A 283,811-nucleotide genomic window follows, 5' to 3' on the forward strand; every position below is an offset into this window, starting at 1 on the left:
ATAGTAGGAATAATCTTTTTCGAAGAACAATTGAATATTGGTATGAAAAATGAAGACTTCTTTATCTAGGATCTCGAAATGAGCTTGGCATGATTGAAATAAGTTGCAAGTTCTAAATTTAAGAACTAAGTGGGCCATTATTTTAATGATTTGCATTATTTATTTCATCATTTCATAAGATCAGTAGTCTGTTTAATTTATATATTTCATATCTGTGCTTAATATTGAATTAAGACATTTATGATTTATATGTATTCATTAACATGTATGTTATAGTTTGAAATGCAAAAATAAATAAGACCAATAAAGTGAATAATGCTTCAGTAATTGGATATGATTTAAAAATTAGGATAGAATAAATATAAGGTTTATGTTTAATTATTTTATGAGATATACTGAGTAGTTTAATTTAGATAGCTGAAAAAATATAGAAAATGTTAATTTTATAATAAAGATGCACACATAATGTCTTTCACAGACTTTTATATTGAATAAATGTTATTGTCTAAAAATATATTGTTATTATTATATATTTTCTAACTTGTAGGTTGCATATGTCTTTGGAAGATCACTAACACTTTTTAATTTTTTTTTTTAATCTTTATACATGTTTGTGATAAAAACTTTCTTCCAGTTGAAGCAAAACAAAAACATCAAATAACTTATTTGGCACTTGGATTGGATCAATTGATTTTTACCAACCAACAATTGGATGGATGCAAAATTCTAACAATTAATAAGAACAGCGAATCTCTTGAAGGAATTCCTCCTTTCTGAGTTTCTTCACACTACAGTAAGCTATTCTTCAGATTATGACATTCATTCATACAATGATAAAAATTCACAGAAGGAAAAATTGATGAAATTATTTACAGATGGGTTGAAAAAATTTGATTCTTCTAAATAAGGATAGAATAAGGTTAAGGTTATATGTTTTATTTCTAAAAAATTATTTTTTAAGTGACAGCTACTTTTGAAAGTTTTTCTGTAACATAAATTGTTAACAAATTAGAAGAATGTTTAGTCTTTTACTTTGTACGTATAAGATAATGCCACCTGATTAACTTCAGAATCTTGCCAAATATATTAAAAAATTCAAAATACAAAAATTAAAATGTAAAATCTTTGAAATTTTTCTAGAAGCATGTTATTCCAGATAAAGGAATTTCTACATTTAGGAATTAATAATCAGATACATTTTTCAAAGCAAAATCTTAATTTTTTTCTTTTTAAATTTTTATAGTTATTATTATAAGATATTTCATGAAATAAAGGTTGCTCTTGAATTGTAGATATATATCTTAGAAGCTCTATAATAGAGAATCTCAAAAGTAAAAAAACTGTGGCGTTAGAATAAATAATATTAATACAGCAAGAGTGCTCTGAAGTTACGGTTGATCATCCATTGCCCAAAGACTTAACAGAAAAATGAATAACTTTATAACTTCACAGAAAATATGAAATATCAACTTAATGCTAAAAAACTTGCTTAGAATCTTTTCTTGAAAAAGCTTCGACTGATCTATTGTTATATTTCCTTTACTTGAGATGTAAAATTTCTTATAAAAAATGCTTTTCTTGTTTCCGTATATAGATAACATCTGCAATAAGAAAAAAGTATATTTAGCTAGTATCTAAGTTACTAGAAATGCTTCTAGAATTTATTAAGGGATAGAAAAGCTTTTTTTATATATATTCTCACATTATATATTTTGCTGATAAATTGAATATTTTACATATATTTGAAAGGGTTGCTTCTTGTTACTTATTACGAAATTGTATGTTTATATTTTCAATAAATATTTTCTTCATAGAAATTTTTTTAAATCTGATACCATTGTTTATATTGATGCTTAAAAGTTTAATGAATATTTTAGCTTTCAAAAATATTAAATTAACTGAAAATTATGTTTGTTATGAAATTACAAGACATAAATTGTCTTTTAAAAATAGTTACACTATAGCTTCTTCTAAATTTGTGTTATAGAAAATGTAAACAAACATTTTTTTCTTTGGTATAATGTAATTATTCTTGTAAATCTATGTACTAGGCACAAATATTATAATTTTCTTCTTTATTATAGCTTTCACTAATTGCAACTGCAGATATAAATGCTATATTTTTGGTTCATTCAACTTATATTTAAATAAGTTACAGTTATTGCAGTACATCATTTGTTTAATTTTGTAATATTTATGTTGAATGTTTGAAAATATCAGATTTTTTTAGTACTAAATTTGTATTTGTTCATTATGAATAAACTAAGCGTTTTACAAAGAAAAAAGGTTGGTCATAAAAATTTCAGTAAAAATGAAGTATTATTTCTATATTAATCAAAAGATAGATTTTTTTTTAATTGGGAAATTCATGATTTTTACAGGCCTGGTACATTTCTGGATCAAATATTCCAGAATCTAACATTTCATTCTTGACATTAATGAATTTTCTTTTGTGTAATAATTCTATAATAATTTTTAATATCTGAAGAACTTTTTGTACAAATTCAATGATTTTATTGTTCAATTAATCATTTTTATTTTACTCCTTGGTATTTGGGACGATGCATTAATTTATAAAGATGAGTTTGTTTGTTTTTTGTTCCAAGCTTGAGTTTTATAATTTTAGATTAATAGTCTTTTAAAATGCAGCATAATTATAGTAAAATAAACCCTGGGATCTTAACACCTATTGTAGATAATAAAAGTTCATCACATTTTTTAAAATTCCATTCTCCGAATTTTGTCAAATCTCCTTACTCTTTTTTTTTAACTTTTAGATATTGATGTTTTATAGTCTATTTACTTACTTTAATAAAAAATGAAGTACTTAATAAAAATATCAAATAGGAGCAAAGTGTCTGATACTTTAATTAGTTGAAATGCTTTTTGGTAGTTGAAATGCTATGAATATTTAAAGATTCAGTCTATTAAAAATAGCCGAGGGGAGATAAATTTATTTTCACCGTTGCATTATGTAGCAACTTATATTTATATCATTAACTTTTTTGAATTTTAAAAAAAATGTAAACTGTAATAAAGTTGCAGATTTTTTTTACTGAAAAAATAAATGCTTTGTGATAAAGAAATTCTAATTAAGGTTTCTAAATTGATTTTTAAATTACTTCCAGCATTATTTATATTCCGATATGTTTATAAACATTTGAGACATTTAGAACTAACAATAAAAGAAAATATACTGTGAAAGATTAAATTGGAATCACTGCAATAATCCAAGATCTTTGCCTATCGATAAATGGAGCAGAAAATGTATACGTCAGTAGAACAATCAACACAGCATTAAAATAAATGATGCATAGAAATCAAGAGTAGGTAAGAGTTGGTTGCTTTTGACTAGTGTAAAAAAAACTGCTAAATGTCAGAAAAATTCATGATAGGATATGCCTTAAATCTATAAAAACATTAACTTCGGCTACCTATAAATTTCCTTTGAAGTGACAGCACAAATTTCAACACAGAAAGAAACAAGATAAATGTATTCTTTATCCCAATGTAAAGGTTAAAAACAACTTACTACTACATAATCCATTTATTTTTTATGAATTAGACATAAATTATTAGCTGATAACCTTCTGTTTCTTGGAATACATTTATGCATAATATTTTTAATATGAAATCTAACTTTGGATAAATTATACTGCAAACAATCCTTTTATTACTTCGCACCACCTGATTGACTCTTTGTCTATTTGTGTTTATTGGAAGATGAAGGATATAAAATTTGTATCCTGTGTGTGTGTGTGACAAAAAAAAAAGAATATCATTAAATCAACAATCTGTAGTTAAAATAATAAGGAAAACGATTGACCATACACCCAATCTCAACCGCCAGTTAGATTTCGCCAATTTCAATTTCGCAGGTAGCTTATGATCTCTAGGTAAGTCATCAATGATCGCCTGTCCACCTAACCCCCCCCCCCATACCACAAAATAAAACTACAACGCAGACAGATTATGTCAGATTATTAGCCAATTAATTTCGTCCCTTTGCATGCATACTACTCAATCAGTACGTTCTCTGTTTATTGTACAAGGATGCTTTAAAATATTGTTTCATTTATCTTGGTAAAATTGCCGAAAGTGGTTAGTATCTTTTGAGCCAAAAACATAAAAAGAATATCTATCGGTCTTTTGTTTATGCAATTAAAAGGATTAATTTTGAATACCAATCATTTGCATCAATCTTCGAATTCTGATACTATCAGTGCGATTTTTCTTTTCTACTTGAATCAGAGTAACCACTGATGGGGCCTTTTATTTTTACCCCTCCAAAAGTGTCATCGTGGCTGTAGGCGAGTACTTCCATTTTAATAATTCAGATCACTTAAATTAACGAGAATAATATTACTACGTTTTTTTCTAAATTAATGGAAGCATTCCAGATTCAGTAAGTCATAAATAGTGATTAAATAGTTAAGTAAAATTTTTTTTATTTGACTTATTTATTGAAAATGATATCAAAAAATGACCGAGAATTTTACCCAATTAAAAGCAAGAAAAGTGACATTTTGACATTTGACAATCAATATCTGTATTTATGTTTGTAAAACTTTACTTTGTTTTTTTTTACTTCTTTTATTACCATATTTAATTTAATTTTATTTGTTATTTGGAATTAATATTTCTTTATCAGAAAATAGGCTAGATTACAAAATATGCCATTCGGGTTATAGAAATCTAACAATGTTTATTTCAGTACGAAGTTCAGAAAGAATATAAAAAATCCCACTATAGTCATCTGTTTATTATAAAATTAATTATAATTCATAAAAAAATGTAGTGATTTATGAACTTAAGGCCATTTTTACTTTGCAGTATAACGAAGTATACAAAGAGAAAGTATTTTAATCGTCGAAAAATTCAACCTGAGATTTTGACTAATCTCAACATTTCAGGCTTCCCAAGTCCATAAAACACAGTTTGGAAATAATCTCTGCCTGTAAGTCTGTGAACACAATAGCTCAAAAATGTCTTGATCTAAACAAATAGAAATTTGATTGCATGGTCTTTACAACAAATTTGTAGATTTCTATCACATTTTGAATGAAATCCATTGATATGAAGTCTATCTGGCTGTTCGAGTATAAGTGAGCATGATAGACAGTAAATAGCTATAGAATGAAAAACGGTATACAAATTTAGCATCTAAAGTTAAATACCTCTCGAACTTATCGTTTGATGGTTTGATCTTTTGCATACATACGGTAATTTAAAAACACAGCGACTTAGATCATTGAAATCTGATATGTGATCACGATATTAAAACTGCCTTCTGTGATAAATTTTGATTTCAATCGGTTGGTAGAAAGACGTTCTCAATATATATGTGGTTTTCTTCACCGTACTATGAAGCACAAAACTCATATGGGGATGTCTGAAAATAAAAATCTGAGCACTTGTGGTGTTGAAGGTATGTCCACGATTTTATGGAGGGAGGGAGGTGATACCTTTACTAGAGAGTATACTGCAAAGTTGTGGAAAGACCATTCCTGCTAATTAAATTGAATAAGCCTCCTTTTTAAAAAAATCAATTCAAGAAAAAAAAAAATCATGTGCTTATTATTTTTTTTTTTAAATTTTGTTTCCATTTAATATAAAATTCAAATGCTTAAACATTGTCGTGACTCTCCGAATTAAAAAAGATCGAATAAATCACTATCACTTCATTCTTTTACATTATTAAATAAAAGAGTTTAGAACAAAGAATAAAAATGAAGGGCAACAAAATATTGTATCATTTTTTTACCTATTTAATCATGTACATATATATTCAAGACAAAGAAGCCCAGTCAATCCACAGCATGTGTGTTACAATTTGTTATTAATCTATTTTCTAAAAAATATTTCCTGTATCTTCAACTTATGAGCTGCGCAGGGTCTTATTTTTCTCACGGAATGTTTTGATTCAGACCTGGCAAATTCTTTTCTAAAACTATATAAGTTCAAAATGTTTTCTCGGGATCCTTTCTTTTCTACTTTCTGCCTACCTATTCTTATGCTACACCAGAGCATGGACTAAGGATCTTAATAGTATATAAGAATTGGGCTGTTTATTTGAAATTATAAACACGAATAAAATTGCTTAGGAACTCCACGACTCTTGCTTTAAAATTAAGTTATACACACACACACATATATGTATTATATCGATAAAATAAAGCATATTCTCTGTACAAATGAAGAAAAATAAAAGCTGTAGATACGTTATACAGGACTTGCCTTCAAATTATAAAACGATATTAGAAATCAGGCAATAAGATAAAATCAAAAGCTCAAATAAGTTTAATTCCCATCACTTTCCTGTTATCAATATAGTTTTCCAGGAGAGGTCTCAAAATATTTATTTCAGAGCCTGTGACCACATTTTGTCAAAATCCGCCTCTGCATGACACCATGGTGCCGTTAAAAACACACGTGTCTAGGTAATAAATTAGAAATGATGTATTGCCTTTTGTGGAAACATAATTTCTTTTTCTCATTATTTATGTGAAGTTCGTAAGTAATTAGTGGAATCTTTATTCCTTAACTTCAGCAATTGTAGAACATGGAGTAATTAAATACTTTATGAAAGAATGAAAATTGTTTGAATTTCTTTGGAACAATAGAATACATTTAGAAAATTATGCAAAAAAAATTAATATAAAAATTTAAGCAATAAATTGCATAATACCTATATTGGTATCATGCAATTTCCATCAGAGATAGATTTTATAATTGCGTAAAAATCAACTTTATGCAAGGATATTTTCGACAGTTATCGTGTAAAGACGCCAAAATATCTGTCCATTTTTAATAAGCTAAAACCCTAATTAAAATTTCCAAAAAACTGCTCCAAGGTGCACATTCACACTCTACAAAGTATATATATGTGTCAAATTTGGTAGTTCTAAATCAAACGATTTGCCCTGTAGAGGACAAACATTATTAATTATAATATATATTAATAGAAATATATATAAATTTTAATATTATTAATATTATTAATATTTAATATTATTAATTTTCTATATTATTAATAGAAATATATATAAATTTAAAACATATATTAGTCTTTATAATATGATGAAACATAACCATATATAAATTTATTCTTTCATCCTTTTTTTAGTATAGCATTTTAATGTGGCTTAATGATTGTTACAGTTATGAGAAAAGTTGATTCAGTTAATAGTTTTATAATTATTTGTTTTAAGCGCACATGCATCTGTAACTTGTATAATGAAATTTTCTATTAAATTCGTGATACCGAGCGAGGTCAAAACTTTCAAGTTCAGTCATATCGCATCATTTAATCAGTTGCACACAAAATATATAATTTCGATAATGTAACTGAATGTTGCTAGAATGCTGTTGTAAAATATAAGAATATTTGTGATAAGAAGTTATTCATAAGTGCTAGAGATGCTCGTAAAAGCGTAACTTGAAACCCTGAGGATTCTCAAAATTTATTCGATATAGATCGAAGACATTAATAAGAGAAGGGCTATCAGAACAATTATACGCTTTGATTCTCATGTTTTCAAACTCTTCAAATATACGCTAAATACAGTAAAAACGCTTGCGAAAAATGTATTTCAAAAATTGAGTTCATATCTAAAAAATATTTCCAATAAATTTTTTGCTTCGGAAATTGATCATTTAATTAAGTAAAAATATTTTTTATCCCCTTGCATAAAACCTCATTTCACTGAGTGAGTCAAATTGACACATTTCAGTAAAAATCGGTAAATACTCAAAAGCATTAAATCTTGTGTTCAGATGTTACAGTAGATAGATGTATGAATTTTTTTTATGTATTAATATATCTCTAATAACCAAATAAATCTTCTTAAGGCTTCTTCAAATTCGTGAAATTGGAGCCAAATTGTAGTTGCATGAATTGATAATATGCTTTTTCAGATCATTCATAAATTTCAATTAATGATTGAAAAATGGCACTTTAGTACTCAATAATCTGTTTTTAGCATTAGCAGATTCATTTATAGCACTTTACATTTCTGATTACAAAAATCTTCCGAAATCATAAACTTATTAATAGTATGAAATATTACAGTTGTTGCGGAAAATGAACTGAGTCGAAAACTAAAATGTGCAGACAAATAAAAACTAGATAGTTACTATGCAAACTAAATTATTGTACTCTTTGATACATTCATTCAATGCTAATTTTAAATTCTTAAAACTTAGATTTAAATATATTTAATGTTTCTACGGATTTATTAATTATTAATTTAACTTAATGATGCAAAAAAGCCATTACTATGAATTTAATAGATACTCATACCGGAAGTTCAAATAAAAAAAGTATTTTAAAAATATAAAAATTAAGTATTTGATAAGAAAAATATTTATTTTTTTATATTTATTTACATTTGTGATTCTGATAAATATACGAATTAAAAAAGGACTTCAAATTTTTTCAGATGAGCTTTATTAAATTATCAAATCAGTTTTATGTGATTTTTCGTATACATGTTTTTTTATGGAAAAACTTATGTGAATGACGACCCAATGTAGGGTCACGAACGGAGTTCAGAGATATGTTGCAGAACATTTGACAATATCCACTTCGTAAAAATTTTTCTTAGTCTGACTTTTTCAGTTTTCGGGCCAAGCAGGAACTTTTTCTTCGAAGTGTCCTTATAGCTCCTGATAAATAGAAAGAAAAAAAAGGATGTTAGCAGGTGGAAAATGTTTAAGTGCATGATTGATAATTTCTAAGATATGTCTTTTTAAAGGGATTTCTATACATTTTTATTTAACATTACTAGGTTCATGTTTGCTAAGAGGGAAATTTATAACCAATCTATCACTTATTTCCTGATATTCTGGAATTTTTAAAATTTTGTATAATTACTTATTTTTGGTAAAAGCACATTATTGTAATATTTTTAGAACTTAATTATCCATTAGTCGATTAATTCAGTTAAGTTTAATAGAAGTGGTGCCGCCTCGTAGTGAATTTAAGAAAAATAATCGCTTTAAAATCTCGAAATATTTATAACAATAAATTATAAATCAGATACAAAAACTTGAAAATCATCGAAGGAAAAAAATTATTCTAGTTTTAAAAATAATTTTATTAAATTTATTTTTTCCTGTTTAATAAAATCATTTTGAGACTTACTTCTAATAGATGCTCGTGATCTCCGAACTCGAGAAGATGGCTGACGAGCAGATCGATATCTCGGCTTTCGACCCGAAGGAGTATCGCGAGATACACCTCTTTTCACCAAACCTCGTGACATCCAGAGATGCTTCCTCTTTTCTCCAGCTCCTCTATATTTTTTCTTATCATTACATGTGTACGAACAACATGGTCTGCCATCTAGAAAATAGGATAATAACATATCAGTTAGAGGAAAGTTTCTGAGATTATTCATAACAAATGCATTTTCAAAAGATTTTCTGAGGTTTTTACAAATTCCCATGATTTTATTTTTCATTTATTACTTTTCAATTACTTCTAAATTAACATGAAATAATATCTTTTTAACTTAATATTTCCTAACATTAGGAAACTCTCAATCATTTTCTGTTATCTACTTCGGTAGGAAATTCGATTACTTTTCTCAATTAGTGATCTTTAGCTACAATCAACTAAATTTAAAAAATTAAAGATATGCAGTAAAATAAACAATTTAAAAAAATCAAAAGCAACAGCAGGAAAAAAATTATATGGAAAAGTAAAAATTAAAATTTATAATCGTTTGGAAAAAATATTATAAAAATAAGAGTATACATTAAATTGAGAACCTAAAGAAATAGATGAAATGCTGCTTATATATTATTGAAAAACCAAGGATATCGACTTCCCTTAAATTTTTACAAAATATTTGAAATTCAGGGAAATAAAAAAAAATATATCTGAAAATTTATTTCACATAAGCAAGATTGAAAAACGTTTTGATAGATATAGTCAGTTGCTGATAGATATAGTCAGTTAAAAAAGGAATATTTAAAGACAATACAAAAACAAATAATTTGCTTCGTCAGAACAATATCGTAACAAATACATTCTGTAATTGTTTTCCGAATTGAATAATTTATTTATTTATTATTAATATTATTATTATTTTGCCGAAACAAATTTATTCTAAAATTTCAATTATACGAGTTTTATCCGGCAACAGCGAAACTTCTTCCAGTGATGATATCGCCACTAGAGGCCAGTAGAAGTAATTATTCTTCTCAGTCATTATCATAACTGCACATCCACGCAGAAGAAAGCGTTCTGCATTTTGAAATATACCAAAACATCGACACAACATTCCAAAGGCAGATGAAGAATTTTCAGGACAAGGATTGTTTAAGTAAGAAAACCAGTCCAGAGCAAACACCATCAAAAACCAAATGTCTTAGAAAAATTCGTGAACGCCTTTATGAAATCCCGAAAATTTAACGCGTAGTGTGATTCAGGAACTGAAGATGCCTTAAACAACAGAGTGGCATCTGTTAAGGAGATCTCAAAAATTCGAAGCATATGCATTTCAGATGGCAGAGTCTTCAAAACTTTCTGAAGCCGCATTACGTGTGGATTTTTTATATAAACTAGAGGTGGACGGTTTCGTGAAAAGATTTTTGTTAGGGATGAAGTCATCTTTCACTTAAGTGGCAATGTTAACTGCGATAATTAACAATTTCCATATACGGCATAGAATAATGGAACACCGCCGAGATTCTCCAAAAATGAATCGAAACTATTGAATTTGAGACTTCCCAGCTTGAAGTCTGTCCATTTCTTTCTCAATGAGGATGAGAACTTATTGTCACTTCAACCAGTGAAATTCTCCGTTTTAACACATCATTCACAATGCTTCAATCAAAAATGCCATGTGCATAAATAGTCAAATTTTACGTTTTGCTACCAAACTTGTATTAAACACTATTCGAACCTGGGAGCTGGCATTCAAAACATGTTTTTAATACTTTATACACATTTTCCCCCAATTCTTGATCACAATTTAGAATTATTTTGAAGATCGTGATGATTTGAACAACTCAGTAAATTATACTTTATCCACCATCAAAATATATTTTGCTTTGCCAAAAAATGTCAAAAAAAAAAGTTTTCACATAATTTTGGCCTTAATCTCACAATAAAAATATACTAGATTTTCGATTTAAAAATACATTATTTCCTACTTTTTAGAGCGTTTACTAAAGAAAGCTGAAAAACTTTAAAATTTTCCTATATCCTATTGTATAGTCGTTAATATATATCACAATTCAGGATCAAAATTATTGTGAAATAAAAATATATTTCCCGAAAATTTTAGGTCTCCTTTTGAAAGTCAGTCTTTAACAAAAATAGCATATTAATTAATTAATGATTTAAAGCGCTAAAATCTAAAGAGTAGTCGAATGTCATCTAATCCAGTGATAAATAAAGTAAAAATATTAAATACTAGAAATTCTAAAAAGTTCATGGTAAAAAACGTATTTGTTTTCGTTCTCACCGTCAAAATCTGATTCAAAACCTTGTGGATTTGTAGGTATACCATTTTCTATCGAGGGATGTGTAATTCCAACCTCCATTTCGTCCTATAAAAAAAACATAATTTGAGAACTTTATTTTTAGCCAATATCAATTACAAAAAAGATTCAAAAATTTTCTTTAATGAAAATAACAATCTTTAAATGATTCGATTATTTATGAACAAAAGAAAATTTTAATGAATAAATAGAAATTTCATTATAAACAAAACGAATACCTAATTATTCAACTCATCTTTCAATATTGAGCAGTAAAATATCAGTAACTCGTAGTGAAATAAATATTTAGCTAATACTATACCAAAAATTAAAATAATTTTCATTATTCTTTATTATTTAATAAATAAGTGATAAGTTATACATTTTCTGCTAATTTGTTTTCAAAACTATGGCTCAATTTTATATAAAATTTATCATGGAAATTAAAGTTGCATCATAATTTTATCAAAAAGCCCTTTTAAAAAAATTAAAAATAATACTCAATCACATGACCCAGCCATATTTTATTTACAATAATAATCTGCATAATGACAATTATGGAACCTAGAATTACATTTTTCATATATGTTTAATAATGAAAGAATGCATTTCAATGAAGAAAGATTATCATACTTCATGGCAATTAAATATACCACAGCTGTTCTAAAAATATGAAAGTGAAATAAAGCTTCAAACATAGATAATGTACTTTTTGATTAAGAAAATAAGGCAAATTCAACATTGTCACGAAATGTAGATTATTTTCTCCTTCAACAGTAATTATTTTAAGGCGCATTTTTTATTGATTTTCATTCTTTAAGTGAAACAAGAATAAACTTTTTTTTTTCCTTCCAAAAAAAAAGATGAGTTGCTTCCGTCTCAAAGAATCGTCAATAAATTGGAAAATGATTGTAGCTCATCGAACAATAATGGTGTCGTGTTATAAATTTCAATTCACATGAAGATTCCCTCAAAACAAGAATAATATTTTTATTTTAATAAATAGAAATAATAACAATATACATCATTTATATTAAATGAAGATAGAAAAACATTATGGAAATACATAATTTTCTGAACTTTACACGATACGATTGTCATTTACGCACTTCACGTTCATACAGTAAAAATAAATGCAAAAATATATTCATAAATTTCACGAGTTTTAAAAAAATAGTTACAAGAAATGTAAAATATTTCTTCAAAGCTGAAAACAAGAAGCTAATAAATATGATCGGAGATTTCTTTATTTCCCAATTATTAAACGGAAATCTCACCATATACAAATTCAGTCTAATAAATCGATAAATACCCAATAAAGCATTTAAAAAAATTATAATTTTATAAACATTTGTAAACAATCTTAAAAGTGCAAGGAATTTTTTAAGCTTTTATTATGGTATAATAGTGTGAGTGTGTGTGTGTGTATTTGATTGACCTTCTATTTTCATTGAATGAGGTGCAAATATTCATCATTTCCCTATCCTGGTTTCATAATTAATTTAAATCATATTTTATCTTAAATAAATTTATAATTGTTTTTCCCTGAGTGGAACTTGTAAATTGAAATGCTATTTCAAAAAGAATTCAACTCCACACAGACACACACAATGATACGGAAATAAAATAGACAAGCTATAATCGAAAGGAAGTTAATTACCATTTCTTTTCCGCCAGTGGAGTCATCTGTTTCTTTTTTGCCATTATTTCCTAAAAGAATATTCAGTGACTTCAGTACTGTGAAAGTGGAGAATTTCAACTTCATAAGAGTACGTGATAAGATATATATATATATTACCTATCCATATATATTTCATGTTATAAACCATTGTTGCCAAATGAAAGATTCAACACCATATTACAAACACCATATTATTATGCAGTAACAGGAAAAAATTTATATGGAAGTGTAAAAATAAAAATTTGTAATCGTTTGGAAAAAATATTATAAAAATAAGAGTATACATTAAATTGAGAACCTAAAGAAATAGATGAAATGCTGCTTATATATTATTGAAAAACCAAGGATATCGACTTCCATTAAATTTTTACAAAATATTTGAAATTCAGGGAAATAAAAAAAATATATCTGAAAATTTATTTCACATAAGCAAGATTGAAAAACGTTTTGATAGATATAGTCAGTTGCTGATAGATATAGTCAGTTAAAAAAGGAATATTTAAAGACAATACAAAAACAAATAATTTGCTTCGTCAGAACAATATTGTAACAAATACATTCTGTAATTGTTTTCCGAATTGAATAATTTATTTATTTATTATTAATATTATTATTATTTTGCCGAAACAAATTTATTCTAAAATTTCAATTATACGAGTTTTATCCGGCAACAGCGAAACTTCTTCCAGTGATGATATCGCCACTAGAGGCCATTAGAAGTAATTATTCTTCGCAGTCATTATCATAACTGCACATCCACGCAGAAGAAAGCGTTCTGCATTTTGAAATATACCAAAACATCGACACAACATTCCAAAGGCAGATGAAGAATTTTCAGGACAAGGATTGTTTAAGTAAGAAAACCAGTCCAGAGCAAACACCATCAAAAACCAAATGTCTTAGAAAAATTCGTGAACGCCTTTATGAAATCCCGAAAATTTAACGCGTAGTGTGATTCAGGAACTGAAGATGCCTTAAACAACAGAGTGGCATCTGTTAAGGAGATCTCAAAAATTCGAAGCATAAGCATTTCAGATGGCAGAGTCTTCAAAACTTTCTGAAGCCGCATTACGTGTGGATTTTTTATATAAACTAGAGGTGGACGGTTTCGTGAAAAGATTTTTGTTAGGGATGAAGTCATCTTTCACTTACGTGGCAATGTTAACTGCGATAATTAACAATTTCCATATACGGCATAGAATAATGGAACACCGCCGAGATTCTCCAAAAATGAATCGAAACTATTGAATTTGAGACTTCCCAGCTTGAAGTCTGTCCATTTCTTTCTCAATGAGGATGAGAACTTATTATCACTTCAACCAGTGAAATTCTCCGTTTTAACACATCATTCACAATGCTTCAATCAGAAATGCCATGTGCATAAATAGTCAAATTTTACGTTTTGCTACCAAACTTGTATTAAACACTATTCGAACCTGGGAGCTGGCATTCAAAACATGTTTTTAATACTTTATACACATTTTTCCCCAATTCTTGATCACAATTTAGAATTATTTTGAAGATCGTGATGATTTGAACAACTCAGTAAATTATACTTTATCCACCATCAAAATATATTTTGCTTTGCCAAAAAATGCCCCCCAAAAAAAAAGTTTTCACATAATTTTGGCCTTAATCTCACAATAAAAATATACTCGATTTTCGATTTAAAAATACATTATTTCCTACTTTTTAGAGCGTTTACTAAAGAAAGCTGAAAAACTTTAAAATTTTCCTATATCCTATTGTATAGTCGTTAATATATATCACAATTCAGGATCAAAATTATTGTGAAATAAAAATATATTTCCAGAAAATTTTAGGTCTCCTTTTGAAAGTCAGTCTTTAACAAAATTAGCATATTAATTAATTAATGATTTAAAGCGCTAAAATCTAAAGAGTAGTCGAATGTCATCTAATCCAGTGATAAATAAAGTAAAAATAATAAATACTAGAAATTCTAAAAAGTTCCTGGTAAAAAACGTATTTGTTTTCGTTCTCACCGTCAAAATCTGATTCAAAACCTTGTGGATTTGTAGGTATACCATTTTCTATCGAGGGATGTGTAATTCCAACCTCCATTTCGTCCTATAAAAAAAACATAATTTGAGAACTTTATTTTTAGCCAATATCAATTACAAAAAAGATTCAAAAATTTTCTTTAATGAAAATAACAATCTTTAAATGATTCGATTATTTATGAACAAAAGAAAATTTTAATGAATAAATAGAAATTTCATTATAAACAAAACGAATACCTAATTATTCAACTCATCTTTCAATATTGAGCAGTAAAATATCAGTAACTCGTAGTGAAATAAATATTTAGCTAATACTATACCAAAAATTAAAATAATTTTCATTATTCTTTATTATTTAATAAATAAGTGATAAGTTATACATTTTCTGCTAATTTGTTTTCAAAACTATGGCTCAATTTTATATAAAATTTATCATGGAAATTAAAGTTGCATCATAATTTTATCAAAAAGCCCTTTTAAAAAAATTAAAAATAATACTCAATCACATGACCCAGCCATATTTTATTTACAATAATAATCTGCATAATGACAATTATGGAACCTAGAATTACATTTTTCATATATGTTTAATAATGAAAGAATGCATTTCAATGAAGAAAGATTATCATACTTCATGGCAATTAAATATACCACAGCTGTTCTAAAAATATGAAAGTGAAATAAAGCTTCAAACATAGATAATGTACTTTTTGATTAAGAAAATAAGGCAAATTCAACATTGTCACGAAATGTAGATTATTTTCTCCTTCAACAGTAATTATTTTAAGGCGCATTTTTTATTGATTTTCATTCTTTAAGTGAAACAAGAATAAACTTTTTTTTTCCTTCCAAAAAAAAGATGAGTTGCTTCCGTCTCAAAGAATCGTCAATAAATTGGAAAATGATTGTAGCTCATCGAACTATAATGGTGTCGTGTTATAAATTTCAATTCACATGAAGATTCCCTCAAAACAAGAATAATATTTTTATTTTAATAAATAGAAATAATAACAATATACATCATTTATATTAAATGAAGATAGAAAAACATTATGGAAATACATAATTTTCTGAACTTTACACGATACGATTGTCATTTACGCACTTCACGTTCATACAGTAAAAATAAATGCAAAAATATATTCATAAATTTCACGAGTTTTAAAAAAATAGTTACAAGAAATGTAAAATATTTCTTCAAAGCTGAAAACAAGAAGCTAATAAATATGATCGGAGATTTCTTTATTTCCCAATTATTAAACGGAAATCTCACCATATACAAATTCAGTCTAATAAATCGATAAATACCCAATAAAGCATTTAAAAAAATTATAATTTTATAAACATTTGTAAACAATCTTAAAAGTGCAAGGAATTTTTTAAGCTTTTATTATGGTATAATAGTGTGAGTGTGTGTGTGTGTATTTGATTGACCTTCTATTTTCATTGAATGAGGTGCAAATATTCATCATTTCCCTATCCTGGTTTCATAATTAATTTAAATCATATTTTATCTTAAATAAATTTATAATTGTTTTTCCCTGAGTGGAACTTGTAAATTGAAATGCTATTTCAAAAAGAATTCAACTCCACACAGACACACACAATGATACGGAAATAAAATAGACAAGCTATAATCGAAAGGAAGTTAATTACCATTTCTTTTCCGCCAGTGGAGTCATCTGTTTCTTTTTTGTCATTATTTCCTAAAAGAATATTCAGTAACTTCAGTACTGTGAAAGTGGAGAATTTCAACTTCATAAGAGTACGTGATAAGATATATATATATATATATTACCTATCCATATATATTTCATGTTATAAACCATTGTTGCCAAATGAAAGATTCAACACCATATTACAAACACCATATTATTATGCAGTAACAGGAAAAAATTTATATGGAAGTGTAAAAATAAAAATTTGTAATCGTTTGGAAAAAATATTATAAAAATAAGAGTATACATTAAATTGAGAACCTAAAGAAATAGATGAAATGCTGCTTATATATTATTGAAAAACCAAGGATATCGACTTCCCTAAAATTTTTACAAAATATTTGAAATTCAGGGAAATAAAAAAAATATATCTGAAAATTTATTTCACATAAGCAAGATTGTAGTTGTCAGTTGCTGATAGATATAGTCAGTTAAAAAAGGAATATTTAAAGACAATACAAAAACAAATAATTTGCTTCGTCAGAACAATATCGTAACAAATACATTCTGTAATTGTTTTCCGAATTGAATAATTTATTTATTTATTATTAATATTATTATTATTTTGCCGAAACAAATTTATTCTAAAATTTCAATTATACGAGTTTTATCCGGCAACAGCGAAACTTCTTCCAGTGATGATATCGCCACTAGAGGCCATTAGAAGTAATTATTCTTCGCAGTCATTATCATAACTGCACATCCACGCAGAAGAAAGCGTTCTGCATTTTGAAATATACCAAAACATCGACACAACATTCCAAAGGCAGATGAAGAATTTTCAGGACAAGGATTGTTTAAGTAAGAAAACCAGTCCAGAGCAAACACCATCAAAAACCAAATGTCTTAGAAAAATTCGTGAACGCCTTTATGAAATCCCGAAAATTTAACGCGTAGTGTGATTCAGGAACTGAAGATGCCTTAAACAACAGAGTGGCATCTGTTAAGGAGATCTCAAAAATTCGAAGCATATGCATTTCAGATGGCAGAGTCTTCAAAACTTTCTGAAGCCGCATTACGTGTGGATTTTTTATATAAACTAGAGGTGGACGGTTTCGTGAAAAGATTTTTGTTAGGGATGAAGTCATCTTTCACTTACGTGGCAATGTTAACTGCGATAATTAACAATTTCCATATACGGCATAGAATAATGGAACACCGCCGAGATTCTCCAAAAATGAATCGAAACTATTGAATTTGAGACTTCCCAGCTTGAAGTCTGTCCATTTCTTTCTCAATGAGGATGAGAACTTATTGTCACTTCAACCAGTGAAATTCTCCGTTTTAACACATCATTCACAATGCTTCAATCAAAAATGCCATGTGCATAAATAGTCAAATTTTACGTTTTGCTACCAAACTTGTATTAAACACTATTCGAACCTGGGAGCTGGCATTGAAAACATGTTTTTAATATTTTATACACATTTTTCCCCGATTCTTGATCACAATTTAGAATTATTTTGAAGATCGTGATGATTTGAACAACTCAGTAAATTATACTTTATCCCCCATCAAAATATATTTTGCTTTGCCAAAAAATGCCCCCCCAAAAAAAAGTTTTCACATAATTTTGGCCTTAATCTCACAATAAAAATATACTCGATTTTCGATTTAAAAATACATTATTTCCTACTTTTTAGAGCGTTTACTAAAGAAAGCTGAAAAACTTTAAAATTTTCCTATATCCTATTGTATAGTCGTTAATATATATCACAATTCAGGATCAAAATTATTGTGAAATAAAAATATATTTCCCGAGAATTTTAGGTCTCCTTTTGAAAGTCAGTCTTTAACAAAATTAGCATATTAATTAATTAATGATTTAAAGCGCTAAAATCTAAAGAGTAGTCGAATGTAATCTAATCCAGTGATAAATAAAGTAAAAATAATAAATACTAGAAATTCTAAAAAGTTCCTGGTAAAAAACGTATTTGTTTTCGTTCTCACCGTCAAAATCTGATTCAAAACCTTGTGGATTTGTAGGTATACCATTTTCTATCGAGGGATGTGTAATTCCAACCTCCATCTCGTCCTATAAAAAAAACATAATTTGAGAACTTTATTTTTAGCCAATATCAATTACAAAAAAGATTCAAAAATTTTCTTTAATGAAAATAACAATCTTTAAATGATTCGATTATTTATGAACAAAAGAAAATTTTAATGAATAAATAGAAATTTCATTATAAACAAAACGAATACCTAATTATTCAACTCATCTTTCAATATTGAGCAGTAAAATATCAGTAACTCGTAGTGAAATAAATATTTAGCTAATACTATACCAAAAATTAAAATAATTTTCATTATTCTTTATTATTTAATAAATAAGTGATAAGTTATACATTTTCTGCTAATTTGTTTTCAAAACTATGGCTCAATTTTATATAAAATTTATCATGGAAATTAAAGTTGCATCATAATTTTATCAAAAAGCCCTTTTAAAAAAATTAAAAATAATACTCAATCACATGACCCAGCCATATTTTATTTACAATAATAATCTGCATAATGACAATTATGGAACCTAGAATTACATTTTTCATATATGTTTAATAATGAAAGAATGCATTTCAATGAAGAAAGATTATCATACTTCATGGCAATTAAATATACCACAGCTGTTCTAAAAATATGAAAGTGAAATAAAGCTTCAAACATAGATAATGTACTTTTTGATTAAGAAAATAAGGCAAATTCAACATTGTCACGAAATGTAGATTATTTTCTCCTTCAACAGTAATTATTTTAAGGCGCATTTTTTATTGATTTTCATTCTTTAAGTGAAACAAGAATAAACTTTTTTTTTTTCCTTCCAAAAAAAAGATGAGTTGCTTCCGTCTCAAAGAATCGTCAATAAATTGGAAAATGATTGTAGCTCATCGAACTATAATGGTGTCGTGTTATAAATTTCAATTCACATGAAGATTCCCTCAAAACAAGAATAATATTTTTATTTTAATAAATAGAAATAATAACAATATACATCATTTATATTAAATGAAGATAGAAAAACATTATGGAAATACATAATTTTCTGAACTTTACACGATACGATTGTCATTTACGCACTTCACGTTCATACAGTAAAAATAAATGCAAAAATATATTCATAAATTTCACGAGTTTTAAAAAAATAGTTACAAGAAATGTAAAATATTTCTTCAAAGCTGAAAACAAGAAGCTAATAAATATGATCGGAGATTTCTTTATTTCCCAATTATTAAACGGAAATCTCACCATATACAAATTCAGTCTAATAAATCGATAAATACCCAATAAAGCATTTAAAAAAATTATAATTTTATAAACATTTGTAAACAATCTTAAAAGTGCAAGGAATTTTTTAAGCTTTTATTATGGTATAATAGTGTGAGTGTGTGTGTGTGTATTTGATTGACCTTCTATTTTCATTGAATGAGGTGCAAATATTCATCATTTCCCTATCCTGGTTTCATAATTAATTTAAATCATATTTTATCTTAAATAAATTTATAATTGTTTTTCCCTGAGTGGAACTTGTAAATTGAAATGCTATTTCAAAAAGAATTCAACTCCACACAGACACACACAATGATACGGAAATAAAATAGACAAGCTATAATCGAAAGGAAGTTAATTACCATTTCTTTTCCGCCAGTGGAGTCATCTGTTTCTTTTTTGTCATTATTTCCTAAAAGAATATTCAGTAACTTCAGTACTGTGAAAGTGGAGAATTTCAACTTCATAAGAGTACGTGATAAGATATATATATATATATATTACCTATCCATATATATTTCATGTTATAAACCATTGTTGCCAAATGAAAGATTCAACACCATATTACAAACACCATATTATTATGCAGTAACAGGAAAAAATTTATATGGAAGTGTAAAAATAAAAATTTGTAATCGTTTGGAAAAAATATTATAAAAATAAGAGTATACATTAAATTGAGAACCTAAAGAAATAGATGAAATGCTGCTTATATATTATTGAAAAACCAAGGATATCGACTTCCCTAAAATTTTTACAAAATATTTGAAATTCAGGGAAATAAAAAAAATATATCTGAAAATTTATTTCACATAAGCAAGATTGTAGTTGTCAGTTGCTGATAGATATAGTCAGTTAAAAAAGGAATATTTAAAGACAATACAAAAACAAATAATTTGCTTCGTCAGAACAATATCGTAACAAATACATTCTGTAATTGTTTTCCGAATTGAATAATTTATTTATTTATTATTAATATTATTATTATTTTGCCGAAACAAATTTATTCTAAAATTTCAATTATACGAGTTTTATCCGGCAACAGCGAAACTTCTTCCAGTGATGATATCGCCACTAGAGGCCATTAGAAGTAATTATTCTTCGCAGTCATTATCATAACTGCACATCCACGCAGAAGAAAGCGTTCTGCATTTTGAAATATACCAAAACATCGACACAACATTCCAAAGGCAGATGAAGAATTTTCAGGACAAGGATTGTTTAAGTAAGAAAACCAGTCCAGAGCAAACACCATCAAAAACCAAATGTCTTAGAAAAATTCGTGAACGCCTTTATGAAATCCCGAAAATTTAACGCGTAGTGTGATTCAGGAACTGAAGATGCCTTAAACAACAGAGTGGCATCTGTTAAGGAGATCTCAAAAATTCGAAGCATATGCATTTCAGATGGCAGAGTCTTCAAAACTTTCTGAAGCCGCATTACGTGTGGATTTTTTATATAAACTAGAGGTAGACGGTTTCGTGAAAAGATTTTTGTTAGGGATGAAGTCATCTTTCACTTACGTGGCAATGTTAACTGCGATAATTAACAATTTCCATATACGGCATAGAATAATGGAACACCGCCGAGATTCTCCAAAAATGAATCGAAACTATTGAATTTGAGACTTCCCAGCTTGAAGTCTGTCCATTTCTTTCTCAATGAGGATGAGAACTTATTGTCACTTCAACCAGTGAAATTCTCCGTTTTAACACATCATTCACAATGCTTCAATCAAAAATGCCATGTGCATAAATAGTCAAATTTTACGTTTTGCTACCAAACTTGTATTAAACACTATTCGAACCTGGGAGCTGGCATTGAAAACATGTTTTTAATATTTTATACACATTTTTCCCCGATTCTTGATCACAATTTAGAATTATTTTGAAGATCGTGATGATTTGAACAACTCAGTAAATTATACTTTATCCCCCATCAAAATATATTTTGCTTTGCCAAAAAATGCCCCCCCAAAAAAAAGTTTTCACATAATTTTGGCCTTAATCTCACAATAAAAATATACTCGATTTTCGATTTAAAAATACATTATTTCCTACTTTTTAGAGCGTTTACTAAAGAAAGCTGAAAAACTTTAAAATTTTCCTATATCCTATTGTATAGTCGTTAATATATATCACAATTCAGGATCAAAATTATTGTGAAATAAAAATATATTTCCCGAGAATTTTAGGTCTCCTTTTGAAAGTCAGTCTTTAACAAAATTAGCATATTAATTAATTAATGATTTAAAGCGCTAAAATCTAAAGAGTAGTCGAATGTAATCTAATCCAGTGATAAATAAAGTAAAAATAATAAATACTAGAAATTCTAAAAAGTTCCTGGTAAAAAACGTATTTGTTTTCGTTCTCACCGTCAAAATCTGATTCAAAACCTTGTGGATTTGTAGGTATACCATTTTCTATCGAGGGATGTGTAATTCCAACCTCCATCTCGTCCTATAAAAAAAACATAATTTGAGAACTTTATTTTTAGCCAATATCAATTACAAAAAAGATTCAAAAATTTTCTTTAATGAAAATAACAATCTTTAAATGATTCGATTATTTATGAACAAAAGAAAATTTTAATGAATAAATAGAAATTTCATTATAAACAAAACGAATACCTAATTATTCAACTCATCTTTCAATATTGAGCAGTAAAATATCAGTAACTCGTAGTGAAATAAATATTTAGCTAATACTATACCAAAAATTAAAATAATTTTCATTATTCTTTATTATTTAATAAATAAGTGATAAGTTATACATTTTCTGCTAATTTGTTTTCAAAACTATGGCTCAATTTTATATAAAATTTATCATGGAAATTAAAGTTGCATCATAATTTTATCAAAAAGCCCTTTTAAAAAAATTAAAAATAATACTCAATCACATGACCCAGCCATATTTTATTTACAATAATAATCTGCATAATGACAATTATGGAACCTAGAATTACATTTTTCATATATGTTTAATAATGAAAGAATGCATTTCAATGAAGAAAGATTATCATACTTCATGGCAATTAAATATACCACAGCTGTTCTAAAAATATGAAAGTGAAATAAAGCTTCAAACATAGATAATGTACTTTTTGATTAAGAAAATAAGGCAAATTCAACATTGTCACGAAATGTAGATTATTTTCTCCTTCAACAGTAATTATTTTAAGGCGCATTTTTTATTGATTTTCATTCTTTAAGTGAAACAAGAATAAACTTTTTTTTTTTCCTTCCAAAAAAAAGATGAGTTGCTTCCGTCTCAAAGAATCGTCAATAAATTGGAAAATGATTGTAGCTCATCGAACTATAATGGTGTCGTGTTATAAATTTCAATTCACATGAAGATTCCCTCAAAACAAGAATAATATTTTTATTTTAATAAATAGAAATAATAACAATATACATCATTTATATTAAATGAAGATAGAAAAACATTATGGAAATACATAATTTTCTGAACTTTACACGATACGATTGTCATTTACGCACTTCACGTTCATACAGTAAAAATAAATGCAAAAATATATTCATAAATTTCACGAGTTTTAAAAAAATAGTTACAAGAAATGTAAAATATTTCTTCAAAGCTGAAAACAAGAAGCTAATAAATATGATCGGAGATTTCTTTATTTCCCAATTATTAAACGGAAATCTCACCATATACAAATTCAGTCTAATAAATCGATAAATACCCAATAAAGCATTTAAAAAAATTATAATTTTATAAACATTTGTAAACAATCTTAAAAGTGCAAGGAATTTTTTAAGCTTTTATTATGGTATAATAGTGTGAGTGTGTGTGTGTGTATTTGATTGACCTTCTATTTTCATTGAATGAGGTGCAAATATTCATCATTTCCCTATCCTGGTTTCATAATTAATTTAAATCATATTTTATCTTAAATAAATTTATAATTGTTTTTCCCTGAGTGGAACTTGTAAATTGAAATGCTATTTCAAAAAGAATTCAACTCCACACAGACACACACAATGATACGGAAATAAAATAGACAAGCTATAATCGAAAGGAAGTTAATTACCATTTCTTTTCCGCCAGTGGAGTCATCTGTTTCTTTTTTGTCATTATTTCCTAAAAGAATATTCAGTAACTTCAGTACTGTGAAAGTGGAGAATTTCAACTTCATAAGAGTACGTGATAAGATATATATATATATATATTACCTATCCATATATATTTCATGTTATAAACCATTGTTGCCAAATGAAAGATTCAACACCATATTACAAACACCATATTATTATGCAGTAACAGGAAAAAATTTATATGGAAGTGTAAAAATAAAAATTTGTAATCGTTTGGAAAAAATATTATAAAAATAAGAGTATACATTAAATTGAGAACCTAAAGAAATAGATGAAATGCTGCTTATATATTATTGAAAAACCAAGGATATCGACTTCCCTAAAATTTTTACAAAATATTTGAAATTCAGGGAAATAAAAAAAATATATCTGAAAATTTATTTCACATAAGCAAGATTGAAAAACGTTTTGATAGATATAGTCAGTTGCTGATAGATATAGTCAGTTAAAAAAGGAATATTTAAAGACAATACAAAAACAAATAATTTGCTTCGTCAGAACAATATCGTAACAAATACATTCTGTAATTGTTTTCCGAATTGAATAATTTATTTATTTATTATTAATATTATTATTATTTTGCCGAAACAAATTTATTCTAAAATTTCAATTATACGAGTTTTATCCGGCAACAGCGAAACTTCTTCCAGTGATGATATCGCCACTAGAGGCCATTAGAAGTAATTATTCTTCGCAGTCATTATCATAACTGCACATCCACGCAGAAGAAAGCGTTCTGCATTTTGAAATATACCAAAACATCGACACAACATTCCAAAGGCAGATGAAGAATTTTCAGGACAAGGATTGTTTAAGTAAGAAAACCAGTCCAGAGCAAACACCATCAAAAACCAAATGTCTTAGAAAAATTCGTGAACGCCTTTATGAAATCCCGAAAATTTAACGCGTAGTGTGATTCAGGAACTGAAGATGCCTTAAACAACAGAGTGGCATCTGTTAAGGAGATCTCAAAAATTCGAAGCATATGCATTTCAGATGGCAGAGTCTTCAAAACTTTCTGAAGCCGCATTACGTGTGGATTTTTTATATAAACTAGAGGTGGACGGTTTCGTGAAAAGATTTTTGTTAGGGATGAAGTCATCTTTCACTTACGTGGCAATGTTAACTGCGATAATTAACAATTTCCATATACGGCATAGAATAATGGAACACCGCCGAGATTCTCCAAAAATGAATCGAAACTATTGAATTTGAGACTTCCCAGCTTGAAGTCTGTCCATTTCTTTCTCAATGAGGATGAGAACTTATTGTCACTTCAACCAGTGAAATTCTCCGTTTTAACACATCATTCACAATGCTTCAATCAAAAATGCCATGTGCATAAATAGTCAAATTTTACGTTTTGCTACCAAACTTGTATTAAACACTATTCGAACCTGGGAGCTGGCATTCAAAACATGTTTTTAATACTTTATACACATTTTTCCCCGATTCTTGATCACAATTTAGAATTATTTTGAAGATCGTGATGATTTGAACAACTCAGTAAATTATACTTTATCCCCCATCAAAATATATTTTGCTTTGCCAAAAAATGCCCCCCAAAAAAAAGTTTTCACATAATTTTGGCCTTAATCTCACAATAGAAATATACTCGATTTTCGATTTAAAAATACATTATTTCCTACTTTTTAGAGCGTTTACTAAAGAAAGCTGAAAAACTTTAAAATTTTCCTATATCCTATTGTATAGTCGTTAATATATATCACAATTCAGGATCAAAATTTTTGTGAAATAAAAATATATTTCCCGAAAATTTTAGGTCTCCTTTTGAAAGTCAGTCTTTAACAAAATTAGCATATTAATTAATTAATGATTTAAAGCGCTAAAATCTAAAGAGTAGTCGAATGTAATCTAATCCAGTGATAAATAAAGTAAAAATAATAAATACTAGAAATTTAAAAAGTTCCTGGTAAAAAACGTATTTGTTTTCGTTCTCACCGTCAAAATCTGATTCAAAACCTTGTGGATTTGTAGGTATACCATTTTCTATCGAGGGATGTGTAATTCCAACCTCCATCTCGTCCTATAAAAAAAACATAATTTGAGAACTTTATTTTTAGCCAATATCAATTACAAAAAAGATTCAAAAATTTTCTTTAATGAAAATAACAATCTTTAAATGATTCGATTATTTATGAACAAAAGAAAATTTTAATGAATAAATAGAAATTTCATTATAAACAAAACGAATACCTAATTATTCAACTCATCTTTCAATATTGAGCAGTAAAATATCAGTAACTCGTAGTGAAATAAATATTTAGCTAATACTATACCAAAAATTAAAATAATTTTCATTATTCTTTATTATTTAATAAATAAGTGATAAGTTATACATTTTCTGCTAATTTGTTTTCAAAACTATGGCTCAATTTTATATAAAATTTATCATGGAAATTAAAGTTGCATCATAATTTTATCAAAAAGCCCTTTTAAAAAAATTAAAAATAATACTCAATCACATGACCCAGCCATATTTTATTTACAATAATAATCTGCATAATGACAATTATGGAACCTAGAATTACATTTTTCATATATGTTTAATAATGAAAGAATGCATTTCAATGAAGAAAGATTATCATACTTCATGGCAATTAAATATACCACAGCTGTTCTAAAAATATGAAAGTGAAATAAAGCTTCAAACATAGATAATGTACTTTTTGATTAAGAAAATAAGGCAAATTCAACATTGTCACGAAATGTAGATTATTTTCTCCTTCAACAGTAATTATTTTAAGGCGCATTTTTTATTGATTTTCATTCTTTAAGTGAAACAAGAATAAACTTTTTTTTTTCCTTCCAAAAAAAAGATGAGTTGCTTCCGTCTCAAAGAATCGTCAATAAATTGGAAAATGATTGTAGCTCATCGAACTATAATGGTGTCGTGTTTTAAATTTCAATTCACATGAAGATTCCCTCAAAACAAGAATAATATTTTTATTTTAATAAATAGAAATAATAACAATATACATCATTTATATTAAATGAAGATAGAAAAACATTATGGAAATACATAATTTTCTGAACTTTACACGATACGATTGTCATTTACGCACTTCACGTTCATACAGTAAAAATAAATGCAAAAATATATTCATAAATTTCACGAGTTTTAAAAAAATAGTTACAAGAAATGTAAAATATTTCTTCAAAGCTGAAAACAAGAAGCTAATAAATATGATCGGAGATTTCTTTATTTCCCAATTATTAAACGGAAATCTCACCATATACAAATTCAGTCTAATAAATCGATAAATACCCAATAAAGCATTTAAAAAAATTATAATTTTATAAACATTTGTAAACAATCTTAAAAGTGCAAGGAATTTTTTAAGCTTTTATTATGGTATAATAGTGTGAGTGTGTGTGTGTGTATTTGATTGACCTTCTATTTTCATTGAATGAGGTGCAAATATTCATCATTTCCCTATCCTGGTTTCATAATTAATTTAAATCATATTTTATCTTAAATAAATTTATAATTGTTTTTCCCTGAGTGGAACTTGTAAATTGAAATGCTATTTCAAAAAGAATTCAACTCCACACAGACACACACAATGATACGGAAATAAAATAGACAAGCTATAATCGAAAGGAAGTTAATTACCATTTCTTTTCCGCCAGTGGAGTCATCTGTTTCTTTTTTGTCATTATTTCCTAAAAGAATATTCAGTAACTTCAGTACTGTGAAAGTGGAGAATTTCAACTTCATAAGAGTACGTGATAAGATATATATATATATATATATATATATTACCTATCCATATATATTTCATGTTATAAACCATTGTTGCCAAATGAAAGATTCAACACCATATTACAAACACCATATTATTATGCAGTAACAGGAAAAAATTTATATGGAAGTGTAAAAATAAAAATTTGTAATCGTTTGGAAAAAATATTATAAAAATAAGAGTATACATTAAATTGAGAACCTAAAGAAATAGATGAAATGCTGCTTATATATTATTGAAAAACCAAGGATATCGACTTCCCTAAAATTTTTACAAAATATTTGAAATTCAGGGAAATAAAAAAAATATATCTGAAAATTTATTTCACATAAGCAAGATTGAAAAACGTTTTGATAGATATAGTCAGTTGCTGATAGATATAGTCAGTTAAAAAAGGAATATTTAAAGACAATACAAAAACAAATAATTTGCTTCGTCAGAACAATATCGTAACAAATACATTCTGTAATTGTTTTCCGAATTGAATAATTTATTTATTTATTATTAATATTATTATTATTTTGCCGAAACAAATTTATTCTAAAATTTCAATTATACGAGTTTTATCCGGCAACAGCGAAACTTCTTCCAGTGATGATATCGCCACTAGAGGCCATTAGAAGTAATTATTCTTCGCAGTCATTATCATAACTGCACATCCACGCAGAAGAAAGCGTTCTGCATTTTGAAATATACCAAAACATCGACACAACATTCCAAAGGCAGATGAAGAATTTTCAGGACAAGGATTGTTTAAGTAAGAAAACCAGTCCAGAGCAAACACCATCAAAAACCAAATGTCTTAGAAAAATTCGTGAACGCCTTTATGAAATCCCGAAAATTTAACGCGTAGTGTGATTCAGGAACTGAAGATGCCTTAAACAACAGAGTGGCATCTGTTAAGGAGATCTCAAAAATTCGAAGCATATGCATTTCAGATGGCAGAGTCTTCAAAACTTTCTGAGGCCGCATTACGTGTGGATTTTTTATATAAACTAGAGGTGGACGGTTTCATGAAAAGATTTTTGTTAGGGATGAAGTCATCTTCCACTTAAGTGGCAATGTTAACTGCGATAATTAACAATTTCCATATACGGCATAGAATAATGGAACATCACCGAGATTCTCCAAAAATGAATCGAAACTATTGAATTTGAGACTTCCCAGCTTGAAGTCTGTCCATTTCTTTCTCAATGAGGATGAGAACTTATTGTCACTTCAACCAGTGAAATTCTCCGTTTTAACACATCATTCACAATGCTTCAATCACAAATGCCATGTGCATAAATATTCAAATTTTACGTTTTGCTACCAAACTTGTATTAAACACTATTCGAACCTGGGAGCTGGCATTCAAAACATGTTTTTAATACTTTATACACATTTTTCCCCGATTCTTGATCACAATTTAGAATTATTTTGAAAATCGTGATGATTTGAACAACTCAGAAAATTATACTTTATCCCCCATCAAAATATATTTTGCTTTGCCAAAAAATGCCCAAAAAAAAAAAAAGTTTTCACATAATTTTGGCCTTAATCTCACAATAAAAATATACTCGATTTTCGATTTAAAAATACATTATTTCCTACTTTTTAGAGCGTTTACTAAAGAAAGCTGAAAAACTTTAAAATTTTCCTATATCCTATTGTATAGTCGTTAATATATATCACAATTCAGGATCAAAATTATTGTGAAATAAAAATATATTTCCCGAAAATTTTAGGTCTCCTTTTGAAAGTCAGTCTTTAACAAAATTAGCATATTAATTAATTACTGATTTAAAGCGCTAAAATCTAAAGAGTAGTCGAATGTAATCTAATCCAGTGATAAATAAAGTAAAAATAATAAATACTAGACATTCTAAAAAGTTCCTGGTAAAAAACGTATTTGTTTTCGTTCTCACCGTCAAAATCTGATTCAAAACCTTGTGGATTTGTAGGTATACCATTTTCTATCGAGGGATGTGTAATTCCAACCTCCATCTCGTCCTATAAAAAAAACATAATTTGAGAACTTTATTTTTAGCCAATATCAATTACAAAAAAGATTCAAAAATTTTCTTTAATGAAAATAACAATCTTTAAATGATTCGATTATTTATGAACAACAGAAAATTTTAATGAATAAATAGAAATTTCATTATAAACAAAACGAATACCTAATTATTCAACTCATCTTTCAATATTGAGCAGTAAAATATCAGTAACTCGTAGTGAAATAAATATTTAGCTAATACTATACCAAAAATTAAAATAATTTTCATTATTCTTTATTATTTAATAAATAAGTGATAAGTTATACATTTTCTGCTAATTTGTTTTCAAAACTATGGCTCAATTTTATATAAAATTTATCATGGAAATTAAAGTTGCATCATAATTTTATCAAAAAGCCTTTTTAAAAAAATTAAAAATAATACTCAATCACATGACCCAGCCATATTTTATTTACAATAATAATCTGCATAATGACAATTATGGAACCTAGAATTACATTTTTCATATATGTTTAATAATGAAAGAATGCATTTCAATGAAGAAAGATTATCATACTTCATGGCAATTAAATATACCACAGCTGTTCTAAAAATATGAAAGTGAAATAAAGCTTCAAACATAGATAATGTACTTTTTGATTAAGAAAATAAGGCAAATTCAACATTGTCACGAAATGTAGATTATTCTCTCCTTCAACAGTAATTATTTTAAGGCGCATTTTTTATTGATTTTCATTCTTTAAGTGAAACAAGAATAAACTTTTTTTTTTTCCTTCCAAAAAAAAGATGAGTTGCTTCCGTCTCAAAGAATCGTCAATAAATTGGAAAATGATTGTAGCTCATCGAACTATAATGGTGTCGTGTTATAAATTTCAATTCACATGAAGATTCCCTCAAAACAAGAATAATATTTTTATTTTAATAAATAGAAATAATAACAATATACATCATTTATATTAAATGAAGATAGAAAAACATTATGGAAATACATAATTTTCTGAACTTTACACGATACGATTGTCATTTACGCACTTCACGTTCATACAGTAAAAATAAATGCAAAAATATATTCATAAATTTCACGAGTTTTAAAAAAATAGTTACAAGAAATGTAAAATATTTCTTCAAAGCTGAAAACAAGAAGCTAATAAATATGATCGGAGATTTCTTTATTTCCCAATTATTAAACGGAAATCTCACCATATACAAATTCAGTCTAATAAATCGATAAATACCCAATAAAGCATTTAAAAAAATTATAATTTTATAAACATTTGTAAACAATCTTAAAAGTGCAAGGAATTTTTTAAGCTTTTATTATGGTATAATAGTGTGAGTGTGTGTGTGTGTATTTGATTGACCTTCTATTTTCATTGAATGAGGTGCAAATATTCATCATTTCCCTATCCTGGTTTCATAATTAATTTAAATCATATTTTATCTTAAATAAATTTATAATTGTTTTTCCCTGAGTGGAACTTGTAAATTGAAATGCTATTTCAAAAAGAATTCAACTCCACACAGACACACACAATGATACGGAAATAAAATAGACAAGCTATAATCGAAAGGAAGTTAATTACCATTTCTTTTCCGCCAGTGGAGTCATCTGTTTCTTTTTTGTCATTATTTCCTAAAAGAATATTCAGTAACTTCAGTACTGTGAAAGTGGAGAATTTCAACTTCATAAGAGTACGTGATAAGATATATATATATATATATTACCTATCCATATATATTTCATGATATAAACCATTGTTGCCAAATGAAAGATTCAACACCATATTACAAACACCATATTATTATGCAGTAACAGGAAAAAATTTATATGGAAGTGTAAAAATAAAAATTTGTAATCGTTTGGAAAAAATATTATAAAAATAAGAGTATACATTAAATTGAGAACCTAAAGAAATAGATGAAATGCTGCTTATATATTATTGAAAAACCAAGGATATCGACTTCCCTTAAATTTTTACAAAATCTTTGAAATTCAGGGAAATAAAAAAAATATATCTGAAAATTTATTTCACATAAGCAAGATTGAAAAACGTTTTGATAGATATAGTCAGTTGCTGATAGATATAGTCAGTTAAAAAAGGAATATTTAAAGACAATACAAAAACAAATAATTTGCTTCGTCAGAACAATATCGTAACAAATACATTCTGTAATTGTTTTCCGAATTGAATAATTTATTTATTTATTATTAATATTATTATTATTTTGCCGAAACAAATTTATTCTAAAATTTCAATTATACGAGTTTTATCCGGCAACAGCGAAACTTCTTCCAGTGATGATATCGCCACTAGAGGCCATTAGAAGTAATCATTCTTCGCAGTCATTATCATAACTGCACATCCACGCAGAAGAAAGCGTTCTGCATTTTGAAATATACCAAAACATCGACACAACATTCCAAAGGCAGATGAAGAATTTTCAGGACAAGGATTGTTTAAGTAAGAAAACCAGTCCAGAGCAAACACCATCAAAAACCAAATGTCTTAGAAAAATTCGCGAACGCCTTTATGAAATCCCGAAAATTTAACGCGTAGTGTGATTCAGGAACTGAAGATGCCTTAAACAACAGAGTGGCATCTGTTAAGGAGATCTCAAAAATTCGAAGCATATGCATTTCAGAGGGCAGAGTCTTCAAAACTTTCTGAAGCCGCATTACGTGTGAATTTTTTATATAAACTAGAGGTGGACGGTTTCGTGAAAAGATTTTTGTTAGGGATGAAGTCATCTTCCACTTAAGTGGCAATGTTAACTGCGATAATTAACAATTTCCATATACGGCATAGAATAATGGAACACCACCGAGATTCTCCAAAAATGAATCGAAACTATTGAATTTGAGACTTCCCAGCTTGAAGTCTGTCCATTTCTTTCTCAATGAGGATGAGAACTTATTGTCACTTCAACCAGTGAAATTCTCCGTTTTAACACATCATTCACAATGCTTCAATCAAAAATGCCATGTGCATAAATAGTCAAATTTTACGTTTTGCTACCAAACTTGTATTAAACACTATTCGAACCTGGGAGCTGGCATTCAAAACATGTTTTTAATACTTTATACACATTTTTCCCCAATTCTTGATCACAATTTAGAATTATTTTGAAGATCGTGATGATTTGAACAACTCAGTAAATTATACTTTATCCACCATCAAAATATATTTTGCTTTGCCAAAAAATGTCAAAAAAAAAAAAAAAGTTTTCACATAATTTTGGCCTTAATCTCACAATAAAAATATACTCGATTTTCGATTTAAAAATACATTATTTCCTACTTTTTAGAGCGTTTACTAAAGAAAGCTGAAAAACTTTAAAATTTTCCTATATCCTATTGTATAGTCGTTAATATATATCACAATTCAGGATCAAAATTATTGTGAAATAAAAATATATTTCCCGAAAATTTTAGGTCTCCTTTTGAAAGTCAGTCTTTAACAAAATTAGCATATTAATTAATTAATGATTTAAAGCGCTAAAATCTAAAGAGTAGTCAAATGTCATCTAATCCAGTGATAAATAAAGTAAAAATAATAAATACTAGAAATTCTAAAAAGTTCCTGGTAAAAAACGTATTTGTATTCGTTCTCACCGTCAAAATCTGATTCAAAACCTTGTGGATTTGTAGGTATACCATTTTCTATCGAGGGATGTGTAATTCCAACCTCCATCTCGTCCTATAAAAAAAACATAATTTGAGAACTTTATTTTTAGCCAATATGAATTACAAAAAAGATTCAAAAATTTTCTTTAATGAAAATAACAATCTTTAAATGATTCGATTATTTATGAACAAAAGAAAATTTTAATGAATAAATAGAAATTTCATTATAAACAAAACGAATACCTAATTATTCAACTCATCTTTCAATATTGAGCAGTAAAATATCAGTAACTCGTTGTGAAATAAATATTTAGCTAATACTATACCAAAAATTAAAACAATTTTCATTATTCTTTATTATTTAATAAATAAGTGATAAGTTATACATTTTCTGCTAATTTGTTTTCAAAACTATGGCTCAATTTTATATAAAATTTATCATGGAAATTAAAGTTGCATCATAATTTTATCAAAAAGCCCTTTTAAAAAAATTAAAAATGATACTCAATCACATGACCCAGCCAAATTTTATTTACAATAATAATCTGCATAATGACAATTATGGAACCTAGAAATACATTTTTCATATATGTTTAATAATGAAAGAAAGCATTTCAATGAAGAAAGATTATCATACTTCATGGCAATTAAATATACCACAGCTGTTCTAAAAATATGAGAATGAAATAAAGCTTCAAACATAGATAATGTAGTTTTTGATTAAGAAAATAATCCAATTAAACTTATTATTATCCAACTTATTATGAAAATAAACATTGTCACGAAATCTAGATTACTTTCTCTTTCAAATGTAATTATTTTAAGACGCACTTTTTATTGATTTTCATTCTTTAAGTGAAGCAAGAATTATTTTTTTTTTCAAAAAAAAGATGAGTTGCTTCCTTCTCAAAGAATCGTGAATAAATTGGAAAATGATTCTAGCTCTTTGAACAATAATGGTGTCGTGTTATAAATTTTAATTGACATGAAGATTCCCTCAAAACAAGAATAATATATTTATTTTAATAAATAGAAATAATAACAATATACATCATTTATATTAAATGAAGGTAGAAAAACATTATGGAAATACATAATTTCCTGAACTTTACATGATACGATTGTCATTTACGCATTTCACGTTCATATAGTAAAAATAAATGCAAAAATATATTCATAAATTTCACGACTTTTAAAAAAGTAGTTACAAGAAATGTAAAATATTTCTTCAAAGCTGAAAACAAGAAGCTAATAAATATGATCGGAGATTTCTTTATTTCCCAATTATTAAACGGAAATCTCACCATATATAGATTCAGTCTAATAAATCGATAAATACCCAATAAAGCATTAAAAAAATAATCATTTTATAAACATTTGTAAACTATCTTAAAAGTGCAAGGAATTTTTTAAGCTTTTATTATGGTATAATAGTGTGTGTGTGTGTGTGTGTGTGTGTTTGTGTGTGTGTGTGTGAGTGTGTGTGTGTGTGTGTGTGTGTGTGTGTGTGTGTGTGTGTGTGTGTGTGTGTGTGTGTGTGTGTGTGTGTGTGTGTTTGCTTGTCCTTCTATTTTCATCGAATGAGGTGCAAATATTCACTTTTTTCCTATCCTGGTTTCACATTTAATTTGAATTATATTTTATCTTAAAATAATTTATAATTATTTCATCCCTGAGTGAAATTTGTAAATTAAAATGCTATGTGAAAAATAATTCAACTCCACACAGATACATAAAATGATACGGAAATAAAATAGACAAGCTATAATTGAAAAGAAGCTAATTACCTTTTCTTTTCCGCCAGTGGATTCATCTTTTCCACCAGTGGAGTCATTTTGGGTATTTCCTAAAATAATATTCAGTAACTTCATTATTGTAAAAGTGGAAAGATTGCAACTTCATAAGAGTACTTGATAAGATTCTTATATATATATATATATTACCTATCCATATATATTTCATGTTATAAGCCATTTTTGCGAAATGAAAGATTCAACACCATATTACAAACACCATGTTAGTATGCAGTAACAGGAAAAAATTTATATGGAATTGTAAAAATTAAAATACATAATCGTTTGGAAAAATTATATATATATATATATATATATATATATATATATATATATCATGTTATTGCCAAATGAATGATTCAACACCATATTACAAATCGGAAATATTAATAGACAAGTGGAAATCTCTTCTCATTTTCTATCTCAAAATGGCACGTTTTATGTTTATTTTCCTCGTATAAAGAAAAAAATGGAATGCGCATTTTGGACCGATTTCCGTTCACTGATGGGCACTGAATTTAATACCGATATGTAATTTGCATGGCAAGACAGACAACACGCTAACTTAAATTTTTTTCGTTAACACCGCTCAAAATCGTAGAGACGTGTTTTTTTTTTTTTTTTTTAATTATTACTTTGGTAAGTGTGAAGCTTTAAATCGCCTTAGAATTTTGAGATTACTTTTTTTCAAGCATATATTTTATTTTATATTTTTAAAACCATATGCCAAAATTTCGGGATTGATTTTCATTTATAAAACACTTAAATTTGCTGACACATTTGCAAATAAATAAAAACATATCCTTGCAAACTTTCTTTCTGCACTTTAACATTTTTCTCACCGGTCCGATAAACAGTATCAATTTATTGTCTATCCTTGTTCTTCATGTAAAACTGGTTTTGAAATGCCGAACAAAAAAATATATTTCTTTAAAGTCAAATTTTAAAAATGAAAAAAAAAAAGAATAGTAAACAGCAAATATCAGTTGCTTATTATTTTTTCCAAGAACCAGAGGAAATGTCCCCCTGCCATTCGAATGTCTCGTATATTTCTACAATAAGACATATTTTGCATTTAACTTATGCTTTCAATTACCAGAGTGCGTATTGCAACAATGCAATACACTTTATTTCGACAGTGTCGAAATTTCTGTGTGGACCTAAGACTAGTGTTAAGATTACATAAACGATCACTTCAATTTTCGGGTTCTGATGCTTATATGCGCAATGAAATTCTGCGGGTGCATTCATATTAAAATTTGGTACTGATCTATAACTTAGATGTGAAGACTTCTGTCCCGTTTCTAAACTATCGCAATTGTTTACACATCAATTAGGGAGACGGTCAGGCAGTCAATAAAAACATTCACCAAATTTTGTTCATAAAGATCGTTTCATTTTTAATTTGCATCTGCAATTTCAGCAGACAAAGAAGCAAATTTCCCGTACAAAGATTTCATTGAACATTTCGCAAAGTTTTAAAATTTGTATGTCAAGGCAACATATAAAATTTCATTCTTTTAGATTATTTCTGTTTTAAACCACCGTAAAAGATACGCATAATAGCCAAATGGTTTGAACGAAATCATGCTTTTGAGACAAAAATTAAAATGAAGCCCTTACACTTCACCTTCCTTTTCAAATATATCAATAAAGGTTGCACAGTTTACAAATGCATAGTATAATTTATAATAGGAAAAATGCAAAGACTTTGCAAGTAAAGGTATGAGACAATTATAATTCAAGTAAACTTTTTATATATATTTTTTTCGAAAACAATCGTTTGTTTACGAATTGTGATTTATTTTCCTATTGCTTCTTAAAACCAGATAATTTTAAGGCGAAAATTTAAAAAAAAATGTAAAAAGATATTTCTTAAAAACATTTGTTAATATGCAGAAAAAGAAAATATATTTTTTTACACATTAGAAGATCAAAAAAATGCTAAGATCGTTAGAGATACATTGTACGGAAATTGGAATTTCTATCCTGTGACATATTTTTTCTAACTCCTATGCAATAAATTTTCAGAGATTTTTTTTCCCTTATGATATCTTTTGCGGCTTTACAAATTTCTTCAATTTCCTTCCCTTCATATTTTAGAGAATTGCTCTGATATCCATATATTTCATGAAAAATTATTTTTTCTAATAAACAATTATAAAAGCGTTTTATTTGTTATTTTCTGCTCGTAATCTTTATTCTATGTAATATCTGTTGCGAGTTAAAAAATTGATGTAAAACGCCTCAGCCCTATCCAGAAATCCTTTCCATTTTTCATAGGATGCCGTTCTATGAATTTTTATTTATTTCGATTTACTTTCATTCTCCACGAACAATCAAAAGACAGAATGGAAATATATATATATATATATATATATATATATATATAAGGTCTTGTTACAAATTATTTTGACAGTAAATTGAACGATTAAATGATGTTCGAAGTATATTAACTGAAAAGCATCAGTTTACCTTCTAAAATAATTGGCTTTTTTACTTTCTCCTATACCTCCTTTCTATATATCCTCTAGAATCCGAATTTTTGACTAATCTCCACGCTTTAGATTTATCTGAGTTCGAAAAACTTATTTTTAGCACTATACCTGTTTGTCAGTGACAACGATAACTCAGAAACGCTTTGAGCTAGACAAATGAAATTTGGTATATGGTCTTTACACCAAATATGTAGATTTCTATTACATTTTGTGCAAAAGCCATTCAGTGAAAATATGTCTATTTGGTTGTTCGAATACAAATTATATAAATTAATATGAAACTGCAAACGAAAAAAAGCTAGATAAATTAAATTTGGTCCACAGATTTAACATTTGTAGTGTAGATACCTATTAAATTTTGAACCAAATTAAATTAGGAGTCTGCACTTTCAAAAGCATGTAAGCATATATATATATATATATATATATATATATATATATATATATATATATATATATATATATATATATATATATATATATATATATATATATATATATATATATATATATACCGGGTGTGGCATAAATTCGTGAAAACTTTTAAAAAATCATAATAAAAAAAGTAATGCTCAAAAAAAATTGTGGTTTGCGGGAATATGTTCAGAGAGCCTTTGGATTTTGTTATTTTCATTAAAAAATTGTATTAAAAAATAACCGATAGATGGCGCTCACACGTCATGCCGAGACTGTTTATGCAAATCAGTACAGCTATAAAACAAAAGGCTGGAAATGGATCTGTTATTCGACGCCAGTAGCATGCTATCGCTACCGGGTCGATCATTAGTGGTGAAACTGTTCTATAAGAACGGTGAATCCGCGACTAAAGCATTGCGACAGTTACGGACGGTGAAAGGAATTAAGGCGAAGAAAAACCCAATTTCATTGAATGGGATATTGAATTTAGTTCGCCGTTTTGAGGAAACGGGAAGATTAGGGGATCGTCCACGAAGTGGCATACCATCCGTCAGCACTGACCGCGTCCCTGTTGTCCAAAGGGTCATGAGAAATGTGGCAGCCAAGACTTCAACGGGGAGTTCCAGTGCACGTGAAGCAGGTAAAATAACAGGAATTCCGGAAAAATCGTTCTGACTCATTCTGCACGAAATCTTGAAGTTGCATCTGTACAAGATAGAAGCATTTCACCAGCTGTTGCCAGCAGATTGTGAGAAAAGACAAGCCTTTGCAACATGGGTGCTCGCACAAATGGAACGTGACCCACAATGGTTACTGAACATCATGTGGACAGATGAAGCCCACTTTTCATTGCATGGTGACGTCAATACGCAAAACAGTCGTACCTGGGCAGCATCAAACCCTCGTGCTTACACGATCAAATCACTACATTCTCCACATGTGACTGTTTGGGGCGGTTTCACTGCGTCCTTCATTCTAGGCCCTTCCTTTTTTTGAAGAGAGTTGTCCTGTATCCGGTTGGAAAACCTGTTCCGTCACTGCAGAACGCTATCTTAGGCTTTTGCGAGACCATGTTAGGCCTGCTTTGCAGCAAAGACATGCGTTATCTTCCGTCACCTTCATGCAGGATGGTGCCCCTGACCACGTTGATAGTTCCGTCAACTCCTTGCCTGCCGCAGGCATATATATACGTCTCCCTAAGTCAATGTGTTAACTGCCCCTGGCGTATATATACGTCTCGCAACTGTATACGTATATATATACATGGCACTGGCGACCGAATCTCGCAAGTTATCCTCTGCAGGTAAGGGGTTAAGACGTTCCTCCTAGACACATTCACTGAGGACAGAGTGATAAGCAGAGGATGTAAGAATGAGTGACCCTCACGATCGCCAATTCTTTCTCCAGCGGACTTTTGGCTGTGGGGATACCTGAAGTCTTGTATCTACCGGAGCTCTCCTGCCACTTTGATGGAACCGAAAGATGCCATTCAATTGGCCGTTAGTGGCATCGATGCCGATATGTTACACGCAGCTGTAATAGGCGTAGTTACACGCCTCACTTGCTTAATACCTTGTGGTGGCGGTCATGTTGAGCATTTTTTGCTTTAAAATAAAATGCACTATAATGTTACTGTGCTCTGTTTTCCTGATTTGCATAAACCGTCTCGGTATGACCATGTGAGCGCCATCTATCGATCATTTTTAAATACATTTTTTAAACGAAATAACGAAATCTAAAGGCTCTCTGAACATATTCCCGCAAACCGCAATTTTTTTCGAGCATTACTTTTTTTATTATGATTTTTTGAAGTTTGCACGAATTTATGCCGCACCAGGTGTATATATATATATATATATAAAAGCATTATTTTATGTACAAAATGCAGTTTCGAAGACAGTGAAGAGACTTTCGATTTCGTGACGTCGTTACATTTCATCTTGGAGCAGCACGTATTATTTACAAGCAGGAACGACGAGCAACACAGAAAGACACAGAAAGAACTGAGGGAAAAGCTCTTGAACATTTTATCCCTGGTCTTATATAATCAGAGATATTGATAGGGAAATTATTTCTCCATAGTGCTTATATACAATGAGATTTTGATAGGGATTTTCGCTACACGCGCTAAAGAGGCAAGGGAAACACAAGGATCTTTTAAAAAACAATGTGCTTATTGAACATTTTTCTAGCCCTTCAAGCGGAGTGTTGTTGTTGCTTCTTATGGCACTTGCCTATGGACAAGCCCGCTGTTACGAAGACAGCGATTTAAGCCGGTGGGAGAGCATCTATTGTTCGTTTAGTAGCTCCAACTAGGGTGAAGAGTACGACTTTGCTACTCACGCATCACTCATTCGCTTGCACAACCCCTTTTTACAGGAGGGCACTTTCACACATCTCACAGATAGAACAACAGAATAACAACCATGCCCAAACCGGGACTCGGACCCAGGAAGCTCAGATCACGGGAAAGACGTACTACCCCTTTGCCAGGACGCCGGCACGCGGAGTGTGAGAAAGTTAAGCTTTTAGCCGATTCAGCAATTTTACAAAGCTTCTCTTAAATTAATTAATTAGTGAAAGTGGAACTGGATCAGGAAAAAAGAGAATATTTTAGAATGAAATTACTATGGGCTAAATTAAGATAAACTCTTGGAAATAAATTAAATTGAAATTAGAGCTTAAAATATCATTACACACACACATATATACTTTTCTTACAATTGTTCAAATTTGAAAGCTACACTACAGAAACTGAATAAGAATTTGATATTTTCAAAAAAATAAATTGTCTGAAAACAGCTATATTCAAATTCAGTCCATTCCAAAATAAGGTAAAACAAAGAAACAAATAATAAATGTAGGGCAAAAAGTACACTCGAAAATTGAACCTTAGAAAAGTTTTTCGTAAACACAAATAACTTCTCATTTAGGAACTATATACATCCACCACAAAAACAAATTCAAAAAAATTGTGCTTTTCTCACAATTTTTCAAATTTCAACAGAACAGGAAAAAAAGAACTAAGTCCTAACATAGTCCCACAACTATGCTCCTGTAGTTCGGAAACTTCGCTCCGTGCACATAAACGTTTAACTCTATCTCGTTCATTACGAATGGATCTTCTTATGAACGATTCTTGAGCATTTTCATTCGCCCTGTCTTCTCTTTTTCGACGATTTCGTTTTAAAATATATACGGAATGACTTAAACTCATCATGAAAAATTTTGTCCGTTTTTTGACCGTTAATTTTTTGTTTAAAAAATTATCAAACCGATGCATGAATAGCGTTCGCTTGAAATCTTATCAAACCGCGTGTTGATGTTCCCGGGCGAGGTCTAAGTGTTGCCAAACGGCGATTAACAAACTCAGCCTGATTTTGCGTCCACGTAAGCGTTATATATATATAGAGAGATTACATGATATCTTCGGTTTCGAGGATGTGATTCTTATATTTGAGTTGCTTGTGAATTATGTGTGAGTTTTATATCGAGTTATGATGAATTTTAATTATTTAATTTCAGCTTATACATTTGAGATGTGATAATTCGATGCTAGTATCTCCAACGGGCTCAACGATTTGAGGATTAATGGTGAACTAGTAGTATTGTATTCTTAGTTTGCGGGTAAATAAGTTATTTCAGTTCTACCTCTGAGAGAAATGCAATTCTCGGGTGTTCATCATTATTTCCGTGTTTTCGCATACAGCAACGCTAAAAGCCTAAATGCTATTTGTAATTTCATGAAATTAGTTTCGCTGTGAAAGAGCTACGAAATTTCCATAGAGAATACTAGAACTGTGCATTGACAAGACACTATTTTGATGCAGTTGGTTTTTAACGATGAGAACATACAGACCCTATATGGCAACATCTGATAGATCAGTGAGACAGTTTCAAAGCATTTTACGTAGGTGACTAAGTACAAAAGTTGATTTTTGGCAGAAGTATCAAATATTTTTTTTATATTCTTAACTTTCAATTCTTTCTTAATAAAACTGCCTGAATTTTGCTCTAAGTTTATTTTTTAGGAAACTACAATGATTTTTATGTTCGCAAAACTCGTATTTTAACGCAATTTTACACTTTTCACTGCTATTTTCTCAAATTCTAAATTTCGGAAAAATCTTCTTACAAGAAACTTCATAAATTAAAATTTAATACATTTTGTTCAAATTTAGTATAATAATTTCTCAATGGGTTTTGCAATTTTTGAACTACAGAATAAGCAATCTGTTTAAATAAAATGATTTCACAAATCCTTTAATGCTTCACGAAACAAAAAAAGCATGTTAGTCAATAGTCGAATGCCAGCAATTAAAGGCTGGATAGAAATACCACTTATTTCTTATTTCAAGAACGAACTAATATAGAATATATAGGAACTATATAGGAAGCTTTAGACAAATCGTAGATAAAGATCTAAAGAAGAAGCTTTTTGCTTAACATCGATTTTTTGCCTATATATATGTGTGTGTGTGTGTGTGTGTGTGTGTGTGTGTGTGTGTGTGTGTGTGTGTGTGTGTGTGTGTGTGTGTGTGTGTGTGTGTGTGTGTGTGTGTGTGTGTGTGTGTGTGTGCTAGAATTTTCAGAATAATTTTGGTTCTTAAATGGCATAATTTTATTTCATCGGTGTTTTTACAATTTATTTTATGAAAAGATTCAAAAATATATTATATGTTCCGTATAGTGTAGTTTAGTTATATTAACGTCCCGTTGCAAAGCAACACTAGGGCTATTTTGGTACGGACCTCGTAATTTTGAACCGCGGTCAGATGACGAGGACGACACCTGAGCTGGTACCCTCCTCTCCGCACCACACCAGCGGAAGGACGTTTGGCCCTGACGGATTTAACATGCAACAGACCCCTTTACATGACAGTTCTTCAGTGGAATCAGGTCTCGAATCTGAAACCCTACGGCTCACAAGACGAGACCTTACTACCAGGCCACCGCGGCCCATATGCTCTGTATAACATTTCCCAAAAAATTCATTGCGACGGTAGTCGTATAACTTAAAGAGAGTCAGGTGGACTATTTGTGAAAAAGAACCTAATAGGTTTCTCTTTCCCATAGTCATTTGTATACTTATGTTTAGGCATATAGCTGAGCATAATAAAAAACCTTTGACCAACTAATTCACGCAAAACCAGTATTTAAATAAATAATCATTTATGTAATGTTAAATAATGTTCCATGTATGATCAATATAATAATCCCAATAATCTAAATTATAAAATCCCAATCCACATTAAAGATTTTGTCTGTATTTATAACAAAAAAAAAAAAAAAAAAAAAAAGAAGAAGAAGAAGAAGAAAAAGAAAAAAAGATACTGCCACTTAGCTTTTCTTTTTGGATCGGTTTCCAACGAATATTGCATGAATATTTTACAAATTACAAGAACATAATGCTTCAAAGGAAGATGTACAAACATCAAGCAAGCGGTTCATAATTGTCATACGTATTAAAATTTAAAAAATACATAATTTTACTTTGGAAAAATAGGCTTTCATTTATGAACTATGTATTAATTCCTTAGTTTTCATAAAATAATAAACAATTCAATAAAAATAGCTAAACTTCACGACTTCGATTGCCATACCTTCGGCGATTTACCTGGTGCCGCCTCATAGTGAATATAAAAGAAATAATTGCTTTAAAATCTCGGAATATTTATAACAATAAATTATAAATCAGATACCAAAACTTGAAAATCATCGAAGGAAAAAAATTATTCTAGTTTTAAAAATAATTTTATTAAATTTATTTTTTCCTGTTTAATAAAATCATTTTGCGACTTACTTCTAATAGATGCTCGTGATCTCTGAACTCGAGAATATGGCTGCTGAGCAGATCGAAATCTCGGACTTTGATCCGAAGGAGTATCGAGAGATACGCCTCCTTTCAACCAACTTCGTGACTTCCGGAGATGCTTCGCTTTTTCTCCAGGTATTACGGATTTTGTCTTATCATTAAAGGTGCACGAACAAGATCGTTCGGAATCTGGATAATAGCATACCAGTTAAAGCAAAGTTTCTGAGAAACTTAGTCATTTACTTATAACAAATGCATTTTCAAAAGATTTTCTGTGATTTTTGCGAGTTTCCATTATTTTATTTTTCGTTTTTTTACTTTTCAATTACTTCTAAATAAAAATGAAATAATATCCTTTTAACTGTTAATATTTCCTAACATTATGAAACTCTTAATCATGTTCTGCCTCGGTAGCAAATTTTATTACTTTTCTCAATTAGTGATCTTTAGCTACAATCAATCAACTAAATTAAAAAAAAAATTAAAAATATTCTGTAAATGAATAATTTAAAAAGATTAAAAAGCAGTAACAGGAAAAAGTGTGGAAAAAAATTATATGCAAGTGTAAAAATTAAAAAGTATAATCGTCTGAAAAAAATATAAAAATAAGAGTATACATTAAATTAAGAACCAAAAGAAATAGATTCACATGCTGATTATATATTATTGAAAAACCATGGAAATCGAATTCCCTTAATTTTTCACAAAATATTTAAAATTCTGGGAAATAAAAAATTAAAATATCAGAAAATTTATTTCAAATAACCAAGTATGAAAAATGTTTTGATAGATATAATCAATTAAAAAAGGAATATTTAAGGAGAATAGACAAACAAATCAATTACTTCGTCATTACAATATCGTAATAAATATATTCTGCAATTATTTTCTGAATTCAGTAATTGATTTATTTATTCTTTTTGGTCGAAATATTTATTCTAAAAGTTCAATTATATGAGTTTTATCTAGTAACAACGACACTTCCTCCAGAGACAAAATCGTCACTAGAGGCCATTAGAAGATATTATTCGTCTCAGTAATTATCACAACAGCGCCATCCACACAGAAGAAAGCATTCTGTATTTTGGAATATACAAAAACATCATTAAAACATTCAAAAGACAAGTGAAGCAGTTTCACAACACGGATTGTTTATTAAAGAAAACCAATCCATAGCGAGCACCATCAAAAACGGAATATATTATATATATATATATAATCGTGAAACGTTTTTATGAAATTCTGAAAATTCACCGCGCCGTGCGATTGCAGCACTGAATATCCTCGAACAATAGTGTGGGGTCGGTTAAGGATACCTCTAAAATTTCAGGCATACGAATTTCAGATGGCACAGACTTTAAAACCTTCTGACAAATCATTGCACGAAGATTTCTGTGTGTATTTCGAACATAACGTGGAAGTGGACAGTTTCACGAACAGACTTGTGTTAGGGATGAAGCCATCTTTCACTTATGCGGCAAAGTTTCGCGATAATTTACAATTTTGGGCCACTAAAAATCCGAGTAAAATAGTGGAACACCACTGGAATTCTATTTAAAAAAAAAAAAAAAAAAAAAAAAAAAAAAACGGGTTTTTTTTTTGTGCCATAATCTTTAGTGTTTTCTTTTATCTCCCCCCCCCCTTCGTTGGGAAATTCATTTACAAGTTTGTTTACCATGACATGCTTTCAGAATTATTGTTCCCTCAGTTAAAGAAAACGGTCCACGGCTTCAATCTGCAGTAAGACGGAGATTGCCTACATTGGTCGACCTCAATGTACATGAATATCTGATCGGGACTAGGCGATCTTTCGATTGGCCGTGCTGAATCAAATAATATATCAATGATTTATTGGAATCAGAATCTAAATTAATGTCTTTTTGCAATTTTGTTTTGTTAAAGAGAGAGTCTTGATTTCCCCAGGACCTACAGCAAATGAAGTAGCAGATAACTACCGTATTAAACTCAATAACAAGGCATATTCAATCAGAAGTATGGGAGGATTCGGAATACTACATAAAAATTTGGCATGTCACGAGAAAGGCAAACATAGAACAGCTATACAGACCTGCTAACTGTAATTTAACGGCAAAATTGACTTATCAAAATAAATTAATATTAGTGTTTACAGATAGGATTTATTTTTGCCATATTCAGTATAACTCAGTTTAAAAATGTTCGGCCATTACGTAATTTATATATATGCTATTCTACTAAACTAGAAGGTTATTTTAGTGGCACTGATATTTTTCCTATTCTAAATTGTTTCAAATTTTTATAATAAATTTAATTCCTTACATTTAAAAATATTTAAGTGAAAATGAGAATATCGCAACAAAACCACAAAAGTTTGAAATTCTGACAACAATAATTGAAGAGCACTTGTGTCCAAAATTATATTCACAAACATTTAAACTTTATTAACTCGAGAAATATTTGGTTTTATGCGGCCTCAAAGAGATGTTATTAAAGGAGAAAATCTATAGAAAAATAACAGTATAGTTATAGGATATCTTGTTAGTTTTTGATACGAGTTACAGCAATTTGTTAAACTATGATGAATCATATATCAGGGATATGACCTTCTACAATTGGGTGTGGCCACCGTTCACAATTATACAAAATTTGCAACGAGATGCCTTACTTTTAATTAGAGTATCGAGATATGCTTGCGGCAATGGAACCCTTTCTTCTAAAATCATTGTTTTACATGCTTGGAGAAACCTGGATAGGATGTAATAATGCACAATGGTTCTTAGAACGTCCCAGACATCTTTTATAGGATTTATCCGGATACTTTCGTTACAGTCCATACGTGAAACATCCTCTTTTTCAAGAGAAATCTCAATAATATTAACCCTGTGTGGTCTCCCTCTATCGCCCACGAAAAGAAAGTCTCAGCTTCAGCACCTGAAGAAATCCAGACACCGGCTTCAAGTATCTCAACCCTATAGCGCTGAGCGGTAAAAATGCCCGTATTTAAGTGGTGTAGCTGTGTGCGACTGCTCGATGTGACGGCGCCCCAGACAAGGATTCCTCCGTTACCAAAATAGATTATATTCTTTACGTTGCAGTGATGATAGCTTGCTCCATTTACTCTCCAGCTGAAGACTCGTTGAAAAGAAATCATTCTGCTAACTTTCGACTCATGAGTAAAAGAAACACGCTCCCATTCTCCGGGTGCCCAAGACTGTTGTATTTAACTGACTTGTGCCGGACGACGTCAAGTATATACCGACCTTGTCATTAGAACGAAACTCAAAATCATGAGGTTCGCAATGGACTACCCCTACTGTTGCTTTCGGAAAGGCGATTATTATAACTAAAATAAACCATAAAATTATGTTTTTGTTTTTGTTTTTCGATACAAACGTGCCTTTTGGAATAACAAGCTCAGAGAAAGACATTGCACTGGACGCCAAGAGCGGAAGGCGGTCTCTGCAATGCGTTGAAATTCTGATTTCTTGAAAATCATTTTTTCACAAGCAAAAACACGATCACGAGGAAGCTGTGTAGCCATTACCTAATTATAACATCATGCACTTAATGTTAGTATCGATCCGGCGCAGGTGTCGTCGTTCTTATATAGGCTTGGTTGATCTGCAGCGAACCACTTTTGTGTCACTTATAATCACAAACCTATTACGCCTGAAACTTCCCAGCCTTAATTCTGTCCATTTCTTTCCAACTGAATGAATCATCTCAAAGAGGATGAGAAATCATTATCACTTCAACCAGTGAAACTCGTCGGATTTAACACATCATTCACAACGCTGCAACCGAAAATCCCATTTGCGTGAACAGTCAAATTTTACGTTTTGCTACAAAACTTATGTTAAACACTATTCAAACCTGGAAGCTGGCTTTCTAAACCCGTTCTTCATAATACATACAAATTTTATCCCTTTTCTTGATTACAATTTTGAATTCTTTTGAAGAATGTGATGTACAGTGGTGGCCAAAATTGTGGACACTTTTGAAAATATTTATGTTTTCTAACTTTGTATGCTTATAGAAAATGTTATATTTCACAAAATGCAAACTCTTACATATCATTTTAAAGAGAATTTAGTGCTGATTTCAATACAAAAAGCAAAATTTAAATATTTTCAATACAAAAAAAGTTATTCTTACTTTAATCTGAATAACAAACACAGTGATGAAGTGGATTGTAATTCCTAACTTTCCTGATCAATCACTGTTCTTATTTTGGGAACCAGAAAAATGTTAATAACTGCCTGAAGAAGATGACATCATGTTTAAAGTTGGAACAGGTCATAATTGTGCCTTTTTCTATAGAAGAAAGACTGTTTTTTATGTAAACAAATCACAAGTAAGAAATTTTGTTAAGCTTTTTAATATTTAGTAGGAATTGTTGTAAATATTTCTAATATTTAATCATGAAGCAATGCCATCAAATAAAAGAATAGACTGGACACTTAGAAAGAGAACTAAGATTATTGTATTACATGAATGTGGTCTTTCCAATGCTGAAATTGCAAAACTGGTGGGTGGTTCAGTAACTACATCTGGAGTTCAAAAGTTTTGTTTACGATATCAGGAGACAAATTCAATAAAAAATGGGGGAAATGGGTGAAAAAGGTGCATCACATCTGTGGAGGACAGAAGAATAAAAAAACTATGTCTCTATGCTCGAAGAATGTCATCAGCGGGCACCAGAAGTCGATTGAATGATGCTGGCATTTATGTCAATTCAAGAACAATCAGGAGAAGATTATTAGATGTTAGACTAAGAGATGGAATTCAACAAAAAAATTTACAGCAGTGTATAAAAAGATTACAGTGAGCAAAAGAACCCATTAATTCGCCAGATGATCAGTGGTTACATGGAGTGATGAAACAAATATATTGTTATTTGGTAGTGATGACGAAAATATGTAGGACATAGAATAGGCGAAGAGCTACATCATGACTACATTCAGGCAACTAGAAAGAACTCAGTTAGTGCAATGATTTGGTCTTGCATGTCAGCAGACGGTATTGGTCTCTTTCATGTTATCGATGGGACATTAAATGCAAGAAAATACATTGACACTATTCTAGAGCCAAAACTTACACTTTCCATTAGTGATCTCTTTCCTAACAATGCATCATTCATTTTTCAGCAGGATTCAACTCCTTGTTATGCAGCAAAAATATCAAAAGTATAATTTAGTACAAAGAGCAATGAATTGTTATCATGGCTGCAAAATCGTCCTAAATGCAAAATTATTCGGAACTTATGGTACTGTTTGAAAACTCATATAGATATGAAGCGTTCATCAAATAAAAGAGGATTAATTGATTCTATAATTGTTTCCTGGCATCAAGCAACAACGAAGGAAGAGCTTAAAACCATTCTCAGCTCAATGAAACATCAATGTGAAGCTTTAATAAAAAATAAAAGCTATCTTACTAAGCACTAGTAACTCACTGCAGTCATCAGCATCTAATGTATCTCGATAATTATTACCTCTCAACTTTTTTTGTATAGCAAATATTTGAATTTTGATTTTGGTATTGAAATCAGTATTAAATTCCCTTTAAAATGATATGTAAGTGTTTCCATTTTATGAAACGTTACATTTTCTATAAGCATACAAAGTTGGAAAACATTTAAATTTTCAAAAGTGTCCACAATTTTGGCCACCACTGTATGTGACTTAAATTTTGAACACCTGAGTAAATTATACTTTATCCACCATCACAATACATTTCGCTTTTCCAAAAAAAAAAAAAAAAAAAAAAAAAAAAAAAAAATCTTCATTAATTTTTCCCTTTGTTTCACAATAAAAATATTCTCGATTTTCGATTTAAAAATATATTATTTCTTACTTTTTAGAACATTTACTAAAGAAGACTGAAAAACTTTTGATTTTCCCTTCAAAATCAGTCTTTAACAAAATAGGCATATTAATTAATTAATTAATAATATAAAGCGCTAAAATTAAAAGAGTAGACTTATGACATCGAAGCCAGTAACAGAACCAAATTTCACAACTCTCGTGCCCCAGAGAATAAAGGGAATATATAGGGAACAAAACCTCATATTCACAAATATGCCTTTCTAGAAACTAGAAAACTAGAAATTAAAAAAAAGTACCTTTGTAAAAAACGTATTTGTTTTCGTTCTTACCTTGCAGATTTAATGAAGTAACAGTGGAATTTCCATCCGTGGAGGGGCGAATTTCTATCGAGGCATATGTAACACGCAACACATGTTTTTCCTATAAAAAACATAATTTGAGAACTTTATTTTTAGCCAATAGGAACAAAATAATTGATTAAAAAACTTCTTTCAACAAAAAAGCGATCTTTAAATAGTTCAATTATTTACGAAAAAAAGAAAATTTTAATGAATAAGTAGAAATTTCATTATAAACAAAACGAATACCTAATTATTCAACTGATCTTTCAATATTGAGCAGTAAAATGTCAGTAACTCGTAATGAAATAAACATTTAGTTAATACTATACCAAAACTAAAATAATTTTCATTATTCTTAATTATTTAATAAATAAGTGATACGTTATACATTTTCTGATAATTTGTTTTCAAAAATATGCTCAATTTTATATAAAATTTATCAAGAAAATTAAAGTTGTATCATAATTTTATCAAAATCACTTTAAAATAACTAAAAATAAGACTGAATCACTCAACCCAGCCATATTTTATTTACAGTAATAATCTGCATAATGACAATTATGGACTCTAGAATTACATTTTTCACATATGTTTAAAAATGAAAGAATGCATTTCTTTCAATGAAGAAAGATTATCATATTTCATGACAAATAAATATACCACAGCTATTCAAAAAGCTTCACCTGTAATTTAGATTTAAATATGAAATAGAAATAAAGCTTCAAACATAGATTATGTAGTTTTTGATTAATATAAATAACCAAACTTTAACATTTTCACGAAATTCAGATTATTTTCTCCATCAACTGCAATTATTTTTGGGCGCATTTTTATTTATTTTCTTTCTTAAGTGCAGCAAGAATTAACTTTTTTTCAAAAAATAGATGAATTGCTTCCTTCTCAAAGAATCGTCAATAATTTAGAAAATGACTGTAGCTCTTCGAACAAGAAATATATTATAAATTTCAAATAAATTGAAGATTTCCTCAAAGCAAGAATAATATATCTATTTTAATAAATAGAAATAATAAAAAACAAAGAATTTAGATTAAATAAAGAAAGAAATACATTGAGGAAATACATAATTTCCTGAATTTTACATGATACGATCGTCATTTACAAACTTCACATTCATATTGTAAAAATAAGTACAAAAATATATTCATAAATTTAACGAGTTTTAAAATATATATATATATATATATATATATACATATATATATATATATCCCTTTATTTTTATTAAATGAAGTGCAAATATTCACTATTTTCCTATCTCGATTTCACATTTTACGTGAATATTTTATCTTAAAATCATTTATAATAATTTCATCTCCGTATGAAACTTATAAATTAAAATGTTATATGAAAAAAATTTAACTCCACACACACACACAATGATACGGAAACAAAATAGACAAGCCGTAATCGAAAGGAATCTAATTACTTGTTTTGTTCCGGAGTCATCAGTTTCTTCACAGATATCATTCACAAATATGCATTCAGGCTCTGTAAAAGAGGTAACAATTGCAAGTTTATAAGAGTGCTTCAATGTAATAAACGTAATAACTGTACCTCAATAATAATTCTACGAATTATTTCTGGTAAAAGGTTCAATTCGAATACAAAGAGTGTATTTATTTGGAATTTATATCGATTATTAACTTCCGATTTACACAACAATAAATAATAAAGGAGAACATTCTTGTATTAATAAGAACATATTAAAATACTTGCAAGCCAAATGAGGTAGCTTATTCCTTATTACCTATCCGTTCATACGTCATGCTTTAAACATTTGTTGTCCACTGAAAGATTCAACTTGTGTTGCAAATGGCATATATAGATTGATAAGCGGAAATCTTTTCTCATTTCCCTTTTCAATAGAGTATGTTTTATGTTTATCTTCGTCGTATAAAGAAAAAAGTCGAGTGCAGCTTGTGGACAGATTTTCATTCAATGATTGTGATCTATTTTTAGTACAGATATGTAATTTTCATGGCAAGAGAGAAGGAATACCAAATTTAATTTCTTAGTTATTACCATTTATATACTTAGAGGTGTTATGTATATATACACACTTTGGGAAGGATTTTTTTAGAAGTTTTTATTTTGTAACCACCAGAGAATTTTGAGATTACTTACAAGGTTTTATTTATTTTCTGTTCTTAATACTATATTCGAGAAATATGCCAAAAGCTCGGAATTACTTCTCATTTATTAAATATTTATCTCTGATGCCCCATCTGCAAAAACCGTATTCTTCGAAACTTCCTTTCTATACTTTCTATTCCGAAACAAAAAATATATTGATTTATAGTCAAGTCATGGAAAAAAATAATCAGCATATATCGTTTGTTTATTATGTTTGCAATAACTAGAGGAAATACCCCCTCAACTTTTTCATATACTCCCCCAATAAGACATATTTTGTATTTAACTTATTCGTTCGTTCACCAATGTGCACGCTGCAACAACGCAACTTCCTTTATTTCGATAGATTTCTAATTTAACTATGACCTAAACTTATTCGTTCGCTCACCAATGTGCATACTGCAATTGTGCAACTTCCTTTATTTCGATAGGGTTCGAATTGAACTACGATTGAAAACTTTGGTTTTAAGATTTCATAAAAGGTTCATTAAGTTTTCGGGTTCTGACGCTTAAATGTCAAATGAAACTCCACAGACGCATTTGTATTTAAATCCTGTGCTGTTCTATAACTCAGAGGTGAAGGCTTCTGTTCCGTTTCTAAATTATTGCAATTGTGTTTACATCAATAGAGATATTATCAGGCAGTCAAAAAAAAAAAAAAAATAGCCATGCAAATTTGCATAATAAATGCAAATTTAGTTCATAAAGATCGTTCCTTTTTTTAACCTGCACTTGCACCAGACAGACTAAGAAGAAAACTACCCTTGTAAAGATATCATTGAACATTTGGCAAGTTACCAATTTCCATGTAAAAAATTTCATTCATCTAGATCGTTTCAGTTTCAAACTATTATATTTTGTAAAAGATACACAAAATAGCCAAACGGCTTGAACGAAAACTTGCGTTTAAGACAAAAATTAAAATAAAGTCTTTACATTTCAACTTAATTTTTGAATAATAGATTTATAAAGAATACACAAAATTTATCCAGATTACAAATACATAATACTGTAGGAAAATATGCACAGACTTTGCAAGTGACTGTATGTGATAATTATTAGACTCGTAAACTATAATTTTTTTCGAAAACTTTCTTATTTGTTTACGAATTGTGATACATCTTACAATTATTTTTTGAGACCACATAATAGTATGACAAAAATGTTAATTGAAAAAAGATATTTTTGAAAAATATTTGTTAATGTCCAAAAAATTTTTTTTTCATGCATTAAAGGGTCAAAAAATTGAAAGAAACATAGGCATAGAATATATGGAAATTGGAATTTTAATACTATTATATATTTTTTCTAACATCTATGCAATATATTTTGAGTCATTTTTTCCCTTATGACATCCTTTGTAGCTTTACAAATTTCTTCAATTTTCTGCAATTCATATTTTACGAGAATTGCTCTGATGTCCATATATTTCATGAAAAATTATTTTATTTATTAAACAATTATAAAATCGTTTTAATTGTTATTTTCTATTTATAATCTTTATACCATGTAATATCTGTTGTAAGTTAAAAAAATGATATAAAACATCTAAGCCCTATCCAGGAAGCGAATTCTGTAAGGATGGTTCTACCAACCTGTTTCAAAACCATTATACAATATCGTAGGACTTGCTTTACGTTTATGACTATTTTAAGTAGTTATAAAAAATTTCAAAATAAACAAAATTACATTGATTTAATATTCCACATTTCTAATAATACAGTGTGATTCATATTGAATAGGACAAAGAGAATATCTTAGTACGAATTCTGTAATGGATTTGCTTAGCCGCATTAAAATTGAGGAAAATAAATAGAAATATATATCAGAAAATTCATTTCAAATAACCAAGTTTGAAAAGTGTTTTGATAGATATAGTCAATTGATGATAGATATAGTTAGTTCAAAAAGGAAAATTTAAAGAAAACAGACAAACAAATAAATTGCTTTATCAGAACAACAAATATATTCTGTAATTGATTTTTTGACCGAAATTAAATTTATTCCAAAAGTTCAATTGTATGAGTTTTATCTAGTTACAATGAAACGTCCATCAGTGGCAAAATCGCAACTAGAGGCAATTAGAAGATATTATTCGTCTTAGTAATTATCATAACAGCGCCATCCACAGAAAAGAAAGCATTCTGTATTTTGGAATATACCAAAACATCATTAAAACATTCAAAAGGCAGGCGAAGCTGTTTCACGGCACGGATTGTTTATTAAAGAAAACCAATCCAGAGCAAGCACCATCAAAAACGGAATTTATTAAAAATATATATAATCGTGAAACGTTATTATGAAGTCCCGAAAATTCACTGTCCCGTGCGATTACAGCACTGAATATGCCTCAAACAATAATATGGGGAGTGTTAAGGATACCTCTAAAATTCCAGGTATACGCATTTGAGATGGCACAGGCCTCAAAACTTTTTGACAAATCATTGCATGAAGATTTCTGCCTAGATTTCCAACATGGAAGTGGACGGTTTCCCGCACATACTTGTTTTAAGGATGAAGCCATCTTTCACTTATGCGGTAAAGTTCCGGGATAATTTACAATTTTGGGATACAGAAAACCTGCATAGAATAATGAAACACAACCGGGATTCTACGAAAATGAACTTTTTTTTGCGCCTTAATCAACAGTTGTGTGTGTGTGTGTTTTAAATCCTTTTTCCGCCTTCATTGGAAAATTCATTTACAAGTTTAATTACCATGACAAGCTCTCAGTCATTGTTCTCTCAGTTAAAGGAAACGGTCCACGGCTTTACTCTGTATCGAGAAGGAGATGGACGACATTGGTCGATCTTAATGTACATCAATATCTGATCAAGACAAGGCGATCATTTCGATTGGCCGGGCTGAATCAAATGATATATCATTGATTTATTGGCATCCAAATCAATAATTTTTTTTCCAATGGAGTTTTGTTAAAGATAAATTCGTCAAGTCTCCATTTCTCCAGCACTTACAGCAACTGAAGTAGCAGATAACAATCGTATTAAATTCAATAACAAGGCATATTCTATCAGGAGTGTGGAAGGATTTGGACTATTACATAAAAATTTGCCATGTCACAAGGAAGGCAAACATAGAACACTTATAGAAACCTAATTGTAGTCTCACGGTAAATTTGACTTATCAAAATAAATTAATATTAATATTCACAGATAGGATTTATTTTTGTCATATTCAGTATAAATCAGCCTACAAATATTTCGGTCATTACGTAATTTATATATGTCCTATTCTACTAAACTAGAAGGTTATTTTAGTGGCATTGATATTTTTCTTATTCTAAACTGAATTATTCTAAATTATTCTAAATTGAGAATATCACAACAAAACCACAAAAGTTTGAAATTCTCACAACAGTAATAAAGAGCACTTTTGTCTAATATTATGTTCACAAACACTTAAACTTATTCTTGATAAATATTTCGTTTTATGCGGCGAAATATGCCCCGGAAAGATATTATTAATGGAGAAAATCTATGAAAAATAACAGTATGGTTATAGGATATCATGTTAGTTTGGATACAAGTTACAGCAATTTGTTAAAATATGATTAATCATATCTCAGGCATATGACCTTCTAAAATTGAGTGTGGCCACCATTCACAATTATATAAAATTCGCAACGAGATGCCTTACTGTTAAATAGAGCATCGAGATATGAATAGCAATAGAACCCGTTCTTCTAAAACCGCTTGTTTACATGCCTGATGTATCCTCGATAGGAGATAATAATGCACAATGGTTCTTCTTAGAACGCCCCAAACATCTTCTATAGGTCTGATCCGGAGACTTCAAGTTCCAATCTATATGTCAAACATCCTTTTCTTCAAGAGAAATATCAATAATGCTAACTCAATTTTGTCTCACTCTATCATCCACGAAAAGAAAGTTTCAGCCTCAACACAGCAGGAAACTCAGACACCGACATCAAGGATCTCAACCCTGTAGAGCTGAGGGGTAAAAATGTCCCCATTAAAGTCATGTAGCGGTGTGCGACTGCTCGACATGACGCCGCCCCAGACAAGGATTCCTCCGTTACCCAAATGAACGATTCCCCTTACGTTACAGCGATGATAGTTTGCTCCATTTACTCTCCAGCCGAAGATTCGATGAAAAGAAATCATTCTGCTGACTTTCGACTCATGAGTAAAAGAAACACGCTCGTACTCTCGAGGTGTCCAAGACTGTTGTATATGACTGAATTGTGCCGGACGATGTCAAGCATAAAGCGTACTCTCTTCTAGATATCATTATTCTAAAGGAGCAGTGAAAGCCTTGTGGTAAAATATCGGCCACGTAGCCGGAAGGCTCTAGGAAGAAAAAAATTATTTCCCTGAGCATTCTTCGTGAGTACAGCTCTGAAGCACTTCAAATCTGATGTCACTGGCCAGGCTTTTTTCACAAGCAGAAACAAGATCCATTGTCTAATTACAACATCATGTACTTAATGCTATCGATCAGGTGCAGATGTCGTCGTTCTTATGTAGGCTCGGTGGATCATCTACGAACCACTTTTGGTGCCACTTGTAATCAACACGCCTATTATGCTTAAAACTTCCCAGTTTTAATTCTGTCCATTTATTTCCGTTTGATTGAATCATCTCAAAGAGGATGAAAACTTATTGTCACTTCAACCAGTGAAATTCGTCGGTTTTAACACATCATTCACAATGCTGCAACCAAAAATTCCATTTGCGTAAACAGTCAAATTTTACGTTTTGCTACAAAACTTCCGCTAAACACTATTCAAGCCTGGAATCTGGCATTCTAAACCCGTTCTTCATAATATATACAAATTTTATCCCTTTTCTTGATTACAATTTTGAATTATTTTGAAGAACGTGATATATGTGACTTAAATTTAGAACACCTGAGTGAATTATACTTTATCCATCTTCAAAATACATTTTGCTTTTCCAAAAAATATCAAAAAAAATTTTCTCGTTAATTTTTGCCTTAGTTTTACACACACACACACACAAAAAAAAAAAGTTCGATTTTGGATTTAAAAATACATTATTTCCTACTTTTTAGAGCATTTATTAAAGAGGACTGAAAAACTTTTGATCTTCCCTTCAAAATCAGTCTTTAACAAAATTAGCATATTAATTAATTATTTATTTACAGCGCTAAAATTAAAAGAATAGTCTAATGTCATCGAATCCTGTAACAGAAATAAATTTCAAAACAATCGCGACCCAGAGAAAAAAAGGGAATATATGTTGAACAAAACCCTATTTTCACAAACATGACATACTAGATATTTAAAAAAGTTCTTGGTAAAAAACGTATTTATTTTAGTTCTCACCTGCAAAATCAGATCCACGTGGATTTTTCGCTAATCCATTTTCTAAAAAGGGATATGTTATTCGAAGCTCCAAATCTTCCTATAAAAAATATAAAATGAGAACTTTATTTTTAGCCCATATCAATTACAAAAAAAAAAAAAAAAAAAAAAAAAAAGATTCAAAAATCTTATTTAAAGAAAATAAAAATTTTTAAATGGTTCAATTATTTATGAACAAATGAAAATTTTAATAAATAAATAGAAATTTCATTACAAACAAAATGAATACTTAATTATTCAACTCATCTTTCAATATTGAGCAGTAAAATGTCAGTAACTCGTAATGAAATAAACATTTAGTTAATACTATACCAAAACTAAAATAATTTTCATTATTTTTTATTATTTAATAAATAAGTGATAAGTTATATAATTTCTGATAATTTGTTTTCAAAAATATGCTTAATTTTATATCAAATTTGTCAAGAAAATTAAAGTTGTATCATAATTATATCAAAACCCTTTTAAAATAACTAAAAATAATATTCAATACTCGATCCAGCCATATTTTATTTACAATAATAATCTGCATAATGGCAATTATGGACCCTACAATTTCACTTGTCACATATGTTTAAAAATGATAGAATGCATACTTTCAATGAAGAAAAATTATCATATTTCATTGCAATTAAATATATCACAGCTATTCTAAAAACTTAACCTGTAATTCATTTGTAATTCCTGTAAGAATTTAATTATGAAAATGAAATAAAGCTGCAAACATAAATAATACAGTTTTTGGTTAAGAAAAATTTAAAATAATATATCTATTTTAATAAATAGAAATTATAACAATACACATCATTTATATTAAATGAAGAAAAAATATTAAGGAAATACATAATTTAGTGAATTTTACATAATACGATTGTCATTTACCCACTTCACATTCATATAGTAAAAATATGTACAAAAATATATTCATAAACTTTACGTGTTTTTTTAAAAATATTTACAACAAACGTAAAATATTTCTTCAAAGCTGAGAAACAGAAACTTACAAAAATATTATCCGAGATTTCCTTCTTTCCCAATTATTAAGCAGAAATATCACCATATACAACTTCAATAAAACAAATCGCTGAATACCGATCAAAGCATTTCAAAAATTTATCTTTTTATATATATTTTTAAACAATCTTGAAAATAAAAGAAATTTCATTACTTTTTGTTATTGGATCATAGATTATATATATATATATATATAATATATGCCCTTTTATTTCTATTAAATGAAGTGCAAATATTCACTATTTTCCTATCTTGGCTTCACATTTTAATTCTAATTTCAATTTAATTAATTTCCAAGATTTTATCTTAATTTAGCCCATAGTAATTTCATTCTAAAATATTCTCCTATTTCGTGATCCAATTCCACTTTCGGTTTAATTAATCCCTTTATAAAAATAATGCGCCATCAGTACTACGTATCAAATAAAAGTGATACTTTTGCCCTTGTCAAAGGTCATTCCACCGGCACGTGGCCGGAAATCCCATCTTATATAAGACTAGTGATCATTTGTTCGTCCCTTTTTCGATTCTTCCTTACTTCTACTTTTGTGTCGCACTGCGTCTTCTTGTTAATAATTATACTTATTTTAAGCTATCGATTGTGATTCCCGCTTTTTAAAAAAATAATTTTAAAAAGCGGGAATCACAATCGATAGCTTAAAATTTCCTTGCCTGCTGCTGGTATGTGCTTTCCTTTTTGTTTTTCTTTACTGGTTAAGTGTTATTTTATGATATTTTTGTTTTTATTGTTATTTTTGTTATTGTATTTTTACTTATTAGTGATTATTTTCTTCTAATTTATTGTTTTGTATTTTCCTTTCTGTTAAAATGGTATATGTCTTGGGCCTAATTTCAGAGGATTTTCGGGTCACGTAGGAATCCTTATTAGACTGTCTTGTCTGCATTCCTTCACAGAAAAAAAATCCCTTTTTTTGAATCCCCGCCTGAGGGTGACCCTTGAAAAAGTCTTCAGGCCGGATTCTTTTTTATTTGGTTTAATTTTTATTTGATTTTCCTATTAATTTGATTTTAATACTTTTGTCTCAATTCATCTGTGTTTTAGAAGTATCTGCATTTGAGCTCTCTAAATACTATGAAGTTTTTTTCCTGTTAATTTTTTGGTTTTAGTTTGAATAGGAAGTAATTTTTAGTTGCGATTCCGAAACTATTTTGTTTCGTTTTCAAACTATTTCTTACTTTAGATTGGTTACAATATATATATATGCCATTTTAATTCAATTAAATGAAGTGCAAATATTCACTATTTTCCTATCTTGGTTTCACATTTTACGTGAATATTTTATCTTAAAATCATTTATAATAATTTCATCTCCATGTGAAACTTATAAATTAAAATGCTATATAAAAAAAGAATTCAACTCCATACACACACAATGACACGAAAATAAAATAGACAAGCTATAATCGAAAGGAAGCGAATTATTACATTTTGTCCGTCACTGGGGACATCTTCTTCTTGTTGAGGAGACTCAATATATGTCACATCTGGCACTGTAAAAGAAGAAACAATTGCAAGTTTATAAGATGGCTGCAAAATAATAAACGTAATAAATATACCTCAATAATAATTATACGAAGAAGTTCTGGTAGGCTTATAAGACTGGATTTCTTTGATTATGCTGTTGTTATTTCTTATGGCACTTGCCATGGATATGTCCGCTGTTACGAAGACAGCGGTTTAAACCGGTGGGGAAGCGTCTCTTGTTTTTTCAGTAGCGCCAACTAGGGCCAAGATTACGACTTTGCTATTCACGCATCACTCATTCACTTGCATAACCTTTTTTACAGGAGGGCACATTCACACATAGAACAAGCATGCCCAAAACGGGACTCGAACCCAGGACGCCCAGATCACGGGGAAGGCGTGCTACCCCTATGCCAGGAGGCCGGCTCTTCGATTATTATCCATCCATATAAAACTCTTGATTTATGCAACAATAAATAATAAGAGAACATTCTTGTATTATTCTTGTTCAATTTGCTTCGATTATTATCTATCCACATGAAAATTATGATTTACACAACAATAAATAATAAAAGTGAATATTCTTGTGATAATAAGAACATATTAAAATAATTTCAATTTAAATGAGGTAACTTATTCCTTATTACCTATCTGTTCATACATCGTGTTTTAAACTTTTGTTGTCCACTGAAATTTTCAACTTGTATTGCAAATGGCATATATAGATTGATAAGTGGAAATCTTTTCTCGTCTTCTTTCTCACTATGGCATGTTTTATATTTATCTTCGTCGTATACAGAAAAAAATCGAGTGCGCCTTTTAAACCGATTTTCGTTCAATGATTGTGATCTATTTTTAATGCAGATATGTTATTTTCATGGCAAAAGAGACGATGCACCATTTTTTTTTTTTTTTTTTTTTTTTTTTTTGTATTTTGAGAAGTTGAAACTTGCGATCGATTTGAGATTACTTTTTTTCACGTTTATATCTTCTTTTATATTTTTAATACCGTATGCCAGAAATATGCCAAAATCTCGAACTTGCTTTTCATTTATAAAACAATTCAATTTGATGACACATTTAAAAATAAATAAATAAATAAAAGCACATTCTTTCTTTCTGCACTTTAACATTTTTCTCACCGGTCCGATCAACAGTATCAATTTATTGCCTATCCTTGTTTTTCAAATAAAACTGAGTTTCATATTCCGAACAAAAAATATATATATTTCTTTACAGTCAAATTATTAAAAAAAATAATCAGCAAATATCATTTGCTTATTATGTTTGCAATAGCTAGGGAAAATGCCTCTCCCCTCAACCCCGTATACTTCACAATATGACGTATTTTGTATTTAGCTTATTCTTTCCTTTACGAAAGTGTGTATTGCAACAGTGCAACTACCTTTATTTCGACAGTGTCCGAACTTCTGTGTGGACCTAAGACTAGAGTTAAGATTACATAATCGATCACTTTTGTCGGGTTCTGATGCTTACATGCGCAATGAAACTCTGCGGGTGCATTCGTATTAAAATTTGGTACTGATGTATAACTTAGATGTGAAGATTTCTTACCCGTTTCTAAACTATCGCAATTGCTTACACATCAATTAGGGCGACTGTCAGGCAGTCAATTAAAACATTCACCAAATTTTGTTCATAAAGATTGTTTCATTTTTTAATATGCCATCTGCAATTTCACCAAACCGACCGAGAAGAAAATTTCCCTTACAAATATTTCACTGAACATTTGGCACCAGTTTACAAATGATAGTGGGTGTATGGTGAAAAGAACACACAATCAGCAGGCCTCAGTAGAAAACAACGACGTTTATTCACACGAACACAGGACAGCACACAGTAGCACACCACAGACGACAGTAGCTCACAAGTAGCAATTGTCCACAGCACACGAAGCGGCCAGACAGAATCCAGCAGGAGAGGGGATCCTCGGAACTTCGCTCTACGGTCTCTCCAACGGCTGAATTTCTCGCTGTCTTCTCTCGCTTTAGCTGCCGACTCACTACTTCTCCGATTCCGACTACTCACTCACACGACTTCCACAGCTTGAGAGTGCCTGTCTTTTATAGTTCCGGGTGGCGGGACTACAATCTTCCAGACCAATCAGGGCGTATCTGGGTGCATCTCGGTTCCTAGTGGATGGATCATGAAAATTCTCGAACTTTTCAGTATTATCCTTTTGTCCCCAAAGTCGCCAAATGGTCACCAAGTTTGTCGCCCAGCTCTGAGGTCACTGACGCGGCACCCGCTCAGCACGCACAGGACAGATCGTACAACGGTCTTTCTTACGATGACACTATTCGTGCAAGGAAGCAAAATTACAGGTTTGTAACAATATAAAATTTCATTTTTCTAGGTCGTATCGGTTTTAATCCATCCTATTTGATAAAACACACGTATAACACCAATTTGATTTGAACAAAATCATTGATCATTGTTGCTTCTCAAATCTAGAAAAAAAATTTATTTTTATTTTCCCGGTGCATATTATCAATATAAGTTGAAATGCGCGAATAAAACTCATGTACAGGATGGCTATAATTAAAGTGGCTCTATTCAGATCTCTTCTGGAGCTCGTTCTGCCAATAGGATTTTATGAAATTTGGTATATGCGTTATATGAAACATGGGGAAAAGGTTTCTGCAATAAAAAAAAAGATATAGTTCAAATTTTAACCGGGGGAGGGGGGTCGTGGCACTTAAAGAAAGACAAAAATTCAATCAAAATCCTTAAAACTTATTCAATCACTGAATGTGTTCAACGTGCGCTCCATTAACATCAATTACGTGTTGTTGTTGTTGTCGTGTCTATGCATACAGTGCTAGTGCAAAAGATTAGAGCCCTCCAAAATCCTAGGTGACAAGATCTGCATGTTCTGGAGCCCGATGGCTATGAAGGATTTCGATTGGGGGTGCTCCAAGTTGAAAGAGGGAACCGATAATGGCCTGGCAGTCAAAAACATGATCTGGAGTTAGTTGCGAATGGGGACAGTACTTGCAGATGGGGTAGGATTTTATATTGGTTCTTGAGATCATGCCTTTGAAATGTCCAGTACGTAGCCTAGCTATTGTAGAGGAAAGGTTTCTTGGGCAGTTTAGATCGGTGATTGTTGTCTTGATAAGATGCTGGTTGTAGATCCTTCGCCTGGCGGTAGCATTCGCATCTGCCCAAGTGAGTACTCGAGGTTGGTCTTTGTCGCGTGCTTCCTTTGCAAGGGCATCTGCGCATTCGTTCCCCTCAATTCCAACATGAGCTGGAATCCACTGGAGAGTGCAAGGTATGTTTAGTAAATGGAGAAGGGTATTAATTTCTTGCGTTATTGTTGTTTTACCGTTATGTATGGCTTCGAGTGCTGATTTTGAGTCTGAGAAAATCACAATTTCTTTTATTGAGTCGTTTAGAGAATGAGAGCGAAAATGGGTAAGAGTCTCTTTAATTCGCTTGTGAAGTTTGAAGCAATTTGGCCAATGGGTATTTTGAGTTTGACGTTATATCCTGAGGGGTAAATGATGGAGATACCAGCACCACCTCTGTTACAGTCAATATCAGAGGAACCATCTGTGTAGACTATAGCGCTGTTTTCACTGGAAAGTGAACGAACAGTGTCTTCACATTTTTGTAATAAAACTTAGGTTGGTTCTTTTTTAGAACATGGTTCCAGTAGGTTAGTATTGATTTTAGTATTCAAAGGGAGCTTGGAAGGAAAAAGTGGTTGTTGAGTAATGTCCAGATAGGAGTGACCAAGATGGATGGCTTTCTAATGTCTCTGTCAAATTGCAGCGTTGATGATCTCTAAAGCCTTGACCTGCCTGTCCAAGTATCAAAAGCTCTGTGAGCAATGTGGTCCTTATTGTGGCTTCTGATTTTGTTAGTGAATTTTAGAGTGGCAAGTTTCCGTCTGTTTTCAAGGGAAACAAGACCGCTTTCAAGTTCGACCTTGGTGTTGTTAGTAGAGGACACTGCACCAATGATGATTTTTGATGCTCTGTGTTGGACTGAGTCCAAAGTGTCTGTAACAGATTCAGACGCATGTGCCCAAATGGGGGGGGGGGCAATACTCAAGTACTGGCCTGATGACGGTGCAGTAAGTATTTTTTAATGTTGATGATCTCGAGCCCCAGTTTGTGCCACAAAGTTTGCGGAGGATGTTCAATTTCTTTAGACCCTTATTTGCCGTGGTTTTCATATGTTTAGCAAATCTCAGTTCTGGATCTAGGATCACTCCCAGGTATTTAAGATTTTCAACGCGTCCAACAATGGTGTTTTGAATTTTTAAGACCGGTTGAAAGGTTCTACGATTTTTTATATATTTGAGAAAACACTTAGTTGAGTACAAACAGTTGAGAAAACACAGTAGTTTTTCCTCAATTACGTGTTGAAAGCGCATTATAGCGTGTTCAATGCTAGCACGAAGAAACTCTCGGGAGATTTCAGCAACATTGCGTGTAATGCTGGTTTTCAACTCAGGTAAAGCCTTATTCCTTCTCCATAAACATAGTCTTTTAGGAATTCTCACAACTAGAAACCACAAGGATTTAAGTCGGATGAACTAGAAGGCGAAGCATCCGGAAAAGTTCTGGATATTATATTATTCTCACCAAAGTTAGCGCGAAGCAGTTCTTTGACTTGGCACGCAATATGAGGAGTTGCTCCATCTTGCATGAAGACAGTGGTCTGCAAACATTGCCGTTCCTGTAAAGCAGGAATAACCTGCTTCGAAAGAGTTCAATGTATCGTACATTCGTGATAGAGCACGTTTTAGGACATTGAGGACTGAGAGTTTCAAAGAAAAACGATTCGAGGATAAAATCGGCTAAAATCCACACAATGCAGTGGTTGTAGGTGCAGGACATTAGGAGGAGAAGCACATCATATGCTCCAATTTTGACTATTTATAACTCCATCTAAAGAAAAGTGTACCTCATCTAACCACAGAATTTGCCAAGGTCACGCGTCATCAACTTCAATTCTCGCCAAAAATCGGCAAGCAAATTCATAGCTTGTTTAGTGATCTTGAGATTGCAGCATTCGTACCAGATGTATCTTATACGAATACCATTAAAAAATGGATCGCATGAGTTTTCGTATTATCGCCCACGGAATCACCAACTCCTGTGACACCGATCGAGCACTTACTGATGAATAGCTCTTTTAGCAAAAGCAGTAGCGACTTCAACGACAGTTTCATTTGCAGCCAGTTTCCACGATCTTCCTGAAAAAGCATTCAAGTCTCCAGTCTCGTCAAATTTCATAATCATCCGCTTCAAACCATTCTTCGACAGGGCCCTTTTGGCAATTCCTTTAAACGACGATATTCACGCTATGCAATTAAACTATTGCTGCCGTTTAGATGAAACAGTTTTACCAAGTAAAGCTCAATTATTTTTCTATAAGGTCATAATTAACGATGACAAAGACACGCAGAATGATTTTCGGGCTTTGATTACAAATATCTCTTGATAGGTTTTATTAATTTGTATAAAGAGTATTCAAAATTGCCATCTGGTGGTCGAAATATGAACTATTTTTTATTGCAGAATTCATTTTCCCATTGTCCATATAACGTATATTCAAGTTTCATCAAAATACGATAGGTAGAGGGGGTCCTAGAGGAGTTTGAATTGGGTCATTTTAATTACAACCACTCTGTATTAGTTTTAATAGAATAACAACACTCCATAGTTCACTGAATAGAAAAAGCAAAGAAAGGAAACAATAATTTAAAATTATTTTAAATAACAGAATATTCAAAGAAAGTTTACATTTCTATATATATAAGAAAAAAATTTCTTTATTTCTTGCCTAGAATTTAGCAAGACAAAATTTATATATTAAGGAAGTGGAAAGAATTTATCAGCACTCGAGCTCTTTAATTGAAAGTCACATAAAATTTAGAACTTGGTTAAATAAAAGGAATTTTGCTATCATAATACAAAACATTTAATCATTACTTCATAAAAAAATATTACAAAGCAAGATTACTTTATCTATTTTTATTTATTTATTTTTTCCAGTTCATATTTTGGCATTAGTTTCTGCAGTTTTTTCAGTCATCAGTTTTGTTTTTCCTTTAGCAACAATTTCATTTGCAGTGCAGCTTTGCCTTTGTTGAACTTCTTTTATTTTCCCTTAACATTTTTCGGCTTTCTCTAAAGCTTCAGAACATTTCGTGCATAAGCAAATCTTTTGAAATTGGGATATTAAAAACGCCTCCATAAAAGTTTATGACATTATGCACAGATTTTTGACCAATTAGAAAATCTTATTTCAGATTTTCAGCGAGCATATATCTGTTGATACTAAATCCACTTTACACAGCCACATTGCCAAATAATAACACAAGAACTATTTTACAACTTCTCCAAAATCGGGAAATTCTTTGGACATCAAAATATTAGAATAGAAATCATCTAAGCATTTTTTTTCATTAAATTAATCAAATTGTTCTTTGAATTAACTTTTTGGCTTCTTCAGGAAAATTTCAAATTGGATCTTTGCACATTCTGAACACGCCAGTGAAATTTGTGCTCAGGAATAAAGTTTAAGTAAATTACCATTCGGTTTTCACACAAAAATGGATTAGTTTTTCAATAAATGTGAATTTAAACAACATGTAGCTTTTAAAACAGCAAAAATTTTTGGACAAGCGTTCAAATATATTTAAAGCATCCTCCACAAATATACAATAGAAACACTTCTAAAAGGTATATTCTTCCAGCTTCAATATCTCCACAAGTAGCCAAATAATTAGTAGTTAGTATTCCTATATCGGCGTTTTTTCTCAATCTCATTAGACTTTTAGGATCATCAAGTCCTATCAAAAATAAGCTACTTCATCAAAGCATATTACAAATTTTTTATTGTTTAAAATTTTCTAAAGCGATTGTTTAAAAAATGGAGCTAATCCTGTATCAAATAACAGGATTAGTTAAATTCAAATGACAATCCTGTATCAAGTGACATTTTTGTATGACTTATTGTAGATTGTTTGGCTATTTCACTATAAGTGGACATATGTGAAAATATTTCCGATTTATCATTAAATGCATTAAAGGACGAATGCTACTCAACAAGCTTTAATGTTCAGAAAACTTCAGCTTTAAATTATTGCTCTTGAACTAAAATGTTCGAAATCGGCTTATTTTCAAATTTGACATTTCCGAACTTTACATGTCAACTTCTCTTTTAATTTTAGTCCAATGTCAATGATGACTTTTTTGAACTTGAACATAATTTCGCATATGCCATAATTTTACCTCTTCTGGTATGATTAGTAAGTGATTATTTTTTCATAATACATAGACTTATTATCTTCTTACAAAGCGAACAGTATGCAGCAAAAGGATTTTGCGGAACGTCTCTAACAAATTCAGAAAATCAGGATGGATATTTTTATCCGTCCAATCCGTATTAAATAAAGATTTTCAGCAGCTTATTGCTTTCAAAAAAAATTCTTTTCTACTCTGGATATGTTCACAATTTCTCAAATAATAAACAATCCCTCCCGAAAGTTTAGTAGTCTTATGTATGCTCATCAATTATAATCCGAAAATCTCAAGGAAAACAAACAACAAATATCTCTCAAATCGTAAATAAACTGATCCAATTAATAGTTTCAGCGGTTAAATAACCACGAATGGTGCTGTACTGTTTTGGGGGCTATGGCTATGATCTTTTATTCATGCAATATTCTGAGATCAACAATTTTAACTGAAAAAAAGAACTAATAAACTTAAAAATCCTAGTATTTTCCCTGTCTCTATGAATTTTTCAAATTTCACTCCATTTTAATTTTTTAGACGATTTTTGATTTTCCCGGTGACGTGGCAACTCGATAGATGTATGTCTTTGAGACAAAAGATTAAAAAAAAAATGCATTCAGTAAAGTGGACTGGAGACATGAAATTTTTTTTTATTCCTTAAAAATATTTCATAATTCAGGTATATAACTATTATGGAATGAAAAATATATTTCTTAAAATAAGTTTCAGATCGTCCCATCTCTGCGAAATCAGTTTTTAACAAAATTAGCACATTAATTAACAATTTAAAGGGATAAAATTAAAAAAGTATTCTTAATTAGCAACTAAATAAAATTAGTAACAAAGCTAGAGTACTTCAAAAAATAAATGAAAAATATAGATAACAGAAATTCGCATTACGCCTTAAAATACGGAAATTCAAAAATGTCTTGGTAAAAATCTTATTTATTTTCGTTCTCAACTTGCGAGTTTGCGTTTGTAACGAAATGAGAAACAAAGGGGAGTATGTGAGAAAAAAAAACATAAACTTCACAAATACGAAATACGAGGAATTCAAAAAAGTTCTTGGTAAAAAACGTGTTTATTTTCGTCCTCACCTTCAAAATTTAAATCAAAACCTTGCAAATTTGATCCAATTTCCAATGGACAAATTGGATAATATAACCAGAAACGCTGATCTATATTGGAACCAGCTGAAGGATTTCGATTCATCTATAAATAAATAAAAAAGAAGTATTTAATAAATATAAAGCTATATATAATTTTCCCTATAAAAAGTATAATTTGAGAACTTTATTTTTAGACAATAGGTATTTCCAAAGAATTGAAATAAAAATCTCCTTCAAAAAAATCATTCATTGATGCAATTATTTATTAATGAAACAATATTTCAGCGAATAAATAATAATTTCCTTATAAATGAAACAAATACATAACTATGCAACTGGACTTTCGCTAATGATTATTAAAATGTCAGCAAACTACAAAGAAATGACCAATGATTTAATACCAATCCCAAACTAAATTAAGCTTCATTTTTCTTAATCAGCTCATAAATAAGTGCTAAGTTAAATTTTTTTTTGATAATTTCCTTATGAAATCTTAAATATTTTTAATTATATATCAAATTTATCAAGAAAATCAAAATTGTATACGAATTTTAACAAATATACTTTTTAAACAATTAAAAATTTTGCAAAAAATAACTCATTGATTGCAGCCATATTTTATTTACTTCAATATAACATATAATAACATTTATAGTCCTAGCATAATAATTTTCACGCGTTTCAAAAAGACTAAATATATCTCTATCAATGAAACAAAATTATATTATTCTATGGCAATTAAATATACAGCAGTTATTCTAAAAAGAGGTCGCCAATAATTCGGATTTCAGTAGAAAAAATTATGTAAAGCTGCAAATCTATTTCTATTTTGAAAAATAGGAACCAATTGATTAGCATAGAATTTAGAATACTTTCAAAATTAATATTGATCATATTTGTATCATTTTATATTTGTCTTTTTTATATCTTTTGTATAATTTTTTTTATATAGTTTGTATATTTTTATTAATTTTCTTCCTGTAGTACTTTAGCAAGAATTAACTCCTTTTCAAAAAAATCTACCAGTAAGTTATTTCAAATAGAAACATTAATAAATTAAACTTTCATTGCTATTAGTTCGGTATGAAATATAATCTGTAATACTAATAACATGTTCTGAGATACCATATGAAATTGACGTTAAAATCAGAAATATGCCTACACAAAATGCACCTATCCATCAATTCATTATATTAAATAGCTATTGTCAAAAATAAAAGAAATTGAATTAAATGTTGTATAGCATAATATCATGCAAATTCTTTAATTTTTGTAAAACATCTAAACTGCAAAATTGTCATGGAATATTTGGACTTTCAAAGGCATAACGTACAAAAACACATCTAAGAAAAATTCCGGTATTTTTAAAATGAGATACTGAAGTTATTTCTTCAAAAATAATTTATTTCATTAATCTTATCACACTTGTCAAACTAATATATCTCGTACAAAAATTTATTATTCCTCAATCCTTAAATAAATTAACAGATTACTAATGCATTAAAATATGTGCAAGTTTACAGTATTTGGTAGCAATGCTTCCAGGGTTTAACCCAAATTGAAAGGAATTTGTCATAATTTCTATATTATGTGAAACTTCGAAAGTAAAACTTTATTCTAAAAACAATCTAATCCTCAAACACATGTTCTTGGTTATTAAAACAAAATATACACACTATAAAAAAACATACTTACTTGAGCTGAATGTTCCTGAATGTTCTGGAACAAACTCATTTGTTCTGAAGTCCTCTCCTCTTGTTGAGAAGAAGAAGCTGTAAAAACGAAGAAAAATTCAAGGAGCGTTTCAAAATATTAAAGTAATAATATAGAGAATATTAGTAATTTCTCAAAATAATTATCTGAGATCATACTACTGAACTTCGAAGCATCGAACCACATTAAATTCTTGAATAAACATTCACATATCAATAAATAAACGTTCTAAAAACTTCAAAAAAGTAACCTTTGATAAATATTTTTGATTTTTAGATATATATATTTTAATTGGTATCAAATGTATAGTTTTAAATTATTTCAGACGTGAAAATGTTCAGATTCAAATTAGTGACACTAAACCTTTTCATTTTTACCTGAGTAATAATTTGCGTTCATTACTTTAATTCATTTTCTTTTTGATTTATAGTCTGAATATAAAAACAAATATCAAAATGTCAGATTTTCAAAAAATTACTCAGAGTAAACTAAACTTCTCATCACATTCATAATACATTTCAACTTTCAATGACTACCCAATAATTACTTTCGCATCGTTTCTTTTATCCTTAATTACTTATAATAACCCTCGATTTTCGATTTTTTTTTAAACAAAAGGGTGCATTTCTTAAAACCTTTTTAATATATAAACAAAAGATTTTTTTAAAAAATGTTACTTTTGCTATTTCCTACACAAACATTTATTTACACAATTAAAATTAAAGATTAGGATTATGAAACCTAAAAAGTCAAATTAAATTCAAGGTGTCGCCTTCTCTGTGAAATTCATTTAACAGATTTATTGATGATTGTTTCGATTAAATAAATATGTTAGTTGAGAAGAATAAGCGTTAAGATTATTAAAATTTACTATTGTCAATGGAGCCAATAACTATACAAAATTTTAGAACTAGAGTACGTGAGGAAAAAAGTAAAAAAAGCAAATATATATTTCGTTTACAAAAACGAAATATGCGAAATTAATTAAAGACATTTAAAAATTAATTGCAATATCGGTGTTTTTCCCTCAGTCTTAGACTTTTAGGATCATCAAGCTGTATCAAAAATCAGCTAATTCATAAAAGCATATTACAAATTTGTTATTGTTTAAAAATTTCTTAAGAGATTGTTGAAAAAGATGGAGCTAATGTTGTATCAAACGATAGGTTTAGGATATAGATTTTTCTACAAGGCCATAATTAACGATGACAAAGACACGCAGAATGATTTTCGGGCTTTGATTACAAATATCTATTCATAGGTTTTACTAAATTGTATAAGAAATATTCAAAAGTGCCATCTGGTGGTCGAAATATGAACCATTTTTATTGCAGGAATCTTTTTCCCATTGTCCATATAACGTATATTCAAGTTTCATCAAAATCCGACAGGTACAGGGGGTCATAGAGGGGTTTGAATAGGGCCATTTTAATTACAACTTTTCTGTAATAGTTTTAATAGAATAACAACACTGCATAGTTCACTGAATAGAAAAAGCAAGGAAAGGAAGCAATAATTTAAAATTATTTTAAATAACAGAATATTCAAAGAAAGTTTACATTTCTATATATATAAGAAAAAAATTTCTTTATTTCTTGCCTAGAATTTAGCAAGACAAAATTTATATATTAAGGAAGTGGAAAGAATTTATCAGCACTCGAACTCTTTAATTGAAAGTCACATAAAATTTAGAACTTGGTTAAATAAAAGGAATTTTGCTATCATAATACAAAACATTTAATCATTACTTCATAAAAAAATATTACAAAGCAAGATTACTTTATCTATTTTTATATATTTATTTTTTCCAGTTCATATTTTTGGTATTAGTTTTTGCAGTTTTTTCAGTCGTCAGTTTTATTTTTTCTTTTGCAAGAATTTCATTTGCAGTGCAGCTTTGCGTTTGTTGAACTTCTTTTCTTTTCCCTAAACATTTTTCGGCTTTCTCTAAAGCTTCATAACATCTCGTGCATAGGAATTTAGCATACAGAAGCAAATACTTTTGAAATTGGGATATTTAAAAAGCCTCCATAAAAATTTATGTCATTATACACAGATTTCTGACAAATTAAAAAAATCTTATTTGAGATTTTCAGCGAGCATATCCTTGTTGATACTAAATCCCTTTACGTAGCCACATTGCCAAATAATAACACAAGAACTATTTTACAACTTCTCCAAAATCGGGAAATTCTTTGGACATCAAAATATTAGAATAGAAATCATCTAAGCATTTTTTTTCATTAAATTAATCAAACAATTCTTTGAATTAACTTTTTTGCTTCTTCAGGACAATTTCAAATTTGATTTTTGCACATTCTGAACACTCCAGTGAAATTCGTGCTAAAGAATAAAGTTTAAGTAAATTAACCATTCGGTTTTCACACAAAAATGCATTAGTTTTTCAATAAATGTGGATTTAAACAACATGCAGCTTTTAAAACAGCAAAAATTTTTGGACATGCGTTCAAATATTTTTAAAGCATCCTTCACAAATATAGAAACTCTTCTAAAAGGTATCTTCTTACAGCTTCAATATCTCCACAAGTAACCAAGTAATTTGTAGTTAGTATTCCTATATCGGCGTTTTTTCTCAATTTTATTAGACTTTTAGGATCATCAAGTCCTATAAAAAATAAGCTACTTCATCAAAGCATATTACAAATTTTTTATTGTTTAAAATTTTCTGAAGCGATTGTTAAAAAAAATGGAACTAGTCCTGTATCAAATGACAGGATTAGTTACATTTCAAATGACAATCCTGTATCAAATGACATTTTTGTATGAGTTAATGTAGATTGTTTGGCTATTTCACTATCAGTGAACATATGTGAAAATATTTCCGATTTATCATGAAATGCATTAAAGGACGAATGCTACTCAACAAGCTTTAATGTTCATAAAATTTCAGTTTTATACTATTGTTCTTGAACTAAAATGTTCGAATTCGGCTTATTTTCAAATTTGACATTTTCGAACTTTACATGTCAACTTCTCCTCTTTTCCTTTTGTACAAAATCAATGATGACTTTTTTAAATTTGAACATAATTTTGCAAATGCCATAATTTTACCTCTTCTAGTATTATTCGTAAGTGATTGTTTTATCATAATACTTAGATTTATTATCTTGTTACAAAGGGAACAGTATGCAGCAAACGGATTTTGCGGAACGTCTTTAACAAATTCAGAAAATCAGGATGCATATTTTTATCCAACCAATCCGTATTAAATAAGGATTTTTAACAGCTTATTGGTTTCAAAAAAAATTCTTGTCTACTCTGGATAAGTTCACAATTTCTTAAATAATAAACAAACCATTCAAAAAACTTACGCATACGTAACTAAATATCACCATGTACTTAAATAGATTCAATGTTGCCATTCCCGACAGAGAAATTTATTCTATTTCCTCCCGAAAGTTTAGTAGTCTTATATATGCTCATCAATTATAATCCGAAAATCTCAAGGAAAACAAACAACAAATATCTCTCAAATCGTAATTAAACTGATCTCAATAATAGTTTCAGCGGTTAAATAATCAAGAATGATGCTGAACTGTTTTGTGGGCTATGGCTATGATTAGGGAATGCAATACCGGAACAAAAGTTCAATACCGGTATTCGGTATTTTTTAAATCTTAATACTGGGATACCAGTTTTAATGAAGGTAATAGAAATTTTAGAAAAAGAAAGAAAACACGTGTTTCTTTGTTTTATTTGCCAGTTTTGTTAGAGAGTGTAAATATCACAAAAAATATTATGTAACTTATAAAGTATAACAGTATATAAAGAATTACAAAAAAAAGTAAAGAAACATCTTATTTATTTAAATCACAAAAAAGTGTAAATATCACTATTCAGTCTAGGGTACTAATACATCTTTTTGAAATGTGATCTTAAAAAACATCAATTGCACTGTCATTAAGCCTGAAAATTAATTTTGTGTAAAAATTACCAGCTGTCGAAAACGCTCTTTCGGCATCTACGCTAGTTGGTGGTACTGTTAGCAATGCGTAATATATTTTTTCCAAGTATTTACCTCTAAATCCCTCATCTTCAAATAAATCGATTTCTCGTCGGATGGTTTTGGATATAGCTAATTTCTGTATTGTATTTTGGTTCGTTGAAATTTTTTTATTTATTGCTAATTCTAATTTTAGTTCAAGAGACAATTAATTCCTTTTCACTATCGACAGTAGTGACATCATAATCTTCGATAATTGAACCGAATTCTTCTGAATGTGGATAGGGTTGTGGGTAAAAAATTTTAAGAAAATTTACTCTAAACTTAATCAGATTTGAATTGCTTATTTTCTTTTCTTCTTTTTCATTTTTAAAATCATTATAATTATGTAAATACCGTAAGACATTTTCTATTTCGATATGCCTTTCTTCTGTGCGATTTTTCAATGTAATATATATTTCTTCAGATAGTGATGTGTGCTGTTCTATCAATGACTGCAACATGAAATTTATTACATTAGCTGTTAATAAATTAGAATCTCACCGACACAATGCCTGAATAGTCAGTTTTATTGGAAGTAGAGCTGATATAGTTCCGGATATTAAGTCGAATTCAGAATCTGAAAAATTAATTTACAGGTTTAAGTCGATTATTGCTTTTTGGATTGGACTTCTCAGTTTGAAAAATCGTTCCATCATTAGGAGTAAACTATTCCAACGTGTTTTAGAATCTAATATTAACATATATTCTGTTTTATTTTCAGTTAGTATAAATTTTAGTAAAATATCCTTTTTATAGGGGAACGTTTAAATATCTTAACAATTTTTCGGACTTTATAAATTATAGGAAGCAATTCTTGACAGGTTAATATTTCATCCTCATTAGCAATATCTTCTTCAACAATTACATTGTCATTATCTTCATTGTCAATATCGCTCTCACTCTTACTCTTTTCAAAGTTGGAATCCGAAATTTCTATATCCACAGTATTTGGATTCTTCTGTTCTTTATTTTTTTGGTATAATACATCTATTACTCCTAATTGAATTCCATGTGCATAGCACAACTGCTGATTTGCACCAATCAACTTTCCAACTTTTTTAATAATTGTTGCTCCATCAGTCGTTAAGGATACAATATTTTTCTTTCAGGGATAATCCATGTTTCGCTAATTTAGATTTAAGCAATTAATTAAACTATTAATTAGCTAATTAATTTCGCCCGTTGTGGAGACATAAAAACAAAAACGCATACTATTTTACTATGTTCGCGATACCTGAACATATAGTGGAGAAATTTTTAAAATTTCTAGTAAACACCGAAAAACAGTATTTAAACTTGTGACCGACCGGTATTACAAAATTGTACAAATGGCTCAAAATACCAGTATTCGGTATCCCGGTATACCAGTATTGCAATCCCTAGCTATGATCTTTTATTCATGCAATATTCTGAGATCAACAATTTTAACTGAAAAAAAGAACTAATAAACTTAAAAATCCTAGTATTTTCCCTGTCTCTATGAATTTTTCAAATTTCACTCCATTTTAATTTTTTAGACGATTTTTGATTTTCCCGGTGACGTGGCAACTCGATAGATGTATGTCTTTGAGACAAAAGATTAAAAAAAAAATGCATTCAGTAAAGTGGACTGGAGACATGAAATTTTTTTTTATTCCTTAAAAATATTTCATAATTCAGGTATATAACTATTATGGAATGAAAAATATATTTCTTAAAATAAGTTTCAGATCGTCCCATCTCTGCGAAATCAGTTTTTAACAAAATTAGCACATTAATTAACAATTTAAAGGGATAAAATTAAAAAAAGTATTCTTAATTAGCAACTAAATAAAATTAGTAACAAAGCTAGAGTACTTCAAAAAATAAATGAAAAATATAGATAACAGAAATTCGCATTACGCCTAAAAATACGGAAATTCAAAAAGTTCTTGGTAAAAATCTTATTTATTTTCGTTCTCAACTTGCGAGTTTGTGTTTGTAACGAAATGAGAAAGAAAGGGGAGTATGTGAGAAAGAAAGCATCATCTTCACAAATATGAAATACGAGGAATTCAAAAAAGTTCCTGGTAAAAAACGTATTTATTTTAATTCTCACCTTGTAAATTTAAATCAAAATCTTGCGAATCTGGTCCACTTTCCAATGGACAAATTGGATAATATATCCAGTAACGCTGTTCCCTATTGAAACCAGCTGCAGGATTTCGATTCATCTATAAATAAATAAAAAGAAGTATTTAATAAATACAAAGCTATATATAATTTTCCCTATAAAAAGTATAATTTGAGAACTTTATTTTTAGACAATAGGTATTTCCAAAGAATTGAAATAAAAATCTCCTTCAAAAAAATCATTCATTGATGCAATTATTTATTAATGAAACAATATTTCAGCGAATAAATAATAATTTCCTTATAAATGAAACAAATACATAACTATGCAACTGGACTTTCGCTAATGATTATTAAAATGTCAGTAAACTACAAAGAAATGACCAATGATTTAATACCAATCCCAAACTAAATTAAGTTTTATTTTTTTAATCAGCTCATAAATAAGTGCTAAGTTAAATTTTTTTGATAATTTCCTTATGAAATCTTAAATATTTTTAATTATATATCAAATTTATCAAGAAAATCAAAATTGTATAAGAATTTTATCAAATATACTTTTTAAAGTAATTAAAAATTTTGCAAATAATAACTCATCGATTCCAGCCATATTTTATTTACTTCAATATAACATATAATAACATTTATAGTTCTAACATAATAATTTTCACGTGTTTCCAAAAGAATAAATATATCTCTATCAATGAAACAAAATAATCTTATTCTATGGCAATTAAATATGCAGCAGTTATTCTAAAAAGAGGTCGCCAATAATTCGGATTTCAGTAGAAAAAATTATGTAAAGCTGCAAATCTATTTCTATTTTGAAAAATAGGAACCAATTGATTAGCATAGAATTTAGAATACTTTCAAAATTAATATTGATCATATTTGTATCATTTTATATTTGTGTTTTTTATATTTTTTGTATAATTTTTTTTTTATATCGTTTGTATATTTTTATTAATTTTCTTCCTGTAGTACTTTAGCAAGAATTAACTCCTTTTCAAAAAAATCTACCAGTAAGTTATTTCAAATAGAAACATTAATAAATTAAACTTTCATTGCTATTAATTCGGTATCAAATATAATCTGTAATACTAATAACATGTTCTGAGATACCATATGAAATTGACGTTAAAATCAGAAATATGCCTACACAAAATGCACCTATCCATCAATTCATTATATTAAATAGCTATTGTCAAAAATAAAAGAAATTGAATTAAATGTTGTATAGCATAATATCATGCAAATTCTTTAATTTTTGTAAAACATCTAAACTGCAAAATTGTCATGGAATATTTGGACTTTCAAAAGCATAACGTACAAAAACACATCTAAGAAAAATTCCGGGTATTTTTAAAAACAGATACTGAAGTTATTTCTTCAAAAATAATTTATTTCATGAATCTTATCACACTTGTCAAATTAAATGCCTCACACAAAAATTTATTATTCCTCAATCCTTAAATAAATTAACAGATTAGTAATGCATTAAAATATGTGAAAATTTACAATATTTTGCAGCAATGCTTCCAGAGTTTAACCCAAATTGAAAGGAATTTGTCATAATTTCTATATTATGTGAAACTTCGAAAGTAAAACTTTATTCTAAAAACAATCTAATCCTCAAACACATGTTCTTGGTTATTAGAACAAAATATACACACTATAAAAAAATATACTTACTGGAGCTGAATGTTCCTGAATGTTCTGGAACAAACTCATTTGTTCTGAAGTCCTCTCCTCTTGTTGAGAAGAAGCTGTAAAAACGAAGAAAAATTCAAGGAGCGTTTCAAAATATTAAAGTAATAATATAGAGAATATTAGTAATTTCTCAAAATAATTATCTGAGATCATACTACTGAACTTCGAAGCATCGAATCACATGAAATTCTTGAATAAACATTCACATATCAACAAATAATCGTTCTAAAAACTTCAAAAAAGTAAATTTTGATAAATATTTTTGATTATTAGATATATATATTTTAATTGGTATCAAATGTATAGTTTTAAATTATTTCAGACGTGAAAATGTTCAGATTCAAATTAGTGACACTAAACCTTTTCATTTTTATCTGAGTAATAATTTACGTTCGTTACTTTAATTCAGTTTCTTTTTGATTTAGAGACTGAGCATAAAAACAAAATTCAAAATGTCAGATTTTCTAAAAAAATAACTCAGAGTAAACTAAACTTCTGATCACATTCATAATACATTTCAACTTTTAATGAATACCCAATAATTACTTTCATATCTTTCTTTTATTTTTAATTACTTATAATAACAATCGATTTTCGATTTTTTTTTTAAACAAAAGGGTGCATTTTTTAGAAACTTTTTACTATATAAACAAAAGATTTTTTTTGAAAATGTTACTTTTGCTATTTTCTACACAAACATTTATATACACAATTAAAATTAAATATTAGGATTATGGAACCTAAAACGTCAAATTAAATTCAAGGTGTCGCCTTCTCTGTGAAATTCATATTAGTTGAGATTAGTAAGCGTTAAGATTATTAAAATTTACTATTGTCAATGGAGCCAATAACTGCACAAAATTTTAGAACTGGAGTACGCGAGGAAAAAAGTAAAAAAGCAAATATAAAATTCGATTACAAAAACGAAATATGCGAAATTAATTAAAGGCATTTAAAAATTAATTGCAATATCGGTGTTTTTCCCTCAGTCTTAGACTTTTAGGATCATCAAGCTGTATCAAAAATCAGCTAATTCATAAAAGCATATTACAAATTTGTTACTGTTTAAAAATTTCTTAAAAGATTGTTGAAAAAGATGGAGCTAATGCTGTATCAAACGATAGGATTAGGATATAGATTTTTCTACAAGGTCATAATTAACGATGATGAAGACACGCAGAATGATTTTCGGGCTTTGATTACAAATATTTCATGATAGGTTTTATTAATCTGTATAAGGAATATTCAAAAGTGCCATCTGGTGGTCGAAATATGAACTATTTTTTATTGCAGAAATCTTTTTCCCATTGTCCATATAACGTATATTCAAGTTTCATCAAAATCCGATAGGTAGAGGGGTCCTAGAAAGGTTTGAATAGGGTCATTTTAATTACAACCATTCTGTATTAGTTTTAATAGAATAATAACAGTCCATAGTTCACTGAATAGAAAAAGCAAAGAGAAGAAGCAAAAATTTAAAATTATTCTAAATAACAGAATATTAAAAGAAAGTTTACATTTCTATATATATATACAAATTCTTTATTTCTTGCCTAGAATTTAGCAAGACAAAATTCATATATTAAGGAAGTGGAAACAATGTATCACCTCTCGAGCTCTTTAATTGAAAGTCACTAAAATTTAGAACTTGGTTAAATAAAAAAAGAAAAAAATTAAAAAAAACAACTTTGCTATCATAATACAAACCATTTAATCATTACTTCATAAAAAAAATATTACTAAGCAAGATTACTTTATCTATTTTTATTTATTTATTTCCAGTTCATATTTTTGGCATTAGTTTTTGCAGTTTTTTCAGTCATCAGTTTTATTTTTTCTTTTGTAACAATTTCATTTGCAGTGCAGCTTTGCGTTTATTGAACTTCTTTTCTTTTCCCTAAACATTTTTCTGCTTTCTCTAAAACTTCATAACATCTCGTGCATAAGAATTTAGCATACAGAAGCAAATCTTTTGAAACTGGGATATTAAAAACGCCTCCATAAAAGTTTATGACATTATACACAGATTTTTGACCAATTAAAAAAATCTTATTTGAGATTTTCAGCTAGCATATATTTGTTGATACTAAATCCACTTTACACAGCCACATTGCCATATAATAACACAAGAGCTACTTTACAACTTCTCCAAAATCGGAAAATTCTTTGGACATCAAAATATTAGAATAGAAATCATCTAAGCATTTTTTTTTTCATTAATTGATTCAAATTGTTCTTTGAATAAACTTTTGGCTTTTTCAGGAAAATTTCAAATTGGATCTTTGAACATTCTGAACACGCCAGGGAAATCTGTGATTAGGAATAAAGTTGAAGTAAATTAACCATTCGGTTTTCACAAAAAAATGCATTAGTTTTTCAATAAATGTGGATTCAAACAACATGCAGCTTTTAAAACAGCAAAAAGTTTTGGACATGCGTTCAAATATTTTTAAAGCATCCTTCACAAATATAGAAACTCTTCTAAATGGTATCTTCTTAGAGCTTCAATATCTCCACAAGTAACCAAGTAGTTTGTAGTTAGTATTCCTATATAGGCGTTTTTTCTCAATTTTATTAGACTTTTACGATCATCAAGTCCTATCAAAAATAAGCTACTTCATCAAAGCATATTACAAATTTTTTATTGTTTAAAATTTTCTGAAGCGATTGTTAAAAAAAATGGAACTAGTCCTGTATCAAATGACAGGATTAGTTACATTTCAAATGACAATCCTGTATCAAATGACATTTTTGTATGAGTTAATGTAGATTGTTTGGCTATTTGACTAACAGTGAACATATGTGAAAATATTTCCGATTTATGATAAAATGCATTAAAGGTCGAATGCTGCTCAACAAGCTTTAATGTTCATAAAACTTCAGCTTTAAATTTTTGTTCTTGAACTAAAATGTTCGAAATCAGCTTATTTTCAAATTTGACATTTTCGGACATTACATGTCAACTTCTCCTCTTTTCCTTTTTAGTCCAATGTCAATGATGACTTTTTTGAACTTGAAAACAATTTTGCATATGCCATAATTTTACTGATACTTCTGATATGATTAGTAAGTGATTGTTTTTAATAATACTTAGACTTATCTTCTTACAAAACGAAAAATTATGCAGCAAACAGATTTTGTGGAACGTCTCTAACAAATTCAGCAAATCAGGATGCATATTTTTATCCGTCCAATCCGTATTAAATAAGATTTTTGAGCAGCTAATTGCTTTCAAAAAAAAAAAAATCTTGTCTACTCTGGATAAGTTCGCAGTTTCTCAAATAATAAACAAACCATTCAAAAAACTTACGTATACGTAACTAAATATCACCATGAACTTCCACAGATTCAATGTTGCCTTCCCGACAGAGAAATTTATTCTATTTCCTCCCGAAAGTTTAGTAGTCTTATGTATGCTCATCAATTATAATCCGAAAATCTCATGGGAAAAAAAAAAACTATTTCTCAAATCGAAATTAAACTAATCTCAATAGTAAAAAAGGGGAAAAAGTGGAATAGGAGAGAGTTTCAGCGGTTACATAATCACGAATGGTGCTGTACTGTTTTGGGTGCTATGGCTATGATCTTTTATTCCTGCAATATTCTGAGATCACCATTTATAAATGAAAAAAAGAATTAATAAACTTAAAAATCCTAGTATTTTCCCGATTTCTATGAATTTTTCGTATTTCCCTCCATTTTCCTTGTTTTTAGACGATTTTTTATTTTCCTGATTTTACCGGTGACGTGGCAAATCGATAGATGTATGTCTTGGAGACAAAAGATTAAAAAAAAAAATGCATTCAGTAAAGTGAGCTGGAGACATGAGATTTTTTTTTATTACTTAAAAATATTTCATAATTCATGTTTATAACTATTATGCAATATAAAATATATTTCTCAAAATAAGTTTCAGATCGTCCCAACTCTACGAAATTAGTTTTTAACAAAATGAGCACAATAATTAACAAATTAAAGGGCTAAAATTAAAAATGTATTCTTGATTAGTAACTAAATAAAATTAGTAACAAAACTAGAGTACTTCAAAAAATAAGTGAAAAATATAGATAACATAAATTCGCCTTCCGCCTTAAAATACGGAAATTCAAAAAGTTCTTAGTAAAAATCTTATTTATTTTCTTTCTCAACTTGCGAGTTTGCGTTTGTAACGAAATGAGAAAGAAAGGGGAGTATGTGAGAAAGAAAGCATCATCTTCACAAATATGAAATTCGAGGAATTCAAAAAAGTTCTTGGTAAAAAACATATTTATTTTCGTTCTCACCTTGCAAATTTATATCAAAACCTTGCGAATTTGATCCAGCTGCAGATTGACAACGTGAAACATATCTCCAGTAACGCTGTTCTCTAACCAAACGAGTCAAAGGACTTCGATTCGTCTATAAATGAATAAAAATAAGTACTTATTAAATATAAAGCTATATATAATTTTCCCTACAAAAAGTATAATTTGAGAACTTTATTTTTAACCAAAAGGTATGATCAAAGAATTGAAATAAAAATCTCCTTCAAAAAAATCATTCAATGATGCAATTATTTATAAATGAAACAATATTGTACCGAATAAATGGCAATTTCCTTATAAATGAAACAAATACGTAACTATGCAACTGGTCTTTCGTTAATGATTATTAAAATGTCAGTAAACTACAAAGAAATGACCAATGATTTAATACCAATCCCAAACAAAAGTAAGTTTTATTTTTTTAATCAGCTCATAAATAAGTGCTAAGTTAAATTTTTTTTTGATAATTTCCTTATGAAATCTTAAATATTTTTAATTATATATCAAATTTATCAAGAAAATCAAAATTGTATAAGAATTTTATCAAATATAATTTTTAAAATAATTAAAAATTTTGAAAATAAATACTCACTGATTCCAGCCATATTTTATTTACTTCAATATAACATATAATAACATTTATAGTTCTACAATAATAATTTTCACGTGTTTCCAAAAGACTAAATATATCTCTAGCAATGAAACAAAATAATCTTATTCTAAGGTAATTAAATATACAGCAGTTATTCTAAAAAGAGGTCACCAGTAATTCGGATTTCAGTAGAAAAAATTATGTAAAGCTGCAAATCTATTTCTATTTTGAAAAATATGAACCGATTAGCATAGAATTTAGAATATTTTCAAAATTAATAATGATCATATTTGTATCTTTTTATATTTTTCTTTTTTATATCGTTTGTATATTTTTATTAATTTTCTTCCTGTAGTATTTTAGCAAGAATTAACTCCTTTTCAAAAAAATCTACCAGTAAGTTACTTCATATAGAAACATTAATAAAATAAACTTTCATTGCTATCAGTTCGGTATCAAGTATAATCTGTAATGCTAATAACATGTTCTGTGTTTCCATATGAAATTGGCCTTTAAATCAGAAATATGCCAACACAAAATGCACCTATCCATCAATTCATTAAAGTAAATAGCTATTGTCAAAAATAAAAGAAATTGTATTAAATGTTTAATAGAATAATATCATGCGAATTCTTTAATTTTTGTAAAACCTCTAAACTGCAAAATTGTCATGGAATATTTGGACTTTCAAAAGCATAACGTACAAAAACACATCTAAGAAAAATTCCGAGTATTTTTAAAAACAGATACTGAAGTTATTTCTTCAAAAATAATTTATTTCATGAATCTTATCACACTTGTCAAACTAAAATGCCTCACACAAAAATTTATTATTCCTCAATCCTTAAATAAATTAACAGATTAGTAAAGCATTAAAATATGCGAAAGTTTACAATATTTTGCAGCAATGCTTCCAGAGTTTAATCCAAATTAAAAGGAATTTTTCATAATTTCTAGATTATTGAAACTTTGAAGGTAAAAGTTTATTCGAAAAAGAAATCTAATCCACAAGCACATGTTCTTGGTTATTAAAACAAAATATACACACGATAAAAAAAATCGGTAATGGACGAAACACATAATTACCAGAGCTTCTTCAATGTTCTGGAACAAATGGATTCGTGCTAAAGTCTCTTCATGAAAAGCAGCAACTATAAAAACGAAGAAAAATTCAAAGCGCGTTCCAAAATATTAAACTAATAATATAGAGCATATTAGTAATTTCTCAAAATAATTATGGGTGCTCATACTACTGAACTTCGAAGTATCGACCACATGAAATTCCTGCATAAACATTCACATATCAATAAATAATCGTTCTAAAAACTTCAAACAAGTAACCTTTGATAAATATTCTAGATTTTTAGATATATATCTTCTAATTGGTATCAAAATTATACATTTAAATTATTTCAGGCGAGAAAATGTTCAGATTCAAATTAGTGACACTAAACCTTTTCATTTTTTATCTGAGTAATAATTTGCGTTCGTTACTTTAATTCAGTTTCTTTTTGATTTAGAGCCTGAATATAAAAACAAATATTAAAATGTCAGATTTTCACAAAATTACTCAGAGTAAACTAAAGTTCTCATCACATTCATAATACATTTCAACTTTTAATGAATACCCAATAATTACTTTCGTATCGTTTCTTTTATTTTTAATTACTTATAATACCCCTCGATTTTCGACTATTTTTAAAACAAAAGGGTGCATTTTTTAGAAACTTTTCACTATATAAACAAAATGATATTTAAAAAATTTTACTTTTGTTATTTTCTAAGCAAACATTTATATAATCAATTAATATTAAAGATTAGGATTATGGAATCTAAAACGTCAAATTAAATTCAAGGCGTCGCCTTCTCTGTGAAATTAATGGAACAGATTTATTGATGATTTGTTTCAATTAAATTAATATGTTAATTGAGAATAATAAGCGTTAAGATTATTAAAATTTACTATTGTCAATGGAGCCCATAACTGTACAAAATTTTAGAACTACAGTGCGTGAGGAAAAAAGTAAAAAAAGCAAATATAAAATTCGCTTACAAAAATGAAGTATGCGAAATTAATTAAAGACATCTAAAAATTAATTCCAATGTCGGTGTTTTTCCCTCAGTCTTAGACTTTTAGGATCATCAAGCTGCATCATAAATAAACTAACTCATAAAAGCATATTATAAATTTGTTATTGTTTAAATATTTCTTAAGGGATTGTTGAAAAGAATGGAGCTAATACTGTATCAAATGATAGGATTAGCTCCATTTCAAACGACAATCCTATATTTTCCTGATTTTTCCGGTGACGTGGAAACTTGAAATAGATGTATGTCTTTGAGACAAAAGTGCATTCATTAAAAAGGGCTGGAAACTTTTAAATTTTTATTATATTCCTTAAAAATAGTTCATAATTCAGGTTTATTAATACTGTGTAACTAAAAATATAACATTTCTCAAAATAAGCTTCAGATCGCCCCAACAATTTGAAATCAGTTTTTAACGAATTAGCATATTAATTAACAATTTAAAGGAGCTAAAAATAAAAAAAGTATTGAATTAGCAACTAAACAAAATTTCAAAACTTTAGTACTTTAAAATATAAGAGAAAAATGTAGATAAAAAAATCCGCCTTTGCAAATTTAAATACGAGAAATTCAAAAAGGTTTTTTATTAAAAAAAAAACATTTATTTTCGTCCTCACTTTGCGCATCTGTAAGGGTTTTTCTTTCATCCCAGTGAACAGCAGTCCCACTTTCAGTCATCTATAAACAAAGAAAAAGTATTTAATAGGTATAATGCTATATATAATTATTTTTTATAAGAGAGCCAATATTTTCTTTTTCATAACGACGATACATAATTTGGAAAATATAGTACTCTTGCGCAGTATAATCATTAAATAACTAAACTGAAGTTTTACATTAATAGGCAAAATCTTTAAGTAGTTCAGCTATCAATAAACAAAATAAAAGGTTAACAAGTAAATGACTATTTTTATATAGGAAACAATGATATAATTATTCATCCGACTTATTAGTGAATATTGAATTAGTAATAATAATTAACAACGAAATGAACAATTTTTTACTTCCAGTCTCAGACTATAGTGTTCTTCATTATTCTTAATTAGTTCTGGAATAAATGTTTTTTGAGATATATTTTAATAATCTGATAAAAAAATATCTCGCAAATATGTTTCATATACAATATTTATCAAGAAAATTACAGTTCCATGAGCATATCTTCAAACAACCTTTTTAATTTAAGTAAAAATGATGCGAAATAATACTCACTGAATCTAGTCTTATTTAATGTGCTCCAATTTTCTAAATAATATAGACCCTCATGTAACTGTTTTCAACCCAAAACAATATTAATGACTTTTTTTTTTTAATTTTAAAGACTCAGAAAATATATTTCAGAAAGTGTGCAGAATATTTCTTTTCAGCAGCCTTTTCAGCTTTTTTTTGTACGTAATATAATTTAAATTATATTACACAATAAAAAAATAAAAAAACTTTATCAGAATATCTTCAATATGTAAAGTTTAGAGGCTGAAACGTTATTTTTAAGTTTATTCTAATCCATACTCAAGAATTAAAACAAAATGGATGCGTTATAATAAAGCTGTACTTAGAGAAATACATACTTCAACGTCCTGAGAGTTTCCACCTTCGTTTTCGCTTCTGGTTTCTCTTTCTTCCGAGGAGGAATCTGTAGAAAAGAAAAAGAAAAAAAAATGCAAATACAACTTTATAAAGGAACTACACAATAGTACACATATCAAAGAAGGTTTGAAATTTTCATTGTACTCCATTTAATACAAAAAGTCCATGTATCGAAAAACTTGTCCTGATTGGCTTTAATTTGGTAAAATGTTAGCTATTAATTCAGCATTTAAATATTTACATGTAAATAAAAAATACCCTTTTTATTAATAAGATCATGATAATTATTTTAAGTTAAACGCTGATGTTCTTTCTTTTAATCGTTTTTAGCTTCTAACTTGAAATATACGTCTGTATCTGGTGTTTAAATTCTTCCTTTCAAAAGAGAAATTCATTGCTCCAAATGGGGGCTACAAATCAAACAATTGAATTCTTGCTCCTCGATTTTTCTTGTTTCTTTAGTATTTCATGTTTTGTGTTAATATTCGTCGTATAATGAAGATAAACGAATATATGGTTTCGAACTTTTCTCATTCGCTGTATTCAAGATTTAGTACTTTTATACAATTTTCCTATTGAGAAAGAATGCCAAATTTCTGTCGTTTAGCTTATTCCTCCTTTGATGATATTCACGATACTAACATTGTTTCACGCGCAAATATTGTATCGTGATGACAAAATCAGTGAAAATTGAATTTCTTATCACGATGCAATTCCGCATTGCTCTTCATGGAAGTCATGCCGCTTTGATGACTGCATAAAATGATTAATTTAAAAAACCAATGGTTATCTGGAATCCTCTCCATTTATTTGACATACATACAGAGAGAATCCGTTACTTCAATTGATTTTTCATTTAGTCCAGTAACTTCAGCCTTAAGTAAACCTTAACCTTAAGTACAGTAAGACAGTAAAACCTTATTTATGTTAATTTAAATGTTATCTCATAATGTTCTGATGTACGCTGAAATGTTTAAAATGTTTGATGTTCTGATGCATACTTCTCCATTTTTTTGTAGGAAGGGAGCTAAAAAAATTATATCTTCACAATCTGGGAATAGGCTAGAGGATTTAAAATCCGTATAAAACCATAACTAAAGTCTTATTGCTTTAATCACTTTTGTAAACTTAAACATGAAAGTTTCAACATTTCCCCCTGCTAAAAGATAAACTTTTGCTACTAGGTGAAAGAAAATGAATTGGCATGAGGTGCTTTTTCCCATTTCCAAAATTACTCGAAATAGACATATTGAATAAAAAAAAATTACAACAAAAAATTCGTAGAGCATAACGATTCGCGTAAATTGAATACCAACATTATATACCCTGCTAGAGAATTGTGAGTACTAGCTCCTATTATAATTCAGATTGATTTTTCTGATTTTCAAAAAAAAAAAAAAAAAAAAATGATTTTCTTCTGAAGACAACGCATGAAATGAAATATGTAACCTCGATAGTGATAACACGAAAAGATATTTATTTTTATATGCATTTATAAATATTTATATATGTTGAAAAATACAAAAGCCAGAACTCTAGTGACATGCAAAAGCTTGAAGAATTAGTTCCATCTAGTAATTTTCATCGTATTTAATTCACTTAATGAAGACTACCAATTTATTCTTTTTGTTGGTTCAAAATTATGAAGGCTATACCAAATATATTCCATGTGGCTTTTAAATGGAGATTTAATATATTTATCTAACCCTATTTCAACGTTTGGATACGTGAACACTAAAAAACAAACGAATAAGAATAAAACAGAAGAATTGGTATAAGAACACAGGCAGAAAAATTTAGGCGGTTAGGACACCTTATCCTGATGTATTTTAGAAAATAAAGTAATGGAATGAGTCACACTAAGATAGTTGTAAAATAACTTAAATTTGGATATACAAAATTGTGAGAAAATGTGTACTTTTTTATCTAGACTTTTTTTCAGTATGTTTGGGAATGGATGGATTGTGTTTGTTTTTGGAAATGCTTTAGTAAAAATGCTTATAACGTTGTTAAAGCATGGAATGGATACCTTCATTAAGGCGAATTAGATGGAAAAATTTTACTATTGCAAAATAAAACTGCATCTGAACATCACGTGGACTATGGGGGAGATTATATTCGCATTACATCCACAATCATCTGAAAACATAAAGAGGAGAAAGCCTGTGCATCAATTAGTCGTAGAAAAATAAGAAAACAATCGAGATCATTACCCAAAATAGATTTCAAACATCGCCCCCCTCCCCCTATCTGTGGGGATGACACAGTAGAGGAGAAAGAAAAGACTAGAGTTCCAAATATATAAATAAATAAAATTGCTTTAACAGTTGAGTTCAAAGATACTGTAATGATAAGAATAGAAGAAAAAAAAAGGGGGGGGGGTGATTGGGCGATGGTTGTGAGGATGCGCGTTATTAATGCAATCGATTTGATCATAACTGATGGTAAGCATCATAATGTATGTTTTATTGAATTTATAGCAAAACTATCAGATAATAAAGTATGTCGCCCTTCTGACGAATATATAGTTCAGGTTATGGACAAAAAACTTTTACACTGAAATTAATGATGACTGTCAATTTACCCCTTCTGAACTGCAAGATGTAATTAATTTCGATATGAAGCCTCATCAAAAAATTACTAAGAATAAGTTTTCTGTGCGGTATAGTAATAGGCTTGTGAGTGATCTCTAATGAAGTGAATTGTTCAACCCTTCTTTGTTTTCTAGACGTAACGTATGAATGATTGAAGAAAAAAGATTTAATTATTACTTAAAAATTATTTATATCGCCTTGTAAATCTTTAAGGACTGATAAAATATTTAAGAAAGAGAATGTCAAACAAGTCAGCGGGAATTGTCTTGCCAAAACTGTTTCGAATACTCTCTAATAAAAGTACTTGTGTCTTATAAACCGCAAGCTATTGATAAACAGTAGTTACAGTGATCCCATAAGAGTTCGATCTTTAACGATGAATCGCCAGGATACGGTAAATACACAAGTTTCAGGAAACCGAATGCGTATTTGGATGCATTTTGTCCCACCGACTGAAGCCGAAATTTGACACAGATATTCTTAAAAAGCAGAAAAATGTAGCAAAAAATAAAGCATACTAAAGTAATATTAGAAATTGTACAGTAAAAAAAAAAAGAATGCATAATGTAAAATTTGGCCAATAATTTAAACTCATTAACAAGGCAAGCCAATTTATCATATCATATCAGTGGGAATCAAATTAATTTTGCTTCCTACTCACAACTAATTAGTTTGCTATTAAATGGCCATGGTATATTTATTATATTTTTATGAGTATTTTTACATACATATTTTTGATTGCGCAATCTTAAACTTATCAGTAACAGTGGAATCAAAAGTACAGGTCGTCAAAAAAAAAAAAAAATTCTGTGACACTTTTAAAAATCGGGTATTTATGATTGCATCATCACAAAATTGGTGTTGATGGATAAAGTTCAAGAGAACACATTTATTTAGATAAAAAAAATTGATGGCTAATTAATATAATTAATTAATTAGTATCTCGAAATTTTTCCACTAGGCCTACCGATTTTTTTCCAGCTCAGTCGATTGATCGTCATAAAATAAGCTCACATAAAAATAAAAAATTAAATTAAATAAATAAAACTTCAGATGAAAGAAACTTTCGGGAGTCGTAAGTATAAGGACGAATAATTTGAACGCCTGAATTTGTTGAAACCATGTTTTAGACCTCCCCAATGTTTGAAATAACTTTTTAGTAATTATATCCGCTTGCCTGCGAAAACGTAATTTCATATATGGAACGAATTAGTACAATGAAATTTCGTATTTACTCTTTACACACACACACACCAAAAAAAAAAAAAAAAACATTTCATCAAGTTTTGGATTAAATTTGAATACGAAAAGTCCTTAGGTCTGTCTATACGCCCTCGTGCTTGCGTAATCATTGCTCAAAAATGCTATATGCATGAAAATTAGGATTAAGTTTTTATCATAAAATTTAAAAATATGTGTCTGATTCTGATCAAATTCTGCCAAAAGATTGATTGCCAGGAACCTCTAGATTCCTAAGATTGTTCAGAAAAGCAACAAGCTGGATACACGAAATTTTTACACTAAGACTGTAGTAATAGCAATTACAGTAGAAAAAAAAGCAATAAAAAAAAGGAGTCCGCATAATTTGCACATGAACCTAATATTCGAGTTTCAAAATTGAACAGGATTAAAGGCACAAAACCCCTAGAAAGAAGTGTGAAATTCTTAAATTAAAAGGAATCAAATATAAATATATCACAGGACTTTTTATTATACATTTATATTTAGGTCATAAATTTTGCCTTTTTTAATTTTATTTTAGTTGTCTTCGTGCAATACTGTTATGTGATGTCAACAAGCGTTTTATTGTCTAGTTTAAAGGTTTGAATGAAAATGACATAGGTGCAGATATTGCTAATTACAAACAGCAAATTAACTTGAAGGAATAAAGAGCAGTTTTTTTTTTTTTTTTAATATTATAAAATGAGAGATTCAATGAGGATAGATGGTTGATTTAGCCTTAGGAGGGATATAACAGTGGATGCATTTGAAATAAAAGAATTCCACATTCGCATCACAAGAGAGGAAAATTATCATGAAACTTGTTAGTCAAGTTTGTTTAGCAATTTTGATAGACAACACATCTCGGATCTGTTTTTCATATACAAATGTAGTACAATCCAATGCCCAAGCTCTAACTGCTATGACAGAAAAAGTGAAGACAAATTTTATGGACTCTCATTCTTGTGGTATTTAATTGGCTTACCATTTTTTAACTTTGATTTAAAGATTAAATTTCTTTGAGTTGCGCCATCTTAATTAGCGTATTTCACGAAAAATATAAAACCCTATTTGAAGAACAGAGGCGAGAATAATTCCAAGCAATAGGATATCTTAAATAAATAAAAAGTAAGCATTCTTTTTAATACCTTGATAAAAAAATATTTCACTGTGAAAAACAAACATTTGTAACTATCTTTCACTTTCATTCATAAATAAGGCATTGCGTATCGCCTGTATTTAAAATCCTTATGTCAGACGAAATCTAATATATATATAAGCTACAAGACTCATGCTTAAATCTTATTTCAAAACTTAAATATATGCGTTATTTGTGCAATCAGCTATAGATGAATAAATCTCAGAAAGAACGATAGGAAAATATAAAAGATTTGTTAAAAATCGCAATCCAACAATGTACTTACTCTTTTGTCTAATAAGAAATTATATACTACATCACTTATTTTACTAATAATTTTTTTTTTTTTTATGAAAAACAAAATTTTACTTTTTATCAAAATCCCCTGATATGGAATTTTTTAAAAATCCCTTTCATACTGGTAGTTAAAACTCATATATTAAGATTATTACATAGATAGAAACAATCAAATATTATAATAAAGGACGTTAACAAGTAGGCGGTCAAAATGTTACCGTTCAGCAGTAGATTTTTAGAAGTTTTTTATAAATATATCAAAACCTAACACAGCTATCCACGTAATGTTCCAGATTATGATGTTTTAGTATCTTAGCTTTACTATCATGTAAAAACGTTACTATCTTACGAGTTACTTTTTCTCGTAGTCGTGTTCCAAAATCTATAAAAATATCATTTATTTTAATACATGTATTTATTTCATCTATTTTTGTAGCAAAATTTTGTTCTACATGAATTAAAAAAATCTGAGAAATATATTATAAATTCCTGGATATGACTAGATTTTTAATGATTCATTTAACATTAAAATTGCCAGTTTTCACAACCTTGTGACTCTCAAAATGTTCAACAGAAGCTGAGAAAATTGCTTTTAGAGACGTATTTCATGACGAATAATCAATTGAGTGAAAAAAAATTAGTAGGTCTGATGAGAACATTTCGAAATCCTAATTAATTAAATATGTAAATTAATTCGATTAATTTTTTTAATCTATTTCCATTGATACCACTTTTGTGGAAATGCAATAATAAATATTCAAGTTATTGAGGTATGCCAATGTATGTATATATAATACTTTTGATTCCACTGTTGTTTAGAAGTTTAAGATTACGCACTCAACGATCCATAATAAATCAAATACTCATAAAAATATAATAAACATATTATGAACAATAAATTTTCGAGCTATAACATAATAAACATAGTATAAACAATAAATGCTGCAGCTATATGGATTGCCAATTTTTTGTTAACGACTGTAAAATAGTGTATATCAAGAAAAACTTCTTTTTTTTTTAATTCAAAATTTGAATTCTATAAAAAAATTTCCACTACGATTTCATGCTTACCAAAAAAAGTTTTAGTCCAATTAAAAAAATATTTAGGAATCCCGGAATAGAACAAAAATTGCAATTTTTTCCTCAAGCACATAGATTTTCAATTAAAAAAATATAAATGGAGAGCAAATGTATGTTTTTAAAAATATCAAGTTTAGAGTGGCAACAAGCAGGAAAAAGGTATAATACCCGTGTCATGTAAAATTTAGGCATCCCGGATTAGTAGTAAAATTATCGATTTTTCACAAAATAAAGGTATATTGCTGACGGTTTTATTTACTTCTAGTTTATTTTCTAATTACCAAATTTTTTGTAACAGCACAAATAGAAACTATTTTAAAATTGTTATGTATTCATTAAATCCGTTTTTTTTTAACCAGTGCTTATTTTTGAAGTAAGAGAAATAATAATAAAAAAATTTTAAGTAAAAAATAACTTCGTTGAAAATTTTTTCAAATATTATTCAATAATTAAAAATATGTATCTTATCATTATATTAAGAAATGAATAATTCCATCACTATTTCTGGACTGTTGTAGCTGTAAACGTGAAGACATGTTTCGTTCAAATTGTGTAAGGTGTTCTTGTCCAGCAATCTTGATCTAAAAATCTGCCTCGCTGTTTGAAATTCCAAATGAGCTTAGAATCTTCTGTAATCTATTTTACAATTCTTTCTACTATTTGTGAGTATAATAGAACTTTTGACTCTTTTATATTCCTAATCCCTGTAGCAACAATCAGTTCTAGCTCTGGTTTATTTTAGTTAGTTATGAGAGATGGTTACGTTACTATTGTAGACTTCCAAATAGTATGATACAGAATGATCAAGTAATAACAGGAGCTGTTGGAGCCCTGTAGCGTGTTATGTACTGGAAGAAATATAACAAAATTTGGCCACCATACACATTAAAGTATGCGGTTTTGATTTACCAAGAAAAAAAAATTAGTACCAAAAAACTCCGATAGGGGAAATCCTGGTGCTGCAAGCGCATAATGTGTGGAAAAAGAATACATAACTGCTAATGGAAACAGTAAATAACAACACACCAAATATCAATGAAAAACTATTGTTACAGTGCCCGAAAAAATTATAAGGACACGCGAAAAATCGCCAAATCTAGAAGCCTTGTTTACAGAATCGTATGCAAATTTTTGCAGCAAAAATAGAAGTAAAACTAAAATATTTTATGCGTAAAGTATTTAAAATTTTCAATTTTAAATCTGCTAAAATTTAAATTTTAATTTTTAAACCTAAATGAAAACGGAAAAAAGTATAAGGACATTGCTTTTTCTCCCGTAATTATTAAAAAATTTGCATATTTGAAAGCATAAAATGACAATTCCGAGTTAAAAGATTCATTTGCGAAACGAATTTCCCACTCGGGGACTTTCAGTGTGAATTTTTAAACGATGCCCAAAGGAACTCAACTTTCTGACTCTGAAAAAGGAAAAATTGTTGCTTTTCGAGAATGTGGATTAAGTGGATGGGAAATTTCAAAAAGAATCAAGAGATCTAAAACGTTGGTTTATAATTTTCTAAAAAATCCTGGGATGTATGGTATGAAAAAGCGAACTGGGAGACCAGAAATTCTCACTCGTCGACAAAAAAGAATGATTGTAAGGAGAGCTTGCGAGAAAAGAGAAGCCGCAAATGAAGGTAGACAAAATTTGAGTTTACCATGCTCAACAAGGACTGTTCAAAATGTTTTGAGTAAACATCCTCAAGTTTCTTATGGAAAATTAGTGTCACGCCCTCCTCTTACAAATCATCATAAGAAAAGAAGAGTTTACTTTGCCAAAAAATACATTTCTCTTGGTCAAAAGTGGGCTGATGTAATTTTTTCGGACGAAAGAAAGTTCAATCTTGATGGACCTGATGGTTTTCGTTATTTTTGGTATGATCTGCGAAAGACCAAGAAAGTGTTTTCCAAGCGTCAATATGGTGGTGACTCGGTTATGGTATGGGGCGCTTTTGCGGCAAATGGAACCACTCCATTTGTATTTATCAACCGTAAAATGAATTCGGACAGGTATGTTGATATGTTAGGAGAAAGTTTGTTACCTGAAGCGCCATTAATTACTTCAGGGGACTATATTTTTCAGCAGAATAATGCTTCGATACACGTTTCTACGAGTGCAAAACTCTGGTTTGAAGCTAATTCTGTAAATTTACTTGATTGGCCGGCGAGAAGTCCCGATCTTAATCCAATCGAAAACTTAATGGGGACTTCTAGCCCGAGAAGTTTATAAAAACGGCACACAGTATCAATGTACACAAGATCTTGTCGTCGCTATCAAAGACGCTTGGGAAAAAATATCTGTGGACATCTTAAAAGATCTTTCAGGATCTATGACCTCTCGGCTTATTCAAGTGATTTAAAAAAAAGGTAGTTTTCTTGATTATTGAAACATTTTTTAAGTATTTTATAACATGTCCTTATAATTTTTTCCGTATTTCCTTTAATGTTAAATTTTGTAAAATCAATATTTTGAAGCTAAATTATGTTTTTTATGTGGTATAAGTGTTATCACAAAATTATGCAGCAGCAGTAAGAAATATAAAACGTTCATTTAGGTGAAATGGAAATAAAGCATATTTTCATGCAATTACATGTTGTCCTTATACTTTTTTCGCGAACTGTATATCAACTTACAATTTTGGCTTAAGGTGACCACAAGCTTGATGTTCCAATAACTGCATGCTGTATACGTGGTTTTCGACGGTGGCTCGCAGCATATCGGCATTTGTCTATGTAACGTTATTTCATCTTTTAAAGTAGGAATGGCGGGAACATGTCCTTGATACACAACGCCTTTCAAGTGAACTCAGATGTCATCAGTTAATGGGTGTTTTCTTATGCGGATAAAATTTCAGGATCTTGTGCAATATCTTCTGCATCGGCGTGGACGGGGTATCTATCTGTCGTGATATAGAATGTGCACTGCTGATTACCTGCTTATTAGCTAATGCCTGATCCATAACGACAGTTGCAACTTCTTCAACTTGTTCCTGCCTGATAACTTTACGCCCTCGCCCTGGTTGCACATCAAGAATTACTGTTGTTTCAAATCTTTCAGCCATTTTTTGTAAGTTATTTAAGGTCATCGGTCCTCTACGTAGCTGTTTTAACCGCCAGTATTCATGAAGAGCATAAATGGCATTTTCATCCCGCTGATAAAACAGCTTGACTAATAAGGTGCGTTCACGTAGTGACAACGCAATTGACGGACAAATTTTTGCAGAATGACATAAATTCCCACAACCCTTCCTTTTATTTTCGATGTCATGTCACAAAGCACCGATATAAGCAAATTATATAATAGAGTTTTCGATCGCAGCGCCAAGATTTACTCTAACGGCGTGTTTTGGTACTAATTTTTTTTTTTTCTTGATAAATCGATGCGCATACTTTAATGTGCATGGTGGCCAAATTTTGTTATATTTCGTCCAGTACATAACACACTACAGGACTCCGAACACCTCCTGTTATTTCTTGATCACTCTGTATATATAATTCACTGCCTCAAAATTAACATATGGTAATTTGAAGACCCTTTCTTCTCTCAAATCTTATCTTCATCTTATACGTACTTGTAGCATTTTTATCATCTTAAAGAAACGTTGCGATGTATAAATAGCTCTTGAATAACATTTTATAGTGAGCCATGAGGGAGCATAAGCCTTCATGACAAATTTAGCAATTTTCTTCATCTGTGGAGTTTTATCAAATGTCGCAAGGAATAAACAAAAAACTTGATTTGTCATTGCCAGCCATCTTGCATAGAAGGGGGGGGGGGCAATGACTTTCGGGGTTTCTGCTCTCTAAATTCTTTAGAACATTCGCCTGTTATTACAATATGACATATATTCTAGAGGTATTTTAGACCTTTGCTCAATTTATTGAAATCAGCCCCTGAAAAAATACTATTTTATTGCATTCAACAGTTGATAAATCTCGACAACTTCTTAAACATCTTTCTATTTTGTCCCAAAAAGAAACAAGTTTCGAAGTTGAACTATGGAAGGTCACTATAACTTTCCTGATGGGAAATTCCTTTAAATGAAATAAACAAAACGCTGCTTGTATTAGGGGTTTTAACGCATTTTCGGACTATGAAACTGATTTATTAAAGGCTTCGATATTTGTTACGATACCATTAAACTAAGAGCTTTAATATTTTTCCTAACAATGAAATTTTCCACCAAAATTTTAATATTAATGATACTACGTCTTTCAAGAGCTCTTTTCTGAATTTATACATTCTAAATATGTTGAATCTTGTCTTTCAATCAAACATATGTCTTCTTCTTGCATAGCTAACGTAACAAATTTACACTTACACTTCTTTACTTTTTCTGAAGTGCAACTAATATCTTCATGGTATTTCAACCTTTCACGAAATACTTTCGATTTATCTTTCGTCATTTTGACAGTACAACATTTAAATCCTGTAAAACAGCACTTTCTAGGTGAGATCTTGCTGTATTGGATAGGAATCTGTGGTCACAGGCTCAAGAAAAAGAGCTGTAGATTTTCAGACACATATCTCCAATGTAAAGGGGAATCGATATGACAACACCTGAGTGTAATTATGTCACAAAATATGTTTTTCTCTAGTTTAAAAGAATATACTGCAATATAGACAGTAAATAAAAGGATATTAACCTAAAGGTGGGTTGTAGTTTCTAAATAATGCGTATTGGTAACAAAATAATAATAATACGGTTTCCGTATAGATTCCAGAAAACCTATTAAATTTGGCATGACAGCTTTACTTTTTTTACTGACGATTAAGATTCCAAATTTTATATTTCTGCCCTGGGAAAAAATTCACCTTCTATTCTATTATGTTATCTTCGTTATTCAGTCAGATAATTAACTTTACTTCCATAAAAAATCTTTTTAATTTTTAAGTTTTACTTCATTTCATTTTTCTTACTCCAAAATTAAGTTTAATTTCATAAAAATAAAAAAGAGGGAGCTATGAAAACATTTCCATCTTAAAACAGCTATTATTTGTATGGTAAAATAAAAATTCTTAATTAGAATGTAGATTAGAAATAAATGAAATTATCAACAATAGATCTCCATTTCGTAAAAAATCAATAATATTACTACCAATCCGGGATATCTAAATTTTACAGGGAACAGATATTTTATTATTAATTAAAAATCTAAATTTTACATTTTTATATTTAAAAACAAAATTTTGCTTTCTATTTATGTTTTTAAAAGAATAGAATCTTTCTATTTTTTTCTTTCCAAAAAAATTCAAAATTTAGTCCCATTTATAAAGATCTAAACACTTTTCGATTTAACAAAAACTTTTTTGGCAAATATGTGACTGTAGTGACAACTTCTTATCGAAATCAAATTTTCAATTAAAAAAAGCTTTTGTGTTACATCATTCTGTAAATTATAGGATAAATAACATTTGCTCAAAAAATACGAGTGTTTGATAGTCATACTAATGTATATCAAATTAATGTCGATGAAATTAATTCGGAAAACAATCAATGGAAGATATATTCAAAACATAGATGAAATTCCTTCTAGGAATTCCCAAATTATACACAAAAGAATATCTTATTTGTATATTGAAATTATTTAATCTAATAGAAGCCAAAATAGTCGGCCTAAAAATATATTGGAAAATTAACAAGTTTTATGAATAGCTTTTTCTTTAGTATAACTCAGCCTTAAGAATAAAAATTGGGCTGTTTTTAATACATTTTCATCAACATACAATAATTTTCAGAAGTTATATTCTATTATTAATGTAATACAATACCAGAATCCTCATGACTTTTCCGTTCTTCTTCCATTTATATTCAAAGTAAGAACACCTGTTTTCAAAAGAAAATTAATAATATTATTAAGAAAAAATTATAATAAATTTAAAATTTATATTTTGCAAAAGATGGAAATTTGTATCAAATTAATCACTCATCAATGTATATAAATAACAGGGAAAAAAACTATTTTCATGAGAAAAAAATATGTACTTCCACTTTAAAATTGCCATAGCAAATAATTGATAAAAGTTTTAAAAAGTTTGCAGATTTTGTTAAATTCTCAAATAATGAAATATTGAATTGAAATTTTTTATCGATACATAACATTTGAATTGCACCTACGAGAAAAAAATCATTAGTATAAAATTCATGATATTATTATCTGGAAAGTAGGGTGAACTGCCCTCCAAGATCTCCAAATTTAAACTCGTTGAATATTTCTGAAAAGCTCTAGGGAGGACATTTGCTTAACTTATCCTCCTCCAAGAATCTTCCAAGAATTGAAAATTGCTCTATAGAAAGAGTAGGTCAGAGTGAAGTAGGAATTCATTGATTTCCTCATTCTCATTTTGGTTCTAACTTTTGAAAGCTATACAACTGCAAGAGGGTACCATTCCTATATTAATTTTACGTTCGATTTTGAAACATGGATTTATGACAATCTTTTTTTGATCATGTGTGATCATATGCGCGGCCATAACTTTATATAACTAAAGCTGTTTAAACTATTATAACTAATACTCCCTGTTTCATTTAGAGTTTTCGATAATTTTTCTCTTAAATAAAATAATAGCGATTTAAAATAGTTGCCTAAATTAATGTATTAATTAATATTGATTTAGATCTTCAACTTACAACTAAAATATATATTGCCATTATCCTTGATATCAATACTCTTACGCTCCAATTCACTAACCCAATACGGCCATCCATAACCATTGATTACAGGATCAAATCCTGCGACTTGCAAGAAGTCGTTTTTCAATTACACTCTTCATTTTCATTTTCTGCCAGTCTCTAAAACCATCTATAACCTTAACATATTATATAAGTAATTCTATTCCTATTCTATATCATTTAAGTAATGTTTTCAAGGGGCCGCGATGGTCTGGTGGTAAGATCCCGGCTTTATTGCTGAGAGATTGACAGAAAAGTGTGCACAATAAAAAACTAGCAAAACGCCCCACCGCTTGTAGTGCACTGAATTCTGGAGAGAGGAAATCATCGGATCATCCTCGTTATCTGACAGCAGTTCAAAATCAATTCCAAAATAGCCCTACTGTTTGCTTTTAAATGGTACGTCAAAATAACTAAACTAAAACTAAATTTATGCACTTTTAACTTTTTCCGATTGTCTTTTATCTATTTCAGATAAACCCTTATAAAATATATTTCTTCACTTAATTTTCAACAAATATTTCTCTGAAATCGGATCAACACTAAGTTTTCTCACCTAATTCATCAGCTAAATTTTGTAAGAACATAGTTTTTCTGGTGATTCTGATATAAGTATCATTATTTTTATCTAACTAAATTTAATAAAAACAGTTTTTGAAAGTACACTTTTATTATTGTACAAAACAGCAGATTTTTTTAAATTTTAATTATTTTCTAATTTTTAATATTGAGATCAATTAATTCCTTACAGGTTAAGGGGTAGAGCCCAGGGCACGGAATCAAAATTTAATTTGTCAAGTGATTAATTCGTAATTAAGATCCGAAAATATTAAAATAATTTATTGTCACCACGGGCACAGAAGTATATAAAATTTCAAACTTCTAGTACAGTCCTCAAAAGGAAAGAAAAAAAAAATGAGACACATTATAACTAGACTGTTTGTCATCACATCTTTACTAAATTAGATAGACAAACAGATTAACCTAAATTAACAGAAATTTTCATATTATGCCAACCTTCTTCTCTTTTTTTATTTATTTATTTATTCTTTAATCGATTGCTAGTTATGAAATAAACTTTAAAAAAAATTTAAGCTGCTGATGAAAGATTTGAAAGTTATAAGGTTTTGGAAAATGATGCTTCCTATATTAAATGAATCGTGAAAACGTTGGGTGATATCTCTGAAACTATAAGATATTTTTCAAATTTTTTTCGGCTTGTTATATATATATATATATATATATATATATATATATATATATTTGTTAATTCTTAAATACGATCGTGAGAAAAATGTTACTAGTAACATAGTAAAATATTTTTTATAAGAGCAAAGCTGAAATACTAGAGCACTGTAATTCTGAACATCAAGTACATAGCTATAATAGATTTTAAGATATTTATTAAAAAAACTGCAAAAATCCTACTGGCAAACGATAACGCTTTGATGCACCTACCTGTTGAAAATTCAGTTCTATTTTGATAAAAGTTAACTGCTCATAAATTTCATTTTGCTAAAAATTAAAACATCGTTCACTCATGCATATTTGGATTAGCTACACCATTTATTCAAAAAACTTTAGAAATAGAACAAGATTTTTATGGCTGCCTTCAACGGTAATCAGGGAAGCAAATTCTTGGCGAATTCTTGGCATCATATATATATATATATATATATATATATATATATATATATATAATATGTAGTACATATATATTATGTAGTTTGGAGATCTTGGCGTAACCTGAAAATCGCCAAGTAAAACCGAGAGGCATACAGAACTATATTTCATGTATGGAAGAAAATTGGGCAATAGCATTGGTTCGCACCGCTGCGCAGTCTGCTAAGAGAGTGTGATGTCATTAGATGCGAACTTCGAAATAGTTTCAGTTCGTATTGCTAGGACTGTACTTCGTAATTTTTGAATAACGGATTTTTGTGCTTCGTTGTGTGATCTCTCTCTATATATATTTTTATCCTTTATTTCCAGACAAAATGGATTTGTCTGAGCATATTCGTATGAATATAATAGCCAGCAATTTGAATTCGAAAATGAAATTGTCGGAAACAATGAAATAGTTTCCATTAGATGCAACTTAAAACCCATTTATGATTTCAACGAATGGATGAAAGTATTTAGAAATTCAACAAATACTCAGTGGAACAGTAGAAAATCATGCCCTTCAGGAAAAAGATTTGTTTGCTGGTAAGCTGAGTTTCGAAATTCATCTTAGATTTCCTTGTGTAATTAAGGGATTAAATTAAGCTTTAAATATTAATAAAGAATTTTTTAAAATGTATTTTATGCCTCTTGGTGGACACTTATAAAGTGTTTTTTATTGGCATTATTGCAGGAAAAATCACTGTGCCAACATAGCTCATTCAATAAGATGCTATTTACCAAAAAGAAGGAAGGAATTTCAAAAAACTGCTGAATATCTTGCCTATGTTATGGTGAAAATAAAACTAAATACTACATGCATGAGAACAGAAGACGATTTTCTAAGAGTAAGTTGATTTTAATTTATAATTATAAATTTACAGTTTTTAGAAATTAAGTTTATTAAGTTCATATTTCAGTTAGTTCAATTGATTTAGGTATTTTTATTGAATTATTTTGTTATTTTATCTGTATTTTAAAAATTGGGGATTTTATGTTTATTACCTTTTTAAATGCAATTATATTTCATTATAACACATTTATTTCCAGAATTTGACAGTGTAATCAAATTATCGCCACTGGTGTAAGAAATGTAAATTCATATATCTATCCAAAAAAATTAATGTGTTTAAAAATTTTTCATTGAAAAAAAACATAAAATAAATTTCTCGATAAGTTCGATATTTTGGTTAAAACTAATTATTTAGGCAAGACTTTCATAATGAAAATAAATTAGAGTGTATATTTATTCTGATTTTATATTGAATAAATACTGTATTTGAGCAATCATTTTTTACAAGTAAATAATTCTAGGAATTTAGTCTATAAATCCACTCTCTGCATCAGGTCATCTTTATTTATTCGATAGAAGTGTATCAGTTTCAAAATTTCACTTTGAACCTTTTCAGAGGAGATTAGCTAAAATAATCACTATTATTCCCTTTCATATACACATGATTACTGAAATTTAAAGATTTCTTCCTCCTGAAAACTACAGAGAACAGTTCAAAGATTATTTTAGTGATGGTACAGGATTTACAGAAGCAGCCAAATACCACAAAGAAATTCTGAAGTCAAATTTCCAGCCAAGTGTTCTGGCAAATAGTAGGATTAATCCTATTCGAAGAACAATTGAATATTTGTATGAAAAATTAAGTCTTCATCTGATATCTCAGAATGGGCCTGGCATTATTAAAGCAAGTTGCAAATTCTAAATTTAAGATGTAAGTGGGACATTATTATAATGATTTACAGTATTTTTTTTAATCATTTCATAAGATGACTTGTATGTTTAATTTTTATATTTCATATTTGTTTAATCATAAACTTGATTTTTGAATTTTTTTAGACATTTGTGATCAATACATATCCATTAGCATTTATGTTATAGTTTGAAATGTGAGGATACACATGACCAATAAAGTGCATACTGCTTTCAGTGATTGGCTATGATTGAAAAAGTAGGATAAAATGAATATAAGCGGATTGTGCTTAATTATTTTATGAGCTATGCTGAACAATTTTATTTAGATGGCTGAAAAAATAGAGAAGCTGATATCAGAAAAGTGATGCATGCATAATCAGGTTTATAGACTTTTATATTGGATAAATGTTATTATTATGTATTTTCTAACATGTAGGTTACATATGCCTTTCTAAGAGCACTAACGCTTTTTGAATTTCTTATCTTTTAGTTATTACTTCCTCATTACTTATCAGATTGCATCTTTTATAAGAGCTCTTGCAATTATATTAGATATTTGCTTATTTGTTATGAAGTAAAAATTCATATTTTTGAAACACTAAAATAAACTTACTTTTTATTCCAGAAATTGAAGGGAAAAGTAACATCTTAAGAAAATAGCAATATAAAATTTGTGTATGAAGAGAATCCTTTTGATGTTGTGGTTGTGACCCCTGTTATAAAAAGATCTTGCATCTTATCAACATCATAAGTGATCATTTTTGTCGATTCTACAATTTCCAGTGATGTAGAAAGTCATTCTGTGACATTCATACTGCTACAGGAGCAGATTGATCTTCGTCGTAAAAAGGCAAACAGAGGATTCATATAAACAAGGCTTTGCCATAGTTTTCAATATTTTTAAAGAATCAGCTTTCCATCATAAAAGGAATCCTATATCATTGCCGATGATTCAGCAGCTGAAGTTTCTGTTTTAAAGGAAATTTGACCTGTAAGTCAGCATTACCTTTGTATTTTTCATGAAGGACAGAATTTTTAGAGATGACTTTGAGATTCTAAGAATGGTCTTCTTTAAAATAATTATAGATCTCAGTTTCAGAAAAGAATGTATGCCAAAACACCAGCTTGTGCAGAACAAGCATATTTTAATGCAATTGGCTATATTGGCCTTAATATTCCAACTTTTCCATTATGGAATCATTACTTGCTCAAAAGTTGGAATTGAAAGGAATTGTGATGTCTTACTTTTCAAGATGAAACTATCAGAGATCTCAGAAGTGACCATAAGAATATTCAAGGATAAAGTTCTATCACAAATTAAGACATATAATGTTATTACCTTTACTGACTTCGGTTCAACCACACTGGAAAATTATTATAGCAGAAGATTATAGTAATTTTCCTAATTCGTAAAATGCAGTACCAAGGTTTTTTCTTGGAAAAAATGAGCTTTGGATTCAACCAATCCTATCAAGCCAGATCATATTAGAAGTTGGAAGCTAATGAATGTCTATTTTCTTTTCTATGTGGTAATGAAATGTACTCTGTTGATGTTTTAAATACTTATGATTCTTGCTCTTCGGTTTGGGAAGTTTTGGGAACACCAATTTGCTGTTTATTATTATCACAGTGTTTATGGTAAAAACTTTCCTCCAGTTTCAGCAAAAGAAAAACATCAAAAAGTGTATTCTGCACTTGGACAAGAAGCTCCGTCAATTGATTTTTACCAAACGTTTCGATTGGATGTACGTAAAGTGTCAACAATTAATAGGAACAGTAAATCTCTTGAAGGAATTCCTCCTTTCACTTCTGAATCACTTCATCTACAGTAAGCCATTCTACAGATTATAACATTCATTCATACAATGATAAAAAATATTCATGAAGGGAAGAATTGCATGAAAAATTGACGAAATTATTTACTGATGGTCTGGAAAAATTTAGATTTTTTTGAAAAAGGTACGAAACTCTTATTCCATGTTTTATTTCTAAACATTTATTTGTTAATTGACAACAACTTAAAAAATTTGAAAGCTTTTCTGTATCATAAGCTGTTAATGAATTAGAGGAATTTTTTTTTTTTAATTTGCGTGAACAGGATAATGCCTTATTGACTAACTTGAGAATCTTAACAAATGCATTAAATTCATAATACAAAAATTAAATCTTGAAATTTTTCTAGAAGCATGTTATTCTAGGTAAAAGAATTTCCACTTTTACATGTTAATAATCATATATATTTTTCAAGATAATTTTTTTTCTTTTTAAATTTTTATAATTTTTATTATAGGATATTAAAAAATGAAATAAAAATTGTCTGTGAATTGTAGATATCTATCTAGAAGTTTTGTAATAGTGAATTTTAAAAGAAAAAACTGTGGTGTTAGTATAAGTAATATTAATACAACAACAATGCTCTGAAGTCACAACTTATTTTCTGCAATTTTTTATCCTCCCAACAGTTTTGGAAAAGGCTGTAATGCATCTAGAAAAAATATTAATTGAAGGACAGTGGGAAACAATGTTGACAACTCTTGGCAGTAATGTTCTTCTAAAGAAAAAGATTGGAGTAGCTATAAGAATGCAACCTATATCCATTGAAATTACAAGAGGCAACAAACGACAAACATGTGGTCATCTATTTAAAGGACTTCAAATTCTCAAAAAAAGAAAGCACAACCTCACAGAAAATATTACATTAAATCAACCTAATGCTAAAAAACATTAGATCTTTTCCTGAAAAATCTTTGAGTTATTATTCTATTTTTTATGTGTATATTGCACAGTTAAAAAGTTTAAATTTATCACAATATTTATTTATATATTTTCTCTACTTAGAATGTAAAATTTCCTATGAGAAAAATGTTTTTGTTGTTTCTGTATATACGTAGATAATGTCAGCAATGAAAAAAAAGTATATTAAGATACTGTTTGTTTCGGTATCCTAAGACGACCACTTTTTGACAATTTCATCTCATTAAGGGTTGAGATGTGGAAGGATAAGCGCATTTCTGGAATTCTCCTTATTCCATAAATTCTCCCATTAGATACATTTTTTTTCACGTGTATGCGAGGTGTCATTTGTGACCACATATTATTTAAACTCAAAATTGCGTATTGATATGGCTAATTCAAGTGGCAAGAAAGCTTCCAGGAACTGTACAAACAAAATTTTATATAATATCATTAAATATTGTGACCAAGAAGCAGAAAATGAGTAATTATTTATGCCTGTTGCATATTCTTCAAAACGAGTCAGTCAAATTTCTGGCGTTTTTATTAGCACAATTAAGAAGATTCGACAGGAAGCAGGAGATGAACTTTGCCTAAATTTTGCTTCACAAAAGAAAAAAAAATGAAAAGGCATGTTTTTGAAAAAAGATCAATTTATGAATTCAATTGTAGCATCATAAGACGAATTGTGCATAACATTTATGTCAAGGAAAGAAAAATCCTTGCTTTGAATAAACTGCTTTCAGTTTTCTAAGAAACTAAGTGAAGTAAGGGAACTTTCAAGGAAAATTCTGCATAAAATTTACTTTAAATGATAAAGTTGCCAGAATAAACGGAAAATATTAGTTGAACATGAGAACCTAATTTTAAAGAGAATTGAATTTTTGAGAACCATAAAAAGATATTGCACAGAAAATAGACCAATAATTTATATTGATGAAACTTAGGTCCATAGTAACTTGACTTTTAATAAATGTTGGCAGTCGGAAAATGTATATGGCATACTCCAAATAGGAAATGTTTCATGTTGCATTATTGTGCTGTGTGCGGGAGGCTACATGGAATTTTTGCATAAAGCAAATCTCATCTATAAAGCCAGTATTATGAAAGGGGATTATCACAGATAGATGCATATTTTTTAGAAGTGGGCAAAAGAAAAATTGTTCCCTAATTTGTAAGAAAATGCTGTGATTGTAATTCATCACATGCTATATCATACTGTACAGGTTAATAAAGTTACAAATTTTAGTATCCACAAAAGAGAAATTTTAGATTGGTTGTCAGCAAATTATATCATTCATTTATCTGATTCTTTTAAAATAGAATTATTATAACTTGTAAAATTAAATGCTCCCAAATTTAGGACTTATAAATTTGATATTATGTTATAACAACACAGTTTTCAAATACTTCGTCTTCCAGCATACTATTGTGACATCAATGCAATCGTGTACATTTGGGCAGATATAAAAATTAGAGATATCAACCCCACAGCTGACATGGAAATGAATCAATTACTCCAGAAAACAGAAAAGTTCATACATAAAATATCCAATGATCAGTGGCAGTCTCATTGTAAACACATTAAAAAACTTGAAATGAAACATTGAGAAAAGGATGTTATTATTGAAGAAATGTCCCAAACCCTTTAAATGTCTTTAATGAATGAAGAAGAAAGTGATAGTGAGTATGATAGCAAAGCCACCCTGTCAGCCAAAAGTGAGGAAGAAGGTATTATAGGTAAAATTTTACTAATTAATTTCATGTAATATATTAAAAAATAATAATATTTTTAATTAGAAAAATCATTAATAATGTTTTTTAAATATCAAAATATATAAAATATCATATAATTTTTTAAATAATATTTTTAAGATATTCCATATTTACAGCAATTCCTTTAATTATAATAAAATGTTTTAAATAGAATAAACAGTTGATGATCCATCATTGTTAATCTTAAAATATTGTCAAAAAATTTAATAACATATAAAAAACTAAGCATATTGATATAAAAAAGATTATTATTTTGTCAAAAAGTAATTACCAAATTTTAAGAATAGAAATTTTTCATTTATTACTCGTAATTTAAAGTTTACATTACATTAGATAAAAAATACTTCTTACATTAGATAAAAATTGCTAAGAAATATTTAAATGTACATTAGTACCTTTTTCCTTCAGTGTTACTAATTATCTGCAATGTTTCTCTCTTAAATCCATTAGTTATCCATATTTTCTTTGTTGTTAAATGTAAACATCTCCTCTTTTCATCTGTCCTCTCACACCTATTTTGATGAATTAAACCTAATCAAAGCATGTGCAAAAGCGCAGAGGGATTAGAATCTGTTGTCTAACATTAGTATTTAAATTGCTGGAAATAATTCTAGAGTTTATAAACACATTATCTGTAAGTTTTCAGGCAAACTTGTACATTCTAAAATATTCATAAGTTTGTTATTTATGAAGCAATAACAGACAACGAGAAAGCTCGTGAGCGATCTGTAACAGATGGGACACGAGACAGTTCGTGAGCGGTCTTTAATGTGCTAACGCTTAAGAACCACTTTAAAATAGATAGATAGAAAAGCTTTTCATTTCTATTCTCACATTATATATTTTGCTGATAAACGTAATATTGTACATATATTTGAAAGGGTTGCTTCTTGTCGTTTGTTATGGAATTGTACGGTTGTTTTCAATAAATATTTTCTTCATAGAAATTTTTTTAAATGTGATACCATTGTTTATATTGATGCTTTAAAAATATAATAAATACTTTACCTTTCAAGAATATTAGAATTAATTAAAAGTTATATTTGTCATAAAAGTACTAGAAATAGTCTTTTTAATTAGTTACACTATAGCTTCTTCTAAATTTGTTATAAAAAATGTAAACATAGTTTTCTTTGGTATAATGTCATTAACCTAGTAAATCTTTGTACTTGACATAAATATTATCATTTTCTTTTCATTATTATAGTTTTTTTCTAATTGCAATTGTAAATATAAACGCTATATTTTTGATTTATTCAAATTTAATTTAAAGTTACCACTATTGTATTGATTTGTTTAATTTTTTAACATATTTTGTAATGTTGATTTTTATGTAAGAAAATGTCAGTAAGATTTTTGTAATGTTAAATTTGTATTTATTCATTATCAATAAACTAAGCATTTTTCAAAGAAAAAAGGTTGGTCATAAATATTTTAGTAAAAATTAAATATTATTTCTGTACATCAAATCAAAAGGTTAATTTTTTTTAGTTGAGAAATAAATTATTTTGACAGATCTGATAATTCCAGGATCAAGTCTTTCAGAATCTAATTTTTTCATTCCTGGTACAAATGAATTTTCTTTTATGTAATAATTCTACAATAATTTTAATGTCTCAAGCGCTTTTTATATAAATTTAATCATTTTATTGCTCAATTCATCATTCTTATTTTACTCCTTGGTGTTTAGAATAATACATTAATTTATGATGCTCGTTTTTTTTTTATTAAATTCAAAACTCGAGTTGTATAATTTCATATCAAAAACCATTTAAAAAGCAGAATAATCATAATAAAATAAACCCTAGGATCTTGACACCTATTACAGGTAATAAAAATTCATTGCATATTTTCAAATTCAATTCTTTGAATTCTGTTTGCTCTAGTTTTTCTTTTCTATTTACTTTTTCTGTTTATTACTTTTAGATAGTGATATTTTATGGTCTATTTAAGTATTTTAATAATAAGTAAAGTGCATAATAAAAATATTAAATAATAGCAAAGTGTCTGATAGTTTAATTAGTTGAAATGCTTTTTAATAATTTAAATACTAAGAATATCTAAAGATTTGATCTATTAAAAAATAGCAGGGGGGGATAAGTTTATTTTTAACATTACAGTGTGTAGCAATTCATATTTGTATCTTTTTTTTTTCATAATTTAAATTTTTTAATAAAGTTTCAATTTTTTTAACTGAAAAAATGAATATTTAGTAGTAAAGAAATTCAATCAGTGCTTCTAAATTGATTTTTAGTTAGTGCTTCTAAATTGATTTTTAATTAGTGCTTCTAAATTGATTTTTTAATTGCTCCCAGCACTATTTGTATTCTGATACATTTATAAATCTTTGAGTCATTCAAAACTAACAATAAAAAAAATAAGCTATGCAGGATTAAATTGGAATCACTGCAATAATCCAAGATCTTTGACTATCGATAAGTGGAGCAGAAAATGCATCATACTTCAGTAGAATAATAAACACAGAATTAAAATGAATGATACATAGAAAAATGAAGATGTAATTTTTTTTTTACTTTGGACTAGTATAAAAAAAACCCTGCTACATATCAGAAAAATTTAAGATATGCCTTAAATCTACCAAAACACTTACTTCACCTATTCATTTATTTCCTTTGAAGTGAGAGCACACATTTCAACACTGAAGGAAAAAAATATCCCAATGGAAAGGCTGTAAACAACTTACTACAATATGAACAATTTATTTTTTATGAATTAGACTGATAAATTAATAGCTGATAAACTGCTGTTGCTTGGAATTAAAATAATTTATGCATGGTATTTTTAATGTAAAATCTAATTTTGGATAGATTATAATGCAAACAATCCTGTTATTACTTTGCACCACATGATTGACTGCACTTGGTCATTTGTTTGCTGGAAGATGAAGGATATAACATTATCCTTTCTTTTAGTCTTTTAGACACTCTTAAATTAACTATTTTAATTAAATAAAATAATTCCAAAAGATAAGAAACAGAAAATTCAAAAAAAAAAAAAAAAAATAGTGGCAGAATGGATCAGAGTCTTAATGTCATGCATTTTAAAATCGTCTGCGTTAAATTTCAAAATAATAATAATAAAATAATAAGTACGATTGAAGAAAACGTTGTACAGTATTTAATATTATTAAAAATTTTGAATTTTAACTTGATATTAAAATATTTCTTGTAAGATAATTTTCTTTGAAATTAATTCTGAAAAGCGACACATTTTCAGTTAATTACTAATTACTTAATATTTGTATTTTGAAAAATTAATGGTTCTTTTTTTTCTTGTCATAAAAAATTACAATGGAAGGTTTGATTGAAATCGGAGTTTAGAAGATGTGGGACATAGATACATTGACACGATTTCATTTATATTAAGATAGCATTTTGTAAATTTGCGACACAGTAAAATGGTTTCTTATCTAAGTAGCATGAAATATTTAAAATTATTAAACGGAAAATTATAATGAAAAATAACAAACAGCAATATGTGCATAACTAAGATATATAACATAATACTGCAAAGAGTTCAGTCGAATTCATTCAGTTTAAGCGATCTATTTATAAGACGCATCAAATCCAAATTGTGCCGAAAATTTAAGCAAGAGCAAACATGACGTCACCACAGGAGCGAACCAATGATATTGCCGATTTTCTTCCACACATGAAAGAGGGTAGGAAATGGGAATATACCGGTGGCATAAAAATAAACAAGTGCCGATAAAACAAACGTTCAAATTAATAGCTTTTCATCTTGTGTTAAAAAAAAAAATTTCTGAATTTCAAAAAAAATTATATTTAAATAATAAATTTAGAAACAAGAGTAGTACACATTGATTTGCAACCCATCGAAAAAAGGAATAACAGTGTATAAACCCCTCCCATTGAACATGCTGCTGCAAATAATGAGGAATACAGGTAATATGGATGTAAAATAGATCCTGTTATGAACATCTTAAATCCTGCACCTCACAAAAAGCTGCGTCTGTCGGCGGCGATGGGACAGCTTTACTAACATAAACAAATCAAGTTTTAAAAAAGTTTGCAAAAACGGAGATTCTGAATATTTCACTTCTCCTTTATCGCACAAAATAAAAAGAACGCGCAAAGTGTTGAAATATTAATTGCTTAAAATTTCAACATTTGTTGAAAGAGGAATGAAATCGCCATTAATTTGCCTTGTATTATTGTTTAAAAGCTCTACATGGTTGTGATTCTGGCAAAATACAGAATTCATAAAATACTTAAAATCCCGTAAACATAACTATGCTGTCGAAAGTGAAAGAATGCCTTTTGGACCTTATCCAAAATATACTAAAACCTAATTGCCAAATAAATAAATTTGTAAAAATTTCAAATTCTTTGAATCACAAATTGTTAGGATTTCAATGTGAATTGCATTGAATTATAAATGACCATTATTAAATAATTTAACGAAAAAATGATCAGTTAGTTGTCATTTATAAGAATATTAATTAATCATTAAACTAGTCATGCTAAATTTTAAGTTACTGATCATATATAATAATATTTGGTTGAAGTTTATTATTTTATTATAATCTTATAATAAATAATTATTAGTAAGTAAATCATTAACTAATAAATTTAATTAATTTTTCAATTTAATTCAGTGATTGTTCTCTTGATATGATTTAAAAAAATGAATAAATGAAAACATATGCATTTAAATAATGGTATTAAAATAATAGAAATTAAACTTAAAATAACAAATCTTCATTAAGTAATCTTTTTAATGTGATTAAGTTAAAAATATGTTGAAATGCGAAACTAAATTTTGCAATTGTTAAAAGAGAGCCCTCATAATGTGCACTGCATTGACTGAAAAGTGTCTAAACTATATAGAAACAATTTCACTTAATTTTAGAAAACTAAGCGCAATCCTCAATTATTGAAAAGTGAGTGTATTTTGCAAACATGCAAGCAAGTAGCAAAGAGATGTATTAAAAAAGGTTTGTAACTTAGCTGCCAAATAAAGAAATTTTTTAATAATTAAAATTGTCTTAATCACATCAGAATTAAAATGTTAATCTACAATGAATTATTAAAATCATTATTAAATAAATTACTGTATAATTAAATAGTTACATATAACATATTAAAATATTAATAATTCCATTACCTTGTAGTGGTGTACTCCACTTGCTGACTTTCAGTTCAGAGAATGATATAATTTCTTTGGCGTCTGTAAAAAAAATATTATTTAATACATTTATTTATGAGTAAAGAAAGCATTAATTCATAATTTTGGTTAACTTTTCATTATGTTTTATTATTTTAAACATTTTTCAGTGATATAGATATTAAAATATAAATAAACAAAAATTTAATATTTTCACCAGCAATTAAAAGTAAAAAATTAAGCTAAAATAATATGTCATTAACATGTTGATTTAGTTAAAAATGTGTTGAAATGTGAAACTAAATTGAGAAATTCCTTATAGAGAGGGGAGCCTCATAATATGCACTGCATGGGGCTGAAAAATGCCTAAACTATAAAGAAGCAATTTACTTTAATTTTAGCAAATTAATTGCAATAATATGTATTAAATGTAATTGTAATGTAATATGAAAAGAAAAATGTTTTGAAAAGAATAGAAAAAAATATACAAGTAAGCAAGTAGTGTGAAAAATGTTATCAGTTTAGAAGCCAATTAAACAAACTCTTGTAAATACAAATTTTCTCAGTCACAAATTATTAAAAATACAATGTAAATTTACAATAAATTATTAAAAATTAATGAGTAATTAATTAGTTATGACTTATTAGAACATTAATTAATCATTTAACTGGTCATACTATATTCCACTTGGAAGATCCTGTATAATAATATTTGTCTATTTTCCATTTGATTAAATTTTATTAATACCTTATAATCTATCATAATTAATTTTTAATGTAATTACGTAAATCAATAACTAATCATTTCAATTAATTTTTCAAGAATTTTACTACTTTAGAAATTTTTTTCTATAATATGCATAATAAAAAATGAATAAATAAAAACATTTATATTTCCATAACATAATTAAAATAAAAGAAATTAAGCTAAAATAATAAATCTTTAGCATGTTAATCAAATTAAAAATGGGTTAAAATCTAATACGAAATTGGGCAGTTATTAAAAAATGATTCCTTATAATGTATATAGCATGCAACAGCAAATTTCGCCATTGCATTAAAACCATTTCAGTTAATTTTCTGAATATTAAAGACTCAATCTCAGAAAATTAGTTGTTCAAACAAAACAACAATTATGTAAATATCAAGTATAATTGACATTTTACAATTCCAAAAGTCATCCAAATCATTAATATAAAAATGTAAACAAAACGGTACTGATAAAAAATAAGGTTCTTAAATAATTATAAGCTACTGAAAAAGTAGCAGAATATTGAATTCATGAAATACGTTTAACAGAAAGTATATAAGAACATTCTTCAAGCGTTGTCGAAAACGAAAGATCATTTTTACATTTGCCTATGTAATGTGTTATTGACATCAGACAATTGTAAGAACCAACACGCACAGTTTCAAAATAACCATAGGAACAATTTCAATAATCAATCATTGAAATAGAAAATATTCATTCCGCCGGGAAGGCCCTCTCAATAACTGTAAGTGTCTGTCTAAAATAGCTTGCGCCCAAAATGACAACGCCTCCCATCACCGCCTGGTTGCCGCGGATGTCCTGCAAGTTTTGATTTAAAGCCTCTAATGCATGCTTGTGTGACATTGTGCACTGGTCCCATACTATTAACTTGCACTGTTGCAAAAGAACTCCCCGGTCGCGGTTTTTGGTAATGTTGCATGTTGGGGTATTTTCGCTTGCAAGATTAAGCGGCAATTTGAAAACGGAATGTGCAGTCCGACCACCGTTAAGCAAAGTTTCAGCAATGCCCGAGGAAGCTACAGCCAGAGCTATATTGCGGTCCTAGCGACTAGCAGAGATTCAGCATAAATGTCTTACCCGTACCTCCTGGTGCGTCAAGAAAGAATAATCCCTCCTCTTCACTGTTACTCGGTGCAGAATCGTTTCGTAGACTTGACGCTACTTGGGAAGAAATAGTAGTATCATTTCATTAAACTGCACTTCTAAGACCCCGGTGTCGTAATTTAGCTCCTTCACAACTTCGCTTGATAATTCCCCTCTTCGCTGCGGTGTGGGTAGGCCGATATCAGAGAGACATTTTCCAGATATGGAAATCATTTTATCCTAAATCAATACCAAGCTCAGTTAATGATTAGGTCATTTGAGTGCCATCCAGCCTATGCACGATATCTTCTTATAAAACGTCTTTGTATGTATCCCACAGCTGGAGGGGGTTTGACAGTCCGCAAGTGCTCACTAAAATTACAAGCAGGTCTTCTAACTACTTTCACAGCCCGAGCTTTATTACTCCTCTTCGAAAGATTAGATTTTCGTTTTCTGGAAATTTCGAAAAAGTATGAAATAATAACAAATAAAATTTTTTTAATTAACCTAAAAAATCGATGTACTTAAAACTATAAATAAATTTATTAAAAGTATATAATAAAACAAAATAGAAAATGAAGTCCGAATTTCTTTAAAATCAAGTCAAGTCTATTTTATTTATCGATCGTGTTTGAGATAGCAACAACAGTATAAAACACATATTTTTTAAACTTTTAATTAAAATGAAAATATAGTTGTCAACAATCAGAACACACTACGCATGCGTGAATTTTCAACACCAGTTAGGGTAACGCAATGCAGATTAGAAATTTTTTATTTAAATAATTCTGTTTTATTTTAATTTAAAAGTACTTCAGAATGAATCCGAAAGATCGATTAATTAACAATTTTAAATTTTAAATGCATCAAACACTAAGAAAATGAACAGAATCATTTGAAATAATCTATCGAAAGCAGGCTAAGCCTAGCTTCATTAGCGTGGGAAAGAAAAACAATTGAAACCCACTCATTTGGCGATGGGAAAATGAAGACTTTTGGCGGGAAAGTTAGTTTTTAATTAATAAAAAATTAACTACTCAATTAACCGGAACAGATAGTAGCCAATGTCCTATTCCAGCCTATAATCTATCCCTGTGCTAAATTTCATCCAATTCCGTTCTAGCGTGATTAACTAACAAACATCCATCTATCCATCCAAACTTTCACATTTATAATAGTAGTATAGGTTTTGACTAAAATTCTGTGCATAATAACGTTTTCGAAAATGAAATGTAAATTTTTAGCCCTTGCCTGACTACATTCACTTTTTATCAACACCAGCATGTAAATAAAAACCGTTAACCAAAGAAGTAATCTCATTAAATTGCAAAAAATTAGAACACAAATAAAATATTTCAGTCATCAGTTTACAATTCAAAACGCCATACAAATATTTAAACGAAACGGAATATTTATTTAATAGAAAGATGAGCTTGTTTGAAAGCTATACATGGTGTACATTACTTTAATGACTACGATTTACTAGATGAGTATTAATAATTATAATTTATTCAACAATCATAAAAGCAAGCTTATAAAAAAATTAGAAATAGAGCTTTTACCGCACTCGACCGAATAGTCACCTCACTCGATTGTTAGTCAGTCCTGGAATGATTTTATTTCCCGCCTTTCAATATATATTTATATATATTTACTTTTCAATTTCTGTTAGTTTTAGCGATTCGTGTATTCTTTTTATTTGTTCTGTTACCCCCTCTACCGTTATTAATTGCTTCAGAAGTGAGGGATGCACAGCAAGTAATACGAACTGTAATTCCTAGAAGAAATGTAATAATAACAGAAACAAGAGTAGAAATTCGTACAAAAATAAGTATTTTAAAAGAATTGAGTTAAAATTTCCGCTATAATTATTAAATTACCAGGGGTTTATTTTTCTCTTGGTATTGTATTCTGGTGAAAATCTTTCGTAAACTTTAACAAAATGCAGAAAAAATGATTATATAGAAATTTTTTGAATTCTATCTTTGTTACATTAATTTTGATAATACCATGTTTTATTTATCATTATGACCTCTGATAATATTTGCTCGAAGTTGCTATAAAATACTACGTGCAACTATTATAGAAATGGATGTTTTAATTTTTCATCTTAAATGGAAAATTATACGAAAATATTTTTGCAAAATTTCATCATAATACTTAACACAGTTCTTGCTGAATAAGTTAGTTCATTTATAGCATTTGAATCTATACAGAATTCGTCTCGAATTTAAATTAGTTAAAAACATCACTTGCAACCCTAGAGTAATCAGGCAAATCATTATCACAAATCTGAGATTTCTTAACGAATTTTGGAAAATTGGATTTCAGATTTTTTAATGAATTTTAAAACTGTTAATGTATTTTGCCCGGGCTCTGAAATAAAAAGATGATTATACGGGTGAATTAATTAGATATTGACTGCATTGATTTTTTAAGTTTTGTATATGAGAAACTTATATGCGACAAGACTCATCAACGCGTAGAATTACAAAGTATTTCAATACAGGGTGATTCAAAATTCCATATAAAAATCGTAAGAGATAAAAAAAAAACTGAATAATTTAATATAAACATTTTTTAACATGCTTTTTATTATTACGATAAAATGTATTATTAAACAATGGATTTTTTTATTTTATTTTTTCTTCTTTTAAATCTAATTTATAACTCATTTATTATTAATATCATAGATTTTAGCTATTCATTTTTTGAAATTCACTGTCGGATGGAACCACAATTATGGAATCAAACTTCAATTAAATCATTTGATTAATTAATAATTTAGTTCTAAAAATATTACGTTAGTGCATTGTAATAGAGATAACGCAAATCTGCAAAATTTGAAAATCGTGCACTGTAACAAATGACTGGAAAATAGGTTGCAAACTCAATTTTCTAACAGGAAACTAAATAAATGTATTTAATATCAAATTAAAATAGGAAATGATATCGGAAACGCCAACCTGATGAGATCGAGGACACAATTCGCCAGAACTGTATTTGGGCTGCAGTTCTTGGTCGTTGAGACGGAAGTTGTAATGGCAGACATGTTTACCTCATCGAAAATCTATGATTTGTAAGAGCTTGAGCAATTGTTTTAAAACTATGGGAGTGCAAGTACTGGTCAAGTATAAAATCGCATATTAAGACTTTCCATCATTACTGGTTTATCATTTCTACATTTCCCTTGTGTTCTGTCGGTCATCCGGGTGACACTTTTGGCCATACATTATTATATTATTTTGGTTTTATTATATACTAAATAATTAAAATCATTATTAAGTAAATTAACATATAATTAACCTGTCATTTATAATAGAGTTGAACATTGGTTATACATTTTACTAGTTCTTATTTAACAAGTCCTGCAAAATAATAACTTTTAATGTTATATTTCATTGAAGTTTATAATATCTGAATAATTTATGAAAATAATTAAATGCTTTTATTTGAATGAAAGAAAGCATAATTAATAGTAATAATTAATTTTTCAAGAATTTTATTATTTTAGTCATCTTTTCCATGATATACATATTAAAAAAATAAATAAAACATATATGCTTTTACAAAGTTACTAAAAAGAAAGTTTAAATAGATAATTAACTTGCTGATTAAATTAAAAACTTGTGGAAATGTGAACTAAATTGACCAGATATTAAAATAGAAACCTCATAATTGTACTGCTTGAGGTCACAAAATGCCTAAATCCAGTACTGGCAGGACTTTCAGTCAATTTTTAGTGATATTGCACTATAATTATAATTGCACTGCATGAGGTCCAAAATACCTAAATCCAGTACTGGCAGGACTTTCAGCCTATTTTTAGTCCAAATAAATAAATAAAATTTAAGCAAACTTTTCTCCCCTTCCCCTTTCTCTTTCTTAACTAAACTGTTTCAATTGACTAACAACCCACTTTTTTCAGCCCTTTCGCTTCAATGCTCAAGCGAAAAAGAAACATATGGTTTAGTATATGATATTTAACTTTTTTTCTTGATTTATCTTAGTATCAATCAAGTTTTCTGATTAATTCATTTTTTTTTACGCAACAGCGAGAAGTAAGCATTTTCGTAACACTTATTTCCGATTCTGCTGTCCAGTAAAAATTACGAAAGCGACCACCAATTTATATGCGCCTGCTAAATTGTCTTGATGTCCACACTTACAGAAATACTATTTTTTTCCCCCCTCATTTAAGTAGATTTAATTTATGCCAAATGCTGTTTATATAATGTTGTTAAAATATAGAAAACAGGACATCTCATTTTGAAAGTAAAAATTCTTATTTAATGAAATTTAATAACATTTTTCTAGATGGAGGAGTTTAGATTTCAGCCCTTGAAAAATATATTTTACAGCATACTACCTCTGAGCTGACGAGCTTTCATTGCCTACGAAGAAATAAATCTAATAGTGCACGTGCGGGCCTGGTGCACGTTAAATCTGTCGGGGCCAAACGTCCTCATGCTGCTTTGGTGCGGAAATTTGTAGAGGGAGATTCCAGTTCAGGTGTCGTTCTCGTCATCTAACCGCTGTTCAGAATTACGATGTCCGTCCCAAAATAACCCTAGTGTTGCACGTTAATATAACTAAACTAAACTATATGTTGTTTCTTAATAAATATATGTTAAGTGTTAATGATGGTCGTTGCCTTTCCCCCAATTTTTTTTGGGGGGGGAGGGGGCTCGACTTTTCCAGCGAATACCCCTATCAAATCCCGTCAAATTATCTAAAAATGTGTGGTTGTTAATACAACAATTTATTTAATACACATTAAATTGACGTCAAAATTCGTATGTTTATTACAGATGATAAAGTTTTCATCAGAGTAGATTTTTGCTGTGGGCGATTTACTGGACTGGTGAATGGGTGTTTTGGTGGATATAACTGGACGTTAAATGTGCTTTTAAGGTGCGTTGATTTATCACTTTACTTCGTATTCTTGTGCAAACTATGATGACATAGACTGACTGCTTTAAACTAGGAACATTATCCTGTTCGACAATTCTGGACATTTAAAGAAACCGCATTCCTCAAAGGATACCGGTCGTAACGAATTATTAAATTTATTTTATTTATTTCACTGTTCACTGTGAGAATTCTCCGACTAAAATCTATTTAATGGTTAGATTAAATTTAATAAAACACTTTTCTCTGGAAACTCTTGTGCAATATGCATGCTAAGAAAAGTTATTTTGTTGTAGCCAAACTATGTAAATTCATTATAAATATCTGGAATAGGTGAATTCTATAATTATGAATTAAAACATCTTAAATTAACATTAAAATATCGGTTTTCTTGCAATCAAATTTACATGCTGCAATCATTACTCTAAAAAAACATTACCGACTTCAATTAAAGACAAAAAATAAATATATGTGATATGGTAGCTTTTCAGCGATACTAAAAGAGCTCATTCAAGTACGCACTAAATTTATTAAATAAATGACTACCTAAATTCTTCAGATTCTGCATTCAGTATTGCAACTATGTTATCAGAAATGCATTAAAAAATTTATTTCTCGTTTTTTCTTTCAATGGCTCTTCAATGACTTTCAATGACAAAATCTATATAATTTCAGGTGCTTCTAAATTTTTAATAGACTTTGAATAAAAATATCTTGATAAAATTATCATTAAAAAAGTTATTCATATATAACACATTAACACATACGAATTTACTTAATTTCCTAATTAGATGGCACATCTTATTTGGGACAATAATTAGATGGCACATCTTATGTGGGACAATTATTATTATGCGCGATTCAGACTCTCCATTGTATACGAAGGGAGACAAATGCATGCAACTGAGAGGATTAAATTCATTTTTCGGAAGAATATTAGCTTGCAATAGCTTCGAGGGAAAAAAAGTATTTTATTGTACCTCAAAATGAAGATAGGGGAGTTCATATCTAAGATTTTTTTTTTTTAATGTATTTTAATAAATGCATTTTCATAAAATATCCGTCTGTCTGTGACAAAGATGATTCAAAAATACTTTGAGCTGGACGGTTGAAATTTGTTATATGGTCTTTATACCAAATTTTCTGATTTCTATCAAATATTGAGTAAAATCTACTCAGAGGAAGTCCGCATATCCGGCTGTTCGACTGTAAGTTAACACGAGAATTACAAAACGAAGGAAGCTAGATCGGTATAATTCGGTACACAAATTCAACATCTATAGTATAAATTCCTGTCAAATTTTGAGCTCAATTCAACCAGGGATGGATTATCTATCTGTAAACTCGATAATTCAAAAACACGATGACTTAAATAATATAATAAATTAATATATCAAATTTGCTATGTGATTTTTGACTATAAGTGCAGTTTAGTTTCAAGCGGTTGAGAAAACCGTGTCTAAAACAAAAATTCGATTTTTGGATGCTATTAACTTACGTCAGGGATTAATCGCCAAATAACTCGCCAAGGATGCCACGATAGATTCAATAAAAATGCTAAATTAACAGCAAAAGTTAATATTTTGTAACTATTGTACACGAATGCCGTGTAAAGCGTTTTCTGGCATAATAAGCTTATTAGACAGTGAGTGAGAAAGTTTTGGGGAAACCAGTCCTACTGGTTTTAATCTTAAATATACACTGAAAAATTAAATCCATGGGAAGCCTAATATTTAAGTAATCCATTTTTCATATCTTACATAAAATAGTAAGTTTGTACATATGTTTATAAAATATTTTCTCCAACCTTCTTAAGAAACAATGTCTTTGTATCTTTTCAACATTCTTATATTGTTCGTGTCCGTACTATAGTAAGTTTTTGCTATGTGCCGGCGCTTATTCGCCTCACAAAGGAGGGCACGAGGTTTAAAATTCAGTTCAGGATAAGATTTAGTATAAAGGTAGTATACATTTAGAATGTTCACTCACAAAAATATTAAAGCGCAATGGCCAGTCAATTTCGAGAAGATGGCCCTCAAACTTTCTACCTAACTTATATACTAATAATGCATCGTTGCTGGCGAAACTTGAATAGTATAGTGGTTAAGACACTGGGGACACTAGCTAACGGGAGACTCGAGTTCGATCCTGTGCTAATAGTTTATGCTTGCTTTCTTTATTTTTATTTCTAATTAATTTAGCAATTTGCAAACAGTATTAATTAATATGTTTTTCATTTTCTTATGCAAAAATAAATATTTATTCTCCTAATATTACAATTTAATTTTTAGAAGAAATATAATTTTAAGCCTGAATGCATTTTTTTAAATATTCAGAATTATTGAAATTAAATTAACAATTTAAAGATGGTTTCAATTAAAATTAGACTTATTTTTATACGGAAAAAATAAATGTATTTTCTCTTAATACATAACTTATAGTTTGTTTTTTTTATAGAAAAATAATTATGTTCATATATATTGTTCTTGAATTATAACTATAATTTAATTTTTAAGTGTTAAAATAATTAAAAATATAATTCTAACTATAAAAATATTTCAAAATAACTATTTTTATCTTTAAAAGTTTTAAATTTTTGGATTCAAATAAAGATAAATTATTTATAACTCAATGAAGCTGTATTTATATTGGGAGATAAAGAGAGCAGCTGAAATAAATAAAATTATATCCGAAAACATTCAAAATGTTAATAATCGAAAAGAAAAAGTAGAAAGCAGGTGTTAAGTTATGGAATGCATAGGCAGATGGTTCAACATTTTTAGTAACATACGATATGCTTTGTGCACTTTGAAGAAAAACAAATATTTTTTGAAATCTGCTTTTTATCCATTCTTTTAAGGCTTCTCTTGTAAATAATCATTATTTATGAATTTTGAAAGATAACAAAATATATCTATCTTATTTGAAATGTTTTTATGATAATTACCATTCTGTCTCTTGTATGTAAAAAAAAAAAAAAAAAAAAAAAAATGATGATGTCAGTAGTTTAATTAACATTTATCATGATTTAAGTTATATATGTAAATTTTTTTACCTGTTTAAATATAAAGTTATAATTCAATATTTATTTTTAAGGGAGATTTATTTTTAAAACATTCATATCTTAATTTTTTTTACAAAAATTATAATTCAGGTATTAAGTGAAAATACATTTATTTTTTCATATGAAAATTAGTATCATATTAATTAAAATTAGCTTTTAAATGTTAATTTAATTTAAGCAATTCTGAATATTTAAAAAAAATGCATTCATACTTATAATTATATTTCTTCTAAAAATTAAATTGTAATCCACGTATTAGGATAATAAATATTTATTTTTGTATAAAAAATGAGAAACATATTAGTTAAAACTGTTTGTAAATTGCTAAATTAATTTGAAATAAATTAGAAAAAAAAAAAAAAACTGCTACTGCAGAATCGAACTCGGGTCTCCTGTATGCCACGCCAGTGTCTTAACCACAATACTAATCGCCCCTCGGTAGAAGCTACACATTATTAGTATATAAGCTATGCAGAAAGTTTGAGGACCATTTTCACCAAATTGACTGGCCATTGCACTTTAATATTTTTGTGAGTAAACAGTTTAAATACATATATTATGCTAAATCTCATCCCGAATTCAACTTTCAACCTCGTGCCTTCCCGTTGCCAGATTCGAAATACACACGAATTCCTGCTCGTTGTTGCCGTTCTTATAAAATTATTTTAGGTAGGAGACCGCGGTAAAAAAATTGATTTTTGGAGAGAACATCGAATATTTTTAATTTATTATTTTGGATTTCTAAAAACTTTACTTTTATAAAACTTTGTGAATTTAGTTTCTATATTCATTTTAAAAAGCTTCCATGGTAAAAGTATTCATTTGTTCATTTAACATGAAACGGTATTCTGGCGCAATCTGTGTTTCTATCTGTATAATATGACCTAGAATGAAATACAACTATATTTTTTCCAAAATTTGATCTCAGAGCGAGTAAATATCAAGAATCTAATAAAAAAGCAGCCTCAAATATTGACAATCTTTTGATGGTCAGTAAAAGAAACTGAGAACATTTTTTTTATAAATTACTTTGTAAATTTTTAATAATGAAAGAAGGGGTTAGTATACAAATAAAAAAAAGCTAAACAGCATTTAATATTCTTTAATTAAATGTATAAATTAGTTGCGAGTTATTTTGAAGCCAAATTAGAGAAGTGCATGCCTCCCTGACGGATTTCCCTCCCCACGCAGGCAAACATCTGCCGCCGCCCCTGGCAAAAGAAAGCATAAGTTAATTTGAAAATTTCATTTGACAGTATAAAGAACAAACCTCCTTTCTTCCTATTTTTAGTTGCAGCAATGATAAATAAAAAGGAGAGTCTGAAGCAGTTCGAATCTTGATAAGGTCACCTCCGGTAAATTAGATAGAATTCGGTTCCGTTGGAAACTGTTATTTTCCCTCTTGTTTTGGCAACAAGAATGTTTTTGATTTTGTCGCTCTGCCAGAAAGTCGTCGTTGAACTTTTCTTAGTGTATTTTTGAGGTAAATTTCATAATTTTTATTTCAAGTACATTAAATTTTAATGTAGAACTTCGGTTTCATGGATAGAACAGAATAGTCGATTAGAATTTGTCTTACATTATATTCGTTAGGTAAAATGAAGTTATTTATTCTTGGCGGGTTACTTAAATTTCCTTTAAAAGCTGAATTTAACGCTGTTATACTGAGAATTGCTATAAAAGAGCTAATGAAAGCTGTAATTTTTTGTATAATTTTTTCCCCATAAATTCCTAGATGATCAAATTAATTACCATTTCTACAGTAAGATTCATATTGTGCTGAAATAAAATTAATATCGCCAGTAAATAAGATTCGATAATCAATAACGCATGCTGAGCCAGAAAGTTGTGGAAGGAATTTTATTTTAGCGAAATTCTATGATGAATCTATGAAGTAAAAGATTTTTGGATAGTTCAATTTCAGAATTGGACTTTAATAAAGTCTACAAATAATCAGTCTATACGCTATAAAAATTAATAATGTTATGTCCTTGTGCTTTGAGGTAAATTTCATAATTTTTATCTCTTCAAGTACATTACATTTTAACGTAGAACTTTGGTTTCATGGATATAACAGAATAGTCGATTAGAATTTGTCTTACATTATATTCGTTAGGTAAAATGAAGTTAGTTATTCTTGGCGGGTTACTTAAATTTCCTTTAAAAGGTGAATTTAACGCTATTATACAGAGAATTGCTGTAAAAGAGCTAATGAAAGCTGTAATTTTTTGTATAATTCTTTCCCCATAAATTCCTAGATGATCAAATTAATTACCATTTCTACAGTAAGATTCATATTGTGCTGAAATAAAATTAATATTGCCAGTAAATAAGATTCGATAATCAATAACGCATGCTGAGCCAGAAAGTTGTGGAAGGAATTTTATTTTAGCGAAATTCTCTGATGAATCTATGAAGTAAAAGATTTTTGGATAGTTCAATTTCAGAATTGGACTTTAATAAAGTCTACAAATAATCAGTCTATATGCTATAAAAATTAATAATGTTTTGTCCTTATGCTCAATATTGTGTGCCCCTGAGACCATTTAAGTTGCACTGTCTTTTAGACTTCTATATAACATCAATCGTCAGTAGGTGAAAGCCATTGCAATGGATGTCTTAGATAATAATTTGTTTTTTACTTGTTGTAAATTGATATTCTGTGTTCTGATGGTAAAATGTGTAGTGCATTGTTGCTGTTTGACTTCCTTATCTTATGATTATGCATAATGCTTCTTCATATTAAGTTTAGTTTGAAAATGAGACTTTAAAATATGTAAGGCTGTTGTGGAAAATTAACATCTGTTGGATTTTAACTATTTTGCATAAATGAAAAAAAAAAAAAAAAAAATCTCTAAAGTAAAATGAGGGATAATTTACCTTGCCAATCTCATTGTCTTATTAAAAATTTAAAGTTTATCAATTCTGATTCTTTTCATCTGATAAATACCATTTAACACTAATGTAATCATTTTTGTGGAGATCATACAATGTTTGGAGGATCAAGTTGTTACCAGTTTGTTTAGACTTTGCATCCCCAAATCAATCTGCAGGTAATTATTGCCTATCTCTCTCTGATAAAACCTGCATGATATATGTGCAGTAACATATTCTTTATAGTATATTGACACATATCTTTGTTTGGGATGAATCGCTGTACCGTGTGAACAGGCAAGCAATTTTTCCCTTTGAAGATTTTTGCATTCCAAGTTTTTAAATCTGATCTCAGCCCATAGTGAAAATTAAAACAGCATGAAAACAACAACAATAAACTAAGAATAAGAAATAATGTATATAATTGAAATAGAGATACAGGAATTTACATTATATCAGGAGATGAAAAAGTTATTTCACTTGTATAATTTACGTTTTTTTTTTTTTTTTTTTTGCTTATTGCCAAAAAAAGTAAGTGATCATGTTAGTGAATACTTTTCTAATAAACTAAGAATAAGAAATAGTATATATAATCGAAATACAGATACAGGAATTAAATTATATCAGGAAATAAGAAAGTAATTTCACTTGCACAATTTACATAATAATTATTTACTTTAATACCGAATTATCATTCATGTTTTTCTATTGATTACCAAAAAAAAGTAAGTGGTCACGTTAGTGAATACTTTTCTGTTTTATACCTGCTACAATTGTTGGAAAGATTTACTTTTTCATTAGAGGCACATTGCAAAAAAAAAAAAAAAAAAAAAAAAAAAAAAAAAAAGATACTACCCTGCATTTTGGATTCTACATAATAGAGTTCATGTGGGCATTATGTCCATCCAAGATCGGAATATTTTCAACCATATTAGCAGATATTTGTGAACGTATGCCTTCCATCCAGGGTTCCAGTTTTCTTAGATGTTTTTGTAATTACAAATGAAATAAATGCTTTTAATGGGCTGCTATCTGTTATTTTCATAAGCAGAAATAGTTACACTTAGAAATTTGCCAAAACCTTCTAAGTGGCATGCTTATTACAGAAAAGTATCATGTTTTGCTGTTTATTACCCATAAAAGTAAGTGAAAATTGCCAGAATTCTTATGCTTTTAACTGGAGTGCTGTTGATATTTTAATGGAATTGCAAAATTATATCAATGAATATTAAAAATCGGCTTATCATTAAAAGATATGCATAAAAAGAAGGCAAGAATAGATTTTAAAATATTACTTGCTGCTTATAATTATTTATCAATTCTTAGCTGTATTTTCTTTCTTAAACAACACATTTGTTTTTTTTTAAAGGATCTTGAAATAATCTGTATAATCCTGACACTTTGAACACAATTATATAATCTGAATAACTAATAGAACTTTCAGGAATTTCATATATTAATGAGTAGTTTCACTTGACTATTATTCATTGGAGAAAATATTCATTCTAAGAGGATTATTTCCAGGTAAATTAAAGAAGTGATTTTGGAGTGTTCAGTTTCTTCATAAAATAAAAATCCTTTCATGGTTCTATTTTGAAAAAATAATAAAGTACTGAGATTTTATAAGCAAGTACTGTAGTTTGCTTACTTGCACTCTCATATACACTCTGTTTGAAGAATTAATCACCTATCATATTATTTACATTAACATAACTTGGATATATCCTCATTAAAAGATAATAAATAATTCAAAAAGATAATAACACAACACATAAGTTATCAATAATAACACATAAGTTATCATCAAGAAGAACTTATTAGAAGATAATAACACAATTTATCTTAGAAGAATAAATATTACTGAAAGTACACTGAATAATTCTTCAAACATAAACAACTAAAAATCCTCAAGAGACTTTTTACATAGTGTTGAATTGGGTTTTAATATCTTAAGAATACTCAAATTCATTATAATGAAAAACCCTATCTTTCTTTCATTTCTATTAATGTTTGATTGTGAGAGGTTCATAATAATGAACAGAGCGATACATATTCTAATTAAATCAGTTATTTACAAGAGGTATTCTTACCTTATTGTGACAGTTCAAGATGTCGCCAATTTGTTTATGTGCGCTATCCGCCAAATACAACAACAGTTAGGCCCCGCACGGCTCTTCCCGGTAAATACTGCGTGAAGAGCATGCGCAGTAACTGATATGGCGTACGCGCATTCTTATGGCGTACTGATACATGCATTTTTTATGGGAAGTATTGCGACACGGTATGGACAAGCAGCTTATTTTTCTACCTTAGAAGTGTTGTTTGCTACTGTTTCTAAAATTAATTCTCGGCCTAGGTGGCAATAAAAATAGCCTGAAAAAAACCCTTAAGAACAAGAAATAATGTATGGCAAATATGAATTAAAATAAACTAAGGAGAAAGGGCATTTCTCATGCACGATTTACTTATATCGTTAATGCTTTCTTTTTCTGCGATTTTGGTGAAAGTATGAAATTATAGAATGAATAGTGGAAATAAATTGATTACTGAAAAATATAAAGAAAAAAGATTATGTACGAAATAATATTAGCAATTAATGAAAAAGTTGATTAAAAAATATCAAATTCAAAGTAAGATATTAAAAAAAATATTACTAACCCTTTACTCTCATTCATTAATATTTAATTCTAAATTTATCTCCTTGAACTGTACTTTTTTTCTAGGAATCTTGAAATAATCTATATATTTCTATGCTACTTTGAATATTGTAATCTCACTAATTAACAGAATCTTTAATAAATTCATGTTATTGTATAATTTCACTAAAACCGCTATTATTTATCTAAAAATAATTCGTTGGTATAGGCATTATTTCCAGTTCAAGTAAAGAAATATTCCATTAAGAATTTCTGAATTTGAAGCGTTAAGTTTTTTAACTAAATCATTTCATACTTCTTTATTGAAAAATAATGAAATCCTTAGAATCTCCTTTCATTCCATTTGCATTAACAGATCCTGAAAAGATTCTTAGCAGAAGATAATGCAGTATACAATTTATCTTTAAAAAAATAATAAACAGTACTGTAAATACACTGAACAACTGGTAAATTTATAATTTTTTCTCTCACTCCATTTCTCTTGTATGAGGACATCACACAATATTAAAAATACTTTTTTCTGATAAATTGATCAGATGAAGGAATTCTCTTTTTTTGGCCGCCAAATCGAACATTATATTCTAAGTAGGAGAAAAGGTTGGAAAGTAGAATTTTCAGAAGTCTTCTAAAAAACAAAATCTAATAAATATTTTTCCAGGAACTTTTAAGTAAAAAAGAAAAAAAAAAAAAAAAAATGGCATTTAATTCAAACTTTTTCCAAATCTAATGTAGGCGTAAATATACAACCACCAATTTGGTGGTCTCGTGCTGATCTGGGCGCTAGAAATTGGTTTTCTACTATTTTCCCGCCAAATAATAGTATTGATTGATTATACATTTCGGGTATCCATCGGAAATGTATAAAGAAAGACGCCAAATTCTCTCTGTCAGTGGAATAAGGAGGGGTGGAAATGTTTATAACTATATTTCCTAATTTAAATGGTGTGAATAAAGGGCTCCTTGTACACACTCTGATTTGAGAGATTCTATAAGATTCCATTCAATTTTGTATCCACAGTTCATTTTCTAACCTGGGATTTTTAAAAAGAAAGAAAAAAAAAAACGGAAAAAGATTTGATTTTTTTAAAAATTACACATCGTACTTAATAAATATTATTTTAATGAATTCCTATTAACAGATCAAGTGAATTAAATTTGTCAAAATAAGAAGGCCTTTCTTTTAATATATTTAAATTGGTTAATTTTTATTTAAGTGTGCTCTATTTTTTAATGCAAAAGGTATCTAGAGCATTAAAAGTTTTATGAGTGTTAATTCAATATTTTACTATCTAGATAATTAATTATTAGTGATTTCCTCCGATTACATATAAATTACAAGTACTTGAGAATGAAATGACCAGCAATTGCCCCTCTTTTTTTATGAAATACTAGCCGTCTTTGTTGACCAGTTGGTTCACCATTATTAATGGTTGTAAAAAATTTCGCTTAAATATTTTTTGTACCCATGCTTCCTCAGGAAAATCTTCAAACATTGATACATATATAACTCATACTATTTTAGAAGCCTTACATTGCGCTATGCATTTCCGTTATTTTCTACCCATGAATTTGTACATTCAGTTATATGACAGGCATGTCACCATTATTTGATTCTGAAGTTAAAACCTTAATTGTAGGAAAACAAAATTTTATTAAAATCATATTTCATACTGGAAACTATGCAACATGGAAAAAGAAGCCAAATCCTCCTATTTTTTTCAGAAAAAAAAAAAAGAAAGAATGGAGAATAGGCCAGGATGAAATATTAATAGCAACAATGAAAACGATTTGAATTTCACTTCAGCAATGAAATTTATTACTACAAAACACACTGAAGATACTTTTTTTAAAATTTATTTAGAATAGAAAAATATATATATATAATTAAAAAGATAATGTTTTGAATTTTAACATTATCTTTTAATATTAATGTAAAAATTATCATTTCTCAAAATATTTTCAGGAGTTATTGCGAGAAAAATTCCAAAATTTCGCTTATTTTTAATTAATTAAAATTCTAATCAAAATATTTAGAAAATCACCCTGAAGTGTGTATTCCAACCCTTCCAAAATGCATACATGATAAGTTAAATAGCTCTTGGTAAAACGGCCTGGCCTGTAGATTGTTGTCAAAAGACACAAATATCATATTTATTATGAGTAGAGATAGAGATAAAAACAGAGGATCTCGGAATTTCAGTAAAATGCTGTAGCATCTAAATGAGGACCTTCAAATTCTTAAAAATATTATTTTTGAGAAGTGTTATAAAAATCATTCTCAAAGAACTATTTCTTCTTATTTTTTTTTTTTTTTTTTTTTTTTGCTACTATTAGAATAATTATTATTTTAATACTACTGTCATATTTATAATTTTTTATTTTTATTGAAATTATTATCTGTAAAGTGTTCAATAAACCTAATAAGCATTAAAACAGGTAAAAGAAAATATTGCAAATTCATTAATTATTATGAAGATCGCCGTATTAAAGTAGGTAAAAGAAAATATTCCAAATTAATTAATTATGATGAATATCATCAATAAATAATTATCTTAGATTGATTTTTTTTTAAGAATTTAGACCAGATTTAGAAAATTACGAGCTGAAAATAACGCATTTTGATTATTAAGGAAAATTTATTTAGGAATGAAATTATTCAATTGTGATCATAACTTTTTTATCATTTCTTTGAAGTCATGATTATTGAACTACCAGACAAATATTTGCATTTGATAGTTTTTCTATATTGAGTACATTTCCATTTCTACATTTTACCATTTTAAATTTCCATTTAAAAAAAAAAAAATTAACTTTTGAATGAATCTTCGTACAAAAAAAAATTATGTTTATACCATCTTAAAATTAAAACAAAAAAGTTAGCGCCGTAGTAACATCAATTCCATTCTCATGCGAATTTTCTCTCGTTTTTAATTAGTTTTCAAGGTTAATTAAAAAAAATTGTATATCGAAATGTTAAACTAGTTCACTTTAATCATGCATATCAATCCCACATTTCTGTCAATATTAATATTAACTTGCTTTATAAAGATACTTTTTTACTTATTATTTTATTTTTATTACATATTATTTTATTTTTAATACATAGAATAAAAAACAAAAATATGCACATGCAGAAATTAAACCCTGTCTTTTAAAATTATTACAATTTCTTTTATTGTTTGACCTATTTTTGTCTCGTGTTTTTGCCCTTTTGATTAAAAAATTGTAACGCATTCAGATGACATACCATCTCTCCTTGTCAGGTATGACACCATCCTCGAACTGCTTTTGCGGAACTTCTATTAAATACATTTTTCTCCATTCCCTCTCTCTACTTTTTAAAATTTATTTTATTCTCCTCCCATCTACAAATCTTCACTTTTTATTACGTATTTTGAAATTTCTATTCTTCTCTGCAATCAAAATCTTCCATATAAGTGCACTTGTTCTGTATTTTCTCTCAACATTGTTAAGAACTTCGGGTTCAAATACTCCACGATCAATCCCTGAAATCAGTAAATTTTATTTATTTTTCAGGTTGAGTCAATCAGTTTTATTGTTTTGTTTTTTTCAGGTTGAGATCATAAAATAAGATTTTATTTTACTTGATAAGTTTGTCCGTTTTCAATGCATTATTGTTTGCCATATGGCAAAACTAAAGTTGTCGGTTTTCCTGAAACTTTAGTGTAGTCATTAATTAATTACTAAGTCTAAGAATCTTAAAGGATCGAGTATGAGAATTTGAAAGTTGTTAAACGAAGAATATGTTTTTTGCTTTATTTTTCCGAACAAATGAAACGAATTAATAGTGATGGGGCCACGGGTACAACGACTAGTATAATGTAATATTAAAATTGCTTGTATAAAATATTATAATACGCATTATTCTCTTATAGTCTGCAGCTTTATGTTTCTTAAAATGAGAATATCAGTTTTACTAAATGATTTTCAAATCTCGTAGCTGCACAAAAAGTTACAGACTCTGCCAAATGATTTTTTAAAAAAAATGCATATTATTAAAAAAATATCAATAAAATAATTTAACTTATTAAGTATTTTCAATGAAAAATTATAAGAAATTTGCTTAATTATATCTTATTCCATAAATTAACCAGCCAACATACAAAGTTACGACCAATGAGAAACAGATGTTTAGATTTTTAAAATTATGGTTTAAAATCAAGAGAACCGTAGATGCTAAAAGACGGAATTTATAAACTATTCAAGAAGATCAAACTATTTAAAGAGGAAATTCTATAAATTTTGATTTCAAGTAATGCGGCAACATGTGTCCGAAGCAAAAGGTGTCATGTAATAAGATTATGAAGAAAACGCAATATCCTGCACCCGAGATATTTCCATTTGCCGAATTACTTTAATTCAATGAATATCCGATTTTGAAGTTCACCCAACATGATGGCTGTTTTAAAACAGACCTCGTAATTTTCAATCGAAGTCAAGTACTGGGACAACTGAGCCGGCACTCCTCTCAAAATTTCCATACCACACTAATGAAATCATTTAACATATCTAATTAAAAAGAAACATCCTTGATGTGTATTCTACCATTTTTCTCAAAAGGAGCGAAATATTTATTTCAAACTAGCACAAATCATAATTTTTAAAAAATCCTATAATATTGATGAAATCATTTATTAACATTTTATGCCCAGCGATTCAAGTCTAAAAAATGTTATCTATATATATTAATTTTTCAAACAATATAGTTTCCTACAATTTTCCATCATTGCTATTGTTTAAAATATATTTTCTCCCTATTTATCTATTTTTTTTAACACTGCAGAATTTATTTTCTCTTATGCCACAGAAAGGAATAGCAGAGTAAAGCCATTTACATTTAGTTTGGTTTGATGTTTAAATTTTTCCTGTATAAAAACTGAATATGTTTTTATGATAAATTCTTATTCAGTTTGTTTATCATTTTTTTTTTCACGAAGAAAAAAAAAACTTAAAATAATGTAGCAAATACATAGATTATTTATTTAAAATTTATTGATTAAATCAAAATAAACGAATGTTAGACGGCCAATAAAAAATTACTCTTACAAAATTAACCTTTAAAATTATAGATTTTTAAAAACAACTTTGGATTAATTAGCTTTATTTGATATTCAGCATATATCGATGTACAGTAGCTACCTCTTAATATGATCACTTCGGGACTTAAAATTTTGATAATATTAATCGGTTGATTGCAATTTTTTTTTTTTTATATCTTGAGTAAACAAAAATTATTAAAAAAATTTCTTGGCCCCAATTTCTGGTTAAAAAAAAATGTATCAATAGATTTAATCCAACTATCATTTGTAGACGATCCTCTAAAAATGCTTAATGCTTCTCTTATTGGTATAAAATCTTTAGCAATATGCAGAAAATGTTAATGATTCGGATAAAAATTATTGCTACTGATTAATAATTTTTATTAAAAATTTTTATACAGGATTTTTTTTTATTTTCATAAAAATACACAATCAATATATATATATATATATATAATTTGTTTCTGCTGATTCTATGCAAATTTTAGGCACCCTCCCCCCTTCTATTTATTTGAGTATTACAGCCTAACTTCTGAAAAGAAACACACAAAAATATCATTATAATGAACAAAGGAAGCCTAAAGATTACATAGATATACCTGGAACATGGATAATGTAAGCACATTCTATTAGTTTTGCATTTTCTTTCTATCATTTTTACAGTATTTTATTCATATAATAATTATTTAAACTTTCAGTTCTTTAGTCAACACTGACGTCTGTTTTATACCAAAACTTGAATTGAAAAGGAAGAGAAAATATTAGTTGTTATAAAAAATAAGTTTGAAAATGATACAAGAAATAATTATTCAATACAACTTAAAGAATAGAATGCAGATAAACTAACGATACTAAATATTTAAAATGTAGTAAAAAAATATTGCTATCATTAAAAAATAATATATATTTGAACAAAATAATTATTACTATAGGGAGTAATTTATTTTTTTCAAAGAACGTTTATTTATATAATTAATTAATTTACTAATTAGCAAATAACTGAACTTTTATTATTCATTTTTATTAACATTCTTCATAATAAATAAATAAAATAAAAAATTAAATTAATAAAATTTTAATTACTAAATGGAACTTTATGCCAAAGCGGAAGAACTATTTGCTAAAGCGGATGCACAAGAACCTCTTCACACCTAATACATCATAACACTCGCAAGGAAGAAACGAATGGGTAACCGATGTCGGTGAGTTATCGCTCGCTCTGTTCACTACTTGGCGATTATCCACAGTAAGGTAAGGATACCCAAACCTTTCATAATTGCAAAAATAAATAGAATTCGGAGAGAGACCAGAAGCGCGTAGAATGTTTCTACCTGTGGAAGGTTAAAGAATCCAAGTCTGTTTATTTACATTACGGTTACCCCCCTCCTTGCAACATCTAAAGAATAAAATACCAATGAGGCAGAATATGAGATAACTGAAGGTCAGGATACTAAAACTGTTCATTTCAAAAGTAATGGATAAAAGAAGCCATCTAGTAGTTTTTAAAAATCGTTCCAGCTCAAAATGCACATATAACCTTTGAACTCAAATTCCAGTGATGCACAGGAGGTACGCCCGGCAGAGACGTTCGTAGGTGTTGCATATACAGTGAGAGTCAAAAGAAAGTAAACACCCATAACTGATTTAGAAAATGTTTTATTTCAAATATATTATTGACTTCTAACATAAAGTAGATATATACAATTATTAACTTAGTCATGTAGGATGCAACAACTTGTAAACGTTTATTAAACGAATCCAAAAAGAATTAATTAACTAAAACAGAAAAGCATCAAATTTCACGCGTCAAAAAAATCTAAAAAATAAACAGAGAACACTGAAACTGCCAAAAACAATGAAAGCTATAATATTAGTATTTTGTCTGCTGTCCTTCAGATTTTTATCATTGCCTTTAATCGTCTAGGCATAGGTGTGACATTTTTTTTTTTTTTTTTTTCCTTAGGAAGGGATATTTTGCCACTCTTTTATGACAATTTGTTTTAATTCTTCCTTATTAGAAATGGTTCTTAGGAGTACATTTTTCTCAAGATATGTCCATAAATTTTGAATGGGACTTGGATCTAGTGACTGTGGAGGATAGTGCAAAGTCTTTGCAGCAGGATAGAGTAACCATTCTTTCACAATCTTTAATGTGTGTTTGGGATCGTTATCATGTTGGAAGATCCAGCTTCATGACAATCCCAAATTCCCAACACTTGGAGCAGCATTACCTTTTAAAATATTTAGGTAGGCCATTTTTTTTACTATACATTCAAGAAATACTGAATTACCAACTGCTGCTGCCGCCATACACTCCCTGATTATAACAGATCCCCCTCCGTGTTTAATTCTCTTAGCTAAATATTTATTACTGGTCCTACATTCTTTGGTTTTCATATTTTTTCGAGCTTCTTTGCATCAAACAATTCAATTTTTCACATCAAAAAATAAAATTTTATTCCAAAAATCTAAATCCTAATTAAGGTATTTTTTTTGGCAAATAGCAGATGCTTTTTCTGGTTTGATTTCGTAATAAATGGTTTCTTACGTGAAATCCTCCCATGTAATCCATGTTCCTGAAGATTCCTCCTTATAATACTAGTACTTACTGTCTTCACTGATCTTTGCAAGATGCTTTGAGATATTTTAACAGCACTTGATTAGCTTTGGTCTTTTGTAATTCTTGACTTCTCACTTCTGTATCTGTAAGTCGTCACAATTCTCCTGTTCTCTGAAAATCTTTAATTTTTCTGTATATGGAATATTTGTCAAAACTTCTCTTCACTGTGCTGAGGTTTCTTTCAACAATTTTTCCTATTTCACGTAAAGATTTACCATTTTCTTCAAGTTTATTATCAGTTTTCTTGTTTGTAGTGCTGTTTGCTTCCCATCCCAAAATTGTTTCTAGAAATTTTATAAATTCATGCTGAATATAAGACTTGAACTTACATCAGTATCTTCTAAGAAAAAAAATGGTGATATCTATAAAATTGAAACACTTGAAGGAGGAAGAGTTGTATTTACTTTTTTTGATGCATAAAATTGGATGATTTTTGGTACAAGTTGAGTTATTTCTTTATATATTTAATTTTAATTGAATTTTTACAAATTCGTTGATTCTGCTTAAATAAGTTAAAAATTGTATATATCTACTTTATAAGTCAATAATATATTTGAGGTAGCACATTTTCTAAATCAATCATGGGTGTTTACTTTCTTTTCACTCTCACTGTATGACATGCCCGTTGCATAAGGGTTAAGAATACCTTTAAATATATCTTTGTTGGTGTTAATCTGGTACAATGATAAAATATCCCTGAAAAGTCAAGAAATCTTCAGCTTTGATTTTGTTATGACAATTTTTTAGCATTCAGAATTGGAAACCATTTTAATTTTATTTAATGTGATGATCATTTTTGTTAAGAAAATTTATTCACAGCATAATTTTACAGCATTTCTAAATTAAACTTTCTATGAAAGCACTTTCTATTAAAGTATTTGTTAATACAAATAAATGTTTTTATTCTTAATTTAAAATTATCTGTGTAGAAAAAGGGATATGAATGTAATCTGTAGTTCTGTACTTTTTATAAAGAAGAAATTAATTTATTGTATTATGAATCATTTTAAATTATAGGGTTTTTTTTATTTTTATAATGAATAATGTAAAATTTTTCCAAGCCGGCCTTATTATAAATAAATATACCTTTTCATTTTCTTTCAGAATTTGGTAGATTGAAATTGAAGATCTCTGCATGATTTAAAACTTAAAAATCTTCTGAAGGTTAGAGTTTTTACCAATTCTTTCATGTATTTAATATTTCCTGGTTTAGGGTAAATTTCTTCAATCAATGGCAACAAAGTAATGTAACAAATTTATGCCTTGTTTAGTAATATTTATTCTTGTTTTATGATGATTTCTTTTTATATCCAGTTGCTTGCAAAAATCATTTCTTCTTTATTTCTATAATACAAAAATCTGTGTCAAATGTAAATTAAAGTATAAGATCTCAAACAAAATTAATGAAATTTTAACTAATCGAAATTGTTCATAAGTAAAGGCATTCTTTAAAATCTTCTTTTAAAGGAAAGTCATTTCATTTTTCTTCAGTAATTTCTATTTCATGTTCATTCCCAGAATCACTTGAAATAATATTAATTGATGTGTGGCAAAATTTTCTTTAAAAAAAGTTATCTTAGCATCAAGTTTTCAGCAATATTCTTTTTTTTCCTCCTAATCTAGGAACAAAAATCTGTGAACATTTTTTTTTTTCACAGTCCAAGTTCTCTTATCAAATCATTGAGTTTCTTTTCTGAGAATTGTATATTCACTTGTGTTATTAGATTTAAATTCATATTTATTTCCGGCTGACAAAGGAATATTGTTATCATTTTTATATTGTAGTGAAAAATGACTATATTTATCATTCCATAGTTAGGTGGATAGTATTTTGAGCTTTTATTTACAGCAGGTCGAGTATACATTTAAAGCAGAAGTACAGTAAGATAAAATGACAAGTGCTCATGTATATAAACTTCAGATAGGTAGAATAGAAATATTGAATTATAGAAAATGTTGATAAGACAACATATTAGCCATGCTTAATAGGCTATAATTCTGAAACTAGATGACGTAATGTGAAATAACATTATTCTAATAAATAGCTAGCAATATGGTAGAAACAAGATTAAATATATTCTCACTGTGTGATACATGTTTTCCTGCCGTTTCAAAATCAGGATATTTTTGCTTGTTTTTGTTGTAATGGAAAAAAATATTAGACATCCAAGAGATTAACAGGATCTCTCCAATCTTGCCACGCCAAATTACAAACTTTCAAAAAGTAAAATCTGCAATATTTCTTAGGGGCTGCAAGAAACCTTTGAAATGTTAAAAATATGTATTATTTCAAAAAAAAAATTTTATTTGGCAAAAGTAGTGTTACTTTTAGTATCAGCAGCCTCTAGATACCCTAAAAAAATTTTAATCTTGGCAATTTGAACTTTTTTGTTTATATTGTTAAGCGCTATTTTTTCCCCTTTTTTTCCAGATTTAATTAGACAAAAATGAAAATTTTCTGCATTGTCTGAAATGGGAAAAATCCATAAATGGTTAACTTTTTTGAAATTATTTGAAGAGTTTTCACTACTTCTTCTTCATGAGCACAACAGCCCTTTGCAGACCTTGGTTGCCTCAACCATGCACACTTTCCAGCGCTTTCTATCCCCCACAACTCCCTTCCAGTTTTTTGTCCTCAGAACACTCGGGTCTCTTTCCACATCACCCAGTCATGTAGTTGGAGGTCTTCATCTGGCCCGAAATCCCAAAGGATTTTTTAAAATGGATATTTTGAGGGTGCTGTTTTCAGGGCTTCTACAGATATGGCCGAGCCATCTTAACCTATTGCTCCAGATAACCAGTGTTATCTGTGGTTGCCTATAAAGTTTGTATAATTTAAAATTAATTGAATTTAGTTGGCCAACATCCTCTCTCTAGTACTGGGCCAAAGATAGTTCTAAGGATCTTTCTCGCGAACATGTTCAGAGAATGCTGAGTGAACAAGTTGAGTCCAAGTTTCACTTACATAGAGCAGAACAGACATAGTAATAGTCTTCTAAATTCTTAGTTTAGTTTTTTGACTTGTTAAGTTGGATCTTAGTTGTTTTTTTCAGTCCAAAGAAACATTTATTAGCCATTTTTATTCTAGTGTCAATTTATGCCCCGAGTTTATTATTGTCATTAATCATTGTGCCAAGGTATTTGAATTGTCAATTTTTCGAAGGTATGACTGTTAATATGCAGAGGAACACTATGATTTATAGTTGAGGCCAGGAATTCCATAAATTTGGTTTTATCTTCATTGATGGTAAGGCCCATGTTTGTGACAGAAGTTTCCAAAACTTGAAAGGCTTCTCTCACTGCCCTTTCTGACCTTCCAATAATATCTATGTCATGTGAAGAGGCCAGCCATTGAATGGGTCTATTCTACAGAGTGCCCTTTTGGTCTAATCCACTATTTCACATTTCTCCAAGGCAATGCTGAAAAGTAGACAAGCAAGGGAATACCCTTGACACAGGCCTCTCTCTGTTGCAAAGGGCTCAGATACTGGCTTGGGATTTTAACCCTGCATCATACATAATTAAGTGTAGCCTTAGTAAAATTAAAAAGTTTAGTAGGGATTCCAAACTTTTCCATTGCTTCAAATAGCTTATATCTTTTTATACTGTCATAAGCAGCCTTAAAATCTATAAATAAGTGAAAAGCTTTCATGTTATATTCTTTTTTTCCAAAATTTGTCTTAAAGTGTGGACTTTGCTATCTAAATCCACACGGGTAGTCTCCAATCACTTTGTCAGTATGAGGTAATAGTCTTGCAAAAAGCAAGTTGGAGAAGATTTTACATGCCGTATTGAGGAGCATGATGCCCCTATAATTCCAACATTCAAGTTGATCTTCTTTCTTGAAAATAGGATCTTCCTATTCAATGGGTAGTTTCTCCGTAGCCAAAATGATTTTATGGATGGCATTTATAAACTCCAGTTCTTCAACTTTTAGTAATTCAGATGAAATAATCACCTCATTTAAAAAGGGTGGGGATATGAGAAGGTAGCAGGTCCATCAGAATTGCCATGTGGGTTAAAAGTATCGTCTCTTGCTTCAAGTAAATCTTGAAAGTAGCTCCTACATACTTTCAATACTTCGTGAAGATCACTCACAAGTTCTCCATCTTTATTTATACATGTTAAAGTTCTTGGCTTGAATTCTTTTTTCATATTATGTTTTCATTACTAGTTTAACTAAATTTCTGGAATCAATAGTAGAAATAATAATAATTCCATTGCTTGTTTTCACTTTTTTTTCTTAGCTCAGAATCCTGCAAGCAAATTAGGAATCATCTAAATAGTTTTCTGAAATGAAAATTAATATTTCACTAGGAATTTCAGTTTCCCATTTATATTTTGGATGCATAGTGTTTTATGAATCTAAATAGTTACATTACTATACAGTTGTTAATATTATTTTTTCTTGTCTTCTAATAATATCATTGCATGTTCATTCTGAAACATAAAATTATCTGAAAATGGAGTGTTGCAGTTACTCTCTTGTCTCTCTAAGAATTTTTATCTTCTTGTTCGATCATGGTAGTAGTACCTTGGGACTGAAATTCATAAAACATTTCTTTTTTTTTTTCTTTTTTTTTTTATAATTTGTGATAGTCTATTTTAATTTATTGATATTGAAAACAAACACATTCTAAATCTCCTAAAATTAAAACTCTTGAATTTTCTTAATTTTTTTATACCTACCATTCATTTTCCATATAATTTTTAATGCAATATATTTTTTATACATAAAATATTTCTCTTCTCATTTGACCTTGCTTGTTTAGTTATCGTTCATATCCAGAATAAATAAAATCTATTTGCATTTTATAATAAGTCTTAAATTTGTTTACTGATTTTTGTATATTGAATATTGTAAATTTTTTTACTATTTTTCTACTCCTTTATTATACTTTTCTTTATTGAGAGAATATTTTACTGTGATTTAAATAAACATGTACATGTGATAGTAATGATGCATTCTGTTCACCCATAAATCCATCCTTTTCATCATTATCTTTTAATAATGCCTTCCTTTTCTGCCTAATATTGATTATGGCTGTTCTAAAATGGTTAGAGCATGAAATCGTTAACATATTCTTGTTTTTTTCTTCTACTGAATACATATAACTGAGAGTGGCAGTCAAAAAATTATTTGCGCTGATACTAAATATCTATGCTAATATTTGTTCTATCATAGAATACTGATCGAACTAATTAATCATATTTAATGTTATAATTTTGAAATTTGATGACATAATGTGCGATGAGGTATATTTTCACTGTGTGGTACCTATTGTCTTGTTTCTTAATCAGGATATTTCTGCTTGCTTATGTTGTAATGAATAAAGCTTGTCATTTTAACATGGCTAAAATATTGGTCATCCAGGAAATTGGGAGGATCCTTCCACAACTTTAGCATATCATAATTACAAGCTCTCAAAAACAGTCTGAAAGCAAATATTAAAAATGGCAATGTTTCTGATGGTTACCGATGGAAAGTTGAGAATTGGGCAGTTCTAAAAATTATAATTTATATTGCAAAAGAAGCATTAGCTTTAGGATTAGCAAATTCAAAATACTCCAAAAAAATTAAAACTTTCTTGGCAATTGAAACTTTTATTATTGTTCTTGTTGTTAAACAGCATTGAGAAAAATTTCTTCTGGACTTAATTCAGCAGATATTGAAGTTTTCTGCATAATCTGAGATGGAAAAATACATCATTGGTAAGCATTTTTAAAATTATTTGAAGAGTTATTTACTAGTTTCGACTAAATTTCTGGAATCTATTGTAGAAAAAAAATAATTCCACTGCTTGTTTTCACTTCTTATTTCCATTCATAGAGTCCTACAAAATAATAACTACGATTCTGTAAGTTTTCTTTTCTATTTTATTTGTATTGTGTTTTATGTGTCTGTTTTCCTTGTGTTCTAATTGCATTATTGTGTGCTGAGTCAGAGGTATGAATTTATCAAAAAATGATGTTCTGCAATTACTCTTACGTCTTAAAATTTTTATTTTTGTTTGAATATAGTAGTCCCTTGAGAGTGAAGATTAAGAAATATTTTTTATGGACTCTGATTAAGTACTTTCCTACCAATGTGCTAAACTGGGGAGCTCCCTTTTAAGGGCTTCAATTTTTGTAACTGTGTAAATTGTGACCTGCCGAAAGTAGAACTGAAGAATGAATGTGATAGTGTACTTTTGGTAATAGGTTTGCTCCTTGCTATTCCTCACAGATTAATAAATAGCTTTTTATAATAAACTTTGTATCCATCATTTTTTAGTTACAACACAATTTTTGTTTCTCCATTAGCATGTTAAGAGCCTCTACAGTGATTATCAATTTTAATTTATTCATACTGAAGGTGTGACAGAGAGGCATTAAAATTCTGCTTCTATAATTAATTTTTTTTTACGTACTACTGATTTTCCACATAATTTTTTAATACAGTGTATTTTATATTCATCAAAAACTTTTTTTTCTTATTTGATCTTGATTGTTCAAATAAAGTTTATATACAATGTCAGTAAATTTTATTAGACCATATTAAATAAAATCACAGTTTTGTTTATTGATTGTTGTATGTCTCAATATTGTAGATTTTTTTGCCTTTGCCGTAGACAATTATAATTTTCTCTATTGAGAATGTTTTAATCTGCAATTTTTAAAAAATTATGAGACAGTGAAAATTTTATAATTGCAAAATTATTTATTCTCTATTTAATTTTGCTAACAACATTAAATGAAATTAGAATGAGTTGATCTAGATTTCAAACTTGTAATGCATTATAAGAAAATTTTGATTACTTCCTAAATTAAAACTTTTTTAAACAAACTATCAGTCACTCATAGAATATATTTTCATTTGCAATTCATCAAAATTTAATTTTAATCTGTCTAATTATATCACTTTGCTGAATGCTTTAAAATCGCACATTGTATTAGGCATTACCAGGAAACTTTATTTCATATATTTATATCTTATCTGCAGAGTTTAGAATCTATAATCTGCTCTTCATTAACCTCTGTACTTATCTATTTATTAAATTACATCATGCAATTTAATATGCCTAATCTAAGGCTACATCAGATATTGAACTAAAAACCACTTTTACATTCTCCTTAAACAATAGATTTAACACATATCCAAAATACTGTATAGTATATAAGCTATAATCAAATTATTTGCCTTTAATTTTTATAGTTTATATGCTAATTTATAATGCTACTAATACTTTGAAAACACAAGTATTAGCAATCATATGTCCGAAAATTATGCTAAAAGTATTAGCAACAAACAAGTTAAACCAGAGAAAAGAAAACAGTTGCGATACTTAAAATTCTCTACTGGATCTAATTAGGTAAGGGAGACTAACCCATACATATTTTCCTTTCTTCAGCAATTCATGGGCACATAGCAATGCCAATATACACACTTCTGAAATGCATTTAGGAAATGCCATATTCATTTACTGCATGGCAAGCATTGGTGCATGTCATCAGCATCATGCTTAATATTTTAGATCATCACAATGGAGCAAAGTTATTTACTGTTCAGCAGTCAGGTTCTAGGCACAAGGATAGCAATCTTATACATGAAATATGTAATGAAAGTGAGGATACAATTTCAAAATTTTTTCCTTCCAAATTTCAATTCTACGTTGATATGTATAACTGACTTGTTATTTTAAATTATCTTCCATCTCTATATTCTTACACAACCTTCTGTGATTTTTTTTTCTTTTGATTATCAAATTAATTTTTCCTAACTTTGAATTTTTTGTAATATTTTTCTATTAGAAATCTAACAATATTGATTCGCAAGTTCCTAAATTATGAGTATTTTGGTATATTCCAAGTATCACTTAATGAAATAAAAACATCAAGTAGTTAAATAAAAATAATATCTCTAATGAGGAAGCTTTAAAAAAATGTGCTGCTTTTTGTCCTTGCTGTGCAGAGACAAAATCTTCACAAATATAAATAAGATATATATCTTATATCACAGTAGTTAATTGAATATTGCTATAATTCTGAATGCATTTAATGCAAAATTTCATTATAATGATCAAATAGCTTATTTGCATATCCGGGTCATTTTCAAAATTCGGTGCCATTTGTTGTCCATGTGAAACACATTTTTTTTACAAGATGTTATAAAGTTTAAATGAATTTTCTTTTTACCATGCTTTTTAGCAGGCAATTTCCAGTGGAGAAACAATAAAATTAAAATAATTCATCTGATTTTTTATTTTTTTTTTCTAATAAAGAAGTTGAGAGGAAACAAAAATTCAGCTGTCCAAATCATAAAACTCAAAATGTGTTTTGCTGCATTACTTTCCAAAAATTAAAATTTTTATTCTGACATATTTTTTTATTGTGAAATATACTTTTAATTATGTTATAAAGAAGGTTTTAATAACCTTTTAAGAAGAATAGATGATTTTTACCAATTAAATACAGCTGTCCAGACATTAAGTCATGTCTGTTACCATACAATATTTTCAACATTTTAAGCAACAAGATTGAAATTTTGAAATGACAACACTTGTATACCAGTGAAACATGTTCTAATAAAGAAATGCAAGCAGCCATCTTGAATGTTTGATGTTTGATTGAAGAAGCTGAAGCCTTTTTGTGTTAAGTATTTTTATTGCATGTCATGTCTGTTACCTTAATATTTTATATAAAATATATTTATTTATTAATTTATTCAACTGATTAATTTAGATTTTTAGGTTTTTAATTTTAATTAAAATTTATTTTCATGTTTTTATGGAATTATTTAGTTTCCTTAATTTTTGTACTTTGAAATGTCATGTCTGTTACTGGTCATGTCTGTTACTCTATATAGTAACAGACATGACAATCTTGGTAACAGACTTGACATGTTTCAAGATTTGAAATATGGTTCAATTTTTGGGTTTGTTTTGTTTAAATTTTAGTTGATATTTTAGGAAGAATTTTTTAAGGGTGGGGGGGGGGAATAAATGTAAGTTCTTACTTTTTAAAAGCGCATGTTTGTTTTTCATTTTTTCTCTTATCTTCTTTGTTTTTTATTATCACATTGTATTTACTGAATTGATTAATGTTTGCAATATTATCAAATCACTTGCTTTATTAAACTTTATTTCTGAAAATTACGTGTGCAAGCATGCTACAGAAGTGCAGGCATTTCATTTCGGAGGATCGAGAAAGCAGGCAACTCTGCATACTGGCGTTTTATATCTAAGAAACCAGCATGAACCAATTTCATTCTGCACAATTTCCGAATGTTACGACCATGGTCCTGCAGCAATTTGGGCTCACCTTCAGCCAATATTCAACGAGCTTAAGAGAATTTCCCCCGAAGTTGAAATTATCCACTTTTTTTCTGATGGCCCTACCACGCAATATCGGCAGAAGAAAATTTTCTTCCTTTTGAATGAGCATATAGCAAATAATGGTTATAAGTATGGATCATGGTCTTTTTTTGAGGCTGGTCACGGCAAGGGTGCTGCTGATGGAATAGGGGTAGCCATTAAGAGAGCTGCTGACAAAATAGTTGCACAGGGGACAGATATACCCGATGCAAAAACTCTGTTTAATGTTTTAATAAATAAAACAAACATTCTGCTTCATTATATCTGTGAAACAGATGTAGAAATGTTTAAAAAAATAATTCCATCTGATATTCCGGTTTTAAAAGGAACGATGAGCGTACATCAAATTTTTTCCTTTGGGAATGACTCAATATTTTTTAGGGATTTAAGCTGTTTCTGCAGACAGAAAAATGTCTGTGACTGTTTTACAGTTAATGTATTTGCATTAAAAGAAAATGAACAAGAAAGAACAGCCATGACAATAAATAACGCAGAAAATAATTGTAAATCTTTTTCTTCTCCTTTATCCAACAATTTTCAACAAGATATTCAAGAAGGAAGCTTCGTACTTGTAAAATTGGAGGATAAACGATCGATAAAATATTTTGTTTCAAAAATAATCGACATCCAGGACAACAATTTTACAGTTAAGTATTTAAAAAAAGTCAGGAATCATGCAAAGTTCTTTTGAGAGGATGATAAAGAATATAATATTGAAGCAGAGGATATTGTAATGAAACTTCCAAATCCAAATCTAACTAGATGCTCTTTTTGCCAATTATAATATTTGATGTGGATCTCTCCAAATATGATGTTGAATAAATAGCATTGTAACTCAAGAAAATACTAAAAAATAAAATGTGTACACATGTTCCAATTCTGTATCTGTGAATTTCAAATAATATATACATATTTTTTTTTTATTTTATAGTAAAAAGTTATGTACTAAAAGAGAAACACATTTTAGCTTAATTCTATCTTTCAAGCTTTACATCAAAATTTGGCTCCTGAATTTATGTCATGTCTGTTACTCAGTGTCACGTCTGTTACTTTGTGTCATGTCTGTTACCATTTCAAAATTTTCCTTAAAAAGTTTAAATTGACATAATATTGCTACAATTAGAGTTACATATTAATTGACTCTGCCTAGTATATATAAGAATGACAGACATTTTGCATTAATTGTTTTTTATAGTATTTTATATTAAAAAAATCCTTGTAAGAATTCTATATTAGTAACAGACATGACAAACAAAAGTATAAAAATACCATAAGAAATATTTTTTTATTCGAAAGTCTTTATTATATGGGTAAAATGACTCTATACTTATATTAAATATAGCTTTACATTATTGTACACTGAACTTAAATACTAAAATTACAAGAAAAATGTCCGGTAACAGACATGACAATTTTCATCATATCTGACCAAAAAAACATCAATTAAAAATATATAAAAGAAAAAAATGTATCAAAAATATTCAAGTAATATACAGAAATAATGTCTGTTTAATAATATTAAAAAAAATTTACTAATTAAAATTTTTTTTATTTTTGTCTTTTTAATTTCCAAATGGCACCGAATTTTGAAAATGACCCATCCAGCATTCAATCATGTTGATCATTGAATCCATTTTAAATATATATTTTATAACAGAAAATTTTTTTTACCATGTAATTAGTTTTTATTGAAAAGTGACTAAATTTCTCTTTGAATTCCAACTAATATACTTAACTTCTTTATTATTTAATAATTTTAAAATAAATTTATATATAATATTTATACGTTAATTTTACTGTTTTCATGATTATTATTCAAACAATGAATTACTTCTTGATTATCATAATACATTTCAGAAATTTTGAAATCAATTTAATCATGTTGCTTTAAAATTCATCAATATAAAGGTAATGTATGTTGCTATTTTAATTAAAGCTATAAATTTAATTTCCATTGACCTTAAAGCAAAACATTTTGTTTCTGGGATTTCCAAGATATTAAATACAGTTCTGAAGAAATGCTGTGCATTTGCTTTTGGAATGTCTCCTATTTTACTTCATTTTGAACAACAATCTGAATGCATATTTAACATACTATTTTGAATATCAAACAAATGTATCTTTAATCACAGGTTTTTGAAAGCAGAATTTAATATATCAGTAAACAAATGAAAGATGACTAGTGTTCATTACAAAATTGTGACATAGTTACAATAAATACAATATCTGACCTAGATCTATTTGCAATGAAAAATAAGCATGCAATTAAAGTTCTGTGCAATATTTTTCTAATCAGTTCCGTTTCCTGTATTGCAATTTCTGTATTACAATGTTACCCTAGGCAACATTACCAGTGGGTGCAAAGTTGTAGAATAAATTATTTGAATTTAATGTAAGTATATTTTTAATTCTTATTCCTCAGAACTAGAATAAAACCACTTTTTAAAAAAAATAAGATTTTTTCCCTTCACTTTTATGTTTCAATATAATCAGCCGTCTCGATTAATTCTCAAATTCAAACCACTATTTGAGTTATGTGCGCAACCATCGTTTTTAACATAGATAAGTGTATCATGAGCATTTAAAAATACTTTTTTAATTATTAAGTAAGGATAAATATATCTCCATAACATAAGTGAGTCATGATACTAGTATTTGATAAACTGGACTCAATGGGAAATCGGATAAAACAGAAATTAGCTCTGAAGTTCATATTTCTGTCTACCAAACATTTCTACCAGTCAGCAAAAAAATTATTAGTGTTTTGAAATGCCTAATAGTGATTTAGAATTGCTATAAACTAAAACGAATGAGAAGAAACAGGAATAAATTTCATTAATAGTATAAGTGCCATTAAAATTATAAGCAAAAAAAAAAAAAAAAAAACTTTAATGTGATGGAAGAGATGTGGACAGTGTAAGGAGTTAATAGTTTGATGTTTTGGATACTTTTTAACGCCGGAATGGTTTTATTTTGGTGTAAATCCATATTAGAATAATCAGAAAAGAAACCTTGCTGTTTTTTCTTGCGGAGGGGGGTATAATATTAGCGTTTAGCGTTATGCTTAAAAACAAATCTTTCAGAAGAGCTTTTGAGATGCACTACCTGCAAAGAGAACATACTTCAAATATTCAGAAACTTGCTTTTCATCGAATTTAATTTAAGAAAATAACAGTTTTTGATGTTATAATAATTGAAAATATTAAAAAGGAAACCAGAACAGAATACTGATCAAAAACTTTGTTTTAACAAGAAATTAATTGAGCTTAAATAATTTTTTTAAAAAGATTGAAATTAAATGAAGACACTGAATCAGGATGTGTAGTGTCATTAAAAGCTCTTAATTTTTTTATTCAGGTGCTTACAGTTTCCTTCTGATAGGGGGGAAAAAATCCCATTTCAGCACTCTAAATCTGTCTGATTATTGATTGCATTGTCTTTACGGTGTTGGGCCTTTCAATGTTTGATGGATTTCAATAAATCTGGAGGTCTGTTGAAAATGTTTTATCTCAATTTAGGGAAATACTAATAGAATGGAGAAAGTATATCCTCTTCATTTACTTGACTCTTCTTTCACCTCCTTTTGCGTGTTTAGACGGGGGGGGGGGGGGTCCTTTCTGTTTAGAGATGATTTTATGTTTTCAAATAAATTATTTCTTTGTAGAGCATTTGCTAGTTGTATTTCAACATGATTTAATGACTTGCCAGTAGTGAATTATGTAAATATTTTTATTCCAATTAATTTTCATGCAAAAGTTCAGAGCTTTTTAATTATATGCTGGAAAATGTATATTCCATTCATTGTGAACTTACAAAAGGGAATACACCAAATAATTCAAGGCTTCCAAAAATGATACAAAAACAAAATGTTTATGATGCTTCTACGTTACTTATAGACCATCTGCTATTCTTGCTAAAAGATACTTAAATAAATAACTGCCAATGGAATTCCTTTTTCACTTTTTCGTATAGAAACTATCTAAAGCGAAACAAATGTGATTGCCAAAAAATTGAAACTCGAAATTTTGCCCTATTTTCTTGATTCAAACCTCAAAATAAAACATTTGGGAATTATGTCTATGTGAGAACCAGATAACTCAAAAAAAAGTTTTGAGTTGAAATTTCTTAACACCAAATTTGCAGATTTCTATCAAATTTTGAACAAAATTCATTTCCATGAAGGGTTTTTTTTTTCTCTCTGTTTATTAGAGTACAAGTGAACGAAATAACCTTAAAGCGCTACTCAATAAAATTTTGCACACAGTTTTAGCATCTAAAGTACATAAACATATCAAAGTTTTGAACTAAATCCATCAACAAATTTACAATCTGTTGATCTTTATGTTTGCTTGCATGTAAATAATACTGCAACAGAAAAACGCAACAACTGAGATAAGGAAATCTGGTAAGTAATCTTGTTTCTAAAATTGTAGCACTGTTACAAATTTTGGATACAATTGGCCATCCAAAAATTGCTGTGTATGCTTGCATTCCCCCCCCTCCCTCTCCTCTTCACTGATTTTCTGAAAATAAACATTTGTGTACTCTTGGCTTTCACAGCCTTGCCCAAAGTTCCTACTTTTTATATCAGAGGGAAGTGTGATAATATCTTTCTTAGGAAGTATTGGAGAAACATTTTCAACTGGTTTCATATGTGTTGCTTTTCTAGCGCGCTTGTTAATAGCCTTAAAAAACAACAACACTGGAATACCTAATGAATAAATCATCTCCAATGAATTTTGCATTAGTAAGAAACTGTTTAGGTTGAGAACAAATAAGTGTGAAAAAAAAAGAAAGATTATCTTCAATGTACTCTCATTAAAAAGAATAAAATGCTATTTTCATGGAATTTATAGATTTCTTAGTCAAATCATCCTCACTCGATTTCAGTAATTTTAATATCAAGAAAATGAGATTGGATTAGTTATTTTTATCCTTTATTTGAAAACTATAAATTTTTAAAAAAGTGAACAGTTTTGAAAATTTTCTAAACTCTTCTCATGAACAAACATCAGTGGAAAGAAGTATTCAGCATTAATAAAAATATTGAAGTGGGAAATTTGAATGAAAAAAATGTCATGTTTTATAATGTGTAGCAGTCTGGTAGAATCCACCCAGTAAACATTACTAAAAAGATTGTGAATTTTAGAAATAGTGAAATAATAGTGGTGAAATTATTAAAAGTATAGCGTAGCTAGTGCTTGTTTGGGTTATTCGTAAAATATTTCGACCCCAAAATGCTACTAAAAATGTAAAGTTGATTCAGAGTGCCGTGTTTTCAATGATGAATGGACCTCGAAATATTTTTTACAGTTGTGAAAGATAAATCAGTGTGTCTCATCTGCAATGAAGCTGTAGCAGTTTTCAAAGAATATAACATTTCCCATCAGTTTACATCTAAGCATAAGAATTTATATTACGAAGCAACGTCCGAATATTAAAGAAAACAAAATGCAGAAAGTCTTTGTAAAAAATTATTAGGCCGACAAAAATTTTTTCAATAAGGGAAGCAGCAGCTACACATGCAAGTTACATTGTAGCAAACAATATTGCTAAAAATAATAAAGCTCTCAGTGATGGGGAGTTTGTTAACCCTTTAAAGGGCCATTTTTTTCTAGTCATATTATGTTAAAATATTTTTAGGCTTGAAATTAGAATAAGAAAAGGGATTCATTTAGCTTATTAGATAAATTTAATTTGATTAATTAATAATTAAGTAACAAATCAAGACACATCATTTTGTCTGAGATAAAGAACTGAAGCATCTAAGTTTCTAACTTACTAAAAAAATTTGTCAGAACTTATGCCAATCTACATAATTTCATACAAAGATTGATAAATTTGGTGGTAAGCATACTTCCCACGGCCCTGGAAAGGGTTAAACAATGCATGCTCTAAGTTTGTGAAGTTCTATGTCCAGACAAGAAAAATAATTCTGAGACTGTAAGCTTGTCTCGAAAAACGGTGACTTCTAGAATCGAAGTCATCGATAAAAATTTGACATCACAATTAGAGTCAAAGATTGGCCAGTTTAAATTTTGTTCCATAGCTATGGATGAAAGCACAGATATAAATGATAACTGCTCAATTAGTATTATTTATAAGAGGTGTTGATGAGAACTTTGAAATTACTGAGGAACTGGCGTGCATGCGTTCTTAAAAGGGAACTCATATTTTTCAAAGGGATGTCATATTTTTCGGGAAGGGTTTTTAACTTTGAAAGTGTCTATAACAAATGTATGTAATATTACGACCGATGGAGTACCAAATATGACATGAAAAAAAAATCTGGATTTCTTGGACTCTTTAATCAAAACTTTCCCGGGAACAATGTTGTTTTTCTACATTGTATTATGCATCAAGATTCTCTATGTAAATCTGCATTGAATATGAAATCTGTGCTTGATGCAGTCGTGAAACTTGTAAATACTTGTAATTTCGTGGGCTTACTCACAGTCCGTGCAATCTGAATACTCTGATGTACTGTATTGCACGAAAATAAGGTGGCTAAGTGCAGGATGTGTTTTCGAGCGAGTTTGGCAGCTGAAAGACGAAATTGTATCGTTCTTCCATGAGAAAAGTGTTTCTGCGGAGGGCGAAATGTTAGATGATACAGAATGGCTTTCGGACTTTGCATTTTTCACAGATCTTCTTTGTCATATGAGCAACTTGAATGTCAAGATGCAACTGAAAAATCCATTTATCGACGATATCTGGACCCATCTCAGAGCTTTTAAACTAAAACTTAATCTGTTTGCTGGGCAACTAGCCAAGAACGACTTTTCTCATTTCTCGAGGTTAAATTCAATACCCTCAGTAAATAAAGAAAAGCTTAAGAATTATGAAAATTGCTTTAAAAAACTGCATTTTGAGTTCGAATGTAGATTTCAAGATTTCAGTGGCATCCAAACAGAAATGGATCTTTTTGCCATGCCTTTTAACGTAAATTGTGAAGCAGTGAGCTCAGCTTTGCAGCTTGAACTAATTGAGTTGCAATCTAACAATCATTTCAAGCAGTTGTTTCTAAATATACAAAAGTTAGAGTTTTACAAATCATTATCGAAAGTAAGTTTCTCAAATTTAATATCTCAAGCCCAGAAATCAGTGCTATGTTTGCTTCATCTTATATATGTGAACAAGTGTTTTCAACTATGAACTTTAGAAAGAATTATTTCAGAAGTAGACTGACAGATGAGCATTTAGCCTCGTTTCTTAAAATCAGTACATCTCGCTTCGAACCTCAATATAAGTAACTTTTAAAAATGAAATCGCACTTTCATTCATCTCATTAACATATATTTAAACTAATACTTTTATATTGTTTTTAAAATTTTAGAAAAATTTATCTTGGCCCGCCAAATTTTTCCGATTTTTGACCCGCGATCGAATTCTCCCTGGTCTAGAATGTTTAAACATGCATTATTAACATCAGTTAAGGTTTTCGGGCATGGAACATTTTGTGTCGTTTGAAATATTAAATTTTATACGGCTTCAGATTATTAAAGAGTTTATTAATTAATCAAATTTCTCTCGTACTTGTAATTTTTTTTTTTTTTAAGTATTAACAAGCCAAAATCGGGTGACTGCAGTGTACAGACCGCTCTTACCAGCGGCAATGGTACATTGAGCGCTCCATTGCTTGGAACGGCAACTATAAAATAGAAAATAAATGGCAAAAAAAAAAAAAAAAAAATCTTTAAAAATTCTACAAGGCTACTTAGTTGAATGCTTTTTTCCATATGAAGTTACTACTATAATCTGCACAAAATTTAAAAAAATAATAATAAATAAATTTCCAGTTATGTTTATAGGAATAAAATTGCTTTGTGCATTTTCAGACACTTGTATGCATTTGCAGAATTCATTGGAATCGCACAATTAAAACTTCTTGCAAATAATAAATTTAAAAAAAAAATTGAACTTCATTTGAATGCATAAACTGTTTTTAACTTGAAAACTTATACAACATAGATCTGCCAAATCTGAATAAGAATTGACATTATTTGTGGTAATTTTAGAGTTGATGTCTTTGTATGAAATATACTCAATTCTATAAATTAAGGATAATGGCAAATACAGATTCAGAAACAAAACAAACGTGACTTATTCATAAGTTCATTTATTAAACAAAAGATAAGGAACAAAAAAGATGGTGTATGTATGATACCATTCATAAAAACTACGATTTTTTCTCCGTGGAAAAATTACAAAAAATATTTCCCTCACAAAAACTTAACATAGATGGTATGATGGTTAATACATCGCATGTCACCCAGACGATGAAATACAGTCCGTACAACGCCTAAACATGCCGAGTATCAAATTACTGATCTGATCTTGGGAAAAATTACTCCACTCTCAGCAAGCAATGCTCTCTGAAATTCTGGTACACATGTGGAAATGGTTGATGGGTTGCAGCTCGTCGGTAAAGTAAATCCCACACATGCTCTATCGGATTCAAATCAGATGAGAATGCTGGCCATTCCATACGGTGATATCCTCGGATTGGAAGCATTCGTTTAAGATGTGTACACAGTGGGGAAGGGCGTTGCCATTCATAAACACAAATTATGCGTCCATGGCACCTCTAAACAAACGTGCATATTGTTCCAGAATGATGTCTCGATAAATTTAGCCTGTCATGGTTGCGATTTGAACATGCAGATCTGTTCTGAGCCCAGTATAAATTCACCCCAAACAAACAATCCAGCACCACATCCTAACGGTATCGTTCAATGATGTTTTCTTGGTGGTAACGGATACCTGGCGGTCTCCATATGAAAGTACGACGTGAATCAAACTGCAAGCTAAACTCGTGGGAAGACATCAATCACACAAGCCAATTGTAACGATGTTCACATTGCATGCTCTCTACTCCAGGCTAACCGCTGGCGACAGTGAGTTGCCGTGAGCGGAACACATCTGATAGGCCTGCGAGCATATAGACAGTGGCGTAGATCCTAAAGGATTAGGCAGTGCTGTGCACCGGAGCTCTCGGACCCTGACAACCAAACAAGTCGAACTTGCGATAATTTCTCCCAACTTTTAAACATAATATGTTGCAACATAACTATAATAATGGCAACTCAGTTGAGAGAAAGTTCGATCTTTTAGGGAATTCCCCTAAATCCTTACTGTTGTTTGTATAGTGTTGCCGACTTTACTTATTGAAAAGTTTATAGTATTTTTAGCCTTTTCTTTTTTCTATAAATTATTATTTGAAAGAAAAAAAACTTTCTAATGAACTAAATGATCTACTACTTTCTAATGAACTAACTAATGATCTACTACTTTCTAATGAACTAACTAATGATCTACTACTTTCTAATGAACTAACTTTCTAACTACTTTCTAATCCTCAAAAAGTTCCATGAAAATTCTTACCATACTTATTATCTTACTGAGATATATAAATAGTTTGTATAAACAACACTGAACAATCAAAATATATGATTTTTAATGAATTGAATTTTTAAACATAACAAAAATTCGATTCTTGAACACTTACACACAAAATATTTTATTTCTATTTTCACACACACACACACAAAAAAGTTTTTTAATATCTCTCCTTTTTACTTAAGAAATTCTATTTTTTTATTCTCTAGTACATTATAGATTAGACATACTACCGCCATTTTTCGATTATCTTGAACGACAATGGATATTTATATCGTCGCTGGGGAATCCCCGGCATTTTATAAAATGCTGACCAGGGATTCCCCAACGACATTATGCAGCGGAGCGTTACGTTTCTCCTCCCTTTTAATGTCAGCAAGTACTCGAGCACATATGAATTGTATTGCATAAATTGGAAAACTAAAATTATAAATTTAAAAAAAGAAAGAAAGAAACCCAGTGGTGTGTTAAAGTCGCATCAAGCTTATATTTAACTTATTGATACTTTTGTGAAAACTAAAGCTAAGAAAAGATTGTAAACTAAATTGTTAATTTGTTGTTAGTAGGTAGGTCTGACCTACATATAATAAACTTGGGGTGGAATGTAGATTATAGTGATCCGTGCAGGAAGCAACAGGACGTACTTGTGCACAAAATTTTATGTTGGAACTGATAAAACAACCTATAGATACATATACTATGAAGATTTATCACATATTATATTTTAATGTCGCATCAGAAATAATTAGGGCCCAATGAAAATTCTGCGCATTTTGTACTCTTATAAAAAAAATTCTGTTTGAAAATTTGGCTTTAGGAACATTAAAAATTATAGGAAGTAGCAAAGTAATGGTAAAAATTCCAATGAGATTTTGGACAAACATAAAATAAAGGTTATACTATCAGTAAAAAAATTAATTTCATAAAAAAAAATGGATAAAAATAAGATTGATGAATGTAGGATATTCCTGCATTCATCAAAGAATCAAAATCATTTTATATTTAAAGAGTTCTTAAATAAACAAGAAAAAAAAAACATTGAAAGAAAGTTATACATGGATACAAGAATTCAATAATGATATGACAAGTTCAGTAAGGCAATCCAATTTAAAATTCATGAAAATTATTTCTGAACTTTATCATCACATAAAAAGTAAAAAATAGTCCAGTTAATTACTCAAGGGGGGGGGGGACTTTCATAGTTACGAGAAATGACTATAAAGAAATCTATATAATAGTATGAGAATCTTTACCATCATAATAAAACCAATCAGACTGTTCATACGAGAAGTAAAATAAAAGAATTATCATTTAATCCCGTTTCCAGTTTTTCTGCAATTATTATACATTAAGGGAATCAAAGAAGACAATGAACATGTTAAATGAATGCTAGGAAAAAGTCAATACTAAAATTAAATTATTCAAAAATATGAAATGTATGTTATATACACATAAAAATTTATATTGCAAAAAATAATAATAATGTTATGGATAGAAATAAACTAATAGAAATATAAAATAATGTAATAAATAAAATAGTGTAATAGAAAAAAAATAACAAGCCATCAATTATAATTAATTTTAAATTATAATTTAAAGAACTTACTTATTCATATTAGAAGGCTTATAATTAGAGGAAGCCATTGAAATGGATTTTGCAGGAGAGTTTTTATAGTTCAAAAATCAGTCCTGTAAATATCTTATCATCAGACATAAATTCATTTACCTTCCAAATCACTGGAAATTTAAAATTGACTATTGATTTGAAGTTAAAAATTATACTGAAGGAAATATAAGAATATTTAATAAAAGTGTACATTATTACAAAATAAATTCATATTTTAAAACAATTTCTAAAGTTTTGGAATGCATAACTATATGTTATTGTTCTGTTTAGAGTAATAATTGGTTACTTGTTTTTATGTAACAACTTTATGTATATGCTGTTAAAGCAAGACAAAACTTAAGTAAATCTATAAGCTTTGCTTTGCTTTAACAGAATACTTGATACAGGAAATTCTAATTAGTATTTCATGGATTATTTCTATTAAATTGAGACAAAATGTTCACAATAAACATAATATCTGATCTCGTTCTAGGAGCTAAAAAGGATAAACTCCCAATTAAGTTGCTATAAAGTACATTTAGCTCATCATGGTCTTTATTATTATAAATTGCAATGCCTGGACTTAACCCTATCTAGGGCGATGGGAAGTATGCTCCCCACCAAATTTATCAATCTTTGTATGAAATTATGTTGGTTGGCATAAGTCCTGATAAATTTTTTTAGTCAGAAATTTAGATGCTTCCGTTCTTTATCTCAGACAAAATAATGTGTATTGATTTGTTACTTAATTATTAATTAACCAAATTAATTAATAATTCAAATTAAATTTATCTAATAAGCTAAATGAATCCCTTTTCTTATTCTAATTTCAAGCCTAAAAATATTTTAACATAATATGACCAGAAAAAAATGGCCCTTTAAAGGGTTAATGGAGCCGAACGTTTAGTTTGGAATATTACCAAAAATTTCTCATTTATCATTTCAAGTTTCAAAAAAATCAAGAAAGAGAAAAAACACAGATTTATTTAAGAAGAACAATTTAAAATTTATGCAAATTCTTTGTGATCTTGGGAGTAAAAATGTGAAAAATAATCAAATTTATAAATTAAGAAAGGAAATCTTTCAAATAGTTAGTAAAATAAAAAATAATGTATAAAGTAAGTAATCTTTTACACAGCAGATTATGTCATAAATAACAAAAATTCATATATATATATCATATTTTAACTATTTCTAGAGTAAAAGCACTTTTGAGTGCAATTAGGCAAAATGTAATTAAAAGATAAATTTCATTTCAGTAAAATAGTAAACTTCAGTTCAGATAAAAACTAAATATGATTAGGCACCAAACATGCAACAAATGACACTATGAGATACAATGACATATTAGATTCCATATAATGTAGAAGGTTCTTGTGCACAAAATTTTATGTTGGGACTGATAAAACAACCTATAGATACATATACTATGAAGATTTATCACATATTATATTTTAATGTCGCATCAGAAATAATTAGGGCCCAATGAAAATTCTGCGCATTTTGTACTCTTATAAAAAAAATTCTGTTTGAAAATTTGGCTTTAGGAACATTAAAAATTATAGGAAGTAGCAAAGTAATGGTAAAAATTCCAATGAGATTTTGGACAAACATAAAATAAAGGTTATACTATCAGTAAAAAAATTAATTTCATAAAAAAAAAATGGATAAAAATAAGATTGATGAATGTAGGATATTCCTGCATTCATCAAAGAATCAAAATCATTTTATATTTAAAGAGTTCTTAAATAAACAAGAAAAAAAAAACATTGAAAGAAAGTTATACATGGATACAAGAATTCAATAATGATATGACAAGTTCAGTAAGGCAATCCAATTTAAAATTCATGAAAATTATTTCTGAACTTTATCATCACATAAAAAGTAAAAAATAGTCCAGTTAATTACTCAAGGGGGGGGGACTTTCATAGTTACGAGAAATGACTATAAAGGAATCTATATAATAGTATGAGAATCTTTACCATCATAATAAAACCAATCAGACTGTTCATACGAGAAGTAAAATAAAAGAATTATCATTTAATCCCGTTTCCAGTTTTTCTGCAATTATTATACATTAAGGGAATCAAAGAAGACAATGAACATGTTAAATGAATGCTAGGAAAAAGTCAATACTAAAATTAAATTATTCAAAAATATGAAATGTATGTTATATACACATAAAAATTTATATTGCAAAAAATAATAATAATGTTATGGATAGAAATAAACTAATAGAAATATAAAATAATGTAGTAAATAAAATAGTGTAATAGAAAAAAAATATCATTGCTTTTACAAGATATACTTAATCAGTCAAAGATTTTACTTTTGAAAAATTTCCTAAAGAAAACAGAGGAAACTATATTATGATATTTGATAGGAAACTATATTTTGAATAATATCAAAAATAAGCTATTAAGGAAAAAAATTGACCCACTTCAGAGTAAAGAGTACAAGAATTTGAGAAATGTATACAGATTAAGCTTTGAAGTTCAATTTAAAATTTATGCAATCTCCTTCTGATCTTTTGAATAAATCTACATATGAAATATAATAATATTTATTATTAAAGAAAAGAAATCTTTCAAATAATTAGTAAAATAAAGCAAAAATAATAATATAACAATCATTTGGCCTGGAGTAAAATTAATCTCTTTGATCATGCTTTAGATAACAATTACTAATATGCAAAAAACCATGTCTTCCCTATAGTATCAATTAAACGTCTTTGGTGTGCTTTTAAACACAAAATAAAAGTTAGGAAACGTACATAACTTTTCATGGTAGGAAAAAGAATATGCATGTTCAAATGTTATTCTAATTTGAAATGCTACAAAGAATTTTATTTCAATAAAAAAAAAGTGAATTTTAGTTGAAATAAAAATTAAATCTGATCTACTTATAACGTACAAAATAAATGCAATCAAAGTATATAATGACAAATTAGGTTTAAAATTATATAGAAAGTTTATTTGCATAAAAGTTCTTGTTAGATAATTTTTAGTTTAAAGAAATAGAAAAAAAAAAATTACAAGATTGTTTTCACAGGATGCCCTTCTTTCGACAGACAAGCAAAATCATTTTATTTTTAAGAATTTGTATGTGAATAGAATACAATGAAGGGCAATTATACGCAGAATTTTGTCTCGTAAATATGAAGAACTGAAAAGGAAAGTGCCCCATTTCAGAGTAAAGAATAATGGGAACTCAAGAGAAATATGGTAGGTTCAGTTACACAATATGATTAAAAATTCATGTAAATTATTTCTGATATTTGTTAACAAATAAATTGGATTAGATAATAATATTTATTATTCAAGGACAGAAATATTTCAAATAGTTAGTCCAGCAAAAATAAAGTAATGTTAATAATATTGTGACAGTTTTTACCCTGGATGAAAACCTGTCAGATGCTTCATGATATTAATAATATGTACAACTCATATCGTCACTACTTCTACAATTAAATTATTTATTTGTTATTTTAAAGAGAATTAACAAGTTTATACATTAAGAAAAAGAATACTGTTTTCATATGTTAAAAGTAACACAGAGAATGTTTTAAAATAAAATTAAAGCAAACTTCAATTGATGAAAAAGGTAAATATGACAAGCCATCAAATACCCAACATATGCCATTATTATATAAATTGTTAAATTAGATTTGAAATTATGTAGAAGTGTAATTTGTACATTTTTAAAAATTATTTTTCTGTCTGATAAAGTAACCAGTAGAAACAAATTAAGAAGAATTGTTAGAAATCTAATCTCAGTTTCACATAAGAAAAAATTTAGGCCTTAAGTAAATTTTAAGCATTTTACATTGTTATAAAAATTTGGCTCAAAGAAACATTAAAAATTATAGGAAGTAGCAAAATAAAGGTAAAACCTCCAATGAGATTCAAAGCATGATGAACTTCAGAATAAAGCTTGCTATCAATAAAAAATCTCAATTTAACTTTGTAAGAAACAGAAAAAGAATTAATAAGACTGCTTTTACAGGATATTCTACATTCATTAGAGAATCAAAATTCTTTTGGAGGAAATTATGCACGCAATAATAACTAATATTGGAAATAAGAAACTGAAAAGAAAATTGTTCTACTTCAGAATAAAGAATAAGAGAACTGGAAACAGAAGCCACAAAGTAAGCTTTATATTTAATGTAATTTATTTTTGATTTTTGTTAACAAATAAATTGTAACAAACAGTTAAGTTAATTATTCAGGAAAAGAAATATTTTATAGAGTTAGTATATATATTTTATAGTTTTATATATATATATATATATACATAAACAAACTTTTATATTATTAGGAGAGTCTGCTGCCCAAGAAATAAAAACAAACAGATTTTTCCTAATATAATTAACAAGATTAATAATACATGGAAATATTTCACTATTTCTATAATTAAACAATTTTTAATTGCAAAGACAATACAAGAATTAATTCAAACATAGAAACCAAAGCCGAGTACGCTTCTCGGTGGATCTTTAGTAAAAAAGAAAAAATGCTTACCTTGCCTTCAGATGGCAGACAAAAGTCTTTAATAAAAATGAAAGTACAAACCGAAACTGCGAAACAGTTTCTTTAGATGAGCAAGAATATTTATATTGAGCAACAGATGTCAATATACAATATCAGTAATCCAAATCACTCTTAGCACGGGAACGAGAGTAATGTGAACAACAATGTTGTTTTACATGTAAATGCCAACATTCATGTGATTTCTTAAGGAAATACTGGTTTCAATTTTAAAATATCAACAACCGATTTCTATTTAATGAAATTTTTTGTTTGTAAAAGAAATATTTCTTGTCACGCAAGGAACTGCAAAATGATGATGAAAATATGACATCCTTAAAATAAAATTCTTATGCTTTCATTTCGCTGCTCTGAAATTGATTTGGTTTTCACACAATTGTTGCTTAAATGTTTATTCATCGACTTGTACTCGGATATGATTCTAATTCACGCAAGGAACTACAAAATGATGATGATAATATTAATAATATGACAACCTTAAAAAAAAAATTCTTATGGTTTCAGTTCGCTACTATGAAATTGAGTTGGTTTTCACACAACTGTTGCTTACATGTTTATTCATCGACTTGTACTCAGATATGATTCTTTTCATTTTTTCCATGCAGAGGACATTTTTTAACAGAAAAATTCAATGCAATTGAAATTTTTTGTTAATTCCATTTAGCTTTACTATGTCAAAGGAGGACTAGACGTGATTCCATAGTAGGCGTCTCAAGATCACATTTTCTACTTCGTCGTATTGGCAACGATGCGACAAATAGCAACACCACTTTAAAAAACTTGAAAGCAGGTTGAATAGAGCTGACGATGAAAATCTTGCTTGATCGGTTGCCTGCGAACGTAAACGGAAAACTGTCCTCGACAGGCTTTAATAGGAGCCAACTATACCAAATGAACTCTACTAATTATTGGAAAAGGTAGTAGTAAATTTATATACATATTAAAGTACAAAAAAAAAACAAGTTCTTAAGAATTAAAAGTAAAAAAAAAATTTCAAAAAATGATATTTTAGTATTTTGTCGTCTTTCAGTAACAAATATTTTATTCCTATTTCTTTTGTTATCGTTTATTACCGTTATCCTATCATTACCATTTCAAAAATATCATATAAATGCTACTTAATATTTATTTTCTTAACCCCCTAATTTACAATTTATATTATCATTTTTTAAAAACATAACCTTTTAGAAGGCAATGGAAACATTATTGATAATTATTTTGGATTGGACTGGAAAATATTTTTTTAAGGTTTATCTTAAATTGTGTCAAAATAATTTTTTAAAAACATTCTGGGAAAGACAATTTTATGATGACCCTCTTTGTTTTCTGTATTGTTAATAGAGTATATAATTCAGTTCTCTGGGACAAAAGCATTTTGCACTATCTGCTTGAAGTTCAGGTGGAATATTAATGTGCACCTTATTTTTCTGACCATAGGTGAAAAAATCATTACAATTCATAAATAAGTTGATAATTAATGGTTTCATTTCCATGTTTTTGTTGAATAAGGTTTTATTATTATTTTTTTTAGTGTAGAAGAGAACTTCTACATTTAATGCTTCATTCGACAATAAGCTTTAAGTTCCGAATTGTAAAAGTAAAGCTTATCTCCCAGACTGCATATATCGAACTGTAAAATTTAATACCAGATTTACCAAGCGGTGAGGCATAGATCTATTAAATATTGAAGTGATACTCATGCATGTATACGCATCTAAGTACATGTAATATGATTGCGGTTATGTGGAATTTACATTCACCACAGAATTTGTGTATTTATTGCTTTGTTCCACATTTTCTTAAATATTGCAATTTCACTTTTTATTCATTTTCCCTAATAATTAAGTCTCAGTAATTTATTCATCCCAATAAAATTTGATTGATTAATCCTACAACTGTATTTTATCATAAACATTTCATCATTGCATAAAAAACATTAGTATCACATTTTTCTATTTTTTCACAGATGCAGTTTTTTTGTTCATCATTGTATGTCTCAAACATGGATAATTAATTACAATTTATATATACATGAAATAGTAATGTGAAAATAAATAATTTGAAAACAATGCAAGCTAAAGTGATTAGATATAATTGAAAAAATAGTATTCAGCTAAAGTAATCAATATTAATTGTATCAAACATAGTGAAAAGTTTATTATTATTAAAATAAAAAAAAATCTATTGAAATTATTACATATAGTAAATAATAATTATTACAATGGTAAATTAATCTTATGATAATGTTAATTATTTTTAGTATATTGAAAATTACTAAGTATTTGGATCTGGTAAAGTTCACAAAAATAAAAAAATAAATGATTATTTTATTAGGAATTTTGCATATTTCTTGGTTTTTATTTGTTTTATGAATTAGTTTTTTTAGTTTTATGAATGTTCTTTTTAATATAAGGTGACCATTTTTTTTAACCTGAAACCAGGACAACATGAATTTTGACCAGCCACGCCCAAATTTTATAAATTTTTATCAAAAATTCACCCAATGGCCAACCTGTATACCTAAGTAAATAAAAAAACTTTTAGATATCAAAAAATGTTGCGTTTATTTAAACACAAGAAATATGAAAACTAAAATATGAATTTACAATATAAAAATAAAACATAATATAACATGATAAGCCATACCTAATATAATAACATAATAAAACATAAGGAGTTATTTAATTTAGTTTGTTTTTTTATATTTTTCTGAGGAGTGAATTGCTTTTAACAAATTTTTATTTTCCTGTATATTTGCATAGAATTCCATACAGGTTGCATTTCAATTATTTTTGACAATCAACAAGGATTTCAAAGTTTCCACTTTCAATTGGGTTTTCTCGCTAGTCCAGATGTTGTTTAATAAAGAAAAAACCCGTTCGGTCGGTGCATTAGTTCCTGGCATACAGAGGCAATACTCTACCAATTTCCCAATATTATTGGACACATCATTTTCTTTAAAGGTTTTAAAAATTTCAATCCACCTATCTGATACTGAAACACAATTTCGTTTCCAATGCCCAAGTTTCTCATCTGTGGTGCAGAGATGAATGAAACAGATTTCATCAAAGAGCTCATCTTCAATTAAATTTATTTCCAGATAATGTTGAATTAAATAGTCACTGCATACTTGAACCATTTGATGCGTAGGTTTCATGTTTAATGTAATCCAATTAAACTTCTCAATTCCCTCAAAATGGCCTTCCCATTCTTCCAGATACTGAAAACATGTGCTGTAAAATTCCACCACTTTTTCTTTGAAAATATTCGATTTAACTAAGCCGTCTTCTTCTAGCCTTTTTAAATTTTGTCGAACTTGCAGGGGCAGAAACACACTTGCTATCCTGTCAGCAATTTTGGTTTTAAGATCCTTATAAATGATATTTGTTTCCAACATAGAAATATCCTGTCCTTCTATCTTTAAAACCGTGTTATGAAACATTGACGGCACATTATGGAGAAAGAAAAGCCAAGATTCGGTTTCAGGATTCTCAAAATAATTTTTAATAATTGTCGGAGTTTTTTTCATTAGACGCAAAATACGATTTTAATGCGGGAAATTATTTCCAACACGCCCTCAATAGCTGGTCGTAACGCTAACCACCGCGTAGCACTGTAACCCAAAAGTTTTTAATATTCTATGTCTACAAAATTCTTTTAATTCACTGACGCGCACAGTATAAATGTAAAAGTAAGAGTAAATCTAGGTAATTAAAGTTTGTATATCAATTGGAAGGCAGTCCGCCGCGGTTTGTATAGAATTGTTTAAAATATGCGCTGAGCAACCAATTCCGACAAGCTCCCGTCCGTCCAAAGTAGCTTTTAGTTTGGTAAAAATATTATTTTTCCCGGCTCTTCGCATGCCTCCAAAGTTAGTGTTGGTGTTGTCGGCACAAAACCCTAATATCTTGCTTTCTAAATTATGTTTTTTTAAGACCTCTACAATATATTCGGTAACTATGTCAGACGTTTCTCCTGGCAAATCCTTTACTTCAATAGTTTTTACCTGTATTCCATTCTTGTATGAAAAATATCTGACAATTAAAGGAATAAGTTTAATTTCTTTGTGATTTGAGGCGTCTGAATACACTGATATAAAACTTACGTTTCTCAAATCTTCATCCAATATTTGATTTGCATAAGGGACAAGTACATCGGTGATTATAGCTTCGTATTTGGTTCTAGAGCATGTGAATTTAGCATCGAAATATGTCTTAATAAGTTTACGGGTACAGTCCTTTGATCGAAAAGATTGATTATGCATAACTGTATGATATGCCTACAAACCTTCAGCTGCAGCTATTTTCTTCTCGGCAGTTTCAAATTCTTTTTTCCTAAAATATGATGTCTTACTCGAACTTGCAATTACTGCTGACACTTCTCGTTTGTGTTTAACTGTTTTTATGTGGTTTTCAATGTCGCTTTTCCCACTATTTGCAATAGAAAACGTACTTCTACATTTTTCACAATATACTTCTCTAAGATCAATATTATTACTTTCTTTAATAAATGTATATTTTAATTTTAAATCGTCATTAAATACGCACTTTTGTCGTTTTGCCGCCATGATAATAATAAGGTAGGTACATCACAGTAGTTAGTACATCAGACCACCACTGGCTTGTAAGACGTCGTGGCGGTCCTGCTCATGCGACACCTGACGATATCACATGGAATTATCATGGTTGCCAGTTCTAATTTTATTATTTTTATTTTATTATTATTATTTTTTTTGTTTTAATGTTTTCTAATCTAAAACCAGTACTTTTCGTGTACTGGTTTTGTTTAATGACTAACCAGGACTTATGCCCTGAAAACCAGTACTGTACTGGTAAAATCAGTACGAATGGTCACCTTCATAAATCATTTATAAATTTAACTTCAGTCCTTAAGAAGAAACACATTATCATCTAAATTCAAAGAAAAAGAAACAAATGAATGTCCAAATATCGACTCAACATTTAATAAATCTGTAACCAAAAGAGCGTTATACTATTTATTTACAAATAATTAAAAAATAATGCTGAAGAATTTTTACAGTTTTATATATGAAAATCTCCATAAATTCTATTACATTCGGAGGTTTTCTAAATTGTTTCTTTTTTTAGCATAAAAGTTTCCAAATCAAGCAAATTTCTGTACAGTTTAGCCAATCATCATTTAAAACTGAATGACATGAAATATTGTATGATAATTGTTTAAATGTAGAATTTGTTTGTTTCTTGTAGAATTTTAAGAAAATTTTTGCAGGAAAATGTCTATTGTGTTCAGTGGATAGGAATGCATTTATTTCTAATTAATTATTTGTATTTTTGTCCTATAAAGCATGTTCATGTTTTCTTTTTTGTGATATTACCTACCTTGCAATGTTTTATATATATATATATATATAAACAATATCCATTGTCTTTTAACAGTGAGTTCATTCTGTTTGGACCTGTATTGTTTTAGTTATTTGTTTTCTAATTTTGCTCAAGGCCTTTTTAAATTATTTGCCGTTATGTGATGAGTGAAATCATATAAAATTACTATAAGAAATCAATGATTTTTAATGCCCTCCTCTTCAATCAAATAATAAAATATTTAATTTTTTTCAGAATTGCTTCTGTGTAATTTAAATTCTATTCTTGATGATATAAATTATATATTAGTAAATAAAAAGAAAAAAGACCCCCCCCCCACCTTCCATGTTGTACATATTAAGCTAACTTCCATTTCTAGTTAATATTAAAAACATTTTAGTGTTGAAGCTTAGTAAACACAGAATAAATTGTTAACGATTTAAACCATAATAGAAATATATATTGTTGCATATTATATTTTATTACATGTATAATATTTTTATAATTTTAATAGATGGCATTCTTAATAAGTGTCTCTTTGTGAAAGGAAGAATGTATGTTCAGCATTTAAAGAACATTCTTTTAGAAGGTAAGCTTTTAAAATTTAATTTTAGCATATTTATTAATACAGACAATATATGTTTTTGCTCTTAATTTAAAATTCATTTATCTCTATACAAAGAGATATATTTGTATAATCTGTAGTTCTGCACATTGTATAAAGAAGAATTTTAAAAGTGTTTTATGATGTGTCTTTAATTAGTTGGTGGATTACTTGATATTGAATTGTTTAAAATTTTAAAAACTATTTTTATATTTGTTATTGGTAAACTATAACTCTTTATTCCCCATAATTTTCTTTTCGTACAAACTGTTTTATTTAAAAAATTTCTACCTCTTTCCTTTCAGAATTTGTGAGACTGAAATCAGAGATCTCTGCATGATCCAAGACTGAAAAATCTTCCTAAGGTTAGAGTTTCCCAAATTCTTTTATGTGTGTATTATTTGTTGGTTTGTATAAATTACTAGAATCAATGATAGCAAAGTAAAGTAAATTAGATGAAATCTTCACCTCATTATTAAAATTTATTCCTGTTTAATAGTAATTTCTTTTTTAATCTGATGAAAAATAGTTCTTATTTTTCGGAATGCCTTTGATAGGAATTATCTCTTAGTTCGTTTTTTAAATATAAATTGTTAATAATTACTATTTAAGATTTATAAGATGGACATTTTTTCATGCAAGTTGCTTACTTTAATATACAATAATAATATCTTAAGTTTTCCTCTCATTTGCTTAATTTTTCCTTATTGAATAAAATTTATGAAATTAATAGATATTGAACTGCAGAGGTTGGTCTGTTTGCTCACTTAGAGATTATTTTTTTAATACAGTAGTTGCCAGTCAGAAATTGTTGTAAATTTTGTAGTTGGGGTGATTCTTTGCACATTTTGCTACTTGGCTGTTTTATTAAAAATAAAGCTTGATTTATTTATGAGCATGCATTGATTTTAGTTTGTTAATGTATCCACTTTGAATTGATTTCAGGGAAGCATTCTAAATAGTCTTCTGTTACTGAATCTCCAAAATTTTGTATGTGCGCCACTGATTTCTTGCCTATTTTTTTAATGCAATGCATTTATTCATCATACATTCTCTTCATATTTGACCCCTATTTGTTCAAATATTATTTATAATTAGTATGAGTTAAATTTATTATGCATATGATAATGTATATACTATATGTTGATAGATTTTTATATATTAAAAGGTTTAAACTTTAATAAAAACATTTTTGTGTTTTGTTGTTCTTGATTATTGTATTTTTGTATTAGAACAAAAATACTTATCAGTACAATACTGATTTTAGTGCTAATTATACTGCAGTGATTATATGAGTAATTATGAACTTGGAATTGTTTTTACATAATTGCCTCCAATTTTTATGCTAAAGTGAAAACAAAATTTATTAATTCATATTCTTATATGTGTGTGACGCTCAAATCACATTGAAACTGTTTCAGTTGAAAAAACTAGTGTATAATTAAATCATTGCATTAAATAATCTTTATTGTGAAAAGTAATCAATATATAAATCAAAAATTAAATCATTATACAAATTAATATTATATGTAAGTTAAAGGAAAACATTTTAAACAAAATGAATGAACGAAATAATGCAGTAAATTTTCAAAAGTTATGTACCCCACCTGCTTTGATGTTTTTGGTTCATTGCTATGATATCCTGATGGAACATCTCTTTTTGTATATTATCAATATGTCCCAGATTTTAAGAAGATTTGTCCAAATTACTTTGTAAAAAATGAACCTTTATGCTTATATTGGAATCCAATTTTCCAGAATTTTTCGGCATATATGCAACTTTCTCTGTTGTTTTCTGCATTGTTACAGCCCAAAAGATTCTCAATAACCTTTCTAAAACAATATGGCCATGCAAAAGAAAAAAAAAACTCAATATCAGATATAAATGTGGGAGATATTTACTTTTTACTGAATTTATGAATTACTGGAAAGTAAAAAAATCAGCTTGATTAAATATTCATTACTCGACGAAATTTTTTTTTTAACATATTGAAAGCAACCATCATTATTATTTTGTGTCCAAATCAATTGTTTCTTTAGATTGGAATAATTATATGTTGTCTATCATCTTAAGGATCCCTGATAAAGTCTACTGCACTTATAGCTATGTTTACCTTTAAATGTCATTTCATTTGCTTTTGATTAGTGCATTCCTTACTATCTTCTAATCAAATAAAACAGGAGTATCTCCTGTAACTGTTGGAAGAAGGCAATTTTTAGATCTTCGTGAATAGACCTCTGATGTTCCTGAAAGCAGAGTATCCTTAGGACCTTTTGATATTCTCTTTTTCCAGGTTGAGAATTTGAAAGTGAAAATGACTGATAGACATTGTATAGCAACATACATTTTAAACATCTGCCTTTATTGTCAGTAATAGGTCTCAAATCAAAATCATATCATTTTTCCAATCGAAAAAGAAGCTGCTGATTATTATTGCAATATACAAGGTATTTGTGAGAAGAATTTTCACCCCCCCCCCCCTGCTCTGTAAAGCAGTTACACTGCGTAAAAAAAGTAAGACGCTTGATTTTGTAACAATAACCGAAAAATATTTAATTTTACTTAATTTTTTTATTAGAAACATTTAACAAATATTTCAAAAATACAATTTTAACATCAGAATTATGATGTTCAAACATAAAATATTAATGGCAACAAAAATAGTTTCTCTGTTTTGAAACTTTGTAAAAAAAGTAGAAGGACAGTATTATAATGAATGAAAAAATAGTGACTTTAATAAGGAATGGTCTTCCCATTGGCCTTTATAACTTCAAATATTCTGTTTGGAAGTGAATTGTTTAGAGTTTGAATTTCAGTTTGACAAAAATTGTCCCACTAGTCATTCAATGCTTCTCGAAGCTGAGTTTGCGAATCAAATTGCCTTCCATCAGCATAAACTCGACGAACTAGCATTGCCCAGATTTTTTCCACTATATTAAGGTCAGGACTTTTGGCTGGCCATGGTAAAACATCCACATTATTTGTTAGGAACCAATTTTTGACTCCAGTGGCGGTGTGAATGGAAGCTCCGTCTTGCTGAAACTTCCACTCTTCACCCCCCATTTCAGAGGCATAAGCTCGGAATTCATCACTTGAATGTAGTCTGTATGTTTTTGCCTACCATTTCAGAAAACCAGACTTGTCCTTCCTCTGTATCCAACAGCCAACCAAACCATTAAACTCCCTCCTCCCATTTGTCGTATTGAATAGTATTCGCCTTCAGTCCCCAGACAATACCAGTATTGCTGATATCCGTCTGGACTGTCTAATTTAAATTTATTTTCATCATAAAATATCACAGAAGACCATTCTGTAGTCCATCACATGTGCTCCTTAGCCCACGCTAAACGGTTATCAATGTGAGCTTGTTTCCACTAAGGATGGTGTTTCCGTTTTTTGAAAATGAATTTTTTAGATCTTTTAATATAGTTGTAAACTGTTTGTTTCGTCATGTGATTAAGTCCTGCTTGATTTCTTGCCTTTGAAACACTTCCTTTGTTCTTCTTCAACACACAAGCAAGTTTTCTTTCATCACGTGGTGTTAACTTCTTCTCTCTACCAGTCTTCTCTTTATTTCCATTTTTTTAAGCATTTCTGATAAAGTTTGAAACTGTATTGGGGCTCACCTGCAACAATCGAGCAATCTCTGACACCTTTACCATCATTTTGATATGCGGAAATTTTCCCTTTTTGCAAATCGTTCAAAGGTATTCCTTTAGGCATTTCTGAGAACAGAGAAACAACGTAACTTTTAAACAAATTAGATTCCTTTTTTCATGTGATACATTTTATATTCATGAAAAATTTTCTTTCCCTATTTAATCCAGTTTTGCATTACTTTCTCTATTTCTGATGACATTCTTATACTTTTGCAGTAAAATTTATGCAGCATATTCCCAGATATCTCAAATTTATCAATGGGCTTTTTGTGAAAAAATTTTTAATATAATGTTATATATATTACAACTGATTATTTTTTAAAAACTAAAATTAAAAGTTTCTATTTTAAAAATGTTAATAATACTACAATTTAAAATATATGTATAGTGACAATCTTTATGAATATTTTTTTGGTTGTTGGTTTATTTTTTTTTTTTTTTTTTTATATTTGATGAATTAACTGTCATGTTAATTCTGTCATGAACCCCTATATTTGTATGGCTGAAAAGTTTTATTTTTACATTCTTTTTTTATTTTGACATTTTTCAAAAATACTTCACTATATTATAGTAGATACACATAAGAATGCATCATATTTAGAAACAGTTATTTAGCATTGTAAATATGATTGATTTATTTTTAAAAATTAAATCTGAGTTTAGTTGTTTCCACTGTTTAAATGATAATGATGAACTGAATATATTGAAACAGTTTAGTTGTTTAATTAGCTTGTGGAAAAATTCAATATTTTCTTAGTTATATTTTTTCTCTACAGAAAAAAAAAAAAAAAATGGTACACTTTAATTTATTTATATTTTTCTTCAGAATAAAATGCTTTATCTGTCTTTTCTTCCAGACCTAATGATATTAAAATTGCACATTCTCTGCATGCTTTGAGGCTGAAAAATACAAAAATGGTAAGCATTTTACAAATTTTTTTAGACATGTTATATTTTTTATATTTACCAGGAAGTATAGCTATTGCTTGGTTACAAAACAAAATTATATGTAGTTGAGAATTTTTTCCCACTTATATCTCATGCTTGGACAGGGAAACAAAAGAAAAAGAAAAATAATAGTTGCTCCTAATAGTTATCGAGCTATTTAAACGATAAGAAAATTAGTTTTATATTAAACAATTAATTCCTTCAAACCTTGGCATCAAAAATATGAAATTTAAGCATCTCTTATATACTTTTGAAAATTACATTCTTGTTTGATGATATTAAGCATTTTGGTGAAAAAATTATTTCTTCCAAATATTGAAAATTCCACAACTGCTTGAGTAAACCTTTTAAAACCAAGCCAAATAAAATAATTTTATAAATCAAATTTTTTTTCATGTCATATAGTTGTGAGACTACTACATATATGAATTTAAATTTTTTTCAGAAAAGAAATTTTAAACATTTATTTTTTGAGTAATGTATTTTAAAGAATGATTCTAAATTCTGTTGAATGCTGTGTGTTTGCATTATTTGAAATTAAGGTTCAATTTTTTTGTATATGGTCTTCTCTTTTTCACTGTATTGATTTTTCATATTTTAGTGAATATCATATATTTTAAGATATCTTCATCTGTATATTTTATGTTCCATTGAATTGATTTGTATGTATTTATTTTATTGTGATGCCCTTTAAATAATTATACATTTTCAAGCAGAATTATTTGCCCAGATCTATCAATTGTCTTTTCTGCTACATTTGGGGTTTTGAATTAAGACAGTTAACTTAATACACATTTAATTGAATATTACAGATGCATTGAAACATAACAATGAAACAATAGTAAAGAATAGTAGAATCTCATTAACTGCAGGCATGCATATGATTAACCGTCTCAGAACACATGAATGTCCAATTCAGTGACATATCAATTGTTACAGAACTTATCTGAAACCAATTCTTATTCAGATGGAAAATTTGATTTCTTTCAAAATGAATTCCTGGCTGTGAAGAGGAGCTTGAAAGCAAAGATACTAATATCTATCTCCCAAAAATGAGTGAAGTGAGAAAGCTGCAAAAAATAGAAAAGTGTAAGCTGCAGTTTCCTTCTGATATTCTTTAGAATGACAACAACAATACAGTATGTTGAAAGAAATGCCTGGACTGCATTCATCTGCCTTTAGGCATGTAATTTTTTTGAATTTTGCTAGTACATGAATACTCTGTATAAATGAAAATATTCTGCACTTCATGTAATATTATGCATGTAGAAAAGCTTGTCAACTCTTGCTGATATGCAGCTTTGTGTTATAGATAAATTAAAAGCTCTTTCCCCCCCCCCCAGAAAATATTTCAGTAAAAAAAAAAAAAAAAATTCTGTTGCATGACTTAAACTTTTTTTCGTGAAATAGTTATTCACAGTAGAGTGAGAGTAATTTTAAGATATTTACTGTTGGATCTGAAGTTTACTAAATCAAAAGTACTTCAGACAAATCAATTTGTATTAATATATTAGTGTTTTTCAACATGCTTATTCAAAATTATTTGTTTTTTTTAAAAAGCTATTCAAATCAGTGGTAGATGAGCAAACATTTCAAGCATTGGTAGGGAATCATGTAGGGAAACCTTGGTGAATTCTCAATTTAAATTTTGGATGGTAGCTGATGTCTTGTCACAATATTTGTGGATTGGCTTTCTACAATCAGAAAAATTAAAACAGACTCTTTCATGATACATTAGTGAGGTTGTGATTTCGCAGAGCTGTTTCATATTTAACAAAACATTGCAACTGACATTTTTTTATTAACCAAAACATTACAAATTAGAGAACTTATCTTTGTTTTTACTATGAAGCTTAGTAAGTAAGAAGTACTGAGATTATTCTTGCTTAAAAAAGGAAAACTGCACTCAATCAATATTCTCAAACATGATAAAATAGCACCAACGGCATAACAATGAAAAGAAAATGCAATGAAAATATAAAAAAATTAATAGCTAAATATAATTTAAAAACATATTTTAGCAAACTAATCTTGAAAAGTGTGCTGTTTTGGATAATTTAACAAGAGCTGTCAAAATGATTATTGCTGATTTTTCGAAGTGTACAGAGTAAACTGCCTTTCTAGTGTTGGATTTTGTTTTATTCCTTGTTCTTTATATTTATCTAAAATAATTTTTTTTCTGGAGTTTTAAAATGAGGCGTCTTGATACTTCTGTTTATTCTAGCGTCACCTTTTAAACACATTAACTTCTTCCATACTATTAAATAATGCATCTGTATAATGCTGATAAATTGCAGGCACTCTGTTCAAACCATATATTGATCTCTTACAAATATTTAATCCATATCAAAAATATCTGACAGCTGAAATTTTTTTTTTGGAAGCCTGTATGGTGAAAATCTTATTTTGAGATCTGTTTCCTTCCTTTTTAACTAAGAAGAATTTCCTCTTTTGACATAGTGTGTTGTGAATCAATTAAATTGCAACATAAAATTACTGAATAATTCTCACATAATCGTATACAACCAAATTGCTTTACTACAAATACTACCACTATTGCCATGCTGAGTTCTCAACTTATCTTATGATACCCTTTCTAATCTGTGAATTTCGTTTTTGTCTCTGCATTTTAAAACAAAAGATACTGTTTGAACACTTCAAAATACAGGCTTTAACTTTGAATGCATAACTTTCTCTTCTTATTTGATCTATTTATTTCTCACATTCATACAATGCTTGTATTCAACAGTTTAAAAACTTTGCTAAACATATTATTATGTATCTGAAATTTGTTGATAGAATTTTCTGTATTGAATAATGTAAAATTTTTAAATCCATTTTTATGTTCCATTTTCATAATTATATATTTCTATTACACAAAAAAATTACTCACTTTAATTTCATTTCTATGAGTACACAGTAAGAAAATTTCATTTTCTTCCATTTCCACTGAAATAAAAAATCTAAAGGTGATTCGAGAGTGAAAAATCTTCCAGTAGTAAGATTTTTGAAATAATGTTATGCATGTTGTAGTTTTTGGTCTCCATTTACCTTCTGGTAATAGTAACAGTAAAATAAATTAATTCTATTACTTGCTTTCTGAAATATTTTCATGTTTTGCCATTATTTTGTTCTTTCTTTGTTGTTTGCAAAAATAGCTATTGTTTCTAATCTTATTATTGTTGTAATTTTATCATTGACCTTGACTGAAAATGTTATAACAGGAAACACTATTTTCCTCTTTTCTTATAATGTAATTAAATGAATGGCTTTCTAATTTTTGAAAATGAAAGCTATCTATAGTTACCATTTAAATTTTAGGAAGTATGAAGCAAAAGGATTAATTTATTATACAGTAATAATATCTAAAGTGTTTCCTTTATGCTCTTATTTCTTCATTTTTAAAAAAATAAGTTTCCTAACATTAGTAGAAAATGTGCTACTGAAGTTGTTTTGTTAGACTACTTGGAAATTTTTTTTCAAAATGATAGTTGTTCAAATGTGAATTTTCTAAAAAACTTTTTTACATTTCTTGAATATTTTTGTATTCAGTTATCCATTAAAAATGTAATTGAATTCACTCATTAAAAGACATTGATTTTAGGTTGTTACCTTATTTATACTAATTTGAATACCTGGGAGGCATGTTAAATCTCATTCAATAGTTAAATTTAGAATTTTCTGAAATTTTAAATGCATACCACTGATTATTTAAATGCAGTATATTTTATATTCTGCAAAAACATTCTCTTCTTATTTAGTCAACTTGTGATTAACTTTATCTTTTCAAGTAATGTTCATATTCAATGTCAGTAAAATTTAAGTATATTATTATAAGACTCAACTTTATTTATTGAATTTGGTATATGAATATTATTAACTTTTATTCTATTGGTTTATAAAGTTAATTGTTATTGTCTTTATTCAAAGCATTTTATGCTAAGATTTTCTGAAAATACATGTAGGAAAACAAATAATTAATATAATAATTAATTAATATAATAAGTACTATATTATTATTAATTTATAACATTTCTTGTTACATAATAGTTAATATGATTTCAGCAAATTCACAATATGCCAGACTGTAGCTATTTGTATAATTAATATGTATAAATGAACCATGAGATATATTTAAGAATGCAAGTAATTAATTCTAGATTAAATTTTATTATTGGCATTAATGCAAACAAATATTAAATCACACTCTAATGGGCTGACCTAGATCTCAGATTATAAAAAGCATTATAGCAAAATTTTCGTGATATTTTAAGAAATAATTTTCTTCAACAAATGTCCATTCATTCATAAGATTCATTTTTATGTTACATTTCATATATTTTATATTTTTAACCTTGCTGATTGTATTACTTTACTAAGGATTTTGAAATCATGCATAGCATTAGGCATTAACAAGAAATTGTTATGTGTGTTTAAAACATTTCGTCAGGGTCTTGACTCCAAAATTTGTTTCTCCCTATCTTTTTACTTATATAATTGTTAAATTATACCATACAAACTACCATACCTAATTCGATGCTACATCAACTATTGCGCTAAATACCATTTTCACATTTCCCTGAAACAATAGATTTAACACGCATATATAACTCTGTATAACATATAAACTTCCAAATTATATACCTTTCCAAATTTTTATATATTAAATAATAATTTATAGTGCTACTAATAGTTAAAAAACATTACTCTTATGGAATGGCTTTTACCAATTTTGTGTTCTAAAATCACACTTTAAATATTTATTGATTGGAGACTTGGAATATACTATTGCTGCTTAGTTTGTTTGCTTCAGCATCCATTTTCAGGGGATGCTTCAGTAAAAAAGCCATTGCTGATGTTTTAAAAGTCCTTTAATTTCGCAAGATGATTTTTAAAAAATATTGTTTAATTTTAAACCTTGTAGCCACCTTCTTAATCTTAAACCTTCTTCTCTCTTTTTAGGAGATAAATATTTTGCAGAATTGTTCTTATAAGGAAGTAAAGAAGGATTATAAGCCTTCTTTTCCCACTTTCTTGAGAGACTTGGTTTCTTATTATTTATTTTTTTATTTTTGGAAGTTGAAAATTTGTTTTCTCTTTGGCAAATTCCTCATGTGGGAAAAAATTTTATGAGATTAGATCAAGGGAATGAATAAATATAAGAAGTACTGGAATATGGCATTTTAACTGTTAATTTATTATTGGGGGGGGGCTGTAGACTGGAGTGTTATTATGAAGCATTCATGACTTTGTTGCTTCTGCTACAGGAATTGCAAGGTATATGCATAAGCTATGTATATTTGAACTAAATGAGACCTAACTTGAGTTGGCAGTTCACCATACTATTTATATTCTCTGTCAGTTATGTCTTAAATACATCTGGAAAGCAATATTAATATTCTAGAACTGTTTGAATGTACAAGGATGATTTTCATTATGCTTCTCGTTTTTATTCTTGCATTTTAGCATGCATTCTATAACTCATTACTAATTTTTGAAATTCATATTACATTATTAAAAGTCTTCTTAACACAAAATATATATATATATAGTATCAGTCAGTGTTTCATTCCATTGTGCCAAGAAGTGTCAGTGTCCTTTATTTAATAGCTGCTGAGGTGGCTTTTAATATTTCTCAATATAATTTTGACCTTTACGTTTATGAAGCTAAATATATTATAAAATGTTTCTATTTCAGATTGTGCTTTTGATTATGACTCAGGGAATTTTTAGTATATTCTTAATATTGGAACAGAGGTAAGTAATAAAAGAAATTTTGCCTGAAAGGTTAGATGGTATCTTGCATTAAATGTGCCATTTCTCTATATTTTGTTAAACGAAAAGAGTGTATACACATTCCTGCTGTATTAAATTTAAATATCTTTCTTCATTCTGTCATATTTCATAGGCTACACATAAATTATTTCTTTTATACTCACTTTGAATGAAATTAGTGAATTATATTTTAAAATATATCAAAATAATTATATTCAGAAATTACTAATATCTTTTGTTTCTTATTTGGCACATAATTAATTTTTTGTAGTTTGATAGTAATAGTTTCTATTAAATATATTTTTATGAAATTCAAATTAAAATATAGCACATTTAATGGATTCCCTTTATGATAATAAAGTTCTGGTATTCATTTTATGATGAGAGATTGTGTGCAAATTAAACTTCTTTTTGTTGATATTCTTTCAAAGTAAATAAATACCTTGTTGTAATCACCATTATAGAGATGCAAATGAGGATTAAAAGCCTACATAGAATCTTTCAATGTAGCTTTCATTAATTATATTCTTCTTCCATGTTCTTTTAAAGCCTAAATATGGCTTATAACTAGTAGGCAATAAATTTTGGAATGCTGTGTATGGTATTTTATAATTTTGTGTGTATTTGCATTAAGCATTCAAGATCAAAAAATTAAGAAAGGAAAAGTCAGATTTGAATTTGTTGAAATCAGTGCATTTTTGTTAATTATCTGTCATATGCATTTATTAAAGGATTGTTAGAATTGAAATTATTTCTCTTTCTCTCTCTCTAATATATATATATAATATTCCTTATACGATAAATATTTTTACATTAATCAATTCTTCAAGAGTGTGATTTAATATTTCTAAACAGCATGCTTGGAACACTAAGCAACTAATCTAAATATTTAATAATGTAGAATTTTTGTGATTCTTGTTCATAGTATTGATTTCAAGTAACTATCTTATTGAATCCAGGTTGATTTTAAAAATACTGTATTTTAAATGTTTCATATTTATCTCATATTCAGACTTTGCAGATATTATTGTCATTTTTAAGTTGAAGAGAAATGTCATTTATTAAACCCTAATTATCTTTCATAAAAAGTAGCTAAGCATTGAGAAAATTGGTTTCATAATTTATTGCTCTGTTTGTTTCAGTATTATTTTTCTTTAGTAAGAAACTCCTGCATGCTTGAATATTTGTAAATAAGGTTTGGCTTCTTAATAATTTGCAGAATTCCTTGTTTTCAGTATTCATATTATTTACTTTTTCAGTCATTCGAATTTGGTGGGCTAAACATGTAATGTTTGATTGCAAGTATGTATGAAGAATCGTTTACATCGTTTCATTTTTCCCTTCTTAAAATATGAAATTTTGTAGGCATGCCTCTGATTATTAATGTGCGATTATTTTGATGAATTATAAATCAGACAGAATAAAAAAAAATATATAGAAGTATTTTATTTTTTTTAATTTCAAAATATTTATGCATGTTAAGACATTGTTATTACAAGAATAATTACTTATTTAGAAATGAAGATACTTTATAAAATTGTTCATCTCCCATTGCTGATCCAAGATGGGAAAAAAATATGAGACAGTATTAACTGTAGAGCAGCTTTATATTTTTGATCTAATGGCATTGCGGAAAAATGATCGAAAATTAAAGTGTTTTAGAAAGTGCATAGATAAATTGCAGTTCCAGTGTGATTGGTATTATAGTTCACTAATCTACTATTTTCTTTTTTTAGCCGTACAAAGCTTAAGAAGAAAATAATGTATTGATGATTAGTTTCCTTCAAAAAACATGTTGAGCTTAAAAAAATCATCTTCATTGCCTTTTTTATATATAGTATCATTGCACTACTCATTCTTTGGTGGAGTAAAAATTAGTTTTCATTGAAAAAAATTTTCTGACATGGAGAATTTGTATTTTTAAAAGTCTACATGATAAATTTGATAGCACTTTTGATAAATACATAGAAAATTCATTTGACATGAATGGTGAATAATTTAATATTTTTTACATATAGGCTTAATATGTTTACAGCTTTTAAAATTAGAAAAGCATAATATCATTGTTAACATGTAAAACATTTCTCAAACATGAATCGGAAAGAAACTTTTCATGTATATATTGCTTATGTTTTTTAATTTAACTCTTTGCACTCCTATATCAAGTGTAACTTGCCATATTCTGAAAAATACACCATTTTCATTTCTTGTTAGGTAATGATTAATATAGATGTCTTTTAATAGCAAAAACAAACACATTACTTTTTTGGAATCATAACAAACCTATATTTTTCAATGTTCAATGCACTAAAAGGAATTTTTACACTCATTTGCATAATTATGCACCTCATTAAGTTTTTGTGTGCAAAGGGTTGATTCTGACAACATTCAGTGTAGACTGATACTAGTGAAGACTGATATTAATGTTTTTTTCTATATTTTTATTTTTAAGTGTTAATCAGGTGCTATTTGTGGTGCATTCTTAATCATTGTGATCAGATTTAAATTGTGGGTTCCATTATTTGATGAATGTTAGTTAACTTGCATTGAAGTTACTTAAATATTTAATTTGTTTTCATTATCAGAGTAAGTGCATGTCATTTTTTTAAGGCATCAGAATTGAGACCAAATAAAGAGAGATGTTGCACATTGGGATAATTTATTTATTTTTTAACTTTGCTATGCATTAAAATTTTGCCTTCCAAATTAAATTAAACTTAATCATTTTAAAAATGAATTGTATTATTCAGGAGCATAATATAGTTTTTTTTTTTTTAATTTGTATCTTTGGAAGTGTAACCTAGCACAATACTATGTTCTTTACTGCTAAGGACGGATATTAAACTAAACACTTTAAAAAGATAAATCAGGAGAAAATATATATTTAACAACTTCATTAATAACTAAATATCACAATAATTATTATCTGCAGTTTTTTTCACTTTTGGCAATCTGAAGAATTTATTACCTTCTTTTCTAAATAATATTATTTAGGAAATATATAATGTGTCTGCATGTAATAAAGTGGATCAACTTATGTGTTTTATAACAGAATTCTACATTTCCTGTGAACACTGTTTTTTCTATGGATATCTTGAGGAATAACATGTTATTTGTTCCAAAGTACTGCAGTGAGCCTTCCAATAAAATGTAGTATTGAAATACTTTTGAGTGTCCACTGCATTTCACTTTTATTAAAGTCATGTTTCAAAGATAAAATTCGCATTTTACATTGACCATCAACATTGCATTAAAGATATAACAATCAGGATGATGCTGACTAAATATTTACTTATCATAGAATAGTTGTTAGTTTTCTTATTGGTAGAAATAAAACATGCAATTACATCAGGATTCCTGAACTGTTGTGCTGGTTAGAACAACTACAGTATGTGATTCAGATATATTTCTTATACTTTACTATTTTTTTATTTTCCAGTTTGTTTCTTGTTCATTTATAGCCATTAATGCTTTCATTTCCAAAACTACTTAGAGATTTTAAGTTTGTTGCTCACATAAGTATTTATTCATTGTTAATACGCTTGTTTTATGATTTGATTTAAACGTTTTCATGAAAAATCTGCAGTTTGATTACTCGAACTGAGTCTATCCTAATCATTTAATATTCTGTTTCCACCGATCCCCTGTCGGACAAGAGAAACTAACAAGTTCCTCTCAGATCGGGAAAGGAAACATGATTGGTCTCGGTGTTTGCCCCTCCTCCACCCCCTCCAACTTACTGGAAATAGCACTCTTCTTGGAAGCCCCACTTCTGTCCGATTCATCGGCGAGTTTTATCTGGTGGATAATAGATGGCGCTGGTATTTCACCTATAATAGGAGAACCCAAAAAAATTGTTCTTGATGTCACGTGATCTGAAGAGTGAGCGAAAATGGAGAGAATCACAGAATTAATTCGAAATCTCATCGTTGATAGAAGAGGATAGCGAAGGAACGATCATAACGAACTTAGAAATATTTTTAGAGAGAAATACTCACCAGTCAGTTCTAATCGATAACATTCTGCGCACACGCAGGGGAAAATATTAGACAGGGAAGTAAGTTTTCATTATTTATTGTGTAAAATGCGATACCTGTTTTTGTGGCATTTATAATATGCGCATATTTCTCTTCGAAAACGTTCTGATCGTTCGGATACGTTTATAAATTTGATTTATTATTAATTCATCAAGTGAAGATAATGTGAAGACGGTGACGATGAGCAGAATCCAAATATTACTGTGGTATTTGTGAAAAGAATTCTAATAGGCCATGAACTACTAGGAGAAATATAATGTGAACAACAGAAAGACAATAGCTGGAGCCTTTATGTTAATATTTCTTCAAATTTACTCTTCAAATTAACACAAAATATAGATCCAGATTTTGTAGTTTTTCGCTGGCTCAACCTTAAATTAAAAATTCATAACTAAAGTACATGGCAACAGAATATATACATAAGAATAAAAAAAGCAACTTTAAAAATGCTGGTTTATATTTTCCTCAATACAAACCCGCATAATACCTGAAAATGTAGCAAATCCAAACATAATTGTTCAAAATAAACAAATAATAATACACAAAAATAAATAAAGGAAATGTAATCATATTCCCTTAACTTATATTCTTAATACAGTAACTAAGACACAAAAATTTTACTGCCATTTATTTTAAAAGTTCCACTGAACCTGAAGTATTGAAAAAAAAAAAATACTCAAACCTTATTTTTAAAGTTTGGATTATAAAACTGTTTTTAGCTATGAAGTAAATTTTAAGAAAATTCATTTAAAAGATTGGTTTAAAAAACTATTTGCAAAATCTTTGATATCTGATGTTAAATTTCTGAAAATCTTCTGTGCCATCTTCTATTCCCAGATGCAAATGAAAATCTTCCCCATGATAATAATCCTAATTAGAATCCTTCATATATCTCTAATTCTAATTGAGCAGCAGGATGTATGCTACTAGTTTTCTTGAGTTAAATCTGAGTATAGGTAAAGAAACTCAAGACAGAAGAAAAAAAAATCAAAAAGGTGGGAGAGATAGACAATATGGCTCTATAGGGAATAGTTTTTGAAAGTATAAAAATTTCTGAATTGAGCTCAGCTGAGTGACATATCAGGAGAAGAAAAACAAGCAATTAACCAATTAATTTTTGTATCCTCCCTCCCACAAGTCAAATAAAAGGTTGACATTCACTCTTTTGATTTCTCATTCGACTCTATTTTTGTTAGGAGTAGCTCATCAAAAATGATACATTGGTAAACCATTAATAGACATAATAGATAATTACACTCAATTTTGTATAATATAGACATCAAGCTGATTTTTTTTAACTGTGCTTGTCTGAGAAATATCTTTTTAGTAATGTTCATTTTTGAGTCAATGAAGAGTCAGTAGTAGTAGAATGCTCTGGATAGCGTTTTTAATAAACTTAGTTTTGAAAGAAAGAAGAATAGAGAAAGAAATTGAGAATTCTTTTTTCTTCTTCATTATAAATCTAATATATAGAAATATTTTATAAAAGGATTAAACTTTAAAATGCCCTTAAAAATACAAATTTTATTTCATTATCTCAATTTTATAAGTAAATAAAAAAAAAAAAAAAAAAAAACATACTAAAAGTGAAAAGAATAATTCTTGTGAAGTAATTGTATTTGAATTCAGAATGAATTAAAGACAACCATCTAAAGTGATAAAACAATTTCACATAATATTGTTTTTAAAAAAATCATGATTGATTACTTCAATATTTTCACAATTTATAAAACACAGAAACAGAATAAAACAAGGGAAAAATTTATAAAACCTTTAAATTATTGAAAACATAATAGTTTACAAAGTCCCAACATCAAAATGTATTTATTTATTATATAATTTACAACACTCCTAAATTAAACAGCCATAATACAAATTCTAGAGATTGCATATTTATATGAAAACATATTTTAATAAGCCAAGTTTTTAAGTGCTGTATAATACATGAAACCAAAATGCAAACAGTTTTAAATAATTAAAATTAAAAGGCTTCTGTATGTTAATTTTTTTTACTTAAATTAAAGACATTCAAGAAAATCTACTACAGATGTGGAGCAAATAAATAATTGTCTCTACAAATAAGTGGATCATCTTGCTGATAGAATTTAAGCAGGGATTCTTTGGGTTCTAAAAATATTTATTCTTCAGATTCAGTATCCATTAGGAGAAAAGCTGAGTTGATAGACATTTTTTGCATCAAATATATGAAGATGCAAATGACAAACATAAAATCAGCAAAAGGAGATGAGAAGAATAATCCTGAAATAGAAACTATTATGAAAGGCAGTTTTACAACAAATACTCAAATCCCATCATACAAAGAAACATTACTAGTAAAATTTACAAAGCACTAAAAATGGACAAAACAATATTTAATGACAAAACTAAAAATATAAAAGAATATTAACAGATTTGCTATATATTAATGTCTTGTTTACAGGATACGTGAAATAAATCTTGGGGAGATCACATATTAATCACCATAAAATAAGAAATAATGAATGCAATTATGACATAATACTTAAAAACAGAATATAAAAAACAATATTATGAGAGTATTTTATCCTAGTGTTGAACAAATCGTACTGTTCACATGATATAGATAAAATAATAATTATGTGTAAATCAGGTTTTCAGTATTCCTACAATTAAGGAAGACAATTATTCCTATAACTTTTGAGGGTGAATAATCAAATTTTTAAAAATATGCACGTTTCAAGACTTCTGAATAGATATAAAAACAAACACCAATATAAGAGTTTTGATTATTGAACTATATGTAACCATGAAATTCACTAAATTGAGCAAGATTTATACATTATAAATACAGCATATTGCCAGTTGTTGAATATGTTTCACAAACATAGAAGCAACACTTTTTAATTTGCCAATTCCTTATGAAAAAGTACTTTCAATGTATTCATAAAAATAATTTTGTCATAATACAGTTCTTATATTTATTTATATGCACTAAGTACCAATTCACTAACATTTCAATTCCTTGAAAGAAAAACAAAAGTCAAGGATCTAAGTTAACAAATCTGAAACATAAAAACCCACATATTTTATTAATAATACTAAAAAGATTTCTGTTTCATTTAATATTTAATTCTTACAAATGTTTAGTTTTTTCATCAGTAACATTCAGCAACACATTAAATTTTGTCAGCAAAGTAAAATATTTTGTTCACTCACTTTGCTGACAGAAAGGATTCTACATTCAGGTTCAAATATTTCCTTTTCTAAGAAAATTTCCTTTTTATGTAAAGACACCAAGAAACCAGACTCTAATTTTCTCTGTTTTATGTTACTATCAGTAATTAATTTAGTCTTCTCTTCCTCCAAAAACAAGAAATATTTTGAATGGGGAAATGTTGAGGACATTTTTTAGTAATGTTTATTGCATTACTTTTATTTTTCAATCCTTTAACTATACACAGTATTCACTTTTGTTGTCCACAATATTCTTATTTTTCCAGGCATATTGTAAAAGAATTTTGCAAACTTTCATACAAAAATTACTTCCATTAAAAATACCAAAATAATTTACTACTAATAATGTTCAAATACAATAAATAGCTTCCATTTCATTAAAATACATTTAACAGATAATATTATTTAATTTTTTAAAAAAATACTAAGCACATGTTAAATAAAAAGAATAGAAATTATCAAAAATTTCTTAAGATATCTTAGAATAAAATTTTACAACTTCATTTGAAGTGAGGGTAAGTGAAATAATATGTGCATTATACAAAATTAGAAGAACAATTATTAGAAGACACAGGTGAATATATTTAATGCAGTTTACTTCTAAGAAATATCCAAGAAAAACTATACTTTATATTTGTTATATAATCAATATTTAAAATTAGTCATTAAAAATAAAAATTTTCAAATCATTCCTCAAAATCGTTTGAAATAAATTTATTAAATATTGTAATATAAAGGGGGGGGGGCCAAAATTTAATAACATCTCAAAGGTTTAGAATTGATTCCAACAATTATAAGATATATCCTTGTGAAGATGGTAGAGAGGTTGCTCTTTCTTATTATCAACTATCTTTATTAAAAAATTAACTAATAATTTAACTAGAGAAAGACATAAAACATCTTCCACTAAGAAATAACACTTTTTAAAAATTTTTAGACACACATTATTATCAATTTAATAATTACTTTTTCATTACGAATATTTGCAAAATTAATGCCAACACATATAGAAATAGTTGTTTAAGGAATTTATAGAGAATCAACTAAAAATGATAAATATTATGTCTAAAATTTCTGAAGTCTTCTGATGCAGCAGATTTACGTTATTTGTAACTCACATCATTCATTTTCAAACATCAAAGAGATGTTCATAAGTATAAATCCAATAATTGTTTCAAGGCTAAATACGATATTAATCATTTATGCAAGTTTTCTTAAAAGAATAGTGCCTTTATGTAAAAAATGTGTGTTCAATAAATATTTTATAATTTTACGATTAGAATTTATAAGAAATATTGGAGTTTGAAAAGAACTTGGAAGTATAGAACATTTAAAGCAAGATCCGTCATTAAATACAACAGGTAAAATTTAACTTATTACTTGACACTGCTCAATTTTCCTAATATGTCAAAAATTTCTTAAGTCCATAAGTACCATCTGAAATAGAATATGTTTAGTACCATAAACAACAAAAAGACAGAATTATACAGAAAAATAAATGATATATCACCTAAGCAGCTATTATATTTTAAAATATGAAATAAAAGCTCTGCTTGACATAAACATTTAATGCACAGAGATATTAACCTGGAAAACCAATTATTTAATTTTTAAAAAATACTAATCACATGTTTAATAAAAAGAATAGAAATTATCACAAATTTCTTAAGATAACTAATTTAAGATATCATATGAAGTGAGGGTAAGTGAAATAATATGTCCATTATACAAAATTAGAAGAACAATTATTAAAAGACACAGGTGAATATATTTAATGCAGTTTACTTATAAGAAAGATGCAAAAAAAACTAAACTTTACATTTTATATAATCAATATATAAAATTAGTCATTAAGAAGAAAAATTTTCAAATCATTCCTCAAGACCTTTTGAAATAAATTTATAATATTGTAATAAAAGAAGTGCAGGGGGGGGCAAAATTTAAGATCATCTCAAAGGTTTAGAATTGATTCCAACAATTATGATAAGTTCTATCCTTGTGAAGATGTTAGAGAGGTTGCTTTTTCTTATTATCAATTATCTGCCTAAAAAAATAACTAATATTTAACTAGAGAAAGACATTAAACATCTTCCACTAAGAAATAACATTTTTAAAAAAATTTTAGACACATTATTATCATTTTAATAATTACTTTTTCATTACTAATATTTACTCAATGAATGCCCACACATGTTGAAATAGTTGTTTAAGAACTTTATAGAGAATTAACTAAAAATGATAAATATTATATCTCGCAGTGTTTAAAATTTCTAAAGTCTTCTGACGACATAAACATGCACAAAGATTTGAATATGGTTTTCCAGCTTAATAAGACATTCAAAGATGTAATATGATTTAGAATAATTGGTAATGAGTTATTAGAGTGGAATAATAAATCAGTAGAATGAAATTCATCCTATTATATTCCAAAAACTATAGAAAATAAATAAATTATTCAAAACTATAAAAAAATATTAAGTGGATGTCAAAAAGAATAAAACAGAATTTTTAGAAAATAACTATTTCAGATATTTTATAATAAAATCCAACAATTTCATCTGAAGTGAGAGTAAGTGAAATAATTTATGCAGTATTCAACAAATGTAAACAATATTTAATAATTATTAAAACATACAGTTAAAGCAAATTTAATACAATCTACTATCAAGAATAATTCCAAAAAAAATTTTAAATCGCAAAGCAAAACTATTTGGAAAAATTTATTAAATATTGAAGAAAAAATAATAAGAGATTCAACATCACCTCTAAAGGGTAAAATACACAACATTCCAAAGGATAACAGATTACGATCTTCTTCCTCCCCAGAAATGATTTTACATTCCAAAAAAAATAAAAGTACACAAATATTTTTTTACGAACATGGAAAAGAATGAGCAAGCTTTTTCTTATTTTTAAAACTCAGCATATTAAATTTACTTTTAATTTAAGTAGAAAAGGAAAGTGAGCATTCTCCACTAAGATAAAGAATTTTTAATGAACTTTTAAGCATAAAATTGTTTAATTCTGTATTATATATCATGGGTATTTGCACAATAAATTTCAACACAAACTAGATTTGCCATTCTTGAACATTATATAAAAGTATCTATTATTTATCAATAAAATATATTATATCCTGCAGTATGCAATTATGAATATTCTAAGGCAAAAAAATGTATAGAGCCTTCATTTTACTATGCAAAATTCATTATCAAATTTAAAAGAGATTTTCATAATTATAAATCCATTAATATTTCCCAAGTTGAACTGATGTTGATAATTAATGCCAACTTCTTTTTTAAACATAATTGTGATTTAATGTGAAAAGTAGAAATCTAATTGTGTTAAAAAAAATGAAAATTGTGCAAAAAGTATTTTAACTGAGTTCAAAAATATGTTATAATTTTGTAATCAAGATATTTATCCCATATAAGAATTTATATACAATAAATGAGCTTTAAAAGAATATGAAGGTAAAGCGTATTTAATGCAAGCAAAAATTTGAACTATTTAAGTAAAATTCAGTTTTTTAACTTAAAAATGTTGAAAACTCAAACATGTATGAAATTTCTCCACTGAAAAGCAAACGCATCATCTCAAATAGAAATGTAACACAATATATTTAAAGCATTAATATCAAAGGACAAAATAAAATTGAAAAATATTAGACACCTTAGCAACTATTAAATAAATGAAACTAAAATGCTTTTGTGCACAGCAGAATAAAATTCTAGCCATTACGTAATTCCCATGAGCACAGTGTACTTGATGAGCATATTGTTATTCAGATTAAAAAGACTTTCAAACATTTCATATGGATTATAGCAATTAGTAATGAGCCATTAAATGAGGGATAAAATGAAATAAGAAAGTAAGAATAAAAGCAATCCTACTACATTCAAAATGTTCTGGAACTTAAAAATTGCTTTCCAAATGAAATTAACATGACTTCTGCAAAGCAGGCGAATAATATAGTGCACCTGGCTAATATGGGCAGGTTATATTCTATTCAAATATACAAAATTCATGCACATTTCTTGCAATTCCATAGGAAGACTTTGTGTCACATGAACAGCAAAGTTGTGTGTATTCTATCATAAAAATACTTTACTAGACACCTACAGGAATCAAATTATCTGTCTTTTTCATTACTTCCTGAATCAATTTATTTCCCCTACATAATTGAATGAGTTTTTTTTCTGAGAGGAAGAGTTTATAAATAGATACAATTTTCAACCATCATAGAAAATCAAACTAAATCAATGAAGGATGTGGGGAAAAGAAGACTTGTAGCACTCCAAAACATTTTTATAAAGATAATAGCACAGTGTATTTTTTTTTTCTGAAGTAAACACAAGATGAAGATGTTAAATATTCATTCTTTATCTCATCATAAATAAATATCAAGAGTTTTCGGGTATCGTAAGGGAAGGGAAGGGAGTGCATTATAGATGAAGAATTTTAGCTTCAAGATCATAAAAATAATTAGTAGACACTACTAATTTTTTTTTTTACCAAAAATTAAACTACAAAGAAAAGTGTAAAATAAGCAAAAAATTCAAACTTTCAAAAATTTTGGAAGAAAGTAAAGTATAAAAAGAAGAATATAAAATATGATGAAATGAAGCACATTATTTAACAAGTATTAAAACACATAAAATAATTGACATATGTAAATCAGTGTATATTGTAAGAAAAGTTTGTTTCGTTTTATAATAATACATATTTTTTATTGAAAATTTGAAAAAAAATTAATTTTCAAGGAGTTTTTAAAAAATTAATATTTATTTCTGTATTTGCATAGCATCTTCTAATGCAAAACAAATGGTTGATTGATTTTATGGTTTTTATAAAAATTATCATTACCAAAAAAACTAATTTAGCTTTCAGTACATTTCCATTGAAAATTGTGATCTTTTCCAACAACTCTTAAAATTAATAAAACATCAAATAATTAGGATGGATGCATCCTTTTCGAAATAAATATTGATGTAAGAGCATACCATAACCATTTTTTCTTTAATGCAGTAACAAGCGAAATTTAACAAGGCTCAGACAGAAATGTAATTTGTAAATTTGTTCTTGCACTAACTCGCATTTTTTCACAATCTAGAAAATTTTATTTCAAGCCTTAGGAAGCAATGAGCAAAAGCATTTCAGGATGGCTACTATAAAAAGAATGTCAAAACTGCCAGAAAATTAATAGAACAATACCATGTTCTAATTGACTTTTCCTAGATCAAGTTTTTCTTTCTTTTTATTTTAACAGAAAAGAAAAGCAGCATTTAGAAACGGATAGGCTATAAAAAAATTATCTTAATGTTTATTTCTGAACTTCAGTACACAGCTTTTTTAAAAGTTACATTTCAGAAATTTGATAAAAAATGATTTTCAATCGTTATACAAAATTAAATAAAATTTTCTTTGGTATGTTTTTAAAAAGATACCAAAAACATGATCACATATTTTCAAAACGAAAATGAATTAACCATTCCAAGTTTTCATAAATAATACAAATGAATCCACAAAGTTAAAAAGAAAAAAAAAATGCCGTTTTTGTAGTTAGCAGTAAAATGAAAAGAAAAAAGAAAAACATTGTACCAGTCAATATATGACACTGACATGAAAATTTAATGACTCATCAAGTAAAGATTCTTATTCAATGAATTTCTTTTAAGTTAGATTAAATTAGATTAAAATTAATACAAGGAGTTTTTATCACGATGCTGACCACAGTAAAATCACAAGACTGAATGATCTGATGTAGCAAAATTTAGGAGTGTTTTGAATTTCATTACATTTAAAATAATTGTTACAAACAGGGTCCAAACTTATTTTTCCAAAATTGCAATAACATGCTTTGATATTATGTTGGGAAAATGTTTAAATTTATGTCTTTAATTTTTAACCATATTTCTAATAAAAAATTTCAGAAATCATTCTTAGTGAACCTCTATTGTCCAAGTAGCAACTTAATGCCAAATTTCATATTCCTAACTTTTACCAAAATTGTTACAGATTTAACTGCTAAACAATTGAACTAAAAATCTGTATGAGTTACAAAAAGAGAAATATCAAAAATAGTTTTAAAAATGATAGAATCTGAACTCTGAAGAATAAAAGCATTGGAAAACAGTTTTTATTTTAATTTAAGATCTAATCTAGAAAAAAAAAATTTAATTAAATTTACAATTAGGCAAGAGATATCCAACAAATTATAACTATCAAAAGGATGGCATATAAAAAAAGACTGCACAAGAAATCATAATCACTGAAAACTTACGACTTCCAAGTTAAAATGAGTAGCAAAGTCCTGAAAGTTTTATCATGATAAGACTGTAGTTCACAGACCTTACATGGAATCAAATGATCAGTTAACAGCATCAGTTTCTAATATTTTTCCACACATTTTAAACATAAAAAACAAAACCATCAGAACTTTTACAATTTAAATATTTTGATATAGAATAAAATTCAACAATATCAATTCAAGTGAGTGCAACTAAAATAATTTACATGTTGTATACATAAAATGAAGGAATGAAGAACAATACTTAAGATTTATTAGAAAATGTCAGGAAAATATATTAAGTGTAGTACACAAAATATGGAGAAATTATGCACAATAATTAATAAGTATTAGAAAAGAGGAAAAATATATTTAAAATAATGTACTTAAAAGAAAAGAATGATTCAAAAGCATACTAAAACTTTATATTACATAAACAGATTTGAAAATATATCATTAACAGAAAAGAAAATTTCTAAATAACCCAAAAGAAATGCTCGAAAAGCAATTTGGCATAAATATGTCTATAATTTAGTACTCTATGTACCTGACATTTCTGTTTAACTTTTACGATCCTGCTGAAGATAGTCTGAATTGATTTTTTTAACAATGTTGTAATGAATGAAATCACAATGAATTTTTACAAGAGGCAAGTTTTCAATATCCATTATCATATTTAATAGCGCATTTTCAATACGCGTTATCATATATTTCCATGATATATAATATATTTTATTTTATATAAATTTTTACAATGTGAGTATCTATGTAATTCTATAATTTTGTAAAAGGATATTCTTTTTTTCAATACAATCATGCAATATTTTTTTGAGTAAATTTATTTGAACTTAGCACGTCCAAATATAGGTCTTTAAATTATTGTAAAGGTTGAAAACTAAGAAAAAAATTTCTTAAATATTTTGATACATCAAATTCACATTCTTCCAAATATTTTTATTTTTTGTGTCTTGAATAAGAGCACATGCCAATTAATTATTACTTGTATCGAATAATTATTAATAGCATTTTAAGCCTAAAGAATTAATTAATTCTTTCATCTTCAAAGTATTCTGAAAGATACAGAATAAAATTAATCTAATACATTAAAATTAATTGCCTGTGGAGTTAATAGAATTATGCAATATGAAAGAAAACTTTTTAAAAAGTGTCTTTGTAACGTAACAGCATGGGAAATACTTTTTAATTCTTAAATTCTTTACTCGCCAAAAAAAAAATTGTTGTATTTTACTACTCAAAAATTATTTAGGTAGTATTTCCTGTATCCACCACAGTTCAGGAGGTCAACTGTAAGTTCGTTTTTTATACTGCGCTGAAAAGCATGATTCTAGAAAATGTGAAATAAAGGAGAAGGAAATTTCGTTCATAAATGAGCTAACTGTATTGAAACCGCGTACAGTCACATTTAAAGGGTGCAAAAATCGGAGCAGCTCCCGTATACGGCCTATTGGCGCCATTTTTTTTCGCCAAGAAGTCGCCAATAATGCGTGTTTGTTTAGGATGTTGTGATTCTCACCCGGAAGTTTTGAAGCCACGTGAGGCTTATTTCCAACACTGATAAAATACAGTCAGGGGTTGGCGCTGCCCCCCCCCTGAACCCCCCCCCCCTTAACGAAATTATTTTTTGCTCCGATTTTTTAAAGTGATTTCTTAATTTTATGCTGAATATGTTCTCATGAAAAGATTCATATTTTTTCAATTTTAAAAGCATAGTTTATAAAAGTTAATAGCTGTATATGTGAGCTGCTCCTTATAAAAACACATAAAAATACAGTTTAATTAATAATTTTCTGTCATTTTATTATTATTTTTTAAATAAGACTTTGCATATTGACCTCCCTTGTTACTTATCAGAGACTTTAATGGAGTATTCCTCCCAAGGAATGTCTCTGATAATTTCCAAGAATTTATTGAAAACATGAACCTTTTTATCTCGATAAGATCTTTCAAAAAGAAACATAGCCAAATAAAATTTGAAATCACCTTGCCGATTATATATTGGCAAGGTATTTTTGACAATATTCCACAGGCTTTCAACAGTGTTTGTGTGGACAGCCGGAATTCCATTCGCTAAATCTGCCGGCTGAACAAAATGTAAACTGTGGTTCACCTTTAAATGTTCGTATCCTTCCTCACCTAAACTGTCATAAGCCTTCCAATAATCACTATATATAATCGTACCCGGCTCAATCCACTGTTTTATGCAAGAGACTAACGTTTCAGCTTTCCTATCGTGGACAGCTACAAGAAACGTACGTCCCGATCCTCTCTCCACACCACCAAAAACCCATTGTCCCTCAACTCAATGACCTCTATTATATTTCCTCTTCCCGAATTTCGATTCATCCACTTCCACAATTTTTCCAACACCTCCAATTTTTTCTGAATTCTCCTCCACATACTCTAAAATTCGTTCGTTAATGAACTGCCTCCAATCTGATAAGGTACTGTTGCCGAAAAAGTGTTGCTCTTTTATTTCCCCAGTCCTTGTTCCTATAACAATCTCAAAAGTGAGCAAAAATATTTCCTGTATGGTCAACCTACTGCTGTTGAACCAAGAACCATACCTCAAACTTACCTGCTTCCCACACATTTTCCGTGACTCACCCCTAATTATACTGTTCCGACAAACAAAGCTATAACCATCCGAAACATCATTTCTAGTTCGTACCTGCATTAAAACATTGCAAATAGGGCAATTTGGGGTTTTAATCAAACCCGATTCCTTCAAAAAAGCAAAAAAATTATCCCTATCCCGCATCAACTCTGTGACAAAATACCTGGTCGCAACTCCAGGATTTCCAAAAATAGGCCTCGCTTTATTGTCTGACATCTTAGAAACCCTAAATCCAAGCCCGTTTTTCTGCAAAACATTTTGAAATTTTTCAACAACATCCTGAATTTGTACATTAGCAGATGACATGAGTAAAAATAGAAAAATAAAAATGCAAAAACAAAATAAAATGGAAAAATACAACTGGCCACGTGGGAAATGATGGGAGCTAACAGCCGTCGACTGATACAAGTGGATAGTACAGTGTGAAATGAATGAAATTTAAAATTAGAGGTTAAGGTGAAAGGTTAAGAGATAAGGTTTAAGGTTACCATAAAGAAGAAAACGTACGCCGATAACGGTAGCCAGAAATGACCGTTTATTGCCAAATTTCTCGCCAATTTGGCGGAGGCCGTATATATAAATTTATTTTTCCTTTATGAGATTGAAGTATCAGATTCTTATGTATCCATGTTTCTTCATGATTACATTGCCAGATCTATGTAATTACCGAAATGAGGAATTGCATTCAGCCTGAAGAAATGCTGGCAAGACCACTAAGATAAGAAAATAACTTAAGAAATCTATAAGTTGGAGTATTAAATTAAGAGTAGCAAAATGAATGTTTTACTGACAATTATTTTCGTACGTTAATATTATAAAGTTTTGAAGGTAACTGTAATTACCGACGCATTTCCATAAAAACATGCAAATATGAATAGAATCTTAGATACGTTTTATACACATAAATATACAATTAAAAATTAATATGCAATTAATATTATATTAATTATATAATTAATATTGCCATTCAATTGTGCTAATGGGTACTGCCGACAATAAATACCGTCCTATTTTTGTGCATATTGGCAGCAGCTATGGAAAAGACTGATTCGTCGAGTCGTTCAAAAAAAAAAAAAAAATGAAAACGATGTGAAGTGCTTGTCAAGCATAGAAAGTCCAAAAGTTCCATACTTTTTTGTTAGTAATGCAGTATTTGGGTTACATAAAAATTTGCCAAGGCCGTATGCTGGAACACATTTGACAATCGTGTGACAGACATGGTTTCAAGACATATGTTTAAAATATAAAAACATTCTGATCGCCATGATATCAGCGACAAATAACTGTAAAATATGACACTTCCTTATTTGAAAAAAAGTATTCAGAGAAAAAACGTTTTTCTTTCCATGATTCTTATTTACTTGTAAAATATTTTTGTTTTATTAGAATTAAATTAAAAACATAATGAAACTTTTTGAAAAAAAACACGTAATATTGTTACTAATTTTTCGATAATGTTATATTTTTACAAAAAACCCGTTTGTTAATAATAGCCAGCTCAAAAATAAAAAGAACTGAAAATTAAATAAAAAATTCTTTGGCAGTAAAGAGTATTACTATTGTCATTTCTAGACTCTCAAAATTATATTTTTTTTACGACTCCCTTTTTTCTTCTGGTAAGTTTATATGAAAAAGTATGGAAAAAATTTCATTATCGATATTTAGTTCACCCATATTCATGATAGACAAAAACCTGTAGATAAAAAAAAAAAAAAAAAAAAATGATTACACGAAAAGGTAAAATTCGCTGTGAAAAAAGTTGCGGTGTGTTTAAGCTTACATTTGGTCATGAAACTTGTAATTAAACTACCATTGCCTCCAGTGGCAGTCGACGTCTACACAATGTCCACCAACTACAAATTCACCGTGCGATGATTTTTTCGTCTAATATGCGAGTTATAATTTACTTCAATGCACTGCTTGTAAATACGGCGACCATGGTAAATTTTCTGTGGCGGAAAATTCTGCTGTGTGTGTAACAAGCAGGGCCGGCCATCTGGGGCATGTGGCGAATACTATGCACCAGGGGCCCGAGTTTGAGGGGCCCCAACATGTCCAAGAACTAAAATAATATTCTGGACAATAAGAACGAAATGGCAGAAGAGAGGAAGAACTTAAACCGGAAAAATCGACGGTTTGGAAGTAATGAAGTTTACAGATATATTACAGTCTAGTGCAAATGTGTAATATATTATAAACCTAAGGTATGTAGATTTACTGTCATTTACATCACTTACTAAGGTAGATTGCACACAGTATTATGAAAATTCACTCTGTAAAATGCTCAATATTGCTAGATCATGTCCATAGCAATAAAATATCCTTCTGGGCGCGAAAAAAAAAAAAAAAAGCGAAAATGAAAAACTAATTTCGGAAAGTCACAAGTAGATATGTTTCTTTTCTACGAAGAAATTCTGGTAATAGACTTCGACTTCAAAAGTTACAATTCAAGCTTCCACTGGAGAAGAAAGTTCTGCATAAACTACCCTAATTTGTAATGGAAATGTAGAAACTGCGAAATCCGTTGAAAGATCATATGCTCATAGAAATATGATCGAATTAGAAAATGACAATAACAAATATGATCAAATGAATATAAATGATTCATATTTATGACCAAGTATTATAATTGATAATTTTATAATGTTAAGTTAAAATCAAGTTCATGTTATTACCTCTATCTCATTTTCAAAACTTACTATCTTATAAAGTCCCTGGCATTCATCAAGCCTAAGGCTACATTACATCAAATTACCGCCTCTACAGGAGCCCGCTTCTGACTGAAGCGGGCTCTTTTTAAGAAGTACAAGAAATCACTTGCTAACTTGCGCTTCTCGCTGGTTCCTAATATATTATCGATAACGGCGGTTTTTCGCCGTTGAGCTCAAAGAATAGTATTTTCACGAAAGTTAAAAGGTGTTCGGCAATCTCGTAAACAGTTCTGTAGCTTCTCTCTGAAGTTTCAATAAACGATCGCAGTGCCTCTACATTAGGGTATTGAATCTAACCTCATGAGGTGTCATTTCCAACGTATAGTATACCATGCTGGAGCTGGAAGGCGTAAATTTTATAGCTAAATGAAATGCATTCCAGACTTTTATTGCAATTAATATACTATATTTTTCTTTCTCTATGTATTCCAATTCATTTTATAAAATTTTGATGCGGCTGTTCTTAACGAAAAATGCCATTGAGGATGAAATCTTCGTGGAATACCAAAGCTCTCACCCTGTAATCTCCAACACTCAAAATATTTTTAAAAAGCTGCCGAGTAAGTTATCGGCAGCTTTTTATTTTCCGTATTTTAACGTTTATATGTGAAATACTGAAAGGTTCATATTTTGCAAATTAGCTTTTATAATTATGATAAAAAAAGTTATAGTTTCTAATCCAAAGCAATTTGGCCAAAATGTGTCTGTAATTTTGCGCTCTAAGTACCTGACATTTCTATTGAACTTATATGATCTTGCTGAAGATAGTCTGAATTGATTTTTTCAACAAGGTTGTAATAAATGAAATTATAGTTTGATAAATCGTTCGCATTATATACGTAATGTGTTTTACAGTAATTTTTTCAATGAATTTTTACAAGAGGCAAGTTTTCAATATGCGTTATCATATTTCATCACTTTATTTTTTTTCCCCCCTTCAATGAAAGCCCGTCATATTTTAACTTTTTGTATTCTGTCTAACTTTTAGTTATCAGGCGCTAAAGAATCTAATTATATGTAAGAAACTTTGAATAACAAAATAATTTTCAATGATATATAATATATTTTATTTTATATAAATTTTTATGATGTGAGTATTTATGTAATTCTATTGTTTTGTAAAAGGATATTCTTCTTCGATACAATCATGCAATATTTTTTTGAGTAAATTTATTTTAATTTATTTATTTATTTATTTTTGAATGGCCTAATATATGTCTTTAAATTATTGTAAAGGTTGAAAACTGAGAAAAAAAATTTTCTTAAATATTTTGATGCATCAAATTTGCATTCTTTCAAATATTTCTATTTTTAGTGTCTTGAATAAGAGTGCATGCAAATTAAATATTACTTGTATCGAATAATTATTAATAGCATTTTAAACCTAAAGAATTAGTTAATTAGTTCTTTCACCTTAAAAATATTTTGAAAGATACAGAATAAAATTAATTGCCGGTCGAGTTAAAAGAGTAATGCAATATGAAAGAAAACTTTTTCAAAAGTGTCTTTGTAACTTAACAGCATGGAAAATACTTTCTAATTCTTAAATTCTTTACTAGCCAAAAAAAAAAAAAAATGTTGTATTTTACTACTAAAAAATTATCGTAGGTAGTATTTCCTGTATCCACCACAGTTCAAGACATCAACTGTAAGTTCGTTTTATATACTGCGCTGAAAAGCATGACTTTAGAAAATATCCAAATAAAGGAGAAGGAAATTTCATTCATAAATACGCTAACCGTAATGAAACCACATACAGTCATATTTAAAGGGTGTCAAAAGCTCCCAAAGATTACTTCTACGAAAACAAAAAAAGGGGGGGGGACTTTATTTCTGTATTCAAAAATAAAAACTAAAACAGCTTTTATTGAAGGAAAGTCCAAGAGATGGCGCTCCGGGACCAGAAGCTAGTATACTGATAGATATTAATTGCAAGCAAGACCTACTCGTTTTCTTCAAATTCATACTAGAAATTAAGAAAATACTAATAAAAATTCCTGGCATCAAGAAAGTCCTTGAAAAAGTTCGGCTGAAGACATTGTCTCAAAATTTTTCAAACTAGTTGAAGAACTTACTGCAAAAGTAAATATTAAAATAATTAACAATATTCTGAAAGATGCTGAAAAAAATTAAGCTAGTAAATGAAAATTAATATCTTGTTGAGTTAAAATAATGAATGAAATGCAATATGAATACAATATGAAAGAAAACTTTTGAAAAAGTCTGTAACTTAACAACATGGACAATACTTTCTCATTCTTAATTTCTTTACACGCAAAAAAATTGTAGCATTTTACTAGTCAAAAATTTTCGTAGGTAGTATTTCCTCTGTCCACCACAGGTTAGGATGCAAACTATAAATTCGTTGTATATACAGCTCTGAAAAGCCCTGACTCTATAAAATGTCCAAATAAAGAAGAAATCTTCATTCCTAAATACATTAACTGTAATGGAACCGCATACACCCTCATTTAAAGGGTGCCAGAAACTCCCCCATGATTAATTCTAGCGTAACAAAAGAAAAATAATGACGACTCTTGAACCGATTTTTAAATTTAATTCATTAATGAATTGTTTAATGTTATTGTATCATTAAATTAAGAAGAAAAATTATAAAAATCTCATAGATCCATTTAAAATTATTGGCTTAAAAAATTATGTTATGTAAAATGAAACAAAAAAGCCACTATTTTATGGTCATTCTGCAGACTTTTGGCAATCCTTTGCATTAAAGGTGCTGCAGTGTGTGTGTTGAACTGATGCAAGTTCATCATCTCTATTTACTACAATGAATAACCATAAGCCAGTGGAACATGCATCTGCTGAAGATCAGTGATTTATGATTGAGTAAATTTAAATTTGCTAGAAAGTTTTTGAAATAAACCTGCATTTCCAAATATTAACATATAGAATAAACAGCAGCGATGAAAGTAATAAAATCTGCAAATTGTCCGAGTGCAGTTATAAAATATCTCAGCAGTTATAAAATATCTCAGAGTGTGGAAGACAGGCATTTTGATTTAAGCAGAAAGAAGGGGAAAAAATAGAATTGTTTTGTCTGAGCCCATACTGAAGATAGAAATAAAATTAGTATCGTCTGATGGCGTTGGTATAATATAGTTAAGAAGCTAAAAAAAAATAGAAAATAATAATATATTATTATTTATGATAAAAGAAAGAGCAAAGAGGGCCGAGCAAAAAAATTGAAGGAAAAAAAATAATAATTTAACAAATTTGATTAGAATTTGGAATGAAAGTAAATGATCGATAGTTTTACATAACATTAAAAATCACTAATTCATTACTTATAAAAATAAAGTTTATTTCATTCAAAATGACAGTTTTCAATATTTTTTCAGTTTAGAACCCGACCTTCCTATCAGGAATTAGAAGCCACTAAATGCAGACCTCCTCTGCAAATATATGCACCTCTGATAAAAACTCGACCACCGTTCCAGCAAAATAACGAATAACAGGATTTCAATGCAAGTACTTCCAAACGTTCGAATATTCAAAAGAAATTTCTTAAATGATGATTTCCTTGTTTATTCATTTATCTTCAATGTTACGTCCAAATACTGTCCAGAAAGCTCATTCAAAAAATAGCAACAACCTGCATGCTTTCAACTACAAAGAGAACTTCATGTACTCTGTGGAGTATCAGATCTCATAGCCAGTCATTCAAGAAACTCATCTTAATCTGGAGGATAGACTTAAAATGTCCAACTGTTCAGTGTATTTTACACAGGTAGAGGTACAGAATCATTAATCAAAGACTGCTGTAGGGGGTTCACTCCCTGTGACCTGCATATCATGTTACTCATTTTTAAGAGAAACAATGAGTAATCAGTATTATTCAAACGATAAACTACAGGGCTCTCAAACGCACATATTTATTACACGAACTATTTACAGAAGTCAGCAAGGTACGAGTAAGAGTACGTAGTATGTACAAACGGAAGTTAATACACACTGCGCCACCTACTTCTTAGACACTGTAATTCGTAATAACTGCATTAATCATCTCTCTTCTGCAGACAGTTTTACTTTCGGGAACACTGTTGCCATAGATCTAACAGATAACTTCTCATTTATTATAGTCAGATGTTTATTGCTCTTCCTCTCCACGAGGAAAAATCAATCTGCAAGTATATGACAGAATATTTAACATCACTCTTGGAATCTTTGTTACGGTGGATTTCAATGCTAAACATCCAGATTGGAACTCTGGCCATGTCAATGCTAATCACACGCTTATTCATAACTATATCGTGAATAATAAACTAGTTCTTCTTGCATCGTCCAACCTTTTTGCAACGTATTGGGGCTTAGAAAAATGAAAATTTTATTTTCGGGCGGTGCTACTTCATGGAATGATTTTTCAGGAAACCAGAATTTAGAGGTGTTTGAAATCAATCTCAACACAAATTTTGCCCACCCCATCACTAAAACAGCAAAACTCATAAACGCGAAGGATTACTGGAAACTTATATACAACAGCATCTCTGAAGCTCCAAAATAAGTGCAATCGAGGACATAGATGAGGCCATACATGAATTTCGTTGCGTCATAAATTTCTTTTTCGAAACCTTAAAGACATCGAAGAAGCGATAATACCTGCTCTAGAAGGACAAAGTCAAAGATATTACCCAAATGTTAAATGTTTGGACGAAATAAATAAAAAACTTTCCCCAATCCACCTATCCTGGACACAAGCGGCAATAAATACGCTCTGATCAAAAAGACTAATGCATTTACGCACAATATAGAATGCTTTTTCCAAAACCTTAAAATCCAGTCTAGAGCTTTACCAAAATCACCAAGCACACAAAGTTAACAGAAATATAAGCAACTATTTCTTGAAGCTAAATAAAATTCTTCCTCCTAGCTATTTTCAGTCCTTAAAAAAAAAAAAAAAAAAAAAAAAAAAGGCATGGATGAATTTAGAATAAGGCACTCACAATACAGTTACTCATCTCACAAAATTTTTCAGCAATTTCATGAAATTTCAGTATTTCCGTACATCTGGAAAATAATTCGTGTAGTAATCTGTTCTAATTATAAAATAAAAATTAATTTTAGGAAATAATTTAATTCTAGAAAATAGCATCACTATGCGTGGTTAGAATTTTACTTGTTGCAACTCAAATTTATTTTTTCTCTCCTTTTGTCTCTTCTAAGATTGAAGTACTTTTATCGATATACAGTATCTTTATTTATATATATCAGCTTCTGTTTATTAATATCAAATAAAGGTTCCTTTGCCACTCAACTTGTTATTTCAAATATTAACTTTTAGGATGAGGGAAGAATTTTATACAATCACTACATCGCAAATTAAATTTTAATTTATGAAGGACTTATCTAGGAAAGAAAAAATATATGGTTATTAAATCTTTTATAGTAAAGTTATAAAAATGTACACTTTTAATACCATATTCCGAGAGCTGGATTAATGCTCCCTAATCTGAAAAATCCAAACAAAAATCTTTCAAATTATATATATATATATATAAAAAAAAAACCCTACAACAAAATATTATTTTGAATGTTGTTTCAATCTGTAATTGTAATTCCTTTCTGTTTGATTCTATTTAACAGAAATATTGTAATTGGCTTCACAAAATCATCGCTGTCTGATGCAATTATCTTACTGCCTTCAATAGAATCAGATTAATATTATCCTGCTAAAACTTAATTAGCACAGTTGCAATTCAATCCGTAATCTTTGCTTTAATTATTCAATAATATATATCTTTTTAAGTGCTTAACATTGTTATATGTTCAAATGAACAAAATATTTCTGAAATGTATTTTCTTAGGTTATTTATTTATTTGGAACCGAAATTACAAGCTTTTTCTTATTAACATAACCACGATTTTCTATTAATAGAAGGAATCAACCTTTCCGAGGGTGAAAAATATACCGTGTGAAAAAATGAAATGATTATCTTACTGCGATATAATAAAATTCTAAATCATTTTATAAATACGAGCTGATATAACATAAAATATATTTTATTCGCTTAATACTTGTTTTAAATTGTAATTTAAGCAAGTATTCTTTAATCGATAATTTTTAATGTATTGAAGTCTTAACTGCAAAAATGATGAATTTTCTCTAATAACCTCTTGCGTTATAAACTAAATGAGTGAAGTGTGTACAGCAACAATCATAGAACATCATTATAGTGCTTTATTAAATATCATAGAGAATTCTGAAGATACATTTTCTAATTTAAAACAACTGTGTTAATTTTATGAAATATTAGGATAACTCCTTTCATTAAGAATCAATAGTATTTATCAAAACCAATAAAATTATTTTTTGTACTAGTATTTTAAATACAGTATTATTTTTCACATTTACGTGAGTATTTATAGATTTATTTCTTTTTTCTTAGCAATATTTTTCAAATTGTAACATACTCGAAATTTTTCACCTTTTCATGAAATCTGAAATACAATTTTCGATTAAACTAACTAAATCTTCAAATCGACTAAATTTTCTTATTTTGTCTTGGAAGTCCTTGCTACACTCGTACTAGATAGTATTGAATTCTTCACCAAGATCCTCTAAAATCAACTTTCCAGTATAGAAAAACGATGTACCTTGCGGAAAATTGCAATTAACATAGATAAAATCAAACACCTTGCTCTCAAAACGATACTCTAACAAAATCCTCTCATATTTTTCGAGAAAGAAGAGAATGAGTTAAAAAGGTTAAGTACTTCGAACATGCCCCTTTTTAACATATCTTGTGTGTATGGTCACGCAACTGCAATGATACGAACAACTTCATGCTTCCACAGAGTAATCATCACACATACATTAATATTAGAGAATAATCGCTATCTGTTTACTAGTCCCGCTGCTTCTCGAAGCTGGATACAGTAATCCAAACTCTTACTGGTTGTAGTAATGAAGAAAACTGTTTTGAAAAACTACCAACCAACGTTATAGAGGTTTATTGCAGTTCATTGGCCACCGACCTTACCCTTCAGGTACATTCGCAGAAAAGTTTTGACATGAGATGAGTGAAATTCCGTTGAGTGCAGAAAAACATGTACAATATGGAAAGCAGAAATTAATTTACAGTCGAATGACTAAAATGAAAATAAGAAATTAAAATAGACAATTTTTAAAATAAAATAAGAGCATGAAAAGATTTACTATAAAAATGATAAATTGATTGATAAACGTTAGGAAGAATTGCTAAAAATTGATTTATAGAGGCTTTTGGACACTTGCGAAAGCAAAACTAAGGCTAGGATCAAACCTCAGGGAAAATGTTAGGACGGTGACGAACCATCCACGCCAGTATTGAATAACCAGACTGACTGACTGAAATCAGTTTGTTTTATTGAGTGTCAGGGCAAGTGCACTTCTCAGTACGAGCGTAATTGTGAAACCTGATTTGAGAAACCTGGAAAAAAGTGCTTAAAACGATTCAGCTTTGGTCATGAGATCGAATGAGTATATGAGAATATGCATAAATATGTAGTTGTGATGGGGTGAAATGATTAAGTAGGTTAATGAAAAATGCTACTTGAAAGACAAGGATGTTAAGGTGGTTTGAGTGACAGTGCCCATTTAGTAATAGCACAAGGAAATTTCTATTTACTATTACAGTGTGCGTAGTAAGTTTGCAATGCAATTGTAGGATTGGCTTGATCTGTTATTTTCAAAAAGAAGTTTCTAGATATTTTGGATATGTAAGTCTCAAAATCCTCGATCTTGTGATCATTATGAATGACATCATTACGAACATACCAAGGTGCATTAGTTATCATTCTTAGAATTTTGAATTCGGTTTCTGTGCGCTTTAGCTGTGAGTCCCCAAATTCAGCTGCATAAGTTAGGATAGGTCGTATTACTTGCTTGTATAATCTGATTTTGTTATTGAGAGAAAGCGGGGCATGTCGACCAATTAGAGGAATTATTTCGTGAACTTTAGCCCAGAATTTTTCAGAATTGAAATTAACAAAATTTTTGAAGTTTAATTTGGAGTCATGAAGGAGGTCGAGATGCTTGATTTAAGTATTCCATTTTAGATCACCATCGAAGAAGGAGAGTTGCTTGATAATTTTCTTGGATTTACCTTTTCGGAACAGGATAGCGTGAGTCTTTTCAGTATTGATGGAGACTCGCCAACGTGTGTACCAGTATTCAATTTTGTGCAATGCACCTTGTAATTCGTGAACGACATATTTTGGGTTTATGCCTTGAATGAGAATTGCTGTATCATCAGTAAGCAGACAATTCATATTATGGTCAAGCTTAGGAAAGTCAGCGTTGAAGATACTGTAGAGAAGCGGGCTAAGGGCGCTTCCCTGCGGTGCCGACTTGAATTTCACCAACTATGAAGAACGTTTGTTGTAAATTTGAAATTTCCGATTAGAGAGGAAGTTCGAAATAGGTGCAGTGAGGTAGAATGGGAATTTGAAATTAATCAGTTTAAAAGTAAGGACTTCATACCACATTCGGTCAAAGGAATGGAGGTGAATATATTTACTTTTTAATTATAATCTTCATATTAAAATACTGGTAGTTGATGGAAAATATTGAAATTAGAAATCACTATATTTAATTAGATATAATTCAATACAATATTAATATTACAAAATTCCTCAAAAACAACTGCAAATAAGCAAAATTAATTTATTTATCATGCATTTTATCAAATGACATTTAGATTAATTAATAATTACAAGAAGTTTTTCAAATAAAAATTTAAAAAAAAAGTGTTTCATAAATATATGAGATTAATACAAACAGATCAAAATCTAATACTGACACTCCATGAGTCAAAACACGAAAAAAATATATGGAAAAAAAAATGCATAGGTTTCATGAGAACGATTGCGGTGACACCCAATGACATGAATGGAAATTAATGACCTCTTCGCAAATGAAATAATAGTCTAATAGTCCTTTGATGGAGATTCTCAAGATATTTTATTGAACTATTCATGTCCATTTTAATAATCAGAACAGGAAGGCATTCTAAACATTCAATAATTAAAACTTGGTCAAAATGATTAGAACTTCTTTACTGTAACTTTACACATTGACAAAATTGATAATGATTTTCTCAGGTTTCAATAACTAGTTTGAATCTCGATGAGAATATTTTTCAGAATGTTTATATAAACCAATGAAGTAGTATTTTAGATTTAAGAATAATAGTGATTATAAATAATATTAAATAATAATAATAATTAATTAACTTCACAAATGATTTCCTTTGTATGTAAATGAAACAAAAGTAAAATTATTGAAAAGATTTAAGTTAAATAAAGGTGAATTAATATTAATTTATTATTCAAGTAAAAAATTCTAAAAGTGATAGCGCAATACATTTAATTTCTCAAAATAATTAATTTTCTTTTCAATTACTTAAAATTCATATGTTTTGAGAGTTCATTTCACGAGAAGGAATGTGCGAAACTAAATACAGGGTGTCGATACTTAAGTGATCCTATTTTAAAGTTGTCTATAGAAAAAATTATTGTTCAGAAAGTCATGAAATTTTGTATAGAGCATAATGAATTAATTTAAATTTATTTAAGCGAATAGAAAAATTAGTTCATAATTTCGTAGCCAGAGACCGCTTTTTAATGAATTGAGCATTTAGCATGCATTTACGATAGATTACAAATTTATTACAACAAAGTTTCAATATTACGGCCATCATTTTCAGCTCCATCTGGAATAGTAAGACAGCATGTTTCACAGATAACCGCAGTAGGCTTTGATAAATATTATGGACATATTCTGAACTGCTGTGTTTAAGATCAGGTAAAGTTCCTCGTTTATCATGACTTTTCAAATGATTTCAAAGCAAAAAGTTACATGGACTATGGATAGAAAAATCCACAGATCAAGAAACATGAGCCCGATGATAGGTTCTGTGAAGCGATTTTTGAAAACGTTCTTAAAGCAAATGTTAATGTGTGGAAAAACACCATCTTGCATAAAAATTGTCAGTGAAAAGCTTTGACTTGCATGGTGGAACAATTTTATTCTGTAACAACAATGCATATAGCTGCCTGGTGATCAAGCGTGTTACTGGACCCCTAGCACTTCACTCCTAAAAGAAATTTGAGCCAAGAATATATGGCGCAATAAGCCTACACCATGCATTTACTTTTGGTTCTGCAAAGTGGAATCTGTAAAATTGAACTCGGATTTACCTAATTCGACAGTTGTGAGTATTCATCGAATCGCCCAAATGAAAGTGCGCTTCATCTCTTCAGAGGATATTCCACTCCATTCTGTATGAGCTTCAAAGCAAGCAAAAAACTGAAATGAAAGCCATTGGGAAGAATCGAAATCATGTGGAAATAACCTCTGCACTAGTTGAAGCTTTTACTGATAATATAAAGGATATATTGTATGATCTGGAACCGGGAGTTCCTCAGTTTTGTGCCATAAAACACTGCTTGTTTGTTGGAAGTTTTGTTCTCTTCTGCCTGAAGTGCAACCTTTTTTATTGCTTCTGCTAAAATATGTTTTTTTTTTTTCATCTTTCAACAGTAGCCATTGATTTTCTATATTGTACAGTATTGATTAATCTCTTACCTTTCATTTTAGAAATTCTCAAAAATTTTGCTGAAATGTTTGACATGTTCCCGATGCTCCTGGTCATTTTCTGTTTAGTTTTGAAACGAGGTGTAATCCATGTTTCTAAAGCTTTCTTCACTAAAGTCTATTTATACTGAAGTATACAATATTGGTTAGTTGTATTTAAAATTATAATACTGAGACTATTTATCATATTTGAAACTCCTAATAATTTGGTATTAAAAATTTTGGGAATTCAAATTATTCAGTTGCTGTTATCAAAATATCATCTTATGACTGTTCCAGAATCATTTTTATGACAAATGTCTATACGTTTCATCTAGATATTCCTTCTCTAACTAACATTTATTTTAAACATTTTCATTATATGACCATAAGGCTACAGTTAGTTATAGCGATCAAATTTATGTTAGTAACTATGCTTTCTTACACTTTTCAATAACCAAGTAATAATTGTAATGTTTCAAACAACCTTAATATCAAAGTTTTGCTATGATATTATGAATCTCTCCGTTGTGCTTGATGTTGTTGCTATATTTATAATGATAATGTGAAGGTTTCCTGCCGGAACAATATATAATGTGGTATGCTTAATGATTTGGTATTAAAAAACGAAAAACAAAACTGCGTTGCTCACAATATCATTATATATCCTGGAACTTTAGTAAAACTTGAAAACAGAACATTATATAAAGTTGCTTTTTTTTTCTTCGGCAGCTTACTTTTGGATAACTTAAGACTTATGCAAGAACTTCATTTCCCCCCCCCCTTGAAACAAATTAACTCATGCTGTTTGAAAAGGTACTGTTTCAAGTAGGAAATTTTACTGAGAGAATTTGAAACTATTAATTGTGTATGGTAATGTATTTCTGTTGTTGGTATACATTTCCCATTATCCGAAATATGTATTTGGATATCATAGCTTTAAAGTCAATGATCTACTCTGTTGAGAAAAACCGAAATATGTTCTTCTTTATTAATCTTTTGTTTTCACTAGGGTGCAAAATTTTGACTTTTTTTCTGATTAACTTAAAAAAAACATCCAATTTTAATATTTTTCATATTGAATTTAAGCATTAAGTAATTTGGTTTTTATCATTCGGGAGTTGAATTGAAATTTGTCATTAATAAAATGAAAAAAGTATGCTGCAGTAAATGTTTATCATTTATAAAAGTAACAAAGTTTACAGACAGCTAATTACAACATAATATTATCATAATTTTGATACCTGCAGCTCCTCAATTTGGTCCTAATGCAACATGGTATTCTAAATTGGCAAAGTTGCTCCATTCTTATCTAGTTTTCTGGTATACCTTTGACACGTTATGTTTTTAAACCAAAATTTAACAAAACTGAAATCTAAATATAATTTTGAATTGGAATTATATGCTGATTTAAGGAAATTAAGTGTTTTTTGTTTATTTTTGATGGTATGGACTGTTTAAATCACTTATATTGACTACCAAAAATATTTGTTTAAATATCTGAAAGCAAAAGTGTTGATAAAACTTGCAAATAACTTATAAATGTTAAAACGGCAGAAAAGCTCTTTTTAAATGTTTCTGTATGTGATGAAATCATTGTCACCTCTATTAATTGATTTAGGAACTTGGTAGCAAATTAAACTACCTTATTTGTTAAAAAATACGACATTTGCCACAGATGACAAAGCTGACCTACTGGAATTATGGTGACATGCAAGCTGTTCAGTAAAAGTCAAGAACTATCACCATCTGTCTTTATGCTTTTATAAATTCTCAAATTGCATCTGCCGTTCTTACAAGGTTTGATAAAATATATTTAGTACAGTTATATGATCCATGTATTGGTAGTGATCTCCAACTTTCAAACCAGTAAGAGTGGTCTTCTCACAACCTCCTTGCATATTCTCTGACAATAGTCCCCCCCCCTTTTCCCAACAATTATGGACTTTGGCCAATGTTATGAATCCCGAGAGTACTAAGATTTTTATTTTCAGAGTCTTGCACTTCAGTGTTTTGTGTTTCACAGTACAGTAAAGAAGACCATTCATGAATGAAAAATGCCATTCAGTTCATGAGACAAAGAACATCGATACTGTTTATTCCAGTTTGAATAGAATATAAATAGAAATATTTTCCCTCGGCAGTTCTCGGTTTATAATAAAACACGTTATAATTAATGAAAAAAATTGGGGATATAAGTAAGAGTGGTCTTCTCACAACCACCTTGCATATTCTCTGATAATAGTCCCCCCCCCCTTTCCGAACAATTATGGACTTTGGCCAATGTGATGAATCCCGAGAGTACTAAGATTTTTATTTTCAGAGTCTTGCACTTCACTGTTTTGTGTTTCACAGAACAGTAAAGAAGACCATTCATGAATGAAAAATGCCATTCAGTTCATGAGACAAAGAACATCGATACTATTTATTCCAGTTTGAATAGAATATAAATAGGAATATTTTCCCTCGGCAGTTCTCGGTTTATAATAAAACACGTTATAATTAATGAAAAAAATTGGGGATATAAGTCCTCAAAACATTTTTAAAAAACTGATATATTTATCAAGAATAATTTTTCAGTTCCAAAAATTGAATGTCTGAAAACTGTAATGTTCATCCTAATGTAATGTAAATACTCAAAGACAGAAATAAAAATTGTCAATTTAATATTCATATAATTTTAAATGTGTGTGAAGCTGTAGCGCTATCTACCCACAGCAACCCAAAGTCGTCAGACTCACTTGACGCGGCAACACAAAACCGTCAGACTCATTTGGCGCAACAGTAACCACCACAGACGCTCGCCATAACGCTTCGCGCTACTCAAATGCTCAAATGGATACAGGCGCATTAGAATCAATAGATAATACATCACCACTCAACAGCCAAATCGTTCGACTCACTGGAGGGAGAGTACTGTGGTGAAAAGCTTATAAACCAGATAACAGCTACGAAACACGGGCAATTCCTTTTGCAATGTGGTCTTGTTACTCGGCTGCGAACCACAAGGTTCCAGGTTCTATCCTCGCTCATAACTATCCGCCACACACACACACATATATACATAATTAAAATAAGCTTAAAGATTAATTTAAAAGCGCAAATAAGTTTAGTTCACGTTATTTTCTAATCACCATGCAATTTACCTAGAAGGAGGCCTCTGAATAATTTATCGCCTGTGACCTCAAATTATCAAAATCCGTCACTGATAATATGCTTGTTTACTTTGCGTCACATATAAAATATGAATAAACATAAAATAAATTTAAAACTTTTTCTATGGATTCTTTCTTTCAAAACGCACTTAATTCCTCTGAATGGGAACAAATCATTGCTGCTTAATTTTTCTAATTGTAAATGTGGCGCTTCGATCTCGTTTGCAGTTCTCAGCTTCCATACTGATCTTCACAGTGATAAAATTAGGATTGTCCCCACTGAAATTAAATTGCTATCTAATAAACAAATTAAATTGCAAAAAAGAATATTAAATAAAGACTGTACTTTACGAGGACTGGCGCAGATTTGGAGTTTATAGCTGTTTGTATACACAATGGTTTGTTGCTGACTAGTGAGATCGTGGTATAGTTCTAATACTGCATCTCTTAAATCAAGAGATGATGATGTCTTTCTGAGAAATTGGAACTAGAATTCTTTATTTCTATTCCATTATTCGATAAATAAAGAAATTAGGTTTCGTTATTCTCTTATCAATAAATCATACCAATGTGGGCGTACAGTAATATATGTTTGTAGCGCCCTCTATCAAAAGAGTTAAGCCGAAAAAACTATTTTTTCGACAAAATATTTTAGTTTGGAGAATTTAAAAAAATATATTTTTTTATTATTTTGAAGATTTCAATAATTTATAGCGATTTTAAATGTAAATAGAAATAAAATGTCGGGTATCCTGATAAAATTTTAGATTTCCACAAAGCACTGTAATGAAAGCATCAAAGGAAGGAACAGTTTTGTAATTTTGTAGGGTAACAATCAGTGTCACTGAATATACAAACTAGAGCTCCAGCCAGTATCAGATGAAAAAATAAACCTATAAACAGATGCTCAATTTAGAATATGGCTTAGCTATCTTCTTAGGGAAAAATTCAGTTACTGAACCTGACAACGAAAGAGATTTCAAAAACAAAATGTTACGATCACTCTCAGTTAACGAAGAACATTAAAAGAAACAAACATCAACAACAAAAAAAAACCCTCATGGGAAAGCATCTTTAATGAAAAAAAAAAAAAAAAAAAAGAACCAGGAAAGAAAATAGAAGAAATTAATGATTTTAAAAAAATCCCCCAGTCGTTCTTAAGCGAACCAATAAATACAAAACTATACTCTAACTACTTAATGAAAACCCTCATATAAAATGGGAGGCCAAACCATTAAGAAAATGTTTCCACTTCTTCCAGACAACAGAAGATCTCCGCAAATTGACCAAATATTTAGATAAAGAAACCATGGGATCTCCTCCCAAGCAGAAAAGCCAACTAATGTTGTTATTAAAAGTGTCCCGAAGGATAATACTTGAGAGGAAATTAAGGTACAAGTAAAATAAAATGTGCGTGTGTGTTTTTATATATATATCCGGCACACTGTGCTCAACATATATAGATGATAACACTTCTCCCTCAAAAACGCTCAAACCTCCGAAATGTACGGTTTGCGATGGACAAGGATAAATTCACTCACCCCTGATAAGTATGTAAACAATATTGGAAACCAGAGCGATCCAGATATTTCTTTATTTAAATAAACGGCTATTTCAGTCGTTGTCTTGAATATTTTAATTTCCGTCTACAACGCAATGGAGCGTATACCAACATTGATCTCGATCTCGATGGTGGGTTTATCGGGGTACCCGTCCTTGGAGAAGGACTATCCCCTTAATGTGACTGATAGAGCATAACTTTTGATATAATGCCATGGTACTGTTAAAATTATTGAGTTAGGAGTTCATATGTGGATTTGGCGAAGCTAGGTTTGTGATTGGCTTGATTTGAGTGAGATTTGGAAAGTCGATATGCTATTGGTTGTTACTGTAGGAGTGGGTGAGTGGGTATGCTGCCGGCGGTAACGGGTCTTTACGATATGGATCCAGTGCAGGGGAAGTTACATGTTAAGTTTAATAGCACTAGATGGCGCCGCGAGCAATTAATGTTTACATTATTTAAGCAGGTAAGGTGAAAGGGTTGTACCAGTTAGTGAAAGGGTTAGATGTGTTAGAGGAGTACGTTTTTTGGTCTTTTTATTCGCGGATTGGGATCGTAATTAGGGATTAGTTTTATAGCTTCGTTATTTATATTTATAAGATTGTTATGGAAGTTAGTGGCTATTTTTTGTATGAATTTTTTGAGAGGTGGGTAATCGAGAGCTTTATAAATTTCAGAGTTGGAGAGATATCTGGGTACTTTACAGATACTTTTTATAATTTGATTTTGTTGCTGAATAATTAATTTTAGGTTACTTTTGGCAGCATACCCCCACACTGGGCAGGCATATGTGAGTACTGGACGCAAATAGGCTGTGTAAATAAGTAATTTATTTTCCCTATTCATTTTTGAATTCCATGATAGTAGGGGGTAAAATTTTCTCGAGAGATCACGGAATTTATTTTTGACATATAGTAGGTGGGGCTTCCATGTTAGTTTTCTATCTAATATTACACCGAGGTATTTGCAGTTCTGAGACCACGGGATAAATTTATTATTAATTTTAAGTTGGGGGAAGGATTTATTAATGGGTGATTTGTGGAAGATAATAGCTTCAGTTTTGGATACATTAATGGTAATTTTCCATTTTTCGAACCAACCTTCAAGATTGTGGAGGTGTCTATTTAGAGCTAGCTGCATGTAGTTTGGGTTTTTGTTTTTTGCGAGTATCGCTGTGTCGTCTGCAAAAATGCATAGCATGGTATTGAACTGCTTGGGTATATCATTAATAAATTGTGAAAACAGCACTGGGCCAATTTTTGAACCTTGTGCGACGCCGGCTTGGATGTTTTTTTCAGAGGAAATTGCGTTTTTTATTTTAACTTTGAATTTACGGTTTGATAGGTAGGAGTAGATTATTTGAATTAAGTAGTTGGGGATATTGTAATTTATTAATTTATATATTAAACCGTGTTGCCAAACTCTATCGAAGGCTTTTTGTATGTCTAAAAATACCGCTGCTGCTTTTTCTTTATTAATGAATGCTTCTTCGATGAATTCGGTAACACGGTATAGCTGATGAGTTGTAGATAGGTTTTTTCTGAACCCAAATTGTTCTGGGATCAGGATGTTATTTACTTCAAGAAAGTAATTAAGTCTATTAAGGATAATTTGTTCAGTTAGTTTACTTATTGAGGGTAGTAGAGAAATGGGTCTGTAGTTGGTTGGGTCGGTTGGGTCTTTCCCGGGTTTGTGTATTGGAACCACAGTTGCTGTTTTCCATCTTTTAGGAAAGTACCCAATGATTAGGATTTTGTAGATTAAAATTGCGAGTTCATAAATAATATTTTCAGGGAGATTTTTTAGCATTTTATTGTTGATACCATCATGTCCTGGGGATTTATTATTTTTAAATTTTTTAATAGCTGATTTAATTTTGAGGGGGGTGGGGGGTGTTTTAATTTCTTTAAGGGTATTTTTATTAAATTTAAATTGGGCAATAGTTTCAGTTACAATATTATCAGTTTCAAAGTCTATGGTATCATTATTTTTAAATTGGTTTTCTAGACTGTTTGCTATGCATTCTGCTTTATCCTCATCTGTTAGAGCAAGTGTGTGTGTGTTTTTGAGTGGTGGTATATTTTTAAATTTCTTTTTAAATGGTTTGACGAGTTCCCAGATAGTATTATCTTCAGGGTTGGCGTTTACAATCTTATTAATGAAATTATTGTGTTCAATTGTTTTATTTAATTTAGTGATTTCTTTATTTAGTTTATTAGTTATTTTCTTGAAGGTTGGGTCTCTGGTTTGTTGAAACATCTTTCTAGCATAGTTACGCTCCCTGTTAAGTCGTTTTAATTTAGGGTCAAAATGGATATTAGAAGTTGTAATGGGTTTAGATGCAGTGATCTTGGCCTGGTTTATTATTTGTTCTAGAGTGTTGATTGCGTTATCAATTTTAGTTTCTGAATCAATGCTTATGAAATTTAGGTTTTCTGTTTTATTTAAATTGTTTTTAAAAAGGGTCCAGTTTGTTTTATTTTTTCCAATGCTATTTGGTAGGGTGTATTTAATGAAAAAGTTTAAGTGAATGGGGTTGTGATCAGAGCTTAATTCTGGTAAGGAGTTAATTTCATAGGGGTAAATAAAGTCTTTAACAAGTGCTAGGTCTATTGTGGAGGTAGAATTAATTCCAAATCTTGTGGGGGTGGTAGGGGCAATGATATCTATACCAGCTCTGTTGCAGAAGGTGTTGAGGGAAATACCTCTGTGTGTGTTATATTTACAATTCCAGTTCTTATGGTGTGCATTATAATCACCGGCTATAATTTGGTTGGGGCTAATTTGAATTAAGTTTTCAATATCAAATGTGAATTATCGGAGTGGGGGGGTATGTAAATAGAGGTGAGTGTTATGGGTTCAATATCTTTAAAATTAATAACTATTGCATTTGCTTCTACGTGAAAGAGGGTTGGGAGTATAAGTTCGTAATGAGGTATGTAATTTTTAATTAGTATCGCAGTTCCACCTGCTGCGTTTTGTGTAGGATTAATTATTTTTCGGTAGCTGTAGTAGGAAGCGTAATTTGCTAGAAAGATTTTCTTTTGTGGTCTCAGATGTGTTTCCTGTAATAAGATAATGTCGGGGTTATACTTATTTACGAACAGTCTGAATTCATTTATTTTATTCTTGATCCCGTTTGCGTTCCAGTACACAATATTTGGGCTGTTTAGCTTGAATTAACTTAGTAAGAGGAGTTTGAGTCGTGGCTTTGAAAAGCCGTCAGGAGAAGCTTTAATTTATCTTCGATTGTATGTGCATTTTTGAGGTTTTTTAATGCTCTGAAGAGATTAGGGAATTGTTGGACTAGTTTCCTTAATTCCTGTGTAGCTTCGGCGATGTCTTTAATAAAACTATCGCCTAGCGTGGTAGAAAGGTTGATATCTTCAGTGTTTCTATGTTTGTTTACAGTGACTGCAGGTTGTTCTCGTGGCGCCCTCTGTTGAGGAGTGTCACCGTTAAAAAGATCGGCGAAAGATTTGTTTTCTTGAATATAAGCTGATTTGTTGTAGTTATTGTATCTATTTTGGGAATAGTAATTGTCTCTTATAAGGTTGTTATTTGGTAGTTTTGGGAAGGCTTCACAGCCTCTATAGGAAGCAACATGACCTGTTTTATGGCAGTTGATGCATGTGGGGTCTTGTATTTTTTCAGTGATAGTGCACTGACTAGTGAGGTGAGCTTCGTTACATTTTAAGCACCTAGGTGCCATTTCGCAACACTCCGCAGTATGATGGAATCTGTTGCATCTGAAACATTGGTTGACCATTCGTCTTCCCCTAAAGGGTTCGACAGTAATTTTTAGATAGTTTATGTGTTGAATATCAAATATTTGTTGAGCTTCATTATTTCTAACTAGTTCAACAAGGTAGAAGGGGAGTGGTCTTTTTGTTTTGAGCTGAGTCAACTGAGTTACCTTGGTTACAGGTAGGCTGTGTTGATTTTTCAGTATGTCTTTGATTTCATTTGACTCCTCATTATGGGGTAACCCTTTGATTACCACTGAGCGTATACCAACATTTTGCAGTGATAAATTTTATATACAATGCTTCTTTTATTTAAAGGTGGTAGTTTAAAATTTGCCTATTTTGTTTATATGAATAACTTTTAATATTTCAGAATTGAACTAAAGTACAGGATGATTATAATTAAAGTTCATCTTTGAAATGTTCATAAAAGGAAAACTACTGGACCAGATGTTATCAAACTTTGTAATAGTTTAAAGAATGACATGGGAAATTTCCACCAAAAATAATAATAATAATATTCAAAAACGACCATCAGGGGAAAAAATGGCGCTGTATGCAATATTGTTAAAATAAGATAAAGACATCGGTTTAAAATGTTTCTGAAAGAAACTGTTTGTGGGGTTATGTAAAATCGCAGTGTCTTGTTATTTGCTTACGGCAGGAAGAAGCAAATGATTTATGCAGATGCGCTTTACACGTCATTTGACTTTCCAGATAAAAGTGAGCCCGTATGTTAAGTTCTTATTGTTACGAATCGAATGTTTGTAATTTTGTTTTCCTCGTTAAATGTTATTACGAATGCGATAGCATTGAACGACGTGCTTCGCAAAGGTGTCGTTCTGTAAGAGGGATACGCTAAGAACTATTGTTGGGAATGCAATAATGCGATTTAACTTACTTTCAGGAAATGATGATATAGTGCAATGAACTTTCCCGAATGCAATGGCTGTGTTGAAATTTACAGATGCTTAAAGGTCAGTAATGCAAGCAGTTTCACGAAACTAAAGCTGTTTAAAATCTTTTATATTTTGGCGAAAATGCAAGAATGCCTGAATTTTCTGGCTATCATGGCCAATGAATGAAAAATTTGATTTCCAAAATAGTTTAAAAGAATATGTATAAAAAAAATTGAGGTAAGTTACAACATGAGATTGTGCATGGTATAAATATAAAATATAATTTGTTTATAATTCTATTACATTTTATTTTTAATTTATCCGATCATATAATTAAACAGTATTTAGATGGTGTTAAAAAGTTTCGGCATCTTTTTATTATTTTGGTGCCAATAAAATATTTGTGATTGCGATTTATTCTAATGTTTTTTTTACTTAAAAATGCTAATGGAAAAATTTTAGGTCATCAATTTGTAAATAATTGAGTTAGTTCTTTAAGTAATTTTAAATCATTATTTTGATAAGTTTATGAGCTTAATTTTAAACAGATATGCAATTGAATGGAAAAATACAATTCAGTTCATGAGACAAAGAACATAGGCACTGTTTATTCCAGTTTGAATAGAATATAAATAGGAATATTTTCCCTCAGCAGTTCTCAATTTATAATAATACTCCTTATAGTTAATGAAAAAAAATTAGGGATACAAGTCCTCAAAATATTAAAAAAAAATAATAATGCTGATATATTTGTCAAGAATAAATTTTCAGTTTCAAAATTTGAATGTTTGAAAACTGTAATGTTTAAACTAATGTAATGTAAACGCACAAAGACAGAAATAAATCATTGTCACATTATCATTTTATATTATCAAAACAGATAATGAAGATAAATGGTAGCAACTTTATTAATTATATATATGTATATATTACATAACTAAAAGAAGAATAAATATGAATTTAAAAGTGCAAATAAGTTTAGTCATGTTACTTTCTAATCATCGGGCAATTTACCTAGAAGGTGGTCTCGGAATAATTTATCGCCTGTGGCCACAAATTGTTAAAATTCAATGCTGTATAAACAATATCCCGTTTTTGTGACTGTAAGTTCATTATGAAAATTTAGATAGCATATTTCTGGTTGGGTATTTATTGTTTTAGTTTTGTTTTCTAATTTTGTTAAAGGCCATTTTGAATTCTATGTCAGTATGTTATGAACGAGACCATACAAAATTACAATTAGAAATGAATGATTTTTAATGTCCTACCTCTTCAATCGGATCATAAAATATTTCATTTTCTTCAGAACTACCTTCAGTCTCTGTAATTTAAATTCTGTTCTTGATTATATAAATTAAATAATAGTAAATAAAAATAAAGGAGTTTTTTTTCCTTCCATTTCTTTAAGCTAACTTTCGTTCCTAGTTAAGTTTAAAAAAATTTTTTGTCCAGATTTAAAGCTTAATAAACGCAGAATAAATTATAAATTATTTAAACCGTAATGGAAATATATATTATTACACGCATAATATATCAATAATTTTTAACAGATTGCATTCTTTATAGGTTTCTCTTTGTGAAAGGAAGAATGTTTGTACATCATTGAAAAAACTTTCTTTTAGAAGGTAAGCCTTTTAAATTTAATTTTAGCATATTTATTAATACAGATGATAGGTTTTAGATTTTAAATTAAAATTCATTTTAATTATTTATGTATATGCAAAAGATATATTTATATGATCTGTATTTGTGTATTTTGTATAAAGGAAAAATTTATGAAGTATTTTATGATGTATCTTTAATTAGTTGGTTTGATTTTTTTTTTGATATTAAATAGTATAAAATTTTCAAAACTATTTTTATATTTGTTATTAGTAATTATAATTATTTATTTCACATAATTTTTTTCATACAAACTTTCAAATTCTGTTATCTATTTAGTATTTTCTAGGTTATATAAATTTCTAGAATCAATCATAGCAAAGTAAAGTAAATTAGATAAAATCTTCACCTCATAACTAAAATGTATTCATATTTTTATAGTGATTTCTTTTTTAATCTGATATAAAAATAGTTCTTATTTCTCATCATTTCTGTCATTGCCTTTTATAGGAATTATCTGTTAGTTCATTTATTAAATAGTAATTATTAACAATATATGTTTAAGTTTTATAAGGTGGACAATTTTTAATGCAAGGTGCTTACTTTAATATACAATAATAATATCTAAATTCTTTCTCTCATTTGCTTATTTCTTCCTTATTGACTAAGATTTCTGAAGTTAATAGAAAATGAAATGCAGAGGTTGCTCGGTTTGCTCACTTAGAGATTATTTTTTTTATGCATTTGTTGCCAGTTAGAAATTATTGTAAATTTTATTGTTGTGACTTTTGATGTTTCTTTGCACATTTTACTATTTATTAAAAAAATAACTTGATTTATTTAAGAGCATGATTGATTTTCGTTTGTTAGTTTATTCATGTTAAACTGGTCTCAAAGAAGCATTCTAAATATTGTTCTATTATTGAAACTCTGAAATTTTGCATATGTGCCACTGATTTCCTGCTTTAATTTTTTAATGAAATACATTTTTTTCATCATACGTTTTCTTCATATTTGACATGTTTTTGTTCAAATATTATTTATATTAAGTATCGATAAAATTTATTATGTGTATGATAATGTATATATAATTTGCCGATAAATTTTTATATATTAAATGATTTAAACTTTATAAAAACATCTTTGTGTTTTTCTGTTGATTATTGTATTTTTCTATTATTTGACTCTGATTCTAGAGCTCATTATATTGCAGTGATATTAAGAGTGATTCTGATACTAGAATTGTTTCTATAAAACTAGCTGCAATTTTTATGTTAAAGTGCAAATGAAATTTCTTGTTAATTCATTTTCTCTATGTATGTGGCACTCAAATCGCATCGAAACTGTTTTAGTTGGGGAAAAAAATTATATAATTAAATCATTGCCACAAACAGTCTTTATTGTGAAAAATAATCAATATATAAATCAAAAATTCAATCAGTATACAAATTAATATTATATATAAGTTGGAAATTTTTTTTTAACAAAATGAATGAATGAACAAATAAAATAAAGCAGTAAATTTACTTTGATGCTTTAGGTTCATTACTATGGTATCCTAATGGAACTTCCCTTTTTGTATATTACTGATATGTCCCAGATTTTAAGAAGATGTGTTCAAATTACTTTGTAGAAAATGAACTTTTATGCTTATATTGGAATACAATTTTTCAGCATACTTTGCATCATTTCTTTATTGTTTTCTGCTTTGTTATAACCTGAAAGATTCTAAATAACTAATGTGAAAAATAGCCGTGCAAAAAAAAAAAAAAAAAAACCTTAAAACTTTCCATATTTATGTCTGATATTGACTCTTTAAGGAATTTCTGGAAAGTAAAAAATATCTGCTTGTAGATTTTTATTATTCAGTCCAGAAAATGCTGTAAACATATTGAAAGAAACCATCATTATTATTTTGTGTCCAAATCAATTATTTCTTTAAATTGGAAGAATTATGATTTCTATCATTCTAAGGATCCCTGATAATATCTACTGCACTTATAGCTAGGTTTCCTTTTAAATGCCATTTCATTTGTTTTGATTAGTGCATTCTTTACTATGTTGTAATCAAATAAAACAGGAGTATCTCCCATAACTGTTGGAAGGAGGCAATATTTAGATCTACACGAATAGACCTCTGACGTTCCTAAAAGCAGAGTTTCTTCAAGACCTTTTGATATTCTTTTCCAGGATGAGAATTTGAAAGCGAAAATAACTGATAGACATTGTGTGGCAACATACATTTTAATCATCTGCTTGTATTGTTTATAATAGGCCTCAAATCAAAATCATATCTTATTTCCATAAGAAAGAGAAGCTAGTGATTATTATTACAATATACAAGGTGTTTGCCTGAAGAATTTTCACTCCCCTGGTTCTGTAAAGCAGTTATTTTAACATCAAATTTTAAAAATCACCCATCCTCTCTAATATAGATCCTAAAGATTCGGAGTTTTTCTTTTACAGGTCAACCTGATAACTGAATGGAAATGCAAATAATTCATATTATGCAAGACTAAAAAATTTACTATTGATAACCTTTTTCCAGAAATTATTTTAAGCATGGGTATTTACTGGTTTATGCTCAACTTATTTAATCTATAGTAGCAAACAAAAACAAATCAAATTTGCTATTTATACATGTAAATGCATTCATATTAACACACATTGCTAAATTTACTTTAAATTAAAGTATTAAAACATCTAATTAATGAAAACTGCCAGCCATGTAGATAAAAATAAATTTTAATTTAATTTTTTTAAAAATCAAAACATAGGATAGGCAGCAATATGGCTCTACAATGAATAGTTTTTGAAAGCATAAAAATTCCTGAATTGAGCTCAGCTGAGTGGCTCATTAGAAGAAAAACAAGCAATTAACAAACAACTGATTTCTGTATCCTCCCTCCCACAAATCACATAAAAGGTTCATCTTCACTCTTTTGATTTCTCGTTTGATTCTTTTTCCCCATTTTGTTAGGAGTCACTCACTAAAAAGTGATAAATCAGTAAATCTTCAATATACATAACAGATAATTATAAATCAAAATTTTAAATTATATAGAGATCAAGCCGATTTTTTAACTATACTTTTCTGAGAAATATCTTTTTAGTAATGTTTACTTTTGAGTCAATGAAGAGTCAGTATCCAGAGCATTCTATTACTAATGTTTTTAATAAACTTGAATAGACCAAAGCTGGTCTATTCAAATTTTACATTTTATTATCAAAGCTGGTCTATTGCCAAAATTAACTTTAGATTACAATTTATTTACTATTACCCCAATTTCTGATAAAGTCTCTCTTCAAGGTTGGCACACTCTTGAACCCAAAAAAATGGGAGAGAGCCGATAAGACTCGCATCGTATCGACTCTCTCCCTCTGAAAGTTTGTATGCCTCCAAAAAAATGGATGTTTCTGCAAAGTGGACAAGAAATATTTTGTCTTATCCACGTTACTAAACATTCCCCATGAAAGTCGTGCCCGCATAAGGTCATGATTTTTCACTGTAAGGGCTCTGTACAGATTGGGCAATCCGATGGTTTGCCCAAATAACTTTCTGGCCCTGGGGAAGAGTAGATGGACTGTATGACGAGTTCCCCATATCTGGTCCATGCGTCCATCTGGCACATGTCGATCGTATTTGAAATTTTCAAAGCAAATTCAATCAGATAGGGGATTCCTTCCATCTTCCACAAACACCATAGCAGTCCATCTCATTTCCTTGCGAAGGATTTCAATTCCTCGCTGAAGAAACTTTTATAAACAGGCAACAGCCTCGCATCGTTAGTCGGAACCATCTCATTCACTAGATCGATCATCTCTTGCATGTCGGCCTCACCCACACTAACCCTAATATAAAAGACAACATTATTAGAGTATTTTATCCTAGTGTAGAATCAAAGCATATTATTACATGACATAGATAAATTAATAATCATGTGTAAATCATGATTTCAGTATTCCTACAATTAAGGAAGACAATTATTCCTATAACTTTTGAGAGTGAATAATCAAATTTTTAAAAATATATCTACTCAGAAGTCTTAAAAGGTGCATAAGAACAATTACTAATATAAGAATTTTGATTTTAGAATTATATGCAACAATGAAATTCACTAAGTTCAGCAAGATTTATACAATATAAATACAGTATATTGCCAATAATTGTTGAATATTTTTCACAAATATAGAAGCAATATTTTTTAATTTGCAAGTTCCTTATGAAAATGCACTTTCAATGTATTCATAAAAATATTTTGTCATGCTACAGTTCTTATATTTATTTATATGTACTAAGAAAAAAAAATATACTACCATTTCACTATGACATCAATTCCTTGAAAGAAAAATGAAAGTTAAGGATCTAAGTTAACAAATTTGAAACATACAAACCTGCATGTTTTATTAATAATACAACCAAAGATTTCTGTTCCATTTAATATTAAACTCTTACAGATGTTTAGTTTTTTCATCAATAACACTCAGCAACACATTAAATTTTGTCAGCAAAGTAAAATTGGTTCACTTACTTTGCTCACAGAAAGGATTAGTTCTACAATCGAGTTCAAATATTTCCTTTTCAAAGAAATTTTCTTTTAAAGTAAAGACACGAAGAAACCAGATTCTAATTTTCTCTTATTTATGTTACTATCAGTAATTTATTTATTCCCCTCTTCCTCCAAAAACAAGCAATATTTTGAATGAAGAAATGCTAAGGACATTTTGTAGTCATTTGTAGGACATTTCTTTATTGCATTACTTTTATTTTTGAATTCCTTAACTATTGTAAGAATATTCACTTTTGTAGTCCACAATACTAAATTCATATTTTCCCTGGCATACTGTAAAAAAAAGTTTTAAAACATTTATATAAAAATTTGCATTAAAAATACCAAAATAATTTACTACTAATAATGTTCAAATACAATAAACAAATTCTCTATAAAAAAGTAACCACAAGTAAAAAAAGCAACAATAAGCTGAAGCCATTTGAAAAAAATTGATGCATTTCTGGAAATACAAATTTATCTTTGAAGAGATGATTTTTAAAAACATTTTTTCTTGCCCTGATAAGTAAAAGGTGAAATAAGAAGAGCCAAGTCAATGAAAAGATTATCTTCCTCACGCTACCAGTAGTTCTCTAAACTGAATGAAAATCTTTTACAGTGGTCTCAGTACTCAAAACATAAGCACCCTTCAAGAGATGAAACATCACACAACCACAAAGGAATTTCAGTCACAAAATTCTACATTTCTAAACCAGAGAAAATTCTGCATTTTTTATGATTATTATTATCAAAAGGAAAAAAAAAAAAAAAAAACATCTAAAAAAAAAATAGTTCTAAATGAAAAAATATAGTTCTAAATGACTTTTACTGACGCTACACAACACTATATAAGTGATTTTGAAAATTAATTTTGAGATTAAAAACAATTAAATTTCATTTAATGAAATGAATCATTTATCTTCATTTTACTCAATTAAATGTTACATCATGATAAGTTATAACTTACGATTACTATTTTAGTGCATCTCTACTAATGATCACTGATTTCCTGACCTTTCTTTTCATTCATTAATGTTTTCAAATTTTAAACTTTAATATACATTTGACACAAATGTAATGCAATTTCTGGATTGATTTACCTTCCAATTTACATAATAATCACTTATTAGGATTAAACTGATTTATTGTATAGATTGAATTATATCACTGTTTTGCAACTGCTACAGTTGCATTGAGATTTCAATGCTACATACCCAGAAACCAGATTGAATCTCTGATTTCTGTTACTATCAGTAATTTATTTAGTCCTCTCTTCCCCCCCAAAAAACAAGCGATATTTGGAATGGGAAAATATTGACATTTTTTTAATAATGTTTATTGCATTACTTTTATTTTTGAACCCTTTAACTATACACAGTATTCACTTTTGTAGTCCACAATAAATTAAGTTCTTTTATAATACACCTGGAAAAATAAGAACTTTACAAACTTTCATATAAAAATTACTTGCATTAAAAATACCAAAATAATTTACTACTAATAATGTTCAAATACAATGCATAGCTTGCATTTCATTAAAATACATTGAACAGATAATATTATTATTTAATTTAAAAAAAAAATACTAAGCACATGTTTAATAAAAAGAATAGAAATTATTAAAAATTTCTTAAGATAACTATTTTAATATATGTTAGAATAAAATTTCACAATTTCATTTGAAATGAAGGTAAGTGAAACAATATGCATATTATACAAAATTAGAAGAACAATTATTAAAAGACACAGGTGAATATATTTAATGTAGTTTACTTATAAGAAAGATGCAAGAAAAACTAAACTTTACATTATATATAATCAATATATAAAATTAGTCATTAAGAAGAAAAATTTTCAAATCATTCCTCAAAACCTTTTGAAATAAATTTATAATATTGAGGGGGGGGACCAAAATTTAAGACCATCAGAAAGGTTTAGAATTGATTCCAACAATTATGATAAGCTCTATCCTTGCGAAGATGTTAGAGAGGTTGCTCTTTCTTATTATCAATTATCTGCCTCAAAAAATTACTAATAATTTAACTAGAGAAAGACATTAAACATCTTCCACTAAGAAATAACATTTAAAAAAAATTTTTAGACACATTATTATCATTTTAATAATTACTTTTTCATTACTAATACTTACAAAATGAATGCCCACACATGTTGAAATAGTTGTTTAAGAACTTTATAGAGAATTAACTAAAACTGATAAATATTATATCTAGCAGTTTTAAATTTCTAAAGTCTTCTGATGACATAAAAATGCAAAGATATGAATATGGTTTTCCAGGTTAATAAGACATTCAAAGATGTAATATGAATTAGAATAATTGGTAATGAGTGATTAATAAAAAGTGGAATGAAACTAATCCTATTACATTCCAAAAACTGAAGAAAAGAAAGTCATTCGAACAACTAGTAAAAACCATAAAATAATATTAAGTGGATGTTAAATAAAAAAAAGGAATAAAACATAAAATTTAGAAAATTACTATTTTCAGATATTTTATAATAAAATCCAACATTTTCATTTGAAGTGAGAGGAAGTGAAATAATTTATGCAGTATTCAACATATGAAGGAATTAAGAACAAAATGTAATAATTATCATAACATATATGTAGTTAAAGCAAATTTAATACAATCTACTATTAAGATTGATTCAAGAAAAATTTAAATCGCCAAGCAAAACTATTTAAAAAAATTTATTAAATATTGAAGTCAAAATAAATTAATGAGTGAGATTTAGTATCAACTCTAAAGTTTAAAATACATTCTACCAATTAAGACACAACATTCCAAAGAATAGCAGATAACGATCTTCATCATCCCCAGAAATGATTTTACATTCTAACAAAAGAAACGTGTACAAATATATTTATATGAACATGGAACAGAAAGAGTAAGCTATTTCCTATTTTTATAACTCAACCTATTAAATTTAAGTAGAAAAGGAAATTTAGCATTCTCCATTAAAATAAAAGAATTTTTAATGAACTTTTTGGCATAAAATAATTTAAATTCACATTTTATATGATGGGTATTTGCACAACAAATTTCAACACAAACTAGAATTAATATTCTTGAACATTTTTTAAAAATATCTATATTTTTAAATTAACTCTATTATATCCAGCAGTATGTATTTATGAATATTCTAAGGGAAAAAAGAAAATTATAGAATCAGTATTTTAACTGTGACAAAATTCATTCTCACATTTAAAAGATTTTCATAAATATAAATCTATTCATATTTCCAAAGTTAAATCTGATACTGATCATTAATACCAACTTTTTTTTTTAATATGCAATTGTGCTTTAGTGTGAAAAGTAGAAATCCAATTATGTTAAAAAAAAAAAAATGCGGATTGCGAAAAAAATATTTTAACTGTGTTCAAAAATATGTTATAATTTTATAATCAAGATATTAATCCCCCAATAAGAATTTATATATAATAAATGAGCTTTAAAAGACATTGAAGGCAAAACATTTAATGCAAGCGAATATTTTAATTATTCAAGTAAAATTCAGTTTTTTTTTTTTTTTTTTTACTGTTTAATGTTCTGTTTTAAATGTTCAATACTCAAACATGTCAGAAATTTCTCCATTGAAAAGCAAAAGCATCATCTAAAATAAAAACATAACACAATATATTTAGTGCATTAATATCAAAGGACAAAATAACACTGAGAAATATTAAGTGACACCTTAGAAGAGCTTAAATAATTTCTATTGGCACGGCATACTAGATGTGCATATAGTAATTCAGATTAAAAAGACTTTCAAACATTTAATATGAATTATAATAATTAGTAATGAGCCCTTAAATGAGGGATAAAATGCAATAATGAAATAAGAAAGTAAGAATAAAATCAATTCTACTACACTTAAAATGTTCTGAAACTTAAAAATTGCTTTCCAAATGTAATTAACATGACTATAATTAGAGCAATTAGAGCGAATAATATAGAGCAATATATTTTTTTTGCCAGTATCAGCATGTTATATTCTGTTCAAATATACAAAATTCATGCATATTTCTTGTAATTCCTGACATATACTCTCTGTCCCATGAACAGCACAGTTGTGTGTATTCTATCATAAAAATACTTTACTAGACACCTACAGGAATCAAATTATCTGTCTATTTCATTACTTCCTGAAACAATATATTTCCCCTATGTAATTGAATGAGTTTTTTTCTGAGAGGAAGAGTTTGCATACAGATACAATTCTCAACCATCATAAAAAATCAGAAACTAAATCACTGAAGGATGTGGGGGAAAAAAGACTTGAAATGCCCCAAAACATCCTTATAAAGATAATAGCATAGAGTAATTTTTTTATTTTGAAGTCAACACAAGATGAAAATGTTAAATTTTTATTCATCCTCTCATCATGAAATAAATATCAAGAGTTTTCTGGCATCACAAGGGAAGGGAATGCATTAAAGATGAAGAATTTTAACTTCAAGATCATAAAAATAATTAGTAGACACTACCAATTTTTATCTACAAAAATTAAGCTACAAAGAAAAGTGTAAAATAAGATGAAAAGGAGCACAATATTTAAAAAGTATTAAAACATAGAGGTTAAATATCTTTAAAGCATTATGTTTCTAAGAATGTTTCAAAAGGAAAATAAAACTTTATAATACATAATCAATATTCAATTTATGTCATTAAAAGAAAAGAAATTTTCCAAATAATCCAAAAGAATAAAATGTGACACCATAAACATTAATAAAATTCAGTACTATATGAAAGTGTAGAATTCATTCCAACAGTTATGACAACATTTCAATGAATAGAAGAATCCGATCCTGCAGTGATAAATTGCTGCAAAAATTACACACCTTTTTATATGCATGCATATGTAAATCAGTGAGTGTATATTCTAAGAAAAGTTCTTCTCGTTTTATAATAATACATAGTTTTTATTGAAAAAATTTTTTAAAATTAATTTTAAATGAGTTTTTTAAAAAAATTAACATTTATTTCTGTATTTGCACAGCATCTTGTAATGCAAAACAAATGATGTTTTTTATTTTTATTTTTTTGTTTTTATAAAAACTATCTACCAAAAAATTAATTTAGCTTTCAGAACACTTCCATTAAAAATTGTCATCTTTTCCAACAATAATTAAAATTAATAAATTATCAAATAATTAGGATGGATACATTATTTCAGAAATAAATATTGATTTTTTTTAAAAATACAGCAACAAGTAAAATGCAACATGGCTCAGACAGAAAATGCAAATTTGCTCTTGCCCCAACTGGCCACATTTCGCAGTCTAGAACATTTTATTAGCAGCCTTAGGAAGCAATGAGCTAATGCATTTCAGGATGGCTATTATAAAAAGAATTGCAAAACTGCCAGAAAATTGATAGAACAATACGATGTTCTAATTGACTTTTCCTAGATCAAGTTTTTTTTTTTATTTTATTTTTTAACAGAAAAGAAGAGCAGCATTGAGAAAGGGACAGGATATAAAAAAATTATCTTAATGTTTATTTCTGAAGTTCTGTACACAGCTTTTTTGAAAATCCCATTTCATAAACTTAATAAAAAATGCTTTTCAATCGATATGCAAAATTAAAAATAATTTTCTTTGGTATGTTTTTAAAAAGTTACAAATAACATGATCACATATTTTTCAAAATGAAAATGAATTAACAATTCCATGTTTTTATAAATAACACAAACGAATCCACAAAGTAAAAAAAAAAAAAAAAAAAATGCCATTTTTGCAGCTAGTAATAAAATGAAAAGAAAAAACAGTTGATACATTTTAAAAATGTATCAACTGTTAAAGGCAATACCTGTTAATATATCACACTGACCTGAAAATTTAATAACTCATCAAGTACAGAATCTTATTCAATGAATTTCTTTTAAAGTTTCTTTTAAGGTAAATTAAATTATTTTAAAATTTAAAAAAGGAGTTTTTATCACTATGCTGACAGCAGTAAAATCACACGACTCAATAATTTGATGTAGCAAAATTAAGGAGTGTTTTGAATTTCATTACATTTAAAATAATTGTTACAAACAGAGTCCAAACTTTATTTCCCCAAAACTATTATAATTAAATACAAAATACATTGAAATAAATCTGATATCACTGAAAAGTCACCTTTTTTTTCATCCCTAGGATGCTGCATTGCAAAAATACGCTTTGATATTATGGTGGGAAAATGTTTAAATTTCTGTTTTTATTTATAATCATACTTCTAATAAAAATTTTCAGAAATCATTCTTAGAGGATCTGTATTGTCCAAGAAGCAACTTAATGCCAAGTTTCATGTTCCTAACTTTTACCAAAATCGATATACAGATTTCACTGCGAATGGAAAAACCAAAAAGTCTGTAAGAGTTACAAAAAGAGAAAAAGCAAAAATCGTTAAAAAAGTGATGGAATCCTAATTCTGAGAAGTAAAAGCTTTGAAAAACAGTTTTCAATTTTAATTTAAGATCTAATCTAGAAATTTTAAAAAAATTAAAATTAAAATTTGGCAAGAGAGATCCAACAAATTATAACTAACAAAAGGATGGCACATAAAAAAAGACTGCACAAGAAATCACAATCACTGAAAACTTATGACTTCCAAGTTAAAATTTCAGCATACTGGATATTAGGCAATCCACTAATGTATAAATGTCCACAATAAAACAGCTTTAATGGATTACTTCATAACAATTTTTTAACCAGAACGATGATTAAATGTGAATGTATTAAAGAGGCTCCATTCCAAGTATTTTTAGAGTAGCTTCCACCATATATTTGCAATGAATAAAATTAATTTTGCTAATCTATATTCCACTTCCCATTGATTGAACCAATCTGCCTATTCTTTAACAACACATAAAAGGTTAAACATAAATTTATCGAGCAGAAATAAATTCTTTGCTATCTAAAACACAAAAAATAGAATTTTGTAGTTTTTTGAATTGCAAGAAAAAAGGTGCATATTTCATATTGCCTCTTTGAGATAATCATTCTAATGTTTCAATAAACAGTGCTGAAGAAAGAGGGAAAACTGGAGAAAAAATCCCTGGATTCCTTCTCAAAATTTTTACCCCCTCCTTGATACATCTAATGAACAAAGCCTTACAATGATGCTTTCAATTTATTGTATCCAATGTATGGGGGAAACAGAAACCAGAAAGTTCCTACATTTTAAGAAAATAAAGCACTTCACAAGGACTCTTTTTCAAACTTAAGCATGTTTAAGGAGATTAAAAATGATTTTAAAATTTATGCAATTTTCAAGACTATGCACAAGAGCAAAATTTTAATTTCAGCAGAAATTATTTTACACATTAATCAAAGTATTCAAATATTGCCCAATTCTTGTGAAAATGGTAGAGAGGTAGCGTTTTCCTAATTTCTACATTTTGCCTCTAAAATTTACTTTTAATTTACCTAGAGAAAGGCAGTTAACATTTTCAAAAACATTTTTCAATGAACTGTTCGATATAAAACATTAATTTGAATACTCAACTTATTAGCATCTTCACAATAAATTTCAACACATACTACCAACTGTATATAGCAACAATTATTTGAAAGAATAGTTTCAGATAAGTCTGTGCTTAAATCCAACCAACATTCATTATCAGTTTTTGAGACTTTGTCTATTAAATTTAGACATGCAACATTTTATACTGGAGAATAGCATATTTTATAATACTGTTAGATATAAAGTTGAATTTCCATTACCTTTTATATTATAATAATTTGCAAATTAAATATCAATACATACTGGAATAGTTGTTTATGAGCTAAATGCAGAATCACATATAACCCACTAGGAAAGAAATTATATCAATCCATGTGTAGTAGTATTTCTAAAACATTCTGATACATTAAATTTACTTAACCTGCATTTTAAATGTCATTATTCATTCTCTAATAAATAATGATCTCAAATTAATATTTATATACATTATAGTATTAATATATTCAGAGCAGAATGTGACAAAGATCACTTATTTAAATTGCACAAAATTGTATTTAAATATGGAAAGTTTAGATTTAATTGTGTTTAAAATTTTTTTATAATTTTGCAACCAAGAAGCATATGCCTAGTAAGAATTTACGTATAATATTTGGGCTTTAAAAGAATATGGATACACAGTAAATAAAACACAAGCTACCATTTTTAATATTTCAGACAAAACAATTTAAAACTTACCACTCGTCAATATACAAAATATATCAGAATATTCTCAAGTGAAATCAAAAAATAACTATCTTAAATAGAAACCATCAATATCCATCAATATCAAAGAACAAATTATTATAAGGAAAATGAAATATAAAAAGTATTGAATACAGAAGTATTTAAAGCAATTTACTTCAAAAAATAATGCATAACAAAAGTAAATTTTATACTGCCTAACTAACACTGAAAATATGCATTCAAAGAGAAGAGAATTATCAAACCATTGAAAAGAAATATTTAAAATAACAAATTTATTAAATATTTCAATAAAAACACAAAAACAGTTAGGAGTAAAATTTAGTAACATCCCAAAAGACTGAAATTCTTTTCAATAATTATCACACAACTATTGAAAGAATAACAAAATATAATTTTCATAATCAGCAGAAATGATTTTATATATTCATAAAAGAAAATACTCAATTACTGATGTATCTTTGTACAGATTGTTGATTTGTTGCATTTCTTATAGATCTTGCATTTTCTTATCTTTAACTCCATGCTTAAAAAAACTTAATTTTAATTATCTAGAGAAAGATATTTACCATTCCCTATTAGAAAATAACTCTTTCAAATATTTTTAGACATAATTCTTATTTTTATTTTTTTATTTCAGTACTTTACATCATGAATATTTACACAACACATTTCTGCACATACTGGAACAACTGCTTTGAATATTATGAAGAATTAACATTTACTAAATAATACAAAAAATTGTATGCAGCACCATCTACTAGTTCTAAAATCTCCTGACATAGTAAATTTAATTTGTATGTATTGTAATTTTGCCATCATTCTCAAACATAAAAGAGATGTTCATGAGTATTAATCCTAAAATACGTAAGAAGCTGAATGTTACAATGATCAATGATGCAAGCCTTCTTAAGAGAATTGTGTTTTAAATGTGTTCAAAATCAGTTCATCACAGCAATAAAACTTTTATGCCTAGTAAGAATTTAAAAACAATATTTGGTTTTTAAAGTACATGGAGCCATATCACACTTAATGCAAGCTATCATCTTTAATAATTAAGTAAAATTTAATTTATTACTTACCATTGCTTAATATTCGAAACACATCGAAAATTCTTTGAAGAAAGTCCAAAAGCAACACCTGATACAAAAATATATATTTAATTCCATTAGCATCAAGGAACAAAATAATAATGAGAAATATCAAAAGGCCTCCCCAACAGCTATAAATATACAGCATTCTATGCAGAGTGAAACAGAATTCTAGTTAATATAAAACTTTTATGCACACAGTATACTTGATGTACATATAGTTTTCAAGTTAAAAAGATTTTGAATGATGTAACATGAATTTAAAAAATTAGTAAAGAGTCACGGAATGAGTAGTATGATGCAATGATAAAAAGAGAAATAAGAATGAAAGCAATCCATTCACATTCAAAATTTTGGAAATTTTAAAAATCTCTTCCGAAATCTAATTAAAACAATTTCCACAAAGTAGGCAAATAATATCATGAGACTGGCTAGTCAGTTTAAATACACACATCACATACATTATACTGTGCATTTTCAGGAAGAGTAAACTTCCTGTCGAAGGAGTATCAAAGTCCTGAAAGTTTTGTAATGCTAAGACTCACAGACCCCATATGAAATCAAATGATCAGTTACAACATCAATTTCTAATATTTTTCCCACACATTTTTTCTGACTTATCTAACCTGATGAGAGTTTTCCCTAAGACGGAAAATGTTAAAATAGGATACAATTCTCAACCAGTGAAATATAAATAATGAGAAATTTCAATAATAAGCCAGCGAAAGATTCAACAAAAGAAGGCTTGTAATCTTAATTTACACCTAATTATGGATAATTAATTATACAATGTTTTTATTTACTCTTTTTAAATAAATACCAGATAAAAAAAAGTTCAATCTGAATTGATTCCCTCACTAATACCAGAACTCTTTAAAAGCCATACGGAGATTAGAATTAAGTTGCAATATTTTAATTTTCATCTAATAAAAATATATTTTAAACACACTACAATTTTAAACCATTAAAACACACAAAGTGGATGTTAAATTTAAAAAAGGAAACCATCCAAAATTTTACAATTTAAATATTTTGAGGTAAAATAATATTCAACAATATCATTTCAAGTAAGTGCAAGTAAAATAATTTACATGTTGTATACATAAAATGAGGGAATGAAGAACAATACTTAAGATTTATTAGAAAAAGTCAGGAAAATATATTAAGTGTAGTACACAAAATATGGAGAAATTATGCACAATAATTAATAAGTATTAGAAAAGAGGAAAAATATATTTAAAATAATGTACTTAAAAGAAAAGAATGATTCAAAAGCAAACTAAAACTTTATATTACATAAACAGATTTGAAAATATATCATTAAGAGAAAAGAAAATTTCCAAATAATTCAAAAGAAATGCTCAAAATAAAATTAGCAAATGCAACAACAGTAAAAAAAAAAAAAAAAAAAAAAAAAAGTAAAACCTCAGTATTATCTTAAATTTTGGAATTGATTTCAACAATAAAATATCATTTCAATTAGTAGCAAAGCAAGATCTTCATTATCAGCAGAAATGATTTACAAGCTAATAAAAGAAGATTACTAATATATTGATCAACCCTGGAGAAAATTATAGAGAATATGCTTTTTCTTACTTTCAATTTAAGTAGAGAAACACTTTTAGCATTCTTTATTAAAAATTATAGAATTTGAATAATCCTTTTGACATAAAATTATTATTTTAATCCTTTTAATCTATTGTTTTTATTGCAGTATCTGTAGATACAGTAATAAAAACAATAGATGTAGGTCCAAGATAACTTATACAATAAAATAAATCAATTTGAATAAATTGAGGGGAAAAAAATGGTATACAACATTAATTTCAAGAAAACTAAATTATGAATTTTATGTCCAGAGACACCAGACAGTAGAACCCAAAAGGCAACATTCATGCTCCAAGAGTATCTGCACAGTGAACTTCAACACAAAATGGAATTATCTTTGAATATTGTATGAAAGCATCTATTATTTACTAATAATGAATATATCCAATGATAAATTTACATAATTACTTTAATTCTGATTCTATTCATTCTCAAATTTAAGAAATAATTTAGCTTTATAAATAAATATCTATTAATATTTTCAAAGCTGAATTTGAGAATGAATACTGAGGAGACTTCTTAAAAAGATTATTTATATGTGTTAGAAGATAATAATCCCATGAAACCCTTAAGTTTGGAAATTATTAAACCCCAACATTTGCAAAATTTGATGAATCAGTTTTATGGTGAGGAATATGATAAAAATAAAATTGACACCCACTGGAAAAAAAATGTTCCTACTCATCAATTTGGTTTACCAACTGTTTTGAATAATTATTTAACTGTTGTTAATACTTCTGACAGTGGTCATGGTTGGCCTTTATTTCAACAATATTTGGAAGAATATAATGCTGAAAATCTGCAAAATACAACTATTTGTTCTATGTCTTATAAACCTAAAGTTGGGTTATTAAAAAACCCAGCTAGATCTATTTTTACTGGATATCCAAATTTAAAACCTGAACACAACAGATCAATTAAAATTGCAACAGGACCTATTGACCCAAGAGGAATTCTTACTACTTTTTTAGATAAAGATTGTGACCCTGTAAAAACCAATGGAACCTCTGTTGCAAGAGATGATCCAAGTGCATCAATGTCTTATGGAGGATTAATTGAAAAATCTAATCAACACTGCAGAGGACTCTACGAATCTTTCAACCTGAAACTCAACCCACTCTTCATATTGGAATACAACCTGTTCCTTCTCTTTCAACTAAAAATATTGCAAGTGGTGAAATCAACAAATGGACAGATACTCAAGGATATTTTGAAGTGGAAGCAACTACGGTTGTTAAATGTGATTCTTCAACTATGAGACCTTATGCTGATTTTGTTAATGTTTCACCACATGAAGAAATTGGACATTATACTGGAAGTGCAAACAATGTATCTAAATCTATGTATTATGGTCTGTATCAAATATGAATGTAATTTTTGAGACACAAATAAAAACAATTTTTTGCAAAAAAAGTTTTTTTATTTATTGCAAAGAAGCATTGTAATAATTATATATATCAAAAATGGCCATAGGGTATGGCTGTTTACATGATTCTTTAAGTAATTCACATTTTTTCCAGTAAAACACTTTAATATGTACATCTTTAAATGTTGGATCATTACAAATATCTAAATTATTATTAGATAGCAGAAGCACAGGAGTCCTATATATATACCATCTGGGCAATGTTTAACTCTTACGCTTAATGCTTTGCCTTCACATAATTTTTTAAAATCATCTTTAGCACCGCCTTCCATGTTAATTTCATTACCTATTATTAATCTTTTATCAATTACTTCTTGAAGTGCGAATTGGTTGCATTTGTTATTAACTCGGCCTATGTGGCCAACATTAAGAGCTATGGCTGCAAAACAATTTCAAAAGTAATTTTTCCCCACATTTGGGGGGCCAATAATGCAAATAGTATTTATTTTAGAATTTAAAATTGTTTCATCATTAACAGTTTGGTACCAACCTTTTTTGTTGAACCAATGTTTAATATTAAGTAATAAATCTCTAATTTTATCTTCAAATCTTTGAAATTTAAGTAAATTAAGCAAATAATTAAAAGATTCTTCTCTAGAATGATAATATCTAAATGGATTATATGCACAATTTCTATACAAGACAGGTGTAATACTTAAGCAAATTTTTAAGTTCAAGCAAAGAATAAGAGTTCACAGTCTGAGTAAATAACTTACATGCTGAAAGATAATGTGTTTCGTTCACAGGAAGAAGAAGCTGTGTGGATTGACAGATGACCTCAAATCGGCTCCTTTTGCCTGAAGGTATTCGTACATTTCGAGAAACAGTTGATTCACCTTCTTCATCATTGGGGATCTCCGAGCCAGAGTTACGTCGAACTCCTTCTCCTTTCCCTTCCAAAAGGATTTTGGATCTTTTACACAGTAGCGACCATCGTAGATCTTCAGAGCTACTCTGTAGTCTTCGAGTTCTTCCGTCAATCCAAATTTTCTTCAAGAGACCCCGTTTTGACACAAAGAAATATAAGAGAACATAGACCCAGTCGATCCAGCTTAATTGCCGGAGGAACTTGGCTTGTCGAATAGACTTCTTAATGCATTCTCTGACAATGGGGTGGTTTTTCCATCTACAACGGCAACTTCTGTTGGAGTAGGCACAGCCATGCACGATGTGGACGTGCGTTTCCTCTTCGAGGTACCCATAAAATTTTCCGGGGAAATCAAGCCCATTTCCTTAAATCCAATCCAGTAGTTGCCTACGTCTCTTACCACGTCCCAGGACAAGAACTTCTGAGACGTATCGCTGAGTAGCGCCGAAAGACGTTGCAAGTAGAAGTCTAAATGGTTCTCCGAGCAAGTCGAATAGTGTGTCTTTAGCAAATTGATAACACTCTGGATCAAGATTTTTAATGGCTCTGAGTCGGAGCTGGCTGGCGGCTTGATCTTCCAATGGTTGATCACGTTCTGAAGCAGGTACTCCCACAACTGATGGTTCCAGACTTGATCCGGGCCCAACATGTTGATCCAATTCTCCAATGCGTCTGCCATCGTTATCTGTCTGTCTCCCATTTCTGAAATATATTACAAAAATTAATTTTTAATAATACATATAATATATTTAATATTATTTTACTCTTGGAAAAATACTCACTTAATACAATCTTGGACAATCAAATCCAGAGTGAATTGTGAACAGGGGTTTTGTAATACAGCAACCACAGTAATGCTTTTTACTCAAAATTGTTTCGATGAATTTCTCTTTCGTTGCAGCAATGTGTTCTCTATACTCAAACTTAGTATCTCCTATAAAATGATTGTTGGAACAGTCAGTGCAGGCATTGATTATAACATCGTTCACATCAGTGCAAACATAATTTAATAATATATGAGATGCATTTTCAAAAAGAGGAAATTCGTGTTCATCAAAATTTTCACTTTTTACACAATTCAAAAGAAAAATGTATTTGAGTTTTGTCAAAGGTTCAGGTTTACTCCAATTATGACAATACAAGCTTGGCAGTCTCAGCCAATGCAAAGCTGGGTCATTCACATGATATGAAGTTTCTTCAGGATCAATATTTTCAAAATCGTCATGATTTAAATCAAAATAAGGACCAGCTGTAACATCTCTAAATCTAGTATACAAATTTTCTAACCAAAAATACAAAACACATCTATAATCATTCTCTTCTAAAGATTCATACTTTTCTATTACCTCTGCTAAATTTTTACAAGACGGGATAGAATGATGAGAAATAGTTTCTAAAAAATTGTAAGAGAAATACATGCTTACCCCTACTCACTGGATTCACTCTGAAGTATACTCAATCCAACAAACCTAATATACCATAAAACGACGACAAAACATCCGCGACACGTCACTAGTGAAAAATAACATACTTCGAAATGTTATTTTACTCAAATAACATTGCTGGAATTGTTTTGCGGCAATTTTTAAAAGTCGCCACATAATCACATCCTGGGTGCTTGGTCATAATAGGAACATTCCTTCCTATTATTACCGACAACAACGACCAACGACAAGGGCGGGGCCAGATGACGTCATTTTTTTTCTTCAACCGGCCGGCTATAAGAATTTTCCCTCGGACATAAAATCTTTAAAGAGGATACAATTCTCAACTAGTGAAATATAAATAATTAGAAATATCAATAATAAGTCAGTCAGAACTAAGCCAGCAAAAGATTTAACAAAAGAAGGCTTGTAATCCTAATTTAGACCTTCTTATGGTGATGAGAATTTTCCCCAAGACGTAAAATGTTAAACTAGGATACAATTCTCAACCATTGAAATATAAATAATGAGAAATTTCAATAATAATCCAGTGAAAGATTGAACAAAAGAAGGCTTGTAATCCTAATTTACACCTTCTTATGGATAATTAATTATACAATGCATTTATTTACTTTTTTGAAATAAACACCAGATAAAAAATTTCAATCTAAATTGATTCACTCACTAAAACCAGAACTCTTTAAAAACCATATGGAGATTAGAATTAAGTTCCAATATTTTAATTTTCATCTAATAAAAATATATTTTAAACTGACTACAATTTTAAACCATTAAAACACACTAAGTGGATGTTAAATTTTAAAAACGAAACCATCAGACATTTTACAATTGAAATATTTTGAGATAGAATAAAATTCCACAATATCATTTCCAAGTGAGTGCAAGTAAAATAATTTACATGTTGTATATATAAAATGAATGAATGAATGAAGAACAATATTTACGAATTATTAGGAAATGTTGGTAAAACATATTAAGTGTAGCATACAAAATATGGAAAAATTATGCACAATAATTAATAAGTATTAAAAAAGAGGAAAAATATGCTTAAAATAATGTACTTAAAAGATAAGAATGATTCAAAAGCAAACTAAAACTTTATATTACATAAACAGAATTGAAAATATATCATTAAAAGAAAAGGAAATTTCTAAATAACCCAAAAGAAATGCTTGAAATAATAAAATTAGTAAATGCAATAGTAAAAAACAGTAACACTTCAGTACTATCTTAAAATTTAAAATAAAAGAAGAGTACTAATATATTAATCAATCCTTGAGAAAATTATAGAGAATATGCTTTTTCTTAATTTCAATTCACTTTTTATATAATTTACTTTCAATTTAAGTAGAGAAACACTTTTAGCATTCTTTATTAAAAATTATAGAATTTCAATAAACTTTTTCACATAAAATTATTTTTTTACCCCTTTTAATCTATTGTTTTTATTACAGTATTGGTAACCAGGTCCAAGATAACTTATACAACAACAACAAAAAAAAAAAAACGTCTGACCCTAACGGAGTTACAAGTGGAAAAGACCCCTGACACTTGCAGAACAGACTAATTTAGGGTTGCCATAGGATAGCCACCGGTCAAGTAGGGTTTACCATATTTGGAAAAATTGAAATTTGGCGCCGTACCTTAAACTTTACTCTGGCCCTAATAATGAATATATCCACTGAAAAATTTATATAATTAGTTTAATCCCGATACCATTCATTCTCAAATTCAAAAAATAATGAAGTTTTATAAATATCAATCTATTATTATTTTCAAAGCTGAATTTGAGAATGAGCACTGATGGAAACCTTTTAAAGAAAACTATATTTAAATGTGAAAAGTAGAAATACAATTGCATTCACAAAATATATTTATTCTGCCCAAAAATATTTTATAATATATCAAAAAGATGCATCTAGTAAGAATGTGCATTCAATTAATTAGCTTTAAAAGAATAGGGAGGCACAGTACATTCAATATAAGCAACTATTTTTAATATTTCAAGTAAAATTTATCACTAACCACTCTTCAATGTTCTAAACATGTCTGAATTTTCTCCAGTCAAATCCAGAAGTACCATCTGAAATAGAAAAGTATTATAATATATACAGTTCCATCAACAACAAAGGGCAAAATTATTACAAGAAAAATCAAGAGCCACCTTAACAGCTACTGAATAAACTACATTACGATACTTTTAGACAAGTAGAATAAAATTTTAGCTATTACAATTACATGCACATTGTGAACTTAACATACATATAGAATGCAAGATTAAGATTTTCAATGATGTATTATGAATTCAAACAACTATTAAATAGTCATTCAATGCAAGTTTAATTCAAGTAAAATATGATACCCACAGCACCAAAATATACCTTGCAACTCCAGATAGGGAAAACTTCCTATTACATGAACAGCAAAATCAAGAGAGTGCAATCACAATAAACCTCTAGTTCACAGGCCCCTTTTGGACTGAAGCTATTTGTTACAATGACACACTTCAGTACTTACTCAAACTATTTATTTGACTAATCTAACCGGATGAGATATTTTCTCAGATGAAGAATGTTTAAAAAGAATGCAATTCTCAAATTTCATGAGAAATCAGATACTAATTTATTAAAGAGGTGACAAAAGAAGCCTTGTAATAACCATTTACATCTTTATACATTTATTCCACAGTGTATTTATTTATTTATTTATTTTGAAAGCAATACCAGATAAAGTTCAATTTGCATTCAGTCTCATTAAAATAAATACCAGATCTTATATGGTGATCCCAATAAAGATGCAATATTTTAAGTTGCATCTTTTAAAAATACATTTAACAGACATTATAGTTATTAAAGTAAAAAAATAAATACGATATACAAGCAAAATCAGAAAAAAAAAAAAAAAAAGAAACTATCTGAAGATAACTATTTCAATATATCTTAGAATAAAAAAATCAATATCATGTGACATTAGTGCAAGAAATACGACATATGTGTAGTTTATAAAACATGGCAAGATCAAGGGGAAAAAAATAAAAATGGAAGAATTTAGAAAATTAACGTCAAATATTCTAAATGCAATTTACTTGCAAGAATCATTAAAAAGAAAAATAAACTTTATATTATCTACACAATATACAAAATATGTGATTAAAAGGGTCAAAGATCTTCAAATCATTCAAAAGAATTACTAGAAATTTAATGAATGACGTTGTTTCATGTTTCTGGTGCATTGATATTTAATGTAAAAAAAAAAAAAAAAAAAAATGAAAAAATCATTACACAAGTATTTTAAAAATTCTGAACTAATTCAACAAATAGTACACAATAAATCGATGAATAGGAGAATAAAATTTTCATCATAGGCAGATATGATTTTACATCATAATGAAAGAAAAATGCAGAAAATATATCTTTCTGAACATGATAAAAAACATACTTTTTCATACTTTTTACTCTCTGCCTATAAAATTTACCTTTCTCTGGAGAAAGGCATTTAGCATTCAACTAAAAAATACTACTTTTTGAAAAACTTTTAGCCATGAAATATTGATTTAAATCTTATTTTGCATTATGATGATTTACACAATAAATTTCAATTCATGTCAGAATCATTGTTTTTAAACATTACCCAAAAGTATCTATTAATTATCAATAAAGAATATAATATCCAGCAGTATGTGGTAAAAATCTTCTGATGGAAATGATTACAAGTTAGTGCTCAATATTCAAAGTATATCAGCAATTTTTCAAGTACAAAAGCAAGACCTGAGATAGAAATATATTTAGTTGCATCAATATCAAAGGGCAAAAATCATGATGAGAATTATCAATAATCACCATAGTAGCTATTAAATGACATTACAACACTTATTCAGGATGGAATAAACCTCTAGCTATTACAATATTTTCGTGCACATGATGTGCATATGGCTTTCCAAATTTAAGAACCAACAATATAATATACATTATACTAATTTGTAATGAGCCACTTAATTAGTGTGAAAATACAATTAAAAGAAAATACAGAATGAAAGCAATCGTATAACACTCAAAATTACTCTAAATAAGTAAATAAAACTTCTGCTGCATAGCAAGTAAATAGTATAGCACGACTGTTTAGTCAGGATACGTTTCATTCATTTCAAATATATGCACCTTGTAATCCCATGCAGTCAATCTCCTTGCTCCAAGAACAGGAAAGTTGTGGATATCCTATTGTGTGTGTTGTTCATAGAACACACATCATTCTGTGACCTGTTTGTTAAATTATAAACTGTTTGCTCAATAAAAATCTTTTTTTTAATTTTATAATAAATATTCTGTGCTTTTCTTTGATGAATTTATTATAAGGCGAGATTTCATTTATAAGTCACTTATGAATCCCATTTTAAGTATCGTTTTGTTCTTGAATCTTTTAAAAGCAAACTAATACTGCTGTTGTGACCTGTAAGCAAAAAAGATTTCCAGATCCATATTATACAAATTTTTGTCCCATTTTCCAACAGATTATCTTGCAATTTAAACAAGAAGCCCTGTTCAAGATTCCCCCAATACAAGAATAAGTCTTAATTTTTGAATAACCTAATCAATTTTGTTCAAGATTAAAAAGTTATGGCCGATAAAATTTAACAAATATTCTAATTTTTTTTTTTTACTAACAGATCACAGATCTTCTGAAATCTCAGCATTTCAATTGTGCATGATAAATCAAATATATATATAAAAATAGAGCTCTATTGTTAACTGATATCCATATGATTTGATTTGTAAAACTGTTGAGAGAGCATACTGATGAAATGCTTAAACTGCACACTGAAGGTTTAATAAAAAGTAATCTGAATCAGGAAATCTATATTTTGATTTAATTAATAATCTTTATATGATCACTTGTTACATGATTTCTAGGACTGTATTTAATAAAAATTTACAGTAAGATTTTGCCAAGGATAATTGCTTAAGCCTAACATCAACATGAAGATTAAAATGTTTATTTTTCCTTTTGTATTAACTTTCAAACAATCCCACACAAGGATTGATCCCAATGATATAACTAAATGATTGGCTATTCAGATAATGTTATATGAAAATGACGATAACCTAGAATGATCCGATTTTATTAAATAATGTTTTCTTGCTATATAAATGCTTATTATTTAAATTCAGGCTCTGTTATTCTTTCTTTAACACATGAGTGGCTGAGGTTGCCTATTATGAGAAACTTAGATGAATTTAAAATGACTTAATCATACCCAAATGAACATAATGAAATCCACTGTAAATTTTATTAGACAATATTGAATTGCTTGATAAATATGAAGTTTAAATTCCTGATACTTATTCTCACCAAACTAGATCACAGTCTACTCTCAGAATCAAATTAGTTGTCTAATGCTATATTCCAATATTTCCTAAATCAATTTATTTCTCTGATATAATCTAATGAGATCATTTCTAAGAGAAGAATTTTTAAAAAGGGCACAAATTTCAACTTTTAGCAGAAATAAAGATAATTAAAAATATGATATTAAGATATTGAAAGAGAGCAAAAGACGGTTTATACGTATATATTAGATCGAAAGCCATTTTACTTTCAAATGATTCCAAACACACACTCTTCAGCGAGAGAAAATTTTGCATTAAAATAAAGGTGGTCAAATGTTTAAACAAAAACTAAATACAAACAAACCTTTTCCTTCTTAAAGAACTTTCAAATTAAGAAGAATTTATTGAAAGGAGAACATAAACAGAATTATAAATCATAACACAAAATAGCGATCTAAAAGAAAGTTATCAAAGCCCATTTCAAAATATAAAATATGAATAATGAGAAAAAAAAAATGACAGGCCAAAGCAGGCATTTTTTAAATTATAAATTTACGCAAATTATTTATTTTGCTTGACTAAAGAGTAAATTTAAAAATTAAATTATTAAAAATATCTTTAAAACTACCAAGAATACAATATATGGATCTTATTAAGGTGACAAAATTATACATAAATGTATAGTAACACAAAATGATGTCTATACAGAGTAAGGAAACAAAATGTATATAGTTTAATAGTTTTTATCTACCCTCGTGTGTAAATAGTCATTAAGAAATTAATTCAAAGATTATAAATAAATAGATATATGCAAAATCCAATTATAAAGTAAAAATTTTCTAGTTCCAGATTTTTTTAAAAAAAATCACTTTAGTGAAGAAAAAATTTTAATTAGAGACTGAAAATATACATACATACCATCCAACAGCTACAAAATCTCTGTACTTACTATTGAAATTGGGAGAAAACTACACAATTATGGATATAAAATAAGAAAATTACAAAAAACTATAAAAAAGTGCTGAAAATGCCCTCTCTCCGAATCTTTGCGCACAGCACAGCTAGTAACGTCAGTATTTTTAGCATGGTTACATGGGAAAAAAAAAAGAAAGCGGGAGATTTTGGTCTAGAATGAATGCAAAAACTTTGCAGTCACTGCTCACAACAAAAATGTATATGAGACTTTGTTTTGATGTTAAACTGAGCAATAATTATGAGCTGCAAATGTCTTTGCTATGTAATAGAAATTTTTAAAAAAATGTTTAACAAATAGTGTTAATTTGTTTGATGAACAAAATTATATTATGTGATAAAATTATTTCACTTTTATATTTAATCAATAATACATGCAAGTTAAATAATTTTGAATTAAGTTTGAAAACAATTGTTTCAATAAATAATTATTCTTTGAAAATATGTACTCTTTAACAATGTTATTATGTTATCTGCAATATATTGGTAGGAAGACTACTGATGACCGGACAATATTGAAGGGTATGCATATATGTAAAATGATGTTCTGAAGTCAAATTTTTCTAAATTCAGATGATTTTTTTTTTTTTTTTTTTTTTTTTTTACATCGGAGTGAGAAAAGATTTATATTGCACGAACATACAAATGGATAAGAGATTCTCAATAATAAAAATTCATGTGTAATAACATTTTGAATGCACGTTTAGATTGCACATTAAAATGTTTTTATTTTAAATTTTTTTCGGAATGCCACAAGCAAGAAATATTTTTTCACTGTGGAACAAAATAAATTTTTAAAACGTAAACTATTAAAATGAAAGTCAGAATAAACTTACATATCACATGGGAATTATAGAAAATTTTAAAAGAAAACAGAAGAAAGTTATAGAAATTTTTTATTTTAGTTAGAAAGTTTAAGTAAATAGAGTAAATTGATGGAAATAGTAAGAGAAAAAAAATATATATTTCAGGATAGTAAATAAAATAAAGAACTCAATGAAGAAAAAAAAATTTAAGTTGAACATGGTTTTAAATTGAATGTATACAAGAATGCATTTGCATCATTTTCTAAAAAGTTCAATAGTATTTGAAATAAAACAGAATTAATTAAAAAGACAGAATGTGCTGACAAGTGAAGCATAGCTGGAGGGAAAAAAAGGGGAAGGGGAATGTCCACCTCACGAGATTGAAATAAAAAAACTCATGCCCGATATGACAGGTAAAACAGAAGTCAAATTTAAAAATCAATCATCAATGTTTTTCATAGTTGGTATAAAACCATATTAAAATAAAAACTTATCGAATGAAACATCGTTAATTTCTTAAAAATTGATCAGTCTTTTCTGAAGAATGTCCGTGGTATATATGAAATGAATTAATTATCTTTCACAAATCATGCTTATTTATGTCAACAAAATACATTTGTGTACATTTCAAACTGATCATGAAAATTAAATAAAAGATAGAAAAAAGATGTACGCTTTCACATGCCATTTCGAAAACAAATTTCGGCAAGGTTTAAGAATATAGTTCGATTTATCGTTTTACAAACGTCAAATCGAAACTAAAATCGAAGAATTCCGCATCAGTAAGTATGATTAGTTACAATTAGTTTGGAGAACGTAATATTTTTTAAAAAACTATTAAATAAATCTAATCTTAATATGACAGCGGAATTAAAGAAGGTAAAACTCATATATCTGTCGTAAATGTATCATGCACTTCTTATCGAGAAATAAAAATTACTTACATTTAAAAAATATGCACAACGAAATATTCGAGCAATTTGTTAAAGGCAAAAGAAATATCTCCAAGAAAATAAATTAGAAAAACTAAAACAAATGAAATCATAAAATACCGCCATTTCTTTTCAATTGTTAATATTTCAGTTCACTTCGCTACTACGAAATCTAATACGTGACCGTTTCACCACTACTATTTATTCGTTTATTTTTACCTAAGTAGAAATCCACTCATTATTTTTTGTTCCTTTTCTATATAAAAAAATAACGAATGATGAAGAATAAATTTTTTGAAACGGCATTTTATATGGGATCATTTATTACAATCAAAATCTCTTGTTTGTTCTTTTCAGCATTTCTAAAAGTTAACTGGAAACCTCACCGTAAATTGATGATGGTTGCAAAGAAACGAATAATCCAGAAATGCAAGATGAAAAATGACTCAAAATGCTCTACAAAGCAGATCTTTGGAACTAGAGCTATGATATTTGAAATATAATTACTTCTTTGGTGCTTATTAAGAAATGATTTCTCAAAATTTTAATTAGACTTTTACTTACAAATCAATCGATATGTTTATGATTTTTTACTCAATAATTGAGGAGTATATCAAGGGCCTTTTTACTTTACCTTTCAATTCAGAAAAATCAATTCTTCAGTGATATCAATTTAATTTCATATAATTATTCTTTAATTCTGATATATTTATATAAATATTTTTAATTATATTTTATTATACAATTTTTAATTATTTTATCAGCTGTATTCGTATATTTGCGTATAGCGACAGTTCGATTCGTTGTCTCCATACACGTAATTACTGCTACATAATTCAGAATAAATTTTAAAAAGAAAGTAAAGATAAGCGAGGCAAGGCGATAGCAGCATTATGCTGTGATGTTTCAAATTTGAGGTCAAAAACTTGTTTCAATTTTTGAGATGATGTTTTTCTATAACCGACTTAATTTTTACTTAATTCCTGAACTGAATACAATCATTTTGCATTTTAACATATCCGGATTGGTCCATTACCGTTTTATTCTAATAATTGTACTTCTATTATATTATTATCTATTCTAAAGAGTTTTATTTTATTGAGCATCAGATGGAGCTCCTATCAAAGTATTTACTTCTCTTTGCAAATATTATCAGCATTGAAAATAATAATCAGAATTTTATAAATGGCAAATAAAATTTTAATTATAATGCAAAATAATTTTTGTTTCAGTCACAGAACCGTTTCATTTGCTTCAAGTATTACGAATAAGTTCATTTCTGATTTTCCTTTGTGAAAGATTTATTTCAATTGTAGAGATATTATTAGTTGGAACATCAAATTTACTTTGACGTTTCGAAAAAAGAAATGTTTTGATTTCAGAAAGATGGTTTCTTCAAATTTGAGTTCTTAAAATGCTTTTAAAAGACTGTATCTATGTAGTTATTAGTATGTGGGTATTCATTTTACCAGCACTTTTGATTAGAATGCCTGGCGAAAATATTTTGATAATAAAGACAGTTTTTATAATTTTTTTATTGATAATTTAAAGGCGAATTATTATTATTATTACTTGCTTTTCTTTTGAAGCTGAATATAGTAAAGTAGGTAGTAAGATGTCAAACTGACTTCATTATTTCATATTTAGAATTTGGCACTAGTATGCCAACAGACCACATAAAGGAATATAATTTTCTGATAATTCTGACAAATGCAGGCTGTAAAACAAACATTCACTATAACAACAGTAATTTTCTGTAAAAATAATCTGCTTCGGTATGCGTGAATCCTCAAGCTAATCCAAACTAATTTTTTTTTCTTTTTGGCATTTAATGGCATTAATTTTTTTTTCTTCTGGCAATTGTAAAAATTATTCATATGTATAATATATTCAGTGGTGTAGCAACGACTCCCGGAGCAGAGTGACAATTTTTCGCCCCCCCCTCATTATATTTGACTTTAACAAGTAACTAAAATGCATTAATATTTTGCCCAAGGCATCTCCTAAGATTTCAGACCTGTCATCCATACACCCCTTGCCTTTCCCAAATTACATCATTGTGTGTATTGTTCAACACTGCGTGCTATTTCTTGTATAAAAGATCTTCCTTAAATTCGTAGCTCAAAATTTGAATTATGATGTCGCATGAAAGATAGGAAATTAGTAGAGTGACAATTGAGTTTATAAATTAAATTAACAAACTTTCCAGAATCCCAGTTTTTTTCTGTTTATCTCGAATTTCTGTTAATTTAAGATATAATTTAAAAAATTCAACTTCTGAAGAAACATATTCAACGTAATATACTTTTTCAAATGCTATCACATATAAACATTTTTAAAGGCATATAATATTGAAAATTTCTGTGATATTATCTGGAGCCAATTTTTTATTGGCTCATCCTTTGATAAAAAAATTCATAAAATACATGCCAAGAGAAAATATACACATAAAAATGCAACTTTAATTAATATGGTGATTTATAATTTGCTGAATATAAATCAGCATAATTCCACAATGTTTTGCAAATTTTAAAAAAAAATATTTCAAAAGTTTTTTCTAAGAAAAATTTCTTAGTTGCATTTATAGTATTTTAAAGCTAATTACTAATTTTTTTTTTTCAAATAAGACATTTAAATAAAAAAAAAAATTAAGGTTTGTTTTTGTTTCACTTTAAAAAAAAAGAGGAAACTTAACCTTATTCCCATAATTTATATTCCTAATATAGTAACCAAGACAACTTAATATTACTGCCATTTTTTTTAAAAGTTCCACCAAATCTGGAAGTACTTTTTAAAAAAATCAAGTTTCAAACCTTATTTTTAAAGTTTCGATTATAAATATTTTTTAAAAATTCGTTTAAGACATTGGTTGAAAAATCAAACGTTTTGATTTCGTGTGTTGAGACCTTAAGAAACTATTTGCAAAATCTTTGATGTCTTATAGTAAATAGTAAAATGACTAAAATCTCATGTTAAATTTCTTAAAATCTTCTGTGCCACCCTCTATTCCCAAATACGAAAAAAAAAATCTTCCCCATGATAATAACCCAAACTAGAAACCTTCATATATCTCTAATTCTAATTGAGCAAAAGGATGCACGTTTCTTGAGTTAAATCTGAGTATAGAGTGGTATAGGCAGAGAAACTCAAGACAGAAGAAAAAAAAATCAGGAGGTATGAGAAACACAATATGGCTCAACACTGAATAGTTTTTGAAAGCATAAAAATTCCTGAATTGAACTCAGCTGAGTGACGCATCAGAAGAAGAACTGATATTTGTATACTCACTCCCACCAATCAAATAAAGATTCACCTTCACTTTTTTCATTTCTCGTTTGATTCTTTTTCCCCATTTTGTTAGGAATCACTCACCAAAAAATGATACATCGGTAAACCTTTAATATATAAAACAGATAATTACAGTCACAAATTTTGAATTATATAGTGATCAAGCCAATTTTTTTTAACTGTACTTTTCAGAGAAATATCTTTTTAGTAATGTTCATTTTTGAATTAATGAAGAGTCATTAGTAGTAGAATGCTCTGGATACTGTTTTTAATAAACTTAGTTTTTTGAAAGAATAGAGAAAGAAATTGAGAACTTTTTTTCTTCTTCATTACAAATCTAATATATATAAATATTTTATAAAACGATTAAACTTTAAAATGCCCTTAAAAATACAAATTTTATTTCATTATCTAAAATTTCCAAGTAAATAAATAAATAAAAAAACATACTAAAAGTGAAAAGAATAATTCTTGTGAAGTAACTGTGTTTGAATTCAGAATGAATTAAAGACAACCATCTAAAGTGATAAAATAGTTTCACATAATATTGTTTTTAAAAAAAATTAAGATTGATTACTGCAATATTTTCACAATTTATAAAACACAGAAACAGAATAAAACAAGGGAAAAATTTATAAAACCTTTAAATTATCGAAAACATAATAATTTACAAAGTCCCAACATCAAAATGTATTTATTTATTATATAATTTACAACACTGCTAAGTTAAACAGCCATAATACAAATTCTAGAAATTACATATTTATTTGAAAACAATATATATTTTAATAAGCCAAGTTTTTAAGTGCTGAATTATACATGAAACCAAATTTCAAAATGCAAACAGTTTTAAATAATTAAAATTAAAAGGCTTCTGTATATTAATTTTTTTACTTAATTTAAAGGCATTCAAGAAAATCTACTACAGATGTGGAGCAAATAAATAATTGTCTCCACAAATAAGTGGATCATCTTGCTGATAGAATTTAAGCAGGGATTCTTTGGGTTCTAAAAATATTTATTCTTCAGATTCAGTATCCATTAGGAGAAAAGATGAGTTGAGAGACATTTATTCATCAAATATATAAGATGCAAATGACAAATATAAATTCAGGAAAAGGAGACGAGAAGAATAATCTTAAATCAGAAACTTATGAAAGGCAGTTCCACAGCAAAAACTCAAATCCTATCATACAAAGAAACATTACAAGTAAAATTTGCAAAGCACTTAAAAATAGACAAAACAACATTTAATGACAAAACTGAAAAATATAAAAAAAACATATATGAATAGATTTGCTATATATTAATGCCTTGTTTACAAGATATATGAAATAAATTAAAATGAAAAACTTATATAAATCTTAGAGATCTCATATTAATCCCCATAAAATAAGAAATAATAAATGCAATTACGACATAATACTTAAAAACAGAATATAAAAAACAATATTATGAGAGTATTTTATCCTAGTGTAGAACCAATCATACTGTTGACATGATATAGATAAAATAATAATTATGTGTAAATCATGATTTCAGTATTCCTACAATTAAGGAAGATAGTAATTCCTACCACTTTTGAGGGTGAATAATCAAATTTTTAAAAATATGTACCTTTTAAGACTTCTGAATAGATATAAGAACAAACAATAATATAAGAGTTTTGATTATAGAATTATATGTAACAATGAAATTTACTAAGTTGAGCAAGATTTATACAATATAAATACAGCATATTGCCAATTGTTGAATATTTTTAACAAACATGGAGGCAACACTTTTTAATTTGCCAGTTCCTTATGAAAAAGCACTTTCAATGTATTCATAAAAATATTTTGTTATAATACAGTTCTTATATTTATTTATATGTACTGAGAAAAAAATATTATACTACCAATTCACTAACATATCAATTCCTTGAAAGAAAAAAGAAACTTAAGGATCTAAGTTAACAAATCTGAAACATAAAAACCCACATGTTTTATTAATAATACCAAAACAACAAAAAGACAAAATTATACAGAAAAATAAAGGATATATCACCTAAGCAGCTATTATGACATTATGATATTTTAACATGTGAAATAAAAGCCCTGCCTGACATAAATATTTAATGCACAGAGATATTAACCTGGAAAACCATATCCACAAGACATTCAAAGAAGATGTAATATGAATTAGAATAATTGGTAATGAGTCTTTAATGAGTGATAAGAGGGTAATAATAAAAAGTAGATTGAAATTAATCCTATTACATTGCAAAAACTAAAGAAAAGAAAATAAATAAATCATTCAAAATTATAAAATAATATTAAGTGGATGTTAAATAAAAAATAAATAAATAAAACAGAATTTTTAGAAAATAACTATTTTCAGATATTTTATAATAAAATCCAACAATTTCATCTGAAGTGAGAGTAAGTGAAATAATTTATGCAATATTCAATAAATGAAGAACAATATTTAATAATTATAAGAACATACAGTTAAAGCAAATTTAATATTATCTACTATCAAGAATAATTCAAGAAAAATTTAAAATCACAAAGCAAAACTATTTGAAAAAATTTATTAAATATTGAAGAAAAAATAAAATAATAAGCGAGATTCAAAATCCCCTTTAAAGTGCAAAATACATTCTACCAATTAAGACACAACATTCCAAAGAATAGGAGATTACAAGCTTCTTCATCACCAGAAATGATTTTACATTCCAACAAAAGAAAAGTGCACAAATATATTTTTATGAACATGTGTCACTGAATTGGACATTCATGTGTTCATGAGACGGTGAAGCATATGCATTCCTGCAATTAATGAGGCTCTATTATTCTTTGCTAATGTTTCATTGCTATGTTCCAATGTATATGTAATATTCAATTAAATGTGTATTAAGTTAATTGTATTAATTTAAACCCCCAAATATAATGCATTTCTACCAAGTAATGAAACAGAATTGGAGAAGGGATTACTACTGCATCAAATAAGAAATTTTTAATCAACAATCCTCTACACTTACGGTAAAAGTCTTCACATTGGAATTTAAAACTTTGCAAAGAATAAAATATTTTATGATTTTCTTTTTCAAAGAACAGCATACTGATTTCAGTGAAAAAAATCTATTGTCATTTTTAATAAATTTTCAAAATAGAGTAGATATAAAACTCTTCATGTGAAAGGAAATTGCATCAAAAAGAAGTGTAGTCTGTCATTAATGATATTTTATTAAAAATAATTTTACAATACAAAAACTAAACTTTTACTGTTTTTTTAAATTACTGATCTAAAGACAGCCAAGGGACAATATATATGAGTAGAGAATGCTTTCATAGGATGCTACATTAATTTTACAAAATAAATACACTTTAAAGATGCTAATGTTTAATAGATCATACACAGAATTTAATCTACTTATTACTTTAATTTATGCAAATTTTGTTGCAAGTTGTTTTTTTAAGTAAAATTTCAAGCACTGTAATCATAATAAATAGACAGTACAATAATAAGAATTGAAGTGCACGATCCAAACTCTGGTATACAATACAGGAATTAAGTATCTAGAACTTCTATATAGCGGAAAAGACAAAATGATAGATCTAGGCAAATAATTCTGCTTGAAAATGTATAATTATTTAAATAGCATTATAATAAAATAAATACATACAAATCAATTCAATGGAACATAAAATATAAAGATGAATATATCTTAAAATATAATAAAAGAAATGATATGCACTAAAATATGAAAAATCAATACAGTAAAAAAAAAGAGAGATGAATATAAACAAAAAATTGAACCTTAATTTTAAATAATGCAAACACATAACATTCAACTCAATTTAGAATCATTATTTATAAGACATTACTCAAAAAATAAATAAACAATAAATTAGTTGCATTTTTTAAAAAACAAATAGGTTTGAAATTTTTTTTTGAAAAAAATTAAATTTCATGTATGTAGTAGTCTCATAACTATATGACAAAAAATTTGGTTTACAAAATTATTTTATTTGTCTTAATTTAAAAAGCTTACTCAAGCAGTTGTGATATTTTCAATATTTCGATGCAAGAATTTTAATAAATTTCTCTAAAATACTTAATATTATCAAACAAGGATGTAATTTTCAACTGTACAAAAGAGATGCTTAAATTTTATATTATTTATGCCATGGTCAGAAAGAATTAATTGGTTAATATAACTCATTTTCGTACCGTTTAAATAGCTCAATATCTATTAAGAACAAAGCAATAAATCCATTTTTCCTTTTCTTTTGTTTCCCGTCCAAGCATGAGATATAAATGGGAAAACATTCTCAATTATAAATAATTCTGTGGTGCAACTAAGTAACAGATATACTTCCTGGTGAATATAAAAACTATAACATACCTAAAATCATTTCTAAAATGCTTACCATTTTTGTGTTTTTCAGCCTCAAGTCATGCAGAGAATACACAGTTTCAATATCATTAGGCCTGGTAGGAAAGACAGATGAAGCATTTTATTCTGAAAGAAAATATAAATATATTAAAGCGTACCCATTTTTTTGTAGAGAAAAAATATAAATAAGAAAACATTGAATTTTTCCACAAGCTAATTAAACACCTAAACTGTTTCAATCTATTCAGTATCATCATTTAAACAGTGGAAACATCTAAAATCAGATTCAATTTTTAAAAATAAATTAGTCATATTTGCAATGCAAAATAACTGTTTTTGAGTATGATGCATATTTATGCGTATCAATATATAGTGAATCAATATATAATATAGTGAAGTATTTTTGAAAAAGGTAAAAAGAAAAGCCTTCATAAACTTTCAGCCATCAAAATATAGGGGTTCCTGACACAATTAACATGACATTTAATTCATCAAATCTTTAAAAATAAAAATAAAAAATAAACCAACAAACAAAAAAAATATTCATAAAGCACTGTAATCATAACTATACATATATTCTATATAATCATAACTATACTATCGTCACTATACATATATTTTAAATCGTAGTATTACAACATTTTAAAAATTGAAACTTTTCATTTTTAAAAATAATCAGTTGGAATAGCTATAACATTATATTTAAAAAATTCAAACAATTTAATTATCACGATCAGATGAAAACTTAAAATATTAACAAATGTATAGTCAAAGAAACATTTTTGTTTGCAAAACAACTTATCTAAATTTTAAATGGTAAATTTATGGATTACTAACTTAAGTATCATAAAAATTTTAATCCTTCCAAACTCAAAATAACAATAATAATAATTTATAACATTTATTTTAATTTTTAAAGACAATTACAACAACAGAAAAGAAAAATAACTCTTTAAACATCATAATTTGTATCAGAGATAACATAAACACTATAAACTAAAGAATTGATTTCACAAGCATCAGAAGGAAGACATTTTAAAACATATATAATTTACAAAAAATGTACAGTGGAATAATTTTGCTGCTATATATTCCAGAATTTCAGAATAAACCAAAAATTAGGTTCTCTCAAAAGTTTACCACAGGCAGATTTTTTCAGTCTCAGTGTGGAGAACTTCAAAATGCATTCAGTTAAATCTAGGAAAAAAAGATGTGAATTTTTGTTAAACTGAAAGTTGAAAGAAATAAATATAATGTTAATACTATTCAAAAGCAAATTTTGTTGTCAAGAAAGAATTTATTTTTAGGGTGTCTTGAGGCTGCTGATTCTAAAACCAATGTCAATGTTCAAATAAGCGCTCAATTTTAAACACTAAATAGACTAAATATTCAATGGCATCTGCAGCCATTAATGTATGCTGCTAATTTTTATAGATTTTCCCAATAATATTTCTTCTATCCATATGTTTGACAATAGGCAGAAACTATTCAAGTCAAATATTAGTAAACTCATTGGCAAAAATAGAAACACGAGCAAAAGAAAGTTTGCAGTGTAGAATGGAATGTCTGTTAATAATCACAATGATGGACTTGTGTGTATGTTGATCTGAGAGGCTTTAATCATTACAAAAATGAAAAAAGGAATAACTATCAACTAATTTCAGATACACTGTAATATGCTTAATAAATTCTAAAGAATGTGAACAATATTTGAAAATAGAGAAATAACAGGTCAGATAAGAAGAAAAAGCTTTTTGAATACAGAACATAATCCATCAAATTTCAGGAGGGAAATTAGTAGCATGCATCAAAAATTTAAGATAATTTAACAGTTTCCTTTACAATAGAGGATTTAGAATAACATGCCCATTTCAATGTAAATAAACCCAGAGAAACATAAATAAATGAGAGATTACAAAATCCACATATATTTTTTCAAGAACAGTTGAATACAAAAAATGTTTATAAATATCACACTTTTAAGAATTGCCTTGCTAAAAAAAATTCAAATTTAAATAGTTAACTTCCAGATTATATACTAAATTAATTTTCATTTCTAAAAATAAGGTAATTCATAGCATGACTTTTAAATTTTTTGATAAGTGAAAAGAAAAATAGTGCTCCTCAATAACACAATTTAAATCCAATGATCATATCAGAAACAAGTGAAATCATAACAAATATGAATAAATTTGCATATATAAATAGCAAATTTGATTTGCTTTTGTTTGCTACTATAGATTAATGAAGTTGAGCATAAACCAGAAAATATCCAAGCTTACAATAATTTCTTAAAAATGGTTATCAATTGTAAATTTTTTAGTCTTGCATTATATGGATAATTTACATTCAGTTATCTGATTAGCCAGTAAAAGAAAAACTCAGAATCTTTAAGATCTATATTAGAGAGAGGAGGGGTGATTTTTTAAGTGCGAGATTAAAACAACAGCTTTACAGGACCAGGGAAGTGAAAATACTTCAGACAAATAAATACCTTGTATATAGCAATAATAATCACCAGCTTCATTCTCTTATGGAAATATGAAGTGATTTTGATTTGAGGGTTATTAAGAGAATACAGCAGATGTTTAAAATGCATGTTGCCATATAATGTCTATCAGTTATTTTCACTTTAAAATTTTCAACCTGGAAAAGAAGAATATCAAAAGGTCTTGAAGATACTCCGATTTCAGGAACATGAGAGGTCTATTCATGTAGATCTAAAGATTGCCTCCATCCAACAGTTATAGGAGATATTCCTGTTTTATTTGATTACAAGATAATAAGGAATGCACTAATCAAGACAAATGAAATGACATTTAAAAGAAAACCTAGTTATAAGTACAGTAGACATTATCAGGGATCCTTAGGATGATAAAAATCATAATTCTTCGAATCTAAAGAAACAATTGATTTGGACATAAAATAATAATGATAGTTGCTTCCAATATGTTTAAAACAATTTCTGGAGTGAGTAATAAAATTCTACAAGCAGAGTTTTTTTTTCTTTTTTTTTTTTTTACATGGCCATATTTCATATTAGTTATTTAGAATATTTTAGGTTATAAACAAAGCAGTAAAAAATAGAGAAATGTGCATGTATACACAAAATTTTTGAAAAATTAGATTCCAATATAAGCATAAAGGTTCATTTTTTACAAAGTAATTTGAAGAAATCTTAAAATCTAGAACATATCAGTAATATACAAAAAGAGAAGTTTCATCAGGATACCATAGTAATGAACCTAAAACATCACTACCATTGTAAATTTACTGCTTTATTTTATTCAATCATTTTGTTTAAAATTTTTTTCTTCAACTTACATACAATATTGATTACTTTTCACGATAAAGATTGTTTATTGCAATGATTTAGTTACATAATAGTTTTTTTTCAACCGAACCAGTTTCAGTGCGATTTGAGATCCACATGCATATAAGAACATGACTTAACAAGAAATTTCATTTTCATGTTAACATAAAAATTGGGGTCAATTTTGTAAAAACAATTCCAGGTTCATAATCACTCATATCACTACAGTATAATTAGCACTAAAATCAGTGTTGTACTGATAAGTATCTTTGTTCTAATAGAAAAATACAATAATCAAGAACAAAAAAAACAAAAATGTTTTTATTAAAGTATAAACCTTTTAACATATAAAAATCTATCATCATATAGTATATACGTTATCATACGCAAAATAAATTTAACTCATACTAAATATAAATAATATTTGAACAAATAAGTGTGAAATATGAAGAGAATGTATGATGAAAAAAAAAAATGCTTGCATTAAAAAATTAAGGAGGAAATCAGTGGCACACATATAAAATTTAAGAGTTTCAATAACTAACTCAAGAGAAGAATATTTAGAATGCTTACCTGAGATCAGTTCAACATGAATAAACTAACAAACAAAAATCAATGCATGCTCATAAATAAATCAAGTTATATTTTTAATAAACAGTCGAATGACAAAATGTGCAAAGAAACATCAAAAGTCATAACAACAAAATTTGCAACAATTTCTGACTGACAACTATTGTATTCAAAAAAATAATTAGACAATAAGCAAACAGACCAAACTCTGCAGTTCATTTTCTATTAATTTCATAAATCTTATTCAATAAGGAAGAAATAAACGAGAAAAAGACAGGACATTATTACTGTACATTAAAGTAGGTGTCTTACATTAAAAAATGCCCAACTTAAAGAACTTAAATAGTAATTATTAATAATATATATTAAAAACATGAACTAAGAGATTGTGGGTTAGTGCTGGTTTCAATTACCTAACCTACAAATTTGCCTGCCTAATTTAAAATATGCTAGAGCTAAGAAAACAAGGTTTAAGTTAAAGAAAATTTAATTACAACATATTTACAAGACTTTGTACAGTTGCAAGATTAGTGAAACACGCTTAAAAATTAAGTCAGAATCGTTCCGGTCGCGGCAGTGTTTTTTTTTTCTCTTGCTTCGCTGGTTTAAAAATAGATTGAAGGAGTCGTTCATTTGCATACTTGCCGAGATCAAAAATAACCACCAAGCGACACTGTCAATTTGATTTGAACCTCGTGGCAAATGTCAGTTTTAGTTTCACTTTGTAGTACCGCTACAAGATAATTCCTATTAAAGGTAATGACAGAAATAAGAATTATTTTTTGCATCAGAATAAAAAGGAAATCACTATAAAACATACATACATTTTAGTTATAAGATGATGATTTCCTCTAATTTACTTTACTTTGCTATCATTGATTCTAGAAATTTATACAACCCAGCAAATACTACAAACATGAAAGAATTTGAAAAAGGCTTAACCTTAGGAAGATTTTTCAGTCTTAGATCATGCAGAAAACTCTGAAAGAAAAGTAATTGGAATTTTTTAAATAATAAAGTTTGTATGAAAAAAATTATGTGTAATAAATAATTTACTAATAAAAAATAGTTATGAAAATTTTATACTATTCAAAATCAAAAATTCCACCAACTAATCTTAAGATACATCATAAAATACTTAATAATTTTCTTCTTCATACAAACTGCAGATTATATAAATATATGCCTTTGTATAAATGGAATTTGTATTAAATATCCAATAAATAAGTAGAAAGGTTACTAAAAAAATATGTTTTAAGCTAAAATGTCGGAACATCATGTCGAAAAAGAAAAAAAAAAAAAAAAAATACTATTCGATTCCTACACACTGGGAAAAGCGTTGTGTGTGATACAACTCCACAATTAAATGGCAAGACTTATCCCGGGTGCCCTCTCGCTCAAACGTTCTTACCTGTGAAAAGTAAGCGATTGAGACGCTAGTGTTGTACTACAACACAAATATTAAAAAGACAACACTCATCCCTGGTGCCCCTCTCGCTCATACCTGTGAAAATAAGGTTTGCGATGGATTGGGTTAAGTGTTGCAAGAGAAACGTTAGTAATAAAATGCTCCACAAACTTCGATTAAGCTTCCTTGAAATCATTAATGCCTGCAACCAACCCCAGGGGTAGTGCCGCGCTTTACTAGATAGAATTAACAATGGCAACTGACGTAATGATTCCTGATCGACAAAAATATCAACAATATTATTTAATAAAAATAGTAGTATACCTGTTTGCAAATAAAAGTTATTAATAAAATATCTGGCTTTACAGAAGAATTTCTTGTTCAAATATTTTAAAATAGTGAATTTAGTTTTAGGAAGCATGTCCTCAAATTTAAGAAGCATGTTAGAAAACATATTAAAACTTTCTTTTTTTTAGCATAAAAATAATTTACTCTTTAGAGAAAAGAGGGCTCGTTTGCCAATCAGATAGATAAGATGAAATTTAGTCTCGAATCTTTCTTTGTGAAAGTGGATACTATTTTCAAAGAATTTAGTTGCAGGCAATGGTTTCCTTGGTCGCCCTTCCCTAAACATGATAGCATGGGTCTTTTCAATATTGTCAGAAGCATACACCAGATTTAAGTATTCAGTAGTCCTCACGGAAGAGTTTTGGTGCGAAATTGGATTACAGTATCGTCTTTAAAGAAGTAATAAAGTTGATCGGGGGAGGGAAGGCGATAGTGTTTCTAGTATATAGTAAAGGGCTGAGGATATTCCCTTGAGGAGCAACAACTTCGCCGAAGAGTTTTGGGGAGAAATTTTGTGATTTATGACAAATACAGATGGCAAAGAAAATAGTTTTCAAAACAAGCAAAAAGTGGGGAGTACTCTTTGCGTACAGGGTAACGCTATTCTCTGAAAAAAATGATAAGATATGTCTGAAATATGTCTGTTTTATTTTGATGTGGAAATGTTTTTTCAAAAGTAGATGACAATGGTATGAAAAATAATCAAAATACTGGTTATTGAAGTTGAAAGGAGAAATTCACATTCTGGTAAATCAATTAAAAATAACATTCGTAAAGATGTTTTAAAATATTTATCTGTAGGAATATTGGTTTTCTCATGAAATTATTTTAAAAAAATAGTGTTAAAACATTTTGAATTTTTTTCTTATAACAGATTGCAAGTAGCATTATAATAACGATGGTTCTACTTATAAAATTGAGTACTTAGGACTTCGGTATTCGTATACATAAGCATGAACTCCAAATATATATTCGAAGACCAACTTTTTAGTTGGCCCGGGAATCTAAAAATAAGTTCATCTTGTAAAGTGTGCAGAATTTGTAGTAAAAATTCAGATGGTAATTCTGCAATATAGATAAACGATAATAGCGCCATTGCTTTCGAACATTGGAACTAAACCGCTTGTCTTCTACGTAAAAAATATTATGTCAAAAATTTGTTGTGCTTATATATTAGATTTTATGGTTTTATGAAATACATTTCGAAATTCATATTTTCATCTAAATTTGCGATCGATCATTAATGAAAGATGTTATTGATTTCTTTTAAAATGTTATTTAGAAGCTTTATCGGTGTTTTTTTTTGTTTGTTTTGTTTCGCAGAAAAATTTTTATGTAATAATGTAAACTTACTATTTTGCAAATGAGCCTATGTAATAATAATTTTTAAAAACTGCTCTAATTCCGGATCTTAATATGAGCAATTTCCATCTGTTGGACCATGTAATATATTATATCATTTACAAAGTGATTATATGAAATATATATAGAGAGACAAGAATTTTTAACATTGCTAGTGATGTACGCAAAAGAAAATGGAAGAAAGAAAAGGATAAGGCCCATTCCGAAATCCGAGTGCATTTAAAGATGGTAAATTAACTCTTATGGCAGCAATAGCTATAGTATAAATTAAAATAGATAAACTAACAGTAGTAAAGTAGACTTTTAAGTAATATTTCATATAATTATGTTAACGAGTCTAAAGATTTTTAAGGCCAATTCAGAGTGTAAGTTAAATGTTGATAAATTATCTGAAGAATCTAATATTAAATTAACTGATGTTAACTTAAAAAACACTGGGACTTGGAATTTACTGAACGTTCAGGCTATAGATTGTATTAAAAGAAATATACCCCATCATTAAAAACAAGCAACAACAAAAAAGTATTTTTCATAGTCCAGACGTGTTTACTCTGATTACCCTAGATTTGAAAATAAATATATTTTTTTAATAATAAACAAAAATTGTAGAGTTAAAAAATGAGGATGAACTACGTATTCGAACTCAAAAGGACGTGCCTACTGTTTGCCATTTAAATTATTTTGACCAAATTTGAGGGGAAAAAAAAAGTGACTTACTTGTCCTGACCTCATGACCTTCAAAATGACTTATCGAAAGAGCTTAGTAAAGGATGCATTAATTTCAAACAGTTTGCATATGTGCTTGAATTTAAAAAAAGAAAGAAAAAATAGCCATCAACTTGGGAAATTCTGAAAATTATTTCTTGAATTATTTCTTATCCTTTCTTTTCTCATTTTCTAAGACATTTGGGAAGTCTAAGAAACTCTTCAACAGAAGTTAGAAAAGAAAGTGTGCTACATTTGAAAGTCTAGGTCTAAACTTGTTTGAAGTATGAAATTCGATAGTATGATTAACGATTTTGCTGCTTTAAACGCAAATCAAGAATAACTGTAAATTGATGATTATTAATTTGTAATAGATTAAAATATTAATAATATATAAACCATTTAAATTGAAATATATTATTGAAATATATAACTATTAAATGATTAAATATAAACATTTAGCCTTTCAAACGGTTATGTTAGATCTCACTTTAAAGGTTCTGAAAAATAATAGTATCTAATATTATATTTGATTGAAGTTTATTATCACTATATTATCTATCTTAATAATTAAGTGCCTTTTTGTATATAATAAAATATATCTAATAAATATTTATAATTTTCAAGAAATTCATAACTTTAGCCATTTTTTTCCATGACATTTATACATCAAGGTGACAAAAAAGTCAAGGGATAGTAATATGCAAATATACAGATAGAAGTAATCTCTCTTACAGAATGTAGACATAAGAAGTGCAATGGCAAGGCTTTCATTTGAATTCAAGTGGTTAATGTTAAAAGGTTTCTGGCGTGATTAAGGCAGAACAATGGAAATAAATAAACTTTGAACGCGGAATGGTAGTTGGAGATAGATGCGTGGGATATTTAATTTCGGTAACTGTTAAGGAATTCGATATTCCGAGATTCGCAGTATCAAGAGTGTACCGAAAATTCCTAATTTCAGACATAACTTCCTACCAAGAATAACACAATGGCCGACCTCCTGCACTTAATGACAGAGACCAGTGACGTGTGCATAGAACTGCCAATGTTAACAGACAACAAATACTTCTTGAAATAACAGCAATAAGTACAGGAATCATTGTGTATAATCAAGTACAGGAATCAACGTGGGATGTACGTGGGACGTATCCATTAGGAGAAAACTTCCAAAATTGGTCTTAATGGGCTGTAGCCACAGAAGACTCGAGTGCTTTTACAAAGAATATGATACTATCTGCAGCGCCTCTCCTGGGCTAGTGTCCATATTGGTTGGACCGTAGACGACTGGAAAATCGGGGTTTGGTTGGATGAATCACGATTTCTCTTGGTAAGAGCTCATAGCAGGGTTCGACTGCCGCACATACTCCACGAAGATATAGACCCAAGCTATCAAAAAGGCACTGTGTAAGTTGGTTGTGGCTCCATGATGGTGTGGGCAGATTTTACAGGGAATGGACTGGATCCTTTGGTCCAACTGAACCGATCATCGACTGGAAACGGTTATGTTCATTTACCTGGAGACTACTTGCAGCCATTCATGGAGTTTATGTACCCAAACAATGACGCGATTTTTATGGATAACTGCGCGCCATGTCGCCTGGTCACAAATGTTCGCGATTGGTTTGAAGAACATTCTGAACAATTCCAGGGAAGGATTAGGCCTCTTTGGGGTTTTATAGGAGATAATCGAGAGATCAGTTCGTGCACAAAATCCTGTACTGATTACGGTACTGATGAGACGTCCTTACCGAGAGAAGTTTCTGGGTTCAAAACTCTAGATTGGAGAAAAACAATAATTTTAGGTGAAAAAAAAATAATCAAGAGATACCCTAAGAAATTTAATGTATTTTTTTTTTCCCGAAAAAGTAATAGAATTTGTATTGAACAGAATTGTTATTTGGAATTAATTGTTGGTGATGTTTATAATATTGGTAATTAATTTGTATAACACCTAAAAGCTAGATTGTACAATGATCTAGGAAGCAACAATGATCAGTATAAATAATGTCTGATATTTCAGATTTTTTTTCTGTATTATGAATATCGTATAGTATTATTTTGCTCAATTTTGCAGTATTATACAATATAATGCTCTAATGGAGCATCTTCTCCAGGTGTGACTGGCTTCACGGCAGATGCGGTGACGCTAGGGCTGCCGATGCAGGAATTGCCTCTCTATCGAAGTACGCTTTCTCACCGTCGACAAGAAATTATATAGATTGATGTTACCTTATAACTGTTATTAATCTACTTAATTTTGCCACGGTATTGAGAGACTTTAAAGAAACCAAGTATGGATGACGCTACAAGTAAAATGAGCTCACGTTTTCCACGAGCAAACAGAATTATAGTTTAATCATTCAATGGCAAGAAGAGGACATTTTCATATTTTCAAAAAAATAAATAAATAAAAATTTGTCAATAACAGAAAGAAATATTTCTTTTAACATGCAGCATGCTTCTGCATGCAAATTTATTTATGAATAATTTTCAAAATTTACATTTATTGCGTTAATATGGCAAGCAGGTTTTTCTTTATCATTAAATAATGAAGCTTGCGACTTTTGAATAAAGATTCTAAGGTGAACTCCTTATAGCAAAACTGACATTTTATTTCCACTTGTAATGCAGACATTTTTAAGAAAATGCTTTCCGGGGATTTTCAGAAATGATTTATACTACGCATTATCCACTCGACGACTTTACTCTCAAGCAAATAAGGCGGTAGCATTATTTCATGGCGAGATATTTTTCAGGGCATAGTTCGGCAAAAACTATTATACACTTGAGCTGCTTTGCTTGGCTTATACATAAACATTATATTGAACTTCAGTTTGAGAAGTTGTGAAATTCAGTTCAGTAGTGGAGTTGGAAATTCCACCATTAATTTGTATAAATTCAAAAAAATAAACGAAATATGTAGGCAAAAAATATTGTTTAAATCAGCGTTTCTCAACCTTTCAGTATTTGCGGCCCAGTTTTCAATCATAATTTCCATCGTGCCCCCCTCTTACAATAAAATGTATACAACAATATTGTATATTGAGTATTTTGGATTCTGTTTTTAAATTATTTTTAACTAACTGCCAAAACAAAGAGTAAAAGCGACCCAATGTTGGCGAGAAACCACATCTTGCATTTTGTACAAGCCGCCGGTAAACAGAGGAAGCGAATGAAAGCGGGGAAAATTTAAATATTATATTTGAAATGAAAGCCAAACAGGGAGATAACATTAAAAGAATATGAAAGTAACAAAAAAATTCGTTAATGAAAGTTAACCTAGACGGGTGAGCTAAATTTAGAAACTGGGAATACATTTTTTCGAATAACAGAAGCATAATTAAACAAAAGTGAAAAAATAAGCAATGTTTGTGGAAGGGAATCCACACGACCTATGTCGTCTCGAGCATGAGCGGAGCAAATGTTTTCTCATAGGAAGAAGAAAAATGTTCGATAACTCAAGTTTCTATTCCAGCCAGTCTTATTCTAGTCCATCCTTTTATCGCTATCGAATCTATAGTGAATGTGTATGTTATATATGTTTTCGTGTTAATTGCAATTCACCATATTAAATATTCACGGCAGCAGATTTATGCAGACTCATGAATAAATTTTTAAGCGGAAGTAAGCAAGCATTAGACGATGGTCAAGCATCAACAAGTACACAGACGAGCGTGGTTCCGAAAATAAAATCAAGAGAATATTCTCAAGAATACTTAAATTTTGGGTTTACCTGTGCTGAAGTAAATGAAGAAGAAAGGCCCCTGTGTATCCTTTGCTCAAAAATGTTGGCCGCAGACAGCATGAAACCTAATAAAATTAAACGACATTTGGAAACGTTTCATAGTGAGTACGTCAACACACCCAGAGAATTCTTTGAATTAAAATCATATAAAAAGCAAAAATCATTTTTAAAGAAACTTTGTCTGTGAATAAAAAATCTTTAATTGCATCTTACAAAGTTCATATAAAATAGCCAGATGTAAAAAACCTCACACCATTGGTGAAGAGCTTATTTTGCCAGCAGCAATTGAGATTGTAGAAACTATGTTTGGAGATAATTTTTCAAGACAATTGCAGTCCATACCTCTTTCAAATGATACTGTTGCCCTTCGAATTGGCGATATAGCTGAAGATGTACAGTGTCAGCTTTTCTCGAAGTTGCGTGACACAGAGAAGCTTTGATTTCGAAAGCAATAAGTCCTGGTCTGAATATTGGGTTAACTACGGTTGTAACCGTAGTAAATTATATAAAAATGAGACCCCTGAAATCGAGAATCTTTTCCGCACTTTGTAAAGACATGGGTTTCAGTACAATTAGCATTACTATTTTATTGCGAGGCAAGATGGTCATCACGTGGGAAATTTTTGCAATGCGTTTATGAATAAAGAGAAGAAATCGCCAATTTCCTAGCAGAAGAAAACAGACCGGAGGCCGAGAATTTTCGCGATGGTTTATTCGTGATGAAAGTGAGGTACTTGGTAGACATTTTTGAGAAATTAAATAACTTGAATCTTCAACTCCAAGGAGCAAATACACATACGTCTGTTGGATACGAGTGATAAAGTTAATGCTTTTTGTAGAAAATTGGAATTGTGGTGCAGAAATTTAAAGCATAACAGCTAACAATGTTTGCAAACGTGGATGATTGTACTAAAACTTACAAGACTGAAGAAGAAAAGTTGTTTTGTAACCATTGAAAATCTTTTAGCCATGCTGGTAAACTGATAGCAAGTTACGAGTGGGATAGGGATCATTTCATAAAACTCCCTAAAGACTCTCAATTGATGAGGAAGAAAAATAGACTTCGCAATAAGTGGCGAAACTAAAAGACAATTTAGTAATAAATCGCTATTTGAATTTTGGGCAGGAGTAAGATGATTTTTCTGCACTAAAAACAAGGGCATTTCGCATTCTATTACCATTTTCAGCATCTAACCTTTGTGAAACTGGATTTTCTGCTGTGACTTCTTTGAAGACCAAATATAGAAACAGAACTGAGAGTGGCAAACTAAGCCTTCCTTAGAAAAACTTTGCTTTGCAAGACAGGACCAAGAAAGTCACTAATAATTATTAAATTTGTTTTTAATTTAGTATGTTTTGATTTAGTAAGTTGTTTTACTTTAATAAGTTATTAAAAATGTTAAAATGTATTTTGTTTTTTATGTGTATGTGTGCTTTCCTTTCAGTCAGTTAATCAATTTTTTAAAACAATATTTTCTCTTGGATATTCTCGCGCTTCCCCCTAGGGGGGGGCGCTACCCACAGGTTGAGAATCGCTGGTTTAAATATATCCTAAATAGTGTTACTGAAATTTTCTGAAATTCGGGGTCCAGGGCAGTGTATAAATATCCAACATTCTCAGTAACAAACAACTGCGCTTTATTCTACACAAATCAAAGTATAAAAACAGTTCAAATGCACAAAAGAATAGTATCTGCAGTAAACAGTAGCGCAAGAGCAGAAAACGGTTATTAAACAATAGTAACTGCTCGAAGAGCTCAAAAAGATTCTCTGGTGGTTGTGGTGGCCAAGGAAATGACAAGTTGCTAGAAACGATATCATTAATTGAGGCCTTTACTTAAAATCAGAGAAGGAATAAAATTTTCAGCCTTTTAACATTTTTGTATCTTACTCGAGGCCTTTTGCAATAGTAGCAACTGAGTAACAGCATTTGCATTGTAATTCCCTTGATGTCAATTGTAACAAAATACCCTAAGAAATGGCTTTTTTTTTTATCACAATTAAAAATAATCGTGAAAAAGTGACGATCTTCTGAGATTTTTTTTTTCATTTATTGGAAATAGAGGAAGGGCTCTAAATCATTTATTTGCAATGAAAAGTGGGAAAAATATGAAGCGTTATATTTGCAGAACACTCCTTGCATATCGCGGAAGAAAAAAATTGCCACACTGCGTTTATGTTTTTTCATTCTAAAATAAGAACTATAGTCAATGAACTGTTTTCAGGTAATAATAAAAGATCGAACATAGTTAGCATGACTGCCGATCTTTCTTCATTTTTAAACATTATACGATTCTTTTTCATCGATAGATGTAAAATGGCTGAAAAGCACTACCTTTCACGAATCAGAAAACTGTTTACATGACATAAGAGGATACAAAAATGGTATTTTGAACTTATGTTTTCAATTTGCAGATGGCACAAGTAGTATATATATATATATATATATATTAATGCAATAAATGTAATTTAAAAAAATTATCCATAGATAAATTTGCATGCAGAAGCATGCTGCATTTTAAAAGAAATATTTCTTTCTATTGTTGACAATTTTTTTTTTTTTTTTTTTGAAAAAATGAAAATATTCTATTTTTGCCATTTAATGATTCAACCATACTTCTTTTTGCTCGTGGAAAAACTGAGATCATTTTACTTGATTCATTCATACTTGATTCCTTTAGTCTCTCAATAACGTGGCAAAATTAAGTAGATTAATAACTGTTATAAGGTAACATCAATTTAAGGCAGAAAGATCAAATTTCAAACTATACCCCAAAAAACATTTAAAGTCTGTTTCATTCTTCAGGAACTAAGAGCAATGTGTTTAAACAACGAAAGTAAACATTGGCAATAAAAATGCAACGCCAAAAAAAAAAAAAAAACGATAAAAAATAATTAAAAAGAAAAGTATTTCGGGGGACAATATTACAGTAATATCTTTCTGCAACAAACTTTATGATTACTTTTTCTGCCATTCTATAGTCATTGAGGGTAAAATAATGAAGAAAGCAAAATAAACTGACATTTTTAGTGAATTACTTAGGATAACATTCAAATATGGAACATTTCTTCTTGACATTATCAAGGTTTCCAAATGACACATATCTTTAATTAAAGAAATTGGGCTGATTTCCAGCAGCTACTTTCACCTTATATGTTAACTCTACTAGAGCTTTTACCAAACACCTCGGGTGGTGAATCAATCAGATTTTGCCACTCGATTGGTGGCATTCTTTCTTGGTATCGAGACACTGTTTCTTCAGTGTTTTCCTGAATTTCACTTGGATTGTGGCTCCATCTATGATTTCTAGCTCTAAGTTTTAAGTATCTCAAATTATATTCACATCCTGCAAATGCGTCCCTACAAATTTAACATTTCGTATTTTTCGGCGATAAATGAATGCATATCGTTATAAAAAAAATTCGTTATTTTTTAAAAATCAGCTTAAAAATGAAGAAAATCTTTCCCCCTTTTTGTAGTTATTTTTATGTAGTCGGTGAATTTTATGATATTATAAATGACATTAAAATCATTTTGCTGAAATAAAATATTTTATTCAAAAGATAAATTAGAAATTTTGATAAATGTTCACAGAAATTTACGTGGACGTAAGATTTTATTTGTAACGTAATTTTACGTGGACGTAAGATTTTATTTGAGAATTTATTCTGGTTAAAAAGGTAGTAATTTTATGTATTATTGAAATTTCACTCTTTTTAAAAATGTTAACTCATGTTTTTTTATTACTTTAAAATTTACTCCATCATTTTATTAAGAGTATTGTCTTTTAAATATTCCTTTAAGGTATGTATGATCTTGTCTATGAAAACATTAATCTTAGTTTTTTTTTTTTTTTTCTCATTAACTGTCATTATAACAGACAAATGAAATTTTGTTTGAATAAAGTAAATAAAATCCTTAAAAATTTCTGCTAGTAATCAAAAATAAAGGTTTTTGAAACTAAAGGTTTGTTATTGTAAAAGTCTTTTAAAATGGAGAGGAAATAACTGAGCTTAGTTCATTTATTTGAGTAATATTTTCAAAACTTGAGTGACATTTAATTTTCAGGAATGGCATTTATGGTTTATACATGCGTGTAAGTTTTAAATGTTACATGTGCGAAAATTCTAATGAATTTCATTTTAATAGATGTGCATTATACAGATTAACTAATTACAAAAATTAAATGTAGTTAAATATTCTGCTGAATTGCATTTTCATTGTCGAAATAGACCATTTATAGCATGAAATTACGGAAAATGTCCAAGAATATTACAAATATAAATACTGCAATCAAATTAAAATGTATGCAAATGTCTCTCATCTGTTCAAATTTAAAAACCTTAAACTCTCATAGAAATCTGTCTATTACTCTTAGTGTATTTTTGCATGCTACTTTTATACATGCAAATTTTAATTTGCTATATTGACGTATTTTAGCGTGCTGTTTTTATTTTCATATGTCATTTATGAAAACTAACAATAAGATACAATGACATGGAGCTTTTATTTTGAATGTAAGTTCTCCCTTCTCCTTTTATATTTTTTTGTTCCTGAAAGTATGTATCAACAAAAAACAATTTGTGTAAGTTTCGCTTTAAACTTTTAAGGCACATTTGACTACATGACTACATACGCATTTAATTATTATATTATTCTGAACTCCATTTATTATTCGGTCATTAAAGTGCAATTTGTCGTTCCCTTTATTCAAAATTGAAATATTTCATCTTCATAATACAGCTTAGTTATAATTTGCAGATTTGCTTCAGAATAGTATATATATATATATAGAACAGTATATTTTGTCTTTTAATATACATTACATTAATTAATTTCTTTGCATTGGATTTTATTCTCCGATTTTTAATTCACATTACATTGCGTTAAATTATTGTCAGGACTTTTTCATCTAAAATATCATTCTGGAAATTAAAATGAAAAATTTGCTTTACATGTAGCGAAAGTGCAGCAAATTTATGAAAAATGTGGTAATGAGACATAATTAATCTAAAAATATATGTTTTTTTAAAAAAGATACATAGGCGGCGTTTCGTGCTTTATTATTGCTTCGGGAGACTGAATTCATTTTCCAGACAAGAACAAATTCAATTCGGAATCGTAATTTTATTTTACACATATAGATGGCGCTTTTTCTTACATGATAACTTACACTTGAATAATAAACATGAAGTATCTAGCAGAGTAACAAGGTAAAAGAAAACTTACGTAAGTATTACATATATGTTTATGTATAAAGATGAGCAAAACAAAAAAAATCATAGATTTTATGTATCTCTTAATATGGAAAAATAATGTATTAGTCTAGACAATCTAAGCGTAATTTAAAAGACAGAGAAAAAAAAACAAGGATAGCTAAGATAATCTTATAAGTTAAAAAAAAAAATTAATAAATGAAGTTTATATGCTATATATATCATAATCATCTTCCTCTTAGGTTCCGCTGTTTCCGTTGCACTTTCATATACAAAAGAATATACAGATGCAACGATGCCAAATTTTCTTTAAAGGATTTTCTTAAACTCTCTGTATGTGTAACCTATAGATGGCGCCCCGTTTATAAAAAGCCTACCTTGAACTGAAATAAAAATGCTGTATCGCCATCTACACAGGATATGTTAATTCTCTTTTATAAATATATAAAAAAGAAGTCTAAAATACATGAATTCTTTTTATAAATGTTCAATTGCTTACATATTTATTGAATTTTTATAGGTTCTGAGGGTTTTTGATTTCAGTAAAAATAAATATTGGAAAGAGCAATGAAAGAAAGAAGCCGAGTTTATTTAGAAAGTACATAGAGGAATATGTTATATACATCTATTTATTTATATCATATTTTTTTCGTAACAAGGATTTAATGCAATAAATATGTAGATGGACTACAGATCATCTAGACGCAAACAGTCTTTTATTCGTATTCCACATATGAATATACATAGCGAAATTTAGACATAGTGGCATAACTTTGAACAATAGAGCCTTTTTTCACCCTTTTCAAGACGAAATGGAAAGAAAGAACTGAATTGAAAGGCCAAGAATTTCTAAAGATCTCTGTTTTTTTTTAACTTTCTTTTCTTTTCTTTCTTTCTTTTTTTTTAAAGAGAAAGGTGTTAACTTTTGGATTATAAGCTTACACAAAAATATGCAAACGGTAAATTAATAGCTGTGACGAAAACACCAAAAAGAAATTTAATTATGGCAGCACATAAAACTCAAATTAAAGATTTATATTAAGTAAAAGTTGGAAGTGATTCTCGATGATTTTCAGAGCATTATTGCATTTCAGAACAACAGATGTCTAAACTGTAATCAACTTCACGCCATCTGTTTTTGCCTATAATCGTAGGGAGAGTTCCACAAATTGCAGAAAGTTTTCAACGGAAATTTCCGAAGTCTTTTGTTGGGAGTTGAAGGCAATGTTCTTGCTGAATCCCCAGAAGAAAAATATTTAGCGTCATCTTTCTATTTCAAATGTTAGAATGACTGGGCAGTATTTTACTCATAAATATGATTCTGTATTACAGAAATTTTTGTAAGTGATTTTTAAATATAGTTGAAAGGAAGAAAACTTTAACTTTATAATAATGAAAATGTGAAATAAATTAATAAAAAAATTAAAATATGCTCAAACTTAATATAAGTCTGACTTACGTATTGTTTAATCTAATTGTATTACTTATGAAGTATTCAACATTAATTACCATAAAGTGTATTTTATTATTCGACATTTTCAAATAGAAAATATAAAAGATAAACTCTAAATTTCATGAACATTTCATTTGGATATTCGAAAAGTTTTATAATTACGTTTGTCAAAAAAAAAAAAAAAAAAAAAAGGAAAGTTGGATATTTCGAAATTGTAATTATAAGATCAAACGCTGTTATAATTACTTAATATTTCTTATTCTAATACCATTTATTACATTGCTAAAAGCTGGTCTCTATTATCTTTTTTCTTCCATTTATGTTAATATACGTCATTAAATCTAGTTTTATAAAGTAAATCTTTAGAATCTTGATTGATTTAGAAGTGTATAAAAAAGCAAAATCACAATTTTTGTGGAATATTTTCACATCAAATGATAAAAATCACATTTTTGTAAACTTTTGTATATCTTTATTTAAATGTATATACATATATATATGCAGTTTCTTTGATTAATATATCTTTAATTGCTTTTATTGCAACATACCCAATTGTGCAAAAATACTAAAACATACAGAGATTCGGAAAAATTATTAAATGTCGATAAATAAATTTTTACATAATTTTAAATTAAAATTGAATATTCTTTAAAGTAAAATAGAATATTTTTAGATATTGACGCGATCAGAAGTCATTTAAGGTATTACTATTGTCAAAGGTCTAAAACAAACTTTTAAAAATTATCTATAAGAAATATTTATCTAATCATTTACGATATACATTGCATGCCAAATACCATTCTAAAATGAGAATTAGTGCATGCTTAGAATAAGACGACAAAGAAAAATGCTAAACATCCATTACCTTAAAAAGATTATAGAAACTAAATCTGAACTATGGTGAAATTAGTTATTAAAATCATACATAATTTTAATAATTTTTACAATTATTTATTTCTTTACCTTATTAGAAAGCCTATTTTTAAGAAAAGTTTTTCCTAAATGAAAAAGCGAATTAAATATCTAATGATAATTTTACTCTTAAAATAAAGAAAACTACTATCTTCTTGTGAATGAACATATGTATAAGAACATTCCCATTTTTTCACAACATTTATATAAAATCCAATTTCTTGACTGACAGATGTGTCTCAGATTGATGATTCATAACAAAGATAAAACATGAGACTGAAAGATCTAATAAAACACTGAAATAAGTTTGACTTAAATGTTGTTCCTTCATAAAAATATTTTCAAAACTTGTTAAAATTTGAGAAATATTTGTGCAATTGAAACGATAATTTTCTTAATTTTACGATGGTGTAAAACATGCAAATTTGATATACTGTTTTCGAAAATTATCGCCTAAGACGCCAAACTTTTGATTAAGCTTTAATTAATTGCATTCTTCTTAAAATTTCGAAAAAAAAAAATCCTTTTGAAAAGCGCATTTTTACCCTCCAAAGTATAATTGTGACAATTTGGCAACTCTATGTCAAAATATCGACATATGTCTTTATTATTAGTAATCATTAGGCATATGACTGAACATTCAAATCGAATCGGATAAATCTCCAACCGCGTATATATAAATATGTAAAAATAGATATATAATTAACCCGAGCATGTATTTGAAGTTTACTTTGCTTATAAATTCTGAGTAACTGAAATTAATACCTCATATTAATTAGCGAATTTTAAATTCTTAAAATAAATTTTTGTGCTGCTATGAATTATTTATTTGTTTTAAAGGATGATATTTTATTTTTGTATTAATGTATCTTTTCTTATTATATTATTTCTAATTTTCTTTTTTGTAACTTTTTTTTCCTCACTCCTGACATAAGTTGAAAATTACGAAACTACAACAACCATTTTTGAATTAATTGTCAGTATTATTTCTGTACGTTTCATTTAAAATATTTTTCATTCCTTTGATTTACACATTTACTAAAAAAAATATGAACAAAAAAAAAAAAAAAAAAAAACTGATATTTTTTCTTTTAACTTCTGCTAATCACTTAATCTATTTTAAAACTTCTTTAACGTTGTAATGAGGAGAAAAATACAGTAAAAATTAAATAAAAGACAAAGTTATAAAGGAAATATTTGATATCTTATATCAGATCCCCGTAGCATTTTAATAAACAGATGTTGCTCCTGAAAATTTTTCTTCTAACTTCTGATCGAGATGAAGAGAAACAAACTTTAATATCAGCAAATTGTTTTATCAAGAAACAAAGAATGCAACAAATACTTGAAACCGGTTAACAAAAACCATAATATAATAAACAGAAGATTCAAAATTCCTTGGTGACCTTGAAAGTTACTTTGAGTGAATGGCATTGGATGAGGCCATTCACTTTTTTTTTTCGCAATTCAGTTAGCGTATGATATTTGTAACCAAGTTCGACCACTAGGGATTTTTCGTGTGATAAGATTACTTCATCATCGAGAAGATTAAAGGAGAAGTACGAGTATTGCAGGTTTAGATGACAGATTTATGATGTTTACGACATCTCACTATTGCATCTTTTACATTCTTGGAGGCGCAAAACATCATAAAGAAGCTGAAAAAACAGCGGGACGGAAAAAAATCTCCCAAAAATGACATAAAAATCCTGAATTTTTCGACAAAGATTATAATGAATTAATTTAAAAATCTGGAATGATAAAAAAAAAGCAGATCTAATGTATGATAAAAAAAAGCAGGTATTACTGGCTATGTATGAAATTCATTTTCATTGAATACTTTAGCTACGTATGAAATATCTATTTTATTTTAATATTCCATATATATATTAAATTTATTCTTTAAGCAGTTAACACTTCCGTGAGTCATACTTGGTAAACTTACAACGTTGAACTTGGTAGACTGAAATTTGAAGCGTTTTTGTATAGACTGCTCAAATAAGCGCATTCTCTTAGAAATGGGTAGGTTTATGATGTTTACTTTTAAAATGAAGTTCCAAAATATGATGAATTTTTGTATAAATAGGGCACATAAATGCATTTCCTCGGTACTGGCCTGTTCTTGAGATGCTGTTCCAAGATTAAGTGCTAAGGAGAGAAGCATTTTTTGTAAAGCTAGAGTAGCTAAGGTACAATTCAAAGACGTGACATAAGGTTTAGTTACAAGTAGTTCTCTTTCTGAAGAACTAATTTGAACTGTTCATTTTATATCCTTATATTTTTAAACTCATTGTATCAAAAATAGCATACCTTAAAAATAGCATACATATTAAATAATAGATACCTTAGCAAAATGTATCTATTATTTATATGATGTTTGTGGGCTTTAAACAACTTTTCTATTTATAATACATTTAAATAAGATATTTTATTCTTGGATCATGCCTTTTACAAATGCCTGCTTTCATGTATTGCTGGTAAAGGTAACATTAATTACATTAGTATTGTCAATATTATTTATATTATTACCCATAAAGAACGGTTTATCTTCCGTCATACGTAGAATTCATTTTTCAATATTAATTCAAAAAAAGTTTTGATTTTTGATTTTTCATGTAAAAAATGTGTAAAGATATTAAAAAGTACATAAAATCTCTTAAATAAATAAGGTTAGGAAATCAGATATTAGTATTTTTCTTAAGAATATAAATTACTTCTTAATAATGGTGGCAGACAAAATAAAGAATTGTATAAATTACACAAAAAATATTAACTTCAAACATTTGATTTCCTTTAGAGGGTTCGAAATATCTCTCGATTCATTACCTCCCCCCACCTCCAGAATAATTTTTCAAAATTTTTTATGACATAGATGATTCATTTCAAATAATTTCGATCTGATTTAATTGTTAGAATGAAATACCACACCACATTATATTTTAATTCTCGGAGAATTTCAAATTTAATTTCCTGGAGACTCTTGGAATTTTTTGTTCGAAAACAGTGACTGAAAGAATTTTTACATTTAAAATAGTTGGAAAAAAAAAAGAAGACAAAATCCTTAATACAAATAATTGTAATTCTTTCTTTGGAAACAAAAATCTATTCGAAGATGTCATTTCTTTGAAAGTTCGAAAGCCAAAAACTTACTTATAAACTTATTACTTATATTATAAACTTATTATTTTACACTTACTTATTCAGTAAGTATAAAAAAATACAGAAAAGAAGAAATCAAGTTGCTAACAAAAGACAGCATTTGAATAATATTTGGAATAATTTTTGAATCTCCGGCTGTCATGTCCCTTTCTCTTGGAATTGGATTAGAAGTATCCCGTGGCACAAAAAAGTCTTTATTAATAATTTTAAAGATATAGTTAGAGTAAGAATCGTTAGAGTAAGAAGTTGAATCAATAGCATTTGCAAAATTTATTTTCGATTTTATATTTTCTTCTTCTTTTATAATAATATTAGTTTCAAATCCTAACAAATGAAAACAATTCTGAAATAATTTCGCATGAGTTTAGGATAAAAGCTAAGAACTACTTATTGTGATAATCAGTTATTCAAATGAAAGATAGTTTCAACGCGATTTTTGAGCTTGTTTCAAGGAGATAAGTTGTATAAAATTAGGCCCAAATGAAGACTGATATAAACTCGTCTGGAGTTGCGCCACCTTTACTTTGATATTTATTATTACTGTATATATAAGATGGGTATACACACGAACTTAAGGAAACCAAATTATATAATTTTTTTTTCTTTCTTTTTAAACCCTTATATTTTGTGTTTCTCGTCATTCCAAGACCTTTCCGCTATACTTTGGCCATCTCTTAGCTAGTCCACCAAGTTTCCCTGATGTACATTAATCTGTAATCCAGAGCCTGTGTAGTAATGTTGTTTAAAAAAAGTAATTCTGTTAAATAGGTCAATAATATGACCGTAATTAATTCAATATTTCTAGCTCAAAACGTTTTTGAGTTACCGTGTTCACAAGCAGACAGACAGACAGATAAATTGAAAATGTTTTTCATTCTGAGGGAGGTCTGAAACACGGAGAGTCGTCGAAATGTCGAATTTGAGTTTTAGAACGATTAAAATACTTTCTCTTTATATATTTCCTATACAAGGCAATAAAAAAATATGTACTCAAAAAAATTGTGAAATAAGATGTTCTTAATTTTATAGTGAGAAAAATGTTACTTTTCCTTATCCAAGACGCTCAATTTAAATTAATTTGACAACAGAAGAGATCATGTCATAGTCGAAGGCAATCAAATGTTTTTTTTATGAAATGTTAGTGTTGCTGTCGTGTAACAAGTGCAATAAAAAGTAAAGAAAAAAAAAAGGGAGAGCGGGGGCAATGAGATTGGACCGAAAGCATGCAGAACAGCCCTGGCTACATCTTTAGCTTTATCGGAATAAAGAATATTCCTGGTACAATCAATGTCTATTTTTGAAGAGGGTTGAAATAATAGAACGGCAGCTAAAAATATGTTCCGGATCCAGCTGCACGTCTGGACAGTGTCTGCATTCTTCATAGAGTCTGGAACCATCAGGCATGATCCTCATACCCCTCAGGTGCCCTGTTTTGAGTCTGGCAATTGTGGTTGTGATGTCTCTTTTATAATTCAGATTTGTCAGGGAGAATTACATTTGATTGGTGCAGAGCCTATGTTTTGCCACAGCATTAGCATCCAGATCAATAATAGATAGAGGGGTGGGAGGATTAAATGTTAATAAAAATCGTTAATGTAAAAGATCGTTGTTAAATCAAGAATATTTTTTATATATAAATTTATTGTAGAACAAATGATATTATTTATTTTGCCTAAATTTGCTTTCCCCCGAGCTATTCATCCAAGCTCTTCGTATACAGAACATCTCTTGTAAATTTCGAAATAAGTTTTTAAAACACGTAAATATGTATAATTGAATGTTGCACTTGTAAACACAAAACATTTGAATGAAATTCTTAAGACAATGTACGCGTAAAATTTTCTGTACCGTAATATAACTGTGAAAATTTTTGTATCTGCTTCAAGAAAAAAGTATTGACAAAGGAATTGAGGCAAAGAAATTTGATCTTTTTTAATGTTTATGTTTCTCAAAAAAATGCATGTCAGTGAACCAGGAAATTTTGGTTGAATGGAAACTAGACTTCAATAGCATGATGAAATTCAAAAATATATCTTTGTTCACGTAATGCTTCAGTATGTGGTTAAATGCTCATCAAGAAGTATGAAGCAAGAAACGAGAAAGCTCATTTTTTAATACTTTTCATAGCCTTCAGGGTAAACTCTTGAATCAGTTTCATAAAACTGTTTTAGCTTTGAGAACCAGAAGCCCTAAGAAATTATATGTAATTAACAAGATTAAATGTTTCCTTCTGAAAAATGATTAATCACTTTTTTACCCTTAATTGTTTGAAAGAGAGGGCATTGATCTGTGGTCAAAAATTATTTAATTCATCGATGACCCTCGTGAACTTTTTTATCTTTTTATTTTCTTCACATTTCACAATCCAAAACGAAGTTCAGTTCAAAATGTGTGGTAAAAAAATGTAGGATGTTGTTCAGCCTCAACTCTGGAGAGGGCCATACTTTTCAAGTATTGGCACAGCCGATTTTACCATTAGGTGATTCTTGGCAAACACCCAGCAGCATCACATGTACCAGTTCATCAAGCATCGATAAATTATTTCAAATGTTTGCAATAGTAAAGCATGAAAAGTTAATATTTCATAATAAATATTAATTTTGTGCTTTGTGTTTCGTTTTAACTGTAAACGTATTGTTAATTTTATGCCGCCATTGGCTACCAGCTATTTTGCCATGAGTATTGGTTCTGTTTGCGTTCAGTTAAATCTCTTATATATAAATTAATATTCGTGATTATCCCAAGAAAATAAAATTTAATTTTAATAGGAATTTTTAATTGCTCTACATCTGCTCTGTTCTTTGCTATATGAACCATCTTAACAAAGTAAAATTCCTTGACATTATAGTGCTGTTAAAAAAGGGGCTGCCCGGATAATCTATATTTTATCTTTCGTGGAGCTGTATTTTTTTTTATTCATCGTGTAAATTACACAGCTTCTAGATAAAATCTTTCTTCCTTAGTTTTCAATAGTGAAAGAAATACCCGATTAAATATTTGAAGGTACAATGAAAAAAGTTTCAATTTTAGTTCAACAGTGTTGAAAATTATACAAAAACGTGTTTTAAAAAACTGCAAAATTTTGGAGTAAATCTGCTTAACAGTAAAATTGGTATTATTAAACAGACAATTTTTAAAATTTTTAAAGGCCGAAAAATCAGATTTATGTAACGCTATCTTCGGTAGTTACTACCAGAATTTCGCTTAATTATTCATTAATAAAAATTCTAACTTGAATTTCAAAAAAAATCGCTCCAAGTTTCACATTACCACCTTCCAAAACATATCTGGGCCAAATGTATTAGATTTGAGTCTAACGGATGGTCCTATATAGCGCCAAAACATACACACATGTTCTCTTTTATTATTAGTACAAATATTAATGAATTGTTGATGCTTAAAATATGAGTTAATGAAATAATTGTACAATTTAAATACTATGTTATTGATCATAAAAAGAATCATGATTCTTTTTTTATATCAGAAATTGTTTGTATTTGGCTATCCGTGTGAATACCTGAGTGCAGATTAATACGAAGTCAGTGAATTTTTCTTTGTCTAGGGCTGCCAAGTAACCTGATTAATTGCATTTTGAAAAATGTTGGTATTGAGACTGATTTAAGAAAATAAATTCTTTATTATATAAAAATAAATTTGTTTTTCAATTAATTTGATTAATTGATTATTTTTAACAAATAAAGACAATTTGTTATGATTTTAGATATAAAATTGAAACGTATAAGTTTCGGTTTCATTGAAAATTTTCAGAAAAACTTACACCACCCTTCTTTTCAATTTTAGATGCTGATACATTATTTTCTCAAAGTAATAATAACAATAAATTGATAATGACTTTAATCCGTAAAATAACTTTATGTGGTCAAGGTGCAATAATATTTCTTGTGGTTTCAGAAATTATTAAAAGATAGTAGTTCTAATCAGATGTGATAAAATAGTGTGCAATGGACATATAAAAGTGAATAATTTAATAGAAAATATACTTCTCATGACCTTCGAAAGAATTAAGAAAGAACATTTTTCGGTGCAATCATTTTATTGCCCATGAAAACTTGAGATGACAGAGAATGAACACAATGAGTTTTTATACTCATTATAGTCTTTCTTCAAAGAAGAAATCCATTATTCACATTTAAAAAAGAAATCAATTGCCATCACAATACTTTAGATTCAATCTAAAATGATTTCAAGGGAAAAGAATTTGATCAGAAGAATAAGTCATTTTGAAGGCTTTTTAAAATCCAGGATGTCGAAGAAGGAATATAATAAATTCTTTTGTTATAATAACTAACTTATTATAATAACTGTTGTGTCGGCACGATGATGTAAAACAGAATCAATTTATAATCAAAATAATTGGCATTTATTTTTCAAACAAATGCTGCAAATGCTCAGGAAACGCGTGAATTTTTTGAATAGTTCCCCAAATATCCCAGTTTTGAAAATCAAAATATTTAATTCCAGCCAAAACGCATATAATAAGGTTGGTAACAAAAAATTTATATGATAGTCCTCTGATTAAGAAAAATATCTTTATCTGGAGCAATTTATATCCTATATATGACTTATTTACTATTATTATTGCCAGTTTACTAAGAACAATTTCGTTTTCACAAGGATCTTCAATCTCTTAGTTTCATTCAGCGGTATATTGATTTATATTTCTGAATTTTTGTAAAAAGCAGATAATATATTATTTAAACGCCTTTCCTTTAATTGAGAGATCCTTATAAATTTCGTTATATGGTGCTAACACTTACGAAAATCTCTATTAAAGCGAAAATTTCTAATATTGGAAACTTTTTGCTTAGATATTACAACTTCTCGGCTACGTGCAAGCCTTTAATTTTTCATTTTTTTTTCATTTCATTTATTGATCTTTTATTCACTTTATTCATTTCATTTTTTAAACACTTGATATGTTTAATTTCTTCATTTTCATACGCGACTATTGTGCACTGAATTATATAGGCGCAAAGCAGATTTTGTCTAATATTTAGTTATTTTACTTTCAATAATTTTATTTCAACTTCATGTTGCTCGGAGATTTCTTTAATTTAAGCTTAATTTTACCTGTGTTATGGTAATTCATGTTAGCTATATATATAAAAAAAATTAATAATCATCAGTAAAATGAAAGATGGCATTACAGAGTTTGATTGATGTGCTTTTCGTTCCTAATAACTTCCCTTACTTTCCATGTATTTCGAGGGTTTCTCTAATTTTTGAGCTATGCGACGAAACTGGTATGTTCTATGGAGTTAACCTACATATTGAAGATTTAAACAATCTTATATAAAACGAAAACTAGAAGTAAAAAATTGAGATAGAATTTTCTCATAAACTACTCCTTAAGCCTTGCTTTTGTTTTTAAGTATTGTTTGGATATTAAAATATTATGCCATTCTTAATGCATCTTTCATTCTACTTCATTCATATCTCATTCTTCATTGTACATCATTCTTCATATATTTTGTTTGATATCATTCATGAAAACATTATTGTTAAACAAGAATTTCTTCTGGATATGATGAAATATTGGTACTATAGTAAATTCATAATCGAAATCAGATTTAAGTAATGTAATTTAGCTATATAAATTTTTTTGCACGTCTTGTTGCGTTAATTATTTAATAGAATAGTTTTTATGTAAAACACTAAAAAATAAATTGCTTTTATTTTACAAGACGCATCTTTGCAGCACTTACATTACACAGAATATGCCTTGTTTGTACCTAATATAAGACGAATTTTCACAGATAAAACTCAGTTAACATGATAATATTTATTTTTTTTCTGTTTTATACAGATTTTTCAATATACCCAACGTATATTTAATTTTCAATGAAGTTATTTGATACAATGACGGATTTTCCGGTAGGCAAACAAGACAGTAGCGTAGGACCGCTTGGCTAAGAAGGGCCGCAGCCAGGGCATTTTAAATAAATGCTATTATCCTAACTGTCAAATAAATTTTAAATTCTATGAATTGTAAAGCATTAGGATAATATTAACGCTTTGCTAAATGCAACTGGTTTGGTATCTGTCAGTTTTATTATGTTCCTTATTTATTACAGTATTTATAAGTGCCAAAGGTGATAAATATAATTGCGTAAAACTGAGGAATGCCGAGCAGTTATGAGTCATAAAAATAAATAACAATGCAAACATTTTCACAAAGTTACTAAAATAAAAAATATATATAATAAACCAAGATGTTTATTACAACAAAAAATATGTGAAACTAAAATGACCTACTTATAAATAAAGGTCCTCATAATATCCTCTGCCAAGAGCCACAAAAAGATTATATCTAACATTGATTTGACATGCGTTGATTGTGCTCAATACAAAAAAAAATAATATTTGAATCTGAAGATAAAATTAATTGTAATACAAACTTTTTTATCCTTTAATCAGAAAAAGAGAAATATGTGGATAACAAACATCACTGATGTTAAAATTAAAATACTTTTGCTAGAATGCGACTTTTGTAAAGAAAGCTCTTGTAATAGTTTAATTGAAATATTCTTTTTATTGTTGTATTCTTCATTTATTAAATCATGAAGTCAAATGACTACAAAAATAGTTTACATTAATCTTCTCTTATTTGTTATATTTTATTACAAGTAAAAGTGATGTTTTTTTTCAATGCAATTTGTTTAAATGATGTATTTTCCATTCAAGAATATATTTCCGTTACTTTGAATCCAGTTCCCGATTTTGTAAAATCGAAACTATCTCAGATGTCAGCTGAATCATTTGTCCAGAACACGAAAGTTCATAAATATTCTACATTGGAAGCTTGTTTGCATAAACAAAAATGATTTGTTTAAGAAAATGTTTTAAAATTAAAAAAAAAAGATGAAAATTTTGTAGTCTAGTAGTATATTTGGCTTCGAATTCGATGGATCGTACTTTCGATGCCCTATTCTACTAGAGATTCATCGCATACGGAAATTCTGGCCTATGTCACATTTATTGGGGGCAAGCTGCCTTCTTCGATGTGCTTTGGAATTTGAAGAAGGAGGTATCAATTTAAATGTCACACTAATCATGTGGCAATGGACCAAAATATAAGGATCGTCCTCAAATTGGTTTAATCTAAACAAACTAAATTAATTGATTCAACTAAACTCAAATAAGAAGTGAAGCCAGCCTTGGTTTTGTAACATAGGTTCAATGACGTATACAATTAAATGGGCATTGAAAAATTGACCGATTTAAATGATACTATTTTTAAGAAAATTAATTGGGATATATTATTAAAAAAATAATAATTCAACATCGCGGAATTTTAAATATTACAAAAAATAATTGAATTATGTTGTATTGAAGGTACATTTGACTTTTTCACAGACGCCAGTATGAAATTTTATAGACAGGATACCTATTTGGCTTAGTTCAATTCCAAAATTTATACATATATTAGCATCGTAGATTAAAACCAAGGAATACTTAACAACAATAAAGTTTTGAATTGAAATCAGGCGATCAAACTGATATTATAGAAACAAAATTACTGTAAATTAAATAGTTTATTAATATGAAACAAAAGTAACTAAACCAAAATTAATATTATAATAAATGCCTTTTTCTTTTCATCTCATTTTAAAGAAAATATTAAAGTGAGGATTTTCTCCCTATTAAAAGTTGAGTTAAAAATATTCAAATTAAAATGCTTTAAGTCAAGTTTACCGAAAATTATTCGAAGCATTAATAAGTGATGAACACCATCATGATCCCAGAATGATTATAAATTGGGCGGAGCTTAACTAATAAGAACAAATATTTATGAGTAAGGTTGGTAACGTTGTACGAAGTAGCGACATCATTAAGTGTATTTAACTTAGAAGCCCGTTGTGAAAGTACCGGTTTGACAACCGCTTGCATTTTGAGATTCGACAGAGGCATTCTTTTAAGACAAGCCTTCTTCGAATTTTCCCCCTCCCAATTCCTGCTAGGTGGGAAATCAACGACATCAGACATATATTTATTTCTAAAAACAAGAAATGTGGAACATTAATTTTAAAGAAAGAAAAAAAAATATTACGCAGAACTTCTCTATTCCCAGTTGTCGAGACAACAATAAAAGTTATATTTATATAAAAATTTGATTTCATTTGCTTTCAGTCGTAAAACGCATACCGCAAGAAAAAACGGCTATTTTCAACTAAAAATGCCGTTAAAAAAGGGTGGTTCATATATATATATATATATATATATATATATATATATATATATATATATATATATATATATATATATACCGGTGTTGCCGAATACAAACGACAGATTCGCAGTGGTGATAGTAGACATCCAGAGGATAAAAAAATCTCCATACATCTTAGGGTTCCAAACGATGTTCATTGGTTGAAAATAGCAAAAATATAATGAGTCTGAGAATTGTTGGAAACTGTAAAAAATTAATAAAAAAATAACAGATGATGTTTCAACTATGAATTTTTTTAAAGTAAAAGTGCATTCTTAAAAGTTTATTTAGTTGAAAACTGCCGTTGTAATAATTTATTTTTAACGCTAATTTGGTAATGGTAGTAAATGGTAATAGAGATTTATTTTTAACGGTAAACAGTATTAATAAATTATGTATGAATAAAAAATAAACAGTTAATAATTTTAAAACTAATAATTTCAATAAATAAATAAATAAAATAACAAAGAAACAGCATACAACTTTTTGGATGCAATAATTATACAACAAAATATCAAAATAAACTATGTAATTCACATCGAGTGCATTAAGTGCATCACATCAAGTTATTAAAAAAAAAAGTGTGAAATTTGTATTGCTTTTTTAACTAAATACTCTGAACAGCAGAAAAAAAAAACTTCGACAAAATGAAAAGCATTCGAAGTTATTTACTTACGATTGCATAGAATACAGGATTTGGATGCAAATGATGAAAGAAAAAAATTCGGAAATACAGTTTCTCAACAAAAACAAGCAAATAAGCCAAAACAAATTCAAATTATCACGATTATTTTAATATTACTTAAAAACAAAATTCAAAAGATCAGAGAAATTTTGGACATAATGAAAAATTAATTTATACGAATTAAGAAAACTCGTTTGTAATTCCTTAGAAAGACT

General features: G+C 28.4%; 2 protein-coding genes, 2 long non-coding RNA genes and 1 pseudogene across 27 annotated transcripts; 3 read left to right on the forward strand and 2 right to left on the reverse strand.

Annotated features, from left to right (window-relative positions):
- Nucleotides 1–8,451: 8,451 nt before the first annotated feature.
- Nucleotides 8,452–161,313, reverse strand: LOC129958405 (uncharacterized). Of its 12 annotated transcripts, none has more exons than XM_056070876.1 (33): nt 160,806–161,313; nt 114,739–115,191; nt 112,884–112,946; nt 98,959–99,013; nt 86,838–86,902; nt 85,890–85,950; nt 84,271–84,335; nt 82,572–82,686; nt 78,271–78,344; nt 76,565–76,679; nt 70,464–70,540; nt 68,757–68,871; nt 60,338–60,402; nt 57,838–57,916; nt 51,802–51,863; nt 50,343–50,433; nt 44,195–44,395; nt 35,471–35,529; nt 33,672–33,756; nt 31,642–31,691; nt 29,966–30,050; nt 27,929–27,978; nt 26,254–26,338; nt 24,228–24,277; nt 22,552–22,636; nt 20,540–20,589; nt 18,864–18,948; nt 16,852–16,901; nt 15,178–15,262; nt 13,154–13,203; nt 11,478–11,562; nt 9,146–9,346; nt 8,452–8,667 (listed from the first exon to the last, which is right to left on the reverse strand). In XM_056070876.1, the coding sequence occupies exons 4-33, from the start codon at nt 98,990–98,992 to the stop codon at nt 8,603–8,605; spliced, it is 2,439 nt and encodes an 812-aa protein (XP_055926851.1). In that variant the 5' UTR covers nt 98,993–99,013; nt 112,884–112,946; nt 114,739–115,191; nt 160,806–161,313; the 3' UTR covers nt 8,452–8,602. The 12 variants fall into 12 exon arrangements, with proteins under 12 accessions (XP_055926851.1, XP_055926849.1, XP_055926848.1 ...); XM_056070874.1 differs by having other exon boundaries at nt 114,733–115,191; XM_056070873.1 differs by lacking the exon at nt 114,739–115,191.
- On the forward strand, nt 102,339–105,148 carry LOC129959310 (uncharacterized; annotated as a pseudogene).
- Nucleotides 161,314–161,592: 279 nt separating the features above from the next.
- LOC129958347 (uncharacterized) lies at nt 161,593–180,424 on the forward strand. 2 transcript variants are annotated; one of them, XR_008783207.1, is made up of 6 exons: nt 161,593–161,749; nt 166,689–166,763; nt 167,084–167,143; nt 171,296–171,356; nt 177,085–177,143; nt 178,421–180,424. It is a non-coding gene; the product is annotated as an uncharacterized LOC129958347 (long non-coding RNA). The 2 variants fall into 2 exon arrangements; XR_008783206.1 differs by having other exon boundaries at nt 177,085–180,424.
- Nucleotides 180,425–215,669: 35,245 nt separating this feature from the next.
- Nucleotides 215,670–219,315, forward strand: LOC129958348 (uncharacterized). Its single transcript, XR_008783208.1, has 3 exons — nt 215,670–216,058; nt 217,547–217,605; nt 219,123–219,315. It is a non-coding gene; the product is annotated as an uncharacterized LOC129958348 (long non-coding RNA).
- Nucleotides 219,316–234,497: 15,182 nt separating this feature from the next.
- On the reverse strand, nt 234,498–258,017 carry LOC129958349 (uncharacterized). Of its 12 annotated transcripts, XM_056070771.1 has the most exons (6): nt 257,781–257,921; nt 257,194–257,350; nt 253,627–253,683; nt 252,521–252,612; nt 238,809–238,866; nt 234,498–236,040 (listed from the first exon to the last, which is right to left on the reverse strand). In XM_056070771.1, exons 4-6 carry the CDS (start codon nt 252,521–252,523, stop codon nt 235,523–235,525), a joined length of 579 nt encoding a protein of 192 aa, XP_055926746.1. In that variant the 5' UTR covers nt 252,524–252,612; nt 253,627–253,683; nt 257,194–257,350; nt 257,781–257,921; the 3' UTR covers nt 234,498–235,522. The 12 variants fall into 12 exon arrangements, 8 of the variants coding, with proteins under 8 accessions (XP_055926746.1, XP_055926745.1, XP_055926748.1 ...); XR_008783209.1 differs by lacking the exons at nt 253,627–253,683; nt 257,194–257,350 and adding an exon at nt 236,121–236,272; XM_056070770.1 differs by lacking the exon at nt 253,627–253,683.
- Nucleotides 258,018–283,811: the final 25,794 nt, after the last annotated feature.

Source organism: Argiope bruennichi, chromosome X1, assembly GCF_947563725.1.
Source record: "Argiope bruennichi chromosome X1, qqArgBrue1.1, whole genome shotgun sequence".
Classification (NCBI taxonomy): Eukaryota; Metazoa; Arthropoda; class Arachnida; order Araneae; family Araneidae; genus Argiope; species Argiope bruennichi.

Bases quoted from the DNA above. Each gene is read 5' to 3' on its own strand.
- LOC129958405 (XM_056070873.1), bottom strand. From the start codon at position 98,992: ATGGAAGAAGAACGGAAAAGTCATGAGGATTCTG. The intron at 11,563-13,153 runs GTAATTAACTTC...TTTTTTTTATAG, and splicing joins CCACTGGCGGAAAAGAAATG to GACGAAATGGAGGTTGGAAT. The intron at 8,668-9,145 runs GTAAGTCTCAAA...TCTATTTATCAG, and splicing joins ATCACGAGCATCTATTAGAA to GAGCTATAAGGACACTTCGA.
- LOC129958349 (XM_056070773.1), bottom strand. The intron at 236,041-238,808 runs GTTAGTGATAAA...AATATATTTCAG, and splicing joins GTTTAGAACATTGAAGAGTG to AAATGGGAGACAGACAGATA.